At 35.2% G+C, this 213,807-nt stretch overlaps 3 protein-coding genes and 5 long non-coding RNA genes across 8 annotated transcripts; 3 read left to right on the top strand and 5 right to left on the bottom strand.

Moving 5' to 3' along the window:
* Positions 1-343: 343 nt before the first annotated feature.
* On the bottom strand, positions 344-5,822 carry LOC147763628 (uncharacterized). The gene is made up of 3 exons (XR_015332964.1): positions 5,547-5,822; positions 1,489-1,581; positions 344-1,079 (listed from the first exon to the last, which is right to left on the bottom strand). It is a non-coding gene; the product is annotated as an uncharacterized LOC147763628 (long non-coding RNA).
* On the top strand, positions 2,331-3,431 carry LOC147763629 (uncharacterized). The gene is made up of 2 exons (XR_015332965.1): positions 2,331-2,463; positions 3,000-3,431. It is a non-coding gene; the product is annotated as an uncharacterized LOC147763629 (long non-coding RNA).
* Positions 5,823-6,702: 880 nt separating the features above from the next.
* LOC106162098 (uncharacterized) lies at positions 6,703-195,750 on the top strand. Its single transcript, XM_087003117.1, has 10 exons — positions 6,703-6,809; positions 56,266-56,345; positions 73,495-73,596; positions 94,397-94,440; positions 98,752-98,888; positions 136,497-136,625; positions 143,867-143,920; positions 144,404-144,487; positions 182,325-182,453; positions 193,866-195,750. The coding sequence occupies exons 2-10, from the start codon at positions 56,274-56,276 to the stop codon at positions 193,973-193,975; spliced, it is 861 nt and encodes a 286-aa protein (XP_086859243.1). The 5' UTR covers positions 6,703-6,809; positions 56,266-56,273; the 3' UTR covers positions 193,976-195,750.
* On the bottom strand, positions 26,366-31,432 carry LOC147763627 (uncharacterized). The gene is made up of 2 exons (XR_015333007.1): positions 30,809-31,432; positions 26,366-28,133 (listed from the first exon to the last, which is right to left on the bottom strand). It is a non-coding gene; the product is annotated as an uncharacterized LOC147763627 (long non-coding RNA).
* LOC147763626 (uncharacterized) lies at positions 52,280-53,579 on the bottom strand. Its single transcript, XR_015333252.1, has 2 exons — positions 53,339-53,579; positions 52,280-52,707 (listed from the first exon to the last, which is right to left on the bottom strand). It is a non-coding gene; the product is annotated as an uncharacterized LOC147763626 (long non-coding RNA).
* On the bottom strand, positions 149,237-165,020 carry LOC147763625 (uncharacterized). The gene is made up of 2 exons (XR_015333297.1): positions 164,320-165,020; positions 149,237-149,632 (listed from the first exon to the last, which is right to left on the bottom strand). It is a non-coding gene; the product is annotated as an uncharacterized LOC147763625 (long non-coding RNA).
* A 649-nt stretch (positions 195,751-196,399) lies between the features above and the next one.
* On the bottom strand, positions 196,400-204,774 carry LOC106154824 (ubiquitin carboxyl-terminal hydrolase 22). The gene is made up of 13 exons (XM_087003111.1): positions 204,538-204,774; positions 203,429-203,561; positions 202,954-203,067; positions 202,606-202,698; positions 202,181-202,353; positions 201,354-201,501; positions 200,866-200,968; positions 200,403-200,485; positions 199,771-199,819; positions 199,316-199,442; positions 198,985-199,148; positions 198,436-198,585; positions 196,400-197,944 (listed from the first exon to the last, which is right to left on the bottom strand). The coding sequence occupies exons 1-13, from the start codon at positions 204,655-204,657 to the stop codon at positions 197,902-197,904; spliced, it is 1,500 nt and encodes a 499-aa protein (XP_086859237.1). The 5' UTR covers positions 204,658-204,774; the 3' UTR covers positions 196,400-197,901.
* Positions 204,775-204,783: 9 nt separating this feature from the next.
* LOC106154831 (dehydrogenase/reductase SDR family protein 7-like) lies at positions 204,784-212,324 on the top strand. Its single transcript, XM_087003116.1, has 7 exons — positions 204,784-204,838; positions 206,028-206,181; positions 206,446-206,549; positions 206,844-207,063; positions 207,523-207,615; positions 207,970-208,122; positions 211,275-212,324. The coding sequence occupies exons 2-7, from the start codon at positions 206,046-206,048 to the stop codon at positions 211,484-211,486; spliced, it is 918 nt and encodes a 305-aa protein (XP_086859242.1). The 5' UTR covers positions 204,784-204,838; positions 206,028-206,045; the 3' UTR covers positions 211,487-212,324.
* Positions 212,325-213,807: the final 1,483 nt, after the last annotated feature.

Genomic DNA, 213,807 nt, shown 5'->3' with positions numbered 1-213,807 from the left:
TGAAATTTTAATCAAAGGTTGAAGCAATGCCACGACATGTCAATTTACTAAATACTCGTTATAAATTTCTTTATCTTGGAAATCTCCCTTTTTTTTAGGATTATTTTGACACATACTAACACTTCATATTTGTCGGTAAACAAGTACACAGTGCTAAACATTAAGAATATTCATTCATAAATATATTTATGTACAAAATATATCAGAAATTTTAGTATTAATTGAGCTTTTTAAAGTGAAACAAATAAAGATGAGAATTTTTAATTTCAAACTATTATTTACTATATTAACTTAAAATATCATTTAAGTCAACTCTATACTCAAGCATCATGATAGTAGCATCTGTGAGTAAAACCATTTTATTATATCAATAGAAGAACAAAAACAAAATTTTACACATAAGCAGTAATTAATGAAGTCATAAGAATGATTAAGTTGCTATAGTTTTCCAGTTTTATGCAGTCTATGTTGGCATTTTTTTCAACCGTGCAAATAGAAATAATTATATTCTTTTTTTATCTGACTTGCTAATACCAGTCTGTGCCAGATACTATTCCACTCACAGGCCAGCAAGGTCTGAGAATCTAATGGGCTGGATGAAAAAAAAAACCTAGAAGTTAAAGTGGCTAATTCTTACAAATAGGATAAAAAACATGGGATTTTCAAAAGGTAATTATAAGTAAAGACAACACTTAGTAAGAACATTTATAAAATGAACTGGAGTACATGTTACAGCTGAAAAAATTAACTGCTTTAAAGAAATTTCACTGAAACAGTCCAAATTTTACTTGCAATCAAGTAGACTGTTATACCATGGCACTCAACAAATTATATATAGGTTTTGAATTTTTTTCCACGTGACAGTAACATAAAATTTATGTCAACTTTTGAAATGTATAGAATCAGTTAGGTGACTGAAAATATTTTAAAATGTCATGAAGGAGCACTATTAATTTAATGCAATCTCTGTTGGCCAGTCTTATCCAGTTTCTTCTCCAAAAAGGACAACTCAAGTGAGAATTTCTTCAGGACCTTTTCTTCTGCCTGCCAATGCCATGCCACTCAGAAAAAAGAGAAACCTGTAGGTTAGAAAAAAACAAACATCATAATAGCATTATGAACTACTAGTATCCATGTAGACATTATGGAATTACGCAGTGAAGTTTAATGTATCTTGTTATGACTTGACTGAAATAATGTTCACCACATAAATGAACAGTTTACAACTAAATTTATATAGAATATCAAGATTCATGATCACAAGCTAATAACTCCAAGAAATTGAAAGAAATTGTACTTATTACAAGAAATTATTTAAATCCGCCCTGGTTCCTACTCTTCTGACAGGACAAAAAGGGGATTTCAGAGAGGCCAGTTGCTAAAAGGAAAATGCCCAAGGTTGTTGTATTTTGAAAAAAATTAAAAAAAATTGTACTGTTGTTAGTGAATGTTTAATGCATCGTAGGCATTATGAGAAAAGTAACTTACCCCAGACACGCTGACCTCCTTTTTTCATTGACATTTTTTAATTTTTTCCAGCCTGACCATAATTCATACATTCAATGCAGCCCTCTCCCATATCTATAATAGAAGGGGAAAAAAACTTGAGCAGTGTTAAGATAAGCATGTAAAATTCATTATCAATTTTGAGAGAATTTCTGTTTCAACACTGCAAGATGAAATATTTACTTTCAAGTAATGAATAAACCTTAATAGAGTTCTATTCTTTTGTAACCACCAAGGCAAAGCTTCTTTCTTAAAATGAACTGAAACATCCAAGCTTGCCACCTAACATGCCAAAGTAGTGAAGTATAATTAAAGTAGAGAAGCAAGTACCCTTAATTATAGAGGTGTCTTACACAATAAGGTGTGTCTAACACACCTTGACCCAAAGGGAGATGTGTAGTGAGATAACAGGTAGAGTAATTGGTGGAGCCTAGGTGAACTTAAAACCTTAAGACTTTAAATTAAGACAGCACCAGGATTCATGTGTATTCTTTTTTCAAAGGTTTAATATGAATTAAAACATATATATGTAAAAGGAAGACTAAATAAGTTTAAAATAACTATTGACCCATTAGAGCCTGCGTCATCAAAACAAACGGCAGCCATACTGGAGGGAGACCGGAATCGTCTGCTGCGCATGAACATGCCATGTCTGTAGTTCAGTTTTCGTTTTCTGTATTTTTTTCATATTTAACCGAGCAAAATGATGAATTACTGCAGGGTATTTGATCGAGAGAAGGTAACTTACTTTACAAGCGTTCACAGACTGCCTGCAGTGGTAAAAATCCATGGTGAAGGAACTAAAACCATAAACGGAGGAGAGACGGCGAGGTGGCTTTGAATCAAGACTCTTCGGAAAAGTAAAGGATAAAACTAATTTATTTTGTAGCAAAGAATGAAGAGCCAACTGTGCAGATTTACCATAAAAGAAAAAACAGTAGAACACCAAAGACCTAGGTGTTTACGTTTGGGGCGCACGTATATATTTAAAGTAGTGCCCAAAAAGTGTGGATGGAGAGTGTGTTAATTTGTTAAAACGTGTGGAAATACCAAGGCAGGGTTTCGACTTTTATAATGAAGACTCACCTATTGCCTTGGGTGTAATTTGTTATCAGTTACGGTGCTCTCTAGATTTTATCGGCTGTCACCTACCTCTTTTATACCTGGTTAGCATTATTCCCAATTAGTGTCAAGGCTATATTTGTACTGTACACAGCTGAGCTGGGCCAATTAAATCAATTACCTGTATGAAGTGTATTTGGAAGTTAGTGGCTTAATTTTCGATTTGGTGTAGTGATAAGAGTAATTTTATTTTGCAAGTAAATTCTAGCTCAGGTGTAATTGACATATAACTTTAATAACCTCATGAAATAATTTTGCACTTTCCTCTGTAAAAATGTTAAATTCTGCTCCTTTCAACTGTCATGTTGTAAGTTATAATATGAATAAAAATCACTATTGTTATCTTTCTATTAATTAAGATTTTCATGTAGGAAATTGATCAGGCATTTCCCACCAAGCCACACTGATTGGGTGCAAGTAAATTATTAATAAAAAAAAAAAAAACCGAAGCTTTTGATGACAGGTACAAAAGGCAGCTAGATGACACACAAGGTAGAAACAGCAAAAAATATTCCTAGATCTCTGTGACCAGCTGAGGAGACAGGATCTGAACATCAGGAGAGTGAAATCCAGTGCATGACAGGAGTTATTTAATTGAAGCGACACTCAGAACTCAGCATTTCATGTTCACTTTTATTCATACAAAATGTGCACTTTTCCTATATGTTAAAGCAAATGGTTGCAGAAATCAATTCATGAACTGAATTATTAATTTACATTGGACATCATAAATACATGATTGTGAAAAATGCCTTGCTTCTGTGAATGACTGAATAATAATAAAATCCTAACAATGTTGCTTATATGAATGGTTGCATTCATGGTGAATATAAAAGTCTCTCAAACAACAGTCTCGTTACATGTACATGTACTTTCTAATGAACCAAAATGAAGTACAAGAATGCTGAAATAATTTAAAAAGTTGATGATGGTATAGAGCAAATGTTCTGCATACTTTACTTCTGTACTGTATAAACAATAGCATCTGAAAATCCCCAATTTAGTTAGGCTTTACATTAAAAAAAGAGAACAACAAATACCTGATATTGTAGTTTTAAAGTAAATTTAAAATACATGAATTTTGTTCACTGAATACCTAGCAAAATATTCTCAATGCAAATGGTATATAAAATTTTATAAAATCAGTTTGATACAATACTTTTTATGGCAGTAGATGTATTTTGAAAACTTATTTACAACACAACTCACCAGCTTTATTTTGATACAAAGGACACGTCTTTTTCATCATTGACATAGTTTTTATTGCTCCATTGATATCAAGTGTACAGTCCCATGGCAAATTCCCATTCTCTAAGTCCCACTTAAACTGAGGTTTGAGGATATTTGTAGTGCCTAACAAATGCTTCTGTGAATGACTGAACTAATAATAAAATGCTAACAATGCTGCTTATATGAATGAACAACAGTCTTGTTACATGTACTTTCTAATGAACCAATATGAAGTACAAGAATGCTGAAATAATTTCTGACAGCTTCACGATGTAAAGATAAGTCATAACTAACAGCAATATTTCATGTCATAAGACAATCATACATTCTTCCTTGAATCCACAAGGGTTTATCCTAATGATCAGCTCAAATTTTTTATATCTATCCTTTATGAAAACAGTTGCTTCTATTTATGGTTAAACTTATGATTACACATTAAACTCTCTCAAACTATAACTGTTATTACCCAATGAACAAGAAAAATGAAGTACAAGATAACTGAACTATCTTCTGACAACACGATGTTGGGTAAGTAGCATTTAGTAGGATTTCACGTTTTTAGACTGTCTTGAGTTCATATCGGTCGATCCCGCTGATCAGCTGAAGCCTCAGCTTGTATATATCCTTTTCCCTTTGGTGTCCTTGATCGTGATATGAAGTTTACTTTATTTTATTTGGTTTACCTATATTTACGCTACTATTCCCCGTCGTTCATTCCCTCCAGCATGGCCGCGGGACTAGTGTTACGGAGCAAATATGACGTCACTGTAATCGGTTAATACCAAAGATACTGGACCGCCATGATGGAAAATGCTGGGTGGAGGCAAAACTTTTCCAGTCAAAATAACTGAGCACCTTACTTTAACAACAAAGTTACCACTCCAAAGCCACCCATCATGGTGAGAAGAAAAATGATGACCAACTGTCATGATAAGTCTTTTTAGTTTTAAACACGAAAAAGGTAAAGGCCAAAATGGTACATTTACCCATAACACTAGAGTAAAAAATTGGTATTCTGAACAAATCGGGTTATTTTTTTCAAGAAATATTGGAGCAATACCCATGCAATATATACCACGCCACGACCAAGATGTTCAAGAATCTAAACACACAAAATTTTTTTATAATCTTGCATTTGAAAAGTACAAAAAGCGGTAAGGCTTTTGGCCGTAACAAGCGTAACACTTTTTGATCGGAACTCGTGAAAATTGTCAATTGTCGTATCCAAGCTAGACCACATGTAAAATCGCAAAAAAAACAATACTGCTCAAGCAAGTGTGTTGCACACATAACAATTAGTTAAATTTTATGACTGTCATGTGACACAAGTTTCAAAAAGTAGGAGGAAAATGTCTTTTGGAGTAATTTTTTTTCGAAATATTAACAAGATGGCGGCTTAAGCATCTGCTTGTTATTCGACTACTGAAAGTGCACCTAAGTTTTATTCTTTGCTATTGTCACAAATTACTTAACAATTGCAACTGTATAAAGACCAAACTTTCTTCATCTGATACTATATTTATAGGCACTTGTTATGAGTGGGAAATATTTTTCATGCAATATTTATTCTCCACACACCACCTCGCGAGATCAACGTGTAGCTGGACACTTACACAGTGAGACCCTACGACATAAAAGTTGCAATTTATCTTCATATTTCGTGTAGTTATGCATTTAAAAGCACTTACCTGTTTTTTGAAAACCTTGTCCAACGTAATATCATATAAATTCTGTATTTCTCTCATTTTTTAGAAACTTGGGAATCCGTTTCTGTGTCTGTCCTCAAAAATCAACAGACGAAGGCACAGATACTAACAAACGAGATTTAAACGAGAGTAGCAATTAAGCGTAACAGAGATAGGCATCTATTGTTCTCTGGGTTCTATTCATTCCGACCAATGAGAGACCGTAATACGGGCTCCGCCCCAACGCGTGTAATCTCCTTCTGTTATAACTCCTTGCTTTAATTAACAAATTTGTCTTGCTGTACATATCAATTAACCTAATTAATTTATAAGTAATTCTGCAAATTAATTTTAATGAAAATGTTCTTCTCATGAAATTACTCAACATGTCAATTACATAAACAAGAAAACTGCTCTTGTCTGGATAAATCGGACCAATTACACAATCCATAATATGTTAAATGTATGAGGTCTTCACATTCTAATTCTGTTGCTGTGGAGCAAATGGGCTCCAAACACCAGCCTCGATTTGGAGTCCACCCCGAAACTGGCGACCTTGACCTAATTACAGCCTCCGACGATGTATCTCTAGAAAGTTCAGCAAATCACCTTTCTGGTGCAAATGTAAGATTATTTTTATGATCTAGAACCCAAATACGATCTCAAGGGGGTTTACTATGCTTAACAGGAGATCTATATTGGTCCATTTCGCTCCATTTCTATCCATTTCTAACCATTTCTACATTTTAAAGGACAATTATTGATTCTGTAAACATTGCCAGTGGTTAGTGAGACTTTATCAGATCAAAGCCATTTAAATATCATAAAAACATAAACAGATAAAACAGTACCAGTGGTTACGACATTTTATATGTATCTCAGACTATTTTAACGCTGTACCGTCTTGCACTGTTTTAAAGGAGAAAAAAAAAACTAAACAAAACCCGGCAGAAACTAAAAGATGGAACACCTGAACAACGGAACATAATTAAAATGCGGAATACAGTAAAAAGCCGATTGTGTATAAAATATATTGTGGAACAAAGAAATATTATTCATGGAGTATTAAAACAAGACAAATATATATTGCGTCATTAATTATTATTTTCTTCATTTTTAACTACAGTACAAGATTTTTTTCTAGTTCGCCTTGAGTGACCTAATTACTAGTAGCTTCATGAAAACATTAAATTTTCGGTGTCAACACGTGAAGTCAACGCAGAGAAAGAGATTATAAAATAAAAAAGAGTCAGAAGAAAGAGAAAGGTAAGAAATCTTTTCCAAAAAAATCTGCCGCCTCCTCCCTTCCCTCAACTACTGTGAAATCGTTGAGACAGTGGAGAATATATTAACTCGATCGTGCTTTAGCCTTTATTTCAACGTTCAGTTCAGTTAACGTTTTGCCATTCGCATCTCTTATGTCTGTACAGTAAATGAGCTACAGCAATGCTTTCTAGTTGACAATTATACCAATACGTTCTTGTATTGTACAGACATGCTGAAAACTTTTCAGAACTGCCGGACATTAGGACCGGCAGTAATGAAAAATTTGCCGGACCGAAAATTTCCATCAAATATGGATACATTTCGTTTGCATAGTAGTACACAGAGGTAACTCTTGTAAATACATATTCAGTAATACTATCAATAATTTGGACATGTTGTAAATTTTAAAACAAAAACTGACACTTAGAAGTTGGGAAGCACTGCTTTATTGTCGTTCTCATTTCACAAGTTGCAGGGTTCAAACAGGCTTTAAGAAGAGTTTGAAATTGTTTTTTCCTTTGAAAGTCCTTGAGTTTTACACTTTGTCCTTTAATTCAATGGTACAGCGTGTACGGCTTAATTTTTCAAGACTTGCCATTTTGGCAAGTGTCTCACTGCTGCCAGCCTGGTATTTAACATACAATGCCTTCCAGCTCTCACCACTATTTCCAAGTGCCATAAATATATGCATTATGGTATGTTTTAATGAAATAAGGTAAAAAAGCAAGGAATTCATTTTATGTTTCACATCTATGTCATAGATTGAGATTATGACTTTTATCGTGATCAATTTCTCAAAAATTTAATGTTGAGTCATTTTAATTTCAAATGAATTTGCTTAGAAATTAAATGAAAAAACTCATTTCCACTGTTCAACAATAGCAATATTTGCTGTTGATCAATTTCTCCTTTTCTTGAAAATAATTTGCAAATATTTTCCTGCTACACAAACAGTACATATTAGATATTGTATTCCGAATGGGAGTGCTAGTGCATGAAACATGCTAGCCATTGCACTGTATCAGCCTCCTCTGCATGGAAACGAATGCCTTCCTGATCAGGACTCGACGATACCATAATCTAAAATAATAAAAAATATTAATGATGTGAAAACTGTAACTGGTACTAGTAACTGGTATCGCGTTAATGCTGACTGGATATTTAAAATCGGTAAAACATGTTCGTACACCATGGATCAAGTTTCTACCGTTGGAAGTGACCGAACTGGCTAACTATCGGTGATATGCGGAAGGCACTACCGCGTATTAGCCGAATACAAACGAAAGTCCCCATAAGTTAAATAACCATTACAATCACCACTAATTACGCATAAGATCCAGTCCTATACAGTAATTCTGAAATTGTTTTTACTGAGTGAATCAGATGACCTAATTTCCATGCACTATCGATGTTTTTACCCAAAAAGAACAACTAACAGTGATTTTTCTGTACAACTAACAATACACCATACAACGTTGGAAATAACAGTAAAATGCAGGAGAGACCCTACTTGTGCAAAATCCTGTAGTGTTATGACTCAGTTACATTCAAAACAGGCGCGCTACTCACGCAAGTCATGAAAACTACTCACACCTTGTATATCTAAAACAAGGAATCTAGCACTTACACCTTGTAAATCTAAAGCAAGGAATCTGGCACTTACAACTACAATCACTTAAGGAGGGAATGTAGGTTTGAGATTTTCTCTTAAAATAAAGGTCTTGGCTTTTTTATTCCTGTCACATTCATTTAACGGATCTTCAAAATATCTAATTATGCTTGGAACACAGCTTTAACTTCATCGTGTGACGTAATATTGGGATTTTGGGGACAAAAACACCATTTTTATACACCTGATTTTCTCAGGCACCTGGACAGCTATAAACTTGCTTTTGATGTCATTATGACACTTGAACAAAGTACTACAGTATGGAGTCAGGGATTTTTCTTCAGACACTTATTGTTGATTTTATCTATAAAAACGTGAAATTACATCAAAATATTAGGGAATTTTCATTTTCAAAGTCTATAAATTAGAAAAGAGAGGATCAATCAAAATTTCTTAAAAAGCACTTTTAGAGCATACTGTTCATAATTAACATGGTGAATTTGGTCTCCCTCAGGTGTACAGGTAGACAGTTATAGCTTGCTACGATAACGCTATCTCGTCAATATTGAAAGCAAAGAAAACGAGCAAAAACCCTTTCAGTGAAGTTAATTGTCCATATAAGCAAATAAAATTGTTGACAGCTTTACCTGTTATCGTTCTGACGATCGCGAAGATAAGTACTCTTTTGCCGGTTGGAATTAGCTTGTTTGCATGTATTTGGATGTCAGAAAATCTTATTTTTGTATCAATCTCACCTCCTGTTAGTAACTTCAAGGGGTTACCGCTAGCACTGCCAGAATGATTGACAGGCAATCAAGTAAGCCCTAATGACCCAAGCAATCAGTGGCCACGTCAATTGCCGTCGGGGCAAGTGTTAGGGATGCGCTCTAGGATGTGCACACAATAGCAGCATCGCATGCGGTCTTGTCCACATTTGCCAAGCGAAAAATGGTTCGAAAACACGGTCGTGTTACAGGACGCCGATCGGACCACCAACAACAAGAAATAGACGCAACCAGAAAGGCTTTGTTAGAGGAAATGTCTAAAGTTGGGTGAGTCAGGAAAAATTCTGCGATAATTGTTGAAGAAAAAAAAAAAAATTGTGGGCCTTTAAAGTGCGTACATGAATCCAGAACTGTACCTAGAATTGATGCTAAGGCTAATTCTCCAGCTCATAATTCGGAAAAATCAAAATGTTTATATTAAGCTCTTTCATGACCTCAGCCTGATATAGTTCGCGCGGAGTCTAGCGATATCATTAGATTTATTTGCTTTACTTTCTTTAATGCACATGTATTGAACCTATGCGCCACCCAGTGAATAATTATGCTAGGGTGCGGGCTCAAGTCTTGTATTTACGCAAAACAATCTTGTGTGTTATTCCAGTATATTCCATACAGGTGACTCTAATAAGCAGATAATTTCTTCATATTCCGTGACAAATACACAATTTATATAAAATAATATCATGGTTGGCCAAAAAAATGTACGCACAGTGCATCCGTGCGTATGCCTAGTTACCCCCATGTATATTTTTAAAATCTAACACTAAACTGCATCGACCTGTTGGCGAAAATGGATAGAAAGAATGACGATTGTTGTCACGGGTAGCAAGCAACGGAATTTTCTTCTTTTCTTTTGCGTATCTCAAAAAGTTAACAAGAAAATTGAAAGAACGCATGTAACAACAAGCAATATTCAAGGGAGAACGAGTATTTCGAGCAAATCCAATGTGTCGGAAAAGATTCATCTTAGCGCTGATCACAATCAAGAGAGACTATCAAAACAGCTTAAGCGGAACAATAGGCATTGCTTTGCCGATCGCTGTTTATGACAAAGGGGGCATGGCGCATCCCTGTTCTATTGTTTCCCTAGACGTGCTGATGCTGCTAAGGTCCGCCCACCGAGTTTACCCATGCCAACGGCCCTTGACAACGAAGGCGGGGCATATACCAGGCCACCGCTGTCGATGTGTGCAGCATCAGAATAATCAGAAAAAACAAATTTTTTGTTCAAAATGTAAAAATTTTATTCTGTTAAACGTTAAATACACGTTTAACCAATAATTAGACATAAAAAACCAAAAATGGCTATTTTTAGCTATATTTGGGTACATCCGCTCCTTAAAAACACCTACTCCTCACTTCTCAACTGGAGATCTTCTCTCAGTAAGGTATATCAGAAAAAATTTCAAACTGATCAGAAAATTATAATACTTATATCTTCTGAAAGGTAATGCAAAAAACAGATGAATTCTTTTGGAATTTTTAAAATATTCCAACAAGCAACAAAGATATTGAAGTTTTTTAAATGCTAAATTTCACCAAAAGTGTCCACAGTTTTCAGCTAAAAACCTGTGACCAATGACCAGCAGTGATCACTCAACTGCAGCAGAGCAGCCTGTGAATGGGCCTTTGGCTCAAATTGCTTGTGGCCAATTAAGACAATCAGGGCTCTATGTAAATATAATGACATGGAAACAAAACAAATGGCGACCGCACAAGCGCATGGCTTCTGTGCAGATCATGTACTATAAATATTGCGCATCAAATAAACTATGCTTCGCATGGTTCAATTTTTATGATTTTTTGCCATAATATTGCAAATTTCATAAACATTACACGGCATAAATTACAAAAACTTCCATGCAGTACTTATCTGAAATTTTAAACATTTCGTCGGGGTATCAGCGGGCGATGGCGATGAGCCAGAAACAACAGAAATGCTGTTTAGTTCCAAAATCAGAATAGTAGCTTTATTGAATTTCACTTAGATTTTTATTACAGATTACTAGTCAAAATAACATTGTTTCATGTTTATTTCTTTTACTTTCCACTGAGAAACTCTGGAAGATAACTTTCACACACACCTTATGCATGCCAGCACATCTTCAACTTTTGACTTCATTCAAGTATGTCTGAAAAGAATACTTCCACAGTCCCTCAGCTTTACACCTAAATAAACCTTATCATAATTAATCTCCTGCTCAAATAAGTTTTGTGCCTCAAAACTTTCACAATTAAAATTTAATAATCTATTTCCATAAAATTCTATATCATAACAGTTAAACCATTTTATTTAAAATCATGCTTAATTAAAAATACCCAATCATAATTTAATCATATCATATTCTGTTTATATGAAACTTCTCATTACTGTTATATGCACACAAAAAAATTTTGATTAATAAAAAAATATAAAGTAACATTACATAATACTCATTCCCTCCAGCAAATATACTAAAAATTTAACATATCTTAGTTGTATTAGAGCGCATTCTCAACGAATTAAGCCAGGCTTTACAAAGCCGGTGACCTAAAAATGGCGGACGTACATGAAAGAAAAAACGCCTAATCTTTTAATAGTCTCTCCGCCTCTCACACGCCTCCCCACACGTCGTCCCTACAGGGTACAGTAATTAAATCTCGGCTCCGAACATTAATATTTCCGTGAATATCTCTGGTGATATTATCTCCGTAGATAGTCGATTCATTGCTGCTCTACGGGCCAAATTATTCCTTTTTATGTACAGACACAGATGTGTCTGTACATATTGCCATCACCTGCGTCTGTCGTCGCCGATGCCGATGCCGATGGCGATGCCGTGCACTTTCCTTGTAAACACGATAAGTGGAAGGCAGTTTTACTTTTTGGCTTTATATTTACAGAGCTGATGAATATTCATAAAACGCAGGTCAAGTTCGAAAATCAGCATGATCGGGCCATTATTGTAGAAGTTATGCTGTTTTTTCACTTTTCAGCATATTTTTCACATTTCCTCAGATTCAATTCTTAGGCATGTTAACAGTCTCATTATTAAACTAATAAGATACGTAAAAGTTTTTGTTTGACATTTCCTGCATCTTTACAACATTGTTAGTTGATTTTGTAAAAATGATGGTAAACTTGTTATCGTGTATTGTGTAATAAAGTGTCAAAAATGGAAATAAACTCATATCATTGCAGTTTGTCAGATTCAATCATTCACTATGTTCAGAATCTCAGAATGGAAGAAATTGGACATTTAACACTGCTTTATTGATATTTTTCCCATCTCATCAATTTTCTTAGTTGATCATATAAAAATGGCAGTAAACTGTTAATTTTGTTTTATGTTAAAAATTGTTAAAAATGGAAAAAAAAACATTTCAGAACAGTGCTGTCTTGTTTACATTTTGGCATTTTCAAGTTGTGACTTAGAGGTTCCATGGGCCTGAAGACCTTTGCTAGTCACATTTTCTGAATATCCATGATACTAATATTTTATTATTAAAAATTGATGGTCATTATGCTGATAAACATTATGTAATATTGCATCAAAATTTGAAAAAAACCTATTTTGGGCACTGCTCCCATGATGACCATTTAAGACAAGGCAGCAAAGCTGTCAAATGTACAGACAAAAAACAGGAAATAACTATGCACAAAATAGGCTACTGTCAATTCTGATGCAAAAGTACATTATGTTAAACTGCAAATTCAACATCAAATTTTAATTATGCTCAAGCAGCACCCAAAATTGTGTTTTCTTCTATTCTGATGCAATATTACATAATGGTTAACAGCATAATGACCGTCAATTTTTAATAATAAAATATACATGGATTTTCAGAAAATGTGACTAGCATGGGTCTTCAAGCCCGTGGAACTTCAAAGTTACACCTTGAAAATGCCAATATGTGAAAAATTAAATTTTCACAAAAAAACTGTTTAACTGGCAGTAAGAATTACCAAACAGACTGCATTGCCTACTGAAGCTGTATTTTAGTCCCATGTTTCTTTCCTGTAAGATTGAGAACAGTAAGTGACATGGTTTTTCTTAAATGGTCATCATGGGGGCAGTGCCCAAAATATTTTTTTTTTATCAAATTTTGATGCAATATTACATAATGTTTAACAGCATAATGATGAGTATTATGGATATTCAGAAAATGTTACTAGCAAAGGTCTTCAGGCCCATGGAACTTCAAAGTCACAACTTGAAAATGCCAAAATGTAAACAAGACAGCACTGTTCTGAAATTTTTTTTTTCCATTTTTAACAATTTTTAACATAAAACAAAATTAACCGTTTACTGCCGTTTTTATATGATCAACTAAGAAAATTGATGAGATGGGAAAAATATCAATAGAGCAGTGTTAAATGTCCAATTTCTTCCATTCTGAGATTCTGAACATAGTGAATGTCAATGATTGAATCTGACAAACTGCAATGATATGAGTTTATTTCCATTTTTTGAAACTTTATTACACAATACACGATAACAAGTTTACCATCATTTTTACATAATCAACTAATAATGTTGTAAAGATGCAGGAAATGCCAAACAAACACTTTTACGTATCTTACTAATTAAATAATGAAACATGAATGTTAACATGCCTAAGAATTAAATCTGAGGAAATGTGAAAAAACAGCATTTCTTCAAAATAATGGCCCGATTAAGCTGATTTTTAAACTCAACCTGCGTTTTAGCAGGAATGACCACTCCTGTGAGTTTACTGACAATTGGCCTATCTGTTTTTCTTATTTTGTGTTTACAGTGTTGCATATATGCTGAAAAGTGAAAAAAAAGCATAACTAAAATAGTGGCCCGATCATGTCTATTTTCTAACTTGACCTGCGTTATAGTAAGATTGATTACTCCTAAGAGTTTCATGACAACAGGCTTAACGGTTTTCCTTGAAATGTGTTTACAGTGTTGCATATATGCTGAAAAGTGAAAAAACAGCATAAGTTCTACAATAATGGCCCGATCATGCTGATTTTCGGACTTGACCTGCGTTTTATGGATATTCATCAGCTCTGTAAATATACAGCCAAAAAGTAAAACTGCCTTCCACTTATCGCGTTTACAATGAAAGTGCACGGCGACAGTGACAGTGACAGTGACGGCAACGCCAGCCACAACAGACGCAGGTGATGGCAATATGTACAGACACATCTGTACATATTTACTGTACTGTTTGAGAACAGTAAGTGACATGGTTTTTCTTAAATGGTCATCATGGGAGCAGTGCCCAAAATAAGTTTTTTTCAAATTTTGATGCAATATTACATAATGTTAAACAGCTTAATGACCATCAATTTTTAATAATAAAATATTAGTATCATGGATATTCAGAAAATGTGACTAGCAAAGGTCTTCAGGCCCATGGAACTTCAAAGTCACAACTTGAAAATGCCAAAATGTAAACAAGACAGCACTGTTCTGAAATGTTTTTTTTTCCATTTTTAACAATTTTTTTAACATAAACAAAATTAACAGGTTACTGCCATTTTTATACGATCAACTAAGAAAATTGATGAGATGGGAAAAATATCAATACAACAGTGTTAAATGTCCAATTTCCTCCATCCTGAGATTCTGAACATAGTGAATGATTGCATCTGACAAACTGCAATGATATGAGTTTTTTTCCATTTTTGACACTTTATTACACAATACACGATAACAAGTTTACCATCATTTTTACATAATCAACTAACAATGTTGTAAAGATTCAGGAAATGTCAAACAAACACTTTTATATATCTTATTAGTAAAATAATAAGACTGTTAACATGCCTAAGAATTGAATCTGAGGAAATGTGAAAAAACAGCATAACTTCTAAAGTAATGGCCCGATCATGCCGATTTTCGAACTTGACCTGCGTTTTAGTAAGATTGATTACTCCTGTGAGTTTCATGACAACAGGCCTAACGGTGTTCCTTAAAATGTGTTTACAGGGTTGCATATATGCTGAAAAGTGAAAAAACAGCATAAGTTCTACAATAATGGCCCGATCATGCTGATTTTCGAACTTGACCTGCGTTTTATGAATATTCATCAGCTCTGTAAATATAAAGCCAAAAAATAAAACTGTCCTCCACTTATCGTGTTTACAAGGAAAGTGCACGGCATCGGCGACGGCATCGGCATCGGCATCGGCATCGGCATCGGCGACGGCATCGGCGACGACAGACGCAGGTGATGGCAATATGTACAGACACATCTGTGTCTGTACATAAAAAACCATGTCACTTACTGTTCTCAAACAGTACAGTAAATATATATATAGATGTTTCTGTACATATTGCCATCACCTGCGTCTGTCGTCGCCGTCATCGGCGTCGCCGGTGCCGTGCACTTTCATTGTAAACACGATAAGTGGAAGGCAGTTTTACTTTTGGGCTTTATATTTACAGAGCTGATGAATATTCATAAAAAGCAGGTCAAGTTCGAAAATCAGCATGATCGGGCCATTATTGTAGAAGTTATGCTTTTTTTTTCACTTTTCAGCATATATGCAACACTGTAAACACATTCCAAGGAAAACCGATAGGCCTGTTGTCATGAAACTCACAGGAGTAATCTATCTTACTAAAACGCAGGTCAAGTTCGAAAATCAGCATGATCGGGCCACTATTTTAGTAGTTATGCTGTTTTTTCATTTTTCAGCATATATACAACACTGTAAACACAATATAAGAAAAACAGATAGGCCAATTGTCATTAAACTCACAGGAGTGGTCAATCTTACTAAAACGCAGGTTGAGTTCGAAAATCAGCATAATCGGGCCATTATTTTAGAAGTTATGCTGTTTTTTCACATTTCCTCAGATTAAATTTTTAGGCATGTTAACAGTCTTATTGTTTTACTAATAAGATACATAAAAGTGTTTGTTTGACATTTCCTGCATCTTTACAACATTGTAAGTTGATTATGTAAAAATGATGGTAAACTTGTTATCGTGTATTGTGTAATAAAGTGTCAAAAATGGAAATAAACTCATATCATTGCAGTTTGTCAGATTCAATCATTAACTATGTTCAGAATCTCAGATGGAGGAAATTGGACATTTAACACTATTCTATTGATATTTTTCCCATCTCATCAATTTTCTTAGTTGATCATATAAAAATTGCAGTAAACTGTTTATTTTGTTTTATGTTAAAAAATTGTTAAAAATGAAAAAAAAAAATTTCAGAACAGTGCTGTCTTTGTTTACATTTTGGCATTTTCAAGTTGTGACTTTGAAGTTCCATGGGCCTGAAGACCTTTGCTAGTCACATTTTCTGAATATCCATGATACTAATATTTTATTATTAAAATTGATGGTCATTATGCTGTTAAACATTATGTAATATTGCATCAAAATTAAAAAAAAAAGTATTTTGGGCACTGCTCCCATGATGACCATTTAAGAAAAACCATGTCACTTACTGTTCTCAAACTTACAGGAAAGAAACATGGGACTAAAATACAGCTTCAGTAGGCAATGCAGTCTGTTTGGTAATTCTTACTGCCAGTTAAACGGTTTCACATATTGGCATTTTCAAAGTGTGACTTTGAAGTTCCACGGTCTTGTTTATTATTGCATCAAAATTGGCAAAATGACCTCTTTTGCATCCTTTTTTATGTACAGACACAGATGTGTCTGTACATATTGCCATCACCTGCGTCTGTCGTCGCCGTCGCCGTCCCTGTCGCCGTCGCCGTCGCCGTCGCCGTGCACTTTCATCGTTAACACGAAAAGTGGAAGACAGTTTTACTTTTTGGCTTTATATTTACAGAGCTGATGAATATTCATAAAACGCAGGTCGAGTTCGAAAATCAGCATGTTTGGGCAATTATTGTAGTATTTATGCTGTGTTTTCACTTTTTAGCATATTTGCAACACTGTTAACACATTACAAGGAAAACCGATAGGCCTGTTGTCATGAAACTCATAGGAGTAATTAATCTTACTAAAACACAGATCAAGTTCGAAAATCGGCATGATCGGGCCACTATTTTAGTAGTTATGCTGTTTTTTTCACTTTTCAGCATATTTGCAACACTGTTAACACATTTCAAGGAAAACCGAAAGACCTGTTGTCATGAAACTCACAGGAGTAATCAGTCTTACTAAAACGTAGGTCAAGTTCGAAAATCAGCATAATCGGGCCATTATTTTATAAGTTATGCTGTTTTTTCACATTTCCTCAGATTCAATTCTTAGGCATGTTAACAGTCTCATTATTTAACTAATGAGATTCGTAAAAGTGTTTGTTTGACATTTCCTGCATCTTTACAACATTGTTAGTTGATAATGTAAAAATGATGGTAAACTTATTATCATGTATTGTATAATAGAGTTTCAAAAATGGAAATAAACTCATATCATTGCAGTTTGTCAGATTCATTCATTCACTATGTTCAGAAACTCAGAATGGAGGAAATTGGACATTAAACACTGTTCTATTGATATTTTTTCCCATCTCATCAATTTTCTTAGTTGATCATATATAAATGGCAGTAAATTGTTAATTTTGTTATATGTTAAAAAATTGTTAAAAATGGAAAAAAAACATTTCAGGACAGTGCTGTCTTGTCTACATTTTGGCATTTTCAAGGTGTGACTTTGAAGTTCCTTTGGCCTGAAGACCTTTGCTAGGAACATTTTCTGAATATCCATGATACTAATATTTTATTATTAAAAATTGATGGTAATTATCCTGTTAAACATTATGTAATAGTGCATCAAAATTTGAAGAAACCCCTATTTTGGACACTGCTCCCATGATGACCATTTAAGGAAAACCATGTCACTTACTGTTCTCAAACTTACAGGAAGAAACATGGGACTTAAATAAAGCTTCAGTGGGCAATGCAGACTATTTGGTAAATTTTTTTGGCAGTTAATCAGTTTTTTGTGAAAATTTAATTTTTCACATATTGGCATTTTCAAGGTGTGACTTAGAACCTCCACAAGCTTGAAGACCCATGCTAATCACATTTTCTGAAAATCCACGATACGGATCTTTTATTATTAAAAACTGATGGTCATTATGCTGTTAAGCATTATGTAATATTGCATTAAAATAGAAGAAAACACAATTTTGGGTGCTGCTGCCATGATGACCATTATGGGAAAACCATGTTACTTATGATTGTCAAACTTTCAAAAAAGAAACAAAGGACTAAAATGCAGCCTGAGTTGGAAAAGCAGTCTAATTGGCTTCTTTTTCTAGAAGTTATACATTTTAGTGAAATATTCATTTTTATCATGTTGGCATATTCATTGTGGGACTCGAAGCTCCCATGGACATGAAGCCAAATGGTAATCAAATTTTCTACATGTCCATGCTATTTATAGTCAATAATCAAAAATTGGTGATAATTATTCTGTAATTTATTATGTAATGTTACATCAAAATTGACAAAAATCTTTTTGCACTGCTACTACAAACATTATGAAAAGAAAACTATGTTACTTATTATTATTTTCAACTTACAAGTATGATTTGTAGGATTGGCATGCAGTTCAAATTAGAAAGCCAGCTCAAATGGGTTATCATTTATTATTGAATTTAAGCAGTTTTATGTGAAATTTTCATTTTTCTCATTCTGGCATTTTCAAAGTGTGAACTTAAACTCCCATGGGCCTGAAGCCTTACGCTTGTTACACATTTCACTTACATTGGTATTACCTGTTGAGCATAATTAAAATTTGATGTTGAATTTGCAGTTAAGCATAATATACTTTTGCATCAGAATTGACAGTAGCCTGTTTTGTGCATTGTTATTGTCTGCTTTTTGTCTGTACATTTGACAGCTTTGCTGCCTTGTTCTGTTATTTTGTCTGTACATTTGACAGCTTTGCTGCCTTGTTCGTTTCTGTTTTCAAAGATAATAGAACAGAAGAGCTTTCTTCCTTCGATCGCCTTCAGCCGCCATGCTTTCTTCACCACGAGTTTAACTGATGAGCATGTGCACTTAATATTTCTCAGGTAGCTTCCACATGGCGAACGGAGACGCGCTTTAATTACTGTACCCCGCAGGGACGACGTGTGGGGAGGCGGAGAGACTATTAAAAGATTAGGCGGTTTTTCTTTCATGTACGTCCACCATTTTTAGGTCACCGGCTTTGTAAAGCCTGGCTTAATTCGTTGAGAATCCGCTCTTAATTGGCTATTTACTTAATAATTAATACTCCGTCAGTCCTTTTTATACATATCTCTGAAAATATTAACACTTTTTAATCAATTATGATGACTTCCATCTTGTAATCATTATCTTAATAAAAATACAAATTTATGAATCCATTAAAATATGTTTAAGCATAATTATCTGTTTATATTAATAAGTTGCCATTCAGTAATAATTTAACACAAATAATCCTCTAATGTGTATGTTGTATGAAGCAACATAACATATTTTACTTAATCATACCAGTTAAACTACTCATTTTATTAGTAACACTTAAGTATCTTCAGTTCATTTTGTTAAATTGTATCATTTAATATATATTATCCGTTACTGATCAAGGATATTAACTCTTTGTCTAATAATACTCACTTCCCATTTCAATAACATTTTTGATTCCTGATATAAACAAACCAAAAAAATGAAAATTATATATATATACAAGTGAAAATACATGCAAAGATATGTGGGTAAATAAAGAAAAATGTTAGTTATAACATTGATAAGCTCATTAAGTTCTATTTAAACTGAATAATAATTTATAATTCATTACTGTTATAAACATTGTTTAATAGTGTAACAAAACAATTATATGGAAAGTTAAAAAAATACTAAATCTACTTAATTCCTTAACATGAAATTTAAATAAAACAATATGGAACAATTAAATTTGACTAAATGTAATATATATTTATTACGAACAAAAGCTAGGCACAACAAAACAAGTGCAGATAAAGCAAGCGTTTGAGTAATCTATCCTCCTGTTTATTAACATGAAAACAATCTAATATTGGCACAGTGCTAATTTCTCTCCTCCCTTTAAAAAATTAATAATTCAAGGATAAATCAAAAATTGATCATGCAGAAAAATAACTCTGTCATCAAAATTTTCTTGGAATATTTTTATGTACAGACACAGATGTTCTGTACATATAGCCGTCACCTGCGTCTGTCGTCGCCGTCGCCGTCGTCGCTGTTGCCGTGCACTCAGCGATAACACGATAAGTGGAATACCGTTTTACATTTTGTATTCAAATTTACTGAACTGATGAATATTCATAATATGCAGGTCTAGTTCGAAAATCAGCATGATCGGGCCATTTTTAGGGAATTTATGCAGTTTTTTCACTTTTTTCAGCATATATGCAGCACCGATAACACGATAAGTGGAAAACCATTTTACCTTTTGACTTGAAACTTGCAGAACTGATGAATATTCATAATACGCAGGTCAAGTTCGAAAATCAGCATGATCGGGTCACTTTTAGGGAATTTATGCAGTTTTTTCACTTTTTTCAGCATATATGCAGCACCGATAACACGATAAGTGGAAAACCATTTTACCTTTTGACTTGAAACTTGCAGAACTGATGAATATTCATAATACGCAGGTCAAGTTCGAAAATCAGCATGATCGGGCTATTTTGAGGGAATTTATGCTGTTTTTTCACTATTTTCAATATAAATGCAACACTGATAACACAATATAAGAAAAACAGATTGGCCAATTGTTATTATACTCACAGGAGTGGTCAATCTTACTAAAACGCAGGTTGAGTTCGAAAATCAGCATAATCGGGCCATTATTTTAGAAGTTATACTGTTTTTTTCACATTTCCTCAGATTCAATTATTAGGCATGTTAACAGTCTCATTATTTAACTAATAAGATGCCTAAAAGTGTTTGTTTGATATTTCCTGCATCTTTACAACATTGTTAGTTGATTATGTAAAAAACATGGTAAACTTGTTATCATGTATTGTGTAATAAAGTGTCAAAAATGGAAATAAACTCATATCATTGCAGTTTGTCAGATTCAATCATCCACTATGTTCAGAATCTCAGAATGGAGGAAATTGGACATTTAACACTGTTCTATTGATACTTTTCCCATCTCATCAATTTTTTTAGTTGGTCATATAAAAATGGCAGTAAAATGTTTATTTTGTTTTATGTTAAAAAAGTGTTAAAAATGGAAATAAACCCATTTCAGAACAGTGCTGTCTTGTTTACATTTTGGCATTTTCAAGGCGTGACTTTGAAGTTCCATGGGCTGAAGACCTTTGCTAGTCACATTTTCTGAATATCTGTGATACAAATATTTTATAATTAAAAATTGATGGTCATTAAGCTGTTAAACATTATGTAATATTGCATCAAAATTTGAAGAAACCCCTATTTTGGGCACTGCTTCCATGATGACCATTTAAAGAAAATCATGTCACTTACTGTTCTCAAACTTACAGGAAAGAAACATGGGACTAAAATACAGCTTCAGTAGGCAATGCAGTCTGTTTGGTATTTTTTTTTTTTTTTTTTTTTTTTTTGGCAGTTAAACAGTTTTTTGTGAAAATTTAATTTTTCACATATTGGCATTTTCAAGGTGTGACTTTAAAGTTCCATGATCTTGAAGACTTTTGCTTGTCACATTTTCTGAATGTCCATGTTACTAATATTTTATTAATAACATTTGATTGTCATTATGCTGTTAAACATTATTTAATGTTGTATCAAAATTTGAAGAAACCCCTATTTTGGGCACTGCTCCTATGATGACCATTTAAGGGAAATCATGTCACTTACTGTTCTCAAACTTATAGGAAAGAAACATGGGACTAAAACACAGCTTCAATAGGCAACGCAGTCTGTTTGGTAAATTTTTCTGGCAATTTAACAGTTTTTTGTGAAAATTTAATTTTTCACTTATTTGCATCTTTATTTTCTGTTCTTTGTCTGTACATTTGACAGCTTTGCTGCCTTGTTTTCACTTTTTTCAGCATATATGCAGCACTGATAACACAATATAAGAACAAGGCAGCAAAGCTGTCAAATGTACAGACAAAAACCAGAAAATAAAACGCAGGAAATAGGATACTGTCAATTCTGATGAATTATGTATTATGCTTACTGTAACTGCATAGCCAACATCAAATTCCTATTCTGCATAACATTGGATTAGGATGAAAGTAAAATGTGTATCAAGCATTAGACTAAGTTCCCATACCTAGATCAATCTAACAGGATCAATCCAACTCCAAGGGGTTTCTCACTAAATTGCTTTCAGTTTGAGAGTCTTAGGATTCTGGCATGCCAGTTTCAGTAGGTGTGACAGACAACTAAGCCACTTACATTGATTGCAATTTAGCGAGAATTCCTATGGAGATAGATCGATCCACAGTTAGCGTGATAGGGTCTGGAAATAGTCCCTAAGGTGTCAGGCTGATAAGAGTTAAACTTTGGAAATGCCAGAATGAGGTACAGTGAAAATTACACACAAAAAAAATTGCTTAAACTCATTAAAAAATATCTATCTATCTATCTATCTATATCTATATCTATCTATCTATATATATATATATAATTATTATTATTATTATTATTTATTTATTTTTTTTTTGGCTGTATGTCAATCCTAAGAATCATTCTTGTAACTTAACAAAATACAGAAAATGTTACAAAGTAAGAGTACAGGGCTCCTGGCAGATGGGAGTGATAGGTCACAACTTGAAAATGCCAGTATAGCACTCTATAAACCTGCATTGCTTCCAAAACAGAAAACAATCACACTGGTTTTCAAACACAAGCTGCACTTCTGTCTTATGAAACTTTTCAGTAAGTTTCAGTATCGTAAGTAACATGGTTTTCCCTTACTCACTATCCTGGCAGCAGTGTCCAAAATAGGGTTTTCTTCAACTTTCATGCAATAAAACATAATACTTAACAGCATAATGACCATCAAATTTTTTATAAAAAAATAAAAGTATCATGAATATTCAGAAAATGTGATTTGGGAAGGTCTTCAAGGCCATGGAAGTTCAGAGTCACACTTTCAAAATGCCAAAATGTAAACAAGAGATAACTGTACTGAAATGATTTTCTTTCCATTTTCAACACCTTTTTTAAAACAAAATGATCAATAAACTGTCATTTTTAAATGTTCAACTAGGAAAATTGTTGACATAGGAAAAATATCAATAGAACAATTTTCAATGTCCAATTTGCTCCATTTGCAGATGCTGAACATAGTGAATGATTAAATCTGACAAACTGCAATGATGAGTTCCTTTCCATTTATGATACTTTATTACACAATGCACAATATTATAACAGGTTCACCGTCATTTTTATATAATCAACTAACAATATTGTTAAGAAGCAGAAAATGTCAAAACAACACTTTTACATATCTTATTAGTTCCATAATGAGACTGTTAAGAATGTTGTTAATTAATGTTGCCTAAGAATTAAATCTGAAGAAATAACAATTATATACAAAAATACAGAAAATGCACAGCACTTCTGGTGGATGGGAGTAAAAAATCACATCTTGAAGATGCTAGTGTTTGAAAAATAAATTCAAAAAAATTTTTAATAAAACGTAAAAAATTCCAATAAAGCTGCTATTCAAACTTTGAATCTAGCTGTATTAACTTGATATTAATAACCCCACCAAGTTTGAGAAAAATAAAGCACTGTTATTCATCTATAGCATGTTGGCATAACACATTCTTTTTGTTGTAAATTTATTTGCAATGTTAAACACCATTTTTCTGCACAATTATCACCAAATCCTAATTTTGTGACACAGTTAAGAGAGCTAAACCTATGGGACTTTACAGGGAAATCTCAAGGAGTGTTTTATGTAATCTCATTTAATGGCCAATTGAAAATTAATGAGTAGGCAAGTGACTTTATAGACCTTAATTTAATTAGTGATCACCCAAGGGACAATTTTATAGACTGCCATCCATACAGTACCATCATATAGCACAAAGGTGTTGCATACATGCTGAAAAAAGTGAAAAAACAGCATTACTTCCCTAAAAATGACCCGATCATGCTGATTTTCTAACTTGACCTGTGTATTATGAATATTCATTAGTTCTGCAAGTTTCAAACCAAAAGGTAAAATGGTTTTCCACTTATCATGTTATCAGTGTTGCATATATGGTGAAAAAAGTGAAAAACAGCATAACTTCCATAAAAATGACCCGATCATACTGATTTTCAAACTTGACCTGCGTATTATGAACATTCATCAGTTCTGTAAGTTTTCCACTTATCGTGTTATCGGTGCTGCATATATGCTGAAAAAAGTGAAAAAACAGCATAACTACCCTAAAAATGACCCGATCATGCTGATTTTCGAACTTGACCTGCGTAATATGAATATTCATTAGTTCTGCAAGTTTCAAGCCAAAAGGTAAAATGATTTTTATGTACAGACACAGATGTGTCTGTACATATTGCCATCACCTGCGTCTGTCGTCGCCGATGCCGATGCCGATGCCGATGCCGATGCCGATGCCGTCGCCGGCGCCGTGCACTTTCCTTGTAAACACGATAAGTGGAAGGCAGTTTCACTTTTTGGCTTTATATTTACAGAGCTGATGAATATTCATAAAACGCAGGTCAAGTTCGAAAATCAGCATGATTGGGCCATTATTGTAGAAGTTATGCTGTTTTTTCACTTTTCAGCATATATGCAACCTTGTAAACACATTTCAAGGAAAACCGTTAGGCTTGTTGTCACGAAACTCACAGGAGTAATCAATCTTACTAAAACGCAGGTCAAGTTCGAAAATCAGCATGATCGGGCCACTATTTTAGTAGTTATGCGTTTTTTTCATTGTTCAGCATATATGCAACACTGTAAACACAATATAAGAAAAACAGAAAGCCCAATTGTCATTAAACTCACAGGAATGGTCAGTCTTACTAAAACGCAGGTTGAGTTCGAAAATCAGCATAATCGGGGCATTATTTTAGAAGTTATGCTGTTTTTTCACATTTCCTCAGATTTCCTCAGATTTAATTCTTAGGCATGTTAAAAGCCTTATTATTTAAGTAATAAGATACGTAAAAGTGTTTGTTTGACATTTCCTGCATCTTTACAACATTGTTAGTTGATTATGTAAAAATGATGGTAAACTTGTTATCATGTATTGTGTAATCAAGTGTCAAAAACGGAAATAAACTCATATCATTGCAGTTTGTCAGATTCAATCATCCACTATGTTCAGAATCTCAGAATGGAGGAAATTGGACATTTAACACTGTTCTATTGATACTTTTCTCATCTCATCAATTTTCTTAGTTGGTCATAAAAAAATGGCAGTAAAATGTTTATTTTGTTTTATGTTAAAAAAGTGTTAAAAACGGAAATAAACCCATTTCAGAAGAGTGCTGTCTTGTTTACATTTTGGCATTTTCAAGATGTGACTTTGAAGTTCCATGGGCCTGAAGACCTTTGCTAGTCACATTTTTATGTACAGACACAGATGTGTCTGTACATATTGTCATCACCTGCGTCTGTCGTCGCCGATGCCGATGCCGTCGCCGACGCCGTGCACTTTCCTTGTAAACACGATAAGTGGAGGGCAGTTTTACTTTTTGGCTTAATATTTACAGAGCTGATGAATATTCATAAAACGCAGGTCAAGTTCGAAAATCAGCATGATCAGGCCATTTTAAGGGAAGTTATACTGTTTTTTCACTTTTTTCAGCATATATGCAACCCTGTAAACACATTTTAAGGAAAACCAGTAGGCCTGTTGTCATGAAACTCACAGGAGTAATCAGTCTTATGAAAACGCAGGTCAAGTTCGAAAATCAGCATGATCGGGCCACTGTTTTAGTAGTTTTCATTTTTCAGCATATATGCAACACTGTAAACACAATATAAGATAAACAGATTGGCCAATTGTCATTAAACTCACAGTAGTGGTCAATCTTACTAAAATGCAGGTTGAGTTTGAAAATCAGCATAATCGCGGCATTATTTTAGAAGTTATGCTGTTTTTTCACATTTCCTCAGATTCAACTCTTAGGCATGTTAACAGTCTCATTATTGAACTAATAAGATACGTAAAAGTGTTTGTTTGACATTTCCTGCATCTTTACAACATTGTTAGTTGATTATGTAAAAATGATGGTAAACTTGTTATCGTGTATTGTGTAATAAAGTTTCAAAAATGGAAATAAACTCATATCATTGCAGTTTGTCAGATTTAATCATTCACTATGTTCAGAATCTCAGAATGGAGGAAATTAGACATTTAACACTATTCTATTGATATTTTCCCCATCTCATCAATTTTCTTAGTTGATCATATAAAAATTGCAGTAAACTGTTTATTTTGTTTTATGTTAAAAAAAGTGTTAAAAATGGAAATAAACCCATGTCAGAACAGTGCTGTCTTGTTTCACATTTCCTCAGATTCAATTCTTAGGCATGTTAACAGTCTCATTATTTAACTAATAAGACATGTTAAAGTGTTTGGTTGACATTTCCTGTATCTTTACAACATTATTAGTTGATTATGTAAAACTGACGGTAAACTTGTTATCATGTATTGTGTAATAAAGTTTCAAAAATGGAAATAAACTCATATCATTGCAGTTTGTCAGATGCAATCATCCACTATGTTTAGAATCTCAGAATGGAGGAAATTGGACATTTAACACTGTTGTATTTATATTTTTCACATCTCATCAATTTTCTTAGTTGATCATATAAAGATGGCAATAACCTGTTAATTTTGTTTTATGTTAAAAAAATTGTTAAAAATGGGAAAAAAAAAACATTTCAGAACAGTGCTGTCTTGTTTACATTTTGGCATTTTCAAGTTGTGACTTTGAAGTTCCATATGGGCCTGAAGACCTTTGCTAGTCACATTTTCTGAATATCCATGATACTAATATTTTATTATTAAAATTGATGGTCATTATGCTGTTAAACATTATGTAATATTGCATCAAAATTTGAAAAAAAAACTATTTTGGGCACTGCTCCCATGATGACCATTTAAGAAAAACAATGTCACTTACTGTTTTCAAACAGTACAGTAAACATGTACAGATGTGTCTGTACATATTGCCATCACCTGTATCTGCCGTCGCCGCCATCACTGTCGCCGGCGCTGGCGCCGTGCACTTTCATTGTAAACATGATAAGTGGAAGGCAGTTTTACTTTTTCGCTGTATATTTACAGAGCTGATGAATATTCATAAAACGCAGGTCATGTTCGAAAATCAGCATGATCGGGCCATTTTAAGGGAAGTTATGCTGTTTTTTAACTTTTCAGCATATATGCAACACTGTTAACACATTTCAAGGAAAACTGATAGGCCTGTTGTCATGAAACTCACAGGAGTAATCGATCTTATTATAACGCAGGTCAGGTTCGAAAATCGGCATGATCGGGCCACTGTTTTAGTAGTTATGCTTTTTTCTTCACTTTTCAGCATATATGCAACACAGAAAATACAATATAAGAAAAACAGATGGGCCAATTGTCATGAAACTCACAGGAGTGGTCATTCCTGCTAAAACGCAGGTTGAGTTAAAAAATCAGCTTAATCGGGCCATTATTTCAAAGAAATGCCGTTTTTTCACATTTCCTCAGATTCATTTCTTAGGCATGTTAACAGTTTCATTATTTAATTAATAAAATACGTAAAAGTGTTTGTTTGGCATTTCCTGCATCTTTACAACATTATTAGTTGATTATGTAAAAATGATGGTAAACTTGTTATCGTGTATTGTGTAATAAAGTTTCAAAAATGGAAATAAACTCATATCATTGCAGTTTGTCAGATTCAATCATTAAAATTTTGCATCAGAATTGACAGTAGCCTATTATGTGCATAGTTATTTCCTGTTTTTTGTCTGTACATTTGACAGCTTTGCTGCCTTGTTCACTTATCATGTTATCAGTGTTGCATATATGGTGAAAAAAGTGAAAAACAGCATAACTTCCCTAAACAAGGCAGCAAAGCTGTCAAATGTACAGACAAAAAACAGGAAATAACTATGCACAAAATAGGCTACTGTCAATTCTGATGCAAAAATACATTATATCAAACTGCAAATTCAACATCAAATTTTAATTATCCTCAACAGGTAATACCAATGTAATTAAAATATGTGACAAGTTTACACTTTGAAAATGTATAACTTCCAGAAAAAGAAGTTCCTTAGACTGCTTTTCCAACTCAGACTGCATTTTAGTCCAGTATTTCTTTTTTGAAAGTTTGGCAATCATAAGTAACATGGTTTTCCCATAATGGTCATCATGGCAGCAGCACCCAAAATTGTGTTTTCTTCTATTCTGATGCAATATTACATAATGGTTAACAGCATAATAACTCAATTTTAATAATAAAATATACGTATCATGGATTTTCAGAAAATGTGACTAGCATGGGTCTTCAAGCCCGTGGAACTTCAAAGTCACACCTTGAAAATGCCAATATGTGAAAAATTAAATTTTCACAAAATAACTGTTTAACTGGCAGCAAGAATTACCAAACAGACTGTATTTCCTATTGAAGCTGTATTTTAGTCCCATGTTTCTTTCCTGTAAGTTTGAGAACAGTAAATGACATGGTTTTTCTTAAATGGTCATCATGGGAGCAGTGCCCAAAATAGTTTTTTTTTTCAAATTTTGATGCAATATTACATAATGTTTAACAGCATAATGACCATCAACTTTAATAATAAAATATTAGTATTATGGATATTCAGAAAATGTGACTAGCAAAGGTCTTCAGGCCCATGGAACTTCAAAGTCACAACTTGAAAATGCCAAAATGTAAACGAGACAGCACTGTTCTGAAATGTTTTTTTTTTTCCATTTTTAACAATTTTTAACATAAAACAAAATTATCAGTTTTCTGCCGTTTTTATATGATAAACTAAGAAAATTGATGAGATGGGAAAAATATCAACAGAGCAGTGTTAAATGTCCAATCTCTTCCATTCTGAGATTCTGAACATAGTGAATGATTGAATCTGACAAACTGCAATGATATGAGTTTATTTCCATTTTTGAAACTTTATTACACAATACACGATAACAAGTTTACCATCATTTTTACATAATCAACTAATAATGTTGTAAAATTGCAGGAAATGCCAAACAAACACTTTTACCTATCTTATTAGTTCAATAATGAAACTGTTTACATGCCTAAGAATTAAATCTGAGGAAATGTGAAAAAACTGCATTTCTTTAAAATAATGGCCCGATTATGCTGATTTTTTAACTCAACCTGCGTTTTAGCAGGAATGACAACTCCTGTGAGTTTAATGACAATTGGCCTATCTGTTTTTCTTATATTGTGTTTACAGTGTTGCATATATGCTGAAAAGTGAAAAAAAAAAGCATAACTACTAAAATAGTGGCCCGATCATGCCGATTTTCGAACTTGACCTGCATTTTATGAATATTCATCAGCTCTGTAAATATACAGCCAAAAAGTAAAACTGCCTTCCACTTATCGTGTTTACAATGAAAGTGCATGGCGCCGGCGACAGCGACAGTGACGGCCACGATGGCGACGACAGACGCAGGTGATGGCAATATGTACAGACACATCTGTACATATTAACTGTACTGTTTGAGAACAGTAAGTGACATGGTTTTTCTTATATGGTCATCATGGGAGCAGTGCCCAAAATAGGTCTTTTTCAAATTTTGATGCAATATTACATAATGTTTAACAGCATAATGATCATCAATTTTTAATAATAAAATATTAGTATCATGGACAAATAGTAAACGTGACTAACAAAGGTTTTTAGGCCGATGGAACTTCAAAGTCACACCTTCAAAATGCCAAAATGTAAACAAGACTGCACTGTTCTGAAATGGGTTTATTTCCATTTTTAACACTTTTTTAACATAAAACAAAATTAATAGGTTACTGCCATTTTTATAAGATCAACTAAGAAAATTGATGAGATGTGAAAAATATCAATAGAACAGTGTTAAATGTCCAATTTCTTCCATTCTGAGATTCTGAACATAGTGAATGATTGAATCTGACAAACTGCAATGATATGAGTTTATTTCCATTTTTGACACTTTATTATACAATACACGATAACAAGTTTACCATCATTTTTACATAATCAACTAACAATGTTGTAAAGATGCAGGAAATGTCAAACAAACACTTTTACGTATCTTATTACTTAAATAATAAGGCTATTAACATGCCTAAGAATTAAATCTGAGGAAATCTGAGGAAATGTGAAAAACAGCATAACTTCTAAAATAATGCCCCGATTATGCTGATTTTCGAACTTGACCTGCGTTTTAGTAAGATTGATTATTCCTGTGAGTGTCATGACAACAGGCCTAACGGTTTTCCTTAAAATGTGTTTACAAGGTTGCATATATGCTGAAAAGTGAAAAAACAGCATAACTTCTACAATAATGGCCCGATCATGCTGATTTTCGAACTTGACCTGCGTTTTATGAATATTCATCAGCTCTGTAAATATAAAGCCAAAAAGTAAAACTGCCTTCCACTTATCGTGTTTACAAGGAAAGTGCACGGCGACGGCATCGGCATCGGCATCGCCATCGGCGACGGCGACGACAGACGCAGGTGATGGCAATATGTACAGACACATCTGTGTCTGTACATAAAAATGACCCGATCATGCTGATTTTCGAACTTGACCTGCGTATTATGAATATTCATCAGTTTTGTAAGTTTCAAGGGAAAAGGTAAAATGGTTTTCCACTTATCGTGTTATCGGTGCTGCATATATGCTGAAACAAGACAGCACAGTTCTGCAATGGGTTTACTTCCATTTTTATGTACAGACACAGATGTGTCTGTACATATTGCCATCACCTGCGTCTGTCGTCGCCGTCGCCGATGGCGATGCCGATGCCGATGCCGTCGCCGTGCACTTTCCTTGTAAACACGTTAAGTGGAAGGCAGTTTTACTTTTTGGCTTTATATTTACAGAGCTGATGAATATTCATAAAACGCAGGTCAAGTTCGAAAATCAGCATGATCGGGCCATTATTGTAGAAGTTATGCTGTTTTTTCACTTTTCAGCATATATGCAACCTTGTAAACACATTTTAAGGAAAACCGTTAGGCCTGTTGTCATGACACTCAAAGGAATAATCAATCTTACTAAAACGCAGGTCAAGTTCGAAAATCAGCATGATCGGGCCACTATTTTAGTAGTTATGCGTTTTTTTCATTGTTCAGCATATATGCAACACTGTAAACATAATATAAGAAAAACAGTAAGCCCAATTGTCATTAAACTCACAGGAATGGTCAGTCTTACTAGAACTCAGGTTGAGTTCGAAAATCAGCATAATCGGGGCATTATTTTAGAAGTTAGGCTGTTTTTTCACATTTCCTCAGAATTCCTCAGATTTAATTCTTAGGCATGTTAATAGCCTTATTATTTAAGTAATAAGATACGTAAAAGTGTTTGTTTGACATTTCCTGCATCTTTACAACATTGTTAGTTGATTATGTAAAAATGATGGTAAACTTGTTATCGTGTATTGTGTAATAAAGTGTCAAAAATGGAAATAAACTCATATCATTGCAGTTTGTCAGATTCAATCATTCACTATGTTCAGAATCTCAGAATGGAAGAAATTGGACATTTAACACTGTTCTATTGATATTTTTCACATCTCATCAATTTTCTTAGTTGATCTTATAAAAATGGCAGTAACCTATTAATTTTGTTTTATGTTAAAAAAGTGTTAAAAATGGAAATAAACCCATTTCAGAACAGTGCAGTCTTGTTTACATTTTGGCATTTTGAAGGTGTGACTTTGAAGTTCCATCGGCCTAAAAACCTTTGTTAGTCACGTTTACTATTTGTCCATGATACTAATATTTTATTTCAAGTTGTGACTTTGAAGTTCCATGGGCCTGAAGACCTTTGCTAGTCACATTTTCTGAATATCCATAATACTAATATTTTATTATTAAAGTTGATGGTCATTATGCTGTTAAACATTATGTAATATTGCATCAAAATTTGAAAAAAAAAAACTATTTTGGGCACTGCTCCCAGGATGACCATTTAAGAAAAACCATGTCATTTACTGTTCTCAAACTTACAGGAAAGAAACATGGGACTAAAATACAGCTTCAGTAGGAAATACAGTCTGTTTGGTAATTCTTGCTGCCAGTTAAACAGTTATTTTGTGAAAATTTAATTTTTCACATATTGGCATTTTCAAGGTGTGACTTTGAAGTTCCACGGGCTTGAAGACCCATGCTAGTCACATTTTCTGAAAATCCATGATAGGTATATTTTATTATTAAAATTGAGTTATTATGCTGTTAACCATTATGTAATATTGCATCAGAATAGAAGAAAACACAATTTTGGGTGCTGCTGCCATGATGACCATTATGGGAAAACCATGTTACTTATGATTGCCAAACTTTCAAAAAAGAAATACAGGACTAAAATGCAGTCTGAGTTGGAAAAGCAGTCTAAGGAACTTCTTTTTCTGGAAGTTATACATTTTCACAGTGTAAACTTGTCACATATTTTAATTACATTGGTATTACCTGTTGAGGATAATTAAAATTTGATGTTGAATTTGCAGTTTAACATAATGTATTTTTGCATCAGAATTGACAGTAGCCTATTTTGTGCATAGTTATTTCCTGTTTTTTGTCTGTACATTTGACAGCTTTGCTGCCTTGTTAAAACACTTTTTTAACATAAAACAAAATAAACAGTTTTCTACCATTTGTATATAATCAACAAAGAAAATTGATGAGATGGGAAAAATATCAATAGAACAGTGTTAAATGTCCAATTTCCTCCATTCTGAGATAATGAATATAGTAGCTGATTGAATCTGACAAACTCCAATGATATGAGTTTATTTCCATTTTTGACACTTTATAACATAATACACAATAACAGATTACCATCATTTTTACATAATCAACTAACAATGTTCTGGCGATGATGATCTTACGTGAACGATTCTCTGCCGAAGATATGCCGTGAGTGGGGAAGGGGGGGTTAAAGATAAAATTAAAAATATATATTATTTATAATATTCAAAGGGGGAGGGGGGATTAAAATAATGATCTCCCACTGACGATCGTTCGCAAACTAAGTTCCTTGAACTAATATAAAAACTGCATTTTATTATTGCTTACATCGCGAACAATCTCCCGAAGATGATATGAAAATTGCCTTTACGTCCAGCTAGGATCGCAAACGATATCCCTCTGAAATGATCTTACGCAAACAAAGTTCTGAGGATATTACGCGAACGATTCTCCGCCGAAGATATAATGTGAGCGGGGGAGGGGGGGCTGATTAAAGATCAAATGAAAATGATTTTTTTAAATCCAAAGTGTGTGTGTGTGGGAGGGGGGGGAGGGAGTTAAATAATGATCTCCCGCTGACGATCTTCCGCGAACGAAGTTCCCTAAATCCCTTGAACTAATATAAAAATTGCATTTCATTCTTGATTACATCGCAAACGATCTGGCGATGATGATCTTACGCGATTCTCCGCTGAAGATATGCCGTGAGCGGGAGAAGGGGGGGGTTAAAGATAAAATGAAAAATATATGTTATTTATGAAATTCAAAGGGAGACTGGGGTTAAAATAATGATCTCCTGCTGACGATCTTTCACGAACGAAGTTCCCTTGAACTAATATGAAAAGTGCATTTTATTCTCGTTTACATCGCGTACGATCTCCCGATGAAGATATGAAGATTGCCTTTTCGTCTCTCTTGAATCGCAAACAATCTCCTGCTGATGATCTTACGCGAACGGAGTCCGCTACAAATATGAAAATTATCTTCTCGTCTGGATCGCGAACGATCTGTTGACGATATTACGCGAAAGATTCTCTGCTGAAGATATGAAAATTGCCATCTTGTCCCATTCGCATTGCGAACGATCTCCATGTACGAGCCAGGTAATCGTTAAATGGTCCTAAATTGAACATGGACATGAATAGAAGTGACGGGTACATTTCCCTTCGAGATAATATCTTGATTTTTTCATTGTGTCTTCCTCATTTAGGACAGCCGCCGATAACAATAACAGTGTTACAAATGACAAAGCCACGGCCTGTGACTTCTATTTGCCGGCTTGATAACGCACCTTGAGCCAGGTAATAGTAATGAGACAAAAGGCCGACTTTCCTGCAATTAAGAACGGGAATTCACATCTTAACCACCTACTGTATATTGTGAGTAACCGCTCGCAGGGGCGCACTATTGTTCCTATCTCCCATTGAGAGTGTAATCGGCAATGATATCCTGAACGTATCATTGTCTTGAATCAACTGACGCATTACCTTCATGTTTGAGCTGGACAACGCGGCCATATTTGGTGACAAACCTTTTCAAAAATTATCGAGTACCTCATTTTCAGGGTCAACGAAGTTTTCAAAGGGAAAAAAATTACCTCGGCGGAAAATCGTCTGCCGACAAAATTTTCAAGAACGACGAAATTTTCAAGACTTTACCGTACTATCTTCAGAATCTCAGAATGGAGGAAATTGGACATTTAACACTGTTCTATTGATATTTTCCCATCTCATCAATTTTCTTAGTTGATCATATAAAAATGTCAGTAAGCAGTTTATTTTGGTTTTTTTTTCACTTTTTTTAGCATTTTTATAACACCTATAACATAATTTTTTTTCAATTTTTTCAGCATAAATGCAACACCGATAACACGATAAGCGAAAAACCGTTTTACTTTTTGGCTTATATGTTACAGAAATGATGAATATTCATAATACGCAGGTCACGTTCGAAAATCAGCCTGATCGGGCCATTTTTATGGAAGTTATGCTGTTTTATCAACATTTCAGCATATGTGCAACACCGATAACACATTTCAAGGAAAATCAATTGGCCAATTGTCTTGAAATTCACAGGGGTGATCAGATTTACTAAAATACAGATGAGTTTTGAAAATAAGTTCGATTAGTTCAGTTTTGGTGAAATTATGCCTTTTTTTATGTACAGATGTGTCTGTACATATTGCCATCACCTGCGTCTGTCGTCGCCGATGCCGATGCCGTCGCCGGCGCCGTGCACTTTCCTTGTAAACACGATAAGTGGAAGGCAGTTTTACTTTTTGGCTTTATATTTACAGAGCTGATGAATATTCATAAAACGCAGGTCAAGTTTGAAAATCAGCATGATCGGGCCACTATTTTAGTAGTTATGCGGTTTTTTCATTGTTCAGCATATATGCAACACTGTAAACACAATATAAGAAAAACAGAAAGCCCAATTGTCAGTAAACACACAGGAATGGTCAGTCTTACTAAAATGCAGGTTGAGTTCGAAAATCAGCATAATCGGGGCATTATTTTAGAAGTTATGCTGTTTTTTCACATTTCCTCAGATTTCCTCAGATTTAATTCTTAGGCATGTTAATAGCCTTATTATTTAAGTAATATGATATGTAAAAGTGTTTGTTTGACATTTCCTGCATCTTTACAACATTGTTAGTTGATTATGTAAAAATGATGGTAAACTTGTTATCATGTATTGTGTAATCAAGTGTCAAAAACAGAAATAAACTCATATCATTGCAGTTTGTCAGATTCAATCATCCACTATGTTCAGAATCTCAGAATGGAGGAAATTGGACATTTAACACTGTTCTATTGATACTTTTCTCATCTCATCAATTTTCTTAGTTGGTCATAAAAAAATGGCAGTAAAATGTTTATTTTGTTTTATGTTAAAAAAGTGTTAAAAACGGAAATAAACCCATTTCAGAACAGTGCTGTCTTGTTTACATTTTGGCATTTTTAAGATGTGACTTTGAAGTTCCATGGGTCTGAAGACCTTTGCTAGTCACATTTTCTGAATATCTGTGATACTAATATTTTATAATTAAAATTTAATGGTCATTATGCTGTTAAACATTATGTAATATTGCATCAAAATTTGAAGAAACCCCTATTTTGGGCACTGCTCCCATGATGACCATTTAAGGAAAATCATGTCACTTACTGTTCTCAAACTTACAGGAAAGAAACATGGGACTAAAATATAGCTTCAGTAGGCAATGCAGTCTGTTTGGTAACTTTTTCTGGCAGTAAAACAGTTTTTTGTGAAAATTTAATTTTTCACATGTTGGCATTTTTAAGGTGTGACTTTGAAGTTCCATGATCGTGAAGACCTTTGCTTGTCATGTTTTCTGAATGTCCATGTTACTAATATTTTATTAATAACATTTGATGGTCATTATGCTGTTAAACATTATGTAATGTTGCATCAAAATTTGAAAAAAAAACTTACTGTTCTCAAACTTACAGGAAAGAATGATGGGTCTAACATACAGCTTCAGTAGGCAATGCAGTCTATTTGGTAAATTTTTCTGGCAATTTAACAGTTTTTTGTGAAAATTTAATTTTTCACTTCTTGGCATTTTCAAGGTGCGACTTAGAACCTCCACGGGTTTGAAGACCCATGCTAGTCACATTTTCTGAAAATCCATGACACATATATTTTATTATTAAAAATTGATGTATTATGCTGTTAAGCATTATGTAATGTTGCATCAAAATAGAAGAAAACACAATTTTTGGTGCTTCTGCCATGATGACCATTATGGAAAAACCGTGTTACTTATGATTGTCAAACTTTCAAAAAAGAAACACAGGATTAAAATGCAGCCCGAGTTGGAAAAGCAGTCTAATTGGCTTCTTTTTCTGGAAGTTATACATTTTAGTGAAATATTCATTATTTTTTTGGCATATTCATTGTGGGACTCGGAGCTCCCATGGACATGAAGCCGGATGGTAATCACATTTTCTACATGTTCATGCTATTTATAGTCAATAATCAAAAATTGGTGATAATTATTCTATAATTTATTATGTAATTTTACATCAAAATTGACGATAATCTTTTTGCACTGCTACTGCAAACATTATGAAAAGAAAACTGTGTTATTTATTATTATATTTAACTTATGAGTATGATTTTTAAGATTGGCATGTAGTTCAAATTAGAAAGCCAGGTCAATTGGGTCATCATTTATTATTGAATTTTATGCAATTTTGTGTGAAATTTCATTTTTCTCATTCTGGCACTTTCTAAGTATAAACTTGAACTCTGATGGGCCTGAAGCCTTATGCTTTTACTTTCTTTGGTGCAAAATTAAAATTTGATGTTGACTGTGCAGTTAAACATAATGTATTATTGCATCAGAATTGGTAGTCTCCTATTTTGTGCATTATTGTTTTGTGCTTTTCTTAAGTTGTGACTTATGGGCCTGAAAGACCTTTGAGAGGGTCAGTCTGTAAATTTCCCTTGGGTATCACTTAGCTAATTTCAGTGTTGTAAAGTAATTTGCCTAATTAATCGGCCATTAAATGAGATTACATAAAGCACACTTGTTGATAGTTCCCTGTAAACTCCCATAGGTTAAGCTCTCTGCTAGATTAATAATAAGGAAGCAGTGATAATTATGCAGGTGAATTTTGTTTAATATTGCAAATAAGTTTTTAATATATATATATATATATATATATATATATATATATATATCAAACTCAAAGATTAAAAGTTTGAATAGCAGCTTCATTGGAATTATATTTACCTCTGCCAAGGAGGTTATGTTTTCAACCCTGTTTGTCATCAACATAACTCAGAAAGTTATGGACCGATTTTGCTGAAATTTTCAGGAACTGTCAGAAGTGGGCCAAAGAGGACAACAATCAATAATAATCAACAATTGCTACCTTGGCAGAATTCTGCACCCTCGGAGCACTTTTCTAGTTTTGTTATGTTTTCCTTTATAATTTTTTTCAAACACTCGCATTTGTGACTTTTAACTCTCATCCACCTGAGGCTCTGACATTTCTGTATTTCCACATAAGCAGTTGTATTGTTTTTTATGTCTTTAAACATTATGTTACTTATGTAATATTATTTTATGCACTGTCATCATTTTTCAAATATTGAGACTTTCATCATGTGAATTTTAACTCATGGTCCTGAAACTGTAATCTTATTGAAAGGGTAGATTGAGACCATCTTCTGGGTCTTCCGGAAGTCAGTCAGGTTATTAAGTTTATATTGCCTGGTATCTATTTTTTCTTTTGTTGGAAGACCATCAAAATGGAGGATGGATCAAAATAGATACTTCGGAATACTGTCAGAAAATATCTCTGGGTCCGCTCATGTTATTGACCATTTTACCTGTTGTGCATGATTAAAATTCAGTGTTGACTGACAGTGCTATTATAAGCATTATTTATTATTGCATCAAAATGACCTATTTTGCATCTTTATTTTCTGTTTTTTGTCTGTACATTTGACAGCTTTGCTGCCTTGTTTGTAAATAAATCTTTTTTCTTCGGATTTAATTCTTAGGCATGTAAACAATCTCATTTGTGAACTAATAAGTAATGTAAAGGTGTTCTTTTGACTTTTTCTGCATCTTAACAATGTTGTTAGTTGATTATATAAAAATGATGGTAAACCTGTTATTGTGCATTGTGTAATAAAGTGTCAAAAATGGAAATAAACTCATATCTTTCAGTGATCATTTTACCTCTGCGTCCCGCGTCCCTGACGCACATTTTTTACCTAAGACGCAGAGTTTTATAGCATATGCGTCCTCATGGACGCAAAGATTTTAAATTGTGTGAGATTCGTAAATAACCTGTCCATATGCATCGCTGATCCGCATAAAAAACTAGTCATTTAAGTACGTTAATCATGTTCGTTTTCCCGTTGTTGTATTGAATTGTTACAATAGCTTCCGTTAGACTTGATGTTAAATGCCAGCTGATTGGCTGTTTACGCATCAAATAGCAAATACTATCAATTGTTAGTAATGGCAAAACTGTTCATCTGCTTTGCACACTCCACTCTACACTTGACCTATTTTCGACTAAAATAGATTTTCCGCAGCGTGTTCGTCTGCTCAGCGACCATCCGACCATGCTTCCGAAAAAGCAATTATTAATGGACAGTAGCCAACAGACAATATAGAATATATTTAAGGTGAGACAGAGTTAAGCCGAGTTAGAGAAAACTTCTGAGACAGTAATTGCTGTGACTGCCGTTGAGGCTGAGAGTGAGAGTGACGCTGATGAATGTTTGACGGAGGCAAAAACGGAGTCAAAAAGGAAAATCCGTTCCTTCAAACAACACTGGACAAAGCTCTATGCTTGGTTAAGGTATAAAAAATGAGGATGGGACTGATTTCATGTATTGTGATGCATGTACATCGGCAAATAAACGTAATGGGATGGTGAAAGATCCGTGGATAGGCCTATATGAACTGAAGTAAACTCGTCACTGTCATATCGCTTAAATAAAGAAACTTGAAAAAATAAAAGTAACAAATTGTTAGTTTTGTGGTAACCTTTATTGTTCAAAATGACTGGGACCCATCACAATCGGCAGGGACCCATTGTTCAGTATCATGTGCGTCCTGTTGGACTCATAATATTTAAAGGTAAAATGATCACTGATCTTTAATTTGTCAGATTCAATCATTCACCATGTTCAGAATCTCAGAATGGAGCAAATTGGACATTTAAAATTGTTCTATTGATATTTTTCCTATGTCATCAACAACTTTCTTAGTTGATCATTTAAAAACGACAGTAAATTGATTATTTTGATATATGTAAAAAAAAGTGTTGAAAGTGGAAAGAAATCCATTTCAGTACAGTTATCTCTTGTGTACATTTTGGCATTTTGAAGTTGTGACTCTGAACTTCCATGGCCCTGAAGACCTTTTCATGTCAAATTTTCTGAATATCCATGATACTTTATTTTATTATTAAAAATTGATGGTCATTATGCTGTTAAGCATTATGAAATATTGCATCAGAATTGAAGACAACCCCATTTTAGGCAATGCCTCTATAGTGACCATTAAAGGAAAACCAAGTCACTTACTCTTCTCAAACTTACAGAAATGTAGCATAGCACTAAATTATAGATTCAGTTGGATAACCTGTTATATCGGTTGACTTTCTTGGAAATTATATAGTTTTTTGTTACAATTAAAATTTTCACATATGGACATTTTCAAGGTTTGACTTAGTCTTTGAACTTCCATTGGCTTGAATACCATTGCTAGTCACTTTTTTTGAATAGCTATGATACATTAAATTTATTATTGAAAATTGATGGTCATTGTGCTGTTAAGCATTATGTTAAATTGCATAAAACATGAAAAAAACCCTATTTTGGACATCGCTGCCGGGATGACTATTAAGGAAAAACCATTTTACTTATGATATTCTAACTTACTGAAAAGTTTCATAGGACTGAAGTGTAGCTTGTGTTGGAAATCAGTGTGATTGTTTTCTGTTTTGGAAGCAATGCAGCTCTATAGAGTGCTATATGGGGCTACTGTTTATGGATGGTGGTAATTGTCCCTTGGGATAATCGCTAGCTAAATTCAGAGCTATAAAATTACTTGCCTAATTAATTTTCAAGTGCCCATTAAAAAAGATTACATAAAACACGTTGAGATTTCCCATTCAAGTCCTATAGGTTAAGCTCTCTTAACTGTGTCACATAATTAGGAATTGGTGATAATTATGCAGGTAAATGTTGTTTAATATTGCAAATAAGTTTACAAAAGAAAAAAATTTGTGTAATGCCAAGATTAATGCTATAGATGAATAACAGTGCCTTATAATCCTCAAACACATTGGGGTTATTCATATCATGTTAATACAGCAAGATTAAAAGTTTGAATAGCAGCTTTATTGGAATTTTTTTTTATTTTTGTGTTTTCTTTTTAATTTTTTTTCTAAACACTGGCATTTTCAACTCCCATCCACCTGAAGCTTTTCAGATTTCTGTATTTCCACATAAGCAGTTGCATAGGTTTTTATGTCTTTAAACATTATGTAATAATATTTTATGCACTGTCAACATTTTTCAAATATTGGGATTTTCATTATGTGAATTTGAACTCTCATGGTCCAGAAACTGTAATCTTATTGCAGGGGTGGATTGAGGCCATCTTCTGGGTCTTTCAGATGATGGTCAGATTTTAAAGTTTACATTGACTGGTATCAATTTTTTTCCGTTGGAAGACCATCAAAAGTGGAGGATGGATCAACAAATATAATTTGGAAAACTGTCAGAAAATACCTCTGGATCTGCTCCTGTTATTGAGCATGTTACCTGTTGTGCATGATTAAAATTCAGTGTTGATTGACAGTGCTATTATAAGCATTATTTATTATTGCATCAAAATTGACAAAATGACCCATTTTCTATAGGTTAAGCTCTCTTAACTGTGTCACATAATTAGGAATTGGTGATAATTATGCAGGTAAATGTTGTTTATTATTGCAAATAAGTTTACAAAAGAAAAAAATTTGTGTAATGCCAAGATTAATGCTATAGATGAATAACAGTGCCTTATTATCCTCAAACACATTGGGGCTATTCATATCATGTTAATACAGCAAGATTAAAAGTTCGAATAGCAGCTTTATTGGATTTTTTTTCTTTTTAATTTTTTTCCTTAACACTGGCATTTTCAACTCCCATCCACCTGAACCTCTTCAGATTTTCTGTATTCCCACAGAAGCAGTTGCATAGGTTTTTATGTCTTTAAACATTATGTAATATTATTTTATGCACTGTCAACATTTTTCAAATATTGGGATTTTCATTATGTGAATTTGAACTCTCATGGTCCAGAAAATTGTAATCTTATTGCAGGGGTGGATTGAATTCGTCTTCTGGGTCTTTCAGATGATGGTCAGATTTTAAAGTTTACATTGACTGGTATCATTTTTTTTCTGTTGGAAGACCATCAAAAGGTGAGGATGGATCAACAAAAATACTTTGGAATACTGTCAGAAAATACCTCTGGATCTGCTCCTGTTATTGAGCATGTTACCTGTTGTGCATGATTAAAAATCAGTGTTAACTGACTGTGCTATTATAAGCATTATTTATTATTGCATCAAAATTGACAAAATGACCTATTTTGCATCTTTATTTTCTGTTTTTTGTCTGTACATTTGACAGCTTTGCTGCCTTGTTATTATTTTAGAGTATTTCCAGCAGTTTATTTGAAACTTAAATGGCAAAATAAGAGCCTTTTGGTTGACCTGATTGATAATTTTTATATCTCCCCATTCAAAATTAATTGTGAGAAAAACAACATTGGTGATTAAACACTTGTCAATATGGTTTCATATGTGACATTGTAATTGTTTGGACAATATAATAATACTTTGATAAGCAAAATAATGAACTGCTGTTCTGTAACTTATTCAATAGCAAGACAATTCTTTGAACTTTTCTTCCTTTTACATACCCCAATCAAGATGGCAATAAGTAAAATAATAATAATGCATGATGCTATATTTGACAAGTTTTCATGTTCAACTATTCTATTCCATTCAAACCAAGTTGATGTTGGCATTAGTAAAAACTTGGGTCTGCTTTGACCTTTTGAATCGCCAGCAAATCTTCAACTTTTGACTTCATTCAAGTATGTGTGAATAGAATACTTCCACAGTCCCTCAGCTTTACACCAAAATAAACCTAATCATAGAGGCAAAACTTCAAAACATCGGCAAATCAATGTTCTCAAAGATAGCAACACAGGAAGGTAAGGTAACCATAATTTAGCCTTTGGCTGCCAGCTTAGTTAGTAAATGGATTGTATTGGTTTATTTAAATACAGCGCTATAAAAGATTTTTGAATGGAATGTCATCTGCCAACTCTGAGCAGGCCGGGTAACAGCTTCCTCAGCACTACGGTTGGATAGGTTCTACTGTAGCGCCCCTAGCGGATTTTGATATATACCTATCTCGGTGGGCGCTATATGGGTCCCTGTAAGGGTCACAATATGCACGACACTCACAACACCAAACAAACTCACAACACCACACACACAAAAGTCACAACACCACACACAAAACTCACGACACCTCACACGAAATTCACAACACCAAACGAGCTCACAACGCGACACAGAAGTCACAGAAGTCACGTTGGAACTCCAAAAGCGTGGGCTATTTTAGCCCATTATGACAAATATGGTTGGCTATTTTCAAAAATTGTGAGGTAAATTGTATATTAGTATATTTTACCAGCATGTCCAAATTAATAGAAATTTCAGGTTCTGATATTGAATCAGAAATAAGAATTGTTTTAATTAAAATTCCTATTACCATTCAAATTTATACTGGCTCAAAAAAAGTTCACAATGTACTGTATGATAATATTTATTGGCACTGTAGTAAAGTCATCACAAACTTCAATGTGCATATTGAAATGTGCATACTGAAATCAAGAGAAGGGCTGCAATGAATGATCATAAATATTTGTCAATTATAAACTGTGTACAGAACAAGTGACATAGTGGAAAACCTTGCCTATGTCTTGTTAAGTACTTGTCTTAAAATTGTTTGTCCTGATTGCCATGGAGTTTTGAAATGCAAATATCTATAAAAATGTCACAAAGCAAAACTTTTTGTGGTCATCAAACCAAAACCATACATGTGGCTCCTTCCATGCTTCCCTGAAGCAGACATTTGAGATAAAGGTAGTATTTTCAGTATCCATGGAAATGGAAATTGGTGTGATTGGTGCGATATCCGTATCCAAAAATGCCTATTCGGAATGGTAAAACAGGAGTCCAGCGTCTGCAACTTCTTTGAAGTGAGCGCTGAAGGAAATCACACGGTTATTCGAACTCAAGTGCTTGCTAGAGGGCATTTGTCTGATGAATATCCAGATCTATGTCATCAAAAGGATTATTTTCAGCAGTTTCTAAGTCCTCTTTTTGTGCTCATTTCTTTATGATAATTGTGCATTATGTGAATTACGGTAATATGCCAAACAATTCGACCAAGATTAATTAATTAATTTCATGGAAATGTCAGTTTCGTCGAATTGATTAAAATACAGCAAATGGAAACCTTTGACATCGTCGGATTGTTAGGGGCATCTGCCAAAATGTCCATCTTTCCGGAAGTATTGCATTTTTCCGGAAGTGTTACGCAAGATAAGCCGCAATTTTCGCCTAACACGTGTTTCAGGCATGTTTTATCCTCCTTCTGAAATCTGATTTTGCTGTGTACAATATGTGCTAACATTACTAAACATTAAAAAAGACGACAATTATAATTTCTAATTATATTTTTCTCTCACCTACGATCATTTTCATGATGTGCTTCACAAGTGGGACGAGTATTTCCCCGGAGACAGGTGTTGTAAACAAAGGCCGGTCACTTTTATTTGAAACCGGTAGCTTTAATGGACTTAAACTAGTTGTGTGATCTACATACGCCCTATTTGAATTTAAATATGACAACTGAAATCAACCGAATTGAAACTTTTACCAGTCTGAGATCAGTTGTTTTCAACCCGCAAGGCTTGCTTAGCGTCGAGGCGTAGACGTACTTACTTCTGAAGAAAATTCAATCACCCGTATCAAAGAATACCAACTGGTACTCAAACGGAAATCAGTGTAACTTCAAATTACTTTTAAAGTCATAATAACTCTTCATTTTGGCCAAAAATTGGATTTTCCTGGAGTAAACGGCAATTTTCCCGTACTTACCAATGGTCAGCGACCCCATTCCTGCATTCAAAGTTAATCCAGGGTTTTTTTCCTAAACGTACGGTTTTTTGTTAAAATCTCTTAAGAGATTTTAACTGACGGAGCTCTCTCTGACATCGCATAGTCACTGTTGACCTACTTAGAACTGCTGGAAAAGCAGACAACAACAACACTATATAAGATACATGAGATATATTCGTCTTTTTGTTAAAAATACATTAATATCCACAATGTGTGTCATTCTGGGCTTTTCGTTATCCGACGCACTGTACAAAAACTCGCAACTTACGTCTGCGTCTGCATTAATGCGTTTGGCGCCATATGTTATTTTGGTCTCGAATGAACGCGAGAATCCGCGTGACACCATTACGTCATTAGCAACGAATGCCTTGATGACCGGGAAGAAAAGCATCGAAAGCCCTATTGACAAGCACAGATTTTAGTTTTACTGCAATAACGGCCGTTTTAGTGGTAAAATACAATAGAATATATTTCCATGCGTTGTTTACAATGTATTTCATGCGGAATTTTGAATCTCAAAGGAAGAGTTATTATTGCTTTAAGTATTTTATTTAAAAGCATGTCATATTAAAACATATTGAGAAAAGGCAAAATACGGAGCTTACCTGTGCCGATATACAAACAGTATCTTGCTGGCACTCTTCCGATTTTCTTACTTATATACTCTCGCTGTGCACAAACCACGGTGCATATTGAAAACCCCACTGATACAACCCGAAGGTAAAAAAGCATTTAATTGCCATAATTTTCACAAAACAGGTGCATTTATAATTTGACGTGAGAATTGAGCACATGCAGGAATGATAGACTGGTCTTATCTGGTCTGCTCCAGCATAGCGCAAAACACATGTTAATGAAGACGGTCCCATTTTGGGGAGGAGGTCACAGGAATGGAGTTCTTCGTGGATTACGCTATATATTATCAACATTTCATGTATCTGGGGAAATAGAAAGTGACTCACAGGTAATGTAAATACCCAGTTTAACACTCTATGAAGCTCCCATGGAGTTAAGGTAGACGTCATATCTATTGTTGACAAACCAGTTATCCATGTAGGTGAACAGCTACACGTGTTTGTCAGATTTTGACAGCGCGTGGTATTTGGCACCAAGAAGTCTGGGCGGTCAATCCCGCTGATCTTGCTGTGTTGACTTCAAGAATGTTTCCCCATCTGCATATATATTTCAGTCGAACTTGAAAATAAATTGCTTATTCTTCCCAAACTTTTTATTGCTAGCAAACGCTATATATGGTCTGTATGAAGTTGTTTACGGCGTATTCTACCCACTGTCGAGATTTGGTTTCATTTAGAATAGACCTTTTTTTAAACCCCCCCTCCCCAGTCATGAATCAGTCAGCGAGGGCAAGTCTGTTTAATTAGCACAATTTGTATGTCTATAAGCACTATTATTGTCATCGGGGACAAAGGAAATGACAGGTACGTCATGCTTCCAGATTAGATCTTCAATTAATTGTTTCTTCCTCATTGACGAGAGCTATTGAAAGGACAACAATTGACAAAGGGCCGAGGCATGCAGCATCTATTTCACTGGCTTGAAAATTCTTGCCGACGATGTGGTCGAACAATTGGAACAAGAAAAAAATTCTGTCGCATGGTTTTGATGTATGGACTAAATGTTTGAGCCCAGAAAAATTAATTTTATAAAATAATTTTAGTGGTCGGATTGACTGGGCCTGTCGAAATGCTTGGCACATTACCGTAATGAAAAATTGAATCTGGAAATTCTTTGTTTGTTCATTTTTGATCTAAGGGACAAACTTTGAACCTATGTTTCACCAATGAGTCATGCTTGGACATTGAAGAAAATGAGGCTAATCAATCAAAGGGCCTTAAGCCATTTCCAGCTAACTTTAAGACACTTTTCAGGCTAAACATCCAGAAATCATATGTATGTTGCTTCTGGATGTTAAATCGTTTAAGTCATGTTTATAGTTTACAATTTCTGCAGTTGAGACTGATGCCTGAATATCTCATAACCATCCAGGACTTGAAAGAAAACACGTTTTTTAAATAATTGGCAATCCTCAAATGTAGCTGGGATTGGTTGATTTTAGGAATAGATTCAGAAAATGACACTAGTACTGGACTTTTTGTTCTTCATTATGTTATTTTTTCTACAAGGACTGTACATGTGTACCTTACATAATTGGTGACCCAACACTTGCACAGCTAAATCTGAAATCTTGATTAAGGGTTATAGTGGAAAAAAGTAAGACACAAACTTTACATCTTGAAGGGCTGGAGCAAGCTCATTGGAACTGCCTCGATCTATTCTTTAATTTGTGAGCTTGATGATTGATTAAAGGGATAATAACTCTTCTTATGAGATCTATATTTCACAATAAAAACATTGTGAATAACTCTTAGAAATATAATATATTCTGTTTTACCATAAAAACGGCAGTTACATTTATAGCTATTATTCTGATATCTGAGCTTGTCTTTAGACCACGTGACCTCCATTGATGGTTATACTTAAGAGATTTTAACAAAAAACCAAACTTTTTAGAAAAAAACCAGGGACTAACTTTGAATGTAAAAATGGATTCATTAACTATTTGTAAGTATGGGAAAATTGTTGTTTACTCCAGGAAAATTCATAACGAAGAGTTATTATCCCTTTAATTATTCTTTAAAGACAGTCTCAGTGGGTTAGATTAATGTATAGAAGCAGGTTCTATGTAAAGCTTTGATCAGATTTGTGTTTTGTGAGATTGTTTATTATTATATTAATAAGTCTGGGTCACAAAAGTCCTGTTAAGACAACTAGAATAAAGAATTAGAAAACGAAAACTATTTATCATGATTTCGGAGCACAGCCAGAAGTACTTCCGGCTCAAGGTCACGACCTCGATTTTCCCACGCTTACGACCAATCACAGCAGGCTTCAGTCAGAATGAGATAGACGTCACGACTACACAGCGAAACTTGTCAGACATGTAAGTGCCGCCTGTCCATCTTTTCGGTACATGTACCGATCAAAAATAGACAACGTAAAGCCCAAAACGCTCTTATACACGTAACCAACTTTGTATGAGCACAAATATTGTCATTTATTGTGAACAGGATAATATGATAATCAGACACACTTGAGACCTGTGAAGCGCATACTCACGTGTCGAGGAGTAGTTTCGCCATTGCCTCGTATGTGAGTCCTAACTCAGCTTAAGTGTCCTCCACCGCCCCACCTCCCTCCCAACATACACAGTCTGAGTGCTTCTTCGTCTGTCTCTAATTTTCTTTCGTATCTTTCGAACTGGAGTGGCTATTTTCTTTCGTCCCCTTTTGTCGCTCTCCTCTTCAGACTTGACGCGCGTCTGAGCCATGTTTGCTGTTTTGGCGCCAAATAGTAACATCCGGGTCTCAGCCGTAGTACTTCATTCATAGTAAACCGCGAGACTTAGCGAGAAATTGCGCGTTCTGAAGCCGTACTGTGAGGTGGTAGCTGAGTATTTAAGACGAGTCGTCTTTTATTATTTAATGGAACTTAAAAACGGTATTAGGTAGGTTCATTTTCTCAACGGTTTTGGATAGGATATACCTTGGTCATTATGGGGAAATTGGTGAGATTTCCAGGAAAATTCATTTTCGTGCTATTTTAAGGGTTTAACGCGCTGAGACTGTCTTTAATGGTCACTGAAGTGGGTCAAGATTGCATGGTCATGTAGTGCAAAAATGCATGATACTCAGGTTAGCTAGTCTTTGTGTTTAAAGCACTTGATCCTAGTTCTCTCTGTTCATTGGGGGTTTTTTTGGTATTATGAGTTTGTTTGGTGTTGTGACTTTTGTGTGTGGAGTTGACTTTTGTGTCGTGTTGTGAGTTTCCTGCAGTGGCAGATCAAGAGCTATTTTTTGACAGTCTTCCAGATAATCTTTGTTGAACCATCCTCCATTTTTGACAGTCTTCCAACAGAAAAAAAGGAGATACCCATCAATGTAAACTTGAAAATCTGACCATCTTCCAGAAGACCCAGAAGACAGCCTAAATCCGCCCCTGTCCTGTGTGTTGTTTTGATGTTCATAATTTGTTGTGAACCTTACATGCATCTGTATAAGTAAGTATTTATTCATCCTGACATAGTTTTATGCACTTAAATGAATCCGTAATGCCAGGACTAGCAAAAACAGGATTCAAGTTTGCCAAGTGTCTTGCCTAAAACTCTTCATGACACTCTGAAAAGTCTTCTGTGTTACACTGTTTGCAACACTCTGTGGTGAATATGCATTCCCAGAAGAAGTGTTCCTCTTGCTAAATTGAGCCACTCACACAGCTCTAGTCTACTTGTACCACCAGCGTTAGCGCTGGCGGTACACATGGTTTTAGTCCCGTCCGGATTGTTCCGCCGGCTCCGCTTCTCCTCCTAGACGGTAAGGGCCCCCGTACCCATCTCTTGGATTTAGGTCACCTATAATCTCAACTCGTTCCACGTAAAATTTGGGCTTTGTCGGTTTTGGGGTCTAGGTGTGGCACTCATTGCAATGCACCCTTGTCTAAAAATGGCAAAATTAAATGCTAATTATCTACCCTACGGAAGGAATTATGGGAAAAATTTCTACAGACGGCTTTCCAAAAGTCATATGTGTAGATTTCAAATATGCCCTTGGATTTGACCTTTGACCTTTATTTCAAGATCAAAAGGGCCAAAATTTTCAAAAAAATTAATTTTTTTACGAAAAAAAAATTATTTGCCCTGTTATTCAGACACCACACAGACTTAACCAATAATATTATTGGAAAGTGTTACCCTTCAGGTCATCTTTCATCTCCGTGAATTTGGGGTCAATCGGTGCATTTTCACGGGAGTAGCGGCCATAAGATACCGAAACTGAAAACTGTCTCTAATTCGGGAACCGTTAATGCTAGAGACCCATTCTTTTTGGCATTTTGTAGAGCATGTAAAGCCCAACAATGGAGGTGGTCTCGTTTTTTTTGTATTCCATACGGTTTTCGAGTTACACTGTATCAAAAAGTACATATTGGTGGTGAAAGCAAAATGTGCAGTAAGGTAATGGATAATAAATTTTGAACTCCGGAAAAATAAAACATAAGGCTTGGCAAAGCAGACAACTTGTGGTCAAAAATGACATAATTTCATCAAATTTGAACATCTGGAACTTCAGAGCACCTCCCATTTCAAGAATTTTGACCAAAATGACCTTTTCTTTATTTTTAATTAATTTCTTCTGTAGGAAATTTATGGCACATTATGGTAACTCCAAAATTATAACACTTAGTCCCTTATTTCTCCAAAACTGGCAGAGATAGGTTTATAGTTACTATTGAAGTTGAATAGGAAGTCATATACTGGCAATCTTACTGTGACCTTGAAATTGACCTTTGACCTACTTTTCACCATGAACTGAACTTTGCAAATTTTGCTTCCCTTTTATCTCCAAAACTGGCAGAGATAGGTCCATAGTTACTATTGAACTTGAAAAGGAAGTCATATATTGGCAATCTAAATGTGACCTTGAAATTGACCTTTGACCTACTTTTCACCATGAACTGAACTTTGCAAATTTTGCTTCCCTTTTATCTCCAAAACTGGCAGAGATAGGTCCATAGTTATTATTGAAGTTGAATATGAAGTCATATACTGGCAATCTATATGTGACCTTGAAATTGACCTTTGACCTACTTTTCACCATGAACTGAACTTTTCAAATTTTGCTTCCCTTTTAACTCCAAAACTGGCAGAGATAGGTCCATAGTTACTATTGAACTTGAAAAGGAAGTCATATATTGGCAATCTAAATGTGACCTTGAAATTGACCTTTGACCTACTTTTCACCATGAACTGAACTTTGCAAATTTTGCTTCCCTTTTATCTCCAAAACTGGCAGAGATAGGTCCATAGTTACTATTGAAGTTGAATATGAAGTCATATACTGGCAATCTAAATGTGACCTTGAAATTGACCTTTGACCTACTTTTCACCATGAACTGAACTTTGCAAATTTTGGTTCCCTTTTATCTCCAAAACTGGCAGAGATAGGTCCATAGTTACTATTGAAGTTGAATAGGAAGTCATATACTGGCAATCTATATGTGACCTTGAAATTGACCTTTGACCTACTTTTCACCATGAACTGAACTTTTCAAATTTTGCTTCCCTTTTATCTCCAAAACTGGCAGAGATAGGTCCATAGTTACTATTGAAGTTGAATAGGAAGTCATATACTGGCAATCTAAATGTGACCTTAAAATAAGGTCGCGCGTCAAGGTTATTTTCAGTTGCACCCTGGATTACGCACGCTTGCTCCGCAAGGTGTCGCCTGTGGTGGGGGGGGGCATCACAGCCCATATGGTTACTGTGGCGAAGGTGACAGGTACTTCCAAACATTTTTCATAACTGTCATTTTTTCTTATTCTATTCATGAATTTGATATTTACGGTAATTGAAAATGTGGCACCGGCAAAAGTGAATCTAGGTGCGTTGACAGGCCGCACAGGTGTCCCCAATTAACCGCCGCCAGAGAAGAGACCCCAAGCATTAAACAACACAACCGGTAGATATTGGAAATTTGGATAAAGTTAAGCAACTGAGGCTTTATTAGATTTGGACAGAAATCGGCCAGTGACATGCCAAACCCCTAAGTTCAAGTCTTGGCCCTTGACACCTGTAACGCACCCCTTAGTCAAGAATCTGAACAAATCAATGTTGGGCAGGTACAGGGTATACTCTATTTTCTACAGGTGTTTTGTGATTTTATCAACTTGATTGTCAAGTGCCAGACCTTTTGTTCTCAGGTACTAGTAGCAAACTTTAAAAGATAACAATCTGACACTAACCAAGCTGCACTAACAGCGCTGTAAACCCAGTTATCAATGCTGTCATCTTTACCTGTATCTTTACCGGTATTATGCCAGTGGTACTGTTTGATACATTTGAGTAAGGAAATATGCTTTTATGCTTACATTCATTTGTAATACGTTAGCATCAACCTGTTAATAAAAACTTGGAAACTTTCAATGTTATTACACAATAACAGTATAATGATGGGAGATGTTATGATTAAATGCTTAGAAGAATAATAAAAACAAATTATGTGAAATATAAAATGAATTGATTTTATTTGGGTTACTTATTTATTTATTTCAAACCAATTAATTATCAAACATGAAGCTTATTTTAAGAAACATTCGCAGATATATGAAATATAACCCTGCTGGTACACAGATCTATAGTTCTAAAATGCAAATACCAAGTACCTTTCACACACCACTGATGAGATGTGAATAATCATATGTATAAAGTAGTAAAAATATCACAAAATGTGTGTAAGCAAGATATTTCTACAAGTAACCTCATTAATCAGTCAGGAAACTTCATAATGCACCCAATAAATGTAGAAATTTGAGCCAGAGAAATTCTACATACAGGCATGACAGATTTACCATATATTGCCATCAACCCTTAACTGAATGGGCATAGAAAGAACAAAGTGAGTCTCCCTCCCATTAAAAATGAGAAATAAAAATAAATAAATAAATAACAGATACTGTCATTCTTAATACTGAAAAACAATGGCACCTTGCAGCCTTCACTGCCTCACTATTTGCAGACAATGTTCTAGTCACTGTAACTGTGTACTTTTGATGAGGCATAGATGCAAGAATAACTTCTTTGAAGTATATTGTGAAGGTCTCTTTTGTCATAAATGTGCCATGTATAACCTGAATGAACATATTGCGATTCACACCGCAGCAGCTTGTCTTAGTAAGGACTCAACCAGTTTGAAAACTTGTGGCATAGCTTCAGGGACAAGATCACACCATCTATCCTTGCTGTGATGATGGATCTACTGTACTAGTACATTATCTATGTCTTGTCCTCCTAGTTTCTCTAATACCATTTCGGCTGATCTATATGCTCACACCAATCTCTACAGCTTTACCAACTGCTACACAGTTTTTACATCTGAAAGTATAAAGCAAAAATTGTAATAAAGCACTATCAATTTACTTGTTAGATATTGATTCGAGGGCAAGAGAAAAATGCAGAAACCTCATATGATAATCAAGATAATTGAAAATCAAATATGCATAATCAAATTAATAGCTTTAATTGTACATACTACTGATGATTTAATCTTTTAAACTTCAGCATAAATTTCTCTTGTTAAAGCATAGACACTTTATTAAAATGTGCTTGAACAACTAATAATAATAATAAACAACCTGCACACAAGATGGAACATGGAGGTCAATTGCCACAAAATAAGTTGATTTGTACTTGGTAGCCTGAGAAATAGTATCAGGTATTAATTTGAGCAGTAAATTGAGTAATAATACCACAGAGTTAACAATGACACAAGCATATGGTGTTGTGTAACAAAATTCATGCATTACTTGCTGTGGCAGTGTCCTCCCCAACCTATCGTGCACCTCAGGTTTTGATTTTCAATGTCATCAAAAATTTTTATTGTTGTTAGTTTGATTTACGTATCTGATATTCAAATAATATTGTTTGGAAAATAACTAACTCATTTAATTATGCTTTTGCAACATGAAATCATCATTAACTTTGCCGGTTCACGTGTATACAGTACCTTGCTATCAGTCCTGCTCTTTTCTCCCTAACTCGTCACTGACAGGCTAACCACATCGTTTCATAACAACGCTGGTATGCTCCTTTACTTTTGGTGTTGGCAGTTTCGCCCCGGGGACATCGTTTTTGGTTAAAAACAACGTATCGTTTTCACCCATCTATACATTGCTCCTGTACAAAATGGCCGCTTGCTGCCCCCCCAAGGGAAAAATCGTAGCACGTGGGTAGTTACGCAAGACCTGTGACATATAACGCGTGCAAGGTTATTGACCTTTGACCTACTTTTCACCATGAACTGAACTTTGCAAATTTTGCTTTCCTTTTATCTCCAAAACTGGCAGAGATAGGTCCATAGTTACTATTGAACTTGAATAGGAAGTCATATACTGGCAATCTAAATGTGACCTTGAAATTGACCTTTGACCTACTTTTCACCATGAACTGAACTTTGCAAATTTTGGCAAAACTGGCAGAGATAGGTCCATAGTTACTATTGAAGTTGAATAGGAAGTCATATACTGGCAATTTACTGTGACCTTAAAATTGACTTTTGACCTACCTTACGATGAACTTAACTTTGATTGTACCATTTTTAGGCATATATATTTTTTGCATATTTTGAAAATTCTTGTTGATTATATTTTTACAACTTGTCAAGCAGAAGACTGGTGGCTGTGACCCTTATTTTGTGTATGTGGGGGTCTATACGAATGCGCTTGCTCCAGCTGGTGGTACAATATTCGGAGGCGGTATCGCCTCTCTGATCCTCTAGTTTTTTGTTGTTCTGACCAACTGACATTTTTTCAATACCTCAACTCAATGGGTAGATAATCTCAGTCTTGTGGCTGTAATGCTGTCCTCCTCCTTCATTGAATATTTGTTCATTAGGTATGCACTTTCAGAAAAAAAATAATATTACACAATTATGATCCCTACACAATTCTCTTTACCTTTTTTTCAGTTCTTAACATGCATATATTATCATACTCATTGAAAAACATTGGTCAAATTACTCTCACCCTAATTCTTTAATATTTTGTACATAATTTCCAAACTGTTGTGAAAGAAAAATCAGTTAGGTCTGTTCTCTCAGAAGTGAGAAATGTATTTTCAGAATTTCTTTTCAACTTTGTGACTGGCCAGGGTACATGTATACCAAACTCTGCCACTGTCAGGCTATTGGTGTGGATATCCTAAAATAGCAGTAGAGCAATACAGGGAAGTGTAGCAGGTTTTGACCAACAACAGGGCACCGTGAACTGTGAATATTTCATTGGCAGAAAGAAAATGTATTATAATACTTGAAAGCAGACCGACAGCATTGTCCCAATAAATTCTTTTGTTCTCTGAAGGGGGCATTTGTAATACAACCTAATCTTTTTTAGGCTATGGATAACTGTAGTCCCACTTTCTTGGAACAAGATGGTACTAGTATTCAAACAAATTATTTTGAAACTTTGTCTTCCAAATATTTTGAGAGCTGATGATATCACACGGGTGAAAAACTGCTGTTACCTCATTGGTCAAATAACTTGAAGGTTTTGTTTTTTAAAAAGATTTTTAAAAAATAGTCAGTAAACTTCCAAACTGATTTATTTGAATAAAAGAGACATCAATCCAAGTCACTGCGTAATAAAATTTAAATTAGCAGTAAAAATTGAGGTACAGGAATTGTCACTATATGATTGCTGCTGTTCATTATTAAAAACCTTTTTGCTCTTAATATGTACCAGAAAGAAAGGAGAGTTGTTCTGGATTTAGAAGTTTTACTTGGCCTTATACATTTGTATCTTGTAACCTACAATATTTAGCTGTAAAAGCAATAGCTGTAGCCTCTCTCTCACCATGAAAAGTTTTTTTTTTTTGGACAGAGCACTGACATGAGAAAAGTTAATTTTGATTTAAAAGTCCTTTTGTTGTGCTTATTTTATACAATTTGATGCATGTAGAAAGCAAAATTTTAAGCTTTCTGCACACAGTTTTAATATATGTGCAGCACATACACATTTAGGGTGCAGAAGATACAAGAAGTGTGCTGAAGGTTTGCAGGATGTGTGAAGGTGGTGTGCTAGATGTATGCAGGAGATGCGCGAGAAGTGTGCAGGAGATGTGTATTTTACCATGTAAGGCCCCTATTTCACACAGACCACGAATCCCACGAATCGCCAGGAATTGACAAATGTTAGGATTCGTGAGGATTCGTGAGATTTTGCCAATTTTCTGGTCTTATTCGACACGCTCACGATTCACTTACGATACAGGTACGATAGTGTTATGAATATTCGTGGGATTCGGCTGGAATCGTGAGATTTTGCCTATTTTCTGGTCTAATTCGACACGCTCTACGATTCAGTTATGATACAGGTGCGATAGTGTTACGAATATTCGTGGGATTCGGCTGGAATCGCACGAATGTTGTCCAGAAATTCACTACAATTTTTTGGAATCGGGAGTTCGTGGCCAAAACTATGAACAGCTCAAAATTTTTGCCATGAATTCCCGATTGATCAAGAATTGCAAGAACTTACTACGATTATATATGAATCTGTTAAGAACTTCACGAACTGATTACGATTCAACCAAATTTTCAATTCCTGGCGATTCGTGGGATTCGTGGTCTGTGTGAAATAGGGGCATCAAAGTTTTTGCCACCCATTCCTGTTGGTCAAGAATTGCAAGAACTGACTACGAATATATACGAATCTGTTAAGAACTTCACGAACTGATTACGATTCAACCACGAATCGTGAAATTTGTCAATTCATGGCCATTCGTGGGATTCGTGGTCTGTGTGAAATAGTGGCATAAACCAGGCATGCTGTGTATTTGTGGAAACCCTAAATGTAAATGTGTTGCACATATACAGAAACTGTGGGAAGCTTAAAATTTTGCTGAAGGAAGTTAAATCACTGTCACTCTTGATTCCAGAGACTAAAATGAAAGCTGTCCAGGTGCTGATATTTATAATGCTGCTAAGTGGTATTGAATGTATTCCCTATGATGTATTGGTAAGTGCTACAATTTTTATGTACAGACACAGATGTGTCTGGACATAAAGCTGTTACCTGCGTCTGTCGTCGCCATGCACTTTCATTGATAACACAATAAGTGGAAAACCATTTTACCATTTGGCTTGAAACTTACAGAACTGATTAATATTCATAATACCCAGGTCAAGTTCGAAAATCAGCATGAACAGGCCATTTTTTATTTAAGTTATGCGGTTTTTTCACTTTTTTCTCAGCATATATGCAACACCAATAACACATTTCAAGGAAAATTGATTGGCCAATTGTCTTGAAATTCACTGAGTGAGCAGTTTTACTGAAATACAGATTAAGTTCGAGAATAAGCTATTTTAATAGCTTAAAAGCTTGATCGATAAGTTTTGGTGAAGTTATGCCTTTTTCTCTATATATACATGTTTTTTCCTCAGATTCAATTTTTAGGCATGTTAACAGTTTTTTTTTTTTGAACTAATTCGGTATATAAAGGTGTTCTTTTGAAATTTTCTGCATCTTAATAATATTGTTAGTTGATTGTATAAAAATGATGGTAAACCTGTTATTGTGTAATAAAGTGTGGAAATAAACTCATATCTTTACAGTTTGTTAATATCAATCGTTCAATATGTTCAGAATCTCAGAATGAAGCACATTAGAAAAAATTTTAACATTGTTCTATTGATATATTTCCTGTGTCAACAATTTTCTTAGTTGATCATTTAAAAATGACAGTAAATTTTTGTTATTTTGTATTATGTAAAAAAAGGTGTTGAAAATGGTCAGAAAATCATTTCAGTACAGTAATCTCTTGTTTACAGTTTGGCATTTTGAAGGTGTGACTCTGAACATCCATGGCCTTGAAGACCTTTCCATGTCACATTTTCTGAATATCCATGATACTTTTATTTTATTATTAAACATTTTTGGACACTGCTGCCAGGATGACCATCAAGGGAAAACCATGTTACTTATGGTACTTACTGAAAAGTTTCATAGGACTGAAGTGCAGCTGTGTTGGAAAATCAGTGTGATTGTTTTCTGTTTTGGAAGCAGTTAATGCAGTGCTATAGAGTGATATATGGTCAATACATGTATATGGATGGTGGTAGTATGTAATTTTCCCTTGGGTAATCACTAGTTAAATTCAGGGCTATTAAGTCATTTGCCTAATTTATTTTCAATTGGCCATTAAATGAGATTAGATAAAACACACGTTGAGATTTTACTGTAAAGTCCCATAGGTTAAGCTCTCTATACTGTGTTACATAATATTAGGAATTGGTGATAAGCAGGTTAATGTTGTTTAATTAGTACCACCAGCATGTATGCTGGCGGTACTCATGGTTTTAGTCCCGACCAGTATCATACGGCTCCGCCGGCTCCGTGAGCTCCACTTCTCCTCCTAGACCACACAGACCTGTGTCCCTATCTCTTGGATTTAGGTCACATATAATCTCAACTTGAACCCCCTGGTTTTATTGTCTCAGTCGGTGCAATCGCTTGGGCGTGACACTCCATGAAATGCAACTTTGTCAAATTTTTTGAAAATTCAATGCTATATGTCTCCTAAACAAAAGGAATTATGGTAAAATTATGGTCGCAGCCTGATTTTATACGTAAATTTGCGTGACAGACTTTATTGAATATCTTTATTGAAACTTTATCATTAAAGGAGTTGAGATATGAAAAAGAGATTAACTTTAGATAAGAGCGATAAACTTTAAAGGAGATGAGATATGAAAAGAGATTATAAGAGCTATAAACTTTGACACGTATTATGAGTTGCGCGCTCAAGCCCGCGACTCAGGTTGGATAAATTACTAGTCTGTACACGCCTTCCTTTTTCACCAAAAAATTTATGCAATACAATTTTTACTTCGTTAATACGTTGCTTAACATTTTAATATAATTCTATTATTCTATTATTCTTGTATCCTTAAAATCATAAGTATATATACATCTTTTTTAATTCAAAAGCATCGGAACTCGGAGTAAAATCCGGTACCCGATGCTCTCAGGACATGGGGAAAAACCCGTCTAAACCCTTCGTGGGGAATCCCGGGAAAGTGCCCACGCCTGGATACTGTAGTCTATGTACATCACGGTAGCAGGTTATATATACAATGGTCGTTGCTATAATTTATAGTATAAATAATGAGAGGTCATCTCAATAGTTCGTTTGTTTTTTTGTTTTTTTTTTCTTTCGCGTAATGGTTTCGTAGTTCGTCGCTTCTAGAATGAAGGGACGTCTCCTTATAGGTGAGCGGCAAAACCCCAAAAAGTGCTTTATTTAAGGAGTTTAGTGTCCCCTTTATACACAGACCTGAATTATATATCATTTGAAAGCTCAGAGTCTGCTGGTCAAAGTAAGCCATGATGTGGAAATGGCAATTGCCTGCGTAACCATGGAAACGGACAATTTCCAAGATGGCCGCCTGTTTTTTTGCATTTTTTCTAAAAATGCAAATCATTGATAAACATACCTAAAACATTGTCTATCATCTAACCTTTACATGTTTTGTGTTGAGGGAGGTTATGGGCTAAAAAAACACCATACCAGAATTTCAAGATGGCCGCCGTTTTCAAGATGGCCGCCATTGTTTGTGAAATATTGGTCAAATTTTATCATTTTATTCCAAATCTTTACATATAGAATCAAAACTGTGGTGTCCACAAAATAGTTATTGCATGAATTATACAAAGTAGGTATATTTTCATTTAGTTATGGCATTTGGTTAAATTTGGGGGATGGTAAAGCAGTCAATTTTCAAATATTCAACATGGCCACCATGAAATGCCTATTTCCATGAGGTAGGCTTTTGTGCACTTAAATAATCAAAAAAATTATTTTTATTACCAAGTTCAAAACATATTTTTGCTAGATGCTAGATTTTACATGATGCTTCATACAACTTCTTCAAAATGGCCACCATTTTCAAGATGGCCACCGTTTTCAAGATGGCTACCATCATTTGTGGAAAGTGTTCGAATTTGCTCATTTTATTCCAAATCTTTACATATAAAATCAAAACCATAATGTCCATATGACTATTATGGAATGAATTATACAAAGCAGTCATTAATTTATTACATTATGGCATTTGGTTTAACTTCAGTGATATTTTAGCAGTCATTTCTTAAATATTCAAAATGACTCACTGCCATGAAATGCAAATTTCCGTAACTTGGAATTTGATTCAGCTAAATCATCAAATAAATAATTTTTGTGTCCAAGCTCTCATACATATTTGTGCTAGATGCTACTTGATGCTAAATACATCTTCAAGATGGCCACCATTTTCAAGATGGCCGCCAAATGGAGTTTTTTTCTCAAAATTGTATTATGCACATCTAAAGGATGAAATTATTCGCAAAGCATTACTACATATATGGTTGTAAAAGAAAAATAATTGTAGGTGATGTGCTATTACTGCAACTTTTCACTTATAATAAACAATTTTTGGATTTTCCAATATTTATATGTACTAACACATGTTAAGTCAAGTCAAAGTTAATACTGTGTTTCTTGTTGTGAACCTTTGTGCGCGATTGTCACAGTAAAAAGAAATCCCATAGTTTGGAAATATGTAGACAATTTAAAAAAAATATCTTTTTGATCTATCAAATTTAATGTATTTACCAATACCAAAATGTCTGTCATATTAAAACAGGGACCTATCTTTATTTGAAGTGCATCAGTCCATATAACCCACTGCAAATCCATGATGCATTTCTGCGGTCTATAATTATCAAGTTGACTTCTCAGTAAAGAAAGGAGCACATAAATACACTATTTTGCCGCTTCAATTATCTTCAAAATTTTATCTCAGTACATTTCTAAGTACCCATACTCTCATATATACCTTAAAATGCTTGTGCCTGCATGCGTTATCTACTCACACACACCCACGAACACATATACATGCTAAACCCTGAACGTGTTCTTTGTATCAACATTAGTGACCTGTCACTCATGCTCTTTCATCAAAATCCTAATCAATTTCAATACATGTCCCCAGAGAATATGGATTCTGACATATCTAGTAGGTACACTGGGTCCTTTGAGCATAGTTTTTCGCAAACAATTTGGGCAACATTGCCCTTACTGACACAAGCTGCATCTCCCGGTAACCAGTGCAACCTGTTCTAACAAAGTTAAAAAGAAGAGCTTGAAGGAGGCAGTCCCAAAACTGAAATGTAGGAAATTCCCCTCATCCCCAGGCCTGGAAATCTGAGAAATTTGGCAGCAGATCCTCAGACATACTCTCAGATACATGTTGGTCACCCACAAAACCCACAGCACAAGACTTGTAAAACTCCTACACATTTGACACCTCATACCACACCAACTGTGAAACTTCGCTATTCTTTCTTTGGTACCAAAATAAAAAGCTGACAATCTGAGAGATATCAAAGCTTTAAATGCCAAAGTAAGCCCACTTATTGCCATGTTGAATTGTTTTCCACACAACCCTCTTCGTTGAAGTGGATGCTGCATAAACATCAGACTCTACAATGGCCACCAATGGCCAACAAATCTGCAACGGCCCAAATTTTCCCGATAGAAGCAATGAAGCATGACAGTGTATGGGAACCACCCATACAAATGACATGGCAACCAAACTCTTCAGGAAAAGACCAGTTTATTTGTTGGGCTATGGCATATAGCTGTTGGTCGTCCGTTTGTACAACAAATTGCTGTGCAAGTGAAGCACTCATACCCCAACACTTCAACATTGTGATGTAAAATGTGTACATGTCATTAGGTTTAACATCAAGAAGTGGCATATATGCAACTTCAGTATAGGTCGTTTTCTTCACAGACAGCTGATTGAATCCTGTCCAGAAAGAAATGACCTGCAGGTGCCAAAGCTAAACTTTATTGTTTACAGGTAGGAGATTTCGATGGGACATTCTCAAAAGACTCCATGCAATAACATTAACTTGCATTACATTCTCTTTGTAATAATTGAGCTGTTCTAAAACCTCTCTTCTTGGTGGCTCAGCAAGTTTCTTAGGTTTCTAAAATGGTGTGCATTCCATTGGTGAATTGGATTTATCAGAGAGAGCAAGTGACTTGGACTTCCCAACTTCTAATGGGATTCTTTTACATACTCACAGGGAGGTGTAGAACTTGCTCTTGAAAAACTACTGGCTCACCATAGCATGGAAGGTGTTTTCCCATCCGTAGTTTCTGCACTAATGTCAATGTTGTCGTCACCCTCATGGATAATATGACCACCATCACAGCATGACACAATGTCATGTGGAATGTAGACACCATCTTGCTGCCTTTCTACTTCTAACTCAGCAATGTATGTCATTAATCCTTCTAATATCACCATAGGAGATGCAAATTCCGTGGCTGTGAAAGGTATCTATCAAACTACAAGACCCAAAATCATTGTGCAGCAAGTCCTACTTGTAGAGGTGGAAGAACTTCAGCATTCAGCAATAGCCAGGCATCTTCTGTGTACACCATCAGATGATGGAAACTCACTGCTCGCTGCATTAAATGCATCTAAGTTGGTTAATCCAAAAAACAAACTTTAAAGCAAATCTGGGACAAATAGGCTTAATTTCTGAGACTAATGTCACTTGGTAAGGGGTAGTATTCTGAAAGACCTTTTTTCTGTGTTTTCAAGATAGAAACTGCTTTGTATACATTGATTAATTGGAAGACAAGTGATCAGCATCTTCTGTCACTGTATCTTATGGATCTAGTGAGATTGATGAGCTCAGGTCTTGTATGATTCTTTGGGCAGCTTTGATAGTGTCACCTAAAGAAATCTTACTACAACACATAACAGCTAGTGAACTTCCCTTGTCCGTATTATACAAGAAAATGAAACAGCATCACCATAATGCTTTGTAGTCTCATTTTGAGCTTTTCACCTCGATAGTTGGACGCCACACTAGAAAGGAGCAGAAATCACTACCTGTCAAGAAGACTAGATACTAGCAGTGTAAAAGCTTTATTGTTTGCCATCAGGTCATAATCTATTTCTGCTATCAGTTGATAGACTGCAGCATCATATAGATTACCAGATTTCATTGAGGGGTGATAAGTCAGATTGGTTTTACTAGTACTTATATACACTGTACCCTGTAAGAGGAAAGAGAGGATGCATGATATACAGCATCCCTTGCAATCAAATCATCTTTATCTAAGAACCTAATAAAGTTGTCACCTCATGTTACCTGCCATAGCATTTTGGTGAATCCAAATTGTTATTAACATTCTAAATGTATGGAAAACAATCCAAGAAGCTGTGTCAGCATTTGATATACTGAAAAGAATAGATCAAATGTACGTGGATGATTTAGCATTATAATGATATTGATAAACAATATGCATAGGAAGGTTCCTGTATCCCTTTTTCAGTGTATCCATTACTAATTATGCCTAATTATTGTTTTAGTAATCAAAGCCAGTATTTGTGTTCTATTTTTTTTAATTTGACATTAAAAAATTAACACATAACCCCGACAATTTCATATCTTGCTGACAAAAGCTTCTTTTTTTATGGAATCTGACCTGCATAAGGGGATTATGGGGAAAAAAACACAACTACAAGTGAAAACAATATAGATATGATAGAGGTGTCATTGTCATTTTTCTGCTATATTTGGTACCTTAAATTTATTTCCTCTTAAATATTACCATAATAAAATCTCTTTATTAAATAGAAAGTATCAAAATGTTTAAAATAGTAATTTCAACATTGATAATCCACAAAGGTGCAATACAAAAAATAAGAATGATAATTTAACATGGGCGGCCATATTGGATTTGGCTGTCATTTTGAAGTTAACTGGTATTTTTTTTTAATTTGGGAAACACACAGCATTCTTCAAAGCGATGTTAGAAGAGTGATATAATTTGTTGCATGCTGTTTACTTTCATGTGAGAATTTGACTGACAGGAAGTCACCAGCATAAAATGTGTAAATAATGTCATTTCGTTTAAATGACATTTAAATTTGCATTTATCATATTTAAAAAACAATTTAAATCTTATAAAACAACATCAATTCAAAGCCAAAAACTTTTTTTAAAATTTTGGAGGTTTTTTGTTTTTATATTGTATATGATTTTTTTTTTATTGTATAAATTTTGCCTTTGGAAAATGCTATTTTAGTGAATTTTAACAGGAAAATGGACGCCATCTTGAAAATGGTGGCCATTTTGAAAAGGTTGTTTGAAGCATCATGTAGCATCAAGCATCTAGCACTAATATATGTGTGAGTTTGGCATTTAAAGATATTTTGTGATGATTTAGCTGAACTAAAATCCACATCATGGAAATAGGCATTTCATGGCAGCCATTTTGAATATTTGAAAATTGACTGCTTAAACCTCTCCCAAATTTAACCAAATGCCACAATGTAATGTAATAATAATTACTTAATGTAATCCAGGCAATAAAGGTTATATGAACATTGTTGTTTTGATTTTATATGTAAAGTTTTGGAATAAAATGATAAAATTTGACCAATATTTCACAAACAATGGCGGCCATCTTGAAAACGGCGGCCATCTTGAAATTCTGGTATGGTGTTTTTTTAGCCCATAACCTCCCTCAACACAAAACATGTAAAGGTTAGATGATAGACAATGTTTTAGGTATGTTTATCAATGATTTGCATTTTTAGAAAAAATGCAAAAAAACAGGCGGCCATCTTGGAAATTGTCCGTTTCCATGGTTACGCAGGCAATTGCCATTTCCACATCATGGCTAACTTTGACCAGCAGACTCTGAGCTTTCAAATGATATATAATTCAGGTCTGTGTATAAAGGGGACACTAAATCTGAAAATTTTGGCCTTCTGCCGCTCACCTATTAGTCTAACTGTTGTGGAGTATCAGTGGGCGTCGGCGCTGATGGATTGCGGTCGCGGCGCGAATCGAAGTACGTCTTTGGTTGATCTGCAGTGGGGTATCTACGCAGCTGCTTGTCGAACGCGGCGCGAATGGAGGAACGTCTCCGTGTCTCGGGTTGGATTTAGCGTGCGTGATCAACAGTGGTCTCCGGGTCCTTGGTTATCTGAAAAATACAAAAGTAAATACGCTCCCCACACCGGGAAATTATCCCTGAAAAACAATCTATATAAATACATACTAATACATAATACTAAAAATTCAAACGAAGTCTGTTCCACTCGCTAGGTTTGATTAGGCGCCGAGTCTCTTCTCACAACGCGGGGAATCGCACACTAACAGAGTGACAGCCTTCAGCTAAGTGCTATAATAAAAAATAATATTCATAATAATAAGGGTATCGACATGAGTAATCGAGCTCACCATATAAATCATTCGATGTCGGTGTACATCAGCATCCCATCTCTCTGTGGGGTGTATAGCGCCTGAAGTTGGGTGGGTCCGGAGCTGGCAGTTTTGATTTTCCTAGGGATAAATTGAATTTCATTAGATACCGAGTCCCCGATCAGTGTTGTGGATTCTGGTCTTGTTTCCAAGGTAATAGCTCTCGGCTTTCGCTTCCCCTGAAATTTCTTAAAACATTTTGTAAACCACCATTTCTTTAAGATCACAATCAATACTCCAGTAACAATCATAATTAACGCTAAGGTGCCTAAATAACCCCATACATTACTTGAGTCAGGTATAAAGTCTTCCCAAAAGTTTTTGTCGTTCCATGTTATTTCTTTTAATGGGACGGTCCATTGGAGGGCTAGGTCTTTCTGGTTTAAATTTTTTAACAGTTTCAGAGCGTCGTTTTCGCGGATGGTATCGGTTAAATTTAAGCCTTTGGAAAAATTTAGTTGAATGGGATGGATTTCGATTTTCCCAATTTGGTGAATTACACCCGGTAAAAGATAATTATCCCCCTGAATTTCACACCCGTTGTCAACGTTTAATAAATAAGTCCCAGGTCGAATTTTCACGGACTGTTCCACAGTATTGTCACATCGCGTATACAAAGTCTCCCCCCAAGTAACAATGACAAACTGTCCCGGTTTAATTTCTCTAGCAAATCCTTTGTCCAAACTTTTGGAGATTTTTATTTCACATGCTTCCCTATGTTTTTCATCTCCTGCGATTATTGCGCGTTCGCATTTTTGACCGGTTTTATAGAGGGGTCCAGAATTGCATACTACAGGTGAATAGGAAGTCATATGCTGGACATCTAAGTGTCACATTTAAATTGATCTTTGACCTTCGTTTCACCATGAACTGAACTTTGCAAATTTTTTTATCCCTTATATTTCCAAAGATAGGCAGAGATAGGCCTATTTCTTTCGTTCAATATGTATGCAACACTGATAATGCATTTCAAAGAAAACTGACAAGCCTATTGTCTTGAAAATTGGCTTGATCAGACAATTTTTATAAAAGTTGTGCTGTTTTTTAATTTCAAGGGAAGGGGCATATTTCTTGTCTTGTTTATTGCATTTTGAAGAGCTTGTCAAACACAACACTGGTGGTTGTTCCTGTTTGTTTTTGGTTTTCCATACGAATACGCTTACTCCAGCTGGTGGTACAATATCCGGAAGCGGTATCGCCTCTCTGATCCTCTAGTATTGCAAGTGAGTTTACATTTGCAAAAAGAAAGAATTTTGTGTAACCCCAACAACTGCTATAGATGAATAACAGTGCCTTATTATTCTCATACTCAATGGGGTAATTCATATGTTAATACAGCTAGATTAAAAGTTTAAGTGGCAGCTTTATTGGAATTTTTATGTACGGACACAGATGTGTCTGTTCATATTGCCATCACCTGCGTTTGTCGTCGCCGCTGATGCCGATGCCGATGCCATCGCCGATGCCGGCGCCGTGCACTTTCAGTGTAAACACGATAAGTGGAAGACAGTTTTACTTTTTGGCTTTATATTTACAGAACTGATAAATATTCATAAAACGCAGGTCAAGTTCGAAAATCAGCATGATCGGGCCATTATTGTAGCAGTTATGCTGTTTTTTCACTTTTCAGGAATCAGCATATATACAACACTGTAAACACATTTCAAGGAAAAACAATAGGCCTGTTGTCATGAAACTCACAGGAATAACCAATCTTACTAAAACACAGGTCAAGTTCGAAAATCGGCATGATCGGGCCATTATTTTAAAAGGTATGCTGTTTTTTCACATTTCCTCAGATTCAATTCTTAGGCATGTTAACAATCTCATTATTAAACTAATAAGATGCATAAAAGCGTTTGTTTGATATTTCCTGCATCTTTACAACATTGTTAGTTGATTATGTAAAAATGATGGTAAACTTATGGTGTGTTGTGTAAAAAAGTTTCAAAAATGGAAATAAACTCATATCATTGCAGTTTGTCAGGTTCAATCATTCACTATGTTCAGAATCTCAGAATGGAAGAAATTGGACATTTAACACTGTTCTATTGATATTTTTCCCATCTCATCAATTTTCTTAGTTGATCATATAAAAATGGCAGTAAACTGTTAATTTTGTTTTATGTTAAAAAATTGTTAAAAATGGGGAAAAAAAACCCATTTCAGAACAGTGCTGACTTGTTTGCATTTTGGCATTTTCAAGTTGTGACTTTGAAGTTCCATGGGCCTGAAGACCTTTGCTAGTCACATTTTCTGAATATCCATGATACTAATATTTTATTCTTAAAAATTGATGGTCATTATGCCGTTAAGCATTATGTTATATTGCATCAAAATTTGAAAAAAAAAAACTATTTTGGGCACTGCTTCTATGATGACCATTTAAGAAAAACCATGTCACTTACTGTTCTCAAACTTACAGGAAAGAAACATGGGACTAAAATATAGCTTCAGTAGGCAATGCAATCTGCCAGTTAAACAGTTTTTTTGTGCAAATTTAATTTTTCACATATTGGCATTTTGAAGGTGTGACTTTGAAGTTCCACAGGATTGAAAACTTATGCTAGTCACATTTTCTGAAAATCCATGATACGTATATTTTATTATTGTACCACCAGCGTTAGCGCTGGCGGTACACATGGTTTTAGTCCCGTCCGGTCCGTTCCGCCGGCTCCGTGGCCATGTTACCGTTACCGCTTCTCCTCCTAGACGGTAAGGGCCCCCATACCCATCTCTTGGATTTAGGTCACCTATAATCTCAACTCGTTCCATGTAAAATTTGGGCTTTGTCGGTATTGGGGTCTAGGTGTGGCATTCATTGCAATGCACCCTTGTCCAAAAATGGCAAAATTAAATGCTAATTATCTACCCTACGGAAGGAATTATGGGAAAAATTTCTACAGATGGCTTTCCAAAAGTCATATGTGTAGATTTCAAATATGCCCTTGGATTTGACTTTTGACCTTTATTTCAAGGTCAAACGGGCCAAAATTTTCAAAAAAATTAATTTTTTTACGAAAAAAAAATTATTTGCGCTGTTATTCAGACACCACACAGACTTAACCAATAATATTATTGGAAAATGTTACCCTTCAGGTCATCTTTCATATCCGTAAATTTGGGGTCAATCGGTGCATTTTCACGGGAGAAGCGGCCATAAGATACCGAAACTGAAAACTGTCTCTAATTCAGGAACCGTTAATGCTAGAGACCCATTCTTTTTTGCATTTTGTAGAGCATGTAAAGCCCAACACTGGGGGTGGTCTCCGTTTTTTTGTATTCCATACGGTTTTCGAGTTACGCTGTATCAAAAAGTACATATTGGTGGTGAAAGCAAAATGTGCAGTACGGTAATGGATAATAAATTTTAAACTCTGGAAAAATAAAACATAAGGCTTGGTAAAGCAGACAACTTGTGGTCAAAAATGACATTATTTCATCAAATTTGAACTTCTGGAACTTCAGAGCACCTCCCATTTCAAGAATTTTGACCAAAATGACCTTTTCTTTATTTTAATTAATTTTTTCTGTAGGAAATTTATGGCACATTATGGTAACCCCAAAATTATAACATTTAGTCCCTTATATCTCCAAAACTGGCAGAGATAAGTCCATAGTTACTATTGAAGTTGAATAGGAAGTCATATACTGGCAATCTTACTGTGACCTTGAAATTGACCTTTGACCTACTTTTCACCATGAACTGAACTTTGCAAATTTTGCTTCCCTTTTATCTCCAAAACTGGCAGAGATAGGTCCATAGTTACTATTGAAGTTGAATAGGAAGTCATATACTGGCAATCTAAATGTGACCTTAAAATTGACCTTTGACCTACTTTTCACCATGAACTGAACTTTGCAAATTTTGCTTCCCTTTTATCTCCAAAACTGGCAGAGATAGGTCCATAGTTACTATTGAAGTTGAATAGGAAGTCGTATACTGGCAATCTAAATGTGACCTTAAAATTGACCTTTGACCTACTGTTCACCATGAACTGAACTTTGCAAATTTTGCTTCCCTTTTATCTCCAAAACTGGCAGAGATAGGTCCATAGTTACTATTGAAGTTGAATAGGAAGTCATATACTGGCAATCTTACTGTGACCTTGAAATTGACCTTTGACCTACTTTTCACCATGAACTGAACTTTGCAAATTTTGCTTCCCTTCTATCTCCAAAACTGGCAGAGATAGGTCCATAGTTACTATTGAAGTTGAATAGGAAGTCATATACTGGCAATCTAAATGTGACCTTAAAATTGACCTTTGACCTACTTTTCACCATGAACTGAACTTTGCAAATTTTGCTTCCCTTTTATCTCTAAAACTGGCAGAGATAGGTCCATAGTTACTATTGAAGTTGAATAGGAAGTCATATACTGGCAATCTTACTGTGACCTTGAAATTGAACTTTGACCTACCTTATGATGAACTTTAATTTGATTGTACCATTTTTAGTTATATATATTTTTTGCATATTTTGAAAATTCTTGTTGATTGCATTTTTACAGCTTGTCAAGCACAAGACTGGTGGCTGTGTCCCTTATTTTGTGTATGTGGGGGTCTGTACGAATGCGCTTGCTCCAGCTGGTGGTACAATATTCGGAGGCGGTATCGCCTCTCTGATCCTCTAGTTAAAAATTGTCATTATGCTGTTAACCATTACGTAATATTGCATCAGAATAGAAGAAAACACAATTTTGGGTGCTGCTGCCATTATGACCATTATGGGAAAACTATGTTACTAAAGGGACCCACACACGGTGAGCATTTGGTGCGCGCCACTTGCGCTGCGCTGTTTTCTCATCATGTGCGGGGGTATTTTGGTGAGATTTTTGCCTCTCGCGCGGCTGTGGAAAATTTCTCACGTGTTTGATATTTTTGGTCTCTTGAGGTAAATGTCTCAGCGTGTGCGGGGTGCAAGCGCCGATTGCTCACGCCATGCTAACAATGCGCATGTGCCAGTAGCCGGAAACAAACAAAAATGGCAGCCCCCAGCGAAGTCAACAAAACTGTACACAGTTATAGTTAGTCTGATTGATTAACGTGGGCACCATTATCCATTACTATCAGAAAAAACAACAATATGTAATGTTTCCTTAAACACATGATTCCACAGTTCACAGTGCGTCCGCTAGGGGCAGGCCGGGAGGCACCTCTGCTGAGCAAAGAGCGCAGCGTTTGCGGAGAGCTGAGGAGCCCGAGCATCTTGCTCAGCGCAAGTGGCGCGCGCCAATTGCTTACCGTGTGCAGGGTGCTTTATGATGGCCAAACTTTCAAAAAAGATATACAGGACTAAAATGCAGCCTGAGTTGGAAAAGTAGTCTAATTGACTTCTTTTTCTGGAAGTTTTACATTTTCAAAGTGTGAACTTGAACTCCCATGGGCCTGAAGCATTATGCTTGTTACACATTTTACTTACATTGGTATTACCTGTTGAGCATAATTAAAATTTGATGTTGAATTTGAAGTTTAACATAATATACTTTTGCATCAGAATTGACAGTACAGGGGTCAAAACAGAATTTGGGCAGGACTGGCCAATACGGACCAGTGGACCTTAGAGGTACTGGTCCGTACCAAGAAGTACTGGTCCGTAAAATTTTACGTTAAAAATTAGTAGTTTCAAGCTACTAGATATAACGAAAACGCATACATGTTTAACATCCATTTTTATTTCTATATGATTATCTAAACACATTCATATTCCAGTCAGTTACTTTAACTGTTTGTACACATCCTCCTCTGCTAGCTCATCATCATCATAATATATAAAAAATAAAATGGATATATAAAAAATTATTATGAAATAAATATAACTTCTACATATATCCATATTATTAAAAAATTAATTTAATTTTAATTGGCGGGGTTGAACGCGAAATGAAAAAAACTTCTGTCAAACTTTATTAGCCCGAACCAAAAAACACTAGCCCAATTTAAATAATTCATTTAAAAAGTTTAAGCAGATGCTGTAAAGAGTTGTGGTACCATACTGTATTTTCTTGTAAACCTTATTATAGAAGTAGAGCAAGTGAATAACAAAGTCAATCAGGTTAATTTTCAGTTGATGGGGTGGTAAAATTAATTAAAAATATATTTAATTCTTTTAATATTGAAAAAATTCTTTTTTTTTAATTTGTAATACTGAATATAGTTACCCTTACTTTTCATATTTTTATTATATCTTTTTTTCCATTTTTTATATGCAATCAAAATCTTTTTTTTTAATTCCTATTCTTTTTATTGACAATGGCTCTTTTCTGACAATTCATTTCCAATTACATCGGTATATAATGCCACTTCTAATTTAAAATACATAGGTGCTGTAAGGGTAATTAAACAAACGTCTTACAATTTTTTTGGTAACAATTCTTTTGGTTATATATTTGTAAAAACAACTTTTCAAGGACTTTACCAGGACAAAGTGTGGAGGGGTAGCCATGGCATAAACCGAACTATCCCACATTGTCAAGAATAGTTCATAGGGTATTTATGTATTTACTCATGGACATTAAAATTATAAATAAAAAATATAAACAAAAAAGGAAATAGAATACTCCACCCCTCAGTCTGCTAAGTGGTCCTAACTTAAATGTTCTATGAGATAACGCATACATTACACTTGACAGTGTTGTTTTGACAAAACCTGTTGCTAGTACCAAAGAATTCCGGTCTGATCCAGTTTCTTGATTGACAGCAATTTGTAGTCATGACAACAAACTGGTCAAATAAAAAGATGCCGACACGCTGATCAGACAGACTGCTACTATTAATAACTACAGTGAAGTTATTTATAGCAACTAATCAATATTCAGTAGTTTGAGCTAGTTGTGAGTTTTTTTCAACTGAGAGGCATATCATACTATCTAGAAACGTCAAATTAGAGGCAGGGACAAAGAAGACTGGCGACTCATATTTTTGAAATCTTACTGAGTGTTAAAATAGGTTCAAAATTACAGCTATTGCTTTATAAAATTTCAACTTTTTTACTAGCCCGGTGCCACTTTAGGTGGGCAATTGCCTCGGGCTAGTGCTTAACGTCGCAGACTGTGGGTTTGGCAACAATGTTCGGCACTTTTCAGGGTTGCCAAAACGGACCAGTACCCCTGACAGGTAGTCGCCCGGGATGTTTCTAAGTCGCATTGGCGAGTGGGCGACCGTCTGTTTCGACCCCTGCAGTAGCCTATTTTGTTATTTCCTGCTTTTTGTCTGTACATTTGACAGCTTTGCTGCCTTGTCAAGATATGACTTTTAACTCCCATCCGTTTGAACCTCTGCACATTTTCTGTATTTCCACATAAGCAGTTGTATTGGTATTTATGTCTTTAAACATTATGTAATATTATTTTATGCACTGTCATCATTTTTCAAATATTGTGATTTTCATTTTGTGAATTTGAACTCTCGTGGTCCTGAAACTGTAATCTTATTGCAGGGGCGGAATTGAGACCATCTTCTGGGCCTTCTGGAAGATGGTCAGATTTTATTGTTTACATATCTTTTTTTCTGTTGGAAGACCATCAAAATGGAGGATGGATCAACAGAGATACTTTGGAATACTGTTAGAAAATATCTCTGGATCTGCTCCTGTTATTGACGATGTCACCTGTTGTGCATGATTTAAATTCAGTGTTGACTGACTGTGCTATTATAAGCATTATTACCTCCACCAAGGAGGTTATGTTTTCCCCACTAAGCTGTGGAGTTCATCAGTTTAGTTGTGACGGCTCAAGCATACAGACTCGTCATATGGCTAGTGGTAGTGCTTGTTGTTGCACAAAATTGCATTTTTCAAAGCAACTGCAACCACCATTTACTTTCTAACTTCCTACTGGGCATGTGTCAAGGTATGAGAATCTTCTCCGAGGGCAGCCAAGAATTAATTACAGCTTTGGAAGTAACTCGCTCGTGCTGCCGTAATTACACCGCTGGGCATTCAGGGCACAAACTCTGATGTCAAGGTACCGCCAATAGATTTTTAGAAAATAGATTTTTCATGTTAACGGTCCCTTATTGACCATTTTACCTGTTGTGCATGATTAAAATTCATTGTTGTTTGACTGTGCTTTTATAAGCATTATTTGTTATTGCACCAAATGACTATTTTTCATCTTTATTTTGTTTTTCTATCTGTACATTTGACAGTTTTGCTACCTTGTTTATTTTCCACAAGGTTTAGGACTTAAGCTATATAAAAAAAGTACAACCTCAATATGTTCAATGGTGAAGATAAAATGTGAAATACTCCTAGACTAGCAGAAATACAGATCTAGATGTAAGCCCACTTTTTAACTTGAATAGGAAGCCATATATTGGCAAGCTGACTGTGACCTTGGGTTTAACCTTTTTTTCTAGGTTTTCAAGGTAAAATGGAAAAATGGTCCAGAATTAAAAAAAGGGTTATTTTCTGCGAAAAGATATTTGCTTGTGCCGATATTCAGAAAGTGCACATACCTTAACTTTGGTATTACGGGGAGCAGTAAACTTGGGGTCTCCTTTCATTTTTGCAACTCTGGGATCAATATAGTGCATTTTCATTGAACGCCAAAACTGAAAATTCCCTCTGATTTTTTAATGTTGAAGGTTAAAAACAACTTGTTTGTTGTTTTATAGAGCATGTCAAGTGCAACAAAACTTAACTCTCTCTTAAATTATGGAACAATAATTGCAAGAAAGATCCAGTTGTATTATATGTAATTTACCTTTTTCCCTTTTCTACCCATACACATTACCACTACATGTATCAAACCCTACTTCCCCACACCTAATGCACAAAATGAACACCTCAAAGGAAACCTTTTCATTGCAACTTTTTTTTTCAGATAAGAGATTCATGTGTTTCATTAAATATGACGTATTCGCAGAATCTGACAAATAAGTTGTCGCCTCTGTATAAGGAAACAACACAAGAACTAGCAAGCAAGGTGAGTAATGTATTACATATTTGGAATTAGTTAAGTCAGGTGGATGAAACTTTTTATTTACAGATACAGAGGTGTCTGTAAATATAGTTGTCACCTGTCTATCATCCTCGCAGTCATGCACTTTCACTACACTAACACAATAGGTGGAAAACAGTTTACATTTTGACTAGAAACTTTTAGAACTGATGAATATTCGTAAAACGTAGGTCGTGTTCGAAGATCCGCATTTTTATGTACAGACACAGATGCTTGAAACTTGTTACCGTGTATTGTGTAATAAAGTGTCAAAAATGGAAAAAAACTCATATCATTGCAGATTGTCAGATTCAATCATCCACTATGTTCAGAATCTCAGAATGGAGGAAATTGGACATTTAACACTGTTCTATTGATATTTTTCCCATCTCATCAATTTTATTAGTTGATCTAATAAAAATGGCAGTAAAACATTTATTTTGTTTTATGTTTAAAATGTGTTAAAAAAGGAAATAAACCCATTGCAGAACAGTGCTGTCTTGTTTACATTTTGGCATTTTCAAGGTGTGACTTAAAAGTTCTATGTGCCTGAAGCCTTATGCTTGTTACACATTTTACTTACATTGGTATTACCTGTTGAGCATAATTAAAATTTGATGTTGAATTTGCAGTTAAGCATAATGTACTTTTGCACCAGATTTGACAGTAGCCTATTTTGTGCATTGTTATTTCCTGCTTTTTGTCTGTACTTTTGACGGCTTTGCTGCCTTGTACTTTTTGGCTTGAAACTTACAGAACTGATGAATATTTATAATCCGCAGGTCAAGTTCGAAAATCAGCATGATTGGGTCATTTTTATGTACAGCACAGATGTGTCTGTACATATTGCCATCACCTGCGTCTGTCGTCGCCGATGGCGATGCTGATGCCGATGCCGATGCCGTTCACTTTCCTTGTAAACAGGATAAGTGGAACACAGTTTTATTTTTTGCTTTTATATTTACAGAGCTGATGAATATTCATAAAACGCAGGTCAAGTTCGAAAATCAGCATGATCGGGCCATTATTGTAAAAGTTATGCTGTTTTTTCACTTTTCAGCATATATGCAACCCTGTACACACATTTTAAGGAAAACCGTTAGGCCAATTGTCATTAAACTCACAGGAGTGGTCAATCTTTCTAAAACGCAGGTCGAGTTCGAAAATCAGCATAATCGGGCCATTATTTTAGAAGTTATGCTGTTTTTTCACATTTCCTCAGATTCAGTTCTTAGGCATGTTTACAGTCTTATTATTTAACTAATAAGATACATAAAAGTGTTTGTTTGACATTTCCTGCATCTTTACAACATTGTTAGTTGATTATGTAAAAATGATGGTAAACTTGTTATTGTGTATTGTGTGATAAAGTGTCAAAAATGAAAATAAACTCATATCATTACAGTTTGTCATATTCAATAATTCAGTATGTTCAGAATCTCAGAATGGAACAAATTGGACATTTAAAATTGTTCTATTGATATTTTTCCTATGTCAACAACTTTATTAGTTGATCATTTAAAAACAGTAAATTGATTATTTTGATATATGTAAAAAAAGTGTTGAAAGTGGAAAGAAATTCATTTCAGTACAGTTATCTCTTGTGTACATTTTGGCATTTTGAAGTTGTGACTCTGAACTTCCATGGCCCTGAAGTCCTTTTCATATCAAATTTTCTGAATATCCATGATACTTTTATTTTATTATTAAAAATTGATGGTCATTATGCTGTTAAGCATTATGTAATATTGCATCAAAATTGAAGGCGACCCCATTTTAGACAATGCCTCCATAGTGACCATTAAAGGAAAACCAAGTCACTTACTCTTCTCAAACTTACAGAAATTTAGCATAGCACTAAATTATAGCTTCAGTTGGAAAACCTGTTATATCTGTTAACTTTCTTGGAAATTATATAGTTTTTTGTTACAATTAAAATTTTCACATATGGACATTTTCAAGGTGTGACTTAGTCTTTGAACTTCAATTGGCTTGAATACCATTGCTAGTCACATCTTTTGAATAGCTATGATATATTTAATTTATTATTAAAAATTGATGGCCATTGTGCTGTTAAGCATTATGTTAAATTGCATAAAAGATGAAAAAAACCCTTCTTTGGACATCGCTGCAGGAATGACCATTAAGGAAAAACCATTTTACTTATGATATTCTAACTTACTGAAAAGTTTCATAGGACTGAAGTGTAGCTTGTGTTGGAAATCAGTGTGATTGTTTTCTGTTTTGGAAGCAATGCAGCTCTATGGAGTGTTACAGTATATGGGGCTCCTGTTTATGGATGGTGGTAATTGTCCCTTGGGATAATCACTAGCAAAATTCAGAGCTATAAAATTACTTGCCTAATTGATTTTCAAGTGCCCATAAAAGAAGATTACATAAAACACACGTTGAGATTTCCCATTCAAGTCCTATAGGTTAAAGGGACAAAAAATAGGATTAAAAACGCCTTTTGAGTGCATGGATTGCTTCTTTTTTAACTTATCTGAGAACAGTTGCTATGGGTAAAGCATAAAATGGCAGGTAAATGGCCTTAATCAATATCGAAAAAAGAATCATATTCACCGTCCACTTTCGAACCCCGGGCATCAGCCATCTTGACACAGTTTGAAATAACGCGGCTTCTCGACTCAGATACGAGATGTAAACAATGCAGACAGCATGTCGTTTCGAAGGTGAGCATGGACGTGAAGGAGAAGAGGAATTGCTCACCGAATCTTTGCAGGTAAGCGAGTTATATTTACCAAAAGTATTTTAAAATGGGAAGGTGGCAGTGGAAATAAAAATGTCTGGCAGAGGAAGTTAAAAAGCGTAGATAACTGCTAATAATTAACATTTCCTCGGTTAACGCACTCGCAGCCAAATCACTCGCACTGGGTACGTTCTACTAGTTATATGAAGCAAGATAGTGCACTTTACCCCTGAGGTGAATAGTTCTGTAAAGCAGGAGGAATACCCTTTTCTGCTCAATGTGGTCATCTACCAGTACTTACAGACTAACCTCACACCATATTCTCGCAGGGGAATCCCATGAAATATACAATGTAACTCGAGTACTAGTGGGGATAGAGGGTGTTCTTTGTACAACACGTAACTATGTTAACTAAATTGTAAATTTAATAATATTGTCAATGAATATGATTATAAGGAATGAATTTTTTAGCCTTTCGGAGGAGGAATTGGGTGATACACCCCTTCAAGCACGAGTGAAGAATAATTTTAGCAGTATAACAGGGGCGGATCCAGGATTATTTGAAAAGGGGGGGGGGGTCCGCAGATGCAAAGCCGACCCCCCCCCCCCCCCCCCCCCCCCCCCCCCCCCCCCCCCCCCCCCCCCCCCCCCCCGGGCCTGCTTTAAATTTTTGGTATTTTAGATGGCGAAGAGTGCCATTTGGTATGGTTTAGCACTATACTGTTGTAAATTAGCTAGTCAAAATTGTAATTCCAAGTGGGGAATATTAGTGTGATTTTTTTACATCAGTTCTTTGAAACCATGTCTGATTATGTTATTTCTTCGTGTGGCCTTAATGATTTAATGCAGCTACAGATATTTAAATTTGATTTTTCTTTCTTTTTTTTTTTTGCCATAATCAGACTTGCTTCTTTATTAAAAGCTGGTTATCATGTAGTGATCATGCCCTCTAATTTGTTGATTTTTGTTAAAGAATAGTGCTGTTATGATAATATCAATACATTTTTTCTTTATAACCATTTTATGTAATTTTACTATTACAGTGCCTCAAGTTATATCTGGAAAACTCATACCAGGAAGCACTCCAATCTTACAATACTGCATCACTTCAATGTCGGCGTGACAAGTTGTGTAAAAGACTGCTACAAAAAATTTGCATTGATGATCACATGATCCACCACCTTTTACCAAAACCGAGTGAACGGTTTTATATTATAATGCCCATGTGCATGTATTTAAAGTGACAAGACTGAGATCAGCGAGAGCCTCAAGGACTTTATTTTCTGGGCATTGTCAACTCTTCAATAGTTTTATAATTTTGCCATATACATCCAAAGATTCAATTCTAATGCAATTCTTAAAAACTTTTTTAGAATATAATTTTATGTCGAACATGTTTTTATAAGAACTAGACCTTTGTGAATTACCAATATGCATTATTCAACTGTTATTATTAATTAACATATTGCTATGTACAAAGCATAAGCTGCAGTATCAATGTAGCATTAACTGGGTAGAGATTATGAATGAAATAAAAGTTTAAATATTGAAACATCTTTTATTTAAATTTGGAAAAAATACAAGAATAAACAAAGTTTGTTTCAAAAGTTTGGAATTTGGCCAAATCATCTTTATTATTACCTGTCACATGTAATGAATAAGACATACACAGATTTTGTAACCTGGAATGCATAATTATTTTCATACTTATTAATGCTCTCTTCATAAATAAGCCTTCCATTCAAGCATTCACAAACTTTCACATTGTGCAGTACACAATTTAGTATGGTAATATTTTTGAGAGAGATTTATTAACAGCCGGGCTATCATGTTAAGAGTCTGATGTACATGCAGACCCATGAGCATTGCAGATCAACAAATTATCCCCCTCTCTGTCAGTGTGTTGACTCATGTGAGCTGACACAAAAGTCTCAATGCAAAGGGATGTGTCATAAGAAGGGACTAACCCAACTTACACAAACATAAATTGTTTCATCGGTAAGATATTCACACATACTTTTCCAAGATGTGCAGGGAATAAATAGAAAGGTATAAATATTTCTTTAAAAAAATTCAGGCATGGCTTCCCTGCATGAATTCTAAATGATGGCTGAGAGAAGAATTGAATACAGGCACAAGTGTTCACTCAATCCATTTTGTAGGTCTTAAAATAAATGACATACAGTCATTTGCCAAATACAGAAATTTATGCTGTAACAAAGTCACAAAACTCCGCAACTGGTGATCTTACAAAATCTGACAACACACTGGTTTAAAATCATGTTGAAGTCACAATATGCCACCAGTACCATATTCCATAATACATTTGATGCCATTTAGATTTAAGAAGTAAATGCTGGACCAAAATGGTTTCTTCTCAATATCAGGCATATGACTTAGGTTTGGGAGGAAAGACCACCTTGACTTCCAATCTGTCTGCATTATAGCATAAATGCCAGTGCTAGATGGTTTGAAGTCAACAGATTATGCTTTTGTCACAGTGGCAAGATGAGTTCACTGAATATATCCTGTAAGCAGCACTTGAAAGTCAGGAAAAGTCTCTCGCTATCCAACTCATCCCCGCTTTGGACCCTCAAGAAAAGTTCCTCGTCTTTTGGTGGAGAGCCATGGAGTTCCTCTTCCATGTAAAAAAACTCTTCTTCAGGACATCATACTGGCAGTTGCTCATAATCTTAAGGTCTAAAAAGGCAAATAAAAATTTACATTTTGTGTCGCTTATATGGAAAAATAATTGATAAAAGAGAAATCGTGCACCTATAATGCCTAATATAAGATGAGTGAATATCAGCTTATTAAAATTCTGCTTACTCTAAAGACATGTTTTAGTCCTGTGTTGGATCATCAGAATCCTTCAATTCCCTCTTCTTCAGCATATTCCTCCTCTTCCATCTGTACTTCTTCCAGTTCAGGCATCCCATAGGAAAAAGTTACCTTGATACTGCAACCAAAAAAAAGCAACAGTACATAAAATTAAGATAATCAAGTTTGAGAAAAATCATGTAAAAACATAAATGAAATAAGTATAAAACTCAACTGAAATAAGTATAAATGCCATTTTTCTCAATATGATCACCTTAAATTATCTAGACTGTCATCTTCAACTGCACTAGTATTAACTACAACTTGATTTTGAAGTTTCTTGATCACTTCATATTGGTTTAATCTCCGAAATACTGGTTGGACGCTAATGTAAAAAATTGTATGATCAAAACTATTACTCTGGACTATTTATCCATTCACAGATGTACCAAACATATAAAACATGCAATATCCCCTTTCTGATTTATTTATTTATTTTTAATGTAAAAAGGAAACTTAATTGCCTTTAGAATATAAAATCAAAATACTACTCAAATATATTTTCAATTATAGTTGACATGCCATTTAAAACTAAGTTTAACTTAGATACAATAACAGCTTCTGCACATTCATTTTGGGATAAAGATGCCTAAAGAAATAGCATCTTGGTCATACGTCTTAGTTACTGTGTTTTGTATGCCCAGATGTAAGAGGCACAAGAAATGTGCCCTCCGTAAGTCAACAATTCGCCCCGGCCATGGTAATGTACATGTAATGAAACCAGTATCTCCCACCATGTCCATTTCCATTTAAACTTTCTTTGCTGTATAAACTTACCCAAACCCTGTCAGAGTCAACATATGAGCAACACTTGTAATTCCTGTTATCGATGCCACTCATATTAGTTACAATTTCATGGCATATTTCGACAGACAAACCTGGCAATCGTTAAGAAATACAAGGAACACACGTAAATAAACATTAATCTCTGTGCATAATAAATATTTTTACTGGTGTCTTATCTCAAACATTATTGTAAATGGTACTCACAAATCCAGTAAATACATGTATAAGCATTATTTATTATTGCATCAAAATTGACAAAATGACCTTTTTTTGCATCTTAATTTTCTGTTTTTTGTCTGTACATTTGACAGCTTTGCTGCCTTGTTTAGTATAGATTTTTAAATATTATTAATTTCACAGAAATAGTGCCTTTGTCAATTTCTCCATGAAATATTGATTTTTTGTGATAACATGCTATAGTAAACTATCCCAAACATATACCCAACACCCCCAAATCAAATGTCACATTTGACCTTGACCCTCATTTTCAAGGTCATTCGGCTATTTCATGGAAAAATATTGAAGTGGGTTAAAGTGATGTTTTGTTAACCCCCACCCCCAATTTGCTCATGCCCTTTCAGAATATGGGGTCAAATTTAACCCATGACCTTCAAATGACCTATTTTGCAGGGGAATCCTCAGCCACTGGCTTCAGCCAGTTGCAGTCTAGTTAGGATTCCCCATAGGGGAATACTGTTGTTTTTGCTGTTCTTATTATTAGGATTCCCCATAGGGGAATACTATTGTTTTTGCTGTTCTTATTATTATTATTCTTATTAGGATTCTCCATAGGGGAATACTATTGTTTTTCTTGTTATTATTCTTATTCTTATTATTATTTTTCGTCAAAAAATTTCTTTCTAAAATTCTGAAAAAATTCATACTGAAAGCCTATGAAAAGTTATTCAGGTCCATCCAATTTTTTTGACCTTGCCCTAATTTTCAAGGTCACAGCCTTTTAAAGTGAAAATTTGAATTTTCAACATTTTGACAAATCCTTTAATAGGTGAGGTCACACAATAATTCTATATCAAGTGACCTAATTTTAGGAAAGTAGGTCAGGTCAAGGTCAACCTATTGCAAAATATGCGCCAGGTGGTTGACACTCGGCAGGGGGTAAACCAGATGGAACAGAGCCACAAGGATGATGTAAAAAGTTGCGCTGGATATCTGTCCAGTGCAGTTGCTAATAATATTGACAATTGACTGATCAGTTTTTTTTTTAATATAGATTTTTAAATATTTATAATTTCACAGAAATAGTGACTTTGTCAATTTCTCCATGAAATTTTTTGTGATAACAAGCTATAGTAAACTACCCCAAACATATACCCAACACCCCCAAATCAAATGTCAAATTTGACCTTGACCCTCATTTTCAAGGTCATTCGGCTATTTCTTTGGGAAATATTGAAGTGGGCTAAAAGTGATGTTTTGATCCCCCCCCCTCCAATTTGCACATGCTCTTTCAGGATATGGGGTCAAACTAAACCCATGACCTTCAAATGACCTTGTAAGAGCATGTCCACACCATTTTGCAGTCTACTTCTTATTGTACCACCAGCGTTAGCGCTGGCGGTACACATGGTTTCGGTCCAGTCTGGATCGTTCCGCCGGCTCCGCCGGACGGCTACCGTTACCGCTTCTCCTCCTAGACGGAAAGGGCCCCGGTACCCATCTCTTGGATTTAGGTCACCTATAATCTCAACTCGTTCCACGTAAAATTTGGGCTTTGTCGGTATTGGGGTCTGGGTGTGGCACCCATTGCAATGCACCCTTTTCCAAAAAATGGCAAAATTAAATGCTAATCATCTACCCTACGGAAGGGGTTATGGGAAAAATTTCTACAGACGGCTTTCCAAAAGTCATATGTGTAGATTTCAAATATGCCCTTGGATTTGACCTTTGACCTTTACTTCAAGGTCAAACGTGCCAAAATTTTCAAAAAAATAAAATTATTTTTGCCCTGTTATTCAGACACCACACAGACTTAACCAATAATATTATTGGAAAGTGTTACCCTTCAGGTCATCTTTCATCTCCGTGAATTTGGGGTCAATCGGTGCATTTTCACGGGAGTAGCAGCCATAAGATGCTGAAACTGAAAACTGTCTCTAATTCGGGGACCGTTAATGCTAGAGACCCATTCTTTTTTTGCATTTTGTAGAGCATGTAAAGCCCAACACTGGAGGTGGTCTCCGTTTTTTTGTATTCCAAATGGTTTTCGAGTTACGCTATCAAAAAGTACATATTGGTGGTGAAAGCAAAATGTGCAGTACGGTATAGTGAGGCGGCTAAGCCAAAAAATTTTGCAATAGATGATAAAAGCATGAAACTTTCCTCGATGAATGACCATTGGGTGTTTGTCTATTTTGGATCAGGGGGCAACTCCAAAATTCATTAGTACTCGGATGAGCGGCTTTCTTAAATATTCATCGTGGAAAGTTTCATGCTTTTATCATCTTTTGCACAATTCTGGATATACCGTATAGCTAAAAAAAAACACGACTATTGGTACGCGTATGATCGATAACTGATTTAATTCTCGTAAGATTACCATCCGCCCCCTTCCTTATGAATAGGTATTACTTTATTAATACAATGCAACCGTCGTGTAGCCGCATGTTAGAAGACAATGTTTGATTACGCACAGCAGTAGGAGGCCGCTACCCCTTCCCAGCAAGGAGTCAACACAGCAGCGCGTAACCCGGGGTTAATTAGGGGTTATTAGCTGTCCACTTATGATCGGTATTGTTCGTCTTGATTGCAGCACACTTCCTACTCACTATTGGTTCGACCGCCTCTTCTTTAAATGCTCTCTCAAACCTTTCCTCAGTCAGCCGAGAATGGAAACACGTTTATCTGCCGATAAACTACGTCGTTGATGTATTATTTGGCATCATTCTACAGTGGGTCATAAGGCTCTATCTATCATTTTTTTCGTCTCGCATTTTACCAGATTAAGCTGACGCTCGAAAACTAAATTTAATGAATAATTTTCTCACGTGCACCGTATCCAGCTAATTTTACGACAATAACTACCACGGCACCTCCGCCATTTGCAATTGTAGACGAACCACGTGTTTCCAACTGATAGGCCAATACAACTATACCAGACCCATTGTACGAGAAAAGACCGTTTATATTTAATGAATTAAAAAACATTTGAGGATTGCGATTTTCTATTGATATACTATCGATGGTATCCCTGTATTAAATCATCCACTGCTACCCCCTCTTTTGTAGTGTAGCATGACTCGTATCACAAGATGGCCTTAGAAATGAAGTAAGACAGGCCTACACTCTGATAGTTTTTAGTCTGTTATTAACCCTAATGTCGTTGCTTGTCATTCATTCTAGAACTCTCTGAGCCATCGCAAAATTATTTGCCAGGACATTTAAAGGCTACTTCTTAACGGATTTTTTTTTATTAGCACTGAGTCCAAAATGTTCGAGGACGTCTCTGTCGTTATCGCCGTTTCTCGGACGCAGTCCCAGACAAAGGATCGGAAAGTTTCTAAATAAAAGAACTTATAAATGCTGCCACTAGCCATCCTTATTGTTCCTAAGTAAAGAGAGGCGATAATGATCTTTTCTTTCTTCTAGCTTAGTCTGTCGACTAAAATGAACAAGGTTAGGCCTACAATGCAACCACCTATTATTACGACCATTAATGAGGTTCTTTGCTACACTCCCTTTCTTCATGATCGCGAAACCAGTGGGGTGCTGTGTTTTAAATATATAAAAAAGGGTCTCGCGAGGTGAAGCTATAATAATGAAATAAAAAAATCCAATGAATAGGCCTATCTAATAAACCATGAAGCACGTAGTCTAGGCCTCTTCTTTGACCGACATCACATTTTTACATTCTTTGTTTTAATAAGAGGACGAACGTGGTCTAATTTGTCTTTTGGTGGTGTGTGATTTTGCTCGAAGTAGCGGAGTCAAGTAAATCGGTGATTTACCGTTGGTAAGAGTAGCGATCATCGCTCCTGCGTCCTCATAGATTACTTTCTAATCACCCGTAATTAACGCAGTCAGGAATAAGCGCTCAAATAGGGGTTTTTGTATCAGGGAAAATTTTAGTATTAATCTTATGTTATTATGTATCTGTATTATGTAATCATGTAACTCATTTTCCCAAGGCAACCACCAATTATGACGACCATTAATGAAGTCCTCTGCTACACTCTCTCCTCATGATCACTTGCTCGATCGTGAAACCCTGGAGGTGTTGTATATATATTTGGGGTAGTTTACTATAGCATGCTACACTCTCCTCATGATCAGCTGCTCGATCGTGAAATCTGGAGTGAAACCCATGGTTTATCTAACAATGGTTTAAATAAATAAAAAGGGTGTCACGGAGGTGAAGCTGCTTAACTCATAAGAATAACGAACGAAAAAATACGATGAACATTTAATAAACCACGAAGCACGTATGTTTTGACCGTTATCGCCTTTTTTACATAAGATGTCTCAACAAGAAGGCAGATGTAGTCCAATTTGTCTTTTGTTGGTGATTCTGCTTCAGGTGGCTGAGATTAGTTGATCGGTGATGCACCGTTGGTAAGAGTAGCAATCATCACTCCTGCGTTCTAACGGATTACTTTCCAACCCCCCATAATTAACGCAGCCAGGAATAGGCGCTGAAATAGGGGGTATTAAATCAGGAATTAATGTTTGTAATTATGTATCCGTAAAATAAGAATCGTAACATTATCACGTATTTTTCCTGATGGAAAATATCTATGCACACTGATCGAATTATAAAGAAAATCTCCAGATGTAAACAAAGGTCAGTCCAGTATCACTCATCCCAGGCTGCAGGGCAGATATAGAGAATTGAATGAAGCGCCAGTGATCTGGCAACCCTACAAATTTGTCATAATGATTCATGGGCAAACAATAGAAGCATGAAATTAACACCTTTTACAGTGTGAATGACGACACCTTATGAGGCTTTTGTTTCTTCCCCTGGGTTGGTATTACAAAGTAAGTATGTTGACGTAAGTGTGTTGACTTTTGCATGTTCAAAGGAACAATGGAAATGTCATTTCAAAACAAAGAGCCACATTTCCCTACTTAGGTGGCCAAAATATTGTCAATGAAACGCAAAAAAAGACAAAATCACCAGCTGTTACTGACTGAGTCTAACTCAAATGCAAAAAGGTACGCACAGCGACAAAACGCTATTGTAAACAATGACCCGACGATGAGATCAATAAGATGTATAAAATGACTATTTGTACTATAAAACTTTACCCCTGCCCCTACTTGTATATTATTACACACACAAGGCCACCCTATACCAGAGTTACAGATTGATTTTTCATTACACAGTCTCTTGCACTGAAGAAAAATACTCATAATTAATTTGCGGCCCTGGTAGAGGGTCTTCTCTCGCTTTCTCTCAAATCAAAATAAACTAGCAAACATGAAAATTGGCAAAATGTATTAGAATGTAAAGTGTTGCGAACCCTTTAAACAAGGTGAATGGTAATATGCACGTTTAGACAAATTTTAATTTTAATTTCAATTAAATTTAATTTTAATTAAAATTGATATTACCAAAATTAGTAAATGTCGTTTGCGTCATGTATCAATATTTTTGCGCATAATAGTACCTACGTTATAAACATTCAGCAAAGATATTTGGAAGGCCGCTCTTTTGTTGTTTATATCAAAGGAAAACTATTTGATACCCATCGTATCAATCATTATACCATGATAAGAGATTAGCATACTAATTTATGTCCCCAGTAATAATAACTTTAACAATAACAACAAACAGATATCGACAGCTCTGTATTGCCGCGCATGCCGAAGCTTTGCGGAAATTGCCGAAGGCTAGGAAAATTCTTCAAAATATACTTTTATTACATTTTATCAAATCCAGACTATCTCCCACTGCCCTGAGGTATGGCTAAAGGCTTTCAGTTGTCATCAGACTTTGTAATTTGGGAGAAAAAAGTGAAACAGTAACTTCTGGTGATGAATAATAGGTAATAGTGCTGCAAGGTGTTGTTTTTTATCCCTGATGTACGAGTAGCTTTTTCTACAGTTTCTATAATTCTCTTAACGTATGAAAATATGCAGGTTTTCTGATATAATAAGACTTTGATAAAATCAAAACCAATAGGCCTAATACTTTTAAAGTCGAGAGTCGGGATAAATATCGGCAAGGTGGAGATATGTCCCGCCGGCGCTTCCGCAACAGCAAGACTGAAGGACGCAAGTTACAAAGCAAAACATGTTTAGTCAAGTTAAAGACTTAATTACCGGTTTAACTTCGGCGGCAGTGCCTACTGCTGTGAGCAACATGCGCTGTCCATCGTAATCCCCCTATCATTCACTCTGTCGGGGACGTGCGCATTAGCGCGTCTGATGTAGACAGCGTGTGCTATTAAAGTGACCGGGGACTTATTAGCTATAGTGTAATTTGGACTTAACCGCCTGACTAGTAATGGATAATAAATTTTGAACTCTGGAAAAATAAAACATAAGGCTTGGCAAAGCAGTCAACTTGTGGTCATAATTGACATTATTTCATCAAATTTGAACTTTTGGAACTTCAGAGTACCTCCCATTTCAAGAATTTTGACCAAAATGACATTTTCTTTAATTGATTTTTTCTGTAGGAAATTTATGGCACATTATGGGAACTCCAAAATTATAACATTTAGTCCCTTATATCTCCAAAACTGGCAGAGATAGGTCCATAGTTACTATTGAACTTGAATAGGAAGTCATACACTGGCAATCTAAATGATGTGACCTTGAAATTGACCTTTGACCTACATTTCACCATGAACTGAACTTTGCAAATTTTGCTTCCCTTTTATCTCCAAAACTGGCAGAGATAGGTCCATAGTTACTATTGAACTTGAATGGGAGGTCATATACTGGCAATCTTAATGTGACCTTGAAATTGACCTTTGACCTACTTTTCACCATGAACTGAACTTTGCATATTTTGCTTCCCTTTTTTCTCCAAAACTGTCAGAGATAGGTCCATATTACTATTTAACTTGAATGGGAAGTCATAAACTGGCAATCTTAATGTGACCTTGAAATTGACCTTTGACCTACTTTTCACCATGAACTGAACTTTGCAAATATTGCTTCCCTTTCATATCCAAAACTGGCAGAGATAGGTCCATAGTTACTATTGAACTTGGATAGGAAGTCATGTACTGGCAATCTTAATGTGACCTTGAAATTGACCTTTGACCTATTTTTCACCATGAACTGAACTTTGCATATTTTGCTTCCCTTTTTTCTCCAAAACTGGCAGAGATAGGTCTATAGTTACTATTGAACTTGAATAGGAAGTCATATACTGGCAATCCAAATGTGACCTTGAAATTGACCTTTGACCTACTTTTTACCATGAATTGAACTTTGCAAATTTTCGTTCCCATTGAAGTCCAAAACTGGCAGAGATAGTTCCATAGTTACTATTGAACTTGAATGGGAAGTCATATACTGGCAATTTTCTGTGACCTTAAAATTGACCTTTGACCTACTTTTTACCATGAACTGAACTTTGCAAATTTTCGTTCCCTTTTATCTCCAAAACTGGCAAAGATGCGCCCATAGTTACTATTGAATTTGAATAGAAAGTCATTAGAGGCAATTTACTGTGACTTTTGAATTGACCTTTGACCTACTTTTCACCATGAACTGAACATTGCAAGTTTTTGTTCCCTTTTAACTCCAAAACTGGCAGAAATAGGTCCATAGTTACTATTGAACTTGAAAAGAAAGTCATATATTGGTAATCTAAGTGTGACCTTGAAATTGACCTTTGACCTACTTTTTACTATGAACTGAACTTTGCAAATTTTCATTCCACTTTATCTCCAAAACTGACAGAGATAGGTCCATAGTTACCATTGAACTTGAAAAGGAAGTCACATACTGGCAATTTAACAGTGACCTTTAAATTGACCTTTGACCTACTTTTTACCATAATCTGAACTTTGCAAATTTTTGTTCCCTTTTATCTCCAAAACTGGCAAAGATGCGCCCATAGTTACTATTGAATTTGAATAGAAAGTGATTAGAGGCAATTTACTGTGAACTTTAAATTGACCTTAGACCTACTTTTCACCATGAACTGAACTTTGCAAATTATTGTTCCCTTTTATCTCCAAAACTGGCAAAGATAGGTCCATAGTTACCATTGAACTTGAATAGGAAGTCATATACTGGCAATTTACTGTGACCTTAAAATTGACCTTTGACCTACTTTTCACCATGAATTGAACTTTGCAAATTTTGGTTCCCTTTTATCTCCAATACTGGCAGAGATAGGTCCATAGTTACTATTGAACTTGAATAGGAAGTCATATACTGGCAATCTTAATGTGACCTTGAAATTGACCTTTGACCTACTTTTCACCATGAACTGAACTTTGCAAGTTTTTGTTCCCTTTTACCTCCAAAACTGGCAGAGATAGGTCCATAGTTACTACTGAACTAGAATAGGAAGTCATATACTGGCAATCTAAATGTGACCTTGAAATTGACCTTTGACCTACTTTTTATCATGAATTGAACTTTGCAAATTTTGGTTCCCTTTTATCTCCAAAACTGGCAGAGATAGGTCCATAGTTACTATTGAACTTGAATAGGAAGTCATATACTGGCAATCTTAATGTGACCTTGAAATTGACCTTTGACCTACTTTTCACCATGAACTGAACTTTGCAAGTTTTTGTTCCACTTTATCTCCAAAACTGGCAGAGACAGGTCCATAGTTAATGTTGAACTTGAATAGGAAGTCATATACTGACAATTTTTTGTGACCTTAAAATTTACCTTTGACTTACTTTTTACCATGAATTGAACTTTGCAAATTTTTATTCCCTTTTAGCTCCAAAACTGGCAAAGATGCGCCCATAGGTACTATTGAATTTGAATAGAAAGTCATTAGAGGCAATTTACTGTGACCTTTGAATTGACCTTTGACCTACTTTTCACCATGAACTGAACTTTGCAAATTTTGCTTCCCTTTTATCTCTAAAACTGGCAGAGATAGGTCCATAGTTACTACATCTTTAATAGGAAGTCATATACTGGCAATCTAAATGTGACCTTAAAATTGACCTTTGACCTACTTTTTACTATGAACTGAACTTTGCAAATTTTGCTTTCCTTTTATCTCCAAAACTTGCAGAGATAGGTCCATGGTTACTATTGAACTTGAATAGGAAGTCATATACTGGCAATTTACTGTGACCTTGAAATTGACCTTTGACCTACCTTACGATGAATTCACTTTGATTGTACCATTTTAAGTTATATATATTTTTTGCATATTTTGAAAATTCTTGTTGATTGCATTTTTACAGCTTGTCAAGCAGAAGACTGGTGGCTGTGTCCCTTACTTTGTGTATGTGGGGTCTATACGAATGCGCTTGCTCCAGCTGGTGGTACAATATTCGGAGGCGGTATCGCCTCTCTGATCCTCTAGTTCTTCTTATTATAATTTTTCGTCAAAAAATTTCTTTCTAAAATTCTGAAAAAATTCATACTGATAGCCTATGAAAAGTTATTCATGTCCACCCAATTTTTTTGACTTTGACCTAATTTTCAAGGTCACAGAGCCTTTTAAAGTGAAAATTTTGCAAATTTCAAAATGCAATATCTCCTACAATATTAGGATTCCCCATAAGGGAATACTATTGTTTTTCCTGTTCTTATTATTGTACCACCAGCTTTAGCGCTGGCGGTACACATGGTTTTAGTCCCATCCAGATCGTTCCGCCGGCTCCGCCGACAAGTTACCATTACCGCTTCTCCTCCGAGACGGTAAGGGCCTCCATACCCATCTCTTGGATTTAGGTCACCTATAATCTCAACTCGTTCCACGTAAAATTTGGGCTTTGTTGGTATTGGGGTCTAGGTGTGGCACTCATTGCAATGCACCCTTGTCCAAAAATGGCAAAATTAAATGCTAATTATCTACCCTACGGAAGGAATTATGGGAAAAATTTCTACAGATGGCTTTCCAAAAGTCATATGTGTAGATTTCAAAAATGCCCTTGGATTTGACCTTTGACCCTTATTTCAAGGCCAAACGGGCCAAAATTTTCAAAAAAACAAATTTTTTAATGAAAAAAAAATTATTTACGCTGTTATTCAGACAGCACACAGACTTAACCAATAATATTATTTGAAAGTGTTACCCTTAGGGTCATCTTTCATCTCCGTGAATTTTGGGTCAATCGGTGCATTTTCAAGAGAGTAGCGGCCATAAGATACCGAAACTGAAAACTGTCTCTAATTTGGGAACCGTTAATGCTAGAGACCAATTCTTTTTTGCATTTTGTAGAGCATGTAAAGCCCAACACTGTATGTGGTCTCTGTTTTTTTGTATTCCATACGGTTTTCGAGTTACGCTGTATCAAAAAGTACATATTGGTGGTGAAAGCAAAATGTGCAGTATGGTAATGGATAATAAATTTTGAACCCCGGAAAAATAAAACATAAGGATTGGCAAGCCAGACAACTTGTGTTCAAAAATGAGATTATTATTTCATCAAATTTGAACATCTGGAACTACAGAGCACCTCCCATTTCAAGAATTTTGACCAAAATGACCTTTTCTTTATTTTAATTAAAGGTACATACGAACCGAGCATCGGTGGATAGTGGATTCCCAGTAACACATGTAAACCACTTCTACTAGATTCTTATATGACTCAAATAAATTCGACATGCCAAGGGATAAACTGAAAAGATCACTCGATCAGCCATAAAAGACCTTTAGACTGCTCCTTTCTTTAAATTTATGGTTGTAAATTTAACCTACTTCCGTGACCTACTTTCCTGCCCCATTGACATACAGCTTAGAATGCCAGCAGAAAAATCTGTTCAAACATCATTTTCAGGTAAAATTAAACAATGCCTTTTGGTAATTCTCTTAGTTATACTACTTGAAACTATATGCTGGCATTTGGTTGGTTTTTGTGACAAAAAATTGACTTTGTATGCATCTTTAATTTTTTCTGTAGAAAATTTATGGCACATTATTGTAACTCCAAAATTATAACATTTAGTCCCTTATATCTCCAAAACTGGCAGAGATAGGTCCATAGTTACTATTGAAGTTGAATAGGATGTCATATACTGGCAATCTAAATGTGACCTTGAAATTGACCTTTGACCTACTTTTCATCATGAACTTAACTTTGCAAATTTTGGTTCCTTTTTATCTCCAAAACTGGCAGAGATAGGTCCATGGTTACTATTGTACTTGAATAGGAAGTCATATACTGGCAATCTAAGTGTGACCTTGAAATTGACCTTTGACCTACTTTCATCATGAATTGAACTTTGCAAATTTTAATGCTTTTTATTCAAAACTGGCAGAGATACGCCCATAGTTACTATTGAACTTGAATAGGAAGCCATATACTGGCAATCTAAATGTGACCTTAAAATTGACCTTTGACCTACTTTTTACCATGAACTGAACTTTGCAAATTTTGGTTCCCTTTTATCTCCAAAACTGGCAGAGATAGGTCCATGGTTACTGTTGTACTTGAATAGGAAGTCATATACTGGCAATCTAAATGTGACCTTGAAATTGACCTTTGACTTACTTTTCAACATGAATTGAACTTTGCAAATTTTGGTTCCCTTTTATCTCCAAAACTGGCAGAGATAGGCCCATAGATGCTTTTGAACTTGAAAAGGAAGTCATATACTGGAAATTTACTGTGACCTTGAATTGACCTTTGACCAACCTCACTATGGACTGAACTTTGATTGTACCATTTTTAGTTATATATATATATATATTTTTTGCATATTTTGAGAATTCTTGTTGATTGCATTTTTTTACAGCTTGTCAAGCACAAGACTGGTGGTGGTGTCCCTTTTTTGTGTGTGTGGGGGTCAATATGATTGCGCTTACTCCAGCTGGTGGTACAATATTCGGAGGCGGTATCGCCTCTCTGATCCTCTAGACCTTGACCTTCATTTTCAAGGTCATTCGGCTATTTCATGGAGAAATATTGAAGTGGGTTAAAAGTGATGTTTTGTTGACCCCCCCTAATTTTGCACATGCTCTTTCAGAATATGGGGTCAAATTTTACTCATGACCTTCACATGACCTTGTAAGAGCATTTCCACACCTAATTTGAAGGGGAATCCTACGCCACTGGCTTCAACCAGTTGCAGTCTAGTTATTCTTCTTCTTCTTATTATTTTTTGTCAAAAAATTTCTTTCTAAAATTCTGAAAAAATTTACACTGATAGCCTATGAAAAGTTATTCCGGTCCACCCAATTTTTTGACCTTGACATAATTTTCAAGGTCACAGAGCCTTTTAAAGAGAAATTTTTGCAAATTTCAAAAAGCAATATCTCCTAGAATTTTCAACATTTTGACAAATCCTTTCATAGGTGAGGTCACACAATGATTCTATATCACGTGACCCAATTTTAGGAAAAGTAGGTCAGGCCTCGGCTGGGGGTAAACCAGATGTCACAGAGCCACAAGGATGATGTAAAAAGTTGCACTGGATATCTATCCAGTGCAGTCGCTAATAATATTGATTATTGACTGATTAGATTTTTTAATATAGATTTTTAAATATTATTAATTTCACAGAAATAGTGACTTTGTCAATTTCTCCATGAAATCCTGATTTTTTGTGATAACATGCTATAGTAACTACCCCAAACATATACCCAACACCCCCAAATCAAATGTAAAATTTGACCTTGACCCTCATTTTCAAGGTCATTCGGCTATTTCTTTGGGAAATATTGAAGTGGGCTAAAAGTGATGTTTTGTTGACCCCCCCCCCCCCCCCCAATTCGCACATGCTGTTTCATAATACGGGGTCAAATTTAACCCATGACCTTCACATGACCTTGTAAGAGCATTTCCACACCTATTTTGCAGGGGAATCCTCCGCTACTGGCTTCAGCCAGTTGCAGTCTAGTTACTATTGAACTTGAATAGGAAGTCATATACTGGCAATCTAAGTGTGACCTGGAAATTGACCTTTGACCTTATTTTCACCATGAACTGAACTTTGCAAATTTTGGTTTCCTTTTATCTCATCGGCAAAGAAATGCCCATGGTTACTTTTGAACTTGAATAGAAATTCATATACTATGATATTGAAATTGACCTTTGCCCTACTTTTTTATATTTTCTTGCCCTTCATATCTTCAAAATGAGCAGAGATGTTCTCGGTGTTGCCTCTAGGTTTTCTCTTTTGTCAGCATATATGCACCACTCACAACATATTCAAGGAAAACCAATAGGCCTTTTGCCTAGAGAATCACATCAGTGCTCAATGGTAGGAAAATGCAGGTCAATTCGAAAATCTGCTTGATTGTACCATTTTTAGTTATATTTTTTTGCATATTTTGACAACTCTTGTTGATCGCATTTTATTGAGCTTGTCAAGCACAAGACTGGTGATGGTGTCCCTTTTGGAGGGGTGGTTTCCATACCAATGTGCTTACTCCAGCTGGTGGTACAATATCCGAAGGCGGCATTGCCTCTCTGATCCTCTAGTTACTATTGAATTTGAATAGGAAGTCACATACTGACAATCTTACTGCGACCTTAAAATTGACCTTTCAGCTACATTTTACCATTAACTGTACTATGCAAGGTTTCCATCCCTTTTGTCTCCAAAACTGGCAGAGATGCGTCCATAGTTACTGTACTATTGAACTTGGATAGGAAGTCATACACTGGCAATACTACTGTTTTCTTGAAATTTACCTTTGACCTACTTTTCAACATGATCTCGGCTCTACAATTTCGAAAGCATCACGAACTACGTGCGCAAGCATCTCTATTCCATCTGTACTGGGCATTCACTTGCCTCATATGTAATAGCCGCGAAATGAACGGTGATAACGCTATCGCAATTCACGATGCTTTTGAGTTACGGAGCCCTGATCTTTGCAAACTTTCCATCCCTTATATCTCCAAAACTGCCAGAGATTCGCCCAGAGTTACTATTGAACTTAAATAGGAAATCATGTACTGGCAATCTATCTGTTACCTCGAAATGAACCTTTGGCTTAATTTTCATCATGAATTTTGCAACTTTTCAGTCACTTATATCTCTAAAACTATGCCCATAGATACTACTGAATAAGAACTCATAAATTGACAGTCTTTTTGTGACCTTGAATTTGACCTTTAACCCACTTTTTGCCATGAAGCACATTTCACAAATTTGGATTTGAATTTTTACTTTTCCCCATGATTTTGTTATAAATTGTAATTTTCAACAAAAAATTGAGAACTCTTGTTAACTGCATTTTGTAGAATTTATCAAGCACAACACTGGAGGTGTTACAATACTTGGAGCTGGTATCGCCTTTCTGATCCTCTAGTTAGAGAATATGTTTTATATTTTCAGATAAAGGATGCTGGCTATGACCCATCTTTTTACATTGAATTTTTGTAAGTAATTTCCTTGCCTTATATAGCATGCTTCTTTTGTTCTACTAAGTATCTACTAAGTAACTAATTAAAAGACTGATTGAAGGACCAAAAATTTGTAATATATGTTTTCTTATGTTTTTAGGGTTGTAATATATATTTTTATTATGGTACCGGTAGTACTGCCTGTTACTTATTTTTTTTAATGGAGTTTGGTTACCTTGTGTGCCAATAGTTCACTGTCAAGACGAAAGACACTGATCTCAGTCAGTCAAAACAAATGTTGATAAGATCTCTCAAGGTTTGCTGGACGTGTATTAACCAGCAAGGAATATTTTTTTAATGATTGGATCACCAAGAATATCTTTCCGCCCTTTGAGCAGAACATTTCGAACAGAATATTGTTGGATAAAAATGCTTTTAGAGAACTGCAGTAATGAAGTGGTTCTGTAGACTACATGAATTAAAGGATGGATAGTACATGTATATGATGATGGAGTTAAATCTAAGCAGAGAGAATGATTGAAAGGATGTTTATGATATAAGTTACACACTTGCAACCCAGAAATGTACATATTCATACCCAAGCACAACGTGCGAACCAAGGTGCAAGATAATGATCGGTGCAGTTGGCATGGGATGCAAAACTGCATTATCATCTCCATTAGGGGGTTTCATAAATAACAGGAGAGTCAATTAAGGGACTGATGTAGGTTTGATATTTTCTCCTTAAATAAAGGTCTTAGCTTTTTTATTCCTGTCATGTTCATTTAATGTATCTTCAAATCTAATTATGCTTGGAACACAGCTCCAACTTCATCGTGTGACGTAATATTGGGATTTTGGGGACAAAAACACCATTTTTATACACCTGATTTTCTCAAGCACCTGGACAACTATAAACTTCCTTTTAATGGCATTATAACACTTGAACAAAGTACTACAGGATGGAGTCAGGGATTTTTCTTTAGAAACTTATTGTTGATTTTATCTATAAAAAAGGTGAAATTACATCAAAATATTAGGGAATTTTCACTTTCAAAGTCTATAAATTAGAAAAGAGAGGATCAATCAAAATTTCTTAAAAAGCACTTTTAGTGCATACTTTTCATAATTAGCATGGTGAATTTGGTCTCCCTCAGGTGTACAGGTAGACAGTTATAGCTTGCTACGATAACGCTATCTCGTCAATATTGAAAGCAAAGAAAACAAGCAAAAACCCTTTCAGGGAGGTTAATTGTCCAAAATAACAAAATTAAATTGTTGACAGCTTTACCTGTTCTCATTCTGATAATCAAGAAGATGGGTACTCTATTGCCGGTTGAAATTAGCCTGTTTGCATGCATTTGGATATCAGAAAATCTTATTTTTGTATCATTCTCACCTCCTGTTAGTAACTTCAAGTGTTTACCACTAGCACTACCAGAATGATTGACAGGCAATCAAGTAAGCCCTAATGACTCAAGCAATCAATGGCCATATCAATTGCCGTCGGGGCAAGTGTAAGGGATGCGCTCTGGGATGTGCACACAATAGCAGCATTGCAGACGGTCTTGTCCACATTTGCCAAGCGAAAAATGGTTCGAAAACAGGAAGTGTTACAGGACGCCGATCAGACCAAATTGCCCAAGTTGCATAGATTCAGGGGCGTCACCAGACCTTTAAAAATTGTACGCACAGATTTTTAAAATTCCCAGCAAAATGTGACTAACGCAAGAGATGAAGGACAGCGTAATTACAGCATATGTACCACACATCACAGCTTAATTTCCATTAATAATAAAATCATCATTGAGTCAGAAATATTCTCGCAGTTAAAAAAGTTTCAATATTCTTATTACCCAGAACGGTATATTTATTTAAAAGGAGGCTAGCTTCGCATATGTGGAACCCCCTTTGAATAATCCTGGATCCACCTGAGTTGAACTAACATACAGTTTCATTCACCTTACATGTGGATGCATGGCTCCCAAAAACAACCAATTGTACGACACGACAGAGCTCTGATACATCTAAGTTTAATTATTTGTTTGTAAAAATTGCCCACGTCACCCTGTTAGTTTGGAGGGGTAAGCTGGGTCAAGTCCGTGTCAAAATTCTTTGAAGCTTTGCAGGAAAAATTCTTCCTTTGTTTCTCTAGCTCCTTCTTAAACCTGGTGTCCAGATTTTATCTAGTGCCTCCAGGGTTGCAGGAACTGCTCTTTGAAAATAACTCTCAGGCAGATTTTTACTGAGATAAATATCGCCAGCGAGAATGCGTTCGATATTCTCAAGAAAGAGGGTACAGAAGAGTTAAGGGCCACTGAACCGTCCAATTAAGAGGTAAAGGAAGTTCCAGTTAGATGATGATTAAGATAGGACTTGTTAAGGTTACAGGCATTGTTTACCTCAGTTTGATTGGGGGGGGGGGTCAGAACAATTGTGCCTATATGATTGATACAGAGGATTTGTACATACAGGTATATATATATATATATATATATATATATATATATATTCTATGAAAAATGCACTAAATTTATATAAAATAATATCATGGTTGGCCAAAAAATGTAGATTTTTAAAATCTTACAACTGCATCGAGCTGTTGTCGAAAATGGATCGATAGTATGATGGTTGCGGTCACCGGTAGCAAGCAACGGAATTTTCTTTTTTTTTTTTGCGTATCTTAAAAAGTTAACAAAAAAATCGAAAGAGCGCTTGTAACAACAAGCAATTCAAGCAGAATGTGTATTTCGAGCAAATCTAATGTGTCCGAAAAGATTCATCTTAGCGCTGATCACAATCAGGAGCGACTATCAAAACAGCTTAAGCGGAACAATAGGCACTGCTTTGCCAATCGCTGTTTATGACAAAGGGGGCATGGCGCATCCCCTTCTATTGTTTCTCTAGTCGTGCTGATGCTGCTAAGGTCCGCCCACCGGGTTTACCCATGCCAACGGCCCTTGACAACGAAGGTGGGGCATAGACCAGGCCGATGTGTGCAGCATAAGAATCCTCAGAAAAAACATTTTTTGTTCAAAATGTAAAAATTTTATTCTGTTAAACTTTGATACACATTTAACCAATAATAAGACATAAAGAACCAAAAGTGACGATTTTTAGCTATATTTGGGTATATATATATCTGATGTCCCTTAAGAGCTGCACTATCAGACTTGATTTATTTAACCAGAGCCATGCAGAGAGGTAAAAACGGCTGAATATCAGTATCTATGGTGCACAGGTAGCCTTCACTGCAGACGCCAAGCTGGGTGTTACAGTCTCTTATGGGGCCACATATCGGCTTACAGGTAGCTTTCACTGCAAAAGCTGGGCTTTTCATTTCAGTCTCTATATCATTCAGAGACTCCAAAACAGCTGCATTTCATTATTTGCCATGCACAGGTTTACCTTTATCATGGAAGCCTAGGCTAGGTATGACAGTCTCTCTCTGTCATGCAGGGAGGCCAAAATGATTGCACATTGGCATCTAAGGCTGAAGGCATCTTTCTCCATGAAAGCCAGGCTGGGTATTACATCTCTGTCAGCTGTGTGCCGAGACTGAGATGTGATTGTCTACAATCAAATATAGTACAAGCTGTTCAAAGTTCACAGCACATTACTGTTGTTTCGTGAATATATAAAAATCCTACATGCTTCTGTTGGGAATGTTTTTCTCAAGAATAGGAAAATATTTTTAGTAGATTTGGGTATTGGGGATTACGTTGGCAACATTTTTGCTGGCTTCAGCTTATGATAGCAATTTCTTCTGGATTTGTACCTGTAGGATAAAGGTGTATCATTCATCTTATCTTAATAATTTAAAAGTATTCGTTTTTTGGTTGGGATAATTGATTCTTCCATGTAATTCCTATCCAACAGATGTTGAGAGATCTTATCACTCTTCATTTTGACTGACCAAGACAGTTGTAGTGGTTCATTGTCTCCATTATCAAAGATTCTATCTCCTTCAGTCTGGCATGACAGTAAACTGTAAGCTCACATGGTTACTGAACCCACTCTGAAATGTACCAATCACAGTATTAACATCAGAATGGATTCTGCAACCCCTAAACACAAGAAAAGACACATGACACACTGTAGTATCCCTGATTGTTGTTGATGAAACTTTTGGTAGGCCTTTTTGGCAGCCATTTTAAGAATTGTCAAATCACCAATGCAAATAATTGGTGTATAAATATTTGCCAGATTGGTATTCAGCATCGAATTTCATTTAAGAAAATACTAATTATGGAATTTTATAATATGAAAGGGTTTAATCCAAATGAAAAATGCAGTGAAATATAACTGAAAAAAAAAGTAGTTTTTTTTTTCATTTGTACATTTCAGCGAAGGCTATGATTACAAAGTCTTGGCACATATACCGATTAAAGGAACAAAGATTGGGAAAGTGGATGTAATAGAAGAAGAATTGAAGAAAGCTGGACTGAATGTTTGGTCACTGAATACTTCTTGTGACTGTGAAGGTATATTGTTGTTGTAACTTTTTTATGTACAACCACATGTAAACCAGCCTGACTGAATATTTATTACTACCAACGTGTACGCTGGCAGTACTCATATAGCTCCTGTGGCTCCGCAGGATGGCGTGGGATACAAGTCGCCGTTACCGCTTCTCCTCCTAGACCGCAAGGACCTGTGTCCCCATCTCTTGGATTAAGGTCACGTATAATCTCAACTTGAACCCCCTGTTTTTTTGTCTCAGTCGGTGCATTGGCCCAGGCATGACGCTCGTTGAAACACACCCTTATCAAATTTTTTGAAAATTCAGTGCTTAATATCTCTCAAACTGAAGGAATTATTCGAAAAATTACAGAAATCTGACCAAAAGTCATATGTGGATTTTCCAAATATGCCATTGGGTTTGACTTTTATTTCAAGGTCAAACTGGCCAAAATTTTCTAAAAAAAAATTTGTTTGTGCCAAGTTTTATGGAATCTCTACAGACCTAAGCTCTAATATTATATTGAGGGGTTACAATTAGGAACTCCTTTCATCCTTGGGAGTTTGGGGTCAGTTGGTGCATTTTTGCATGAGACACCGGCTCTGCTGCCATGTTACCGTTATCGCCTGCATACCCATCTCTTGGATGTAGGTCACCTATAATCTCAACTTGTTCCACATAAAATTTGGGCTTTGTCGGTGCTGGGGTCTAGGTGTGGTGCTCATTGCAATGCGCCCTTGTCTAAAAATGGCAAAATTAAATGCTAATTATCTACCATACTGAAGGAATTATGGGAAAAATTTCTACAGACGGCTGACAGAAAGTCATATGTGGAGATTTCAAATATGCCCTTGGATTTGATCTTTTGACCTTTATTTCAAGGTCAAAGGGTCCAAAATTAAAAAAAAAATTTTTACGAAAAAAAATTATTTGCGCTGATATTCAGAAACTACACAGACCTAACCTATAATCTTATTGGAAGGTGTTACCCTTCAGGTAATCTTTCATCTCCGTGAGTTTGTGGTCAATCGGTGCATTTTCACGGGAGTAGTGGCCATAAGATATCAAAACTGAAATCTGTCTCTAATTCGGGAACTGTTAAAGGACAATGGTCATATAAAAATCCATTTCTCGAATTTTGAAGATTCAACACTCAATCTATACACTAGAGGTATGTTTTAATCGATCCCCGCCATTTAAAAATTATAAAAACAATCTATTAGTAGTAAAAAAGCGTTTTAGTAAACCTCACCTCAATATGCATAAATGAAGCAACAGATCTGGGTCACGCGGTACTGTGACGACCATTGGGATAAAGGTCTATGAGACTCAACTAAGCTGCATGGTGCAAACAGACAGAATAATTTTGGAAAGTTGTGTTGAACGGAGTTGAGCAATTTTCTTTATGCCTCAGTGTGTTGCCGTGGGATTCACCAAAATTGCAGCACTCCTTGACTATCTTTCTTTATCTGTGACGGTCTTCCGTGACTAACTTACTAACTTCGGTGACAATAGTTGCGATCCTCGCGATCTCGGTCACCTCAGGTGATTTAGATCATATCAAAAGCTGATAGTCTTTAAGATACTGTCATCAGTTGGCAAGCTTACTAATTGCTGATGCATTTCTAAATTCATTGTAGTTGACCAAGAGCTCGTTAACAATAAAACCTGTTAATTATGCACCGCTGCAATTCCCAAGCCAGGTAATAACAGGTATGAAACTCGTCTTGGTGGCTTTCATATTTTTCAATATATCTCATTTATTTCATGGGGTTATTTTATTGGTATTTGTAAATGACATTAAATATCAATACTTAAACAGTTAAGTTCAAACACGGTCGCAAACATTAATAAAAGAAATTGCTCTCAGGGTATCTTGAAGCTTCCGTGGAAGAAAACGTGTTGAGGAAAAACAGGAAAAAGAGCGTTATATTAAAGAAAAAATGGGAACTGCTGTAATAAAATGGTTTGTTATCCTAATTCGTTTATGTTTTGAGGATTTGTTTCTGAAGATTATTTCATCTGAAATATTAAATAATTTAAAAGATTGATTATTTTATAACTTGAAACGCAAATTCTGCGTCAGTACGCAATTTTTTTTTTTGCAAATTTGTAAGCTTATAACACCGTGCTATAAAGATCTACTCAAGAAAAAAATTTGCTTGGGTAAAATTGAGTACGGAATGAACTGGAGATACTTGGCTTGTCATTAAGTTTACACGAAAATATGTCAGGTAACTTTATACTGTCTTTGAAAGAGTAAAGATTGAAAGATAATTTTAGACAAACTTTGACGGGGGAAATACCTACAAAGAGTAATGGGCTATTTTGCCAACATCTTGTTGAAAATTTTACACTGCAATTCTATTAAAATAAGCTAAGGAACTAATTGCCAAATTTATACTCTCATCACATAACAGGGGGGTAACCAGACCTGCAAAAATTGTACGCACATATTTAAAAAAATTACAAGCACATACAGCAAAATGTAGACTTACGCAAAGCATGAAGGACAGCGTAATCACAGCAAATGTACCTCATATAGTAGCTCAATTTCCATTAATAATAAAATCATCATTTAAGTCAAAAATATTCTCGCGATTTAATAACTATTTTAATTTACCCAGAACGGTATATTTATTTTAAAGGCGGTTAACTGAAATATAGTTTTATGATTTATTTGTGAAAATTGCCCATGTCACCCTGTTAGTTTGGAGGTCTAAGCTGGATCAAGTCCATGTTAAAATTCCTATGAAGTTGTGCAGGAAAAATTCTTCCTTTCTTTCTCTAGCTCCTCGATAAACCTGGTGTTCAGATTTTATCTAGTACCCCCAGGTCTACGGGAGCTGCGCTTTGTAACTAACACACAGGTAGATTTTTACCTGAGATAACTGGAGTAAAGCTTAGATAGAGAGTACGTTCAATACAAGCAAGACAAACTGAATGCCATTTAACCCTCTAATTAAGAGGTAAAGGAAGTTCCAGTTAGATGGATGATTAAGATAGGACTTGTAAAGGTAACGGGCATTGTTTACCTCAGTTTAATAAAAGTATGCAAGACGGAGTGTCAGCGGTTTAATAAAATAAATTGAATTTCACAAATAACATGGACCTCATATGCAATTATCAACATTTACCTGTGCAGCTCTTTATTATAGTGCCAGTTATGCAAATGACCCAATGCTACAAGTCCAATAAATATGATTGGCTAGTTTACCTCTGCATAACCACTGCAATGCAACACTCTACCATAATTGTTTGAGATGTTATCACATAGCCATTATGTAAGTTCTACACTGTTAATTATGCACCGCTGCACTTCCCAACCCAGGTAATAACAGGTATCTAAATCGTCTTGGTGGGCTTTCATATTTTTCAAAATATCTCATTTATTTCATGGGGTGATTTTATTGGTATTTGTAAATGACGTTTAATATCAATATTTAAACAATTGAGTTCAAACACCGTCGCGAACATTAATAAAAGTAATTGCTCTCAGGGTAACTTGAAGCATGCGTATGCCCAGGCATTACTTCCGTGGAAGAAAACGTGTTGAAGAACAAACAGAAAAAAGAGCGGTATATTAAAGAAAAAAATAGGAACTTATGTACTAAAATGGTTCGTAATCCTAATTCGTTTATGCTTTGAGGATTTGTTTCTGAATGTTATTTTACATGTATCTGAAGTATAAAATAATTTAAAAGACTTATCATTTTATACCTTGAAATACAAGTTCTGCGTCTGTACACAAAACTTTTTGCAAATTTGTATGCTTTGTCAAACCCAAAAACATGTAGCAGATCAAGGTAAAAGAGCATTGTTTGCTATAAGTAGCATGGGAAAAATCATTACTTGAATGTTTACTAAATGTGCAGTTTTACATACGTGAGTATAAAAAATTTAAAAATTCCAAGCACGCACAGCAAAATGTAGACTAACGCAAAACATCAAGAACAGCGTAATCTCAGCAAATGTGCCCCATATAGTAGCTGAATTTCCATTAATAATAAAATAATCATTTAAGTCAAAAATTTTCTGTCGATTTAATAAATGTTCTAATTTATCCAGAACGGTATATTTATTTAAGAGGAGGCTAACTGAAATATAGTTTTATTATTTGTTTATTTTGTATATGAAAATTGCCCATGTCACCCTGTTAATTAGAAGGTCTAAGCTGGATCAAGTCCGTGGTAAAATTCCTATGAAGCTGTGCAGGAAAAATTCTTCCTTTGTTTCTCTAGCTCCTCAATAAACCCAGTGTTCAGATTTTATCTAGTACCCCCAGGTCTGCAGGAGCTGCTCTTTGAAACTAAAGCACAGGTAGATTTTTACCTGAGATAAATATCGCCAGCCATTTAACCCTCTAATTAAGAGGTAAAGGAAGTTCCAGTTAGATGGATGATTAAGATGGGACTTGTAAAGGTAACGGGCATCGTTTACCTCAGTTTAAGAAAAGTATCCAAGACGGAGTGTCAGCGGTTTAATAAAATTAATTGAATTTCACAAATAATATGGCCCTCATATGCAATAATCCACAGTACCCTTTACTCATTCAAATGCAGTGTTTTATACAACTTGGGATAACCATAATTAAATGCTTGTTAAAGAATTGACTAGATGGGAATGGTTTTACACAGCTTCATGAGGATTTAGATCCCTCGGGTAAGAACTTTGAATGAGTATAAACTTTTATCAGAAGCCAGAGAAGTCATCTTACAGGTAGACAATGCAGCTCAGTTTGACAGCTAAGCACGCTCTGTTCTCCAGTGGCTCGATTGTCGTCATCGGACCATATGACCACGTAGCTCATTAATTCCCAGGCCGAGCAAATAGGACGTTTTTTAAAGCCAAAAATTTACAAAATGAGCTTTTAATTTGTGTATTTGGATAAAGATATCGTTAGTTGGGCATGTTTTCTGAAGAATATGTTCCGTTGAAGCCATTCTGACGGTATGAAGCAAATCCTTTAAGTTAGTTATCTTCTCTCTATCATATACCCTGCAGTAATTCATCATTTTACTCGGTTTAATATCAAAGAAAACACAGAAATAAAATACTAAATTGTACGTGTAGACATGATCAGGCGCAGCAGACGATTCCGGTCTCCCTCCAGTATGGGTGCCGTTTGTTTTGATGACGAGGGCTACAATGGGTTAATAGAACGTGAAATCTTTGGGACTAAAGATCTTGTTGAAATATTGTTTATTTGCCAAAATATAACCTGAAATTTTGTATGATGTTTTCTTTAATGACTTTATCATCACCTATATCATTTACAGTTAAAAATTTAGTGCTGGAATATGATAAATTATCATTGCTGTCATATACCAGTGTGATATTGATGTAAGGAAGAAATTAGTAATAACAAATATGAGAATTTAAATAAAAAGGGGAACTTTTTTATACTGATTTGATTTAACTCATATATTTAAGAAAATCAAACATATGATAACCCCTAAAAAGTTGAATAGTTAACATAAATATAAGTAAAGTATTATAAGATGAATATTCTTTAATTGAACTTTATTCAAATATTATAAATTATGAATATTTTAATAAAATTAATCTAACAGTACCCCCTCCCCACCTGCCGCTCAGGGTGTTTATTTTTTGCTTTGGTTAAACTTCATGTGAATTTGTTATCAAATTGCAGATTTACAATTAGTAGACCCTGTACCCAAAATCCTAGGAGAAGCCCTGATTGAAACTTTATAATGTTAAATCAGACTTATATGCAAGATTAAATCTTCAGGAGTTCACAAGTATGAAAAAACAACTTTTTATCTGAAAATAAATCCACTTAAAGGTGCATTTTCCGGCTCATTTAATTGAATGTCTTGGCAATAAATGCATTAAATGTATGACTACACATACAGACTTGACATTTAATATGGAATATTTCAGTCTTAAAGGTATATCTACTGGTAGGTAAAAATGTGTTCTTTTTTTTTAAAATCAGATCTCACATAAGATATCTGACTGGAGACGTATGAAGTCAGGTGTGGCGCTATATATTAACTGACTACCAAGTCTGTTTCACTGTTGTATTGAGTAATATGCAGTGATTTAATTGGCTAGGGCTCCTTTGGGCTGGTCAAAGCTTGGCTTTGATGAAGCATGGTTCTGTCAAAAAATAACCATATGTCGGCAACTACTGTATGGAAGAATTTGAAATTTTGCATGCAAGTGGTCGGTTTTACAGTGCGTAAAATGAGCTAAGCACTGTTTTATGAATTGTGTAAGCTGTGCCAGAATAGCGCGAAAAAGACAGACATTGCCAGACAGATTATTGTGTCAAACGGAATGGTCTGCATAGTTTTATTGAGTTATACCCAGACTGATGCACCTTCACAGAGACCACGCCCAAGGTATCGACATCTTACCACCAAAGTACAGGACTCATTGTTCTTCAGGATATGCTGCTGCAATTAAACCAAAACCACCTAGTACGTTTTGGATGAGGGGCAAATTGTTACCAAAATGCGTTTTTCAAGGCTCTTAGCGAACACAAAAATTGTTTCAGCAGGTTAGGATATCAGGCAACCTCTGAGGAAGTCACTGTAAACAGCAAAACAGCGTAGTCTGTTTCTCTAATGAATTGGGGACCATGTCCGTTTCTGGATAGAACACTGAAACTGCGTGGCTTTCTTTATTGAGGTCTGATTTAACCCATACTGCTAAACTGGTCAAAACAGAGTTTACAGACATCCTGAAGAGGCCTATGACAAGGCGTGTGACACACATTAAGTGACTAGGGTCATTGACAGCGTCACTATTTGGAGTAGATACCACATTGGTGCCAAAACACTAATGGAAGTCATAGATGAAAACCTAAACCAGATCAAATAAAGGAATACTCTGGGAACCACTTGGCCATCATTTGATAGGGGGCACCTTAGGAACAATTTTAGGTTGCACGATGGGATTACCAATTCACACAGAGCACTTTTAATAGCAGATAACTTACAGAACCAAGGGAATGAGCAGCTACCCTGGTCATCAAAATCGCCATATTTTAATCACATACACCATGTGTGGGTAGGTCATTACTCTCCGAATTAACGGCCTGCATGTCCTGCGACAAAACTGAACCAATTTGGACAAGTTTTAACCGGTGCCTGGAATTTTATTCCAGATAAAACCAAACCTAAGGAATGCCTTGCCACTTGAAAGCTCTGGTAGCAGCAAGATGAGGTCCAGCGTAACAGCGACCATTGCTGTGATTAAACACTAACATGAGGGGCCTTTGTGGGGCATGTAACTCTTTTAAAGATGATAATTTCGGAAAATATGGAGATCAAAAATATCGCTTTCAATGGCTTTCGCATGACTCAAAATAGGCAATGCATTTTTGTTTGCTTCACTGGCGAATTCAGTTAATGAACTGATGTCACAATGACATCGAACAGATTATCAAAATTTTTAAAAACACGATTTTAATCCTTATTTTCATTTATCAGTCAGCAAAATAGGAAAAAACTGTTTAAATGTGATTTGGAGAAAATATTCCATATTAAATGTCAAGTCTGTATTTATTTACAAAGTTCAGTGGTATGAATAGAAAAAATATTAGTTTTGTTGGACAGGTTGGATTGAAATTCGGACAGGTGCTCATAAAAGTTAGTGTCTAGCCCTGATTTTCCTGCAAAATTTGGTCCTGCAAGTGGGCTATGTTATAACGATTTAATGACAGCTTCAGATTGCATGAAATTGCACCCTTTTTGCATGAAATAATGAAAGTTTTTCCTCTGGAGGGCACATCCCCGAACCCCCCCCTTTGTGCCTCGCTTCGCGAGCTTCGGTACTCTTGCGTAAAATAAAATAAGGGCTATTTTCAAATCCTGGGGAGAACCCTGTCTTCATTGGACTTGACCGTTGACTCGTCCATGGACGCCAAACGATTGAAATATAGTAAATGAGGATCTGTCGCACTTCTGTCATCGAACGACATACGCAGGCGCTGACCCGTACCAGTTTCACTATTGTTGTTGCTGATTTGGTGCTACAAGCAGTGGCGGATCCAGAGATATTTTCTGACAGTCTTCCAAATTATCTTTGTTGCGCCATCCCCCATTTTTGACCGTCTTCCGACAGAAAAAATTAGATACCCGTCAATGTAAACTTAAAAATCTGACCGTCTTCCAGAAGACCCAGAAGACAGCCTAAATCCGCCCCTGACAAGAAACGAACAGACGATACGTACGAAGACGATGACCCGTACTACTCGTGGTGTCGTTGTTGCGGACTCGGTGCTACCAGAAATGAACAGACGATATGTATGCAGGCGTTGACCTGTACCACTTGTGCTGTCATTGATCACAGGTTATTGTGCCGCTGTTGCGCATAGCCGCTGGGATTGAAATTTGATCATCAGCACACACACATTTTCACAGAATAAACAGAACAAGCGATGACCATTTGTGCTTTATTATATTTATTTGTGCATTTTGTGTGGTGGCCTAAAAAGAAAAAGAAAATAACAAAATAAGCCACTTTAATATAAAGATACATTAATAAATTTACACTTATAAAGAAATTTATACATAAATAATTATGTTAATTTAAGTTGTACATTATAAAAGAAAAAATGTTTAACTTACTTAATATTGACCCATCCCCTGGCTATACTCAAACCAAGGACGTATATCTCATACGACCTTGCTCAACTAAAGGGCTAGACTGTCATAAGAATTACGGAGCATACAGTATATGTAGTAAAGTACAGTGAATAGTTTTCAATGCACTGGCCAATGGAGAGCCTATGCTCTCCATCACATGATCAGTGGACAACTAATAAACCATAAGCATGTGATGCAAAACTTATACATCACCGCGTGCAGTCAGATTTAATCATTTACTATGTTCAGAATCACAGAATGGAGCAAATTGGACATTTAACATTGTTCTATTGATATTTTCTACATCTCAACAATTTTTCCTAGTTGATCGTTGAAAAAGTATAGTAAATTAATTGTTTTATGTAAGAAAAAAGTGTTAAAATGGAAATAAACCCATTTCAGTACAGTTCTGTCTTGTTTACATTTTGGCTATTTCAAGGTGTGACTTTGAAGTTCCATAGTCCTGAAGACCTTCACTAGTAACATTTTCTGAATATTCATGATACTAATATTTAACATTAAAAATTGATAGTCATTATGCTGTTAAGCGCATTATGCAATATTGCATCAAAATTGAAGAAAACTCTATTCTAGGCACTGCCGCCATAGTGCCCCTTAAAGGAAAACCATGTCACTCACTCTTCTCAAATTTGCAGGAAAGAAACATTGGCCTTAAATGCAGCTTCCTTTGGAAAAGCAGTCTGTTTAGTTAATTTTTCTGGAAGTTATACATTTTTTTGTGGAAATTTGTTTTTTCGTATATTGGTATTTTCAAGGTGTGCCTTTTAACCTCCATGGGCTTGAAGACCTTTGCCATTCACATTTGCTGAATATCCATGCCACTAATATTTTATTATTATAAATTGATGGTCATAAAGCTGTTAAGCATTATGTAATATTTCATCTAAATTGAAGAAAACCCAATTTTGGGCTCTGCTGCCATAATGTCCCTTATAAAAAACTGTTACTTATGATTGTCAAACTTACAAAAAAGAAACACAGGACTAAAATGCAGCCTGAATTGGAAAAGCAGTCTAATTGACTTCTTTTACTGCAACTTATAGATTTTAGTGAAACATTCTTTTTTATCGTATTGGCATATTCATTGTGGAACTCAGAACTCCCACGGGCATAAAGCTGAATGGTAATCAATTTTTTTACATGTCCATGTTATTTAAAGTCAATTGCTTATAATTACTCTGTAATTTATTATGTAATGTTACATCAAAATTGACACAAATATTCTCTGTGCACTGCTACTGCAATCGTTATGAAAGAAAACTGTTACTTATTATTTTAAACTTACAAGAATAATTTTAGGCTTGACATGCAGCTCAAATTAGAAAGCCCGCTGAATTGATTTATCGTTTATTATTGCATTAATGCAATTTCATAAATTTTCATTTTTATGTACAGACATAGATGTGTCTGTACATATAGCCATCATCTGCATCTGTCATCGCCGTCGTTGCCGCCGTCGCCGTCGCCGTGCACTTTTACCGATAACACGATAAGTGGAAATCCATTTTGCCTTTTGATTTGAAACTTGCAGAACTGATGAATATTCATAATACGCAGGTCAAGTTCGAAAATCAGCATGATCGGGTCACTCTTAGGGAATTTATGCTGTTTTTTCACTTTTTCAGCATATATGCAGCACCAATAACACAGTAAGTGGAAAACCATTTTACCTTTTGGCTTGAAACTTACAGAACTGATGAAAATTCTTAATACGCAGGTCAAGTTCGAAAATCAGCATGATTGGGCCATTTTTAGGGAATTTATGCTGTTTTTTCACTTTTCAATATAAATGCAACACTGATAACACAATATAAGAAAAACGAATTGGCCAATTGGCATTATATTCACAGGAGTGGTCAATCTTACTAAAACGCAGGTTGAGTTTGAAAATCAGCATAATCGGGCCATTATTTTAGAAGTTATACTGTTTTTTCACATTTCCTCAGATTCAATTATCAGGCATGTTAACAGTCTCATTATTGAACTAATTAGATGTGTAAAAGTGTTTGTTTGATATTTCCTGAATCTTTACAACATTGTTAGTTGATTATGTAAAAAAACATGGTAAACTTGTTATCATGTATTGTGTAATAAAGTGTCAAAAATGGAAATAAACTCATATCATTGCAGTTTGTCAGATTCAATCATCCACTATGTTCAGAATCTCAGAATGGAGGAAATTGGACATTTAACACTGTTCTATTGATACTTTTCCCATCTCATCAATTTTCTTAGTTGGTCATATAAAAATGGCAGTAAAATGTTTATTTTGTTTTATGTTAAAAAAGTGTTAAAAATGGAAATAAACCCATTTCAGGACAGAGCTGTCTTGTTTACATTTTGGCATTTTCAAGATGTGACTTTGAAGTTCCATGGGCCTGAAGACCTTTGCTTGTCATGTTTTCTGAATGTCCATGTTACTAATATTTTATTAATAACATTTGATGGTTATTATGCTGTTAAACATTATGTAACGTTGCATCAAAATTTGAAGAAACCCCTATTTAGGGCACTGCTCCTATGATGACCATATTTAATATGCAGGTCAAGTTCGAAAATCAGCATGATCTGGCCATTTTTTAAAAAATTACTTGTTTTTTCACTTTTTCAGCATATATGCAGCACCGATAACACAATAAAAGGAAAACCATGTTACCCTTTGGCTTGAAACTTACAGAACTGATGAAAATTCTTAATACGCAGGTCAAGTTCGAAAATCAGCATGATCGGGTCATTTTTAGGGAATTTATGCTGTTTTTTCACTTTTTTCTACATATATGCAGCACCGATAACACAATAAGTGGAAAACCATTTTACCTTTTGGCTTGGAAACTTACAGAACTGATGAAAATTCTTAATACGCAGGTCAAGTTAAAAAATCAGCATGATCGGGTCACTTTTAGGGAATTTATGCTGTTTTTATTTCAATTTTTTCAGCATATATGCAGCACCAATAACACGATAAGTGGAAAAACCATTGTACCTTTTAGCTTTAAACTTACAGAACTGATAAATATTTATAATAAGCAAGTCAAGTTTGAAAATCAGCATGATCGGGTCATTTTTAGAGAATTTATGCGTTTTTTTCCACTTTTTTCAGCATATATGCAGCACCTATAACATGATAAGTGGAAAACCATTTACCTTTTGGTTTGAAACTCACAGAACTGATAAATATTCATAATATGCAGGTCAAGTTCGAAAATCAGCATGATCTGGCCATTTTTTTAAAAAATTACTTGTTTTTTCACTTTTTCACCATATATGCAACACTGAGAACACAATAAGTGGAAAACCGTTTTACTTTTTGGCTTGAAACTTTGGGAACTGATGAATATTCATAATACGCAGGTCAAGTCAGAAAATCAGCTTGGACGGACCATTTTCACAAAAGTTATACTTTTTATTTTTCTTTTTTTCTGTAGATTTTCAGCATATATGCAACTCCGATAACATGATAAATGAAAACTGTTTTTTCTTTTGGCTTGAAACTTACAGAACTGATGAATATTCATAATACGCAGGTCAAGTTTGAAAATCAGCATGATTGGGTCACTTATAGGGAATTTATGCTGTTTTTTCACTTTTTTCAGCATATATGCAGCACCGATAACACGATAAGTGGAAAACCATTTTACCTTTTGGCTTGAAACTTACAGAACTGATGAATATTCATAATACGCAGGTCAAGTTCGAAAATCAGCATGATCGGGTCACTTACAGGGAATTTATGCTGTTTTTTCACTTTTTCAGCATATATGCAGCACGGATAACACGATAAGTAGAAAACCATTTTACCTTTTGGCATGAAACTTACAGAACTGATGAATATTCATAATACGCAGGTCAAGTTCGAAAATCAGCGTGATTGGGTCATTTTTAGTGAATTTAAGCTATTTTTTCTCTTTTTTCAGCATATATGCAGCACCGATAACACCATAAATGGAAAACCTTTTTACCTTTTGGCTTGAAACTTACAGAACTGATGAATATTCATAATACGCAGGTAAAGTTCGAAAATCAGCATGATCGGGCCATTTTTTGGGAAGTTATGCTGTTTTTTCACTTCTTTCAACATATATGCAACGCTAATAACACAATATAAGAAAAACAGATAGGCCAATTGTCATTATACTCACAGGAGTAGTCAAACTAACTAAAATGCAGGTTGAGTTCGAAAATCAGCATAATCGGGCCATTATTTTAGAAGTTATGCTGTTTTTTCACATTTCCTCAGATTCAATTGTGAGGCATGTTAACAGCCTCATTATTGAACTAATAAGATACATAAAAGTGTTTGTTTGACATTTCCTGCATCTTAATAACATTGTTAGTTGATTATGTAAAAATGATGGTAAACTTTTTATTGTGTATTATGTTATAAAGTGTCAAAAATGGAAATAAACAAATAGCATTGCAGTTTGTCAGATTCAAACATCTACTATATTCATTATCTCAGAATGGAGGAAATTGGACATTTAACACTGTTCTATTGATATTTTTCCCATCTCATCAATTTTCTTAGTTGATCATATACAAATGGTAGAAAACTGTTTATTTTGTTTTATGTTAAAAAAGTGTTTTAAAAATGGAAGTAAACCCATTGCAGAACAGTGCTGTCTTGTTTCAGCATATATACAGCACCGATAACACGATAAGTGGAAAACCATTTTACCTTTTCCCTTGAAACTTGCAGAACTGATAAATATTCATATTACGCAGGTCAAGTTCGAAAATCAGCATGATCGGGTCATTTTTAGGGTAGTTATGCTGTTTTTTCACTTTTTTCAGCATATATGCAGCACCGATAACACGATAAGTGGAAAACCATTTTACCTTTTGGTTTCAAACTTACAGAACTGATGAATATTCATAATACGCAGGTCAAGTTTGAAAATCAGCATGATTGGGTCATTTTTCGGGAAGTAATGCTGTTTTTTCACTTTTTCCAGCATGAATGCAACACCTTTGTGCTATATAATGGTACTGTACGGATGGCAGTCTATAAAATTGTCCCTTGGGTGATCACTAATTAAATTAAGGTCTATTAAGTCACTTGCCTACTCATTAATTTTCAATTGGCTATTAAATGAGATTACATAAAACACTCCTTGAGATTTCCCTGTAAAGTCCCATAGGTTTAGCTCTCTTAACTGTGTCACAACATTAGGATTTGGTGATAATTGTGCAGATAAATGGTGTTAAACATTGCAAATAAATTTACAACAAAAAGAATGTGTTATGCCAACATGCTATAGATGAATAACAGTGCTTTATTTTTCTCAAACTTGGTGGGGTTATTAATATCAAGTTAATACAGCTAGATTAAAAGTTTGAATAGCAGCTTTATTGGGATTTTTTACGTTTTATTTAAAATTTTTTTAAAATTATTTTTCAAATACTAGCATCTTCAAGATGTGATTTTTTACTCCCATCCACCAGAAGTGCTGTGCATTTTCTGTATTTTTGTATATAATTGTTATTTCTTCAGATTTAATTCTTAGGCATGTTAACAGTCTCATTATGGAACTAATAAGATATGTTAAAGTGTTGTTTTGACATTTTCTGCTTCTTAACAATATTGTTGATTATATAAAAATGACGGTTAACCTGTTATAATATTGTGCATTGTATAATAAAGTATCATAAATGGAAAGGAACTCATCATTGCAGTTTGTCAGATTTAATCATTCACTATGTTCAGCATCTGCAAATGGAGCAAATTGGACATTGAAAATTGTTCTATTGATATTTTTCCTATGTCAACAATTTTCCTAGTTTAAAATTAAAAAATGACAGTTTATTGATCATTTTGTTTTAAAAAAGGTGTTGAAAATGGAAAGAAAATCATTTCAGTACAGTTATCTCTTGTTTACATTTTGGCATTTTGAAAGTGTGACTCTGAACTTCCATGGCCTTGAAGACCTTCCCAAATCACATTTTCTGAATATTCATGATACTTTTATTTTTTTTAAATTTGATGGTCATTATGCTGTTAAGTATTATGTTTTATTGCATGAAAGTTGAAGAAAACCCTATTTTTGCTGCCAGGATAGCGATTAAGGGAAAACCATGTTACTTACGATACTGAAACTTACTGAAAAGTTTCATAAGACATAAGTGCAGCTTGTGTTTGAAAACCAGTGTGAGTTTAAGCAATTTTTTTTTTGTGTGTAATTTTCACTATACCTCATTCTGGCATTTCCAAAGTTTAACTCTTATCAGCCTGACACCTTAGGGACTATTTCCAGACCCTATCACGCTAACTGTGGATCGATCTATCTCCATGGGAATTCTCGCTAAATTGCAGTCAATGTAAGTGGCTTAGTTGTCTGTCACGCCTACTGAAACTGGGTTGCCAGAATCCTAAGACTCTCAAACTGAAACCCCTTGGAGTTGGATTGATCCTGTTAGATTGATCTTGGTATGGGAACTTAGTCTAATGCTTGATACACATTTTACTTTCATCCTAATCCAATGTCATGCAGAATAAGAATTTGATGTTGGCTATGCAGTTACAGTAAGCGTAATACATTAGAATTGACAGTATCCTATTTCCTGCGTTTTTATTTTCTGGTTTTTGTCTGTACATTTGACAGCTTTGCTGCCTTTTTCTCATTTTGGTATTTTCAAAGTGTGCGCTTGAACTCTCATGGTCCTGAAGCCTTATGGTTGTTACACATTATATATATATTACAAGTTTGATGTTGGATTTGCAGTTAAGCATAATGTACTTTTGTATCAGCATTGACAGTACGGCTGTTTCATAATCAGGGTGAACAATTAAATGTGGTTAATGTTACAAGTGTCTGATAAATTAACAATTTTTGATTAGAGATTGCTGATAGACTGATATCAAAGACACTGTTCATAGGAGCAAAATAAAAAAGAATTATAATAATCATTTACAAAAAATATAGACAATTATGTGTTCAAAAAGTACCTATTTTTAGCTGTTATGATGGGTCATTTGCAATTAAGGTCATAAATATGATGCACTAGCTCTCTCTCTCTCTCTCTCTCTCTAAATATATATGTCAATGATTTATGGTGAATATGATATTGGTATATAATTCCCACAACATATGTCTTCTCTTCTAGGAGGTTCTTCCAAAGAAATGTTCTGAGAAATAATTTATTTTAACCATTTTGCTGAAACAGGCTTTTGTACACATTTTACTTATTTTTGTTAACGCAATGAAAAACATGTTTGATAAGACCAAATATTACTTTGAAATCACCTACGTGATAATAAGATGAATTTATTACCATGTTATGACTTAAACATAATAAAGGAGATGTGCATATGTAACCATTATTAATAATGCTACGGTATTTATAATCATGAGCCCCTTGGTGTCTCCTAATTTTTGTAGTGTCCGTACCCCCCCCCCCCCCCCCCCCCCCCCATCTGTTTTATTTAGGAATCACAGCATATTCTGTCTGATTTTATTATTTTATGTATGTCCACACTGACATTTATTTTTCAGGAAGAAAATGGCACATTACCCCTTATTATGAAAAGATATGCAAGAATTTGGTGCCAAATGTAGTGTCCGTACCCCTAATGTAGTGTCTGTACCCCCTGTGCTCACTCTAGTCATTATTTTTTGATAAGCAACATTTGCTAAAGGGTACAAATTTCTGTTAGCATTTTTTTTATTTCAATTAGCAATTTTTGAAAGTCGAAAAATACCACCACTCATCAGTTTTTATGCTAACATACATGAAGGAAGACCGTGGACAGCATTAAAAGGCAAAATTAAATTATAAAACAGACTAAATGTGTAAGTCAATGTATACGATATTGTAAGAAAAACTTAAGCATGCCTTAACAACATTAGGTGGAAACCAAGATCCAAGTTTATACTGTTGTACCCAACACTGGACCAACAGGTCTTAATAACAGTCAAAGAAAGACAGCATTTATATTTCACTTTATTCCCAGGTTACATCAGCATATGCATTATACAATTATTACACAAAAACAATTTTAAGACCAACATTTTGCACTATTCTATTTCAACACATTGCAAGTAATCTGAAAATGTACAGGCCTTCAGGTGGATGGGAGTTAAATGTCACATCTTGAAGATGCCAGTGTTTGAAAAGTAAAAAATAATAATAAATAAAAAAAAACAACAAAAATATTCCAATACAGCTGCTATTAAAACTTTTAATCTAGCTGTATTAACATGATATGAATAACCCCATTGAGTTGGAGCATAATAAAGCACTGTAATTCATCTATAGCATTAATGTTGGCATTATACACAAACATGATTTCAATTTCTAATGTGCATTTTTAGTGTGCAACTAGACTCCATGTTGGTAATTGTCACAAGGTTATCAGGCAAGTCTAGAAGTGGCCCACCTACTGCTCTGTTGGAGGTATTCTAGTAGCTGTAGTGAAAAATGATTCTTTTCTGGACTGCATACTGGGCTTATTAGAAGAAGCAATCCTTTTCTGTGCCTTGAAAAACTTACTACTTGACAATGAAATTGGTCAATCTTCAAATTCATCACGATCACAAATGTAACGAAAAATGGCAACTGAAACTGCAAAAAAAAACAAATAATAATAATAACAAAAAAATAATAATAATAGTAGTAATAATAATATTTGTACAAAATTGTACACATGGCTTTATTATGTACAGACACAGACAATATAGCCGTCACCTGCGTCTGTCGTCGCCGTCGATGTAGGGCGTCGCCGTCGCTGTGCACTCAGCGATAACACGATAAGTGGAATACCGTTTTACATTTTGTATTCAAATTTACAGAACTGATGAATATTCATAATACGTAGGTCAAGGTCAAAATCAGCATGATCGGGCCATTTTTAGGGAAGTGATGCTGTTTTTTCACTTTTTTTAGCATTATTATAACACCGATAACACAGTAAGTGAAAAACCATTCTACCTTTTGGCTTGAAACTTACAGAACTGATGAATATTTATAATACGCAGTTCGAGTTCGAAAATCAGCATGATCCGTCATTTTTAAGGGAAGTTATGCTGTTTTTTCACTTTTTCAGCATATATGCAATTCTGATAACACAATATAAGATTAACAGATGGGCCAATTGTCATTATACTCACGGGACTAGTCAATCTTACTAAAACGTAGGATGAGTTCGGAAATCAGCATAATCGGGCCATTATTTTAGAAGTTATGCTGTTTTTTTACATTTCCTCAGATTCAATTGTTAGGCATGTTAACAGTCTCATTATTGAACTAATAAGATACGTAAAAGTGTTTGTTTGACATTTCCTGAATCTTTACAACATTGTTAGTTGATTTTGTAAAAATGATGGTAAACTTGCTATCGTGTATTGTGTAATAAAGCTTCAAAAATGGAAATAAACTCATAACATTGCAGTTTGTCAGATTCAATCATTCACTATGTTCAGAATCTCAGAATGGAAGAAATTGGACATTTAACACTGCTCTATTGATATTTTTCCCATCTCATCAATTTTCTTAGTTGATCAAATAAAAACGGCAGTAAACTGTTAATTTTGTTTTATGTTAAAAATTGTTAAAAATGGAAAAAAAAAAAAGAACAGTGCTGTCTTGGTTCACATTTTGGCATTTTCAAGTTGTGACTTTGAAGTTCCATGGGCCTGAAGACCTTTGCTAGTCATATTTTCTGAATATCCATAATACTAATATTTTATTATTTAAATTGATGGTCATTATGCTGTTAAACATTATGTAATATTGCATCAAAATTTGAAAAAAAAAAAACTATTTTGGGCACTGCTCCCATGATGACCATTTAAGAAAAACCATGTCACTTACTGTTCTCAAACTTACAGGAAAGAAACATGGGACTAAAATACAGCTTCAGTAGGCAATGCAGTCTGTTTGGTAATTCTTACTGCCAGTTAAACAGTTTTTTTGTGAAAATTAAATTTTTCACATATTGGCATTTTCAAGGTGTGACTTTGAAGTTCCACGGGCTTGAAGACCCATGCTAGTCACATTTTCTGAAAATCCATGATACGAATATTTTATTATTAAAATTTGACGGTCATTATGCTGTTAACCATTATGTAATATGGCATCAGAATAGAAGAAAACACAATTTTGGGTGCTGCTGCCATGATGAACATTATGGGAAAACCATGTTACTTATGATTGCCAAACTTTCAAAAAAGAAATACAGGAGTAAAATGCAGCCTGAGTTGGAAAAGCAGTCTAAATGGCTTCTTTTTCTGGAAGTTATACATTTTCAAAGTGTGAACTTGTTACACATTTTACTTACATTGGTATTACCTGTTGAGCATAATTAAATTTGATGTTGAATTTGCAGTTTAACACAATGTTCTTTTGACAGAATTGACAGTAGCCTATTTTGTGCATAGTTATTTCCTGTTTTTTGTCTGTACATTTGACAGCTAGTTGCCTTATTTATTATTGCATCGAAATTGACAAAATGACCCATTTTCTATAGGTTAAGCTCTCTTAACTGTGTCACATAATTAGGGATTGGTGATAATTATGCAGGTAAATGTTGTTTAATATTGCAAATAAGTTTTGAAAAGAAAAAAATGTGTGTAATGCCAACATTTATGCTATAGATGAATAACAGTGCCTTATTATCCTCAAACACATTGGGGTTATTCATATCATGTTAATACAGCAAGATTAAAATTTTGAATAGCAGCTTTATTGGATTTTTTTTCTTTTTAATTTTTTTTTCTAAACACTGGCATTTTCAACTCCCATCCACCTGAAGCTCTTCAGATTTTCTGTATTCCCACATAAGCAGTTGCATAGGTTTTTATGTCTTTAAACATTATGTAATATTATTTTATGCACTGTCAACATTTTTCAAATATTGGGATTTTCATTATGTGAATTTGAACTCTCATGGTCCAGAAACTGTAATCTTATTGCAGGGGTGGATTGAAGCCGTCTTCTGGGTCTTTCAGATGATGGTCAGATTTTAAAGTTTACATTGACTGGTATCAATTTTTTTCTGTTGGAAGACCATCAAAAGTGGAGGATGGATCAACAAAAATACTTTGGAATACTGTCAAAAAATACCTCTGGATCTGCTCCTGTTATTGACCAGGTTACCTGTTGTGCATGATTAAAAATCAGTGTTAAAGCAATAATAACTCTTCCTTTAAGATTCAAAATTCCGCAAGAAATACATTCTAAACAACACACGGAAATATATTATATTGCATTTCAGCACTAAAACAGCTGTTATTGTAGTTAAACTAAAAACTGTGCTTGTCAATAGGGCTTTCGGTGCCAAGGATTTTGGCGCATCACGCGGATTCTAACGTGCAGTCGAGACCAAAATAACACAGGCGCATGACACAATCCTTAGACGTAAGTTGCGAGTTTTTGTACAGTGTGTCGGATAACGAAAAGCCCAGAACTGCACACGTTGTGAATATGAGCAATTAAGACGATTATATCGTATGAATCTTATTTTATTGCAATAAAGTGTTGTTGTTGTCTGCTTTTCCCGCGGTTTTAAGTAGGTCATCAGAAAACCCGCTCGATATGCTATGTTATAGAGGGCTCCGTCAGTTAAAATCACTTAAGAGATTTTAACAAAAAACCATACGTTTAGGAAAAAAACCCTGGATTAACTTTGAATGCAGGAATGGGGTCGCTGACCATTGGTGAGTACGGGAAAATTGCTGTTACTCCAGGAAAATCCAATTTTTGGCCAAAACGAAGAGTTATTATGACTTTAACTGACTGTGCTATTATAAGCATTATTTATTATTGCATCAAAATTGACAAAATGGCCTATTTTGCATCTTTATTTTCTGTTTTTTGTCTGTAAATTTGACAGCTTTGCTGCCTTGTTTATTTTACAATCATGATAATATTTCATCGATTTAATCATTATCACAAAAATAAATTAAGAACGCACTTCGCTCAACATGGTTAAGTGCTTGGTGCGCACGGCATCCATCATCACGTGGTCGTGTAAGCATTTTTAGAAGAAAAATATTATTTTCTCTTTGGGTACAACAAACTGTTAAGCAAACATAAATTTACCAAAATCCTCTTTAATACAAGATTATATGACAATTAGTCACCCAAAGGCAAGAACTGATTAGAAGATCGAATACGTGGACCATTTCAATGTTGAAAGTTACTAACTTACAGCAAAATAAGCCCCAACTACTGAATAATTGTACCACCAGCATAGGCGCTGGCGGTACGGTAATGTGCCAAGCATTTCGACGGGCCCAGTCAATCCGACCACAAAAATTATTTTATAAAATTAATTTTTCTGGGCTCAAACAATTAGTCCATACGTCAAAATCATGGGACAGAATTTTTTTCTTGTTCCGATTGTTCGACAACATCGTCGACAAGACTTGGTAAATTTTCAAGCCAGTGAAATAGATGCTGCTTGCCTCGGCCCTTTGTCAATTGTTGTCCTTTCAATAGCTCTCGTCAATGAGGAAGAAACAATTAATTGAAGATCTAATCTGGAAGCATGACGTACCTGTCTTTTCCTTTGTACCCGATGACAATAATAGTGCTTATAGACATACAAATTTTGCTATTAAGCAGACTTGCCCTCACTGACTGATTCATCACGCCCGTAACTGCGGGGGGAGGGGGGGGGGGTTAAAAAAGGTCTATTCTGGATGAAACCAAATGTCGACAGTGGGTAGAATACGTCGTAAACACCTTCATATAGACCATATATCGCGTTTGCTAGCAATAAAAAGTTTGGGAAGAATAAGCAATTTAATTTCAAGTACGATTGAAATATATATGCAGATGGGGAAACGTTCTTGAAGTCAACACCGCAAGATCTTACATTTACTACAATCGGCCGAAAGATCAGCGGGATCAACCGCCCAGACTTCTTGGCGCCAAATACCACGTGCTGTCAAAATCTGACGAACAAGTGTCGCTGTTCACCTACATGGATAACTGATTTGTCAACAATAAAAATGACGTCTTCCTTAACTCCATGGGAGCTTCATAGAGAGTTCCAGTGGGTATTTACGTTACCTGTGAGTCACTTTCTATTTCCCCAGATGCATGAAATGTTGATAAGTGTAATCCACGATGAACTCCATTCCTGTGACCCCCTCCCCCAAAGTGGGACCGTCTTCATTAACATGTGGTTTGCGCTATGCTGGAGCAGACCAGATAAAACCAGTCTCTCATTTCTGCATGTGCTCAATTCTCACGTCAAATTATAAATGCACCTGTTTTGTGAAAATTATGGCAAGTAAATGCTTTTTTTACGTTCGGGTTGTATCAGTGGGGTTTTCAATATGCACCGTGGTTTGTGCACAGCGAGAGTATATAAGTAAGAAAATCGGAAGAATGCCAGCAAAATACTGTATGTCTATCGGCACAGGTACGCTCCGTATTTTGCCTTTTCTCAATATGTTTTTATATGACATGCTTTTTAAATAAAATACTTAAATAGTAATTTGAAGTTACGGTAAAGTCTTGAAAATTTCGTCGGCAGACGATTTTCTGCCGACGTAATTTTTTTCCCTTTGAAAACTTCATCGACCTTGAAAATGGGGTACTCGATAATTTTTGAAAAGTTCGTCACCAAATATGGCCGCGTTGTCCAGCTCAAACATGAAGGTAATGCATCAGTTGATTCAAGACAATGATACAATCAGGATATCATTGCCGATAACACTCTCAATGGGAGATAGGAACAATAGTGCGCCCCTGCGAGCGGTTACTCACAATATAGATGGTTTAGATGTGAATTCCCGTTCTCAATTGCGGGAACGTCGGCCTTTTGTCTTTAGTTGCATTACTATTACCTGGCTTAAGGTGCGTTATCAAGCCGGCAAATAGAAGTCACAGGCCGCGGCTTTGTCATTTGTAACGCCGTTATTGTTATCGGCCGTTGTCCTAAATGAGGAAGACACAATGAAAAAATCAAGATATTATCTCGAAGTGAAATGTACCCGTCACTTCTATTCATGTCCATATTCAATTTAGGACCATTTAACGATTACCTGGCTCGTACATGGAGATCGTTCCCAATGCGAATAGGACGAGATGGCAATTTTCATATCCTAAGCGGAGAATCATTCGCGTTCCAAACGAGACGAGAAGATAATTTTCATATTTGTAGCGGACTCCGTTCGCATAAGATCATCAGCGGGAGATCGTTTGCGATTTGAGAGAGACGAAAAGGCAATCTTCATATCTTCAGCTGGAGATCGTTCGCGATGTATGCAAGAATAAAATGCACTTTTCATATTTGTTCAAGGGAACTTCGTTCGTGGAAGATCGTCAGCAGGAGATCATTATTTTAATCCCCCTCCCCCTTTGAATTTTATAAATAATATATATTTTTCATTTTATCTTTAACTCCCCCTTCCCCCGCTCACGGCATATCTTCGGCGGAGAATCGTTTGCGTACTATCGTCAGGACTTTGTTCGCGTAAAATCGTCAGAGGGAGATCGTTCGTGATCCGAGCGAGACGAAAAGGCAATTTTTATATCATTATTGGGAGATCGTCCGCGATGTAAGCAATAATAAAATGCAGTTTTCATATTAGTTGAAGGAACTTAAATTGCGGAAGATCGTCAACAGGAGATCATTATTTTAACTCCCTGTAAATTTTTAGGAAGTTACATATGGTAATTTTAGAAGGCCTGACTCTCAATCCTAGGAAAAGCCCTGCATGCAACAAATGTTCCCAAGTGCGTAATTTTTTTTATGTACAGACACAGCATGATCGGGTCACTTATAGGGAATTTATGCTGTTTTTTCACTTTTTTCAGCATATATGCAGCACCGATAACACGATAAGTGGAAAATCATTTTACCTTTTGGCTTGAAACTTACAGAACTGATGAATATTCATAATACACTGGTCAAGTTTGAAAATCAGCATGATCGGGTCACTTATAGGGAATTTATGCTGTTTTTTCACTTTTTTCAGCATATATGCAACACCGATAACATGATAAGTGGAAAACCATTTTACCTTTTGGCTTGAAACTTACAAAACTGATGAATATTCATAATACGCATGTCAAGTTCGAAAATCAGCATGATTGGGTCATTTTTAGTGAATTTAGGCTATTTTTCTCTTTTTTCAGCATATATGCAGCACCGATAACACCATAAATGGAAAACCATTTTACCTTTTGGCTTGAAACTTACAAAACTGCTGAATATTCAAAATACGCAGGTCAAGTTTGAGAATCAGCATGATCGGGCCATTTTTAGGGATGTTATGCTGTTTTTTCACTTCTTTCAGCATATATGCAACGCTAATAACACAATATAAGAAAAACAGATAGGGCAATTGTCATTATACTCACAGGAGTAGTCTAATTAACTAAAACGCAGGTTGAGTTCCAAAATCAGCATAATCGGGCCATTCTTTTAGAAGTTATGCTGTTTTTTCACATTTCCTCAGATTCAATTGTTAGGCATATTAACAGTCTCATTATTGAACTAATAAGATATATAAAAGTGTTTGTTTGACATTTCCTGCATCTTAATAACATTGTTAGTTGATTATGTAAAAATGATGGTAAACTTGTTATTGTGTATTATGTTATAAAGTGTCAAAAATGGAAATAAACAAATCTCATTGCAGTTTGTCAGATTCAATCATCTACTATATTCATTATCTCAGAATGGAGGAAATTGGACATTTAACACTGTTCTATTGATATTTTTCCCATCTCATCAATTTTCTTAGTTGATCATATACAAATGGTAGAAAACTGTTTATTTTGTTTTATGTTAAAAAAGTGTTTTAGAAATGGAAGTAAACCCATTGCAGAACAGTGCTGTCTTGTTTCAGCATATATGCAGCACCAATAACACGATAAGTGGAAAACCATTTTAACTTTTCCCTTGAAACTTACAAAACTGATGAATATTCATAATACACAGGTCAAGTTCGAAAATCAGCATGATCGGGCCATTTTTAGGGAAGTTATGCTGTTTTTTTCACTTTTTTTCAGCATATATGCAGCACCGATAACACGATAAGTGGAAAACCATTTTACTTTTGGCTTGAAACTTACAAAACTGATGAATATTCATAATCCGCAGGTCAAGTTCGAAAATCAGCATGATCAGGTCATTTTTAGGGAAGTTACGCTGTTTTTTCACTTTTCTCAGCATACATGCAACACCGATAACACGATAAGTGAAATAACATTTTACCTTTTGGCTTGAAACTAACAGAACTGATGGATATTCATAATACGCAGGTCAAGTTCGAAAATCAGCATGATCGGGCCTTTATTTTAGAAGTTATGCTGTTTTTTTTTCACATTTCCTCAGATTCAATTATTAGGCATGTTAACAGTCTCATTATTTAACTAATAAGATACGTAAAAGTGTTTGTTTGATATTTCCTGCATCTTTACAACATTGTTAATTGATTGTGTAAAAATGATGGTAAACTTGTTATTGTTTATTGTGTAATAAAGTGTCAAAAATGGTAATAAACTCATCATTGCAGTTTGTCAGATTCAATCATCCACTATGTTCAGAATCTCAGAATGGAGGAAATTGGACATTAAACACTGTTCTATTGATATTTTCCCATCTCATCAATTTTATAGTTGGTCATATAAAAATGGCAACAAACTGTTTATTTTGTTTTATGTTAAAAAAATGTTAAAAATGGAAATAAACCCATTTCAGAACAGTGCTGTCTTGTTTACATTTTGGTATTTTTAAGATGTGACTTTGAAGTTTCATGAGCCTGCAGACCTTTGCTAATCACATTTTCTGAATATCCATGATACTAATATTTTATGATTAAAAATTGATGGTCATTATGCTGTTAAACATTATGTAATATTGCATCAAAATTTGAAGAAACCCCTATTTTAGGCACTGCTCCCATGATGACCATTTAAGAAAAACCATGTCACTTACTGTTTTCAAACTTACAGGAAAGAAACATAGGGCTAAAATACAGCTTCAGTAGGCAATGCAGTCTGTTTGGTAATTTTTTCTGGCAGTTAAACAGTTTTTTGTGAAAATTTAATTTTTCACATATTGGCATTTTCAAGGTGTGACTTTGAAGTTCCATGAGCCTGCAGACCTTTGCTAGTCACGTTTTCTGAATGTTCATGTTACTAATATTCTATTATTAAAAATTGATGGTCATTATGCTGTTAAACATTATGTAATATTGCATCAAAATTTGAAGAAACCCCTATTTTGGGCACTGCTCCCATGATGGATTTTAAGAAAAACCATGTCACTTACTGTTTTCAAACTTACAGGAAAGAAACATGGGGCTAAAATACAGCTTCAGCAATGCAGTCTGTTTGGTAGTTTTTTCTGGCAGTTGAACAGTTTTTTGTGAAAATTTAATTTTTCACATATTGGCATTTTCAAGGTGTGACTTTGAAGTTCCATGAGCCTGCAGACCTTTGCTAGTCATGTTTTCTGAATGTTCATGTTACTAATATTCCATTATTAAACATTGATGGTCATTATGCTGTTAAACATTATGTAATATTGCATCAAAATTTGAAGAAACCCCTATTTTGGGCACTGCTCTCATAATGACCATTTAACAAAAATCATGTCAATTACCGTTCTCAAACTTACAGGAAAGAAACAAGGGTCTAAAATACAGCTTCAGTTGGCAATGCAGTCTGTTTGGTAATTTTTTCTGGCAGTTAAACAGTTTTTTGTGAAAATTTAATTTTTCACTTATTGGCATTTTCAAGGTGTGACTTTGAAGTTCCATGATCCTGAAGACCTTTGCTTGTCACGTTTTCTGAATGTCCATGTTACTAATATTCTATTATTAAAAATTGATGGTCATTATGCTGTTAAGCATTATGTAATATTGCATCAAAATAGAAGAAAACACAATTTTTTGGTGCTGCTGCTATGATGAGCATTATGGGAAAACCGTGTTATGACTGTCAAACCTTTAAAAAAGAAACACTGGACTAAAATGCAGAATGAGTTGGAAAAGCAGTCTAATTGGCTTCTTTTTCTGGAAGTTATACATTTGAGTGAAATATTCATTATCTTTTTGGGATATTCATTGTGGGACTCGGAGCTCCCATGGACATGAAGCCGAATGGTAATCAAATTTTCTACATGTCCATGCTATTTATTGTCAATAATCAAAGATTGGTGATAATTATTCTATAATTTATTATGTAATGTTACATCAAAATTGACAACAACATTTTTGCATTGCTACTGCAAACATTATGAAAAGAAAACTGTTACTTATTATTATTTTTAACTTACAAGTATGATTTTTATGTACAGACACAGATGTGTCTGTACATATAGCCGTCATCTGTGTCTGTCATCGCTGTCGCCGTTGTCGCCGTCGTTGCCGTCATCGCCGTCGCCGTGCACTTTTACTGATAACATGATAAGTGGAAAACTGTTTTTTCTTTTTGTTTGAAACTTACAGAACTGATGAATATTCATAATACGCAGGTCGAGTTCGAAAATCAGCATGATCGGGTCACTTATATGGAATTTATGCTGTTTTTTCACTTTTTTTCAGCATAAATGCAGCACCGATAACACGATAAGTGGAAAACCATTTTACCTTTTGGCTTGAAACTTACAGAACTGATGAATATTCATAATACGCGGGTCAAGTTCGAAAATCGGCGTGATTGGGTCATTTTTAGTGAATTTAGGCTATTTTTTCTCTTTTTTCAGCATATGTGCAGCACCGATAACACGATAAGTGGAAAACCATTTTACCTTTTGGCTTGATACTTACAGAACTGATAAATATTCATAATACGCAGGTCAAGTTCGAAAATCAGCACGATCGGGTCACTTATAGGGAATTTATGCTGTTTTTTCACTTTTTTCAGTATATATGCAACATTGATAACACAATATAAGAAAAACAGATTGGCCAATTGTCATTACACTCACAGGAGGGGCCAATCTTACTAAAACGCAGGTTGAGTTTGAAAATCAGCATAATCAGTTCATTATTTTAGAAGTTATGCTGTTTTTATGTACAGACACATATGTGTCTGTACATATAGCCGTCATCTGCGTCTGTCGTCGCCGACGCCGTCGTTGCCGTCGTCGCCGTGCACTTTTACCGATAACATGATAAGTGGAAAACCAATTTTTCTTTTTGTTTGAAACTTACAGAACTGATGAATATTCATAATACGCAGGTCGAGTTCGAAAATCAGCATGATCGGGTCACTTGTATGGAATTTATACTGTTTTTTCACTTTTTTCAGCATATATGCAGCACCGATAACACGATAAGTGGAAAACCATTTTACCTTTTGGCTTGAAACTTACAGAACTGATGAATATACATAATACGGAGGTCATGTTCGAAAATCAGCGTGATTGGGTCATTTTTAGTGAATTTAGGCTATTTTTTCTCTTTTTTCAGCATATGTGCAGCACCGATAACACAATAAGTGGAAAACCATTTTACCTTTTGGCTTGAAACTTACAGAACTGATAAATATTCATAATACGCAGGTCAAGTTCGAAAATCAGCACGATCGGGTCACTTGTAGGGAATTTATGCTGTTTTTTCACTTTTTTCAGTATATATGCAACACTGATAACACAATATAAGAAAAACAGATTGGCCAATTGTCATTATACTCACAGGAGGGGCCAATCTTACTAAAACGCAGGTTGAGTTTGAAAATCAGCATAATCAGTCCATTATTTTAGAAGTTATGCTGTTTTTTCACATTTCCTCACATTCAATTGTTAGGCATGTTAACAGTCTCATTATTGAACTAATAAGATACGTAAAAGTGTTTGTTTGACATTTCCTGCATCTTTACAACATTGTTAGTTGATTTTTTAAAAATGATGGTAAACTTGTTATCATGTATTGTGTAATAAAGTGTCAAAAATGGAAATAAACTCATATCATTGCAGTTTGTCAGATGCATTCATCCACTATGTTCAGAATCTCAGAATGGAGGAAGTTGGACATTTAACACTGTTCTATTGATACTTTTCCCATCTCATCAATTTTCTTCATTGGTCATATAAAAATGGCAGTAAACTGTTTATTTTGTTTTATGTTAAAAAAGTGTTAAAAATGGAAATAAACCCATTTCAGAACAGTGCTGTCTTGTTTACATTTTGGCATTTTCAATATGTGACTTTGAAGTTCCATGGGCATGAAGACTTTTGCTTGTCACGTTTTCTGAATAACCATGATACTAATATTTTATAATTACAAATTGATGGTCATTATGCTGTAAAACATTATGTAATATTCCATCAAAATTTGAAGAAACCCCTATTTTGGGCACTGCTCCCATGATGACCATTTAACGAAAATCATGTCACTTACTGTTCTCAAACTTACAGGAAAGAAACATGGGACTAAAATACAGCTTCAGTAGGCAATGCGGTCTGTTTGGTAAATTTTTCTGGCAATTAAACAGTTTTTTTGTGAAAATTTAATTTTTCACATATTGGCATTTCCAAGGTGTGAATTAGAACCTCCACGGGCTTGAAGACCCATGCTAGTCACATTTTGTGAAAATTCATGACACTTATATTTTATTATAAAAAATCGATGGTCATTATGCTGTTAAGCATTATGTAATGTTGCATCAAAATAGAAGAAAACACAATTTTTGGTGCTGCTGCCTTGATGACCATTATGGGAAAACCGTGTTACTTATGACTGTCAAACTTTCAAAAAAGAAACCCTGGACTAAAATGCAGCCTGAGTTAGAAAAGCAGTCTAATTGGCTTCTTTTTCTGGAAGTTATACATTTTAGTGTAATATTCATTATCTTTTTGGCATATTCATTGTGGGACTCGGAGCTCCCATGGACATGAAGCCAAATGGTAATCATATTTTCTACATGTCCATCCTATTTATATTCAATAAACAAAAATTGGTGATAATTATTCTCCAATTTATTATGTAATGTTACATCAAAATTGACAACAATCTTTTTGCACTGCTACTGTAAACATTATGAAAAGAAAACTGTGCCACTTATTATAATTTTAAACTTACAAGTACGATTTTTAGGATTGGCCTTCAGCTCATGAGAAAACCAGCTCTATTGGATTATCATGTTTATTGTATTTATGCATTTTTTGTGAAATTTTCATTTTTCTCATTCTGGCACTTTCTAAGTATAAACTTGAACTCTGATGGGCCTGGAGCCTTATGCTTTTACTTTCGTCTGTGTGACCTGTTGTGCATAAGTTGATGTTGACTGTGCAGTTAAACATAATGTATTATTGTATCAGGATTGGTAGTCTCCTATTTTGGGCATTATGGTTTTGTGCTTTTCTTAAGGTGTGACTTATGGGCCTGAAGACCTTTGAGTGGGTCAGTCTGTAAATTACCCTTGGGTATCACTAGATTAATTTCAGAGTTATAAAGTCATTTGCTTTAATAGGCCATTAAATGAGATTACGTAAAGCACACTTGTTGATATTTCCCTGTAAACTCCCAAAGGTAAAGCTCTCTGCTAGATTAATAATAAGGAAGCAGTGATAATTATGCAGGTAAATTTTGTTTAATATTGCAAATAAGTTTTATATATATATATATATCAAACTGGAAGATTAAAAGTTTGAATAGCATCTTCATTGGAATTATATTTACCTCAAGCTCTGCCAAGGAGGTTATATTTTCACCCCTGTTTGTCTGTCATCCACATAACACAAAAAAGTTATGGACCGATTTTGCAGAAATTTTCAGGAACTGTCGGAAGTGGGCCAAAGAGGACAATGATTAATTGTACCACCAGCGTTAGCGCTGGCGGTACACATGGTTTCGGTCCCGTCCGGATCGTTCCGCCGGCTCCGTTGGCTCCGCCGGACGGCTACCGTTACCGCTTCTCCTCCTAGGCGGTAAGGCCCCCCGTACCCATCTCTTGGATTTAGGTCACCTATAATCTCAACTCGTTCCACTTAAAATTTGGGCTTTGTCGGTATTGGGGTCTGGGTGTGGCACTCATTGAAATGCACCCTTGTCCAAAAATGGCAAAATTAAATGCTAATTATCTACCCTACGGAAGGGGTTATGGGAAAAATTTCTACAGACGGCTTTCCAAAAGTCATATGTGTAGATTTCAAATATGCCCTTGGATTTGACCTTTGACCTTTACTTCAAGGTCAAACGGGCCAAAATTTTCAAAAAAATTAAATTTTTTACGAAAAAAATTTTTTTTGCCCTGTTATTCAGACACCACACAGACTTAACCAATAATATTATTGGAAAGTGTTACCCTTCAGGTCATCCTTCATCTCCGTGAATTTGGGGTCAATCAGTGCATTTTCACCGGAGTAGCGGCCATAAGATGGCGAAACTGAAAACTGTCTCTAATTCGGGAACCGTTAATGCTAGAGACCCATTCTTATTTGCATTTTGTAGAGCATGTAAAGCCCAACACTGGAGGTGGTCTCCGTTTTTTTGTATTCCGTACGGTTTTCAAGTTATGCTGTATCAGAAAGTACATATTGGTGGTGAAAGCAAAATGTGCAGTACGGTAATGGATAATAAATTTTGAACTCTGGAAAAATAAAACATAAGGTTTGGCAAAGCAGACAACTTGTGGTCAAAAATGACATTATTTCATCAAATTTGAACTTCTGGAACTTCAGAGCACCTCCCATTTCAAGAATTTTGACCAAAATGACCTTTTCTTTATTTTAATTAATTTTTGCTGTAGGAAATTTATGGCACATTAAGGTAATTCCAAAATTATAACATTTAGTCCCTTATATCTCCAAAACTGGCAGAGATAGGTCCATAGTTACTATTGAAGTTGAATAGGAAGTCATATACTGGCAATCTAAATGTTACCTTGAAATTGACCTTTGACCTACTTTTCACCATGAATTGAACTTTGCAAAATTTGCTTCCCTTTTATCTCCAAAACTGGCAGAGATAGGTCCATAGTTACTATTGAACTTGAATAGGAAGTCATATACTGGCAATCTAAATGTTACCTTGAAATTGACCTTTGACCTACTTTTCACCATGAATTGAACTTTGCAAATTTTGCTTCCCTTTTATCTCCAAAACTGGCAGAGATAGCTCCATAGTTACTATTGAAGTTGAATAGGAAGTCATACTGGCAATCTAAATGTGACCTTGAAATTGACCTTTGACCTACTTTTCACCATGAATTGAACTTTGCAAATTTTGCTTCCCTTTTATCTCCAAAACTGGCAGAGATAGGTCCATAGTTTCTATTGAACTTGAATATGAAGTCATATACTGACAATCTAAATGTGACCTTGAAATTGACCTTTGACCTACTTTTCACCTTGAACTGAACTTTGCAAATTTTGCTTCCCTTTTATCTCCAAAACTGGCAGAGATAGCTCCATAATTACTATTGAACTTGAATAGGTCGTCATATACTGGCAATCTTACTGTGACCTTGAAATTGACCTTTGACCTACTTTTCATCATGAACTGAACTTTGCAAATTTTGCTTCCCTTTTATCTCCAAAACTGGCAGAGATAGGTCCATAGTTTCTATTGAAGTTGAATAGGAAGTCATATACTGGCAATCTTACTGTGACCTTCAAATTGACCTTTGACCTACTTTTCACCATGAATTGAACTTTGCAAATTTTGCTTCCCTTTTATCTCCAAAACTGGCAGAGATAGGTCCATAGTTACATAGTGAAAGCAAAATGTGCAGTACGGTAATGGATAATTAATTTTGAACTCCAGAAAATTAAAACATAAGGCTTGGCAAAGCAGGCAACTTGTGGTCAAAAATGACATTATTTCATCAAATTAGAACATCTGGAACTTCAGAGCACCTCCCATTTCAAGAATTTTGACCAAAATGACCTTTTCTTTATTTTAATTAATTTTTTCTGTAGGAAATTTATGGCACATTATGGTAACTGCAAAATTATAACATTAAGTCCCTTATATCTCCAAAACTGGCAGAGATAGGTCCATAGTTACTATTGAAGTTGAATAGAAAGTCATATACTGACCATTTTTAATTATATTTTTTTGTATATTTTGAGAACTCCTGTTGATTGCATTTTATAGAGCTTGTCAAGCACAAGACTGGTGATGGTGTCCCTTTTTGGAGGGGGGGGGGTCCATACGAATGCGCTTACTCCAGCTGGTGGTACAATATCCGGAGGCGGTATCGCCTCTCTGATCCTCTAGTTTTTGGTGGTGGTCCGGATCAATAATCAATCAATTATCAATAATAATCAATAATACAATACAAATAATACAATAATAATTGCTGCCTTGGCAGAGGTCTGCACTCTCAAAGTGCTTTTCTAGTTTTGTTGTTTTCCTTTATAATTTTTTCTCAAACACTTGCATTTGTGACTTTTAACTCTCATCTGCCTGGGGCTCTGCACATTTTCTGTATTTCTACATAAGCAGTTGTATTGTTTTTTATGTCTTTAAACATTATGTAATATTATTTTATGCACTGTCATCATTTTTCAAATATTGAGACTTTCATCATGTGAATTTGAACTCTCATGGTCCTGAAACTGTAATCTTATTGAAGGGGTGGATTGAGACCATCTTCTGGGTCTTCCGGAAGACAGTCAGGTTATTAAGTTTATATTGACTGGTATCTATTTTTTTCTGTTGGAAGACCATCAAAATGGAGGATGGATCAACATAGATACTTTGTAATACTGTCAGAAAATATCTATGGGTCTGCTCCTGTTATTGACCATGTTACCTGTTGTGCAAGATTAAAATTCAGTGTTGACTGACAGTGCTATTATAAGCATTATTTATTATTGCATCAAAATTGACAAAATGACCTTTTTTGCATCTTTATTTTCTGTTTTTTGTCTGGACATTTGACAGCTTTGCTGCCTTGTTAGGATTGGCATGCAGTTCAAATTAGAAAGCCAGGTCAATTGGGTTATCATTTCTTATTGAATTTATGCAATTTTGTGTGAAATTTTCATTTTTCTCATTCTGGCACTTTCTAAGTATAAACTTGAACTCTGATGGGCCTGAAGCCTTATGCTTTTACTTTCGTTGTTGTTACCTGTTGTGCATAATTAAAATTTGATGTTGACTGTGCAGTAAAACATAATGTATTATTGCATCAGAATTGGTAGTCTCCTATTTTGTGCATTATTGTTTTGTGTTTTTCTTAAGATGTGACTTATGGGCCTGAAAGACCTTTGAGAGGGTCAGTCTGTTAATATCCCTTGGGTATCACTTAGCTAATTTCTGAGTTATAAAGTCATTTGCCTAATTGATAGGCCATTAAAGGAGATTACATAAAGCACACTTGTTGATATTTCCTTGTAAACTCCCAAAAGTTAAGCTCTCTGCTAGATTAATAATAAGGAAGCAGTGATAATTATGCAGGTTATTATATATATATATATATATATATATATATATATATATATATATATATAATCAAAGATTTAAAGTTTGAATAGCAGCTCCATTGAAATTATATTTACCTCAGGCTCTGCCTAGGAGGTTATATTTTCACCCCTGTTTGTCTGTCATCAACATAACTCAAAAAGTTATGGACCGATTTTGCTGAAATTTTCAGGAACTGTCAGAATTGGGCCAAAGAGGACAATGATTAGTTTTTAGTGGTGGTCTGGCTCAAAAATCAATCAATAATCAACAATAACCAACAATTGCTGCCTTGGCAGAGGTCTGCACTCTCGGTGGTTTTCTAGTTTTGTTATGTTTTCCTTTACAATTTTTTCTCAAACACTTGCATTTGTGACTTTTAACTCTCATCCGCTCAAGGCTCTGCACATTTTCTGTATTTCCACATAAGCAATTGTATTGTTTTTTATGTCTTTAAACATTATGTAATATTATTTTATGCACTGTCATCATTTTTCAAATATTGAGACTTTCATCATGTGAATTAGAACTCTCATGGTCCTGAAACTGTAATCTTATTGAAGGGGTGGATTGAGACCATCTTCTGGGTCTTCCAGAAGACGGTCAGGTTATTAAGTTTATATTGACTGGTATCTATTTTTTTTTTTCTGTTGGCAGACCATAAAAATGGGGGATGGATCAACATAGATACTTTGGAATACTGTCAGAATATATCTCTGGGTTTGCTCCTGTTATGGACCATGGTACCTGTTGTGCATGATTAAAATTCAGTGTTGACTGACAATGCTATTATAAGCATTATTTATAATTGCATCAAAATTGACAAAATGACCTATTTTGCATCTTTATTTTCTGTTTTTTGTCTGTACATTTGACAGCTTTGCTGCCTTGTTCTTATATTGTGTTTACAGTGTTGCATATATGCTGAAAAATGAAAAAACAGCATAACTACTAAAATAGTGACCCGATCAGGCCCATTTTCGAACTTGACCTGCGTTTTGGTAAGATTGATTACTCCTGTGAGTTTCATGACAACAAGCCTAACAGTTTTCCTTAAAATGTGTTTACAGGGTTGCATATATGCTGAAAAGTGAAAAAACAGCATAACTTCTACAATAATGGCCCGATCATGCTGATTTTCGAACTTGACCTGCGTTTTATGAATATTCATCAGCTCGGTAAATATAAAGCCAAAAAGTAAAACTGTCCTCCACTTATCGTGTTTACAAGGAAAGTGCACGGCGCCGGCGACGGCATCGCCATCGCCATCGGCGATGACAGACGCAGGTGATGGCAATATGTACAGACACATCTGTGTCTGTACATAAAAAGGAAACTATGATTTCTATGACTTCAATTTCATTTTACAAAAATGTATTTGCCTTAAACAGTATGCAGAAAATGGTTATCATTAGTCTAAACAAGGCAGCAAAGCTGTCAAATGTACAGACAAAAAACAGGAAATAACTATGCTCAAAATAGGCTACTGTCAATTCTGATGCAAAAGTAAGTACATTATGTTAAACTGCAAATTCAACATCAAATTTTAATTATGCTCAACAGGTAATACCAATATAAGTAAAATGTGTAACAAGTTCACACTTTGAAGATGTATAACTTCCAGAAAAAGAAGCCAATTAGACTGTTTTTCCAACTCAGGCTGCATTTTAGTCCCGTATTTCTTTTTTGAAAATTTGGCAATCATAAGTAACATGGTTTTCCCATAATGGTCATCATGGCAGCAGCACCCAAAATTGAGTTTTCTTCTATTCTGATGCCATATTACATAATGGTTAACAGCATAATGACCATCAATTTTTAATAATAAAATATACGTATCATGGATTTTCAGAAAATGTGACTAGCATGGGTCTTCAAGCCTGTGGAACTTCAAAGTCACACCTTGAAAATGCCAATATGTGAAAAATTAAATTTTCACAAAAAAAAAAAAAAAAAAAAAACTGTTTAAACTGGCAGTAAGAATTACCAAACAGACTGCATTGCCTACTGAAGCTGTATTCTAGTCCCATGTTTCTTTCCTGTAAGTTTGAGAACAGTAAGTGACATGGTTTTTCTTAAATGGTCATCATGGGAGCAGTGCCCAAAATAGTTTGTTTTTTTTTTTCAAATTTTGATGCAATATTACATAATGTTTAACAGCATAATGACCATCAATTTTTAATAATAAAATATTAGTATCATGGATATTCAGAAAATGTGACTAGCAAAGGTCCTCAGGCCTATGGAACTTCAAAGTCACAACTTGAAAATGCCAAAATGTAAACAAGACAGCACTGTTCTGAAAATTTTTTCCCCATTTTTAACAATTTTTTAACATAAAACAATATTAACAGGTTACTGCCATTTTTATACGATCAACTAAGAAAATTGATGAGATGGGAAAAATATCAATACAACAGTGTTAAATGTCCAATTTCCTCCATTCTGAGATTCTGAACATAGTGAATGATTGAATCTGACAAACAGCAATGATATGAGTTTATTTCCATTTTTGAAACTTTATTACACAACACATGATAACAAGTTTACCATCATTTTTACATAATCAACTAATAATGTTGTAAAGATGCAGGAAATGTCAACCAAACACTTTTCCATGTCTTATTAGTTAAATAATGAGACTGTTAACATGCCTAAGAATTGAATCTGAGGAAATGTAAAACAAGACATGGGTTTATTTCCATTTTTAACACTTTTTTAACATAAAACAAAATAAACAGTTTACTGCAATTTTTATATGATCAACTAAGAAAATTGATGAGATGGGAAAAATATCAATAGAATAGTGTTAAATGTCCAATTTCCTCCATTCTGAGATTCTGAACATAGTGAATGATTGAATCTGACAAACTGCAATGATATGAGTTTATTTCCATTTTTGAAACTTTATTACACAATACACGATAACAAGTTTACCATCATTTTTACATAATCAACTAACAATGTTGTAAAGATGCAGGAAATGTCAAACAAACACTTTTATGTATCTTATTAGTAAAATAATAAGACTGTTAACATGCCTAAGAATTGAATCTTAGGAAATGTGAAAAAACAGCATAACTTCTAAAATAATGCCCCGATTATGCTGATTTTCGAACTCAACCTGCGTTTTAGTAAGATTGACCATTCCTGTGAGTTAAATGACAATTGGCCAATCTATTTTTCTTATATTGTGTTTACAGTGTTGCATATATGCTGAAAAATGAAAAAACAGCATAACTACTAAAATAGTGGTCCGATCATGCTGATTTTCGAACTTGACCTGCGTTTTAGTAAGATTGATTACTCCTGTGAGTTTCATGACAACAGGCCTAACGGTTTTCCTTAAAATGTGTTTACAGGGTTGCATATATGCTGAAAAGTGAAAAAACAGCATAACTTCTACAATAATGGCCCGATTATGCTGATTTTCGAACTTGACCTGCGTTTTATGAATATTCATCAGCTCTGTAAATATAAAGCCAAAAAGTAAAACTGCCCTCCACTTATCGTGTTTACAAGGAAAGTGCACGGCGCCGACGGCGACGCCGGCGACGACAGACGCAGGTGATGGCAATATTTACAGACACATCTGTGTCTGTACATAAAAATGAAACTATGATTTCTGTTACTTCAATTTCATTTAACAAAAATGTATTTGTTTGCCTTAAACAGTATGCAGAAAATGGTCTGAGTGGTATCCATGTCCTCAGGTGGATCACCCAGGTGGCCAATGCACATGCAGATATAATCTATGTGTCCAACGGAACTGCATTCCACAGATCCAAGTGACTAACTGTACAGGTATGTTTCTAGTTTCTTTTTAAACCAAGAGTGGCAATAATTTGACAGAAACCTAACCAGGAAGGTAATGTTGCTATTTTAATATGAAAATGAGGTTTTAAGCATTAAATTGGTGAATCTCTTTAGATTGAAGACCTATTAGATTGAAATTTCATTTAAAGCTTATATTAAAGGGATAATAACTCTTCTTATGATATCTATATTTCACAATAAAAACATTGTGAACAACTCATAGAAATATAATATATTCTGTTTTACCACAAAAATGGCAGTTATAGCTATTATTCCGATATCTGAGCTTGTCTTCATTGATGGCGGTACTCTGTTAAAATCTCTTAAGTGATTTTAACAAAAAAAAAAAAAAAAACTTTTTAGAAAAAAAAAGGAACTAACTTTGAATGTAAAAATGGATTCATTAAGCATTGGTAAGTATGGGAAATTGTTGTTTACTCCAGGAAAATTCATTTTTTGGCAAAAATGAAGAGTTATTATCCCTTTAAGCACTATGATTCCTGACTTTTTAAAATTGGTTTGAAACTTTGTTTGTTCAGAAGTACATTGCTAGCAATTGCTGTTGGAGATTAAGAAAGATTTTCACCAGTCTTATTTTTAAATACTCATGAAAAATTACTTTCAGTTCATTTACTTTTAAATATACTTAATCTATTGCCAATATCTTATACATCATTGCAACCTTTATGTAATGAACATTTTGACTAATGAAATTTTAATTAAACTATGTATCATCAGGTTTTACTCCTTCATAAACTGTGGGACCCTTGAAATTAAGAGGGTAGGAAAGAAAGATTCTTTCTTTGAGCATGACTAGGAATGGCAAAACATTGTCATTTGTTCTGCCTGAGCTGTTTTGATATCTAGCTAGCTTAATTTAATCATAAATGTTTATCAGCCATTTTCTGCTTGATTTATGTGGCTTTTATTGGTAGTTATCAAGCATTTCTGTCAAGTGGGATCCCCACTCCCCCACAGCTAGTTGTTCAGTCACACTGTTAAATGTTATTACATTTCTGTGTGTATGTTTGTGTTCCACTTCACACTGTTATACTGCAATCATCTCATTTTGTTGGCCAATTTTCTGATGAAATTTTGGTATAAAATTAACGTGTATTTTGGTGACATTAGCCCAATACAGTATTCTTGTGTTACTTGAAATTATTTGTGTCGCATATTCTTCGATGAAAGGGCAGGTTCATGTCAAAAATCAGTGATTTGTTAATATTCACTTAATCCTGTTCTCTAGTGGTCAAAAATGGGCTTTTCAGAGGGTTCAGACATGTTTTAATTGTAAAGTTAAACAAGACTTATCTGTAAGCTGAATTTTGACTGGAATTCTATATAGGCACCATAGTTAAGTGAGAGATAATGAGAGAACATTGCACGATCCCAGGGATCATTCTTTAACGTCATACTGGCCATGTCCTAGCTGAACTACATGTTTGAGATGGATTGATACAGGGTGGGCATATAATCTAGGGTTGTTAGGGTAAGTTAGACTGCAATTTGGAATTCAAAAGGGCATCATCACCCTGATTTGGCTGGCAGACAATCTAAGAGTGCATTCCCAGAGATTTAGATTGATCCATCCGGATCGACCTAACTCCCTGGGGGTTCACGCTAAATTGCTGTCAGTTAAGTGCACAAAACAGTTAATTACCCCCTTACAGCTTTTAGTAGGCGGGACAGATGCTTAAGCCGGCTAAGCTGACAGTAATCTAGTGAGACTCTCCACAGGGATAGATCGATCTAAAATCCATGGGAATGGGGTCTAAGACCCCTAGTATTTTATTCAGTGAAAATAATTTATGTTGCAAATTTCTGGATTAACCGTTTCAGGGCCAAGCATGAGACGGTTGCCTGGTCTTACTGTTTTCTGTCATTTCTTTAAAAGTTGACAAGCATTACTATTGACTTCAATTGCTAAGTCTTTATCTATGTCAGGGGCCAACTGCTCCTCGTTAACTAACCCTTTCCCCAGGTTTTTCAGAAAATCTGCACTGCCTTTCTTATTAACTGGTTGTTTGTCGTCTTCATCGATCTCACCTTTGGACAAATTGTCATTCTGGTGCTTTCTCACACTTTCATTGTCACCTGTGCCCCTGTCATGATTGTCGACACTCACTGAACTGACCAGCATTCTCCAAATCTTTTTCAGATTCAGATGTTAGTTCAATTGCCCTGTCTTCATCATATGCAGTTTTAAGTTCTTCAACTATATGCAAAAATTCAACCATCATCAAAGCCAATGTTTCTAAATTATTTTTCTTTACATCTAATTCAGTGTCCGAATAACAGTCCATGTGGCCTTCAGAATGTTCATCATTTTTTGTTCGCAAAGGATGGCATATTTAGACTGGGAACCAGATTGAGTGGCAGAGCTTGATGACTTGTCCGAGTGTTTACTTTTCTTATTTGATACACACTGTTTGCCTGGGGGTAACTATAGCAAGGAGTGAGGAACAACTTTTCTCCATCGGCACCATGCTTCAGGATATAGACACACAAACAGAAAATAGGGAATTGTTGGAACATTACCAATGACACCATAGTATGAACATTCAGAGTGGTTTGCAGACTGCAAACCAATGATAGGTCTCTAGCTTGTCAGACTGATACACACACACACACACGCACATATTGCTCTTGATCGAATTGAATATTGGCTATGACTTCGTAGCGACTGATTCTACTGTAAACAGAATCTTGTTGACTATAACTGTCACATATCCCTTCACTAATTTTAACCACACACTACAACAGAAAAAATGAACTCTAGCCTATGAAGACTGATATGTAATATTGATCATACCTGGATTGATCATTGGTTGTGACTTTGTCACATTTGATTCATATTACGGCAGGCCAGTAGCCAGGGGGGGGTTCAGGGGGTTCAAAAGAACAGCCCTTTTTGCTGAGAAAAGGTCCACTCTGGGTAAAATTTGATCTAGGTACATGAAGTTTTTTATAGAAAAGGTCCACATTTTAAGACACCTTATTGTGTAAGACACCTCTATAATTAAGGGGTACTTGCTTCTCTACTTTAATTATACTTCACTACTTTGGCATGTTAGGTGGCAAGCTTGGATGTTTCAGTTCATTTTAAGAAAGAAGCTTTGCCTTGGTGGTTACAAAAGAATAGAACTCTATTAAAGCTACTCTTACAACCGGTCGTGCGTGCTTCTACGAGCGGTTTGCGTGCAAAAAATTGGCCAAGTAGTAAGATACACGCACGTGGAGCGTACTATTTTTGGTGGACGCAAACACGACGCAAAGCACGCAGCCCGAAAACTGGCCGGCCAGTTTTTCGCTACGACCTGTCTGCGACAAATAGAACGCCTGGAGCACGCTCGTAGGACGCAAGACAAAAGTACTGAGTAAGTGCGCTAGGCGTGCGTGTAACGCAGGAAAAGCATGCAGAAATTACGGGGTATTTTACCACGAAGACGTACTTACCACGCAAGAGACTCGTAAGTTTAACTTGCTTTCAATGTACGTGTTCACAAAAAGGGGGGTGAGCGCACTTCTTCCGTGCGTTTATCTTACTTCCAAAGTGCATGGCGAGTACTACTACCATACCTGTGAAGTGCGTCACACTAACAAGACGCACGTGCCCAGCACAATAAAAGTGCAGGCGATCCCGAGCAACCACTGCCAGCATTGCGTCACGATCTTCGGCCTCCTCTAGCATTAGCAGCTGTAGAAGTCGATGGCGCATCCTTCTTGGAAGTGCCTTTTTGGAAGCCAAAACAGTGAATGATGAAGAGACTCGGTGTATCGGTGTATCCTCATAGCAATATATAAGTACCACCCCTAATAAGAAACAAGCAAGAAGAGGATTTTGCATGTAGAATGCCAAACGAAAAGAAATATCTACCCTTGAATCCAACATAGATAAGAGGCAGAAATATGGACCTTCCATCCACTTGTCTTTAGATCAATCAAGCCCCAAGACATTCCAAGGCCATATGACTTTCGAGAAGGTAGATATACAAGACCAGAAGGCAAAGACTCATATCTGTCATATTCTTACTTAAACCTTGATCTGATGGTTTACTGGAAATGTGTAGAGGACTACTAAATGGACTAAGATTTTGGGGATTGAAGTCGCTTGTAAATTTACGTAATAACAGTGTATGAAATTCAGGGAAATTACTAGCCAGACCGCCAGGCAGGTAACTCTGAAAAGTTACCAGCCCGGCCATGTAGTTACCTGCCCTAGTTATGATAACCCCTAGAGTTAAGAGAGGTACATGTAGGTCCTCTGTTATGATCTGTGTACAAAGCGCAGCACGAGGTGGGAGTATTCGTCACATATACTGCTTTTTTTTACATATTACCGTTAAAACTGTCTTTTTGCCGGAACCATCATACCCACACCAATATGTTAAGGAAAGTATAAGGTCTTAGTCCTAATGCTGAGGGGGTCTAGAATGCATTCTTGGGAGAGTAATTTGGAAATGAAAGGGCAATATCATACCTTATGCATGGAAATTTAGAAATTGTTTGGAATTTCTACTGAATGATATCTTGTCAGTATTGGATTTAGAGGGGGTCATGGGGCTCCTGACGCCCCCCTTTTAATTTCTGTAAAAAAAACCTCACCTCTTGAAATAAGACTTTCACTAGTTGAATCATAGTTCTAAACCATTTAAAATACAAAAAATTTTCAGGGCCCTTTAGCGGGCGGGGGAGGGCGGGGGTAGTCAATTCAGTTTATGTTCACCTTGCAGGCTGTCTCATTTCCTTTTCAATAATTTATTCATAACTTTTATTCCGATTTCGTGATATCATTTGATCATAATTTTTGCTTTTCTGTATAGCAACAAGTATGACCAAATATATATTGTTGTCAAATAAATCGATCTCTGTGCTAACAATGAAGAAGAAAGAATATAACACGTAGGGTCCCTTTGAATATCGCTTTTAAGCTTTAAAAAGGGGTCGGGAACGTTCCTGCACGCCAATGGCCCATAGACAGTCCTGCAGGGCCCCGTATCCCGAAAGCATTGCTTATTGAGAATATAGCTATATATATCACATAGAGGCTACAATATATTATATAGGGCGAGTATGGGCGAGTAATTGGATCGAGATGCTTGCGCTAGGTCGCAATGCGTGATACTTTCGAGTTACGGTTTTACAAAAAATGTTGCCGCTCGACTAATTGCAAATCGAAGTCACCTTTCCATTGGTCCCAATTTGTTCTCTTTCATTTGGTTCTGTCATAATCTTTGTTAGTTTTATATCTTTCCTCAATTGTTTTTCTTTTGTGAACTTCTCTATCAGACTTGATAGAATTTTTTCATTTTTGACAGCCCAAGATGAAAGCACGTGGGAAAAGAACTACATCTGACGCACGGCGTAAACTCGTACGTTCACTCATAATTTTGGGATTCAAATTTTTGGTAAAATTCTCCTTTAATTTGCCTCCGTTGCCTTTATTACTGTTGATTATAAGCACTTCATGTACCTATAAGTCTATTTAATCAATATCATAACTTTTTATACTTTCACATTTTTATTACTCTCAACCTACAAATTGCTACTCGCGGTATCTCCTCTACACAAAACAATGACGTAACGTTATCTGCTGTGCACTGAAGCTGGTTAAGAACAATGTGCCTCGTTTCAAATTGTCTTTCAACTTCATATCACACAGACGGAACTTCAAAAACGAGGCAACTGAGAGGGAGACTGTTGGTTACATTTCGATACGAGCGTTCGATTGCAAGCTATGGTTAGTTCTTTGCTTCTATGAAAGTGGGTGAAAACAGTGAGTTTATTTGATATTTTGCTGAAATGGCTTCTGAACATAGACAAAATAAAAGGTGAAAATAGGCTGTAAAAATAGCCAGCCCGTCGGGCGGGTAATCTGCAAATCTTACCCGCCCGGCCTGAAAGTTACCAGCCTCGGGCTGGCGGGCAGGCGGCCATTTCATACACTGGTTATTACCAATCAAATATTGACAACAAGGCTAAAATGTCCATTTTTTGCACCTTTCTCTGACTTTGGCGCCCTCTGTCAATATCATGGCCCATTGATTTTATAGGATGACCACCCTGAAATAAACAGTCATACATTTGCCCATCATAATCCAGTGTCAAACCGAGTATAGATCACCGAGGAAATAAAAACTGTTTTCAGGCCCGTAGCGTCTAGCCTAATATGACTGAGGTACAGCTTGTGTTGGAAAATCAGTGTGATTGCTTTCTGTTTTGGAAGCGCTGCAGTTCTTTATGAAATATTCATTTTTCACATAGTCCTAAGCCACTATATAGTTTACAGAGAAATCTTAATGTGTGTTTTATGTAATCTCATTTATTGGCCACCTGAAACTTAATTAGGCAAATGACTTAATGGCTCTGAACTTAGACAGTGATTACCCAAGGGACAATTACAGACTGACCATCAAGAAGAAGTAAAACAAAATATGATCTATCAGAATTGAAGATAGCTGTCATATACAGTTTTTTTTTTAATGAATTGCTTGTCCTTAAAAATGTTAACAATAGGACTGACACATCCATACTTTAGGACAGCTCTTTCAAAAACTATTTGCCTACATTCTTATATGCATTGAAACACAGTCCTGAGTCAGTTATTCAGAGACATCCAAGCAGACCAAACATAAATCAATGTAACCAGAATATCTGAATTAACAGTCTGTTGAATATACTGAAGTTGTCCAGCTAGTTCCTTCTCAATCCCTGTAGTACTAGCCATGTTTTATTATGGCCTGCCTGTGCTGACCTCAGAAGACATGGGAATAGCAGTTTAATTAATCTAAAATGTGGTTTTGAATCACACACTAGTAGTTTTAGTATAACTGTTCATAATTACAAAATCCAAGCTACTTGATTATTCTCCAGGAAATTCTCTTTGACCCAGGTCAACTAATAATAATTGGTAATATTGCATGGTCACATGAGGTAGTCACTACACCTTAGTACTAAGCACAATGGTACATGTATTTTTTAGAGTGCACCATTTTAACTGACCAATTCAATCAGAGGCCCAGAATTCAAGAAGAGGTATAATAAAATTCATAAACAACACTGGGATGTATGTGTAGAACAGTTTCAAGAAATAAATTATTGTTACTGTTATGTGATAGAATTTTTTAAAACAAGATTTATATAAAAAAGGGTCTGTATCTTTGATTTAATTTATTTCTTGTCTGTTTATGTGGCATCTTTAATGTCTAGATTTTTCTATTTCTCAGGAAATAGTTCCACCAGATCAGTGATTTATATTATAAGCAACAGGGATCAAAAAGGTAAAGGTAGTAAAATTGTATTTTGTTATTTTATTGTCCTTTTTCATGCATATTGCTTTTAAAATAGCCTACTTTTTTCTTTTATGTTAACATCTTAAAAAATTTAAGGTAGCAAAGGGAAAAGTATTATGTCACTGTTACAGCAGTTCACAATGCCTAACAGTAAGTAAGCATTTATATCTCCTTCACCCTGTATACTATCAGAAGCGTGGAACAATATAAAATGTGATAAAAGCATCAGTTCACAGTTACTCACACCTGTCCAACAGTAATGATTAGGTACTCATGCATGCAGCACTAACATGTGTTGCACTGCATAAGGAATAAATCATAATCATTATTGTAATATAATTTGATATTTTTAAATGAGGTTTATTCAAAGAATAAGAGCCAAATTGCTTCTAGCATTGAATCTGTTTCTTTGATTCTTTTTCATGTTTGTATCTGTGCCATTTTTTGTCTAGATTTTTTTCTGCTTCTCAGATAAGAATTCCAGCACCCATGGAGCTGACAATAGTTGGACCTCTCCTGTGACTGTGACAAGCAATATTGACCGTAACACCACAGGTAGTAAAATTAGATTTATGGTAAAAACTTGAAAAATTCGTTACTGAAGAATTAATTAATATTTTTGACTGCATGAATCTGACAAATTTTTCAATATTATGTTCCCCGACTCCTGGGTATGATGCAATTGTCAATTTCTTATCGGCTTTTATCCTTATTCCTCATATATTGTGGGGTATTAATCACTATTTCCAATGTAACTTTCTGGTGGTAAATAATAATATATTTACAAGTGCATCTCGATTTTGTTTTATTATTAATTTATCCAAAAAGAAAGTTGAGAATTGTTTTTTCCAGTAAAAAAATACCTGCAGATAGAGGAGAGAAATCAAGATAAGCCCAATTGCAATCTAACATTATAAATTGGATGTGGCATATTTTACATTACACATCTAAATAGCATGCAGGTCTTTTCCCAGGATTGGGTGTCCGGCACTCTAAAATTATCATCGGTTACATCCTAAAAAATTAACAGGGAGTCCGACTTTCCCGAGTGACGTGAGTGGGGGAGAGCGGGGGGCTAAAAATAAAAATTATATGTACACACACACACACATAGAAAGAAATGAAAACAAACAAAGTTAATCTGTTATTTCCATGTTTATTAAAGGGATAACAACTGTTTGTGAGATATCCATATTTCACTATACATTGCAAACAACTCATAGAAATATAATAAATTCTATTTTACCACCAAAAGTAGTGCATTTATTCTGGAGTTTGTGCTTGCCATCATATCACGTAACCTCCATAGATGGCTTATACACTCTGTAATAATCTCTTAAGAGAATAATACACAAAAACTGAACTTTTTAGAAAAACCCTTGGACTAAATTTGAATGTCGGAATGGATTCATTAACCATTGGTAAGTATGGGAAAATTGTCCTTTACCCCAGGAAAATTAATTTTTTGGCCAAAATGAACAGTTGTTATCCCTTTCAGCCCAGAGGCCTCATCAGGGGCGCAAACAGATCAAAATGCAATCGATATATAGCACAAAAAATATGCATATGATGTTAGCGCTACATCGTGAGTACAAGTAACAAAGGAATGCTGTCACATTACATTATAAATGACTATGATTTTGTAACAAATACATAAATAACTTTGGAAAATCAGTACATATAATTAACGTTTTAGCTAGTATTTTCTAGAATGTCAGCAATTACTGACAAGTTCATCTTTTTAGTTTTGAGGGGTTTTTTAGGGGGGTCTTTTTTATAACAAGGCAGCAAAGCTGTCAAATGTACAGACAAAAAGCAAAAAATAGATGTAGAAAATAAGTCATTTTGTCAATATTGATGCAATGCAATAATAAATAATGCTTATAACAGCACAGTCTATCAATACACAACAGGTAATGGGGTCAATAAGATTACATTTTCAGGACCATATAATTCACATAATGAAAATCCTAATATCCCAGTAATGTTTAAAGACATAAATACCAATACTATTCTTATGTGGAAATACAAAAAATGTACAGAGCTTCAGGTTGATAGAAGTTAAAAGTCACACCTTGAAGATGCAAGTGTTTAAAAAAAATTAAAAAGAAAACAAAAAACATTCCAATAATGCTGCTATTCAAACTTTAAAACTAGCTGTATTAACATGATATGAATATAACCCCATTGAGTTTGAGTAAAATTAGGCATTGCCAATCATCTACAGCATTAATTAGTACCACCACCGTGTATGTCGGCGCTACTCATGGTTTTAGTCTTGACCCATCTCGTATGGCTCCATTGGCTTTGCTGGCTCCATGTTCTGGCCCGGATACAAGTCACGGTTACTGCTTCTCCTCCTAGACCACTAGGACCCATGTTCCCATCTCTTGGATTTAGGTCACATATAATCTCAACTTGAACCCCAGGTATTTTTGTCTCACTTAGTGCATTGGCCTGGGCATGAGGCTCTGTGAAACACACCCTTGTCAAAATTTTTGAAAATTCAATGCCAAATATCTCCCAAATTGAAGGAATTATGGGAAAAATTACTATAGAAGTTTGACCAAAAGTCATACGTGAAGATTCCAAATATGCCCTTGGATTTGACCTTTGGCCTTTACTTCAAGGTCAAATGAGCCTAAATTTTCTAAAAATCTTAATTTTTTGTGAAAAAATTTTTATTTATGCTGATTTTCAGAAACTACACAGACTTAACCTATAATATTATGGGTAAAAATGTGCATTAGCTTGGTTGTTGGATATACATGAAATTCTCAAATACAAGCCTAAAATTTTTTTGCACCGTTAGCTTACGGCCAACCTGGTCGAAGGCCTTCATCAGACTGATGTGAGTAGTTGTTCACTCTCACTGACCGCCAGGTGGTATAGCGGCCAGGACTCTTATAAATGTCATTTCTGCGTCCTATCTGCGACCATGAAATTTGGCATCGCTGTGGTCCAAATAAGGAGGCACGAGCATTGATTTTGTATCAGAATGAATGCTCAATGATCGGCCAGTTGTCGGCACGTAAAGTATTATAATTTTTAACTCTCAAATGGGGCCGTACTGCTGGACGCAGAAGGGACGCTGTCCAGTGTAAAGGGGGCTTTAGTTGAATTCCAGTGTATACTGTGGCAGGTGTCTATTACATGTTCAGAAATGACAGAGCTGGTATTGCCTACAGTCACTGATTTCCTGTGTTCACTAACCCTGGTCTTCAAATATCTACCTGTCTCACCAATGTAAAAGTCTGATGAAGGCCTTTGACCAGGTTGGCCATAAGATAATGGTACGAAAAAATTTTAGGCTTGTGTTTGATAATTTCATGAATATTATGAGTAGTTGTTACCCTCTGGGTTATCTTTCATCTTTATGAGTTTGTGGTCAGTCTTTGCATTTTCATGGGAGTAGTGGCCATTAGATGCCGAAACTGAAAACTTTCTCTAATTCTGGAACCGTTAATGTTAATGCTCTTGTTTTTTTTTTTGCATTTTGTAGAGCTTATCAAGCACAACACTGGAGGTGGTGGCTTTTTTTTTTTTTTTTTTTGTTTTCGATTCAGCTTAGGCATTGCACTAGCTATATCAAAAAAGTTCAACATCCCTATTTCAGTGGTGAAAATAAAATGAGAAATACTCTAAAATTAGCAGAGATACGCCCATAGTTACTATTGAACTTAAATAGGAAGTCATATTAGTAATCTGACTGTGACCTTGAAATTGACTTTGACCTACTTTTTATGATGAACTGCACTTTGCAAGTTTTCTGATCTTTATATCTCCAAAACTGGCAAAGATTCACCCATAGTTACTAATGAACTTGAATAGGAAGTCATGTACTGGCAATCTAACTGTGACCCTGAAATTGACCTTTGACCTAATTTTCACCATGAACTGAACTTTGCAAATTTGCCAGACCTTATATCTCTAAAACTGTTAGAGATATAGTTACTATTGAACTTGAGTAGGAGGTCATATACTGGCAATCTTACTGTGACCTTGAAATTGACCTTTGACCTACTTTTTACTATGAACTATAATTTGTTTGTTTTTTGGCCTTTATGTCTCCAAAATTGGCAAAGAAATGCCCATAGTTGCTATTGAACTTGAATAAGAAGTAATATACTGTGACCTTGAAATTGACCTTTGACCTACTTTTTCACCATGAACTGAACTTTGCATATTTTCTTGTCCCTCATATCTTCAGAACTAGCAGAGATATACCCAGTGTTGCCCCTAGGTTTTCTTTTTTATCAGCATATATGCAACACTGATAACACATTTCAAGGAACCAATAGGCCTGCGGCACTGGTGTGACAAACTGGTTTTTGACAATCACATATTAGACACCGATTAAGTTATAGCACTAGTAGTGGGCTCTTATAGTCAGTGCCTAGGTGAATGAAAAATAAAGGAACTCCACACAACGGAGATGACCACATCTCTATTCTATACTAGTTGCAAATGGTGAAGAAAACAGCAACTGTTCACCTTATCTTAACAAAAGCATTCATTGTGACCTTCATGTTATATTATGCTATATTTCTAGATGTGAATGAGAGTATGTGTGCAAGTACGTATGTGCATGAAAGCCCAAAAAAAGATACACATGTAATTATTAGTAGAAGGCAAGAGAAACACACAAATATGGATATATATATACAGTAGTATATGGACAAACAACGGACACTTCTATATAAGCTGTCGTTATCCCCTTAATGTATGTTGACAGCACCTCTTCTCCTTTAAAGTAGTTTTTGATACTTGTCTAAAAAGTAACTGTGAGTTATATAAAGATCGGTAGTTTAAATTGCAGGAGTGTTCCAAAGCCGTCCAGATATTTTAACTAAAATTACATCCAAGAACTTAAAAAAATCCCTAGAAAAGCAATAAACAAATGGCACATAGATATTGGGGAAATTTTAGACGAAGAGAAATGGCATTTGATATTTAGATCAGTTTCCCTTACGAAAATTTCCTATAGGATTTCCTATAAGATTTCCTATAGGATCCTATAAGATTTCCTATAGGATATCCTATAGAATCCTATAGGAATTCCTATAGGAAATTGTCCCTTTTTCCTATAGGATCCTATAGGAAATCTTATAGGATCCTATAGGAAATCTTATAGGATCCTATAGGAAATCCTATAGGAATTCTTATAGGATCCTATAGGAAATCTTATAGGAACCTATAGAAATTCATATTAACTGCTTTGAATATTTTTACAGCTTTTTATATATTGTTGGATCTTTGGCAAAATTGGTAATAGGCACTGGTCCCTCAAAACAAAAGAGAATATCATGTTTACATTCTTTATTCAATATGTATAAATGTATGTACGTATTCCACAGTATGGTATGCAACCCGCTTACTAGAGAATTGTTTTATAGATTTTTGCAAATTTAATGGTGTTGCTACTGCTTTTTAATTATAAGTTCTATAAGTTATCACAAGTATCCAATATGTCTTGTCAAGCTGTGGCGTCACTGTCTTTTTCTTGTGTGAGTTCGAACTCCTGCCAGAATGAGTGGCTAAAACCTCCCTTGGCCAGACCGTGTCCATTGTCAACATACTGCTTTAGTCACTTAATAATTGAAGAAGTTCAGACAAAAGTCTTTTGCACATTGTTCAACTTTACTGTGATGGCCTTCTTAACCTCCGTCTGAGTTGTGTTGAACCATTTGCGGATGTATTCTGAAAGATAGACATTGTGAATTTCAATTAAAGACAGTCTCAGCGCGTTAAACCCTTAAAATAGCACGAAAATGAATTTTCCTGGAAATCTCACCAATTTTCCCATCATGACCAAGGTATATCCTATCCAAAACCGTTCAGAAAATGAAGCTACCTAATACCGTTTTTAAGTTCCATTAAATAATAAAAGACGACTCGTCTTAAATACTCAGCTACCACCTCACAGTACGGCTTCAGAACGCGCAATTTCTCGCTAAGTCTCGCGGTTTACTATGAATGAAGTACTACGGCTGAGACCCGGATGTTACTATTTGGCGCCAAAACAGCAAACGTGGCTCAGACGCGCGTCAAGTCTGCAGAGGAGAGCGACAAAAGGGGACAAAAGAAAATAGCCACTCCAGTTCGAAAGATACGAAAGAAAATTAGAGACAGACGAAGAAGCACTCAGACTGTGTATGTTGGGAGGGAGGTGGGGTGGTGGAGGACACTTAAAGCTGAGTTAGAACTAACATACGAGGCAATGGCGAAACTACTCCTCGACACGTGAGTATGCGCTTCACAGGTCTCAAGTGTATCTGATTATCATATTATCCTGTTCACAATAAATGACAATATTTGTGCTCATACAAAGTTGGTTACGTGTATAAGAGCGTTTTGGGCTTTACGTTTTCTGTTTTTGATCGGTACATGTACCGAAAAGATGGACAGGCGGCACTTACATGTCTGACAAGTTTCGCTGTGTAGTCATGACGTCTGTCTCATTCTGACTGAAGCCTGCTGTGATTGGTCGTAAGCGTGGGAAAATCGAGGTCGTGACCTTGAGCCGGAAGTACTGCTGGCTGTGCTCCGAAATCATGATAAATAGTTTTCGTTTTCTAATTCTTTATTCTAGTTGTCTTAACAGGACTTTTGTGACTCAGACTTATTAATATAATAATAAACAATCTCACAAAATACAAATCTGATCAAAGTTTTACATAGAACCTGCTTCTATGCATTAATCTAACCCACTGAGACTGTCTTTAATTGTACATGTCTACAAAAATGCAAAATGATGAAGGAAAAATTTTCTAATGAGATCAATAATAATCATTGCACCAATTCTATTTTGAGCAATTCATAGCCTTTATTAGTTAACTGAATTTTTTTTTCAAAGACAAGGTATTAAAGCTGGATAATTTGTAAAAAAAAATATAAAGAACATGAACATATTTCATAGGACCAAGTCCACAGGAACAATCAGAAATTAATTTTAAAATACAGACATTCGCAGTGGAGAAAACTCTACTCTGGTTAAATATGCAATGATTGGGCCATTACAGAGCTGCCAGGGCCAAAAAAGTCCCAAAAACTATAAGAAAACTCATTTCCGAGGGTAAACAGTAATTCCCAAGTTCTCACCAGTATTTGCTTGACCTAAATCATCAGTCCAAACCACAAAAAAGCAATCCCCAAGTTAAAATTTATAGCTTTTGTGTAAGCAAAATGGTCAGATTTTCACAATGCACATTTCATTTCCATTATGTATAGGTTAGCAAAAAATATTTTTAAACAAACTATGGTGTTTACCTCACATTAAGGGTTGAAAAGAAATTAAAGGGAAAGAAAACTTGGCAAATAAACGATGCTGAAGAACGTGTGAGGTAATGAAATTTGCCCAGACAGCCCCTCTAACATGTTAAGTAGCAGTCTCTGTAAGGTTCAGAATAGGGTGGCACATGACCCTCTCAGATTTTGATGAAAATTGGTGTATTTGTTCATTATAGCCCCAAACCAACATAATGGATATTGGTTTGTTTGAATCACCCTCGGTTGCCATGGTAACAGCACTTAAAAATTTTCACCCAAGATGGCGGAATCCAGATTGTAAAATTTCAATTTCAGCTATATTTGAGCTAAAAAAACCATAAATGTGGATAAATAAACATTTTTCATTTTCAGACATTGTTAAATATCATATCCTATTTGAACTAAAAACATATAAATAAATGTTTTTGGTGGCCTTTAAAAATTAGAAAAATAACTTTGAAAATGGGGAATTTTCAAAAATTCCAATTTTTGCTAAAATGCCCAAATTTGCAAATTTCAAATACATTTTTCATAGACTGGCCAAAGCCATCTATTATCACCATACATTACATAAGAAAGTACATGTACTGTCCTTTTATAATCAAAAAAAAAATATTTTCAAACGCATTTTTCAAAAAATTATTCAATTTTTAAAATTCTTAATCCAAGATGGCGGCAACCAAATTGCACATTTTGCATATTTGTGTATATTAAAAATAACAATCATGGTTAAACAAATATTTTATATTTGTATGTTGCTAAATCCCAAATCTTGATTAATTGAAAAACATAAAAAATATTATTTTTTGCTGGCCTTTAAAAATTAAAAAAATAACTTTGAAAATGGGGAATTTTCAAAAATTCAAAATTTTGCTAAAATGCCCAAATTTGCCATTTTCAAATACACTTTTCATAGACTGGCCAAAGCCATCTATTATTGACATACATTACATAAGAAAGTACATATACTGAACTGTTTTAATCAAAAATAATTTTTTTTTTCAAACACATTTTTCAAAAAATTATTCAAATTTTAAAATTCTTAATCCAAGATGGCGGCAATCAAATGGCAAAATGTCCCTATTTCTGCTTTAAACTAAACAAGCATGGATAAAACACACATTTCATTTTAGTATCCTGCTAAATATTATATCTTGATTTAGTCAAATGCATATTACTTAATATTTTAAACAGTCCTAAAAATTTAGAAAAACAACTCTAAAAATGGCAGATTTCCAAAATTTCAAATTTTAGCTAAAATGCCCAAATTTTGGCATTTTTAAATACATTTTTCATAGACTGGCCAAACCCACCTAATATTGTCATACATTATAAGTAAATGTTTTGAGTTAATATTATATAAAAATCTTTTTTCAAACATTAAAAAAAAAAATGCAAATTTTTTAATTCATAATTCAAGATGGCGTCAACCAAATTTTCCATTTTTCGCTATTTCTGCTTTAAAAATGGATTAAAATACAAATTTTGTACTTGTGTCCTGCTAAATAACTTGATTTAGTCAAAAGCACACAGGTAAATATTTTTGTGATCTTTAAAAAAACTTTAAAATGATGAATTTTCACAATGGGACAATGGGTGTTAATCTTTCAAGGTCATACAATAACAGCAATGTGGTGGTATTCTTTTGGTTGACATCCAATAGTTGAGAAATATCTCCTACCAGTCTCAGCTTCAGTTTCAATCTCTTGTGGACTTTCTACCACTGTCCAGGAAAAAAATTCCCTTATTCATAAACTACTATCTATAATCTGCGTGGATTTAGCAGTGCCCACCCCAGATTAGTTAACATTTTTATGTACAGACACAGATGTGTCTGTACATATTGCCATCACCTGCGTCTGTCGTCGCCGATGCCGATGCCGATGCCGATGGCGATGCCGATGCCGTCGCCGTGCACTTTCCTTGTAAACACGATAAGTGGAAGGCAGTTTTACTTTTTGGCTTTATATTTACAGAGCTGATGAATATTCATAAAACGCAGGTCAAGTTCGAAAATCAGCATGATCGGGCCATTATTGTAGAAGTTATGCTGTTTTTTCACTTTTCAGCATATTTTTCACATTTCCTCAGATTCAATTCTTAGGCATGTTAACAGTCTCATTATTAAACTAATAAGATACGTAAAAGTTTTTGTTTGACATTTCCTGCATCTTTACAACATTGTTAGTTGATTTTGTAAAAATGATGGTAAACTTGTTATCGTGTATTGTGTAATAAAGTGTCAAAAATGGAAATAAACTCATATCATTGCAGTTTGTCAGATTCAATCATTCACTATGTTCAGAATCTCAGAATGGAAGAAATTGGACATTTAACACTGCTTTATTGATATTTTTCCCATCTCATCAATTTTCTTAGTTGATCATATAAAAATGGCAGTAAACTGTTAATTTTGTTTTATGTTAAAAATTGTTAAAAATGAAAAAAAAAAAAACATTTCAGAACAGTGCTGTCTTGTTTACATTTTGGCATTATCAAGGTGTGACTTTGAAGTTCCATGGGCCTGAAGACCTTTGCTAGTCACATTTTCTGAATATCCATGATACTAATATTTTATTATTAAAAATTGATGGTCATTATGCTGTTAAACATTATGTAATATTGCATCAAAATTTGAAAAAAACCTATTTTGGGCACTGCTCCCATGATGACCATTTAAGAAAAACCATGTCACTTACTGTTCTCAAACAGTACAGTAAATATATATATAGATGTGTCTGTACATATTGCCATCACCTGCGTCTGTCGTCGCCGTCATTGCCGTCGCCGATGCCGTGCACATTCATTGTAAACACGATAAGTGGAAGGCAGTTTTACTTTTGGGCTTTATATTTACAGAGCTGATGAATATTCATAAAACGCAGGTCAAGTTCGAAAATCAGCATGATCGGGCCATTATTGTAGAAGTTATGCTTTTTTTTCACTTTTCAGCATATATGCAACACTGTAAACACAATTCAAGGAAAACCGATAGGCCTGTTGTCATGAAACTCACAGGAGTAATCTATCACCCCATTCTCATAGATTAGATCGACCTACATTGGATCGACCTAACTCCCTGGGGGTTCACGCTAAATAGCTGTCAGCCGGGCGGACACGAAAGTTAATTACCCCTTAAAGCTTGTAGTAGGCGGGGACGGACACTTAAGGGGGATTATCTGACAGTAATCTAGTGAGACTCCCCGCGGTGATAGATCGATCTAAAAGTTGTGAGAACAGAGCCTATCTTACTAAAACGCAGGTCAAGTTCGAAAATCGGCATGATCGGGCCACTATTTTAGTAGTTATGCTGTTTTTTCATTTTTCAGCATATATGCAACACTGTAAACACAATATAAGAAAAACAGATAGGCCAATTGTCATTAAACTCACAGGAGTGGTCAATCTTACTAAAACGCAGGTTGAGTTCAAAATCAGCATAATCGGGCCATTATTTTAGAAGTTATGCTGTTTTTTCACATTTCCTCAGATTAAATTCTTAGGCATGTTAACAGTCTTATTGTTTTACTAATAAGATACATAAAAGTGTTTGTTTGACATTTCCTGCATCTTTACAACATTGTAAGTTGATTATGTAAAAATGATGATAAACTTGTTATCGTGTATTGTGTAATAAAGTGTCAAAAATGGAAATAAACTCATATCATTGCAGTTTGTGAGATTCAATCATTCACTTTGTTCAGAATCTCAGAATGGAGGAAATTGGACATTTAACACTATTCTATTGATATTTTTCCCATCTCATCAATTTTCTTAGTTGATCATATAAAAATTGCAGTAAACTGTTTATTTTGTTTTATGTTAAAAAATTGTTAAAAATGAAAAAAAAAAAAAAACATTTCAGAACAGTGCTGTCTTTGTTTACATTTTGGCATTTTCAAGTTGTGACTTTGAAGTTCCATGGGCCTGAAGACCTTTGCTAGTCACATTTTCTGAATATCCATGATACTAATATTTTATTATTAAAATTGATGGTCATTATGCTGTTAAACATTATGTAATATTGCATCAAAATTAAAAAAAAAAACTATTTTGGGCACTGCTCCCATGATGACCATTTAAGAAAAACCATGTCACTTACTGTTCTCAAACTTACAGGAAAGAAACATGGGACTAAAATACAGCTTCAGTAGGCAATGCAGTCTGTTTGGTAATTCTTACTGCCAGTTAAACGGTTTCACATATTGGCATTTTCAAAGTGTGACTTCGAAGTTCCACGGGCTTGTTTATTATTGCATCAAAATTGGCAAAATGACCTCTTTTGCATCCTTTTTTCTGTTATTTTGTCTGTACATTTGACAGCTTTGCTGCCTTGTTATTTGATTCTTTTAATTGTATATGAATATATTTTAAACAAGTCACAGTGAATTAAAACATGTTTTTAGTCTTTCTTATTTGAAAGAAAATGAGGCATCTTCTCTACATAGTAGTAAATTATATGAATGTTTATTATGGTGTTCAGCATTTTTGTCACAAACTTAAAATACCAATATAATATATTTTCCCTCATGCTCCTTGCCCTAAGATGTTCATAATTTATTAATTTTGCTAATTTTCTTTTGGTATACAACTTATTTGTAAGAATATGTTTGTAGGTAAAGTCCATTGGTAACCAGCTACACTGTTAGAAGTTGTGATATCAAAGCAAAGCAGTTATCAATGTTAAGGGTGCCTCAACATGATAGTATTTGATGCATTTTGTCCCGAGAATCATGCATGATCATACATTTTGACGAGTCCAACATCTGCCTCAGCACTGAGGACTAATTTGGCATGTTACAATCAGGTAGAAAGTATCATTATGATAATTTCCCCTATTTAAGTTACTATTTACAATTTTTAATGTAAAGAGTAAAGTTAGGTCACCTGCTAGTTTTCAGTAAAGAAATATGAGAAAAATTTATGGATAACACAGACTTTATGATATCAAAACTGTGGGAGCATTATTCTAAGCAGGACTTGATTAGGTGAGTCTTTAATACAAATACCATGATTATCAAGGCTTATACAGTAATGCTAACTTGTTTTCTCATTTAGTATTTTTTGTGACTGAAAATCTAATGTACTGCTATATCTTTCCGAGAAAAACTGAGCTGCAAGACTGGTTTGTCAAATAAAGTGCAATAGCACAGACCATATCACTCCCATTCTGAAAGGATAAAACTGGCTGCTTGTATTTGTATTATTTTTAAGGCGATACATACACAAGGACCATTATATTTATCTGATCCTATCTGTTTTAACTGACCAAGGTGGTCCACACATTTTAATACTGAGAATGACCTTATTTTAGAACAGTCTATTTTAGAGAAGGGGTGCCTCAAAAGTTATGGAGATCGGGCTTTTATAATCTATGCCTCCAAATTATGGATCGCCTTACCAAATTTTATTAGAAAAGCAGACGACTTTGACAGTTTTAAATCCCTTCTTAAAACTCACATTTTTAAATCTGTCTATATCTCTTAGGTATATATATATATAATGTTTTTAGTAGTGTTAATTTTAAATGGTTTCCAATTGTTTCAGAATTAAATATTGTAGTGATTTTTTTATGATTTTAGTTATATTATTGTAAGGTGCCTTGAGGTAGCACGTAAGGCACCATCTAAGAATATTATTATTATTATTGACAGATATCTTTTACATGTCTATTTTATTTTACAATTTTTTTTTATTTAGAATCCTGGTTGTGAAGAACTAGAAGTCTCTTCAACTTGTATGAGTACCAATTTCTACTGTATATATTAAAGGGTTTGCTTCATGCCTTCAGAATGGCCTGGACGGAACATATTCTTCAGAAAACATGCCCAACTAACGATATCTTAATCCAAATACACAAATTAAAAGCTCATTTTGTAAATTTTTGGCTTTAAAAAACGTCCTATTTGCTCGGCCTGGGAGTTAATGAGCTACGTGGTCACGTGGTCCAATGACGACAATTGAGCCACTGGAGAACAGAGCGTGCTTAGCTGTCAAACTGAGCTGCATTGTCTACCTGTAAGATGACTTCTCTGGCTTCTGATAAAAGTTTATACTCATTCAAATCTCTTACCCGAGGGGTCTAAATCCTCGTGAAGCTGTGTAAAACCATTTCCCGTCTAGTTATTTCTTTAACAAGCATTTCATTATGGTTATCCCAAGTTGTATAAAACACTGCATTTGAATGAGTTAAGGGAAATGTTGATTATTGCATATGAGGTCCATGTTGTTTGTGAAATTTAATTTATTTTATTAAACCGCTGACACTCCGTCTTGCATACTTTTATTAAACTGAGGTAAACAATCCCCGTTACCTTGACAAGTCCTATCTTAATCATCCATCTAACTGGAACTTCCTTTACCTCTTAATTAGAGGGTTGAATGGCATTCAATTTGTCTTGCTTGTATCGAACGCACTCTCTATCTAAGCTTTACTCCAGTTATCTCAGGTAAAAATCTACCTGTGTGTTAGTTACAAAGCGCAGCTCCCGTAGACCTGGGGGTACTAGATAAAATCTGAACACCAGGTTTATCGAGGAGCTAGAGAAAGAAAGGAATAATTTTTCCTGCACAACTTCATAGGAATTTTAACACGGACTTGATCCAGCTTAGACCTCCAAACTAACAGGGTGACATGGGCAATTTTCACAAACAAATCATAAAACTATATTTCAGTTAACCGCCTTTAAAATAAATATACCGTTCTGGGTAAATTAAAATAGTTATTAAATCGCAAGAATATTTTTGACTTAAATGATGATTTTATTATTAATGGAAATTAAGCTACTATATGAGGTACATTTGCTGTGATTATATACGCTGTCGTTCATGTTTTGCGTAAGTCTACATTTTGCTGTATGTGCTTGTAATCTTTTTAAATATGTGCGTACAATTTTTGCAGGTCTGGTTACCCCCCTGTTATGTGATGAAAGTATTAATTTGGCAATTAGTTCCTTAGCTTATTTGAATAGAATTGCAGTGTAAAATTTTCAACAAGATGTTGGCGAAATAGCCCATTACTCTTTGTAGGTATTTCCCCCGTCAAAGTTTGTCTAAAATTATCTTTCAATCTTTACTCTTTCAAAGACAGTATAAAGTTACCTGACATATTTTCGTGTAAACTTAATGACAAGCCAAGTGTCTCCAGTTCATTCCGTACTCAATTTTACCCAAGCAAATTTTTTTCTTGAGTAGATCTTTATAGCACGGTGTTATAAGCTTACAAATTTGCAAAAAAAAAATTGCGTACTGACGCAGAATTTGCGTTTCAAGTTATAAAATGATCAATCTTTTAAATTATTTAATATTTCAGATGAAATAATCTTCAGAAACAAATCCTCAAAGCATAAACGAATTAGGATAACGAACCATTTTATTATAGCAGTTCCCATTTTTTCTTTAATATAACGCTCTTTTTCCTGTTTTTCCTCAACACGTTTTCTTCCACGGAAGCTTCAAGATACCCTGAGAGCAATTTCTTTTATTAATGTTCGCGACCGTGTTTGAACTTAATTGTTTAAGTATTGATATTTAACGTCATTTACAAATACCAATAAAATAACCCCATGAAATAAATGAGATATATTGAAAAATATGAAAGCCCACCAAGACGAGTTTCATACCTGTTATTACCTAGCTGGCTTGGGAATTGCAGGTTTGTTGTAAACGAGCTTTTGGTCAACTACAATGCATTTGAAATGCATCAGCAATCAGTAAGTTTGCCAACTGATGACAGTTAATCTGAAAGACTACCAGCTCTTGATATGATCTAAACCACCTGAGGTGACCATGATCTAGAGCATCGCAACTATTGTCACCGAAGTTAGTAAGTAAGTCACGGAAGACCGTCACAGACAAAGAAAGATTGTCAACGAGAGCTGCAATTTTGCTGAATCCCACGGCAACACACCGAGGCATAACGAAAATTCCTCAACTCCGTTCAACACAACTTTCCTTAACTTCTCCGTCTGTACAGTATGCACCATGCAGCTCAGTTGAGTCTCATAGACCTTTATCGTGATTGTCGTCACAGTACCACGTGACCCAGATCTGTTGCTTCATTTTTGCATATTGAGGTGAGGTTTACTAAAACGCTTTTTTTTCTACTAATAGATTGTTTTTATAATTTTTAAATGGCGGGGATCGATTAAAACATACCTCTAGTGTATAGATTGAGTGCTGTATCTTCAAATTTCGAGAAATGGATTTTTACATGAACATTGTCCTTTAAGTATTCAAGCAATCTGTTCTGTTATCGACTTCATTCAAGTACCTGAGAGGGCACGACGGGCCTTACAGGGCGCTGTTTTAAATTGGAGGTAGACCATACTCAAGCAGTAAATAGCCGTAAAAAACAAACTCACGTTGAACATCAAAACTTTATTAGAAAACCTGTATCAAAGTTAACACTGACTGTAATTTAGAGTATAGTAACTGACAGTGCTTTACTTATTTGTCGATTATATCGGATATTAACGGCAACTGCACGTGAGGGAGAAGACGAGGTTTTCACAGTGGTACATGTACCTGGTAGTTTTCTTGATATCCGTAGTTAGTAGTGCCGATTATTTACGACCATAAAGTTCTACCAGTCCTTTCTTGTGGGTAATTTATGAAAAATTGCATATCATGCCGTAAATAAATAACTGTGTGCATTCTCCTTCCACATACGAAACCGACGGCAATCAGAGCTCCCGCCATCTTGGATAAAATTAGTTATGTTGTATATAAAAAAAAACGATGTGCGGAAACAAATACTACACACCAGTCAGCATAAAAACAATTCAAGCAATAAATGATCCAGAAAACAAGTGCCATTTATCCAAAAAATATCCATTTCATGAGATAAATAACCTTAATTCAATTTATTTACATCTGAATGAGTTCGTAGTTTAGCAGTCACCGCTACTGCGCATGCGCAGATGGTCTTTTTCGCGTAGTTTTAGCGTTGATTGTTTTTAATGTAATTGTACCACCAGCGTTAGCGCTGGCGGTACACATGGTTTCGGTCCCGTCCGGATCGTTCTGCCGGCTCCGCCGGCTCCGCCGGACGGCTACCGTTACCGCTTCTCCTCCTAGACGGTAAGGGCCCCCGTACCCATCTCATAGATTTAGGTCACCTATAATCTCAACTCGTTCCACGTAAAATTTGGGCTTTGTCGGTATTGGGGTCTGGGTGTGGCACTCATTGCAATGCACCCTTGTCTAAAAATGGCAAAATTAAATGCTAATTATCTACCCTACGGAAGGAGTTATGGGAAAATTTTCTATAGACGACTTTCCAAAAGTCATATGTGTAGATTTCAAATATACCCTTGGATTTGACCTTTGACCTCTACTTCAAGGTCAAATGGGCCAAAATTTTCAAAAAAATGAAATTTTTTACGAAAAAAATTTTTTTTGCCCTGTTATTCAGACACCACACAGACTTAACCAATAATATTATTGGAAAGTGTTACCCTTCAGGTCATCTTTCATCTCTATGAATTTGGGGTCAATCGGTGCATTTTCTAGGGAGTAGCGGCCATAAGATACCGAAACTGAAAACTGTCTCTAATTTGGGAACCGTTAATGCTAGAGACCCATTCTTTTTTGCATTTTGTAGAGCATGTAAAGCCCAACACTGAAAGTGGTCTTGGTTTTTTTGTATTCCATACGGTTTTCGAGTTACGCTGTATCAAAAAGTACATATTGGTGGTAAAAGCAAAATGTGCAGTACGGTAATGAATAATAAATTTTGAACTCTGGAAAAATAAAACATAAGGCTTGGCAAAGCAGACAACTTGTGTTCAAAAATGACATTATTTCATCAAATTTGAACTTCTAAAACTTCAGAGCACCTCCTATTTCAAGAATTTTGACCAAAGTGACATTTTCTTTATTTTAATTAATTTTTTCTGTACGAAATTTAAGGCACATTATGGTAACTCCAAAATTATAACATGTAGTCCCTTATATCTCCAAAACTGGCAGAGATAGGTCCATAGTTACTATTGAAGTTGAATAGGAAGTCATATACTGGCAATCTTACTATGACCTTGAAATTGACCTTTGACCTACTTTTCACCATGAACTGAACTAAATGCAAATTTTTCTTCCCTTTTATCTCCAAAACTGGCAGAGATAGGTCCATAGTTACTATTGAACTTGAATAGGAAGTCATATACTGGCAATCTAAATGTGACCTTAAAATTGACCTTTGACCTACTTTACACCATGAACTGAATTTTGCAAATTTTGCTTTCCTTTTATCTCCAAAACTGGCAGAGATAGGTCCTTAGTTACTATTGAACTTGAATAGGAAGTCATATACTGGCAATCTATATGTGACATTAAAATTGACCTTTGACCTACTTTTCACCATGAACTGAATTTGCAAATTTTGCTTTCCTTTTATCTCCAAAACTGGCTGAGATAGGTCCGTAGTTACTATTGAATTGAATAGGAAGTCATATACTGGCAATCTAAATGTGACCTTAAAATTGACCTTTGACCTACTTTTCACCATAAACTGAACTTTGCAAAATTTGCTTCCTTTTTATCTCCAAAACTGGCAGAGATAGGTCCATAGTTACTATTGAACTTGAATAGGAAGTCATATACTGGCAATCTAAATGTGACCTTAAAATTGACCTTTGACCTACTTTTCACCATGAACTGAATTTTGCAAATTTTGCTTTCCTTTTATCTCCAAAACTGGCTGAGATAGGTCCGTAGTTACTATTGAACTTGAATAGGAAGTCATATACTGGCAATCTAAATGTGACCTTAAAATTGACCTTTGACCTACTTTTCACCATAAACTGAACTTTGCAAATTTTGCTTCCCTTTTATCTCCAAAACTGGCAGAGATAGGTCCATAGTTACTATTGAACTTGAATAGGAAGTCATATACTGGCAATCTAAATGTGACCTTGAAATTGACCTTTGACCTACTTTTCACCATGAACTGAACTTTGCAAACTTTTCTGCCCTTTTATCTCCAAAACTGGTAGAGATAGGTCCATAGTTACTATTGAACTTGAAAAGGAAGTCATATACTGGCAATCTAAATGTGACCTTAAAATTGACCTTTGACCTACTTTACACCATGAACTGAATTTTGCAAATTTTGCTTCCCTTTTATCTCCAAAACTGGCTGAGATAAGTCTATAGTTACTATTGAACTTGAAAAGGAAGTCATATACTGGCAATCTAAATGTGACCTTAAAATTGACCTTTGACCTACTTTACACCATGAACTGAATTTTGCAAATTTTGCTTTCTTTTTATCTCCAAAACTGGCTGAGATAGGTCCGTAGTTACTATTGAACTTGAATAGGAAGTCATATACTGGCATTATAAATGTGACATTAAAATTGACCTTTGTCCTACTTTTCACCATAAACTGAACTTTGCAAATTTTGCTTCCCTTTTATCTCCAAAACTGGCAGAGATAGGTCCATAGTTACTATTGAACTTGAATAGAAAGTCATATACTGGCAATCTAAATGTGACCTTGAAATTGACCTTTGACCTACTTTTCACCATGAACTGAATTTTGCAAATTTTGCTTCCCTTTTATCTCCAAAACTGGCTGAGATAGGTCCATAGTTACTATTGAAGTTGAATAGGAAGTCCTATACTGGCAATCTAAGTGTGACCTTGAAATTGACCTTTGACCTACTTTTTATCATGAACTGAACTCTGCTAATTTCTTTCTCTTTTAACTTCAAACTTGACAGAGATAGGTCCATAGTTACTTTTTAACTTGAATAGGAAGTCATATACTGGCAATTTACTGTGACCTTGAAATTGAGCCTTGACCTACCTTACGAAGAACTTAAATTTGATTGTACCATATATATTTTTTGCAATAGTTAAAAAATTCTTGTTGATTGCATTTTTACAGCTTGTCAAGCACAAAACTGGTGGCTGTGTCCCTTATTTTGTGTATGTGGGGGTCTATACGAATGCGTTTGCTCCAGCTGGTGGTACAATATTTGGAGGCGGTATCGCCTCTCTGATCCTCTAGTTTAAAGGGATAATAACTCTTCGTATGAGATCTATATTTCACAATAAAAACATTTGTGAATAACTCATAGAAATATAATATATTCTGTTTTACCACAAAAACGGCAGTTATAGCTATTATTCTGATATCTGAGCTTGTCTTTAGACCACGTGACCTCCATTGATGGCTATACTCTGTTAAAATCTCTTAAGAGATTTTAACAAAAAAACAAACTTTTCAGAAAAAAACCAGGGACTAACTTTGAATGTAAAAATGGATTCATTAACCATTGGTAAGTATGGGAAAATTGTTGTTTACTCCAGGAAAATTCATTTTTTGGCCGAAACAAAGAGTTATTATCACTTTAACCATTTTGTGTTTTGAAAAAAATTTTATTTCATTTTTTGGTACCTGAATATATGCTGTAAACATCTTGTATAGCCATCTTACATAACTACGTCGGCCATACGAGTTATTTGTCAGTGAATATGGGGTTACCTGAACATTTTATATAGAAAAGCATATGGGAGAAAAATTTCAGGCTTAAATATAAAACGCTCTAAAAAATAAATTATTTTAAATATGCAACTTTTCGGGCTCAATTTATTAGTTTTTAGCATAGTTCTTCACAATAAATTAAAAGAAAACAAAATCTGGGAGGGTCATGTTCCAATGCCCCTATGTTATTTTTCTGATTCTTACAGAGACTGGTACTTAATTGTATGTTATTTATTAGCATGGGTCTTCCTCAGTTATATATCATGATGGTCCCTTGGAGGCAGTTGTGGATAACATTAAATAGATAATTTTTAATAAATCACAAACCAAAAGTTAAATGAAATGTCATTTTTTTTAGATTCAACTGCATTTAAAGAAATATGAACAATTGATCACAGTTTTATAAGAAATAAAGAGACTAAACAATGATTGCATTATGTATCCTTGTTTCTTCATTATAAATTATAACTTGTTTATGTAATATATATATATATATATATATATATATATATATATATATGATGTTTACAATGTACACTACAAATTAGATCAATTAATTATCTCATTTTCAATTTGATTAGATGCCCAAATGATCCAATGCATTACTGTAATACATACTAATACATACCTTCCTCAATCCGATTTTTCTACACTCTGTACCCTTCCACTATGCTCCTGAATTTAAACTGTCTTGATAGCTGTATACTCATTTGCTGCTTGTCTCATATAAACAAAGACTTAGCCAGGATACCACACATCTGATAACACCTAATAGGCGGTTACTGTTACTAGTGTAACAATAGCTACAGGAGTAGTGACCTAATAATAGGTGCCAGGCTAACAAAAGAAATTCACAGTTGTTGAATCTGTGGTTATGGCTGGTGGAGTAGGGCATTCTCTAGCTAACATCAGTTGACTGTTAAGGGACGGATGTACCCAAATATAGCTAAAAATCGTCAATTTTGGTTTTTTATGTCTAATTATTGGTCAAATGTGTATCTAACATTTAACAGAAAATTTTTACATTTTGAACAAAAAATATGTTTTTTTCTGAGGATTCTGATGCTGCACACATCGGCACCGGTGGCCTGGTCTATGCCCCGCCTTCGTTGTCAAGGGCCGTTGGCATGGGTAAACTCGGTGGGCGGACCTCAGCAGCATCAGCCCGACTCGAGAAACAATAGAAGAGGGATGCGTCATACCCCCTTTGTCATAAACAGCGATCGGCAAAGCAGTGCCTATTGTTCCGCTTAAGCTGTTTTGATAGTCGCTCTTGATTGTGATCAGCGCTAAGATGAATCTTTTCCAACACATTGGATTTGCTCGAAATACGCGTTCATCTTTGAATTGCTTGTTGTTACACGCGCTCTTTCGATTTTCTTGTTAACTTTTTGAGATACGCAAAAAAAAAAAAAAAAATGAAAATTCTGTTGCTTGCTACCCGTGACAGCAACCGTCATACTATCGTTAGATTTTAAAAATCTACATGGGCGTAACTAGGCATACGCACGGATGCACTGTGTGTACAATTTTTTTTTTTTTGCCAACCATGATATTATTTTATATAAATTTAGTGTATTTTTCACGGAATATAAAAGAAAATCCTCTGCTTATTAAAGTCACCTGTATGTACAAATCCTTTGTATCAATTGTATAGGCACAATTGTTCTGACCCCCCCTCCCCCCCCGTCTTGCAAATTGAGGTATACAATGTCTGTAACCTTAACAAGTTCTGTCCATCTCAATCGTCCATCTAACTGGAACTTCCTTTACCTCTTAATTGGAGGGTTCAGTGGCCCTCAACTCTTATGTACCTTCTTTCTTGAGAATATCGAACGCATTCTTGCTGGCGATATTTATCTCAGGCAAAAATCTGCCCGAGTGTTATTTTCAAAGAGCAGCTCCCACAACCCTGGGAGCACTAGATAAAATCTGGAAGCCAGGTTTAAGAAGTACATGTAGCTAGAGAAACAAAGGAAGAATTTTTCCTGCAAAGCTTCAAAGAATTTTGACACGGACTTGACCCAGCTAACCCCTCCAAACTAACAGGGTGACATGGGGAATTTTTACAAACAAATAATTAAACTTAGATGTATCAGAGCTCTGTCGTGTCGTACAATTGGTTGTCTTTGGGAGCCATGCATCCACATGTAAGGTGAATGAAACCGTATGTTAGTTCAACTCAATGGTGGATCCAGGATTATTCGAAGGGGGTTCCACATGTGCAAAGCTAGCCTCCTTTTAAATAAATTTACCGTTCTGGGTAATAAGAATATTGAAACTTTTTTAATTGCGAGAATATTTCTGATTAAATGATGATTTTATTATTAATGGAAATTAAACTGCGATGTGTGGTACATATGCTGTAATTACGCTGTCCTTCATCTCTTGTGTTAGTCTACATTTTGCTGGGAATTTAAAAAATCTGTGCGTACAATTTTAAAGGTCTGGTTACGCCCCTGAATCTTGCAACTTGGGCAATTTGATCCGATCGGCTTCCTGTAACACGACCGTGTTTTCGAACCATTTTTCGCTTGGCGAATGTGGACAAGACCGCCTGCGATGCTGCTATTGTGTGCACATCCTAGAGTGCATCCCTTACACTTGCCCCGACGGCAATTGACGTGGCCACTGATTGCTTGAGTCATTAGGGCTTACTTGATTGCCTGTCAATCATTCTGGCAGTGCTAGCGGTAACCCCTTGAAGTTACTAACAGGAGGTGAGATTGATACAAAAATAAGATTTTCTGACATCCAAATGCATGCAGACAAGCTAATTTCAACCGGCAATAGAGTACTCATCTTCGCAATCGTCAGAACGATAACAGGTAAAGCTGCCAACAATTTAATTTGCTAATTTGGACAATTAACCTCCCTGAAAGGGTTTTTGCTCGTTTTCTTTGCTTTCAATATTGACGAGATAGCATTATCTTAGCAAGTCTACCTGTACACCTGAGGGAGACCAAATTCACCATGCTAATTATGAAAAGTATGCACTAAAAGTGCTTTATAAGAAATTTTGATTGATCCTCTCTTTTCTAATTTATAGACTTTGAAAGTGAAAATTCCCTAATATTTTGATGTAATTTCACGTTTTGATAGATAAAATCAACAATAAGTGTCTGAAGAAAAATCCCTGACTCCATGCTGTAGTACTTTGTTCAAGTGTTATAATGCCAACAAAAGCAAGTTTATAGCTGTCCAGGTGCCTGAGAAAATCAGGTGTATAAAAATGGTGTTTTTGTCCCCAAAATCCCAATATTATGTCACACAATGAAGTTGGAGCTTTGTTCCAAGCATTATTAGATATTTTGAAGATACATTAAATGAATGTGACAGGAATAAAAAAGCCCAGACCTTTATTTTAAGAGAAAATCTCAAACCTACATTCCCCCCTTAAACCTTACAAGTGATTGAGCATGGTTTATAATAAAATGTATCTTTATATTATTTTAATTTGTCCCCGTTTCCCATCCTTTATGAGGGACAGTACTATACCCATAAAGTTCACTTATACTTATACATTATATTTTATATATTAGGCAGGATTGCACTTTCACTTTTTAAAACAGCCAAGGTCAAGTAAAATCCGATTAGATAAGGTTGACGTTCAATGTAATAGAAGAAATATGAAGTAAGTGAATATGATCACACAAAAAGTAAAAATACATTATATACTGATATTAAGACCAGTTTCATTATTTTTCATTCAACCCGGCTTTATAAAAAATCACTATATGAATTAGCATAGGATTTCTTATAGGTTCTTATAGAAATTCCTATAAGATTTCCTATAGGATCCAATAGGAATTTTTGTAATGGTCTGAAAATATATTAAAGATTAAATACTGATATTTAGACCAGTTTCATTATTATGTACAGACACAGATGTGTCTGTACATATAGCCATCACCTGCGTCTGTCGTCGCCGTCGTGCACTTTTACCGATAACACGATAAGTGGAAAACTGTTTTTCATTTCAGCTTGAAACTTACAGAATTGATAAATATTTATAATACGCAGGTCAAGTTCGAAAATCAGCTTGATCGGGTCACTTGTAGGGAAGTTATGCTGTTTTTTCACTTTTTTCAGCATATATGCAGCACCGATAACACGATAAGTGGAAAACCATTTTACTTTTTGGCTTGAAACTTACAAAACTGATGAATATTCACAATACGCAGGTCAAGTTCGAAAATCAGCATGATCGGGCCATATTTGTGGAAGTTATGCTATTTTTTCATTTTTTTCAGCATAAATGCAACACCGATAACACGATAAGCGAAAAATCGTTTTACCTTTTGGCTTGAAACTTACAGAACTGATGAATATTCATAATACGCAGGTCAAGTTCGAAAATCAGTCTGATCGGGCCATTTTTATGGAAGTTATGCTGTTTTTTCACTATTTCAGCATATGTGCAACACCGATAACACATTTCAAGGAAAATCAATTGGCCAATCGTCTTGAAATTCACAGGGGTGATCAGATTTACTAAAATACAGATGAGGTTCGAAAATAAGCTTGATCGGTTCAGTTTTGGTGAAATTGTGCCTTTTTTTGTATATAAGTCTTTTTTTCCTCGGATTTAATTCTTAGGCATGTTAACAATCTCATTTGTGAACTAATTAGTAATGTAAAGGTGTTCTTTTGACATTTTCTGCAACTTAACAATATTGTTAGATGATTATATAAAAATGATGGTAAACCTGTTATTGTGCATTTTGTAATAAAGTGTCAAAAATGGAAATAAACATATCTTTACAGTTTGTCAGATTCAATCATTCACCATGTTCAGAATCTCAGAATGGAACAAATTGGACATTTAAAATTGTTCTATTGATATATTTCCTATGTCAACAACTTTCTTAGTTGATCATTTAAAAACAACAGTAAATTGATTATTTTGATATATGTAAAAAAAGTGTTGAAAGTGGAAAGAAATTCATTTCAGTACAGTTATCTCTTGTGTACATTTTGGCATTTGAAGTTGTGACTCTGAACTTCCATGGCCCTGAAGACCTTTCCATATCAAATTTTCTGAATATCCATGATACTTTTATTTTATTATTAAAAATTGATGGTCATTATGCTGTTAAGCATTATGTAATATTGCATCAAAATTGAAGACAACCCCATTTTAGACAGTGCCTCCATAGTGACCATTAAAGGAAAACCAAGTCACTTACTCTTCTCAAACTTACAGAAATGTAGCATAGCACTTAATTATAGCTTCAGTTGGAAAACCTGTTATATCGGTTAACTTTCTTGGAAATTATATAGTTTTTTGTTACAATTAAAATTTTCACATATGGACATTTTCAAGGTATGACTTAGTCTTTGAACTTCCATTGGCTTGAATACCATTGCTAGTCACATCTTTTGAATAGCTATGATGCATTTTCTTTATTATTAAAAATTGATGGCCATTGTGCTGTTAAGCATTATGTTAAATTGCATAAAAGATGAAAAAAAAAACCTTTTTTGGACATCGCTGCTGGGATGACCATTAAGGAAAAACCATTTTACTTATGATATTCTAACTTACTGAAAAGTTTCATAGGACTGAAGTGTAGCTTGTGTTGGAAATCAGTGTGATTGTTTTCTGTTTTGGAAGCAATGCAGCTCTATGGAGTGCTATATGGGGCTACTGTTTATGGATGGTGGTAATTGTCCCTTGGGATAATCACTAGCTAAATTCAGAGCTATAAAATTACTTGCCTAATTGATTTTCAAGTGCCCATTAAATAAGATTACATAAAACACACGTTGAGATTTCCCATTCAAGTCCTATAGGTTAAGCTCTCTTAACTGTGTCACATAATTAGGAATTGGTGATAATTATGCAGGTAAATGTTGTTTAATATTGCAAATAAGTTTACAAAAGAAAAAAAATTTGTGCAATGCCAACATTAATGCTATAGATGAATAACAGTGCCTTATTATCCTCAAACACATTGGGATTATTCATATCATGTTAATACAGCAAGATTAAATGTTTGAATAGCAGCTTTATTGGAATATTTTTTTTTTATTTGTGTTTTCTTTTTAATTTTTTCTAAACACTGGCATTTTCAACTCCCATCCACCTGAAGCTCTTCAGATTTTCTGTATTTCCACATAAGCAGTTGCATAGGTTTTTATGTCTTTAAACATTATATAATATTATTTTATGCACTGTCAACATTTTTCAAATATTGGGATTTTCATTATGTGAATTTGAACTCTCATAGTCCAGAAACTGTAATCTTATTGCAGGGGTGGATTGAGGCCGTCTTCTGGGTCTTTCAGATGATGGTCAGATTTTAAAGTTTACATTGACTGGTATCAATTTTTTTCTGTTGGAAGACCATCAAAAGTGGAGGATGGATCAACAAAGATACTTTGGAATACTGTCAGAAAATATCTCTTGATCTGCTCTTGTTATTGACCATGTTACCTGTTGTGCATGTTTAAAAATCAGTGTTAACTGACTGTGTTATTATAAGCATTATTTATTATTGCATCAAAATTGACAAAATGACCTATTTTGCATCTTTATTTTCTGTTTTTTGTCTGTACATTTGACAGCTTTGCTGCCTTGTTTTTCATATAACCTGGCCTTATAAAAATTCCCTATATGAATTAGCATAGGATTTCCTATACGTTCCTATAGAAATTCCTATTAGATTTCCTATAGGATCCTATAGGAATTTTTGTAATGGTATGAACATAAATAAAAAATAAAAATTATATACTAATATTTAGACTAGATTCATTATTTTTATTCAACCCGCCCTTATGAAAATTCCCTGTATGAATTAGCATAGGATTTCCTATAGGTTCCTATAGAAATTCCTATAAGATTTCCTATAGGATCCTATAGGAATTTTTGTAATGTTCTGAACATATATTAAAAATCAAAATCATATACTGATTTTTAAACCAGATTCATTATTTTTCATTCAACCCGCCCTTATAATAATTCCTGTATGAATTAGCATAGGATTTCCTATAGGTTCCTATAGAAATTCCTTTAAGATTTCCTATAGGATTCTATAGGAATTTTTGTAATATTCTGAACATAAATTAAAAATCAAAATCATATACTGATATTTAAACCAGATTCATTATTTTTCATTCAACCCGGCCTTATAAAAATTCCTTATATGAATTAGCATAGGGTTTCCTATAGGTTCCAATAGAAATTCCGAATTGATTCCCTATAGGTTCCTATAGAAATTCCTATAAGATTTCCTATAGGATTCTATAGGAATTTTTGTAATGGTCTGAACATAAATTAAAAATTAAGATTATATACTGATATTTAGACCAGATTCATTATTTTTCATTCAACCCGGCCTTATAAAAATTTCCTATATGAATAAGCATAGGATTTCCTATAGGTTCCTATAGAAATTCCTATAAGATTTCCTATAGGATCCTATAGGAATTTTTGTAATGGTCTGAACATAAATTTAAAAAAATAATTTCAGCTTCAATGATTTGGTACAAAAACATTCCTAATGATAAAATATTTCTCCATAAAAGATTACTTTACAAATGATCAATTTTTCAAGATTTCTTTAAAATAGAAATTTAAGAATTTCTATAGAATCCTATAGAAGACTACGGTAATATGCCATGAATTTCGAACAGTAGAAAATAATTAAATTTGGGAAAAGATCGTTCTGGCCGAAATTCATGAAATGGAGGTGCTCAGAACTTCCGAAAGTTCGAATTTTGACCGGAAGTTGTCTGTTCGTCGCTAGGCCTTCTGTTATCTTCTGCCGACGATCTATTTAGAGTTACCATAATGTATGATGTGCGAGTGTCGGTAATTGCGACCAAAGGTATACACGTACTTTCACCCGATCACTGTGTATGGCCCATAGATAGAGCAGTACTGTTGTCTAGGGCCGCAAAACAGCATCGTTATCAGTAGTGTCGTTTTTCAAAAGCGATTCTGGCAGCCAGAAACTAGTGTCGTTTTTCAAATACGATCCTGGCGTTCAGAACGGGAGTGGACAGAGGGAGAGACGGCCGACGATTAGCGTCTGCCACGGCCAGATAACCTTTACTATGGAAGCTTAGTGTTACCGTTACTCCTTTCCGTGCACTGAAACCGAGACGACAGCCGATCAGTGTCTATGGCGCATGTGCAGGTAGCCTTCATCTGCGACCAGGTTCGTTGCCTTTACCGTTAAAGTTGGGTGGAGCCTTACGCACGAATGTGTCCTCATCTCGCCGTTCGCGGGTCTGTGTCTCCGACGCATACGTAGCCTTCCCTGCAGAAGCCGGCCTCGGCACTACGGCCTCTCCTCCGTGCGGGGAGGCCACTACGACCGCAGATCGGTATGTGCGGCGCACAGGTAGCCTTCGCCACGGCAGCCGAACTGTGTATTACGGTCTCTCTCCGTCGTGCGCTGCGACCAAGATGACCGCTGATTGTTGTCTGCAATCAAATATATTAGGTTTTTTTTTTTTTGGGGGGGGGGGGGGGGGTGCAGGGCCGTTTTTTTTTTTTTTCGCTCAGGCAACCCATTCTTAACCAGCAGCAGCAACCGATTTCCTGGTGCATAGGTGCATAGGTGCGTCAATGTACGCATTTGAAAAGCGTGTACGTTTTGTCATTGAAACCATCTTCAAACAAACGCAAGAGATAGGTAATCTAGAGTAAACCAAAAAGGCAGTTTTTATATTCGTTGAAGGGACTGGAAGATCCTCAATGGGAGATAGTGAGCGATCTGAGCGCGACAATAAGCCAATTTCCACACTAGTTCAAGGGATTTCGTTTACTATATTCGTCAGCAAGAGATCGTCAGCGATCCGAGCAAGCATAGAAGGTTGGACTTTTTGTCCATGCTAGAAGGCAATTTTCATGTAGTCAGCAGGATATGGTTTGCTGGTTTGCGACAGGGGCGTAACCAGGCATACGCATGGATACACTGTGCGTATATAATTTTTTGGCCAACCATGATATTATTCTCTATAAATCTAGTGTACTTTTCAAGGAATATTATCGAAAATCCCCTTCAATTATAAGTTAACGTCACCTGAATGTACAAATTCTCTGTATAATTTATATATGCACCATTGTTCTGACACCCTTCTCGTTTGCTTTCACAGAACTGAGGTAAACAATACTAGTTACCATCTGAAGTCCGATCTTAATCGTCCATCTAGCTGGAACTTGCTTTACCTCTTAATTAGAGGGTAAAGTGCCCTTCAGCTCACAGGTAGCTTTTGTCTTGAGTGTATCGAACGCGATATTTATCTCAGATAAAAATCTACCTGTGTGTTATTTTCAAAGAGCTGCTCCAGCAGACCTGGGGGCACTAGATAAATCTGATCATCGGGCTAAACAAGAAGCCAGAGAAACAAAGGAAGATTGATTTTTCCTGCAAAGTTTCAAAGAATTTTGACACGGACTTGATCTAGCTTAACCCTCCAAACTAATGGGGTGGCATGGGCAATTTTTACAAAATTTACAAACAATTAAACTTAGATATATTACAATTTTATCCTTTAATATAATTTTGGGAGGCATGCACCCGCATGTAAGCTGGGTGATGTCAGTAAGCCCCTAGTTAAATAAATATACCCTTATGAGCAAGGCTTTTCCCAGCGAACCGTCCAGCCGTCATTTGGATGGCCGCTGACATCACCGGACGGCCTATATTTTCTAAGACGACTAGACGGCTTGCGACTTTTTTTTTAATGATGTCTTGGCTTGTCGGGACAGCCGTGGACGTTGTAAGAAATTTTCTTAGAGTAATTTGACGAACCTTGCTTTTATGATGCGTCACAGATGAATGGTACTACTTTGTAGTGTACGCTGATATTCAGTCACGACGAAACTACTTCCTAAAGCTTACAAAACACAATAAAATGTTTCTATGAACTTTAAGATACACATTCCACGCCGTATGCAGCAGTGACAAGAGTGACCTTCATGCGGTACAAAACACTAAGCAAACTACAGGCCAATTTGTGAAAGGGGACACCCTCCGGACCTTCATACGCATGGCAACTGACAAAGCTGATTGACAAAAAGGAAAATTTCAAATTTTCCGCGAGAGATCGTTCGCAATCCGAGAGAGACCAGGAGGCAATTTTCATATTTGTTAAAGAGACTTCGTAAGCCAAAGGGCGAGACGAGAACGCAATTTTCGTATTGTCAGCGTCGCAATCCGAGTGAAACGAGAAAGCTCATACTCGTTCAGTGGCTTTCGTTTGCGGAAGATCGTCAGCCGGAGATCGTTCTCGATTGTTTTTAACCCTCCATCCCTCCCCATTGGAATTTATAATTTTTAAAAATATTTTTCATTTCATTTGTACATTTCAAGGGACTTAATTAGCGGATGATCGTCATCGGGAGATCGTGAACGATCTGAGCGAGACAAGAAAGCAATAATGGTAATCTTTATTGCAGCTCTTAATATTGCTCTTTTGTTCTGTTACTGAAGTCTCTACTGTTAACAATGCTATTGTGTGCCTCAGCAAAACTACCGATCGCTATCTCACATCGAATACTGCGGTAAAGAAACAACAGCCCGACAGTACAACTCTTAATAGATTCTCCTGTTATCTGAATGAATGGATATGACGATGTTGTTTAGTGTCCTAAACTAACTGTACCGATCGTTATCTTGCATCTTGGGCTGCACACGTAGTACTCAGGTAAAGGTACGCTAGGGCAACATTGCCGACTGTTAGATCTTTATAAGCGTGAGAATAGCCCAGTGGCCGATTTTAAGGTGTACCAAATTCACGAAATCAAGATCGCGCAAAATTGCTTACTGGCCGAAATTCATGGTGCATAAAAAACTCCAGACGGCCGATTTTAAGATCGTTCCAAATTCAAGAGCCGTTCGAAATTCATGGTACTTTACCGTATAAGATTGTGCATTATAAACAATAAAAAGCATTTTTGCTTTAACAGTGATATATAATTGACAATTCCACTGATAAAATTGACCTATATCAAATATCTTTTGTTTAGATATTATGTGTTTTTGTATTTTGTGTTTTTGTTTTTGTATTTTGTATTTTTCTCAAGATTTTAACTTACAACAATTTCCTATAGGATCCTATAGGATTTCCTATAGGAAAGGTGCCCTATAGGATCCTATAAGATTTCCTATAGGAACCTATAGGAAATTTTCGTAAGGGTTTTCATGAGACGGATGACACAAAATTACAAACACTGCAATTTAGAATCAATCATAGAATTTTTAGCACAAATTCATACTTAATGAAAATAAAGAAAAAAGAATCAGCTGTGCGAGTTTTGCAATATTGCCAAAGAGACAATATATCATGTATTTTGGGAATGTCCTTATGTACAAAATATCTGGACTTGCCTGTTTAATGCTATAAGGGAAAGTATGAAGACGAATATAGATAGGCATCCCAAAGTGTTCTTATTTGGTCTGGTACAACAGTTTAAGATAGAAGGCCTGTATTTACTTACATTGATAACTAAGAAATACATAAGCATATGCAGGTCCAAATCCAAACCCCCCACTTGGGTAGGGCTAATACAATATGCCAAATGCTATGGAAATATTACCAGGTTTTCATTATACATGTATCCTTAAGTGAAACGATCTAACATACAACAGATTTGGCTAAACATCGATAAGATATTAGTGGTAAAACAATAACAAAACAAAACTGTCCATAATATGTATCTTTATTTTTTGTTCAATATAAGATCAGTATTTCAATGACTGAGCATCTGTATTAAAAGTTTTAGTGTGTACTACAGTGTGCGTGCGCTTTCGGGTGTGTGAGGTTGTATGTGAAAACGATGAATGTGCATATACACTATATTATATAAAGACACAACCATTTATGTCTCTAGTTTGTAAACTGGTGCACTGTATCACCTTGCTTTGTTACGTATTGTTCAGTTTGGGTCTTCTGTAATATACTGTAGAATTTTGTATATACTGCATTGTACGTTCTACAATATATATAATTGTATATATTCTATAATATATATATACACACATACATGCACACACACGCACGCACACACACACACACACACACACATATACATAAAGAAAATGAACAACATTAATCTGTTATCTCCATGTTAATTAATAAACATTATTGGGTTATTGGTATTTTCATTATGTGAATTTGAACCCTCATGGTCCTGAAATTAATCTTATTGACCACGTTACCTGTTGCGCTTGATTAAATATTAGTGAGCATTATTATGTACAGACACAGATGTCTGTATGTCCGTCGCCATGCACTTTCAGCTTAAACATGATAAGTAGAGGGCAGTTTTACTTTTTGGCTTTATATTTACAGAGATGATGAATATTCATAAAACGCAGGTCAAGTTCGAAAATCGGCATGATCGGGCCACTATTTTAGTAGTTATGCTGTTTTTTTTCATTTTTCAGCATATATGCAACACTGTTAACACAATATAAGAAAAACAGATAGGCCAGTTGTCATTAACATCACAGGAGTGGTCAGTCTTACTCAAACGCAGGTTGAGTTCACTTCAGTTCACTTAGTAGTAGTAGTAGTTTATTATCATCACTGTATGCGTATGATTACATAATAATAAGCGAGCAGAACATTACATACAGGGATAAATGATCAATAAAGGCATAACAAGTATAATATGTAGCGCAATACACTACCATGACAAAAACTTATAGTTCGGTACACCGTTTTTAAAAGCTACGTTTCTGATATTTTCAAGACCTTGTATACATATGAAACGACTAAGTGCAAATTGTTCTTTGAAAATAGATCCCCTAAGGACGTATATACCAGTTCAGGGTAGGCTGAACGCATCGCTGATGTGAGCTCGCATTTGCTTATAACATGTAGCTCTGTTTGCATTTCACCACACTTGCAGACACGTTCGTTCCTCTCTTTACGACACCAACGACCCGTTTCGATTGCCAATCTATGAGAACTTAGCCTAAACCTAGTAGTAGCTATACGTAGATATTCCGGGATATCGAAGCGGTTTGCGTACATATCCCACACTTCCAGATTGGGGTTCATTTCTAAATAAGTCGTTGCTTTTGTTTGATTCGAATTTTTAAGTTGATCTTTTAGGTTTTCAATGTCCAAGTAAATATGATCGGATGTTGCTAACACTTTCTGATAGTACGTTGACGCTTTTGTCTTAGCATCTGCACAAGTTTTCCACATGAATATGAAAGGGTCGTCCTCCATGTCTTTGCGTTCTTGCAACAATTTCTCCAGAAAATTACGTTGAGCGTCCATTACGCGTGCCTTTAGTGTGGGCAAGCCCAATTCGAGGAGACAGGTGTCGTTTCTCGTTGATGCCCGTACACCTAATAATGCTTTTACACTGTTTATGTACATGGGGTTTGCCGTATCTATACTGTTTCCTATCCATGACTCGCATGCGTAAAGAATGGATGCAAACAATGCGGCGTCGAGCACCTTCCTCTTTATGCTGAAGGGGAAATCAACGTTCTTTGTAACAAATGCTGTATATTTCATAACATGACACTGCTTCATGTCCATTTGTTCCCTTACTGCTGTATCACTTTTTCCATCTTGAGTGAACATTGCTCCGAGATAACAATACTTGTCACAGGTCTTAATTGTTAGACCTTCCACCTCGAGGTCTTCCTTATCTTCAACGGTACCGTTTATAACCATTATATTGGTTTTGCTCTGATTCATCTCCATCCCTGACTGGGCACAGAATTGTTTTAGTATTTTTACTTTTTCTATGCATGCTTTTCGGGACGTTGCTAAGATAACAGTGTCATCCATTAACAATAAACAGTGCAACCACATAAGAAAACCGTCATCTTGGCACTTTCTTAACTCCCTCACTAGGTCATTGATATACAGAGTGAATAAAAAGCAGCTCGTTGGAGATCCTTGCCGCACGCCTAACGAAGCTGATATATTGGCTGCACCCAGAGCCATGCTAGTGTTACTATAGATTGCGGCTAATATTTTTACCATAGAGTATCCACAACCGTAGCGGATCAAATTGCGGATGAGCGCCCCACGTGGGACTTTGTCGTATGCTTTAACAAAATCCACATAAACTATATACAGTTTTTCTTTTTTGGACATAGCATAATCAATAGCCAAGCGTAGAGTTACTATATGCTCTAGGCACCCTCTTCCCTTCTGAGAGCCCGCCTGCTCTCTTTCGGGTTTAAACCATCTTTCTAAACGTTTGCATAGTATAACATCAAACAGTTTAGAAAATGTGTCCATAACTGCAATGCCCCTGTAATTTCCAGTGTCCGTTCTAGGTCCTTTCTTATATAGTATAACTAAGCGGGACAACGCCCATTTCGCTGGGATCAATGTGGTGCTCAAAATCATAGAAAATGTAAGTACTAGAAAAGTTATCCACCGCTGTGGCAAGGTCTTAAGTATTCCAGGGGGGATGCCGGAGGGTCCTCCACTTTTATTCGGTTGAACTGCTTTAATGGCGTCCCGTACCTCATTCTCAGTAATTTGGTCATCAGTCATTGGTATATAAGGGCATTCCCCTGGGAGCGGCGTGAAAACGGGGTCAGCGTCGTTAGGTGAAAGCAGCTTTTCAAAATGCTCCTTGAAATCCTCGTCCGTCGGTCGCTTTTTTGATGCGTCGTTTAATTCTAGCGTCCCACTCCAACCGATCGCCTGCCATATCTTGCGATGATCATTCATGCTGTGAAGCGCTTCCCAGCGGTTTGTTATTGGTCGTTGTTGCTCAATTTGGTTTGATTGGTGAATCTTTGCACGATCTAGACTTGATCTCATAATGCGGTCAGTTTCGTAGAAAACCTGGTCCAAGTTATCATATGAACGTAGATTCGGCGGTTCGGCGGTTCCCAGAATCTCCTTAAATAAGGTAGAATCAATATCAGTCCATTTAACTTGCCGATTACTACATGATGATGGGTGTGTGTCCCTTGTCGGTGTATGATCATCTAGCTGTGATACGCGGTACAGTAGAGAGTTCAGGATGTCTGCGGTTGATGAGAGCTTTTCCTTAAAAAAAGTAATGCCTACTGGGGCGTGGTTCGATGGTAAATCCACGCTGTCATGAATTATCATGTTAGATGTTGCGGCTACGAGGCTCGGGGAGACAAAGCAATGGTCCAATTCTGAGACCCATCGATCCCTTTGTCTAAATGTTAGTTTTAGTGGTAATTGCACGTTGTTAAAACATAAACCGTTTAGTAATACTAACGGTTTTAGAATCCTGGTAACAAGTCGTGCATTTTCGTTAGGAATCCTTAATTTATCAGGCGATTCACTACCGAACATCAGGAAACATTCCCTTTATGGAGTCTACAAATCTTTCTCTCAAATAAGAAAATCGACAGTTTGTGTCTCCCACTATTATAAAAGTATGGTTAGGTCTATTCATGAGGAGTGCACTCAAATCAGCTAACACCTCCATTGAAAAGTATGGTGAACTCTTTGGTGCAACATAAATAGCCACAAATATTACTTGTGGGTGTTCCTTAAGTCTAAAATAAATATAGTCGTCTTTACCACACACAAGTTCAATTATAGATCTGTTTAACCCATCTTTTATGAGAACACCGCAACCTCCTCGGTTTGCGTTTTCATTTTTACTCATATAAGTATGGTATCCTGGTAAGGAGAACTCAACATTTGACTTAATTTCATTTAAACAAATTATATCATATAAACTTAAAAGTTCTTGCACCTTTTTGTTTTCTAGTTTATTTTTTACAGAATTTATATTCCATGTAACTATAGTCAACTTTCTGTTCTGCTCGCTTATACAAAATTTGCACTCCAACGGTCGATTACCTCACCATCTTTGGTAATTACTCTTTTCTTTTTATCGAAAAAGATCTCATGGCCCATATTTTCTGGCTTTTGCTTTTCTGTGTCCAGTGCCCTGAACATGCGTCCCCACTCAGCTCTTATTGCTGGGTGTTGGTCACGTTTTATCCTCAGTGTGTCGTTAACATGCGGGATCTGAAGCTCTCCCTGCCCGCCGTTCCTTTGTGCCAATTTTTGGAGGATGTCCCTCCTCAGGGATTCGCTGCCGAGCGTTACGAGAATCGGGCGGGGTGTGCCATCCTGCCTTGGCTGACCCAAGCGTTTGCAAACAGGTTTATTTGCAAGTTGAGTGGCGGTGATCGCTTCTAAAACATATTTAACTTTTTCCGCATCCCCAACTACATCTCCATAATTCTCATTTTCCGACATACCGATCACAATGAGATTCTTTTCTCTTTGCTTTGAGTCAAGTTTTTCTAAATATAGTTGCTGGCCACTTATTATGTCGGTGACTTTATCCAGTGTGTTGTTTATTTTGATCACCTCTGCTTTCATCCTATTTTGCTCTTCTTTTTGCACGTTTATTTCCGTTAGGATTTCTGCAAATTGCATTTTCATTCCTTTCATTTCTTCTTCTAAGTGGTTTAGTTTTAAGTCAAATGATTTTCTCATCTGATCTTGGTTGTCCTTTAAATCTGTTACAGCTTTTAATAAAGTGTCCATTTTTTTAAACAGCGCTTGGTTAGGGGTTTCGGATACGCTAAAAACTGGAGGGTTATCGTGGATTTTTGAATTGTGTAGGACACTGTTTGCTTCCTGGAGTATCTCACTAGTCGCCTTCATATTTTCCTTTGGGCTTTCGACCTGGCACTCTTTCTTTGCGTGGTTTTCATTTACACTTTCCGTGCTTCCTCTGCTTCTCTTTTTCCTATTTGTTTTGGGCATTTGCAAATAATAAACCACCAGAAGTTAGTAGCTTATAATGTTATGCGGTAAATACATACAATGTCTTGAACACTTTTTTGGTTGATATTGTTCCCGTTTTGGTTGACGACGATGAATACTACAACACCCGCTCTCTGTGCTACCTGGCGTTTGCCCCTCATTATTTCCGTAATTGCTATGGGTTATATGCAACAATTGCTGTCACCAAAATGCATGGTAAAAGTGAGTAGATGTTGACCTATATCTGCCGTTATCTTACCAAGTCCGAATATATATACGAATTTGTTTTTCAAATATCTCGTCGGCAATACTTCGAATAGTCACGCCGAAAACTGTGAACCGACCCCGACCAACTTACGAAGGTGTCTCCCACAAATCAATAGCCTGCATTGTCTTGAAGTTGCCAAAATAGCATCAAATTCCGAGAGCAACATACCCACGTCTCCTCCTCACATAGCACCTACATACCACCTTACTGTTCTCAAACTTACAGGAAAGAAACATGGGACTAAAATACAGCTTCAGTAGGCAATGCAGTCTGTTTGGTAAATTTTTCTGGTAGTTAAACAGTATTTGTGAAAATTTAATTTTTCACATATTGGCATTTTCAAGGTGTGACTTAGAACCTCCACGGGCTTGAAGACCCATGCTAGTCAAATTTTCTGAAAATCCATGATACTAATATTTTATTGTAAAAAATTGATGGCAATTATGCTGTTAAACATTATGTAATGTTGCATCAAAATTTAAAGAAACCCTTAATTTGGACACTGCTCCCATGATGACCATTTAAGGAAAACCGTGTCACTTACTGTTCTCAAACTTACTGGAAAGAAACATGGCACTAAAATACAGCTTAAGTAGGCAATGCAGTCTGTTTGGTAAATTTTTCTGGCAGTTAAACAGTTTTTTGTGAAAATTTAATTTTTCACATATTGGCATTTTCAAGGTGTTACTTAGAACCTCCACGGACTTGAAGACCCAAGCTAGTCACATTTTCTGAGAATCCATTATATGTATATTTTATTATTAAAAATTGATGGTCATTATGCTGGTAAGCATTATGTAATATTGCATTAAAATAGAAGAAAACACAATTTTGGGTTCTGCTGCCATGATGACCATTATGGGAAAACCATGTTACTAATGATTGTCAAACTTTCAAAACAGAAACACAGGACTAAAATGCAGCCTGAGTTGGAAAAGCAGTCTAATTGGCTTCTTTTTCTGGAAGTTATACATTTTAGTGAAATATTCATTTTTATTGTGTTGGCATATTCATTGTTGGACTCGGAGCTCCCTTGGATATGAAGCCGAATGGTAATCAAATTTTCTACATGTCCATCCTATTTATAGTCAATAATAAAAAAAATGTGTGATAATTATTCTGTAATTTATTATGTAATGTTACTTCAAAAATTACAAAAATCTTTTTGCACTGCTACTACAAACATGAAAAGAAAACTGTGTTACTTATTATTATTTTTAACTTACAAGTATGAATTTAGGATTGGCATACAGTTCAAATTAAAAAGCTAGCTCAATTGGGTAATCATTTATTATTGAATTTATGCAATTTTGTGTGAAATTTTCATTTTTCTCATTCTGGCATTTTCAAAGTGTGAACTTGAACTCCCATGGGCCTGAAGCCCTATGCTTGTTACACATTTTACTTACATTGGTAATACCTGTTAAGCATAATTAAAATTTGATGTTGAATTTGCAGTTAAGCATAATGTATTTTTGCATCAGAATTGACAGTAGCATATTTTTGTCTGTACATTTGACAGCTTTGCTGCCTTGTTATCAAATAGACCCCCCCCCCCCCAAAAAAAAGAAAAAATTATTGAGTTAATACAAATAAGTGAACATACACACATGGTGCATAGTATTTTATTGAATTCATGTTCTTTTCTTTTTTAGCACCTCAGGACCACGGTGATTCTTTGGGCTTAATTCTTGCAGTGGTTTTTCCCGTTGTTTTTATTTTTATCATTAGTATTATTATTGTATATTGTACAAGACGCAGGAGAAAACATGGAAGTTATTACTGTAAGTACTATGTAACATATATAGTAGTTAAAGAACCTAACACAACATGTAACATTCACATGCCACAAAAAAGTAAAAAGTGGAATAAATCTCCTGATGGTAGAAATAGGCTTTAAAATTGTACCTTTTTTAAATTTCTGGTTGTTACTTTGACCTATTTATTCCCACTACCATCCATAAAACAAAAAGGTATACAGGAACTACATGTGCAAATATAATTTATAAGGAAATAATGCAATAAAATTCTGTGATGTTCCATCAAGATATACTATTCGAAGCATAATGTTGGCATTTGGTCATACTGAGTGACAATAATTTGAAATATAAAGTCATCTTGTATTTATCATTTTTATGTACAGACACAGATGTGTCTGTACATATAGCCGTCATCTGCGTCTGTCGTCGCCGTCGTTGCCGTCGTCGCCGTCGCCGTGCACTTTTACCGATAACACGATAAGTGGAAAACTGTTTTTTCTTTTTGTTTGAAACTTACAGAACTGATGAATATTCATAATACGCAGGTCGAGTTCGAAAATCAGCATGATCGGGTCACTTATAGGGAATTTATGCTGTTTTTTCACTTTTTTCAGCATATATGCAGCACCGAAAACACAATAAGTGGAAAACCATTTTACCTTTTGGCTTGAAACATGCAGAACTGATGAATATTCATAATACGCAGGTCAAGTTCGAAAATCAGCATGATTGGGTCATTTTTAGTGAATTTAGACTATTTTTTCTCTTTTTTCAGCATATATGCAGCACCGATAACACGATAAGTGGAAAACCATTTTACCTTTTGGCTTGTAACTTACAGAACTGATGAATATTCATTATACGCAGGTCAAGTTCGAAAATCAGCACGATCGGGTCACTTATAGGGAATTTATGCTGTTTTTTCACTTTTTTCAGTATATATGCAACACTGATAACACAATATAAGAAAAACAGATTGGCCAATTGTCATTATACTCACAGGAGGGGCCAATCTTACTAAAACACAGGTTGAGTTTGAAAAGCAGCATAATCAGTCCATTATTTTAGAAGTTATGCTGTTTTTTCACATTTCCTCAGATTCAATTCTTAGGCATGTTAACAGTCTCATTATATAATAATAATAATTTATTGAGCATTAAAATGTGTACATTTACATTTTACAAGCTCTCTAAACTACAGTTTTACATAAATTGTAATTGTATACACTTAAATAAGTATAACTTCTTTAGATCATTCCATTGCCAAAATACATGTAAGCTAACTACTTCATTCACAATATAATAATACTGAATATAGTATTTTGTACAATATGCCTTTGCTACTTAGGCATAACTGACTGTATAAACTTGGCCACTGCTGATGCACTTGCACGACACTGTGGATTGAGAATCTGTATTATTTTGCTATCGTCATCAGTGCCTGATAGACCAGAGAATTGTGGCAGGGAATCAAACATTCTTTTACGCTCACGTTGATACTGAGTGCAGATCAGGAGAAAATGCTTTTCGTCTTCGATAACATTTTTGCAGTGTGGACAAAATCTTTCTTCCATTGGTGTTTTAGGATATGTATGTCTCCCTCTTTCAATTTGTAAATTGTGGTCACTAAGCCTGAGTTTTGATATTGCTATTTTGTAATGGGCTGGAATGTTGAGTTGCAGGTATTTTTCGCCATTGTACGAGTTTTTTAGGGCTTTGTAGGTTCTTAGTTTACTGAATTTATCAGTGTGTAATTCCTCCCAGAAGAGACATTCAACTTTCTTTATTATTTCTTGATCTAAATCAGGATAGCCGTGAAATGTTTGTGGCATGTTCCCGAAATGGTTAGTAATTTTCCAAGTTTCAAGCATTGTTTTCGTGGCTGAGGACCAGCCGGGTATTTTGTCATTTTTCTGTTGATTGTATACCTGTTTAACAATTCTCGTGTCTGGTAAATTGTCCAGTCTTTTTGCAAAATTTTGTGTTTGTTTAACAACATCACAGTATATGGGGTATCTACCCAATTCTGCTCGACTTGCACTATTATTTGTAGATCTTTTCACACCTAATGCCCATTTGCATGCTTTAAGATGAATTTGTTCAAATGGTAATTTGTTTAGGAAATTGAGTGATATTTTCTTTTGCTTAAATAGTTCCTCAGACCATACCTCGCAACCATATGTTAGGATTGGCTTTATCATTTTATCAAAAAGCCTCATAGTCAGTATGGGGTTTGATATATTTTGGGATTTCAATGTTGCTTTGAGAGAAAATAAAGCTTTCAGGGCTTTTAATTTCAAATTATTCATAGCTTGTTTCAATGACCCTGTGCTTGTAAATGTAATACCCAAGTAATTATATTCTTTTACTATGTCAACGGGGTGACCATTTATGTGAAAATTAAGATGGGAATGCTTTTTACCATTTTTCTCAAATATCACAACTTTGGATTTTTTATCATTAACAGTCAATTTCCATTTTGTGCAATAATTTTCCAGTTTGTTAAGTAATCTTTGAAGACCTTCACTAGACGATGACAGTAATATAAGGTCATCGGCATATAATATGTGACATAAACTGTTCACTTTTCCTGTATTGTTTCTACACTGTAGGCTTTCTCTGATATCATCGATGAAGATATTAAAAAGAACAGGGCTGAGGTTATCCCCTTGTCGAATACCAATTCGTGAGGTGAATGGCTCTGTATAGCCACCTTGAACAGAAATTCCTAGTTTTGTGTTTTGGTACATTGATTTTACAACTCTATAATATTTTCCACAGATTCCCAAATTAAGCAACTTTAATAAGAGACCCTTGTGCCAAACTGAATCGAATGCTTTTTTGAGATCGATGAAACATGCATAAATGCGTTTATTTTGGTTAACATATTGATTTATTAGTGATTTCAATGTAAAAATGTGATCAGTAGTACGAAAACCTGGTCTAAAGCCTGCCTGTTCATTACTGAGTTTGCCGTTAGTATCTAGGAAATCATTGAGTCTGCCAGCCATAATTGAATTAAAAAGTTTTCCAAGGCAGCTAGTTATGCAAAGCCCCCTATAATTTGTTGGGTTCATACGATCCCCTGATTTGTATAGAGGAATAATAATACCTAAGTTCCAAGAGTCTGGCATTTCTGAAGTGTTAAGGACTAGATTAAAAATCTTGGTGAGTGATCCTATTATATATGGAGCGCTAGTTTTGAGCATTTCATTTTTAATTTTGTCCTGACCTGGTGCCTTTCCATTTTTTAGGGCTTTCAGTGCCTTTTTTACTTCAGATATTGTTATCGGTTTGTCCAAGTATGTATTACCAGGTACATTTTCCTTTTGTTTGATTTCAGTATCTATTTCATGATCCCCAGTTGGTGTCATTCCACATAATTGATTAAAGTGTTGTAACCATACATCTGGACTTATCAGATTGCCAGAATCTTTATTTTCTTTCAGTTTTTTGATAGTTTTCCAGAATTCTTTAGGGTCCTTATTTTCATTGTCAAGGAGTTTTTCTAAAAGTGAATCTTTGAATTCTTGCTTTTTGTTTTTAATTAGTTTTTTGTATTTTTTAACAGCTTCATGATATGTATGCGATATAAATGTGTTCTGTGGGTTATTCTGTAACAGCTTCCCCAAGCGTTTTATTTCACGTCTGACTTCTGCACATGTTGCATTAAACCATGGCTGTTTCTTCGCTCTTACTGGTTTGTTTTTCTTTTTTGTTACAGGGTGTTTTCGCTGAACTAATGATTCATTAGCTGTATTCTCGAGTAGGTCTGAGAGCGTCTTACATGCTGCATTAACCCCTTCTTTGGTGGCCGGATAATTAGAATGTTGCAGTTTGCTTAAAGCCAGAATAGTTTCATCTTTTTCAAGGGCTTCAAGAAATTTTTCAGCAGAATCATTTTTCCATATGTATTGCTCACTAGCCTTGAGAATGGGTGTCAAAGTATTTACATTCTTGATTCCTGTGCCTTGGATTGACAGGTCTATCAGACAATGATCAGAGATGTAGTCTATTGGGTGAACTGTGCAATATCTTACTTTGTTAAAGAGAACATCACCAACAATAACATAATCTACCGTGCTACATCCATGTCTGTTGTAACAAGTAAAATAACCTAAGGAGTTGCCAAGTGTCCTACCATTAACAATGCTGAGACTGCTACTTATGCACAGCTCAATCAAACTTCGACCTTGCGAGTTAACTATAGGGTCGAGATTATTTCTACTCTTTGGTGTAAAGTCTGGTCTACAGGTATTCTGTAAGAGTGGACCTTTGGCGTTATCATTACTGGTAACATCAGGCAATGTACCAGTGCGTGCGTTAAAATCACCTAAAATGCAAATTTCACCATACTGTTGGTAGTGAGCTATTTCATTTTCTAAGAACTCAAAAGTCTGTTCATCATTTGGACCATTGTTTGGTTTAATATAAGCAGCACAAATGAAGAGGTCCCTTTCTAAGCCAAAATGAGTGCCCTGTAGTTCTATCCATAGTAAGTTTTCACTTTTGCTTTCATGTGCTTTAATTGCCCCACCAAACTCCTTTTTGTAATAGATCACTATCCCTCCCGAGGGCCTACCTTTATTTTTCTTCTTTTTTCGCATTCTAAGAAAATGACCATGAGAGTTTGTGGGTAAAACCACCTTGGATCTTAGGGTGGTAAATGTTTCAATACAAATGAATATGTCATAGCTCTCTACTGTTGTTATAAAATTTTCATCTGAAAGCTTATTGAACTAATAAGATACGTAAAAGTGTTTGTTTGACATTTCCTACATCTTTACAACATTGTTAGTTGATTTTGTAAAAATGATGGTAAACTTGTTATCATGTATTGTGTAATAAAGTGTCAAAAATGGAAATAAACTCATATCATTGCAGTTTGTCAGATGCATTCATCCACTATGTTCAGAATCTCAGAATGGAGGAAGTTGGACATTTAACACTGTTCTATTGATACTTTTCCCATCTCATCAATTTTCTTCATTGGTCATATAAAAATGGCAGTAAACTGTTTATTTTGTTTTATGTAAAAAAAGTGTTAAAAATGGAAATAAACCCATTTCAGAACAGTGCTGTCTTGTTTACATTTTGGCATTTTCAATATGTGACTTTGAAGTTCCATGGGCCTGAAGACTTTTGCTAGTTACATTTTCTGAATAACCATGATACTAATATTTTATAATTAAAAATTGATGGTCATTATGCTGTAAAACATTATGTAATATTGCATCAAAATTTGAAGAAACCCCTATTTTGGGCACTGCTCCCATGATGACCATTTAAGGAAAATCATGTCACTTACTGTTCTCAAACTTACAGGAAAGAAACATGGGACTGAAATACAGCTTCAGTAGGCAATGCAGTCTGTTTGGTAAATTTTTCTGGCAATTAAACAGTTTTTTGTGAAAATTTAATTTTTCACATATTGGCATTTCCAAGGTGTGACTTCGAACCTCCACGGGCTTGAAGACCCATGCTAGTCACATTTTGTGAAAATCCATGACACTTATATTTTATTATTAAAAATCGATGATCATTATGCTGTTAAGCATTATGTAATGTTGCATCAAAATAAAAGAAAACACAATCACCCCATTTCCATAGATTAGATCGACCTACTTTAGATCGACCTAACTCCCTGGGGGTTCACGCTAAATAGCTGTCAGCCGGGCGGACACGAAAGTTAATTACCCATTACAGCTTGTAGTAGGCGGGGACGGACACTTAAGGGGGATTATCTGACAGTAATCTAGTGGGACTCCCCGCGGTGATAGATCGATCTAAAGTTGTGGGAATAGACCCAATTTTTGGTGCTGCTGCCTTGATGACCATTATGGGAAAACCGTGTTACTTATGACTGTCAAACTTTCAAAAAAGAAACACAGGACTAAAATGCAGCCTGAGTTAGAAAAGCAGTCTAATTGGCTTCTTTTTCTGGAAGTTATACATTTTAGTGTAATATTCATTATCTTTTTGGCATATTCATTGTGGGACTCGGAGCTCCCATGGACATGAAGCCAAATGATAATCATATTTTCTACATGTCCATCCTATTTATAGTCAATAAACAAAAATTGGTGATAATTATTCTCTAATTTATTATGTAATGTTACATCAAAATTGACAACAATCTTTTTGCACTGCTACTGCAAACATTATGAAAAAAAAACTGTGCTACTTATTATAATTTTAAACTTACAAGTACGATTTTTAGGATTGGCCTTCAGCTCATGAGAAAACCAGATCTATTGGATTATCATGTTTATTGTATTTATGCATTTTTTGTGAAATTTTCATTTTTCTCATTCTGGCACTTTCTAAGTATAAACTTGAACTCTGATGGGCCTGGAGCCTTATGCTTTTACTTTCGTCTGTGTTACCTGTTGTGCATAAGTTGATGTTGACTGTGCAGTTAAACATAATGTATTATTGCATCAGGATTGGTAGTCTCCTATTTCGGGCATTATGGTTTTGTGCTTTTCTTAAGGTGTGACTTATGGGCCTGAAGACCTTTGAGTGGGTCAGTCTGTAAATTACCCTTGGGTATCAGTAGATCAATTTCAGAGTTATAAAGTCATTTGCTTTAATAGGCCATTAAATGAGATTACGTAAAGCACACTTATTGATATTTCCCTGTAAACTCCCAAAGGTAAAGCCCTCTGCTAGATTAATAATAAGGAAGCAGTGATAATTATGCAGGTAAATTTTGTTTAATATTGCAAATAAGTTATATATATATATATATATATATATATATATATATATATATATATATATATATATATCAAACTGGAAGATTAAAAGTTTGAATAGCATCTTCATTGGAATTATATTTACCTCAAGCTCTGCCAAGGGGGTTATATTTTCACCCCTGTTTGTCTGTCATCCACATAACACAAAAAGTTATGGACCGATTTTGCAGAAATTTTCAGGAACTGTCGGAAGTGGGCCAAAGAGGACAATGATTAATTTTTGGTGGTGGTCCGGATCAATAATCAATCAATTATCAATAATAATCAACAATTGCTGCCTTGGCAGAGGTCTGCACTCTCAAAGTGCTTTTCTAGTTTTGTTGTTTTCCTTTATAATTTTTTCTCAAACACTTGCATTTGTGACTTTTAACTCTCATCTGCCTGGGGCTCTGCATATTTTCTGTATAAACACATAAGCAGTTGTATTGTTTTTTATGTCTTTAAACATTATGTAATATTATTTTATGCACTGTCATCATTTTTCAAATATTGAGACTTTCATAATGTGAATTTGAACTCTCATGGTCCTGAAACTGTAATCTTATTGAAGGGGTGGATTGAGACCATCTTCTGGGTCTTCCGGAAGACAGGTTATTAAGTTTATATTGACTGGTATCTATTTTTTCTGTTGGAAGACCATCAAAATGGAGGATGGATCAACATAGATACTTTGTAATACTGTCAGAAAATATCTCTGGGTCTGCTCCTGTTATTGACCATGTTACCTGTTGTGCAAGATTAAAATTCAGTGTTGACTGACAGTGCTATTATAAGCATTATTTATTATTGCATCAAAATTGACAAAATGACCTTTTTTGCATCTTTATTTTCTGTTTTTTGTCTGTACATTTGCCAGCTTTGCTGCCTTGTTTAAATTGCATTCAGTTACTTTTGTTTGATATTTTATTATTGTTTGTCTATTGATTTTCAGATACAAGGGAAGGAGTGGTACAAATCTAGAGCTAGCTGAAAGGGAACGGATTGATTCTCTTGGTAATAGAAATAAACTTTAAAATTGTACCTTCTTTAAATTTCTGGTTGTTACTTTGACCTATTTCTATCCCCTCCTGTCCAAAAAAGAAAAAAGTATGCAGGAAATGCATGTGCAAATGTAACTTTTCAAGAAATAATGTAACTAAATTATGTGATGTTTTTTTCAAGTTATACTATTTGAAGCATAATGGTAGCATTTGGTCAGGCTGAGTGACAATAATTTGAAATAAAAGCTCATGTGCAAATGTAACTTTTCAGGAAATAATGTAACTAAATTATGTGATATTTTTTCAAGGTATACTATATGAAGCATAATGGTAGCATTTGGTCAGGCTGAGCGACAATAATTAGTACCACCAGCGTGTAGGCTGGCGATACTCATGGTTTTAGTACTGATCCGTCTTGTACGGCTCCGCGTTCTGGCACCGGATACAAGTCACCATTACCGCTTCTCCTCCTAGACTGCAAGTACCCGTGTCCCCATCTCTTGGATTTAGGTCACATATAATCTCAACTTGAACCCCCTGTTTTTTTTTTTGTTTTTTTGTATGTACAGAAACAGATGTGTCTGTACATATAGCCATCATCTGCATCTGTCGTCGCCATCGCCGTGCACTTTTACTGATAACACGATAAGTGGAAAACTGTTTTTTCTTTTGGTTTGAAACTAACAAAACTGATGAATATTCATAATATGCAGGTCAAGTTCGAAAATCAGCATGATCGGGTCACTTTTAGGGAATTTATGCTGTTTTTTCACTTTTTTCAGCATATATGCAGCACCGATAACACAATAAGTGGAAAACCATTTTACCTTTTGGCTTGAAACATGCAGAACTGATGAATATTCATAATACGCAGGTCAAGTTTGAAAATCAGCATGATTGGGTCATTTTTAGGGAATTTATGCTGTTTTTATGTACAGACACAGATGTGTCTGTACATATTGCCATCACCTGCGTCTGTCGTCGCCATCGCCGATGCCGTCGCCGGCGCCGTGCACTTTCCTTGTAAACACCATTAGTGGAGGACAGTTTTACTTTTGGGCTTTATATTTACAGAGCTGATGAATATTCATAAAACGCAGGTCAAGTTCGAAAATCAGCATGATCGGGCCATTATTGTAGAAGTTATGCTGTTTTTTCACTTTTCAGCATATATGCAAACCTGTAAACACATTTTAAGGAAAACCGTTAGGCCTGTTGTCATGAAACTCACAGGAGTGGTCAATCTTACTAAAACGCAGGTTGAGTTCGAAAATCAGCATAATCGGGGCATTATTTTAGAAGTTATGCTGTTTTTTCACATTTCCTCAGATTCAACTCTTAGGCTTGTTAACAGTCTCGTTATTGAACTAATAAGATACGTAAAAGTGTTTGTTTGACATTTCCTGAATCTTTACAACATTGTTAGTTGATTATGTAAAAATGATGGTAAACTTGTTATCGTGTATTGTGTAATAAAGTGTCAAAAATGGAAATGAACTCATATCATTGCAGTTTGTCAGATTCAATCATTCACTGTTCATAATCTCAGAATGGAGGAAATTGGACATTTAACACTATTCTATTGATATTTTTCCCATCTCATCAATTTTCTTAGTTGATCATATAAAAATGGCAGTAAACTGTTAATTTTGTTTTATGTTAAAAAAGTGTTAAAAATGGAAATAACCCATTTCAGAATAGTGCTGTCTTGTTTCACATTTCCTCAGATTCAATTTTTAGGCATGTTAACAGTTTCATTATTTAATTAATAAGATACTTAAAAGTGTTTGTTTGGCATTTCCTGCATCTTTACAACATTATTAGTTGATTATGTAAAAATGATGTTAAACTTGTTATCGTGTATTGTGTAATAAAGTTTCAAAAATGGAAATAAACTCATATCATTGCAGTTTGTCAGATTCAATCATTCACTATGTTCAGAATCTCAGAATGGAAGAAATTGGACATTTAACACTGCTCTATTGATATTTTCCCATCTCATCAATTTTCTTAGTTGATCATTTAAAAACGGCAGTAAACTGTTAATTTTGTTTTATGTTAAAAATGGTTAAAAATGGAAAAAAATTATTTCAGAACAGTGCTGTCTTGTTTACATTTTGGCATTTTCAAGTTGTGACTTTGAAGTTCCATGGGCCTGAAGACCTTTGCTAGTCACATTTTCTGAATATCCATAATACTAATATTTTATTATTAAAAATTGATGGTCATTATGCTGTTAAACATTATGTAATATTGCATCAAAATTTGAAAAAAAAAAACTATTTTGGGCACTGCTCCCATGATGACCGTTTAAGAAAAGCCATGTCACTTACTGTTCTCAAACTTACAGGAAAGAAACATGGGACTAAAATACAGCTTCAGTAGGCAATGCAGTCTGTTTGGTAATTCTTACTGCCAGTTAAACAGTTTTTTTGTGAAAATTTAATTTTTCACATATTGGCATTTTTAAAGTGTGACTTCGAAGTTCCACGGGCTTGAAGACCCATGCTAGTCACATTTTCTGAAAATCCATGATACGTATATTTTATTATTAAATATTGACGGTCATTATGCTGTTAACCATTATGTAATATGGCATCAAAATAGAAGAAAACACAATTTTGGGTGCTGCTGCCATGATGACCATTATGGGAAAACCATGTTAGTGATGATTGCCAAATGTTCAAAAAAGAAATACAGGACTAAAGTGCAGCCTGAGTTGGAAAAGCAGTCTAATCGGCCTCTTTTTCTGGAAGTTATACATTTTCAAAGTGTGAACTTGAAATGCCATGGGCCTGAAGCCTTATGCTTGTTACACATTTTACTTACATTGGTATTACCTGTTGAGCATAATTAAAATTTGATGTTGAATTTGCAGTTTAACATAATGTACTTTTGTATCAGAATTGACAGTAGCCTATTTTGTGCATAGTTATTTCCTGCTTTTTATCTGTACATTTGACAGCTTTGCTGCCTTGTTAATCCCTTATACCTTCAAAACTAGCAGAAAACTAGTTTCTACTGATTTGAATAGGAAGTCATAAACTTGCAATCTAACTGTGACCTTGAAATTGACCTTTGACGTACTTTTCACTATGAACTGAACTTTGCAACATTTCAGTCCCTTATATTTCTAAAACTGGCAGAGATATGCCCATAGTTACTATTAAACTCAAATAGGAAGTCATATACTGGCAATCAAATTGTGACCGTGAAATTGACCTTTGACCTTCTTTTCACTGTAAACTGAACTTTGCAAATTTATTGTCCCTTGTATCTACAAAACTGGCAGAGATATGCCCATTGCTACTATTGAACCTGAATGGGAAGTCATATACTCACAATCTATGACCTTGAAATTGACCTTTGACCTATTTTTTACCATGAACTGAGTTTTCTGCCCGTTATATCTCCAAAACCGGTTGATTAAACCATTTTTTACAAAGGTTGTGCAGTTTTTCGCTTCTATTGGCATATTTTAAGATCTGGTTTATTGCAATTAGTTAATTTTTTCAATCACAGCACAGGTCGTAGTGGTGGTGGCGCTTTCTCCAGCTGGTGGTACAATATCCGGAGGCGGTATCGCCTCTCTGATCCTATAGTTTGAAATAAAAACTCATTTACTATTAATTATTTCTTAAATTGCATTCAGTTACTTTTCTTTGATATTTTATTATTGTTTTTCTGTTGATTTTCCAGATACATGGGAAGAGAGTGGTACAAATGAAGAGCTGGAAGGGATAAATACAAATTCAAGTACAGTGAATGAAACAGAAGCAATTCAAGTTATAGATGATTTATACATGTAGAGGATACAGCCAAAGTAAATGTACAAGACCAGAAAGACAGATATGCACCCTTCCACTTGCCACTATCTTCCTGGTTACAGTTAATCTCTTTGTATGTGATAGAGAGCATTCACATCGAGAAGAGCTGAGGTCTAGCAAGGCCAAGACCTAAATATGGCGGACCTACATGAAAGGAAGGCCACATAATCCTTTAATGGTCTCTCAATGACATTCCTTTTTAGACAGAAAAATCTGAAACATGGAAGTGATGTTTAAGCACTTCATAAGTCTAAATTTTTTTCATACTTAAACATTCCAAAAGAACATGTTTACAAATTATTTTTACTTTGTGGTTTGTGAATCAAAGTATTCGCCTAGTATGTATTTTTGGCATGTGTACACTCTCTCATAATCTTATCTGATACAAATGACCAAAGAGCTAATCCCTTGAGGTTAGTTTTTAAGATGGGGTAAAAAGTAATCTCCAGTGCCTTTTTGTTGTAGTTCTTTACTTATGTGAAAGCTAAAAGATCTGTAGGCCACTACTCTTTTGTATAACTAGAACAGCTACTGTATACATACTCAAAGCACATACTCTGCTTTAAATACTCAAGGCAGATTTGACGTTTAAAAAATATTTTTGAACTGATGTATTTGATAGAAATTGCTGTGGAATTTCAGCATTTACAAACTTTCACAATTAAACTATAGCTGTGCTCATAAGAATGTAATGTATATATATGATATAGCGTGTGATATTGGTAAGAATGTTTCTACCACTTGGTTTGGTCACATATGCAGTAAATATAATTTATTGGTCACAATAAAGGGATTTATGTGTGATGAGGGTATTAATGTGATGTAAGATGCCCAGGGACTAAGATAGGTTGATAGAAAGATAAGCTCCAGATGCTTTTTCCCTAATTACAGACAGGATGTCTCCGCTTTGTATTTCACGCTGTTAAGTTAATTACTACCAAATGACACTGGTCAGATACCAGTATAGCAAAACCTGATTGGACAGTACAACCTAGTCTCATTGTGATCAGCCAATCAGAATCATAAGGAGTTCAGCTTCACCAAGAACAAAGAACACTCTGTCTCACTTCCTTAGAAATTTTTAACCTAGTAGTACATGCTCAGGAGAGAATAGTTTTTAGTGAATTTCATAAAGTTTCTCAAACCCAACCCTGTCCCTCCCTAATGTTCCCTGATTAATTAATACTACAAACAATTATTAATTCTATGTATCATTATTATATGTATGGTATTTATGTTCAGAAACATTTGACATATAGGTAAGCCTCTATGGGTTAGCAGTTCTCATTTTGTTTAAGTCAACATACAGGGCATAACCTTAGCATAGGGCACATATGGCAGTTATAAGGCCAAGAGAGACAACTCTATTAGTGGGCTGTCAGAGCATTGAGGAAACCTACGTCCCCTTCCTGAAGGGTAGGGGTTGCGCAGCTCGCTCTCAGCCTCGGCCGAATTTTGGACATAAAATTTATCTAAAACATATTGCCATGTGTGGGGCCCTTTTTCCCTCCATCTTTGCTGAAATGTAAATTATATCTTTAAGCTTGAAAATTATATAACATGCATGGTTGTCATTCATAGATTTATATCCCTCCATCTTTGCTGAAATGTAAATTATATCTTTGAGCTTGAAAATTATATAACATACATGGTTGTCATTCATAGATTTATATCTAACTCTCAGTATTTTTCATTCGTACTTTGAACATTAATCAAAGTGCAAATGTCAATAAAATGACATTTTCAACCTACATCTATTTGATTTTGTTTTGTGTCTGATAACAAATTTTGACAGCAAACTAGCCTCAATTCATGCACTCATAAAATAATGCTAAGAGACCATTATATTGTTACAGAATTAGTAAAAATATTTTCCAACTGTATATATAAATTAAGACGACAATAAATGCTTATGATGGAGATTTTAAAAAAATTGAACTGAGCATGCATAGTTTTGTCATTACACTAGAACTCAAAGCTGAGCATTTTAAGATTGGTAGAAATTTTAGTTTTTTTCTTTTTTAAATGCACATTTTAATACTTGTTACTGCATAGGGCATTCACTGCATGAGACGCACAACAGAGTAATAATTGGGGCACAGCTGTGATATAAATTTCTCTTGTATGTCGCATGTGTTGTATTAAGTGTATATCAAGACTTAAATATGATACAATGTTGTTGAAATTTCCATGCACCAGATATTTGATTAACAGGCATTTACCTTTAACCCCACCTATCCTGAGCCATGTGCTACTCCCTGGGTATATTTGTGCTGCTTATGCTGAGTATAGTTCAAACTTTTGTTACTCTACAGATGTAAATGAAATCTGACGTAAAGAAGTCAATATGCAACAAATTATACACTTTACCCTTGTAAAACTAAGACGCGCATGATGAACCAGATCTTGACATCATATTCTTTATTTCACATTAATATTATGAGTATAAGGGTATGAGTTGTGATGACAATTATAATCTAACGAACCATGAGGTCAAGTGCACTGGTGCGTTCAGACATAATAACTTAGACCAGTTCTAGTACATATGACATCATCAGACAAGAAAACTTCGGAACAAGTAATATTATCTTCAAATGTGCTAATTCAAGTTGTCCCAGCAGGAAGCTTCCAAATTTCTTTTAAAATATTTTGTTCCAACAGAGATGATATATGAACCTAAACCATCTAAAATTTGTGTAAACGCTCCTTGTGACTGGATGCAAGTTGTGTGCACATCACAGTCCTGGTCCAGACTGCAGTCCACATTGATGATGACGATAATTAAAGTTATGTAATACTGAAATGATCAATCTGAAAGTCTTACTGGGCTGTCCAAATGACTTATGAGGCCATGTGTCTGAAAATTGAAATCAAGTCTGGGCTCAAACTAGGATGGAAAAAAATATTTGAATTGATCAGATCAAGTTTGAGATAAAGAACTATAAAAAAACATGACATTTGTCAAACTGCCACTGATTTGCATTTGAATAATTGGCCCAAAATGCTATGAAAGTGATCCCAAAAAAATGAAAAATGAAAAAGACATCTGACATGAGCCCAGTGAATGATATAAGGTGACCAATCCCAAATATAAGACAGATATGGCACTGCTAAGTCCAATTTAGGCAATGGTCAAAACTCCCTCCTTTGACCTAGTCTCTGGCCGCTTAAATATCCAGCGGAAACATCACAGATTTGTTTTGAGGGAAAGTTTTTGAGCTTTTTGGCGCTTGTTGCATAGGTCCACCAATACAAGCAAAGGTCAAATTATATCATAAATAAACTATCAATCACATTGGTAAAGTATATAGAAACACACAATACAGAACCATTTGGGTGTACAATCCAAAATAAAGTTCTGCATCCACCAATGTCTGCAGTTGCACAATATATTAATGAGCTTTGCCTAAATAAAGTAATGCACTGACCGTTTAAGTGAACACCTACATTTTCAGTTAAGTGTAAGTTTGTAAGTTGGGGTATTGTGTTTGGTGAGACATTGTGCTGTTTTGGGAGTGTGTTGAGGGAGGGCAATGCTTTAAGTATGTCTTCTTTGTGTGTCTCAACTGTGACAGTAAGTGTGACAAGTAAAATCAGAGCATCATGATAATAATCAGGCACTATGATCCAGTGCAATCCCAATTTTAAGTATACATAGCTTTTTGTATATATCATAATCATCACAGCAATGCGCTATTCAATACAACAAGTCCACAACATGAATATGTCCCTGCATTACCACCCTGTGTGTGTGTGTCTAGTAGCTAAACAAATCTTCTGGGAGTCTTCAAATCTCACAATTCCTTGTAGGGTATGAGTAATACAAATAAGGCAGCCCTGCTCCTTCTCCAAGAGGGGATGTTATGACTGCCATCTGGTGTCAGCTTTTCTGAAGACAAACACCATCTTTATTCATACTCCAAGATTTGCTTGTGGTAAAACAGGAGGTAGCTGAAAGGACAACATGTAAACATGTATTTACTAAGGTTAGCTCAAAGAAGTAACCAAACATATCAAGATGTTTTTTTTTCCTTTCTGTACCTATTTTTTCTGTGCCAGACACAGTAAATCCCCTGTGAAATGTTTAGCTTGAATGTGGTCCTTTGTTTTCTCTCAAATTTCAATACTTTTCCCCAAATAAAGGAAGTTTAATTTTTTCAATTAAATCACATGCAGTAAAATGTAACTGTAATAACTCACAAAACTTGCTTCACACACTATGCCTTAAAATGATTTGGAAATATATATATTCAAAATTACCTAGATGAATTTGACATCTTACAAAATGATACAATATTCATACAATACATTACTCTCAATCAAAATTTAATACTTCCACAAAACTGGCAGAGACATTGAAATGACATGATTTAACACAAAAATTGTCAATTTTTTAATTAAATCAAACGTACATAATAATGTTATGGCCAATACGATCTTACCCTTCACTTCTGAGTACACTGTCCAAAGAGGCCTTAGTAATCATATGGTCATCACACTTGTACCACTGATTCTTATGTAGGCGGATGTAGTTTGTGTAGTGACCAGACTCTATTGTCCCGAGGTGGTTGACCACAGCAAATAGGGAGTATCTGCATTACCAGAGAGATAGAGAGATAATAATGCTTTAGGTGTTATAACACAAATGCAACATAAGTGTGAATACAACACTGGCAATAATTTGAAAAAAGTCAACTCAAAAGATGTGGGAGGGAGTCAACTCAAAAGATGTGGAAACTGTTTCCCTGTTATGGCTCTCTGTGAGTTTTTTTTTTTTTTTTCAGTTTACAAAATGTTAACTTTTAAGTGACCTTACTTAACTTTGCATCTTTACTTAATGGCTTTAAAATAATTAGTAATACTGTGTAGCACAATGTACTTTTTTCATTTCAATTCTATAGCCAATGAAAAACTTTGACCTTGCTTGCAAAATTCAAGTTTGAAAGTTATTTTTGCAAAGTCTATAACATTAGGAAACATTGAGCACTTACTTATTTTGGCTTGAAAGTGAGGAAGCAGCCTCTTGTACAACCTGAGTTTGGTAGCCATTGTTGTGGCTCCGAGAAGAAGACATGAATGGGGTCATATCTAATTCCTCGGGGAATGGGATGAAAGTGGAGATCTTTTTGTGATAGCCTGTGGAATGCTCAAAACGCTGCAAGTATAATGTGTGATTTCAAAATGATAAAATTAACCAGTCTGAGGAAATCTCATCTAAAATATACAAACTGTAAGTTGCATACTAAAATAAAAGTGGAAAAAATCTTGCTGGAATAGTTCTGAAAAATTAAGACCAACGGAATTGGTCATTAGACAACTTACCTTTAAATGGAAGCAAGCCACTACAGGTAACTTCTTCATGGTCAGCTGTTTGGTAGATTCCTGATAGCTGTGACACTTGCCACATTTGATTTTGGCAGAACTGCCAAGGTGTTCTGGACGTGTGAACCTAAATTGTACAAGGATACGACAAGTTTAATCCAAAGTCAGTTGTAAAGATTAGGACAAGACAGGGCGTAATGCTTTTATAAAAAGATAACATCTACACTTTCTTCACAATCAAATGTTAACAAATTACAAGTAAATAATTTGTTTGCAAACAAATAGCTGTGAGAATTTATGTTTGGAAGAGAAAAATAATATGAGAAAAAAAAAAAATTGAAAAACTAATCTTGTTTCAAATATTTTAACTATTACTAAAAAAAACATTTTTTTTCTTAATGATCAACGACATAACTAAAACATCCTGTTTCTATATACACAGTTAATATATTTACCTTCTAAGACATTCCATAAGAGAGGAAGGCTCATCCCCATTGCCATATACTGAAACAGTGCACAAAAAGTTATTGAGACTGCAGCTTTTCTGGGATTATATATTTTTATTTATCACTATTGTAATTAAAATGTCATTATAAAATATGACATGATTTTTTTTTCATATTAACCAACAAAACTAGAATACAACCTGCAGAAACTAGTGTACTACGACAAATTTCTATAGTTAATTTAGTTTTGATATCATCTTCAAATAAGTTCTAAAAATTTAGATCTAATACAACGGGTGTAAGACTTTAAGGCACAAAGGGAACACATTTTTTTCAGGCATGCATATTGACAATATCTTACACATGTGACTTGTAAGGGCCCCTTTACACTGGACGGCGTCCTTTCTGCGTCCAGCAGTACGGACCCATTTGACAGTTAAAAAATTATTATACTTTATGTGCCGACAACTGGCCGATCATTGAGCATTCATTCTGATACAAAATCAATGCTCGTGTCTCCTTATTAAGACCACAGCGATGCCAAATTTCATGGTCGCAGAAAGGACGCCGTCCAGTGTAAAGGGGGTATAAGGAATTGTACCCCATGACTACAAATACTTTCTACAAGAAATGTGACTCACATGAATTCCTAGCGTCTCCCCCTGGGGGTGGTCCCAGGTCTAGAGAGATATCCCAGAATGGATCAATTGTAGTAGATACGTTACTGAAGAGAGATTGCACATTGTCAAATATCTTTTTTTCTGCTTTACAGTAAATATTCCTGCAAAATTTACATAAAATCAGTGAGAAAAACTGGCATTCATTGAGTTCAAGTCTCAAGACCAAAGTATATGTTATTAACAGAAACATCATATGGGAAATTCATATAAATATATCATGCCAGGTACATATATAATTGAAGCAATTTGAAAAAATTGATACTATATTAGAGCAGTTCTTTGGTCAATTAAGAGACAAAATATATTAAATCTAGATTGATGAAATTACTCCAAACATTTTATAACATAAATGTACTCAACTTTCATTTTGAGCACCAGTCTTTTTGAAACTCTTCTTAGGGGAAACAATGTAACATGGACTTACTTGCACTCTTTACAAGTGACATCAGATTGCAGCCCCCCAGTGAATATTTGATCTATGATGCAGTTGCAATGATGCGGATTGCTACTTGATAACCCATTGTTACCTGGAATATGGTAATATTTTTATACAACAGCAAATAGGTCATCAAAACAATATATGACATCAGTGGACAATGTTCTTACAGCTGTTAGCTACAGTACTAGTGTCCTCACATTTATGGTGTGTGTGTGTGTGTGTGTGTGTACAGAAAAATTTCCATCTGTCGAAAAAAAAGTCCCCAACCTCCTTTATATTTTGGAACGATTACTGAATGTGATTTAACGGACAGTCCAAGTTTCTTATCTGACAGTGATACTGTATGATAGCTGTGACAGTTTATTAGCTAGCAACGCACCATATCCTCCTTTTCCATTCATGATAATTTAACTATATGATGGCCTCATTAAATATGACAATAAATGTACCAATTATTACAATAAAACGCATACCTTTACAATGTCTATGTAGTAAGTCCAATGCAGCAATGAGAAACTCATGGGCATCCTGCTGCTCGTAGCCTGCTAGATGGCGTGCATGTGTCCAGACTAGATGCAGCAAGCGATATGGGATATGAGGTGTGCGGACCCCTGAGTAAAACTGGAATACAAGAAAATGCACTATATATGCACTATATATGCACTATATATATATATATATATATATATATATATATATGCTAGAAATTTTAAGTATGAAAATAAAATATTTATCCTGATCTTGTGAAAGTTGCGGCATAAGAAAGTCAATAGTGCAAATAACATGGTTAAATTTGGTTGAAATGAAAATGTTCAATTAAAATGTGACTGAGTACAAGTATCCTATTCATGAAACCAAATTAAAGATGGTCAACGTAACTTGTGACAAAGAAGTGCCGTCTTTTCTTCATGAAATGAACCATATGCACGATTCTCAGGGGAAAAAAACGGTACTGGCCAAGGGATGAGCAAGATCAGCAATCTTACAGCAGATGCTTTACATTGCTTTAATTTTAAGACAAATCTTTTTAGTTCAGTTATCTAGAATGCTATCAAACAAATACACATATTATATCCACTGTCACTTTGATCAGACAAAAAGTTCTTTAAAAAATATTCAATTTGTATTTCATTCTTAATATCATTTTCTATTCCTGTTACATTTAAAAATTGGTATGTTAAAAAAACATCGATCAAAGTAAATAATACACTAAAAAGCAATTAGTTAATGTAGGTCTATATATTCTGTGACAGAACCAGTATGTAAATGTACATTTGGTGACTAAATGTGAGTGGTTTACCTCTTGAAATAATCTACACATTTCACAGACTAGACATCTCTCTGATTCGTTGATCATTTGGCAGTTGTGTTTGTCTGACAAAAAATAGTCCCTTAGTAAAGGTGTGTGCGTCAAGGCTTGAACGATGCAATTCATAAAACATGTATTGCCGAGGTTGATTAAGCCACGAAGACCTGTAAATATAAAACATGCAGCAACTGTCAAATTTAACCCATACCTGAAAGTAATTTTTTATCTTTGTATACATATAGGCAGTTATGTAAAGGAGTAATGGCCGAATTAATAAATTACTAAAACTTAATTGTAACTAAGCATAATGGTAATGCGAAGGGGAAAAAGGTAGAAATTATAATAAACTTGATTGTTATAGCCTCTGACTCAGACTTCATATTAAGTTTTACTGAATGTGACAGAAAACACCTTACCGATGGTAGAATTGTCTGAGATCTTTCTTCTTTTGGGATTTTGGTGAAGTAGCTGCAATTCAACATCAGTTGGCACCCAGCACCCATCTAAACCTGAAACAAATTGTCAATTTCAACTATGACATATCTTTCACCTCTTATCTCTGTTTCATGTTTAGTGAATTTTCAAAATTATGCCCATGCTACTTGTGTTAAACCAAGTTAAATCATACACTTTGAAGTTACCTGCCATCTTTTCTGAAAAAAAATAATGGGTTAATGAATTGTTTGTTTTTTTTCATTTAATACAAATTTTATCTATATCCTAAGGTTTCCACAGCTGCCTTCTTCCCTATGTGAAGCACCTACCAATACTGTCCTCAAATGATTTTCCATTCTCTCCTGCTATCCCTTCCAACTCCCCATCATATATATAGTCTCCACAGGCAAAGCAGTACACAGCACCAAAGACAAGATCCACAGCTGAAACAAATGGTTATTTTTATGTATAAGAGTTGGATTACAGAACAAATAAGAGAAAATTGAAGCCACTCATTTCTTGCCAAAACACATTTCACAGTCAGTATTCCTGAGAGAGAGAGAGAAAGAGAGAGAGAGAGAGGGAGAGAGGGGGAGAGGTGGCTTGGAGGCTGGGGAACATCCTTTACATCACTTCCATCTTATCAGTAACTGAAATAAAATGTAAGCCAATTACCCACCAGTACTCTAAAAGTATAAGAAATGCAGATCCAATGCTTTGCATGTTTAGTAAAATCACATTAGAAATTTAAAAAAATCACATATTTCTTCAAATTGCTTTAATTACTATTGTAACGTCACTTACCTAGTGTATGATTTTTGCTAGCTGCATGTTCTTGTATATGATTAGCACCATAGCAACCAAAATAAACACAGTGGAGGCAGGAGTGGAGGCGAACTGTTGTTGTTTTACATGTATGACAAACACATGATCTTGCCTGAAAGACAAAGCCGAGGTTGATGTGGAAGTAGATAAAAGTATGACTCTACATGGCCATATCAAATCTGGCAACGAAATAGAAAACAAGAATTGTATCAGGACTTGTGTGGTTAGTTTTATCATATATTGTATAACAGTGTCACCTGATTGTCATTTATGTCAAGATGAACATGCACATGAATCAACATTCAAGTACTTTCAGCTCATTTGTCACAACATCACATATATATATGTGTGTGTGGTAAACGAGTTTAATCTATCATTATTTGCTAGTTGACAGGCCCACAAACAAGAACTGTACTGAAAACATTATTTAACAACATATATTTCATTACAGTATATGTTCAATCACATCTTGTTTTCCATCATTTTCGCAAGCACTACAAGATAATAGTATGTTGAATGTAAAAATAAATGAACATAGAAATCACAGTCTTTGCGAGATTGGTTGGACATATGATAAATTTCATGTCATCGTTATGCTTAAAGTCAAGATCAAAGTAATAATGCATTCAGCAGAAAGTAATCATATCACACAAAATAGCTTGGAAACTGTAGGTGTGTTTTAGTCTCCGTAGGGTGGTAACCGGCATCGCAACTCAAATAATGCATTTCCGCTGCAGCAAAGCATTGCATCTGTTATCATAGTACGTTGCACCAGTGATATTACACACTTACATCTCATTTGTGATGCATGACAAACTTGAAAAGTGTTCGAGTAACCCTGTCAATATTTTACAATAATTATTTTATTTTAAAACAACAGTAACATCGCTGTAGGGTTTCATTGAACAACGCGTGAAAGTACTTGTGCTCTTTCAGTATCCTTTATAAATCTCACTGTATCCGACCCTATCACTTTTAGTTCTTTTGCTATGGAACATCTATCAGTAAAACTGTCATTTACGTGATTCGTTTTTATGCACGAAAAGTCGGCACTGTTAAAAATAAGTTGCATTTCGCAGGTCGTTTACCTTCCTTAAGCGTGCTTCCGTTGATAAAGCCGCTATAAAATATTTGTGAATTATGCGATATGACTGTGTTCCATGAGCTGCCTTGAAGGCCTGCAGGTGCTGGCAGCCAGAGAAACTCATTCTTTTTTTCGATTGCTCCCGGCTTTTCGAAAATCCATTGTATTTCTAAGCTGAACTATGCGACACCTTCCCGAAAGAAATCAACAAAGGATATATCTGCGCAGTGATCACTTTGCGCAGAATACTTCTTCCGCTTCCTGTCATTTTCACACGTGCGGCACATAAACAAGGCGGATTATTTGTAAATATTTAATTAACATGCAGGTTTGTTGGCAGCTATTTCATGAATCTGTTTTGACTGAGTATCGGTATTGTCACTGATATGCATCCCACCCACAACCCTGGTTTCGGTGACTAATAATAATTATCAGCTATGGCAAAATAAATTTAAAGCCTACCGGTATATATACACAGTACATGTACCTCTGTGTCAAATGTAACACTATTATATTGAATGTTGTATTAGTACACGTATATTTATATCGAATTCTGTACTATTATATCCATGCTGAGCTGAATTAGTAATTCTGTGTAGAAGTTCTATGTTGAATGTTCAATTTGTATCTCTATGTTGAAAATATTCAACTTGTGAGATTGAATAAACTTGAACTTGAACATAGCTGAGGCTTCCTGTAAATGTTTTGACCGTGACTTGACGTGCAACAAGCCGGCCTGGCTGGCCAGTAGAAAGAACCCAGGTGTCAATAAATAACCTGCAACCCGATGGGAAATGGTTAGGTGGGATTCTGCCAATATTTCTGCTTCTGTAAACTCCACATCTGATGACCTGCCTCTGTTCCCAAGGGAAGTGATGCATGCACAATTCATCTACAGTATATTACAGAGGACCCTTGGATAAACAATCATACTTTGTAACATGCCAAAAATTGCATTTGTTCCGTAGTGTCCATTATTTCAGCGTTCAAGAATTTCCTGCTTTTACATGTTAACCCACCTTCACAGTACTTTTTCTGGGGTGAAGTTTTAATATTCATAGCTTCATTTGTTGGAATATTCACTGTTAAACCTGTGGACCAACAAACCCTTTCATTAAAAAACTGATAAAATATTACAATTTGATGGACCAATGACCTTAAGACTAATAAACCTTCCAACCATTGAAAGAGGTTTCTTAAAAAAATTGTAGTACTGGTATCTACCTTGGTATATGTTTAAATTTGATTTTGTTAGAACAAAACAAACATAAAAAAACCTGTATTAATGAAAGTCTAATATTCAACATATTTTCCTAGAAATTATTTGTGATGTGATAAACATAATAAGAATAAAAGATTTACAGGGTAGGGTAACAGAATACTGCAGAAGCACCAGATACCCTGGTATTTTTGTGCCTTCCAGTGAGAAACTCTGTTGTGCATGTCACTTTTTTCAAACTGAAAGTTAAAAACTGCTCTGAATTATTTTAACAGTTGAGTCTGAAAGCTGCTATGATGTCATCCTCTATATACATTCCCATTGCTCTGATGGCTGTCTGGGTATCATACAGACTATTCAGGAAGTGTCATTTGGATCTGAGGGACAAGGTGGTTCTCATCACTGGTGCCAGTTCAGGGCTAGGAGAAGGTGAGATGGTGTGTTGTGGTGGTAGGATAAATGTCAAGTTGTATTCACTGTTTTAGTATGTATTATAGTGATAATGGTTCAGCATTGTAGGTAAATGTGACAGTTTATCTTTGGTGGTTGTGAAATAGGAAAAATCTATATGCTTATAAATACATGTGTATAGAGTTTAACACTTAGAAAACCTATTTAATATCAGGTAAGATCACTGTATAGACAAAAATGCAACTGTTGAATGTTTATATTTAGGTGACATTTGAATTTCAGCTTGTGCTCATGCCTTTTACAAGGCAGGGTCCAGGGTCATACTGTGTGCAAGAAGGGAAGCTGAATTGAAGAGGGTGAAACAGGACTTACAAAACCTGAAGCTTGTAAGTATATAAGCACATATCTATATTCACCTATGCCCGTCTTGTTTTTTCTGCACCTCTTTTCCCAATATGTGGACATGGTTGCTGTTTTCCTACCTTCCAATACCCACCCATGATTGGTCTTAATGTGGGATAATTCTGTACAAAGTACAATAATATCAGTTACAAGCCCTCTAGTCTTGTTAAAATGCATGGTTCTTTCAGGTCTTCAGATTTGTTTGAAGGAACAGAAATCTCTCAAACTGCATTTTAGGATAATAGGTAATGATGTATACTATTGTGACATCATTTCAGGCCATCGAGACAAAAGAACCATCGATACTTACTTTGGACCTCTCTGACTTGGATTCAGTCCCACAGAGAGCAGCCCAAGCATTGAAAATACATGGACATATTGATATTTTAGTGAATAATGGAGGAATAAGCTATCGTGGAGAAGCTATGGAGACTGAACTGGGTATCCACATGTCAGTAATGACCGTCAACTACTTTGGACAGATTGCTTTGACACAAGGTAGAGAATGAACAACTTAACTGTAGAAAGCTGTTATATCAAATGTAGTGTCTGACTCACAATATTTTGAAAGTGATATTATTATATCCAGCAAAGAACTTAATCAGCTGTGTTATGTAGAAATTAAACTTCTCAGGTAGAGGCCACTGTAGGCTGTAACGCCTCATTCCCTGATGGTGGTTTCTTGAAACTATCAATGCAGCTATCATAACAAAATCTATATGAAGTCTACTTTAAAAATATGATTGATTGGTTTTGTATTGTTTTCATATATTAAAGTGAGAAATTAAATGTAAAAACTGCCTATTGCATTAAATTGTATGTTGTCGAATAGTTTTGCAAGAATTCTATAAATTTTGATAATGTGTCTGTTTAAGAGACGGTAATATTACCTGAAAAGTTGTGTAGCAGCTAGTTGACCATTTGAAATCCTCTTAAAATCTTTGCCTTTTTTCAAAGCCTTATTACCAAGCATGGTGTCTAGAGACTGTGGTCATATTGTTGCCATTAGCAGTGTTCAAGGAAAAATAGCCATTCCTTACAGGTCTGCGTGTAAGTGGATTCTTCATTTTTTACTTAATTAAGTTCCACATGCAAGTGGAATGATTTGTTGAGTTTCAATTAAGAATTTGATGCTAAAAAGCATCAACAGTCAGTGTTATACACTTGAACCTGTGAGTTTGTCTTGCAGTCAGTGGAAATGACAGGCAGCCTTATCATTACTTAAAATGAAACAGTTGCATGGGCAGACTCTTGAAGTAGGAAAAAATTGGCACATTTCAGCATTAAAAAATCAACCAAACCTGCCATGAAAATCACTCTTAAATGTTTCAAAGGGTGTTATGAAAAAGATTAGATGTGATGGTCACATTGTTTGAGATATGACATCCTCTTTGTTTTCCACAGATGCTGCTTCCAAGCATGCTGCCCAAGCATATTTTGACAGCCTGAGAGCCGAAGTGGCAGACAAGAACATCAAAGTCTCAGTGATAAGTCCTGGGTATATTAAGACTAACCTGTCTCTAAATGCACTACAGGGAGATGGGACAAGATATGGAGGTAACTATGGGGTAAAAACTTGGATCACTACTCTGGCATGCTAATTCTGAGATGTTGATCATGAACGTTTGTTAGTTTTCAAAATATCTTGCACATATCTAAGGTAGCGTAGTATTTAACAGTTAACTTAAAGGGGAAAAGTTGTTTTAGTATCAGACCATCAAACTTCTTTAAGTCGACAGAATACCAGAGACCAACTGGGCTGTTGCAGCTTATTGCATTCTTGTTCATCTAAAATTTTTGTACCACCAGCGTTAGCGCTGGCGGTACACATGGTTTCGGTCCCGTCCGGATCGTTCCGCCGGCTCCGCCGGACGGCTACCGTTACCGCTTCTCCTCCTAGACGGTAAGGGCCCCCGTACCCATCTCATGGATTTAGGTCACCTATAATCTCAACTCGTTCCACGTAAAATTTGGGCTTTGTCGGTATTGGGGTCTGGGTGTGGCACTCATTACAATGCACCCTTGTCTAAAAATGGCAAAATTAAATGCTAATTATCTACCCTACGGAAGGAGTTATGGGAAAAATTTCTATAGACGGCTTTCCAAAAGTCATATGTGTAGATTTCAAATATACCCTTGGATTTGACCTTTGACCTTTACTTCAAGGTCAAATGGGCCAAAATTTTCAAAAAAATGAAATTTTTTACGAAAAAATTTTTTTTTGCCCTGTTATTCAGACACTACACAGACTTAACCAATAATATTATTGGAAAGTGTTACCCTTCAGGTCATCTTTCATCTCCATGAATTTGGGGTCAATCAGTGCATTTTCACGGGAGTAGCGGCCATAAGATACCGAAACTGAAAACTGTCTCTAATTCGGGAACCGTTAATGCTAGAGACCCATTCTTTTTTGCATTTTGTAGAGCATGTAAAGCCCAACACTGGAGGTGGTCTTGGTTTTTTTGTATTCCATACGGTTTTTGAGTTACGCTGTATCAAAAAGTACATATTGGTGGTAAAAGCAAAATGTGCAGTACGGTAATGGATAATAAATTTTGTACTCTGGAAAAATAAAACATAAGGCTTGGCAAAGCAGACAACTTGTGTTCAAAATTGACATTATTTCATCAAATTTGAACTTCTGAAACTTCAGAGCACCTCCTATTTCAAGAATTTTGACCAAAATGACATTTTCTCTATTTTAATTAATTTTTTCTGTACGAAATTTAAGGCACATTATGGTAACTCCAAAATTATAACATTTAGTCCCTTATATCTCCAAAACTGGCAGAGATAGGTCCATAGTTACTATTGAAGTTGAATAGGAAGTCATATACTGGCTATCTTACTGTGACCTTGAAATTGACCTTTGACCTACTTTTCACCATGAACTGAACTTTGCAAATTTTGCTTCCCTTTTATCTCCAAAACTGGCAGAGATAGGTCCATAGTTACTATTGAACTTGAATAGGAAGTCATATACTGGCAATCTAAATGTGATCTTAAAATTGACCTTTGACCTACTTTTCACCATGAACTGAACTTTGCAAATTTTGCCTCCCTTTTATCTCCAAAACTGGCTGAGATAGGTCCATAGTTACTATTGAACTTGAATAGGAAGTCATATACTGGCAATCTAAATGTGATCTTAAAATTGACCTTTGACCTACTTTTCACCATGAACTGAACTTTGCAAATTTTGCTTTCCTTTTATCTCCAAAACTGGCAGAGATAGGTCCATAGTTACTATTGAACTTGAATAGGAAGTCATATACTGGCAATCTATATGTGACCTTAAAATTGACCTTTGACCTACTTTTCACCATGAATTGAACTTTGCAAATTTTGCTTTCCTTTTTCTCCAAAACTGGCAGAGATAGCTCCATAGTTACTATTGAACTTGAATAGGAAGTCATATACTGGCAATCTAAATGTGACCTTAAAATTGACCTTTGACCTACTTTACACCATGAACTGAACTTTGCAAATTTTGCTTTTCTTTTATCTCCAAAACTGGCTGAGATAGGTCCGTAGTTACTATTGAACTTGAATAGAAAGTCATATACTGGCAATCTAAATGTGACCTTGAAATTGACCTTTGACCTACTTTTCACTATGAATTGAACTTTGCAAATTTTGCTTTCCTTTTATCTCCAAAACTGGCAGAGATAGGTCCGTAGTTACTATTGAACTTGAATAGGAAGTCATATACTGGCAATCTATATGTGACCTTAAAATTGACTTTTGACCTACTTTTCACCATGAATTGAACTTTGCAAATTTTGCTTTCCTTTTATCTCCAAAACTGGCAGAGATAGGTCCATAGTTACTATTGAACTTGAATAGGAAGTCATATACTGGCAATCTATATGTGACCTTAAAATTGACCTTTGACCTACTTTTCACCACAAATTGAACTATGCAAATTTTGCTTTCCTTTTATATCCAAAACTGGCAGAGATAGGTCCGTAGTTACTATTGAACTTGAATAGGAAGTCATATACTGGCAATCTAAATGTGATCTTAAAATTGACCTTTGACCTACTTTTCACCATGAACTGAACTTTGCAAATTTTTCTTCCCTTTTATCTCCAAAACTGGCAGAGTTAGGTCCATAGTTACTATTGAACTTGAATAGGAAGTCATATACTGGCAATCTAAATGTGACCTTAAAATTGACCTTTGACCTACTTTACACCATGAACTGAATTTTGCAAATTTTGCTTTTCTTTTATCTCCAAAACTGGCTGAGATAGGTCCGTAGTTACTATTGAACTTGAATAGAAAGTCATATACTGGCAATCTAAATGTGACCTTAAAATTGACCTTTGACCTACTTTTCACCATGAACTGAACTTTGCAAATTTTGCTTTCCTTTTGTCTCCAAAACTGGCAGAGATAGGTCCATAGTTACTCTTGAACTTGAATAGGAAGTCATATACTGGCAATTTACTGTGACCTTGAAATTGACCCTTGACCTATCTTACGAAGAACTTAAATTTGATTGTACCATATATATATTTTTGCAAAAGTTTAAAAATTCTTGTTGATTGCATTTTAACAGCTTGTCAAGCACAAAACTGGTGGCTGTGTCCCTTATTTTGTGTATGTGGGGGTCTATACGAATGCGCTTGCTCCAGCTGGTGGTACAATATTCGGAGGCGGTATCGCCTCTCTGATCCTCTAGTTTATACTACCTTTTGTAGTGATGGACAAGACCACAGAGACAGGGATGTCGCCGGAGTATGTTGCATCCAAGGTTCTCAAAGCAGTACAGGAGCAGAAAAATGAACTTATTTTAGCGCCATTCACTGTGACTGTAGCTGTTTTTTTAAGGACATTTTGTCCATCCTTATACTTCAGTTTAATGAAGAAGAGGGCAGCACATCAAAAACAAGACCAGTGTAAACAAAAGTGATGATTACTTATAAAATATTATGCACATTTGCAAGAGTAGATGATTGTGATATTTTTGTCCATAAACTGTCATGTTAATTTTTAATTCTGGTGTGCTCAGAATATATATGAATCTGAACACAATTTTATTTTAATAAGTTAAAATGCCAATCCTCAAACATCTTCAAACAGAGAATATGCAATCACTTATGAAACAAGGCAGCAAAGCTGTCAAATGTACAGACAAAAAACAGAAAATAAAGATGCAAAATAGGTCATTTTGTCAATTTTGATGCAATAATAAATAATGCTTATAATAGCACTGTCAGTCAACACTGAATTTTAATCATGCACAAAAGGTAGCATGGTCAATAACAGGAGTGGACCCAGAGATATTGCAAAATTTACCTGCATAACTATCACTGCTTCCTTATTATTAATCTAGCAGACTGGCTTAATCTTTGGGAGTTTACAGGGAAATATCAACAACTGTGCTTTATGTAATCTCATTTAATAACCTATTAATTAGGCAAATGACTTTATAACTCTGAACTTAGCTTAGTGATACCCAAGGGAAATTTACAGACTGACCCTCTCAAAGGTCTTTCAGGCCCATAAGTCACATCTTAAGAAAAGCACAAAGTAATAATGCACAAAATAGGATGCTGTCAATTCTGATCAATAATATATTACGCTTAACTTCAAAGTCGACATCAAATTTAAATTATGCAAAACAGGTAATACCGATGAAAGTAAAAGCAGGCCCATGAGAGTTCAAGTTCATACTTAGAAAATGCCAGAATGAGAAAAATGAGAATTTCACAAAAGTTGCATTAATTCAATAAAAAATGATAATCCAATAGAGCTGGTTTTCTTATTTGAGCTGTATGTCAATCCTAAGAATCATTCTTTTAAGCTAAAAAAAAATAAGTAACACAGTTTGCTTTTTATCATAACGTTTGTGATGACAGTGCACGAAGTTGGCTTTTTGTCAATTTTGATGCAATATTACATAATGATTAACTATAATCACCACCATTTATTTTTATTAATAACGTGGTCATTTAGAAAATTTGATTACCACTGGGCTTCATGACCATGGGAGTTCCAAGTCCCACATTGAAAATGCCAATATATGAAAGAAAACAACTTCACAAACATGTACAACAGAAAAAGAAACCAATTAGATTGCTTTTCCAACACAGGCTGCATTTTAGACCTGTGTTTCTTTCCTGTAAGTTTTAAAAAGAGTAAGTAACATGGTTTTTCTTTAATGGTCACTATAAAAGCAGTGTCCAAAATAGAGGTTTCTTCATTTTCGTTTAATGTAAATTTAAATGTAAATGTAAAGTAAATGGGAAAGTAATTGTTTTTTTTTTTTTTTTTTTTTGTTTGTTTGTTTTTTTTTTAATCCTAGAGAAGAGAGGGAGGGGTGGTGTATTACAATATTTTCTCACAGAAACCATCACTGATTTCACTTAACTGTATAAAAGTCTTGTAACTAGAAAAACTTGTATCAGCATATTTATTAATTTTATATAACTTTTCTCACAGACCAGCATTTGTTGGTCTAAATAATTATATTGTTAACCAATACACATTTTGTACAAAGCCCTATAGAATAGTAAAAAATGCTAAAAGCAAAAGGCTGTTACAGTAACACAAACAAAAATCATGTGTTAAAGCACTCTAAACACCTATTTGGAATGTTTCCATTAACCATACAATAAACATAACAAGGTGCATGTATAAATTGTACCAAAATAATGATAAGGTAAAAGTAAAAACTAAATGAAAATATAGTACACATTATAACAGTAATGGCCAATAATCTGTATGACAATGAAAATAAATCACCTAAAAAGTACTTCATATATGATAATGTATGTGATAAAGACCTTGTATAGAAAGCAATGCAAGAGTTATTTTATACAAAATATATAAATATGAGAATAAAAAATGTATAATAAACAATAGATAATTAATCAGATGTGCTGTCTGAAACACTTTCTGCCTCGCTAATACTCTCACCACTTGATGTTGGTAAATGCAAGAAGTTATAATGAGACTCTTTATAACCTCTTGGTAAATGTGAGGCATCCTACCTCCCTACCCCCCCCCCCCCCCACACACACACACACACACACACACGCACACACAAACACACACGCGAAAGTTTTTTTAAACCATGCCAGTTCTGAACTGTGAATAGGGGAACTATGGGTCGCTGCATGCCATCTTCTTTCAAGCAAATCAAAGAAATGTTAAAATATTTAAGCAATTATAAATAGTAACTAAAACATTTTAATTTAAAAATCACACCAAGCATATTATCTTTTCGTT

Source organism: Lingula anatina, chromosome 2 (genome assembly GCF_051362555.1).
Source record: "Lingula anatina isolate TDL-2025a chromosome 2, LinAna3.0, whole genome shotgun sequence".
NCBI classification, from domain to species: domain Eukaryota; kingdom Metazoa; phylum Brachiopoda; class Lingulata; order Lingulida; family Lingulidae; genus Lingula; species Lingula anatina.
Note: the sequence above shows the minus strand (reverse complement) of the source record. Positions and strands in the feature narration are given on the sequence as shown.

Coding starts and splice junctions, on each gene's coding strand:
- LOC106162098 (XM_087003117.1), top strand. CDS start 56,274: ATGAAAGCTGTCCAGGTGCTGATATTTATAATGCTGCTAAGTGGTATT. Junction 56,346..73,494: donor GTATTCCCTATGATGTATTG/GTAAGTGCTACA, acceptor TTTTTTTTTCAG/ATAAGAGATTCATGTGTTTC. Junction 144,488..182,324: donor TATTGACCGTAACACCACAG/GTAGTAAAATTA, acceptor TTTCTTTTTTAG/CACCTCAGGACCACGGTGAT.
- LOC106154831 (XM_087003116.1), top strand. CDS start 206,046: ATGATGTCATCCTCTATATACATTCCCATTGCTCTGATGGCTGTCTGG. Junction 206,182..206,445: donor CAGTTCAGGGCTAGGAGAAG/GTGAGATGGTGT, acceptor TTTGAATTTCAG/CTTGTGCTCATGCCTTTTAC. Junction 206,550..206,843: donor ACTTACAAAACCTGAAGCTT/GTAAGTATATAA, acceptor ACATCATTTCAG/GCCATCGAGACAAAAGAACC.
- LOC106154824 (XM_087003111.1), bottom strand. CDS start 204,657: ATGAGTTTCTCTGGCTGCCAGCACCTGCAGGCCTTCAAGGCAGCTCAT. Junction 200,486..200,865: donor GTCACTTGTAAAGAGTGCAA/GTAAGTCCATGT, acceptor ATCTCTCTTCAG/TAACGTATCTACTACAATTG. Junction 197,945..198,435: donor AGTGTACTCAGAAGTGAAGG/GTAAGATCGTAT, acceptor TTGTCCTTTCAG/CTACCTCCTGTTTTACCACA.